Genomic DNA, 288,358 nt, shown 5'->3' on the forward strand with positions numbered 1-288,358 from the left:
GTCTCTAGGTGAAGTCCTTCATCTTTCATCCAGCACAGACCGCCATCACTTCATCCAGCCAGGACTCGTCTCCACCTGCAGAGCCACACTCATATATGTGGAGTGCGGCTCTGCAGGTGGAGACGAGTCATGGCTGGATGAAGTGATGGCGGTCTGTGCTGGATGAAAGATGAAGGACTTCACCTAGAGACATCACTGTTAATTCATTTATACTATCCCTGATTTGATTTGTGCCACCATCAAAATCATCCAACATACTTCATCGAGCAGGTAAATGTCATATCGGTAGTGTGATTACTTAAAAGCAACGTAGGACATTGCGCAGGTGTGTATGCACTTATTGTGTATATTTGTTATCTTTTTAGTTCTCTGTTCAGTCAGTTTACCATTACTTGTTATATTAGTTAGTCTCTGTTAGGTATCGCTAGTGCGACGGCGTGCGCATAGTAGGTCCAGATAGACTCCTACCCCGTATCCTAGGGGCAGAGTCTTGTGACTACACTAGGACTAATTCTGCTGTGCCCTGTGATAGCAAACAGGGTACGGTATTTGTATATTGTGGTACAGTGGTTCTGTGCAGTAACAGAGCTCACCGCAGTGCACACCGGGTGACTGTTAACCCGCATGTGTTCGGCATTCACCCGCCATCTTGTTCTGCCATTAACGAGCAGCAGTTAACATCTTTGCATAGTTGACCCCATGCTGCGAACACACCTTATTGTTATTATATTTATTTGGTGTGTTGCCAGTCCTAAGATTATACTAGCGCCAGGGTCTGGCTAGTAATGGTGGATGCAGCGGTACATCCAGCAGCTGGAGGGCAGGTTGTCAGCTCTTGAGTGGACACCTTCAGCTGTGGATGTTACTGCATTAGCGGTTCAGGCAGCTAGTGAGGCTGCAGCCCGCATGTCCGCTGCCACCCCTGTTCCGACCTTATCCCGCCTCCCGCTGCCTGATAAGTACTCAGGTGATAGCAAGTTATGTAGGGGATTCGTGAACCAATATGCGAAACACCTTGAGCTGCTGGCTACATGTTTCCCCTCAGAGCTGGCTAAAGTGGGATTTATAATTTCACTTCTGTCAGAAAGGGTATTGGAGTGGGCTACAAGTGCGACGATCATGTGGTGCAGAGTGCTCAGCGGTTTCTGAGCACTCTGAAGCAGGTCTTTGTGGGACCGCAAGTCACCCATGATACGGCGCTCCAACTGCTGGCATTGACACAGGGCTCATCTATGGTCAGTCACTTTGTTGTCCACTTCCGGACTTTAGCATCCGAGCTGGAGTGATCGGATAAAGTCCTCATCCCTGTTTTTTGGAGAGGGCTTGCTGACCATGTGAGGGACGCTCTGGCCACTAGGGAGATTCCAGTCACACTGGAGAAGCTAATATTCATCTCAACTTGCATCGACCTTCATTTCTCCGAGTGAACGTTGGAGCGAGCCCAGCGTCGGCAGAGATTTTGGTCAGCTCCTAACTTCGCCGAGCCTCTGGACTCTCCGGTCCAGGCGTCAGAGCATCAGGAGGCCATGGAGGTGTCACGAGCAGGATCTAAGTCACGGACTGCTCGTGCACTTATGGCCTGCCATGTCTGCAAGCAGTCAGGACATTTTGCTACCAGATGTCCTCAGTGGTCAGGAAAATGTCTGCATCTAGTGGCTATAGGAGGAGGCTCTCTAGACACAGCAGCGTTTTCCTCCAAATTGTCCTTCAAGGGGACACTTACGATAGGCTTATCCACTCACGCTGTAGAGATTTGTGTGAATTCCGGGGCGGAGGGCAATTTCATGTCTTCAGCGTTTGCCCAACAGCACACAATACCCCTGGTGATGCTCACCAAGCCAATAACCATCCGAGTGGTAAATGGGTCGACACTGCCATCACAGATCACACAAAAGACCATCACACTCACTCTCACCATGTCTCCAGCCCATCAGGAGATAATCTCTCTATTAGTCATACCTGAGGGTATTGAGGTCTTATTAGGGGTACCTTGGTTACGCCACCATTCTCCTCATATTCAGTTGTCCTCTGGTAGAATTTTGTGATGGAGTGAGTCTTGTGAGGGTAGATGTCAGAGGGAGTGCATTCAGTTGGCTTCTATAGCAGTGCCACAAATCTATCCTCTCTCCTCAAACACTATTGGGCAGATGCAGATGTATTCTCCAAGAGAGCTGCGGAGACTCTTCCACCTCACCGCTCCTATGACTGTCCAATTGATCTCTTGCCTGGTGCTGAGTCTCCCCGGTGTCGAGTCTATCAGTTATCTCTCCCGGAGATGGAGGCAATGTCTTAGTACATCAAGAAGAATCTGGCAAGAGGGTTCATAAGGAAGTCAGTGTCACCTGCGGGCTGGGTATTTACTAAACTAGATCTGAGAGGCCTTTATAACCTGATATGCATCCGCGAAGGAGAAGAGTGGAAGATGGCATTTAACACTAGGGACGGCCACTATGAATACCTGGTGATGCCCTTCAGGCTCTATAATGCCCCTGCCGTCTTCCAAGACATTGTGAATGATATCTTCCGGTATCTGTTATCCACCTCGGTCATAGTCTATCTGGAAGATATTCTCATCTACTCTCCAGATATAGACTCCCACCGGAGAGATATCTGCAAAGTCTTCGACCTCCTATGGACTAACTCTCTCTACGCAAAGCTTGAGAAGTGCGTGTTTGAGCAGGAGTCCTTGCCTTTTTTTTGGCCATGGATGCTGCCAAACTAGAGTATGTAATGAACTGGCAAGAACCCCATTCTCTTAAAGTGGTGCAGCGCTTTATGGGGTTGATTAATTACTATTGCCAGTTCATTCCCCACTTATCAGCTTTGATAGCTCCACTGGTTGCCCTCACTAAGAAGGGAGCTAACCCCAAATTGTGGTTGGATGAGGTCTCCAACGCCTTTCTCTCTATAAAGTCACACTTCGCTAGAGCTCCTATTCTACATCACCCCAATGTCGATAAACCATTTATCATGGAGGTGGATGACTCTTCTGTTGGTGCTGGAGCCGTCCTCTTTCAGAAGGATGCTCAAGGTCAGAATCCTTCTTGCTTCTTTTACTCCAAGACCTTCTCACTGGCAGAGAGGAATTATTTAATCGGGGACAGGGAGTTGCTAACAGTGAAGTTGGCCTTTTCAGAGTGGAGAGATCTCCTGGAGGGGGCCCGTTACCCCTTCCAAGGGCCACCCACCCTAGAGGAATGAGCCCAAGAGAGAACCTCCAGTCACAAATTAGAAAGGACAAAAGTCACCGACCATAAGAACCTTATTTATTTGCAGACGGCCCAGCGGCTAAATTCTCGCCATGCCAGATGGTCCCTGTTCTCCTGATTTCACTTCACCCTCCATTTTCTTTCCAGGGAAAATAACTCTCATGCCAACGCTCTCTCCCACTCCGTAGTTTCATCTGAGGAGACGGAGGAGCCTCTGCTTATTGTCCCTTCGGAGAGCCTGAGAAGCATAGCCCTGGTTTCGCCAGAGTCTGTGCCTCTGCGCAAGACTTTTGTCCTTTCTAATTTGTGACTGGAGGTTCTCTCTTGGGCTCATTCCTCTAGGGTGGGTGGACATTTTGTGACCAAAAGGACATCTAAGCTCCTGGCGAGGTCATACTGGTGGCCGCATATGGACCATGACGTTGGAGACTATATTCGGACATGTGTCTCCTGTGCCAAGAATCGGTCTCCCTGGCAGCAGTCTGCTTGTCTACTGTATCCCCTGCCGATGGCGGATAGGCCCTGGGAAATGGTCAGGATGGACTTGTTGTGGGTTTACCCAAATCCCGGAACTGTACCATTATCTGGGTGGTCACCGACCATTTTTCTAAGATGGTGCACTTGGTGCCTCTTCCACGGGTACCTTCTGCACTGGCTTTGGTGATGTTGTTTATAAAACATGTTCTCCGTCTACACGCTATGCAGGACAAAATTGTCAGTGACTGGGGTCCCCAGTTCGCGTCTCGGTTCTGGACAGAGCTTTGTTGTCTGCTCAGCATTGAGCTAAACCTCTTTTCAGCTTACCATCCATAGACAAATGGGTTGGTAGAGAAGGCCAACCAGACCCTGGTCACATACTGTATGTACAATGCAATTACAAATAAACAGGGATTAAAATTGAAAAAGAACACTTACATGTCGTTATGTCATTTAATCTCATGACTGGATGTGGGCTGAGGAGAAAGAGGACAACCATATATCTAGATGCATGAGGACAGCTTGTTAAGGACCAACAGTGCCTCACAACTCAGCAGGGGTAAGATATGCCCTCTCGTCGTGACATCACTGAGTGGGCTGAATTATGACATGCACTCCTCTTTCTATGCTTTACGTTTTGGAATCCCCAAACAAAGACATTCCTGGGGGAAGGACAATGAGTGGTTTGAATTCCACTGTGCTGCTGGCAGGGAAGAGAAGGGGGGTCGAATGGCCCACAGCGTGTGTCTTGTAAATTTAGGTAGATACTCCAACATGGCATATTCACATTATCATGACACCCGTGTGCTAGGGGCTGAGTCTTGTGACCACACTAGCGCTAATTCTGCTGTGCCCTGTGATAGCAAACAGGGTATGGTATCTGTATACTGTGGTACAGTGTGTTAGGTGTCGAGTTCCCGCTTCTGCACAAGGGGAATCTCGAGCCATCTCCGCTGCGGTCTCCCATTCTTCTCCAGCCGCAGTGGAGTCTGCTCAGTGGAGACGTCGGTTCCAGCGTCTTGCTCAGTCTCACTCTGTACAAAGAGTTACTGCTGCTTTTCCTGCTTCTGCCATTGAAGTCAGTGTTGGGCAGCGGCGAGCAGATGCTTTTGGGGCTAAGTCCTGCTTTTCTCTTTCTGAGCATGCCCAGGGCAAGATCTCCCATTGGAGATCGAGGGTCACATGCTCAGGTACTGCAGCACATCCCATTGGTCCTCCAGGAAGGTCCTGAAAGGGCAAAACTTCAGTAGCAGCTTCCCATTGGTCCTTTATTGGAAGGTCCTGAATGTGCTGCAACTATATAAGCTGCGCATGACCGCACGGCCATGCGCTAGTATAGACTTGATATGTGTGTGTGTTGATGGATGTATGTGGATGGATGAAAGCTCCTAATCATTCCCATTCCTAGTGTTGTTGACTGGTCGCGAATGTAGGATTGCTATCTAGTGCCCGACTTAGCAATCAGCACGTAAACACACAATACAGCGTCTTATTGCTTTGACCGCCAGTGCGGCGCCGTGTGCTTTCACAGCGCTTTAATGATCCAAGCCTAGGTGGTTAGTGGCGTTCGCCAGTGCGGCACTGCATGCACTCTCGTGCTTCTAATGCTGTCACTCTGACCCCCCAGTAGCGGTGTCGAGCGCATGAGGTCTATGTACTCAAATCCTGTGCCTTGGGATTGAGTTCTGAGTCTCCTTGCTTGCGCTCTTGGTGCGGTACCGCGGCCCTGTGACGCAACAGGGTTCGTTTCCTTCACACAAGGTGAGGTTAACCCGTGTGTATTTACTTTGTACCGCCATATAGTCCATCATTGCTTGGCAGCAGGTTCCATCTCTGCACGGTGGACCCCGGGCTGCGAACGCACCATACTCTATCTGTCTTATTATTTGGTGCGTTCCGCTAGCCCTAACATTATACTAGCGCCAGGGTCTGGCTAGTAATGACGGAAAAACAGCAATCCTTGCGGTATATCCAGCAGCTGGAGGGTAGGTTGGCGGCTCTCGAGAGCTCAACCTCAGCTGTGGATGTTACCGCAGTTGCTGTACAGGCTGCTAGCGTGGCTGCAGCAACCTTGTCCATTGCCACCCCTGTTCCGACATTATCTCGCCTCCCGCTGCCAGAAAAATTTTCTGGTGATAGCAAATTTTGTAGGGGATTCGTGAGTCAGTGCTCTATTCACCTCGAGCTCCTGGCTGCACGTTTTCCCACAGAGCGGGCTAAGGTGGGATTTATAGTGTCTCTCTTGTCGGACAGGGCGTTGGAATGGGCTACGCCGCTGTGGGAGCGTGGCGATCATGTGGTGCAGAGTGCTCCGCTGTTCCTGAGCACTCTGAAACAGGTCTTTTTAGGACCTCAAGTCACCCATGATACTGCGCTCCAACTGCTGGCATTAACTCAGGGTGAGTCCTTGGTCAGTCATTTTGCCGTCCAATTCCGCACTTTAGCTTCTGAGCTGGAGTGGTCGAATAAAGCCCTTATCCCCATATTTTGGAGGGGTCTGGCTGATCACGTTAAGGACGCTCTGGCCACTAGGGAGATTCCTGCCACACTGGAGGAGTTAATAACTGTCTCTACTCAAATTGACCTCCGTTTTAACGAGCGGAGGTTAGAGCGAGCCCAGTGAAGGCAGAGGTTTCGGCTGGCTCCTACCTTCGCCAAACCTCTGGAATCTCCGGTCCTGGTTCCTGAGTCACATGAGGCCATGGAGGTGCCACAAGCGGGATCTAAGTCCCGGACCGCTTGTGCACTCAAGGTCTGTCATGTTTGCCAGCAGTCAGGGCATCTAGCCACCAGGTGTCCTCAGCGGTCGAGGAAACGTCAGCGTCTAGTGGTAGTAGGTGGAGGTACACTAGACACGGCGACGTTTGCCTCCAAATTGTCCTTTAAGGGGACAATTATTATAGGCTCATTCTCCCTCTCGGTAGAGCTCTGCGTGTATTCTGGGGCGGAGGGCAATTTTATGTCTTCTGCCTTCGCCCAACGTCACGCAATACCCCTGGTTATGCTAGCTCAACCAGTAACGGTACGAGTGGTGAATGGGTCGACACTGCCCTCACATATAACACACCAGACCATCCCTTTTACTCTGTCCATGTCGCCATCTCATCAGGAGATTATATCTCTGCTCGTCATTCCTGAGGGAATTGATGAGGTCCTGTTGGGAATGCCTTGGCTACGGTACCACTCTCCCCATATCGAGTGGTCCTCAGGCAGAATTCTGGGATGGGGCGAATCTTGTGGGGGTAGGTGTCAGAGGGAGTGCGTTCAGGTTGCTACTACAGAGGTACCCGCAGATCTATCCTCTCTCCCCAAGCAGTATTGGTCTTATGCAGACGTGTTCTCCAAAAAGGCGGCGGAGTCCCTTCCGTCCCATCGCCCCTATGACTGTCCTATTGATCTCTTGCCTGGTGCTGAGCCTCCCCGGGGTCGAGTCTATCCGTTATCTCTCCCGGAGATGGAGGCAATGTCACAGTACATCCAGAAAAATCTGGCAAGAGGATTCATTAGGAAGTCAGTGTCACCTGCTGGGGCAGGGTTCTTCTTCGTGCAGAAGAAGAATGGGGAATTGCGTCCATGCATAGACTACAGGGGTCTTAACGCCATCACCGTTAAGAATAAGTATCCTTTGCCCTTGATATCTGAGCTATTCGATAGGCTTTGGGGAGCAAGGGTATTTACTAAATTAGATCTGCGGGGTGCTTACAACCTGATTCGCATCCGTGAGGGGGACGAATGGAAGACGGCTTTTAACACCAGGGATGGGCACTATAAATATCTGGTGATGCCCTTCGGGCTCTGTAATGCCCCAGCCGTTTTCCAAGACTTTGTGAACGACATCTTCCGGGATATGCTTTCCACCTCGGTCGTAGTCTATCTGGATGATATTCTCATCTACTCTCCAGATATTGACTCCCACCGGAGAGATGTTTGCAAAGTCTTCGACCTCCTACGGGCAAACTCCCTCTATGCCAAGTTGGAGAAGTTTATGTTCGAGCAGAAGTCCTTACCTTTCCTAGGCTATATCATCTCTGCCCAGGGATTGGCTATGGATCCTGCCAAACTACAGGCTATGATGGACTGGCAGGAACTCCATTCTCTTAAAGCGGTGCAGCGCTTTATGGGGTTCATTAATTATTATCGCCAGTTCATTCCACACTTCTCAACTTTGGTAGCTCCCTTGGTTGCCCTCACTAAGAAGGGGGCAAATCCCAAATTGTGGTCTGAGGAGGTCTCCAAGGCCTTTAACTCCATAAAGTCACACTTCGCTAGCGCTCCCATCCTACATCGCCCCGATGTTGATAAGCCATTTATCATGGAGGTGGATTGGAAGGGTTATGGCCCAGAGGACAGGTCCTGGGAGCTTGCTGAAAACATTCGGGCCCCACATCTCATTGCTGCCTTCGAGCGTAGCGAGGTCCAAGGAGGGGGGGGCCCTAGGAGGGGGGGTAATGTTAGGTGTCGAGTTCCCGCTTCTGCACAAGGGGAATCTCGAGCCATCTCCGCTGCGGTCTCCCATTCTTCTCCAGCCGCAGTGGAGTCTGCTCAGCGGAGACGTCAGTCCCAGCGTCTTGCTCAGTCTCACTCTGTACAAAGAGTTACTGCTGCTTTTCCTGCTTCTGCCATTGAAGTCAGTGTTGGGCAGCGGCGAGCAGATGCTTTTGGGGCTAAGTCCTGCTTTTCTCTTTCTGAGCATGCCCAGGGCAAGATCTCCCGTTGGAGATCGAGGGTCACATGCTCAGGTACTGCAGCACATCCCATTGGTCCTCCAGGAAGGTCCTGAAAGGGCAAAACTTTGGTAGCAGCTTCCCATTGGTCCTTTATTGGAAGGTCCTGAATGTGCTGCAACTATATAAGCTGCGCATGACCGCACGGCCATGCGCTAGTATAGACTTGATATGTGTGTGTGTTGATGGATGTATGTGGATGGATGAAAGCTCCTAATCATTCCCATTCCTAGTGTTGTTGACTGGTCGCGAATGTAGGATTGCTATCTAGCGCCCGACATAGCCATCAGCACGTAAACACACAATACAGCGTCTTATTGCTTTGACCGCCAGTGCGGCGCCATATGCTTTCACAGCGCTTTCCTGACCCAAGCCTAGGTGGTTAGTGGCGTTCGCCAGTGCGGCACTGCATGCACTCTCGTGCTTCTAATGCTGTCACTCTGACCCCCCAGTAGCGGTATCGAGCGCATGAGGTCTATGTACTCAAATCCTGTGCCTTGGGATTGAGTTCTGAGTCTCCTTGCTTGCGCTCTTGGTGCGGTACCGCGGCCCTGTGACGCAACAGGGTTCACTTCCTTCACACAGGGTGAGGTTAACTCGTGTGTGTATTTACTTTGTACCACCATATAGTCCGTCATTGCTTGGCAGCAGGTTCCATCTCAGCACTGTGGACCCCGGGCTGCGAACGCACCATACTCTATCTGTCTTATTATTTGGTGCGTTCCGCTAGCCCTAACACAGTGATTCTGTGCAGTAACAGAGCTCGCCCCAGTACACACCGGGTGATGGTTAACCCGCGTGTGTTCAGCGTTCACCCGCCATCTTGTTCCGCCATTACCGAGCAGCATTTAACATCTCTTCACGGTGGACCCCGTGATGTTAACACACCTTATTGTTATTATATTTATATGGTGCGTTCTGCCAGCCCTAAAACCAGGTGACTGGTGGGTTCTATTCCTGGCTTTCAGGAATGTATGAGGCTCAGGTGACTGGAGGGTCCAAATCTTGTCTTCCCCAAATGTATCTATGGTTCAGCAATGGTCAATGGAGCAAACCTGCATTGTTTCAACCGGGACTTGTTCCCCTAAGCTGATATCCTGTAGAATGACAATTCTGTGTCCCTCGTGATGGAGCTATGATGGTTGCTCTCCTGTAGAGTCTCTGGTTCTTTGGATGTTTGGATGTCTTGGCTGAATATCTGTCTCATGTTACAGAGGCATCTAACCTCTTTTTAATGTTAACAAGTGTCCTTTAAGCTAGCGTTCACAGGTAAAGGGGAAGAATAGTGATGAAATCAACTCACATTTGACTATTAAACCATTTGCATAGTTTTTCCTCCTCTATTTTGCAAGCCAACAAGCTTGCTGGCCTGGACAACGTGTAATCAACATACCTGCAAACATCATTATTTAATTGTCCTGCGTCTCTAGTCATCCAGGATAACAGCACAATGTGTTACATCAAATGTCAACTTACAAGTCAATATTACAGGCTTCTAGGATCAAAAGTCCATGTTTTTATGACCAACAAGAAAGAAACACATAAATTTAAAAGTCAACAAATAGATAACAGTCTATTCTTCTGGGCTTTCTGAAAATGGATGTGTGGTTAATTAAGAGAAAAAGCTGTGTCATCACAATGTATTTATAACATTTTTGGGGATTTAGTTTAATGTCACTGGCAATTTGTTTCTCTTTGGATAACTTTGCTAGATTGATTTCTTTTTTTACATTTCTTATTTAGATCTTATACTTCTGAAATGGTTTTTCTGTATTATTGCCTGCCATATACGGTATTTCCGTAGCCATGTTGGCTACTGGCATTACTGTGACTGGCTGGCCGCATCGTGTCACTGGGTTAATATAAGACCCGATGAAACGATGCTCACCACAATGTCCTCTGGAAGCAGTTCAGGGAGAATTATTATAGGAGAAACAGCTTAGATTAATGTCCATTCCACCCTAATTATTATTAATTTTCACCCTCTAGTGCCTTTCATGCTGCACTAAAGGGCGTATTTAACATTTTTTAAGTTTATTAAATAATTAATAAAAAAAAAATTATGTGGGATCTTCCCTATTTTTGATAACCAAGGTAAAGCGGACAGCTGGGGGTTGATATTATCCGGCTGCAAATTGGCCCATTCCCCACATAGAGATGCAAGTCTGCAGCCCCCTAGAATTGGTGCATCACATTAGATGCACCAATTCTGGCACTTTGTCTGGCTCTTCCCAATTGCCTTGGTATGTTAGCAATAGGAGTAATATATTTTGGGACTGATGTCAACAGTGTATTGTAAGCTGACATCAATCCCTGGGATTAATATTGGAAAGGTATCTATCACACAAAAATGTATATTTAAAAAAACTCCCTGATTTCCTGGTTCACCAATTTATTGATTTAAATTAAAAAGCCATACTGGCCCAAAGTAGTCCAAGCATTCCGATGCAGTCCACAAATGGAAACCTGAAAGGCCTGAAAGAAAGTTAAATGAATAAAGACAAGAGACAGTCGCTCATTTACCAATTTATTAGCCCCATAGCTCTGTCCTTAGTAGGGTTGAGCGAAACGGATCGTTCATTTTCAAAAGTCGCCGACTTTTGGCAAAATCGGGTTTCACGAAACCCGACCCGATCCCTGTGTGGGGTCGGCCATGCGGTACGCGACTTTCGCGCCAAAGTCGCGTTTCAATGACGCGAAAAGCGCCATTTCTCAGCCAATGAAGGTGGACGCAGAGTGTGGGCAGCGTGATGACATAGGTCCTGGTCCCCACCATCTTAGAGAAGGGCATTGCAGTGATTGGCTTGCTGTCTGCGGCATCACAGGGGCTATAAAGAGGCGTTCCCGCCGACCGCCATCTTACTGCTGCTGATCTGAGCATAGGGAGAGGTTGCTGCCGCTTCGTCAGAAGCAGGGATAGCGTTAGGCAGGATCCATTAACCCCCAAACCGCCTGTGCTGTAGCGATTTCCACTGTCCAACACCACCTTTTGTTTGCAGGGACAGTGGAAGCTACATTTTTTTTTTCTCAGCGCTGTAGCTCATTGGGCTGCCCTAGAAGGCTCCCTGATAGCTGCATTTATGTGTGTACACCGCTGTGCAAACCAACTGCTTTTTTCAAAGCACAAATCCTGTTGTTCCTTCCTTTCTGCACAGCTATCTTTTTTGTTTGTACACACTTTTGATTTAATTTGTGCAGCAGTCCACTCCTTCTTATTGCTGCCTGCCATACCTGGCTGAGATTACTGCAGGGAGATAGTAATTGTAGGATAGTCCCTTTTTTTTTTTAAATTCTCACTAAAAAAAAAAGTAGTGGGAGATTAAGATTGGCATTTCTGCTAGAGTGCCATTCCTGTGTGTGCCATCTCTCTCCAATTTTGGGGCACTGAAAGCTTAGTGTGTAATACTGGCCCTGATTTCTTGGCAATTCTCCCTAACCAAAAAAAGGAGTGGGAGATTAAGTTTGGCATTTCTGTTAGATTGCCAGTCCTGTGTGTGCCATCTCTCTCCAATTTTGGGGCACAGAAAGCCTATCGTGTAATACTGGCCCTAAATTATTGGCAATTCTCCCTAACCAAAAAAAGCAGTGTGAGATTAAGATTGGCATTTCTGCTAGAGTGCCAGTCGTGTGTGTGCCATCTCTCTCAAATAGTGGGCCACAGAAAGCCTAGTGTTTTTTTTTTTGTTTTAATTTGGTTTATAAATTCTCCCTGACCAAAAAAAAAAACAGTGGGAGATTAATATTGGCCTTTGTGCTTTTGTGCCAGTCGTGTGTGCCATCTCTCTCAAATAGTGAGCCACAGAAAGCCTAGTGCCTGTTTTTGGTTTTTAAATTCTCCCTTAAAAAAAACAGTGGGAGATTAATATTGGCCTTTGTGCTTGTGTGCCAGTCCTGTGTGTGCCATCTCTCTTAAATAGTGGGCCACAGAAAGCCTAGTGTTTTTTTTTGGGTATTTGGTTTATAAATTCTCCCTGACAAAAAAAACACAGTGGGAGATTAATATTGGCCTTTGTGCTTGTGTGCCAGTCCTGTGTGCCATCTCTCTCAAATAGTGAGCCACAGAAAGCCTAGTGCCTGTTTTTGGTTTTTAAATTCTCCCTTAAAAAAAAACAAAAAACAGTGGGAGATTAATATTGGCCTTTGTGCTTGTGTGCCAGTCCTGTGTGTGCCATCTCTCTCAAATAGTGGGCCACAGAAAGCCTAGTGTTTTTTTTTTGTATTTGGTTTATAAATTCTCCCTGACAAAAAAAAACACAGTGGGAGATTAATATTGGCCTTTGTGCTTGAGTGCCAGTCCTGTGTGTGCCATCTCTCTCAAATAGTGGGCCACAGAAAGCCTAGTGTTTTTTTTTTGTTTTAATTTGGTTTATAAATTCTCCCTGACCAAAAAAAAAACAGTGGGAGATTAATATTGGCCTTTGTGCTTTTGTGCCAGTCGTGTGTGCCATCTCTCTCAAATAGTGAGCCACAGAAAGCCTAGTGCCTGTTTTTGGTTTTTAAATTCTCCCTTAAAAAAAAACAGTGGGAGATTAATATTGGCCTTTGTGCTTGTGTGCCAGTCCTGTGTGCCATCTCTCTTAAATAGTGGGCCACAGAAAGCCTAGTGTTTTTTTTTGGGTATTTGGTTTATAAATTCTCCCTGACAAAAACAACACAGTGGGAGATTAATATTGGCCTTTGTGCTTGTGTGCCAGTCCTGTGTGCCATCTCTCTCAAATAGTGAGCCACAGAAAGCCTAGTGCCTGTTTTTGGTTTTTAAATTCTCCCTTAAAAAAAAAAAAAAACAGTGGGAGATTAATATTGGCCTTTGTGCTTGTGTGCCAGTCCTGTGTGTGCCATCTCTCTCAAATAGTGGGCCACAGAAAGCCTAGTGCTTTTTTTTGTATTTGGTTTATAAATTCTCCCTGACAAAAAAAAACACAGTGGGAGATTAATATTGGCCTTTGTGCTTGAGTGCCAGTCCTGTGTGTGCCATCTCTCTCAAATAGTGGGCCACAGAAAGCCTAGTGTTTTTTTTTGTTTTAATTTGGTTTAAAAATTCTCCCTGACCAAAAAAAACAGTGGGAGATTAATATTAGCCTTTGTGCTTCTGTGCCAGTCGTGTGTGCCATCTCTCTCAAATAGTGGGTCACAGAAAGCCTAGTGCCTGTTTTTGGTTTTTAAATTCTCCCTTAAAAAAAAAACAGTGGGAGATTAATATTGGCCTTTGTGCTTGTGTGCCAGTCCTGTGTGTGCCATCTCTCTCAAATAGTGGGCCACAGAAAGCCTAGTGTTTTTTTTGTTTTAATTTGGTTTATAAATTCTCCCTGATCCAAAAAAAAAACAGTGGGAGATTAATATTGGCTTTTGTGCTTCTGTTCCAGTCGTGTGTGCCATCTCTCTCAAATAGTGAGCCACAGAAAGCCTAGTGCCTGTTTTTGGTTTTTAAATTCTCCCTTAAAAAAAACAGTGGGAGATTAATATTGGCCTTTGTGCTTGTGTGCCAGTCCTGTGTGTGCCATCTCTCTCAAATAGTGGGCCACAGAAAGCCTTTTTTTTAATTTGGTTTATAAATTCTCCCTGACAAAAAAAAAACAGTGGGAGATTAATATTGGCCTTTGTGCTTGTGTGCCAGTCCTGTGTGTGCCATCTCTTTCAAATAGTGGGCCACAGAAAGCCTAGTGTTTTTTTTTGTTTTAATTTGGTTTATAAATTCTCCCTGACCCAAAAAAAACAGTGGGAGATTAATATTGGCCTTTGTGCTTCTGTGCCAGTCGTGTGTGCCATCTCTCTCAAATAGTGAGCCACAGAAAGCCTAGTGCCTGTTTTTGGTTTTTAAATTCTCCCTCAAAGAAAAAACAGTGGGAGATTAATATTGGCCTTTGTGCTTGTGTGCCAGTCCTGTGTGTGCCATCTCTCTCAAATGGTGGGCCACAGAAAGCCTTTTTTTAAATTTGGTTTATAAATTCTCCCTGACAAAAAAAACAGTGGGAGATTAATATTGGCCTTTGTGCTTGTGTGCCAGTCCTGTGTGCCATCTCTCTCAAATAGTGAGCCACAGAAAGCCTAGTGCCTGTTTTTGGTTTTTAAATTCTCCCTTAAAAAAAAAAAAAAACAGTGGGAGATTAATATTGGCCTTTGTGCTTGTGTGCCAGTCCTGTGTGTGCCATCTCTCTCAAATAGTGGGCCACAGAAAGCCTAGTGTTTTTTTTTGTTTTAATTTGTTTTATAAATTCTCCCTGATCCAAAAAAAAAACAGTGGGAGATTAATATTGGCTTTTGTGCTTCTGTTCCAGTCGTGTGTGCCATCTCTCTCAAATAGTGAGCCACAGAAAGCCTAGTGCCTGTTTTTGGTTTTTAAATTCTCCCTTAAAAAAAACAGTGGGAGATTAATATTGGCCTTTGTGCTTGTGTGCCAGTCCTGTGTGTGCCATCTCTCTCAAATAGTGGGCCACAGAAAGCCTTTTTTTTAATTTGGTTTATAAATTCTCCCTGACAAAAAAAAAACAGTGGGAGATTAATATTGGCCTTTGTGCTTGTGTGCCAGTCCTGTGTGTGCCATCTCTTTCAAATAGTGGGCCACAGAAAGCCTAGTGTTTTTTTTTGTTTTAATTTGGTTTATAAATTCTCCCTGACCCAAAAAAAACAGTGGGAGATTAATATTGGCCTTTGTGCTTCTGTGCCAGTCGTGTGTGCCATCTCTCTCAAATAGTGAGCCACAGAAAGCCTAGTGCCTGTTTTTGGTTTTTAAATTCTCCCTCAAAGAAAAAACAGTGGGAGATTAATATTGGCCTTTGTGCTTGTGTGCCAGTCCTGTGTGTGCCATCTCTCTCAAATGGTGGGCCACAGAAAGCCTTTTTTTAAATTTGGTTTATAAATTCTCCCTGACAAAAAAAACAGTGGGAGATTAATATTGGCCTTTGTGCTTGTGTGCCAGTCCTGTGTGTGCCATCTCTCTTAAATAGTGGGCCACAGAAAGCCTATTGTTATTTTTTTTTTTTTTTGGTTTATAAATTCTCACTGACAAAAAAAAAAACAGTGGGAGATTAATATTGGCCTTTGTGCTTGTGTGTCAGTCCTGTGTGTGCTATCTCTCTCAAATAGTGAGCCACAGAAAGAATAGTGCCTGTTTTTGGTTTTTAAATTCTCCCTTAAAAAAAACAGTGGGAGATTAATATTGGCCTTTGTGCTTGTGTGCCAGTCCTGTGTGTGCCATCTCTCTCAAATAGTGGGCCACAGAAAGCCTAGTGTTTTTTTTTTGTTTTAATTTGGTTTATAAATTCTCCCTGACCCAAAAAAACAGTGGGAGATTAATATTGGCCTTTGTGCTTCTGTGCCAGTCGTGTGTGCCATCTCTCTCAAATAGTGGGCCACAGAAAGCCTAGTGTTTTTTTTTGTTTTAATTTGGTATATAAATTCTCCCTGACCCAAAAAAACAGTGGGAGATTAATATTGGCCTTTGTGCTTCTGTGCCAGTCGTGTGTGCCATCTCTCTCAAATAGTGGGCCACAGAAAGCCTAGTGCCTGTTTTTGGTTTTTAAATTCTCCCTTAAAAAAACAAACAGTGGGACATTAATATTGGCCTTTGTGCTTGAGTGACAGTCCTGCGTGTGTGGCATCTCTCTCATTTGGTGCCACAGAAAACCGAGTGTGTAACATTGTGCCAGATTTTCCTTGCGGTCTCACACACCTATAAAGGGATATCTAAATCCTACAGAAGTTAGAGTTCACCTTGTAAGTTGTTTGACAGTAACAAATACCGTTACTTTGGTTACATTTTTAAAACAATGAGGAAGTCTGGTGGAAGAGGTCGTGGCCGTGGGCGTTCATTGACAGCTGGTAATGATGGTAGTGGTGGTGGAGCATCAGGTTGTCGTGGGAAAAACAATATAGCACCTAAGTCTCGAGCTGTGGAGCCAGGTTCGTCGTCTGGCTACACAAGGCCTCGAATGCTCCCTTTTCTGGGAGTAGGAAAACCGCTTTTAAAGCCGGAGCAGCAAGAGCAAGTTTTGGCTTACCTTGCTGACTCAGCCTCTAGCTCTTTTGCCTACTCTTCTGAAACTGGTAAATGTAAAAGCAGCGCGTCGTTAGTGGATGTTCACGGTCAGGGACAAGTCGCTTCCTTGTCCTCTTCAGCAAAAACAACAACAGAGAAGGATGCGGCAGGCGACACAACGGGTTACTCCATGGAGCTCTTTACACATACCGTCCCTGGCTTAGAAAGTGAAACAGTTAACAGGCCATGCCCATTACAAGTTGAATCGGACATGGAGTGCACAGATGCACAGCCACAGCCAGATTACTATGCTGTTCCTTTGACTCAGACCACAACATTGCCCTCGCAGGGTACTGATCCAGAATCAGACCCTGATGAGACTATGGTGCCCCATCACGAACGCTATACCACCGACTTACACGGTGACACAGACGAAGTTGCACACGAGATAGAAGAGGAGGTTATAGATGACCCAGTTGTTGACCCCGATTGGCAGCCATTGGGGGAACAGGGTGCAGGCGGCAGTAGTTCTGAAGCGGAGGAGGAGGGGCCGCGGCAGGCATCAACATCGCAACATGTTCCATCTGCCGGGCCCGTATCTGGTCCAAAACGCGTGGCAAAGCCAAAACCTGTTGGAAGACAGCGTGGCCATCCGGTTAAAGCTCAGTCTGCAATGCCTGAAAAGGGATCCGATGCTAGAAAGAGTGCAGTCTGGCATTTTTTTAAACAACATCCAATTGTTCAGCACAAAGTCATCTGTCAAAAATGTTCAACTACCTTAAGCAGAGATCAGAATCTGAAAAGTCTAAATACAAGTTGCATGCATAGACATTTAACCACCATGCATTTGCAAGCCTGGACTAACTACCAAACGTCCCTTAAGGTTGTAGCACCCTCGGCCAATGAAGCTAGTCAGCAACGCTACATCCCTTCCGTCACTGTAAGGCCACCATTTTCCGCACCACCTGCAGTATCTGTGCAGGTTTCGTTGCCAGGCCAAAGCAGTCAGGGTCAGGGAATCAACAGTTTTGTAGTAGGAAACACTGCATCTAGGGCACCGGCGGCAACAATACCGTCTCCAACCGTCTCTCAGTCTGCCATGTCCACCGACACCCCCGCTAGTTCCACGATCTCCAGCTCTCCAGTCCAGCTCACCCTAAATGAGACTCTCGTTAGAAAAAGGAAGTACTTATCCTCACATCCGCGTACACAGGGTTTGAACGCCCACATAGCTAGACTAATCTCGTTAAAGATGATGCCCTACCGGTTAGTTGAAAGCGAAGCTTTCAAAGCCCTGATGGACTACGCTGTACCACGCTACGAGCTACCCAGTCGACACTTCTTTTTGAGTAAAGCCATCCCAGCCCTCCACCAGCATGTTAGAGAGCGCATCGTCCATGCACTTAGGCAATCTGTGAGTACAAAGGTGCACCTGACAACAGATGCATGGACCAGTAGGCATGGCCAGGGACGTTACGTGTCCATCACGGCACACTGGGTGAATGTGGTGGATGCAGGGTCCACAGGGGACAGCAATTTTGGGACAGTTCTGCCTAGCCCACGGTCTAGGAAACAGTTGGCTGTAGCCGTTCGCACCCCCTCCTCCTCCTCGTCCTCCTGCAGAAGCGAGAGCTCGTCCACAGACCGCAGTAGCACAACCACTCCATCCGCAGCTGCCACAGTTGCACACCAGGTGTCCCATTATGGGGCAGCTACTGGCAAGCGTCAGCAGGCTGTATTGTCTATGAAGTGTTTGGGCGACAACAGACACACCGCGGAAGTTCTGTCCGAGTTCTTGCAGAAAGAAATGCAGTCGTGGCTGGGCACTGTAGATCTTGAGGCAGGCAAGGTAATGAGTGATAACGGAAGGAATTTCATGGCTGCCATCTCCCTTTCCCAACTGAAACACATTCCTTGCCTGGCTCACACCTTAAACCTGGTGGTGCAGTGCTTCCTGAAAAGTTATCCGGGGTTATCCGACCTGCTCCTCAAAGTGCGCGGACTTTGCTCGCATATCCGCCGTTCGCCCATACACTCCAGCCGTATGCAGACCTATCAGCGGTCTTTGAACCTTCCCCAGCATCACCTAATCATCGACGTTGCAACAAGGTGGAACTCAACACTGCACATGCTACAGAGACTGTGTGAACAGAGGCGAGCTGTTATGTATTTGTGGGAGGATACACATACACGGGCAGGCAGTAGGATGGCAGACATGGAGTTGTCAGGTGTGCAGTGGTCGAAGATACAAGACATGTGTCAAGTCCTTCAGTGTTTTGAGGAATGCACACGGCTGGTTAGTGCAGACAACGCCATAATAAGCATGAGCATCCCCCTAATGCGTCTGCTGATGCAAAGTTTGACGCACATAAAGGAGCAGGCGTCTGCAGCAGAGGAAGAGGAAAGCCTTGATGACAGTCAGCCATTGTCTGGTCAGGATGAGGTAGCGGGCGAACAGGAGGAGGAGGAGGACGAGGAGGATGATGGGGATGATTATTTTTGTAATGAGGAAGCTTCTATGGGGCCAATAGCAACTGGTGGCGTTGCAAGGCCGGGGTCAGGTTTTTTTAGGGAGACAAGTGACTTAGAAGTCCCTGAAACTGCACCTCAACCCAGCACAACCGCAGATTTGACAACTGGAACTTTGGTTCACATGGCGGATTATGCCTTACGTATCCTCAAAAGGGACACACGCATTACTAAAATGATGAACGATGACGATTACTGGTTGGCCTGCCTCCTTGATCCTCGCTATAAAGGCAAATTGCAAAATATTATGCCACATGAGAACTTGGAACTAATATTAGCAACCAAACAATCAACTCTTGTTGACCGTTTGCTTCAGGCATTCCCAGCACACAGCGCCCGTGATCGTTCTCACACGAGCTGCAGGGGCCAGCAGATCAGAGGTGTTAGAGGTGCAGAAATCAGAAGTGGCATTGGACAGAGGGCTTTTCTGACCAGGTTGTGGAGTGATTTTGCTATGACCGCAGACAGGACAGGTACTGCAGCATCAATTCAAAGTGACAGGAGACAACATTTGTCCAGTATGGTTACTAACTATTTTTCATCCCTTATCGATGTTCTCCCTCAACCGTCATTCCCATTTGATTACTGGGCATCCAAATTAGACACCTGGCCAGAATTGGCAGAATATGCATTGCAGTAGCTTGCTTGCCCGGCAGCTAGTGTCCTATCAGAAAGAGTATTCAGTGCTGCAGGTTCAATATTAACCCAAAAAAGGACTCGTCTGGCTACCCAAAATGTTGATGATCTAACCTTCATTAAAATGAACCACAACTGGATTTCGAATTCTTTTGCCCCACCTTGCCCAGCTAACACCTAGCTTTCCTATGAAAAGGTCTTGTTTGTGGACTACTCTGACTGACTTTTCCAATCTCGTAATTTGCAGCAGCTGTTTGTCCAGCATACGACATGTTTACACAACCCTAAATGGCCAAACTCCCCCCACGGGGCCGTGGTCTCGCCACTTGGCGCAAGCACCCGTGAGAGTGCCGTTTGTCTGAAGAGGTGGGTGTGCCCGCTTTTGGTCGACGGCACTGCCACTGGGTCCCTCATAGTACAATAAAGTGTCTCTGGCGGTGGTGGTGCTCACCCAACGTCAGACACACCGTTGTAACATGAGGGGCTCTGGGCCTGTTCTGGCGGCCACAAGAGAGTTCCCCCCCCCAGCTCAAACATTGCTCTACCACTTGCAAAATTATCTCTCACAGTTCCACCAATGTTTAGTCTATGCGCTGAAATCCTTCAATGCCTGGCACTGACAATACCATTGTGTTGACATGTATGATGGTACTTAACATAGTCAGGGGCAGTGTCCTATATTTACACCAGTAAATACTTTGCGCCAAATTACTAGGTCTGAAACTCAGCAGAGGAGCCCACCCCTGTACCTAAGTATTCCACCCTTTTGTGTTTTGGTTTTGTTGTAATGCGAGACATTAACATCTATTTATTTTTTGTGAGTACTAACTGGCAGACACTCATTAAAATCGGCCAACACCAATGCTGCCTGCGTACCCCTGCAAGAGAATTCCAAGTGTCTCCAGCCCACTTTTGTTATGTTTGGCCTACTACGCCTGTCTGCGGTCCCTCCTTCCACTAGTCCTCCAATGACCAGACCACTGCTGCCCGTGTACCCCTGGAACCAATTTTAAAGTGCCTACAGCCTAATTTTGTTATGTTAGGCCTACTACGCCTGTCTGCGGTCCCTCCTTCCACTAGTCCTCCACTGACCAGACCACTGCTGCCCGTGTACCCCTGGAACCAATTTTAAAGTGCCTACAGCCTAATTTTCTTATGTTAGGCCTACTACGCCTGTCTGCGGTCCCTCCTTCCAATACTCCTCCACTGACCAGACCACTGCTGCCCGTGTACCCCTGGAACCAATTTTAAAGTGCCTACAGCCTAATTTTCTTATGTTAGGCCTACTACGCCTGTCTGTGGTCCCTCCTTCCACTAGTCCTCCACTGACCAGACCACTGCTGCCCGTGTACCCTTGGAACCAATTTTAAAGTGCCTACAGCCTAATTTTGTTATGTTAGGCCTACTACGCCTGTCTGCGGTCCCTCCTTCCAATACTCCTCCACTGACCTGACCACTGCTGCCCGTGTACCCCTGGAACCAATTTTAAAGTGCCTACAGCCTAATTTTGTTATGTTAGGCCTACTACGCCTGTCTGCGGTCCCTCCTTCCAATACTCCTCCACTGACCAGACCACTGCTGCCCGTGTACCCCTGGAACCAATTTTAAAGTGCCTACATCCGAATTTTGTTATGTTAGGCCTACTAAGCCTGTCTGCAGTCCCTCCTTCCACTAGTCCTCCACTGACCAGACCACTGCTGCCCGTGTACCCCTGTAACCTTTTTTAAACTGCATTGAGCCAAATTTTTTGTTTAAGGCCTACTACCTGTGTCTGTCTGCGCCACTCAATACAGCTGTCATCCTTTTAAAAAAGCTGAGCGTCAATAGTTTGGTTTTCAGCCTATAGGAATTTGAAAACTCCATTGGGGCTACTACTTTGCTAGGGCCTACTAACGGTGTCTTCCACTCCAAGGTGTTCCCCAGGTTTCCTCTCCATTGCTTCGATCTTCTGGCTCTCGTTTAGTAGTTGTTGAAAACAACACTGCATTAGGCCTACAAGTTGGGTCTGGGGTGTAGAGACGGTGTGTTCCACTCCAAGTTGTTCCCCAGGTTTCCTCTCCATTGCTTCGATCTTCTGGCTCTCGTTTAGTAGTTGTTGAAAACAACACTGCATTAGGCCTACAAGTTGGGTCTGGGGTGTAGAGACGGTGTCTTCCACTCCAAGGTGTTCCCCAGGTTTCCTCTCCATTGCTTCGATCTTCTGGCTCTCGTTTAGTAGTTGTTGAAAACAACACTGCATTCGGCCTACAAGTTGGGTCTGGGGTATAGAGACGGTGTCTTCCACTCCAAGGTGTTCCCCAGGTTTCGTCTCCATTGCTTCGATCTTCTGGCTCTCGTTTAGTAGTTGTTTAAAACAACACTGCATTAGGCCTACAAGTTGGGTCTGGGGTGTAGAGACGGTGTGTTCCACTCCAAGGTGTTCCCCAGGTTTCCTCTCCATTGCTTCGATCTTCTGGCTCTCGTTTAGTAGTTGTTGAAAACAACACTGCATTAGGCCTACAAGTTGGGCCTGGGGTTGTAGAGACGGTGTCTTCCACTCCAAGGTGTTCTCCAGGTTTCCTCTCCATTGCTTCAATCTTCATGCTCGTCTTAAGTAGTTGTTGAAAACAACACTGCATTAGGCCTACAAGTTGGGTCTGTGTTGTAGAGACGGTGTCTTCCACTCCAAGGTGTTCTCCAGGTTTCCTCTCCATTGCTTCAATCTTCATGCTCGTCATAAGTAGTTGTTGAAACAACACTACATTAGGCCTACAAGTTGGGTCTGGGTCGTAGAGACGGTGTCTGCCGCTCCAAGGTGTTCTCCAGGTTGCCACATAATCGAAGCTGCATAGAGCCTATTTTGTAATTTTACGCCTACAAAGTCTTTCTGCGGTCCCTCCTTCCAATGGTCCTCCACTGAGCACAACAATGCAGACTGTGTACCCATGTAACCTTTTTTAAACCAGCGTCAAGCCAACTTTGTGGTTTAAGTCCTACTTGTAGTGTCTTGCTGCGCCACTCAATACAGCTGTCCTCTTTACAAAAAATGACCTACAATTATCTGGTTTTCAGCCTATCGGAATTTTAAAACTGCAGTGGGCCTACTAGTTGGGTTGGGGCCTTCTATCTGTGTCTGCCGCTCCTTGCTGTTCTCCTACAGTAAACAAAGCTGTGCCGCCTGTTTACTACTGTTGCCAATTTTGAACTGCATTTAGACTACTTACTGATTTGGGCCTACTCTCTGTGTCAGCCTCTCATTCCAGTTGTCCTCCACTGAACAAAACAATGCCCCCTGGTTAGTCCTGTTACCAATTTTGAACTGCATTTAGCCCACTTTATTCTTTGGGCCCATATCTGTTTCCCCCTCATCCTGCCCATTGCTCAGCCAGTGATAGATGAGTCTGCTGGTACATTGACCCATTACACAACATTCCCCGTGCACGCTACACTGCAAGATTGTGACCCTGCTGAAAGTCAGGTCCCCCTTCCCGCATACCATACCACCTTACACGGGGACAAAGAGGAAGGTGCAGATGAAGGTGCAGGTTCCTTCATCAGGTAGGGGGAGGAATACTCGTTGGCGACGTCACTGGCACAGAGCCCCTCATAGTACGCAAAAGTGTTGCTGCCGGTGGGAGGCGCCCCCGCTGTGCAAACACACCGCTGTACTTTGAGGGGCCCTGTGCCAGTGTCAATTCCAACGAGTGGGCCTCCCCTGCTTGCTCAGGATCACAGCACTTGCAAAGTTGAAATACTTACCTCTCCCTGCTCCACTGCCGTGACGTGGTCCAGATTTACTGGGCCCACTAATTACTTGAACCAGCCCTACCCCCAACAACTTTAGCCAAATGACCCCCAATTTCAAATGCCTTACTATTATTATAAGCTAAATTAAGATTGACAAGCTTCAGTAACAAGAATGGATGTTTTTGCCATTAAAATGGGCTCTGTACATGTTTTCCTGGCCTCCACTCACTATCGACTATGCTCCCCCATTGACTTGCATTGGGTTTCGTGTTTCGGTCGACCCCCGACTTTTCGCGATAATCGGCCGATTCCACTCGACTCGACTTTTGAGATAGTCGGGTTTCGCGAAACCCGACTCGACTCTAAAAAAGTCAAGGTCGCTCAACCCTAGTCCATAGCACTCCTACGAGGTCCACCAATTCTGTAGTACAACCTTTTGAGCCTTGTTCTGAGAAAAAAGCTTCATAGGTCACTCCAGGACAGACTTTGACCTGGAAGTCAGAGATGTGTTCAGGCATCTTCTCAATGCTGTTCCTATTCCATTTGAGTGCTGTTTCAATTTTTTTCAGCAATTTTCCTGCCCTCTTGTTAGAGTCTTCTGGAAAAATGTTTGAGTTTCTCATTGACTTTTATTATACTTGGTACTCGAGGCAAGGCTCTCCAACCTACTGGATTTGAGTAACCAGGAATCAAGCATTTTGCTAGATACAATTGATGACACTTCGGGGAATCTTCATTAATATTTGACTAATACTTGCTGGATATTCTGCTTTCAGGACTGGTTCCACCTGTAAGTCCTATTAGAAAATTCAGGAGAAGATCCTTTCAAATCCGCGACGCAAGATCCATCAGATGTCAAATGTCAGAACAAATGCACATACTGTACGTTACATAAAAATAATACATAACACGAGAAAACAAGAGAAAAGGGAGATTAACAAACAACCACCTCACAACCATTGAATTACTATATTATAAACTAATTATACTAGAAATATATTGCACAGGGGATATCACAGCCAATTCCCACAAGAAGAATCCTGGAAACACAGAATTAGAAATGATTCTTCTCAGTTTCTATAGGACTTAATAGATTCCTGATTCTGGAGAGTAATAGAAATACGGCAAAAAACAGAGGAATAAGTTCAGAGAAGCTTCATAGAAAGATATCAAAATTACAAACTTCATTTAACCCTTTGGGAGAAAATGATTCCAGGGAAATCGTCTCTGTAGAAGTTTTCTGTGTTGAGATTGTGAATTTGCTGCGGTCGCGTCTTCTAACACCGACCATCAGAGATCAGAACTTTTATCACCATCTCTGAGAAACGTCCGGCCACAATGGTCTCACCAAACTTCTGCTCTTTTTCATTCTTTTTCTTGCAGTGGCTGCAGTGGATTTCATCCTAAATTCATACAACCGAATAGAGGAGCGATGTTCATTCATTCTGATATTAATTGATCGTCCACTTTACCACAAAGGCATTTTACCGAGTAAATCATACCAGAATTGTAGCAGGTAAAAAACATCCAATATCCACAGGTGTCCCTTCTAATTGGTAGGAAATCTATTATCTCTAATAATCCTCGAACCGTTCTGTCATGACAAACACTGAAAAATGCATGTAGGAGATTAGTTAGCAATTCAGCTTATGATCCCGACCATACTAGACTAGAGAATATAACATCTACACGCTCAATCTACTGTAATGATATGTTTCCCCTTATTGTGTACAGTTATTGTATTATTACACTGAATTCTTTATGATATTACAGCAGCTCATGATCTTCCTATTCAGGTCCCTATAATATCAGATCCTCTCATTAGAGATCTTCTATATTAAGAGAATTTTCCTGATTTACCCATCAAAGATGGATATGGACAAAGACAAGATGGCGGAGAGGATATTACACCTCACCCTAGAGATCCTCTTCCGGCTTACTGGAGAGGTGAGAGATTCTGATGACATCACATTACATCTAGGGTTGAGCGACTTTTCATTTTTTGAGGTCGAGTCGGGTTTCACGAAACCCGACTTTCTCAAAAGTCGGGTCGAGTGAAATCGGCCGATCTTATTGAAATGTCGGGGTTGGGGATCGGCCGAAACACGAAACCCAATGCAAAGTCAATGGGAAATTTTCTTTTTTTTATATTTGCTTCAGCGCGATAATGTTGAAAAGCCGGTAATTCAATTGCCAGCTTTTCATTTCTCATGCCTAAACCCGACATGATATGAGACATGGTTTACATACAGTAAACCATGTCATATCCCCCTTTTTTTGCATATTACACACTACTAATGTTAGTAGTGTGTATGTGCAAAATTTCGGCGCTCTAGCTATTAAATTTAAGGGTTAAATTGCGGAAAAAATTGGCGTGGGCTCCCGCGCAATTTTCTCTGCCAGAATGGTAAAGCCAGTGACTGAGGGCAGATATTAATAGCCTGGAGAGGGTCCATGGCTATTGGCCCCCCCTGGCTAAAAACATCTGCCCCCATCCACCCCAGGAAAGGCACATCTGTAAGATGCGCCTATTCTGGCACTTGGCCACTCTCTTCCCATTCCCGTGTAGCGGTGGGATTTGGGGTAATGAAGGGTTAATGCCACCTTGCTATTGTAAGGTGACATTAAGCCAGATTAATAATGGAGAGGCGTCAATTCACCTATCCTATCCATTATTAATCCAATTGTATGAAAGGGTTAAAAAAAACACACACACATTATTAAAAAGTATTTTAATGAAATAAAGACACAGGTTGTTTTAATATTTTATTTCTCTCTCAATCCACCTGAAGAACCTCGTTCTGTAACAAATTAAAAATAATAACCAACAATATACATACCTTCCGTTGATCTGTAACATCGCACGATGTAAATCCATCTGAAGGGGTTAAAATATTTTACAGGCAGGAGCTCTGCTATAATGCAGCTGTGCTCGTGCCTGTAAAACCCCGGGGAATGAAGGTAATGTAGGTCAATGACCTATAGTTACCTTCAGTCGTGGTAATGCGCCCTCTGCTGGTTGTCCTCATATGACCTCGAGCGTGGGAACTTTCCTGGAAAGCTCCCAGGCTCGAGTTCATATGAGGACATCCAGCAGAGGGCGCATCACCGGGACTGAAGATAACCATAGGTCATTGACCTAGATTACCTTCATTCCCCGGGGTTTTACAGGCATGAGCACAGCTGTATTATAGCAGGGCTCCTGCCTGTAAAATATTTTAACCCCTTCAGATGGATTTACAGTGTGGGACATTACAGATCAACGGAAGGTATGTATATTGTTGGTTTATTATTTTTAATTTGTTACAGAACGAGGGTCTTCAAGTGGATTGAGAAAGCAATAAAATATTAAAACAACCTGTGTGTTTATTTCATTAAAATACTTTTTATTAATGCGTGTGTGTTTTTTTTAACCCTTTCATACAATTGGAATAATAATGGATAGGTGTCAGAATTGACGCCTCTCCATTATTAATCTGGCTTAATGTCACCTTACAATAGCAAGGTGACATTAACCCTTCATTGCCCCATATCCCACCACTACACGGGAATGGGAAGAGAGTGGCCAAGTGCCAGAATAGACGCATCTTACAGATGTGCCTTTTCTGGGGTGGCTGGGGCAGATGTTTTTAGCCGGGGGGGGGGGGGCAATAACCATGGTCCCTCTCCAGGCTATTAATATCTGCCCTCAGTCACTGGCTTTACTACTCTGGCGGAGAAAATTGCGCGGGAGCCCACGCCAGTTTTTCCGCGATTTAACCATTAAATTTAATAGCTAGAGCGCCGAAATTTTTCACATACACACTACTAACATTAGTAGTGTGTAATATGCAAAAAAAAGGGCGATACGACATGGTTTACTGTATGTAAACCATTTCTCATATCATGTCGGGTTTAGGCAGGAGAAATGAAAAGCCGGTAATTGAATTACCGGCTTTTCAACATTATCGCGCTGAAACAAATATAAATATATATATATGTGTCTCTATGACATATATATATATATATATATATATATATATATATAACAAAGCCCGACTTTGGAGTAAAGATCGCCGACCCGATCCCACAGTGGGATCGGGTCGGGTTTCACGAAACCCGACTTTGCTAAAAGTCGGCGACTAGGGTTGAGCAAAACGGATCGTTCATTTTCAAAAGTCGCCGACTTTTGGCACAGTCGGGTTTCACGAAACCCGACCCGATCCCTGTGTGGGGTCGGCCATGCGGTACGCGACTTTCGCGCCAAAGTCGCGTTTCAATGACGCTAAAAGCGCCATTTCTCAGCCAATGAAGGTGGACGCAGCGTGATGACATAGGTCCTGGTCCCCACCATCTTAGAGAAGGGCATTGCAGTGATTGGCTTGCTGTCTGCGGTGTCACATGGGCTATAAAGAGGCGTTCCCGCCGACCGCCATCTTACTGCTGCTGATCTGAGCATAGGGAGAGGTTGCTGCCGCTTCGTCAGAAGCAGGGATAGCGTTAGGCAGGGTCCATTAACCACCAAACCGCTTGTGCTGTAGCGATTCCCACTGTCCAACACCACCTTTTGTTTGCAGGGACAGTGGAAGCTACATTTTTTTTTCCTCAGCGCTGTAGCTCATTGGGCTGCCCTAGAAGGCTCCCTGATAGCTGCATTGCTGTGTGTACGCCGCTGTGCAAACCAACTGCTTTTTTCAAAGCACAAATCCTGTTGTTCCTTCCTTTCTGCACAGCTATCTTTTTTGTTTGTCCACATTTTGATGTAATTTGTGCAGCAGTCCACTCCTTCTTATTGTTGCCTGCCATACCTGGCTGAGATTACTGCAGGGAGATAGTAATTGTAGGACAGTCCCTTTTTTTTTTTTTTTAATTCTCCCTAAAAAAATAAGTTGTGGGAGATTAAGATTGGCATTTCTGCTAGAGTGCCAGTCCTGTGCGTGCCATCTATCTTAAATAGTGGGCCATAGAAAGCCTTTCATTTTTATTTTTTTAATTTGGTATCTAAATTCTCCCTGAAAAATTTTAAAAAAACGTGGGAGATTAATATTTGCCTTTATGCTTGTCTGCCAGTCCTGAGTGTGCCATCTGTTAGGAGTCGAGTTTCCTCTGCTGCACAGGGGGAATCTCGATCCGTGTCTGCTGCGGTCTCCCATTCTGCTTCGGCCGCAGTGGGCTCTGCTCAGTGGAGGCGTCGCTCCCAGCATCTCGCTGGGACTGATTCTGTGCAAAGGGTCACTGCTGCCTTTTCCGGCTCTCCTGTTGTACCCTGCACTGATCTGCAGCGAGCGGGCTTCCCTGGGACGAAGTCCTTATTTACACCCACTGAGCATGCCCAGGACAGGATCTCCCGTTGGAGATCGAGGGTCACATGCTCAGGTGCTGCAGCACATCCCATTGGTCCTCTTGGCAGGTCCTGAAAGGGCAAAACTTCTGTAGCAGCTTCCTGTGCTGCAACTATATATACTGCGCATGACCGCACGGCCATGCGCTAGTATTGTCTTGATAATATGTGTGTGTGTTGTGAGTGAAAGTCGCTCTTTAAAATACCCTCCCTATTGGATGACTGTTCGCGGAAGGTGTATGTTTGCTATCTAGCGCCCGACTTATCCAACAGCATGTTACACACATACAGTGGGGCAAAAAAGTATTTAGTCAGTCAGCAATAGTGCAAGTTCCACCACTTAATAAGATGAAAGGCGTCTGTAATTTACATCATAGGTAGACCTCAACTATGGGAGACAAACTGAGAAAAAAAAATCCAGAAAATCACATTGTCTGTTTTTTTAACATTTTATTTGCATATTATGGTGGAAAATAAGTATTTGGTCAGAAACAAAATTTCATCTCAATACTTTGTAATATATCCTTTGTTGGCAATGACAGAGGTCAAACGTTTTCTGTAAGTCTTCACAAGGTTGCCACACACAGTTGTTGGTATGTTGGCCCATTCCTCCATGCAGATCTCCTCTAGAGCAGTGATGTTTTTGGCTTTTCGCTTGGCAACACGGACTTTCAACTCCCTCCAAAGGTTTTCTATAGGGTTGAGATCTGGAGACTGGCTAGGCCACTCCAGGACCTTGAAATGCTTCTTACGAAGCCACTCCTTCGTTGCCCTGGCGGTGTGCTTTGGATCATTGTCATGTTGAAAGACCCAGCCACGTTTCATCTTCAATGCCCTTGCTGATGGAAGGAGGTTTGCACTCAAAATCTCACGATACATGGCCCCATTCATTCTTTCATGTACCCGGATCAGTCGTCCTGGCCCCTTTGCAGAGAAACAGCCCCAAAGCATGATGTTTCCACCACCATGCTTTACAGTAGGTATGGTGTTTGATGGATGCAACTCAGTATTCTTTTTCCTCCAAACACGACAAGTTGTGTTTCTACCAAACAGTTCCAGTTTGGTTTCATCAGATCATAGGACATTCTCCCAAAACTCCTCTGGATCATCCAAATGCTCTCTAGCAAACTTCAGACGGGCCCAGTCATGTACTGGCTTAAGCAGTGGGACACGTCTGGCACTGCAGGATCTGAGTCCATGGTGGCGTAGTGTGTTACTTATGGTAGGCCTTGTTACATTGGTCCCAGCTCTCTGCAGTTCATTCACTAGGTCCCCCGCGTGGTTCTGGGATTTTTGCTCACCGTTCTTGTGATCATTCTGACCCCACGGGGTGGGATTTTGCGTGGAGCCCCAGATCGAGGGAGATTATCAGTGGTCTTGTATGTCTTCCATTTTCTAATTATTGCTCCCACTGTTGATTTCTTCACTCCAAGCTGGTTGGCTATTGCAGATTCAGTCTTCCCAGCCTGGTGCAGGGCTACAATTTTGTTTCTGGTGTCCTTTGACAGCTCTTTGGTCTTCACCATAGTGGAGTTTGGAGTCAGACTGTTTGAGGGTGTGCACAGGTGTCTTTTTATACTGATAACAAGTTTAAACAGGTGCCATTACTACAGGTAATGAGTGGAGGAAAGAGGAGACTCTTAAAGAAGAAGATACAGGTCTGTGAGAGCCAGAAATCTTGATTGTTTGTTTCTGACCAAATACTTATTTTCCACCATAATATGCAAAAAAAATGATAAAAAAACAGACAATGTGATTTTCTGGATTTTTTTTTCTCAGTTTGTCTCCCATAGTTGAGGTCTACCTATGATGTAAATTACAGACGCCTCTCATCTTTTTAAGTGGTGGAACTTGCACTATTGCTGACTGACTAAATACTTTTTTGCCCCACTGTAACAGCATCTAGTCGCTGTGACCGCCTGTACGGCGCCGTGCGCTTCCTCTGCGCTTTCTTTACCCAAGCCTGGGTGGTTAGTGGCGTCCGTCAGTGCGGCACTGCATGCACTCTCGTGCCTTTATATACTATTCTAATAGTTTCCTTACACACCCAGTTGCGATGTTGTGCCAGCAAGTGGTCTAATCGGACTTCAATCCTGTGTTGGGGTTGTGTTCGCTGACTTCTTGCTCGTGCTCTATGTGCGGTACCGCGGTCCTGTGACTCAACAGGATCGCTTCCTTCACGCAGGGTGAAGTTAACCCAAGCGTATATACTTATAGTACCGTCATATAGTCCGTCTTACTAGCAGCAGGGTTTTTACCTGCACGGTGGACCTCGGACTGCGAACGCACCTAGTTTCATATCATCTATACTTGGTGCGTTCCGCCAGTCCTTAACACCATCTCTCTTAAATAGTGGGCCATAGAAAGCCTAGTTTAAAAAAAAAAAAAATTTGGTATCTAAATTCTCCCTGAAAAAAAAAAAAAAAAAACGTGGGAGATTAATATCGGCCTTTCTGCTTGTCTGCCAGTCCTGATTGTGCCATCTCTCTTAAATAGTGTGCCATAGAAAGCCTAGTTTTTTTTTTTTAAATTTGGTATCTAAATTCTCCCTGAAAAAATAAAAAAAAACGTGGGAGATTAATATTGGCCTTTCTGCTTGTCTGCCAGTCCTGATTGTGCCATCTCTCTTAAATAGTGGGCCATAGAAAGCCTAGTTTTTTTTTTTTTTATTTGGTATCTAAATTCTCCCTGAAAAAATAAAAAAAAACGTGGGAGATTAATATCGGCCTTTCTGCTTGTCTGCCAGTCCTGATTGTGCCATCTCTCTTAAATAGTGTGCCATAGAAAGCCTAGTTTTTTATTTTTTTTTATTTGGTATCTAAATTCTCCCTGAAAAAATAAAAAAAACGTGGGAGATTAATATTTGCCTTTCTGCTTCTCTGCCAGTCCTGATTGTGCCATCTCTCTTAAATAGTTGGCCATAGAAAGCCTAGTTTTTTTTTTTTTATTTGGTATCTAAATTCTCCCTGAAAAATTTTTAAAAAACGTGGGAGAATAATATTTGCCTTTCTGCTTGTCTGCCAGTCCTGAGTATGCCATCTCTCTTAAATAGTGGGCCATAGAAAGCCTAGTTTAAAAAAAAAAAAAATTTGGTATCTAAATTCTCCCTGAAAAAAAAAAACAGTGGGAGATTAATATTGGCCTTTCTGCTTGTCTGCCAGTCCTGAGTGTGCCATCTCTCTTAAATAGTGGGCCATAGAAAGCCTAGTTTATTTTTTTTAATTTGGTATCTAAATTCTCCCTGAAAAAATAAAAAAAAACATGGGAGATTAATATTGGCCTTTCTGCTTGTCTGCCAGTCCTGATTGTGCCATCTCTCTTAAATAGTGGGCCATAGAAAGCTAATTTTTTTTTTTTTAAATTTGGTATCTAAATTCTCCCTGAAAAAATAAAAAAAAACGTGGGAGATTAATATCGGCCTTTCTGCTTGTCTGCCAGTCCTGATTGTGCCATCTCTCTTAAATAGTGTGCCATAGAAAGCCTAGTTTTTTTTTTAAATTTGGTATCTAAATTCTCCCTGAAAAAATAAAAAAAATGTGGGAGATTAATATCGGCCTTTCTGCTTGTCTGCCAGTCCTGATTCTGCCATCTCTCTTAAATAGTGGGCCATAGAAAGCCTAGTTTTTTTTTTTTTAAATTTGGTATCTAAATTCTCCCTGAAAAAATAAAAAAAAACGTGGGAGATTAATATTGGCCTTTCTGCTTGTCTGCCAGTCCTGATTGTGCCATCTCTCTTAAATAGTGGGCCATAGAAAGCCTAGTTTTTTTTTTTTTATTTGGTATCTAAATTCTCCCTGAAAAAATAAAAAAAAACGTGGGAGATTAATATCGGCCTTTCTGCTTGTCTGCCAGTCCTGATTGTGCCATCTCTCTTAAATAGTGTGCCATAGAAAGCCTAGTTTTTTATTTTTTTTTATTTGGTATCTAAATTCTCCCTGAAAAAATAAAAAAAACGTGGGAGATTAATATTTGCCTTTCTGCTTCTCTGCCAGTCCTGATTGTGCCATCTCTCTTAAATAGTTGGCCATAGAAAGCCTAGTTTTTTTTTTTTATTTGGTATCTAAATTCTCCCTGAAAAATTTTTAAAAAACGTGGGAGAATAATATTTGCCTTTCTGCTTGTCTGCCAGTCTTGAGTATGCCATCTCTCTTAAATAGTGGGCCATAGAAAGCCTAGTTTAAAAAAAAAAAAAATTTGGTATCTAAATTCTCCCTGAAAAAAAAAAACAGTGGGAGATTAATATTGGCCTTTCTGCTTGTCTGCCAGTCCTGAGTGTGCCATCTCTCTTAAATAGTGGGCCATAGAAAGCCTAGTTTATTTTTTTTAATTTGGTATCTAAATTCTCCCTGAAAAAATAAAAAAAAACATGGGAGATTAATATTGGCCTTTCTGCTTGTCTGCCAGTCCTGATTGTGCCATCTCTCTTAAATAGTGGGCCATAGAAAGCTAATTTTTTTTTTTTTTAAATTTGGTATCTAAATTCTCCCTGAAAAAATAAAAAAAAACGTGGGAGATTAATATCGGCCTTTCTGCTTGTCTGCCAGTCCTGATTGTGCCATCTCTCTTAAATAGTGTGCCATAGAAAGCCTAGTTTTTTTTTTAAATTTGGTATCTAAATTCTCCCTGAAAAAATAAAAAAAATGTGGGAGATTAATATCGGCCTTTCTGATTGTCTGCCAGTCCTGATTCTGCCATCTCTCTTAAATAGTGGGCCATAGAAAGCCTAGTTTTTTTTTTTTTAAATTTGGTATCTAAATTCTCCCTGAAAAAATAAAAAAAAACGTGGGAGATTAATATCGGCCTTTCTGCTTGTCTGCCAGTCCTGATTGTGCCATCTCTCTTAAATAGTGGGCCATAGAAAGCCTAGTGTTTTTTTTTTTTAAATTTGGTATCTAAATTCTCCCTGAAAAAATAAAAAAAAATGTGGGAGATTAATATTGGCCTTTCTGCTTGTTTGCCAGTCCTGATTGTGCCATCTCTCTTAAATAGTGGACCATAGAAAGCCTAGTTTTTTTTTTTTTTTAATTTGGTATCTAAATTCTCCCTGAAAAAATAAAAAAAAACGTGGGAGATTAATATCGGCCTTTCTGCTTGTCTGCCAGTCCTGATTGTGCCATCTCTCTTAAATAGTGGGCCATAGAAAGTCTAGTTTTTTTTTTTTATTTGGTATCTAAATTCTCCCTGAAAAAATAAAAAAAAAATGTGGGAGATTAATATTGGCCTTTCTGCTTGTCTGCCAGTCCTGAGTGTGCCATCTCTCTTAAATAGTGGGCCATAGAAAGCCTAGTTTTTAAAAAAAAAAATTTGGTATCTAAATTCTCTCTGAAAAAAAAAAAAAATAGTGGGAGATTAATATTGGCCTTTCTGCTTGTCTGCCAGTCCTGATTGTGCCATCTCTCTTAAATAGTGGGCCATAGAAAGCCTAGTTTTTTTTTTTTAATTTGGTATCTAAATTCTCCCTGAAAAAATAAAAAAAAACGTGGGAGATTAATATCGGCCTTTCTGCTTGTCTGCCAGTCCTGATTGTGCCATCTCTCTTAAATAGTGGGCCATAGAAAGCTAATTGTTTTTTTTAAAATTTGGTATCTAAATTCTCCCTGAAAAAATAAAAAAAAACGTGGGAGATTAATATCGGCCTTTCTGCTTGTCTGCCAGTCCTGATTATGCCATCTCTCTTAAATAGTGGGCCATAGAAAGCCTAGTGTTTTTTTTTTAAAATTTGGTATCTAAATTCTCCCTGAAAAAATAAAAAAAAACGTGGGAGATTAATATCGGCCTTTCTGCTTGTCTGCCAGTCCTGATTGTGCCATCTCTCTTAAATAGTGGGCCATAGAAAGCCTAGTGTTTTTTTTTTAAATTTGTTATCTAAATTCTCCCTGAAAAAATAAAAAAAAACGTGGGAGATTAATATCGGCCTTTCTGCTTGTCTGCCAGTCCTGATTGTGCCATCTGTCTTAAATAGTGGGCCATAGAAAGCTAATTTTTTTTTTTAAATTTGGTATCTAAATTCTCCCTGAAAAAATTTAAAAAAACGTGGGAGATTAATATCGGCCTTTCTGCTTGTCTGCCAGTCCTGATTCTGCCATCTCTCTTAAATAGTGGGCCATAGAAAGCCTAGTTTTTTTTTTTTAAATTTGGTATCTAAATTCTCCCTGAAAAAATAAAAAAAAACGTTGGAGATTAATATTGGCCTTTCTGCTTGTCTGCCAGTCCTGATTGTGCCGTCTCTTGAATAGTGGGCCATAGAAAGCCTAGTGTTTTTTTTTTTAAATTTGGTATCTAAATTCTCCCTGAAAAAATAAAAAAAAACGTGGGAGATTAATATTGGCCTTTCTGCTTGTCTGCCAGTCCTGATTGTGCCATCTCTCTTAAATAGTGGGCCATAGAAAGCCAAGTTTTTTTTTTTAAATTTGGTATCTAAATTCTCCCTGAAAAAATAAAAAAAAACCTGTGGGAGATTAATATTGGCCTTTCTGCTTGTCTGCCAGTCCTGATTGTGCCATCTCTCTTAAATAGTGGGCCATAGAAAGCCTAGTTTTTTTGTTAAAAAAATTTGGTTTCTAAATTCTCCCTGAAAAAAAAAAAAAACAGTGGGAGATTAATATTGGCCTTTGTGCTTGAGTGACAGTCCTGCGTGTGTGGCATATCTCTCATTTGGTGCCACAGAAAACAGTGTGTAACATCGTGCCTGATTTTCCTTGCGGTCTCACCCACCTATAAAAGGATATCTAAATCATACAGAAGTTAGAGTTCACCTTGTAAGTTGTTTGACAGTAACAAATACCGTTAGTTTGGTGATGTTTTTAAAACAATGAGGAAGTCTGGTGGAAGAGGTCGTGGCCGTGGGCGTTCATTGACAGCTGGTAATGATGGTAGTGGTAGTGGAGCATCGGGTGGTCGTGGGAAAAACAGTATAGCACCTAAGTCTCGAGCTGTGGAGCCAGGTTCGTCGTCTGGCTACACAAGGCCTCGAACGCTCCCTTTTCTGGGAGTAGGAAAACCGCTTTTAAAGCCGGAGCAGCAAGAGCAAGTTTTGGCTTACCTTGCTGACTCAGCCTCTAGCTCTTTTGCCTCCTCTTCTGAAACTGGTAAATGTAAAAGCAGCGCGTCGTTAGTGGATGTTCACGGTCAGGGACAAGTCGCTTCCTTGTCCTCTTCAGCAAAAACAGCAACAGAGAAGGATGCAGCAGGCAACACAACGGGTTACTCCATGGAGCTCTTTACACATACCGTCCCTGACTTAGAAAGAGAAACAGTTAACAGGCCATGCCCATTACAAGTTGAATCTGACATGGAGTGCACTGATGCACAGCCACAGCCAGACTACTATGCTGGTCCTTTGACTCAGACCACAACTTTGTCCTCGCAGGGTACTGATCCAGAATCAGACCCTGATGAGACTATGTTGCCCCGTCACGAACGCTATACCACCGACTTAGACGGTGACACAGACGAAGTTGCACACGAGCTAGAAGAGGAGGTTATAGATGACCCAGTTGTTGACCCCGATTGGCAGCCATTGGGGGAACAGGGTGCAGGCGGCAGCAGTTCTGAAGCGGAGGAGGAGGGGCCGCAGCAGGCATCAACATCGCAACAGGTTCCATCTGCCGGGCCCGTAGATGGCCCAAAACGCGTGGCAAAGCCAAAACCTGTTGGAGGACAGCGTGGCCATCCGGTTAAAGCTCAGTCTGCAATGCCTGAAAAGGGATCCGATGCTAGAAAGAGTGCAGTCTGGCATTTTTTTAAACAACATCCAATTGAACAGCGCAAAGTCATCTGTCAAAAATGTTCAACTATCTTAAGCAGAGGTCAGAATCTGAAAAGTCTAAATACAAGTTGCATGCATAGACATTTAACCACCATGCATTTGCAAGCCTGGACTAACTACCAAACGTTCCTTAAGGTTGTAGCACCCTCAGCCAATGAAGCTAGTCAGCAACGCTACATCCCTTCCGTCACTGTAAGGCCACCATTTTCCGCACCACCTGCAGTATCTGTGCAGGTTTCTTTGCCAGGCCAAAGCAGTCAGGGTCAGGGAATCACCAGTTTCGTAGTAGGAAACACTGCATCTAGGGCACTGGCGGCAACAATACCGTCTCTCAGTCTGCCATGTCCACCGGCACCCCCGCTAGTTCCACGATCTCCAGCTCTCCAGTCCAGCTCACCCTACATGAGACTCTGGTTGGAAAAAGGAAGTACTTAGCCTCGCATCCGCGTATACAGGGTTTGAACGCCCACATAGCTAGACTAATCTCGTTAGAGATGATGTCCTACCGGTTAGTTGAAAGTGAAGCTTTCAAAGCCCTGATGGACTACGCTGTACCACGCTACGAGCTATCCAGTCGACACTTCTTTCAGTCGAAAAGCCATCCCAGCCCTCCACCAGCATGTTAAAGAGCGCATCGTCCATGCACTCAGGCAATCTGTGAGTACAAAGGTGCACCTGACAACAGATGCATTAACCAGTAGGCATGGCCAGGGACGTTACGTGTCCATCACGGCACACTGGGTGAATGTGGTGGATGCAGGGTCCACAGGGGACAGCAATTTTGGGACAGTTCTGCCTAGCCCACGGTCTAGGAAACAGTTGGCTGTAGCCGTTCGCACCCCCTCCTCCTCCTCCTCCTCCTCGTCCTCCTGCAGAAGCGAGAGCTCATCCACAGACTGCAGTCGCCCAACCACTCCATCCGCAGCTGCCACAGTTGCACACCAGTTGTCCCATTATGGGGCAGCTACTGGCAAGCGTCAGCAGGCTGTATTGGCTATGAAGTGTTTGGGCGACAACAGACACACCGCGGAAGTTCTGTCCGAGTTCTTGCAGAAAGAAACGCAGTCGTGGCTGGGCACTGTAGATCTTGAGGCAGGCAAGGTAGTGAGTGATAACGGAAGGAATTTCATGGCTGCCATCTCCCTTTCCCAACTGAAACACATTCCTTGGCTGGCTCACACCTTAAACCTGGTGGTGCAGTGCTTCCTGAAAAGTTATCCGGGGTTATCCGACCTGCTCCTCAAAGTGCGCGGATTTTGCTCGCATATCTGCCGTTCGCCCGTACACTCCAGCCGTATGCAGACCTATCAGCGGTCTTTAAACCTTTCCCAGCATCGGCTAATCATAGACGTTGCAACAAGGTGGAACTCAACACTGCACATGCTTCAGAGACTGTGCGAACAGAGGCGTGCTGTTATGTATTTGTGGGAGGATACACATACACGGGCAGGCAGTAGGATGGCAGACATGGAGTTGTCAGGTGTGCAGTGGTCGAAGATACAAGACATGTGTCAAGTCCTTCAGTGTTTTGAGGAATGCACACGGCTGGTTAGTGCAGACAACGCCATAATAAGCATGAGCATCCCCCTAATGCGTCTGCTGATGCGAAGTTTGACGCACATAAAGGAGCAGGCGTCTGCAGCAGAGAAAGAGGAAAGCCTTGATGACAGTCAGCCATTGTCTGGTCAGGGCAGTGTACAGGACGAGGTAGCGGGCGAACACGAGGAGGATGATGGGGATGAGTATTTTTTTAAAGAGGAAACTTTTCCGGGGCCACGGGAAATTGGTGGCGTGGCAAGGCCGGGTTCTGGTTTTTTGAGGGACACAAGTGACGTAGATTTGCCTGAAACAGCCCCTCAACCCAGCACAACCGCAGATTTGACAACTGGAACTTTGGCCCACATGGCGGATTATGCCTTACGTATCCTCAAAAGGGACACACGCATTACTAAAATGATGAACGATGACGATTACTGGTTGGCCTGCCTCCTTGATCCTCGCTATAAAGGCAAATTGCAAAATATTATGCCACATGAGAACTTGGAACTAATATTAGCAACCAAACAATCAACTCTTGTTGACCGTTTGCTTCAGGCATTCCCAGCACACAGCGCCCGTGATCGTTCTCACACGAGCTGCAGGGGCCAGCAGATCAGAGGTGTTAGAGGTGCAGAAATCAGAAGTGGCATTGGACAGAGGGCTTTTCTGACCAGGTTGTGGAGTGATTTTGCTATGACCGCAGACAGGACAGGTACTGCAGCATCAATTCAAAGTGACAGGAGACAACATTTGTCCAGTATGGTTACTAACTATTTTTCATCCCTTATCAATGTTCTCCCTCAACCGTCATTCCCATTTGATTACTGGGCATCCAAATTAGACACCTGGCCAGAATTGGCAGAATATGCATTGCAGGAGCTTGCTTGCCCGGCAACTAGTGTCCTATTAGGCTACTCTGACTGACTTTTCCAATCGCATAATTTGCAGCAGCTGATTGTCCAGCATACGACATGTTTACACCTAAATGGCCAAAATTCCCCCCACGGGGCCGTGGTCTCGAAACTTGGCGCAAGCACCCGTGAGAGTGCCGTTTGTCTGAAGAGGTGGGTGTGCCCGCTTTTGGTCGACGGCACTGCCACTGGGTCCCTCATAGAACAATAAAGTGTCTCTGGCGGTGGTGGTGCGCACCCAACGTCAGACACACTGTTGTAACATGAGGGGCCCTGGGCCTGTACCGCCGGCCACAAGAGAGTTTCCCCCCAGCTCAAACATTGCTCTACCACTTGCACAATTATCTCTCACAGTTCCACCGATGTTTAGTCTATGCGCTGACATCATTCAATGCCTGGCACTGACAATACCAATGTGTTGACATGTATGATGGTACTTAACATAGTCAGGGGCAGTATCCTATATTTACAACAGTAAATAATTAGCGCCAAATTACTAGGTATAAAACTCAGTAGAGGAGCCCACCCCTGTACCTAAGTATTCCACCCTTTTGTGTTTTGGTTTTGTTGTAATGTGAGACATTAACATCTATTTATTTTTTTGGAGTACTAACTGGCAGACACTCATTACAATCGGCCTCCGCTGACAACACCAATGCTGCCTGCGTACCCCTGCAAGAGAATTGCAAGTGCCTACAGCCAAATTTTGTTATTTTAGGCCTACTACGCCTGTCTGCCGTCCCTCCTTCCACTAGTCCTCCAGTGACCTGTCTACTGCTGCCCGTGTACCCCTGGAACCAATTTAAAAGTGCCTACGACAAATTTTGTTATGTTAGGCCTACTACGCCTGTCTGCGGTCCCTCCTTCCACTAGTCCTCCAGTGACCTGTCTACTGCAGCCCGTGTACCCCTGGAACCAATTTAAAAGTGCCTACAGCCAAATTTTGTTATGTTAGGCCTACTACGTCTGTCTGCGGTCCCCCCTTCCACTAGTCCTCCAGTGACCTGTCTACTGCTGCCCGTGTACCCCTGGAACCAATTTAAAAGTGCCTACGACAAATTTTGTTATGTTAGGCCTACTATGCCTGTCTGCGGTCCCTCCTTCCACTAGTCCTCCAGTGACCTGTCTACTGCAGCCCATGTACCCCTGGAACCAATTTAACAGTGCCTACAGCCAAATTTTGTTATGTTAGGCCTACTACGCCTGTCTGCGGTCCCTCCTTCCACTAGTCCTCCAGTGACCTGTCTACTACTGCCCGTGTACCCCTGGAACCAATTTAAAAGTGCCTACAGCCAAATTTTGTTATGTTAGGCCTACTACGCCTGTCTGCGGTCCCTCCTTCCACTAGTCCTCCAGTGACCTGTCTACTGCTGCCCGTGTACCCCTGGAACCAATTTAAAAGTGCCTACAGCCAAATTTTGTTATGTTAGGCCTACTACGCCTGTCTGCGGTCCCGCCTTCCACTAGTCCTCCAGTGACCTGTCTACTGCTGCCCGTGTACCCCTGGAACCAATTTAAAAGTGCCTACAGCCAAATTTTGTTATGTTAGGCCTACTACGCCTGTCTGCGGTCCCTCCTTCCACTAGTCCTCAAGTGACCTGTCTACTGCTGCCCGTGTACCCCTGGAACCAATTTAAAAGTGCCTACAACCAAATTTTGTTATGTTAGGCATACTACGACTGTCTGCTGTTCCTCCTTCCACTACTCCTCCAGTGACCTGTCTACTGCTGCCCGTGTACCCCTGGAACCAATTTAGAAGTGCCTACAGCCAAATTTGTTATGTTAGGCCTACTACGCCTGTCTGCGGTCCCTCCTTCCACTAGTCCTCCAGTGACCTGTCTACTGCTGCCCGTGTACCCCTGGAACCAATTTAAAAGTGCCTACAGCCAAATTTTGTTATGTTAGGCCTACTACGCCTGTCTGCGGTCCCTCCTTCCACTAGTCCTCCAGTGACCTGTCTACTGCTGCCCGTGTACCCCTGGAACCGATTTAAAAGTGCCTACAGCCAAATTTTGTTATGTTAGGCCTACTACGCCTGTCTGCGGTCCCGCCTTCCACTAGTCCTCCAGTGACCTGTCTACTGCTGCCCGTGTACTCCTGGAACCAATTTAAAAGTGCCTACAGCCAAATTTTGTTATGTTAGGCCTACTACGCCTGTCTGCGGTCCCTCCTTCCACTAGTCCTCAAGTGACCTGTCTACTGCTGCCCGTGTACCCCTGGAACCAATTTAAAAGTGCCTACAGCCAAATTTTGTTATGTTAGGCCTACTACGACTGTCTGCTGTTCCTCCTTCCACTACTCCTCCAGTGACCTGTCTACTGCTGCCCGTGTACCCCTGGAACCAATTTAGAAGTGCCTACAGCCAAATTTGTTATGTTAGGCCTACTACGCCTGTCTGCGGTCCCTCCTTCCACTAGTCCTCCAATGACCTGTCTACTGCTGCCCGTGTACCCCTGGAACCAATTTAATAGTGCCTACAGCCAAATTTTGTTATGTTAGGCCTACTACGCCTGTCTGCGGTCTCTCCTTCCACTAGTCCTCCACTGACCAGACCACTGCTGCCCGTGTACCCCTGGAAACTATTTTAAATTGCATAGAGCATCCTTTTTTTAATAGTAGGCATACAAAATCTGTCTGTGGCCCATAATTGAAATTGTCCTCCACTGAACAGACCAATACTGCCTGTGTACCCCTGTAACCTTTTTTAAACTGCATTGAGCCAAATGTTGTGTTTTAGGCCTACTACCTGTGTCTGTCTGCGCCACTCAATACAGCTGTCCTCCTTTTAAAAAAGCTGAGCGTCAATAGTCTGGTTTTCAGCCTATAGGAATTTGAAAACTGCATTGGGGCTACTACTACTACTTCGGTAGGGCCTACTAACGGTTTCTTCCGCTCCAAGGTGTTCCCCAGGTTTCCTCTCCATAGCTTAGAGCTTCTTGCTCTCGTTTAGTAGTTGTTGAAAACAACACTGCATTCGGCCTACAAGTTGGGTCTGGGGTGTAGAGACGGTGTGTTCCACTCCAAGGTGTTCCCCAGGTTGCCTCTCCATTGCTTCAATCTTAAAGCTCTTGTTTAGTAGTTGTTGAAAACAACACTGCATTCGGCCTACAAGTTGGGTCTGGGGTGTAGAGACGGTGTCTTCCGCTCCAAGGTATTCTCCAGGTTGCCTCTCCATTGCTTCAATCTTAAAGCTCTTGTCTAGTAGTTGTTGAAAACAACACTGCATTCGGCCTACAAGTTGGGTCTGGGGTGTTGAGACGGTGTGTTCCACTCCAAGGTGTTCCCCAGGTTGCCTCTCCATTGCTTCAATCTTAAAGCTCTTGTTTAGTAGTTGTTGAAAACAACACTGCATTCGGCCTACAAGTTGGGTCTGGGGTGTAGAGACGGTGTCTTCCGCTCCAAGGTATTCTCCAGGTTGCCTCTCCATTGCTTCAATCTTAAAGCTCTTGTTTAGTAGTTGTTGAAAACAACACTGCATTCGGCCTACAAGTTGGGTCTGGGGTGTAGAGACGGTGTCTTCTGCTCCAAGGTGTTCTCCAGGTTGCCTCTCCATTGCTTCAATCTTAAAGCTCTTGTTTAGTAGTTGTTGAAAACAACACTGCATTCGGCCTACAAGTTGGGTCTGGGGTGTAGAGACGGTGTGTTCCACTCCAAGGTGTTCCCCAGGTTGCCTCTCGATTGCTTCAATCTTAAAGCTCTTGTTTAGTAGTTGTTGAAAACAACACTGCATTCAGCCTACAAGTTGGGTCTGGGGTGTAGAGACGGTGTGTTCCACTCCAAGGTGTTCCCCAGGTTGCCTCTCCATTGCTTCAATCTTAAAGCTCTTGTTTAGTAGTTGTTGAAAACAACACTGCATTCGGCCTACAAGTTGGGTCTGGGGTGTAGAGACGGTGTCTTCCGCTCCAAGGTGTTCTCCAGGTTGCCTCCCCATTGCTTCAATCTTAAAGCTCTTGTTTAGTAGTTGTTGAAAACAACACTGCATTCGGCCTACAAGTTGGGTCTGGGGTGTAGAGACGGTGTCTTCCGCTCCAAGGTGTTCTCCAGGTTACCTCTCCATTGCTTCAATCTTAAAGCTCTTGTTTAGTAGTTGTTGAAAACAACACTGCATTCGGCCTACAAGTTGGGTCTGGGGTGTTGAGACGGTCTGTTCCACTCCAATGTGTTCCCCAGGTTGCCTCTCCATTGCTTCAATCTTAAAGCTCTTGTTTAGTAGTTGTTGAAAACAACACTGCATTCGGCCTACAAGTTGGGTCTGGGGTGTAGAGACGGTGTGTTCCACTCCAAGGTGTTCCCCAGGTTGCCTCTTCATTGCTTCGATCTTCTGGCTCTTCTTAAGTAGTTGTTGAAAACAACACTGCATTCGGCCTACAAGTTGGGTCTGGGTTGTAGAGACGGTGTCTTCCGCTCCAAGGTGTTCTCCAGGTTTCCTCTCCATTGCTTCAATCTTAAAGCTCTTCTTAAATAGTTGTTGAAAACAACACCGCATTCGGCCTACAAGTTGGGTCTGGGGTGTAGAGACGGTGTGTTCCACTCCAAGGTGTTCCCCAGGTTGCCTCTCCATTGCTTCAATCTTAAAGCTCTTGTTTAGTAGTTGTTGAAAACAACACTGCATTCGGCCTACAAGTTGGGTCTGGGGTGTAGAGACGGTGTCTTCCGCTCCAAGGTGTTCTCCAGGTTGCCTCTCCATTGCTTCAATCTTAAAGCTCTTGTTTAGTAGTTGTTGAAAACAACACTACATTCGGCCTAAAAGTTGGGTCTGGGGTGTAGAGACAGTGTGTTCCACTCCAAGGTGTTCCCCAGGTTGCCTCTCCATTGCTTCAATCTTAAAGCTCTTCTTAAGTAGTTGTTGAAAACAACACTGCATTCGGCCTACAAGTTGGGTCTGGGGTGTAGAGACGGTGTGTTCCACTCCAAGATGTTCCCCAGGTTGCCTCTCCATTGCTTCAATCTTAAAGCTCTTGTTTAGTAGTTGTTGAAAACAACACTGCATTCGGCCTACAAGTTGGGTCTGGGGTGTTGAGACGGTGTGTTCCACTCCAAGGTGTTCCCCAGGTTGCCTCTCCATTGCTTCAATCTTAAAGCTCTTGTTTAGTAGTTGTTGAAAACAACACTGCATTCGGCCTACAAGTTGGGTCTGGGGTGTAGAGACGGTGTCTTCCGCTCCAAGGTATTCTCCAGGTTGCCTCTCCATTGCTTCAATCTTAAAGCTCTTGTTTAGTAGTTGTTGAAAACAACACTGCATTCGGCCTACAAGTTGGGTCTGGGGTGTAGAGACGGTGTCTTCTGCTCCAAGGTGTTCTCCAGGTTGCCTCTCCATTGCTTCAATCTTAAAGCTCTTGTTTAGTAGTTGTTGAAAACAACACTGCATTCGGCCTACAAGTTGGGTCTGGGGTGTAGAGACGGTGTGTTCCACTCCAAGGTGTTCCCCAGGTTGCCTCTCCATTGCTTCAATCTTAAAGCTCTTGTTTAGTAGTTGTTGAAAACAACACTGCATTCGGCCTACAAGTTGGGTCTGGGGTGTAGAGATGGTGTGTTCCACTCCAAGTTGTTCCCCAGGTTGCCTCTCCATTGCTTCAATCTTAAAGCTCTTGTTTAATAGTTGTTGAAAACAACACTGCATTCGGCCTCCAAGTTGGGTCTGGGGTGTAGAGACGGTGTCTTCCGCTCCAAGGTGTTCTCCAGGTTGCCTCCCCATTGCTTCAATCTTAAAGCTCTTGTTTAGTAGTTGTTGAATACAACACTGCATTCGGCCTACAAGTTGGGTCTGGGGTGTAGAGACGGTGTCTTCCGCTCCAAGGTGTTCTCCAGGTTACCTCTCCATTGCTTCAATCTTAAAGCTCTTGTTTAGTAATTGTTGAAAACAACACTGCATTCGGCCTACAAGTTGGGTCTGGGGTGTTGAGACGGTCTGTTCCACTCCAATGTGTTCCCCAGGTTGCCTCTCCATTGCTTCAATCTTAAAGCTCTTGTTTAGTAGTTGTTGAAAACAACACTGCATTCGGCCTACAAGTTGGGTCTGGGGTGTAGAGACGGTGTGTTCCACTCCAAGGTGTTCCCCAGGTTGCCTCTCCATTGCTTCAATCTTAAAGCTCTTGTTTAGTAGTTGTTGAAAACAACACTGCATTCGGCCTACAAGTTGGGTCTGGAGTGTAGAGACGGTGTGTTCCACTCCAAGGTGTTCCCCAGGTTGCCTCTTCATTGCTTCGATCTTCTGGCTCTTCTTAAGTAGTTGTTGAAAACAACACTGCATTCGGCCTACAAGTTGGGTCTGGGTTGTAGAGACGGTGTCTTCCGCTCCAAGGTGTTCTCCAGGTTTCCTCTCCATTGCTTCAATCTTAAAGCTCTTCTTAAATAGTTGTTGAAAACAACACCGCATTCAGCCTACAAGTTGGGTCTGGGGTGTAGAGACGGTGTGTTCCACTCCCAGGTGTTCCCCAGGTTGCCTCTCCATTGCTTCAATCTTAAAGCTCTTGTTTAGTAGTTGTTGAAAACAACACTGCATTCGGCCTACAAGTTGGGTCTGGGGTGTAGAGACGGTGTCTTCCGCTCCAAGGTGTTCTCCAGGTTGCCTCTCCATTGCTTCAATCTTAAAGCTCTTGTTTAGTAGTTGTTGAAAACAACACTACATTCGGCCTAAAAGTTGGGTCTGGGGTGTAGAGACAGTGTGTTCCACTCCAAGGTGTTCCCCAGGTTGCCTCTCCATTGCTTCAATCTTAAAGCTCTTCTTAAGTAGTTGTTGAAAACAACACTGCATTCGGCCTACAAGTTGGGTCTGGGGTGTAGAGACGGTGTGTTCCACTCCAAGATGTTCCCCAGGTTGCCTCTCCATTGCTTCAATCTTAAAGCTCTTGTTTAGTAGTTGTTGAAAACAACACTGCATTCGGCCTACAAGTTGGGTCTGGGGTGTTGAGACGGTGTGTTCCACTCCAAGGTGTTCCCCAGGTTGCCTCTCCATTGCTTCAATCTTAAAGCTCTTGTTTAGTAGTTGCTGAAAACAACACTGCATTCGGCCTACAAGTTGGGTCTGGGGTGTAGAGACGGTGTGTTCCACTCCAAGGTGTTCCCCAGGTTGCCTCTCCATTGCTTCAATCTTCTGGCTCTTCTTAAGTAGTTGTTGAAAACAACACTGCATTCGGCCTACAAGTTGGGTCTGGGTTGTAGAGACGGTGTCTTCCGCTCCAGAGTGTTCTCCAGGTTTCCTTTCCATTGCTTCAATCTTAAAGCTCTTTTTAAGTAGTTGTTGAAAACAACACTGCATTCGGCCTACAAGTTGGGTCTGGGGTGTAGAGACGGTGTGTTCCACTCCAAGGTGTTCCCCAGGTTGCCTCTCCATTGCTTCAATCTTAAAGCTCTTGTTTAGTAGTTGTTGAAAACAACACTGCATTCGGCCTACAAGTTGGGTCTGGGGTGTAGAGACGGTGTCTTCCGCTCCAAGGTGTTCTCCAGGTTGCCTCTCCATTGCTTCAATCTTAAAGCTCTTGTTTAGTAGTTGTTGAAAACAACACTGCATTCGGCCTACAAGTTGGGTCTGGGGTGTAGAGACGGTGTGTTCCACTCCCAGGTGTTCCCCAGGTTTCCTCTCCATTGCTTCGATCTTCTGGCTCTCGTTTAGTAGTTGTTGAAAACAACACTGCATTCGGCCTACAAGTTGGGTCTGGGGTGTAGAGACGGTTTGTTCCACTCCAAGGTGTTCCCCAGGTTGCCTCTCCATTGCTTCAATCTTAAAGCTCTTGTTTAGTAGTTGTTGAAAACAACACTGCATTCGGCCTACAAGTTGGGTCTGGGGTGTAGAGACGGTGTCTTCCGCTCCAAGGTGTTCTCCAGGTTGCCTCTCCATTGCTTCAATCTTAAAGCTCTTGTTTAGTAGTTGTTGAAAACAACACTGCATTCGGCCTACAGGTTGGGTCTGGGGTGTAGAGACGGTGTGTTCCACTCCCAGGTGTTCCCCAGGTTTCCTCTCCATTGCTTCAATCTTAAAGCTCTTGTTTAGTAGTTGTTGAAAACAACACTGCATTCGGCCTACAAGTTGGGTCTGGGGTGTAGAGACGGTGTGTTCCACTCCCAGGTGTTCCCCAGGTTTCCTCTCCATTGCTTCGATCTTCTGGCTCTCGTTTAGTAGTTGTTGAAAACAACACTGCATTCGGCCTACAAGTTGGGTCTGGGGTGTAGAGACGGTTTGTTCCACTCCAAGGTGTTCCCCAGGTTGCCTCTCCATTGCTTCAATCTTAAAGCTCTTGTTTAGTAGTTGTTGAAAACAACACTGCATTCGGCCTACAAGTTGGGTCTGGGGTGTAGAGACGGTGTCTTCCGCTCCAAGGTGTTCTCCAGGTTGCCTCTCCATTGCTTCAATCTTAAAGCTCTTGTTTAGTAGTTGTTGAAAACAACACTGCATTCGGCCTACAGGTTGGGTCTGGGGTGTAGAGACGGTGTGTTCCACTCCCAGGTGTTCCCCAGGTTTCCTCTCCATTGCTTCGATCTTCTGGCTCTCGTTTAGTAGTTGTTGAAAACAACACTGCATTAGGCCTACTAGTTGGGTTAGGGCCTTCTATCTGTGTCTGCCGCTCATTGCTGTTCTCCTACAGTGAACAAAGCTGTGCCACCGGTTTACTACTGTTGCCAATTTTGAACTGCATTTAGAATACTTACTGATTTGGGCCTACTCTCTGTGTCAGCATCTCATTCCAGTTGTCCTCCACTGAACAAAACAATGCCCCCTGGTTAGTCCTGTTACCAATTTTGAACTGCATTTAGCCCACTTTATTCTTTGGGCCCATATCTGTTTCCCCGTCATCCTGCCCATTGCCCAGCCAGTGATAGATGAGTCTGCTGGTACATTGACCCATAATGCAACATTCCCCGTGCACGCTACACTGCAAGATTGTGACCCTGCTGAAAGTCAGGTCCCCCTTCCCACATACCATACCACCTTACACGGGGACAAAGAGGAAGGTGCAGATGAAGGTGCAGGTTCCTTCATCAGGTGGGGGGAGGAATACTCGTTGGCGACGTCACTGGCACAGGGCCCCTCATAGTATGCAAAAGTGTAGCTGCCGGTGGGAGGCGCCCCCGCCGTGCAAACACACCGCTGTACTTTGAGGGGCCCTGTGCCAGTGCCAATGCCAACGAGTGGGCCCCCCCTGCTTGCTCAGGATCACAGCTCTTGCAAAGTTGAAATACTTACCTCTCCCTGCTCCACTGCCGTGACGTGGTCCAGATTTACTGGGCACACTAATTACTTGAACCAGCCCTACCCCCCACAACTTTAGCCAAATGACCCCCAATTTCAAATGCCTTACAATTATTATAAGCTAAATTAAGATTGACAAGCTTCAGTAACAAGAATGGATGTTTTTGCCATTAACATGGGCTCTGTACATGTTTTCCTGGCCTCTACTCACTGCCGACTATGCTCCCCCATTGACTTGCATTGGGTTTCGTGTTTCGGTCGATCCCCGACTTTTCGCGATAATCGGGCGATTCCACTCGACTCGACTTTTGAGATAGTCAGGTTTTGGGAAACCCGACTCGACTCTAAAAAGGTCAAGGTCGCTCAACCCTATCGGCGACTTTTGAAAATTGCCGATCTGTTTCGCTCCACCCTAATTTCATCATTCATATCTATGGCAATAACAGATGGACAGAACTGGAAAGGTGAGGACTCTGGAAATGTCTGTAGTGATATTTATTAATGTGTCTCTCCATTACCAGGATTACACAGTGGTGAAGAAGACCTCTAGTGATCGCTGTCAGGACCCTGTGTCTGATGGACAGGGAAGGCACCTGAGCTTAATCACGGTGCCTCCACCTCACTCCCTGATACATGAGGACCTCAATGACCAGAAGATCCTAGAACTCATCTACAAGATGAATGAGCTGCTGACTGGAGAGGTGACACTGCTGGGAATGCTGGGACATTATACAGTAACGCTATGAAGGGATTGGGGGGATGACAGTATCATTGTATGTGTCAGGTTCCTATAAGGTGTCAGGATGTCGCTGTCTATTTTTCCATGGAGGAGTGGGACTTTGTAGAAGGACACAAAGATCTGTACAAGGACGTGTTAGGAGTCGAGTTTCCTCTGCTGCACAGGGGGAATCTCGATCCGTGTCTGCTGCGGTCTCCCATTCGGTATCGGCCGCAGTGGGCTCTGCTCAGCGGAGACGTCGCTCCCAGCGTCTCGCTGGGGCTGATTCGGTGCATAGGGTCACTACTGCCTTGCCTGGCTTTCCTATGGTACCCTGCACTGATCTGCGGCGAGCGAGCCTCTCTGGGACTAAGTCCTTGTTTACTCACACTGAGCATGCCCAAGGCAGGGTCTCCCATTGGAGGTCGAGGGCCACATGTTCGGTCACATGCTCAGGTGCTGCAGTACATTCCATTGGTCCTTCTGGAAGGTCCTGAAAGGGCAAAACATGCTCAGGTACTGCAGCACTTTCCATTGGTCCTTCTGGAAGGTCCTGAAAGGGCAAAAACTTCAGTAGCAGCTTCCTGTGCTGCAACTATATAAACTGCGCATGACCGCACGGCCATGCGCTAGTACCGTCTTATGCTATATGCTTTGCGCCAATGTGGTCATGTGTTTGAATGTGTTCAGGGACCCGGCTGAAATAAGCCCCTAGAATGCTGGCACCTCTGGCGAGGAGATTGTGTTTAAGTGTGTTCAGGGACCCGGCTGAAATAAGCCCCTAGAATGCTGGCATCTCCGGCGAGGAGTTTTGTATGCATGCATGACCACTCACTGCTCACATCTGGGTAGTTGGCCTGTGCCTCTGTGAAAGTCTAACAGGGCACAGAGCTTTCCTCTCGCGGTTACTCTGTGAAGCTAACAGAGTTAGTATATACCGCCATATAGAGCCGCCATTATTTAGCAGCAGGTGCTTTCCTGCACGGTGGATCCCGGGTTGCGAACGCACCAATTCCATTTAATAAATTATATATTTGGTGCGTTCCGCCAACCCTAACAGTATACTAGCGCCAGGATCTGGCTAAGTAATGGCGGATGAACAGCGATTGCAGGGGTACATCCAGCTGCTGGAGGGCCGGTTGGCGTCTCTTGAGTGTGCAACCTCGGCGGTGGATGTTACCGCAATAGCTGTTCAGGCTGCTAGCGTGGCTGCAGCAGCTTTACCCACTGCCACCTCTGTTCGTACCCTATCTCACCTTCCTTTGCCTGAGAGATACTCTGGGGACAGTAAGTCCTGTAGGGGTTTCGTGAGCCAATGTGGTATACACCTCGAGCTTCTGGCTGCACGTTTCCCTACTGAGCGGGCAAAGGTGGGATTCATAATCTCTCTCCTGTCGGACAGAGCGTTGGAGTGGGCTACGCCGCTGTGGGAGCGCAACGATCATGTGGTGCGGAGTGTTCCTAGGTTTCTGGACACTCTGAAACAGGTCTTTTTAGGACCTCAAGTCACCCATGATACAGCGCTCCAACTGCTGGCTTTGACTCAGGGTTCAACCATGGTCAGCCATTTTGCTGTTCACTTCCGGACATTAGCGTCTGAGTTGGAATGGCCAGATAAAACCCTCATTCCCGTATTTTGGAGGGGGCTGGCTGACCATGTGAAGGACGCTTTGGCCACTAGGGAGATTCCCGCCACACTGGAGGAGCTCATAGCCGTATCTACTTGTATTGACCTCCGTTTTAACGAGCGGAGGTTGGCGCGAGCCCAGTGTAGGCAGAGGTTTCGGCTGGCTCCCACCTTCGCCAAACCTTTGGAATCTCCAGTCCAGGCATCCGAGTCACATGAGGCCTTAGAGGTGACACGAGCGGGATCCAAGTCTCAGTCTGCCCGTGCACATAAGGTCCGTCATGTTTGCCAGCAGTCAGGACACCTTGCCTCCAAGGGTCCTCAGCGGTCGGGGAAAACGTCAGCGTCTAGTGGCAGTTGGAGGAGGTACACTAGACACGGCAACGTTTGCCTCAAAGTTGTCCTTCAAGGGGACAATTACCATAGGCCCATCCACTCTTATGGTCGAGCTATGCGTGGATTCTGGGGCAGAGGGTAACTTTATGTCTTCCGCTTTTTTCCCAGCGTCACGCAATACCCTTGGTGATGCTCGCCAAGCCGGTAACCGTTCGAGTGGTAAATGGGTCAACACTACCTTCACAGATTACCCACCAAACCATTCCTTTCACGCTATCTGTGTCTCCATCACATCAGGAGATAATCTCCCTATTAGTCATTCCTGAGGGAATTGATGAGGTCCTGTTGGGGATACCATGGCTTCGCTACCATTCTCCTCATATTGAGTGGTCCTCTGGGAGAATTTTGGGTTGGAGTAAATCTTGCGAGGGTAGATGTCTGAGGGAGTGCGTTCAGGTTGCTACTACACAGGTACCCGCAGATCTTTCCTCTCTCCCCAAGCACTATTGGCCCTATGCAGACGTGTTCTCCAAAAGAGCTGCGGAGACCCTTCCGCCTCACCGCCCCTATGACTGTCCTATTGACCTCTTGCCTGGTGCTGAGCCTCCCCGGGGTCGAGTCTATCCGTTATCTCTCCCGGAGACGGAGGCAATGTCCCAGTACATCCAGGAGAATCTGGCAAGAGGATTCATTAGGAAGTCAGTGTCACCGGCAGGGGCAGGGTTCTTCTTCGTACAGAAGAAGACTGGAGACTTACGTCCATGCATAGACTACAGGGGTCTTAACGCCATCACTAGGGTTGAGCGAAACGGGTCGAAATTGTTCAAAAGTCGCCGACTTTTGGCAAGGTCGGGTTTCATGAAACCCGACCCGACCCCAGTGGGGGGTCGACCATGAAGTCGGCGATCTTTTGAATCTGGAATCGGAATTCCGATCGCGATTCCCGATATGTTTAAGATATCGGGAATTGGTATCGGAATTCAGATTAAAGTGTAAAATATAGAATTAAAATAAAAAATATTGCAATACTTACCCTCTGACGCGCCCTGGTACTAACCGGCAGCCTTCCTCCTTCGAATCCGCGCTTCTAGGACCTTGCCGTGACGTCGCGGTGACGTCGCGGCTTGTGATTGGCCGCGCGGCCGCCCATGTGACCGCTCGCGCGGCCAATCACAAGCCGTGACGTCACCCGCGACGTCACCGAAGGTCCTGGAAGGGCTGATTCTTAGGAAGGAAGGCTGTCGGAAGGAAGCAGGGCGCTTCCGAGGGTGAGTATATACCTAATAGGAATATACTCACCCTCGGAAGCGCCCTGCTTCCTTCCGACAGCCTTCCTTCCTAAGAATCAGCCCTTCCAGGACCTTTGGTGACGTCGCGGCTTGTGATTGGCCGCGCGAGCGGTCACATGGGCGGCCGCGCGGCCAGTCACAAGCCGCGACGTCACCCGCGACGTCACCGAAGGTCCTGGAAGGCTGATTCTAAGGAAGGAAGGTTCCCGGTTAGTACCAGGGCGCGTCAGAGGGTAAGTATAAGGATATTTTTTATTTTAATTCTATATTTTACACTTAAATATGGATACCAGGGCCTGAAGGAGAGTTTCCGCTCCTTCAGACCCTGGGAACCATGGAAACCCAATGCACTGCATTGGGTTTCGAGTTTCGGCCGACCCCGACCCCGACTTTTTTATAGGATCGGCCGATTTCACTCGACCCGACTTTTCCAAAAGTCGGGTTTCGTGAAACCCGACCCGATCCTATAAAAGTGAAGGTCGCTCAACCCTAGCCATCACGTTAAGAACAAGTACCCACTACCCCTGATATCTGAGCTGTTTGATAGGCTACGGGGAGCGAGGGTATTTACAAAGTTAGATCTGCGGGGTGCTTACAACCTGAATCGCATCCGTGAGGGGGATGAATGGAAGACGGCTTTTAACACCAGGGATGGGCACTATGAATATCTGGTGATGCCCTTCGGGCTCTGTAATGCCCCAGCCGTTTTCCAAGACTTTGTGAACGACATCTTCCGGGATATGCTCACCACCTCGGTCGTAGTCTATCTGGATGATATTCTCATCTTCTCTCCAGATATTGACTCCCATCGGAGAGATGTTCGCAAAGTCTTCGACCTCTTACGGGCAAACTCCCTCTACGCCAAGTTGGAGAAGTGTGTGTTTGAACAGGAGTCCTTGCCTTTCCTTGGTTATATCATCTCTGCCCAGGGTTTGGCTGTGGATCCTGCCAAGCTACAGGCTGTAATGGACTGGCAGGAACCCCATTCTCTTAAAGCGGTGCAGCGCTTTATGGGGTTCATTAATTACTATCGCCAGTTCATTCCACACTTCTCAACTTTGGTAGCTCCCTTGGTTGCCCTCACCAAGAAGGGAGCAAATCCCAAGTTGTGGTCAGAGGAGGTCTCCAAAGCCTTTCTCTCGATCAAGTCACACTTCGCTAGCACTCCCATCCTACATCGCCCCGATGTTGATAAGCCATTTATCTTGGAGGTGGATGCCTCATCCGTTGGTGCTGGAGCAGTCCTTTTCCAAAAGGATGCTCAAGGTCGGAAGCATCCTTGCTTCTTCTTCTCCAAGACCTTCACACCAGCGGAGAGGAATTATTCCATCGGGGACAGGGAGTTGCTGGCCATGAAGTTGGCTTTTTCGGAGTGGAGACATCTCTTGGAGGGAGCTCGCTTTCCCTTCCAAGTCTTCACTGACCACAAGAACTTGGTGTATCTGCAAACGGCCCAGCGGCTGAATTCTCGCCAGGCTAGATGGTCCCTGTTCTTCTCCCGGTTCTATTTTACTCTCCATTTCCTCTCCGGGGAGAAGAACGTTCGTACTGACGCTCTCTCCCGCTCCGTGGTGTCATCGGAGGAGGAGGAGCCTCGGCTTATTGTCCCTTCTGAGAGCCTGAGAACTGTAGCTCCGGTTTCGCTAGAGTCTGTGCCCCCAGGCAAGACTTTCGTACCAGCTAACTTGCGACCAGAGGTTCTCTCTTGGGCTCACTCCTCCAGAGTGGGTGGGCATTTTGGGACCAAGAGGACATCTGAGCTTCTGGCGAGAACATACTGGTGGCCGCATATGGGCCGAGATGTCAGGGACTATATTCAGGCGTGCGTTTCTTGCGCCCAGAATTGGTCTCCTCGGCAACGGCCTGCTGGGTTGCTTTACCCTCTACCGGTGGCATACAGGCCCTGGGAGATGGTCGGGATGGACTTTGTGGTGGGTCTACCCAAGTCGCGTGGCTGCTCCATTATTTGGGTTGTCACCGACCATTTCTCCAAGATGGTGCATTTGGTGCCGCTTCCTCGGTTACCCTCAGCACGGGCCTTGGCGGTGTTGTTCATTAAACACGTTTTCCGTTTGCATGGTATGCCTGATAAGATTGTCAGCGATCGGGGTCCCCAGTTCGCATCTCGGTTTTGGAGAGAGCTCTGCCGTTTACTCAGCATAGAGTTAAACCTCTCCTCTGCATACCATCCCGAGACGAATGGGTTGGTGGAGAGAACCAACCAGACTCTGGTGACATATTTGCGACATTTCGTCTCTGCTAGGCAGGATGACTGGGCATCTTTGCTACCTTGGGCGGAATTTGCCCTGAACAACGCCGTAGCCGATTCCACTGGTCAAACTCCTTTTCTCCTTAATTACGGCCAGCATCCGCGTGTCCCTGTGCCCATGCCCGTGTCATCCACCGATTCTAGGGTGGCAGACTGGGCGGTGGAGGCACGTGACATCTGGGACCGCACACAGGATGCCATCCGGGCCTCCAAGGAGAGAATGAGGGTTTCGGCTGATACACACCGGCGCCCCGCTCCGGTCTTTGCTCCTGGCGACTTAGTGTGGCTCTCCGCCCGTAACATCAGGCTGCGAGTTGAGTCCACTAAGTTTGCTCCTCGCTACATTGGCCCGTTTAAGGTTCTGGAACAGGTCAACCCTGTGGTCTACCGTTTGGCTATTCCTCCACGCCTTGGTATCACCGATACTTTCCACGTTTCCCTCTTAAAGCCCGTTCATTTGTCCTGGTTTTCCGAGTCATCTGCTGGGACATCGGGTTCATCCACGGATGAGTTTGAGGTGAATTCTATTGTGGGGTGCAAGGTGGTACGTGGCAAGACATTTTATCTGGTGGACTGGAAGGGTCACGGCCCAGAGGATAGAACCTGGGAGCCTGTGGAGCACATTCGGGCTCCGCTGCTTATCGCAGCTTTTGAGCGTAGTGAGGCTCAAGGAGGGGGGGGGGCCCTAGGAGGGAGGGTAATGTTAGGAGTCGAGTTTCCTCTGCTGCACAGGGGGAATCTCGATCCGTGTCTGCTGCGGTCTCCCATTCGGTATCGGCCGCAGTGGGCTCTGCTCAGCGGAGACGTTGCTCCCAGCGTCTTGCTGGGGCTGATTCGGTGCATAGGGTCACTACTGCCTTGTCTGGCTTTCCTATGGTACCCTGCACTGATCTGCGGCGAGCGAGCCTCTCTGGGACTAAGTCCTTGTTTACTCACACTGAGCATGCCCAGGGCAGGGTCTCCCATTGGAGGTCGAGGGCCACATGTTCGGTCACATGCTCAGGTGCTGCAGTACATTCCATTGGTCCTTCTGGAAGGTCCTGAAAGGGCAAAACATGCTCAGGTACTGCAGCACTTTCCATTGGTCCTTCTGGAAGGTCCTGAAAGGGCAAAAACTTCAGTAGCAGCTTCCTGTGCTGCAACTATATAAACTGCGCATGACCGCACGGCCATGCGCTAGTACCGTCTTATGCTATATGCTTTGCGCCAATGTGGTCATGTGTTTGAATGTGTTCAGGGACCCGGCTGAAATAAGCCCCTAGAATGCTGGCACCTCCGGCGAGGAGATTGTGTTTAAGTGTGTTCAGGGACCGGCTGAAATAAGCCCCTAGAATGCTGGCATCTCCGGCAAGGAGTTTTGTATGCATGCATGACCACTCACTGCTCACATCTGGGTAGTTGGCCTGTGCCTCTGTGAAAGTCTAACAGGGCACAGAGCTTTCCTCTCGCGGTTACTCTGTGAAGCTAACAGAGTTAGTATATACCGCCATATAGAGCCGCCATTATTTAGCAGCAGGTGCTTTCCTGCACGGTGGATCCCGGGTTGCGAACGCACCAATTCCATTTAATAAATTATATATTTGGTGCGTTCCACCAACCCTAACAGGACGTCATGATGCAGATTCCACAGCCCCTCACATCACCAGGTAATAGACAGAACTAAGTAAGTACACTCGGTCTATAATTATTTCTATACAAAGAATGAATTCTCTCCCTGTATGTGTTTCCTCCAGATCTATCCAGTAAGAGGACAACACCAGATAGATGTCCACATCCTCCTCTTTCACAGGACTGTAACCAAGAAGATTCCAATGTTCCTCAGGATCATCAGGTAGATGGAGAGAGACTGCTGGGACATTATACAGTAACACTATGAAGGGATCGGGGGATGACTGTATCATTGTATGTGTCAGGTTCCTATAAGGTGTCAGGATGTCGCTGTCTATTTCTCCATGGAGGAGTGGGAGTATTTAGAAGGACACCGAGATCTGTACAAGGACGTCATAATGGAGGTTCCCCAGCCCCTCACATCTTCAGGTAATAGACAGGACTAAATACACGGCCTATAATTATCTGTATGTAAAGAATGAATTCACTCCCTGTATGTGTTTCCTCCAGATCTGACCAGAAAGAGGACAACACCAGAGAGATATCCCCGTCCTCTTCTTCCACAGGACTGTAATCAAGAAGATCCCAATGCTCCTCAGGATCTTCAGGTAGATGGAGAGAAGGTGTCAGGAGATTACCCTATGATGTGTAGATGCCGGTGAAGGTCTTGTGCTCAGTCTTGTTTTATCCACCATTATTATATGTTTTATACTTGTGTAATGAGAACGGTGGAGATGGCAGGATGAGAGCCAGGGCTGGACTGGCCATCTGGCAATTCTGGCAAATTCCAGAAGGGCCTGTCTGGTCATGGGCTGCCTTGTCTGCTACGATGTTAACAGAATCGGTGTTCTCAAGACACCCATACTGTTAAGAGCTGTGATGGAGCACAAATTGGATGACTCTTTCACTGACCCCAGCAGGCCACGTGTATCACTAGAAATATTGGTCTTGTAGAAAATCTTCCTTTACTCCATCCAGGGTAATATTAGTAATATATCCCATCTGGTTCATGGAGACGGGGACAACATGTGCCTGTGTGATTTTAAATGCCAGGACTGAATTTAAGCCCCAGTAAATACCTGATTAGAGCCGATCATAGATGTGACTTCTCCATCTATCGGTGACTTTTACATTATTTGTTTCAGGGTGAAGATCTGTCCCATATTAATACTACAGAGACATCTGTGAGTAGTGATGAACAGTGTAAAGAGAAGATTCCTACTGATAACCATCCAGGTGAGTAGTGAGTGTCCCCTTATATGCTTATACATTATTATTAGATCACCCCTCAGTCGTCTTTTTCTAGACTAAATAACTCGAATTTTGCTAATCTCTCTGGGTATTGTAGTTCCCCCATCCCCTTTATTAATTTTCTTGCCCTCATTTGTACTCGCTGTTGTTCCATTATATCCTTCTGAGCAACAGTGCCCAAAACTGGACACAGTACTCCATGTGTGGTCTAACTAGGGATTTGTACAGAGGCAGTATAATGCTCTCATCATGTGCATCCAGACCTCTTTTAATGCACCCCATGATCCTGTTTGCCTTGGCAGCTGCTGCCTGGCACTGGCTGCTCCAGGTAAGTTTATCATTAACTAGAATCCCCAAGTCCTTCTCCATGTCAGATTTACCCAGTGGTTTCCCATTCAGTGGGTAATGGTGATATTGATTCCTTCTTCCCATGAGTATAACCTTACATTTATCATTGTTAAACCGCATCTGCCACCTCTCGGCCCAAGTTTCCAACTTATCCAGATCCATCTGTAGCAGAATACTATCTTCTCTTGTATTGACTGCTTTACATATTTTTGGTATCATATGCAAATATCAATATTTCACTGTGTAAACCTTCTACCAGATCTTTAATATGCTGAAGAGAACATGTCCCAACACTGACCCCTGCGGTACCCCACTGGTCACAGCGACCCAGTTAGAGTAAAGAGGATGGAATCAGAGGAGAACAAGACTGTATCTGGCAATATCCTTCAAGCGTTAGTAGGGGGGAGCTCTCCAATTGGCTGAAGCAAGGAGCAGATTTATTGCAGCTGGACAGAACACACATTCATACTGCCAGACTGGATGGTACTACTGATCCTAGCGACCCTAATCCTAGTGGCTGGACAGAGTCTTCTGGTTCTGATGTCTCCTCCATCACCAGTGCAACCTGCAGAATGAATAAGGCAGCTTCAGTGACAAAAGTAGACATTACAGGAGCAACCCTCAGTGAATTAATCTATAGGAGTAGTGACTATTTTGATTCCACTGGCACTTTTTGCAAATTAGCAAGCAGTGGATGTTGGAAAGTGAAAACTGCAAATATACTATTTTATTACCCAACACATAGTGCCCAGGTTGTGCTCCAGGAGACAAATAAACACTGTTGGTTAAGTGGGTTCTTCTCAATATAGTAATGCCAAATACATGGAAGCTTAAGGTGGTTTGGGCACACTGCGAGCCTCAGAAGCAAGGGGAGATTTGACTTTGGGAGAGCGGATTTTGCTGGATTTTTTTATGGAAGCATTTTGCTTTTCAAGAGACTTTTAGCCATTAATAATGTGTAAACCTCATTAGCTTTTATTGGTATCATTTTTGACTACATAACATTGTTTAGTGGCTTTTTATTCCGTATTTGGGAGGCAGGATGAACAATCAGTTGAGCACCAAGCTTCACTTGTCTATGTTATGAGATTTTCTATTAGACAATGAATTGTCATTGTCTTGGTGAATAATTCAAATTTTCAAATTTTTTTACATAACTTGCCATTTTTACTGACAGTTTAAATATAAAATTCAAGGATATTTTATTCAAAACAATAATTGGTTTTATACTTTGCAGATGACTGTACCAGGAGATCAGAGGGACAGCTGAAGTCTTCAATTGTTATATCAGATGATCTTGAGATTACACAGAATACAATTGAAGTGAATACCATTACTCCAGATAAACCATCATCCCTTCACAGTAAAGATCTGTCATCTGATTCTTTGATACTGGTCCCGTCTTCCGATTCATTACCGACCACTAAGGAAAATACAAGTCATAAAATAAGCATTAAGAAATGAACTGCTCCTAAAGCAAAGAAGCCATTTTCGCATTCAGAATATGGAACTAGTATTCCCATTGAAAAGTCTTTTCTTAAACATCACAAAATTCCCACAGCGGCAAATAGATTTTCTTGTTCCAAGTGTGGGAGATGTTTTAACCAGAAATCTGTTTTTCTTATGCACCAGAGAATGCACACAGGGGAGAAGCAATTTTCCTGTTCAGAATGTGGGAAATGTTATATCCAGAAATTGAATCTTGTTATACACCAAAGAACTCACACAGGGGATAAGCCTGTTTCCTGTTCACAATGTGGAAAATATTTTAACCGGAAAGCGCATCTTGATAGCCACCAGAGATCTCACAAAGGAGAGAAGCCTTATTCATGTTCCCAATGTGGAAAATGTTTTAACCGGAAAGCGCATCTTGATAGCCACCAGAGATCTCACAAAGAAGAGAAGCCTCTTTCATGTCCAGAATGTGAAAAATGTTTTAACCAGAAATCAGATTTGATTATGCACCAGAGAATTCACACAGGGGAGAAACCATTTTTATGTATAGAATGTGGGAAATGTTTTAAGCAAAAGTCATTTTTTGTAAGGCACCAGAAAATCCACACAGGTGAAAAACTTTTTTCATGTTCAGAATGTGGGAAATGTTTTAACTGTAAAGAACATCTTGATAACCACCATAGAATCCACACAGGGGAGAAGCCTTTTTCCTGTTCAGAATGTGGGAAATGTTTTAACCAGAAATCAACTTTGGTTAACCACCAGAAAACCCATACAGGGAAGAAACCTTTTTCATGTTCAGAATGTGGAAAAAGGTTTAACCAGAAATCATATCTTGTTAGGCATCATAAAATTCATATTTATATAAAAGGACCAGTAGCGCTTCCACCCTTAGGAAACTCGGCAGCAAGTAATGATACAATTCCACCTTATTGTATCGTAATATATAAAGAAATAAAAATCAAGTAATACCTGCGCTGAGTGAAAAAGATCCTCCGTACCCTAAAGTCTATGTTATTCAAGAGAGAATTATTATAGGAACTTCAGGAAGAAGGAACACGTTAGTTCCGAAACGCGTAGGATTTGGTCCTCGCGGCTCTCCTTAGCCTAGTCACGTGGTTACTCACGTGATCGTGACGTCACGGAAGGTCCTGCCTCGACAGAGAACCCAGCGGCTATTCCAGCGCTCACCAGTCACAAGCGGGGAGCGTGCTTTGGGCGTTCTGCCACCGGCCGGGGCAGCGCACAGAGCGGCTCCACTGGAAGATATATATTGGAACTACGGACGCAGTGAATACAGCTCAGAGCGGCTCCACCTGAAGATTTTCACCGCAATTACGGACGCAGTGGATACAGCCCAGAAGGATCGTTATAAGAAGCCTGCCAATTCCTTTTAACATCACGGACGTAATGGACACAGTTTTAGTAAGACCATCATAAGGAGCCGGCTGATTCTACTTGTTAACTCTACTCAGTATTTCAAGGTAATAATCTGTTATATTTATTTAGTTGACAACTAAGACGCTCCTGGTACTTTATAGGATATTTTGTAGGATATTTATCCACTTTGCGGTTATGCTTTTGCTTTTTTGATTGGGTAACCTATAATAATTCTCTCTTGAATAACATAGACTGTAGGGTACGGAGGATCTTTTTCACTCAGCGCAGGTATTACTTGATTTTTATATCATAAAATTCACACAGAGGAGAAGCCATTTTCCTGTTTACAATGTGGAAAATGTTTTAACCGGAAAGCTCATCTTGATAACCACCACAGAACCCACACAGGAGAGAAGCCTTTTTCCTGTTCACTATGTGGAAAATGTTTTAACAGGAAAGAACATGTTGATAACCACCAGAGAACCCACACCAGAGAGAAGCCTTTTTCCTGTTCACAATGTGGAAAATGTTTTAACCGGAAAGCGCATCTTGATAACCACCAGAGAACCCACACAGGAGTGAAGTCTTTTTCATGTTCATAATGTGGGAAATGTTTTAAAGGAAACCAATAATTAATAAACATTAAACCTAGATTGGGCGCTGAAAGATAACCTCAGGTATATCCAAACGGAATGATAAAGGACAAAGGTCAAGCACCAAAAATTCAAATGTTGATTATATACAAAGGAATTGTGCAAACAAGGCCATAGGTAAAGATAAAATCCAATAGATTATTAATTGACAGATTTATTAAAAAATATATATTATTTGACCGGCTGAAGCAATGCAACAGTACACAACACACAACAGTACACAACACATCACATTAATCATAATAAAACCTCCTAAAGTATATTAAGTGCATAGAAGTCACAATTCAAACTCCAAATGTGCATTAAGCACAAAGACCTATATAGAGTGTAAATAAGCTAAAGTGTGCCAGTATATTAGCTTAATGAGATAAATAGTAAGTAGCACCAAAGAGCTGGAGAATAAAAAGCAAGTCCTGGTCCATACTCTCATGATCCAGTTCGGGGTTTGTTTTCTGCTATCATCTCTCTAGACTGGTCATGCGGGGGTTATTCTGTTGTGAATTCTGCTCTTGGGCCCCCTCCGGTGGTTATGAGTGGTAGTGCTGCTGTCTTTGGATCGCAGAATTTATCAGGTGTGTCCATTTATTACAATTTGAGCTGGGCTATTTAGTCTTGCTTGATCCTTTAGTCAGTGCCAGTTGTCCATTGTTTTTGGAGGATTCACATCCCTGACTGGTCTCTCCTGTTTTGCTGTTCTTTTCAACAAAGATAAGTTCTGGCTTTGTTTTTGCTGTCCACATGCTGTGGGCCTTATAGTTCAGTGCATTTTCATGTTTTGTCTTGTCCAGCTTGTCTGTGTAAGGATTTTTGCAGCCAAGCGGTATCTCTGGAGATGCAGATATACCCTCCATGTCTTTAGTCAGATGTGGAGATTTGTATTTTCTGTGGTGGATATTTTCTAGTGTTTTAATACTGACTGCATAGTACTCTGCCCTATTCTTTCTTTTTAGCTAGAAAGGCCTCCTTTGCTAAATCCTGATTTCTGTCTGCGTATGTGTTTTCCCTCTCCTCTCACAGTCAATATTTGTGGGGGGCTGTCTATCCTTTGGGGATTTTCTCTGAGGCAAGATAGTTTTCCCGTTTTATCTTTAGGGGAAGTTAGTCCTTAGGCTGTGTCGAGGTGTCTAGGGATTGTTAGGTACATCCCACGGCTACTTCTAGTTGCGGTGCTAAGTTCAGGGTCTGCGGTCAGTACAGGTACCACCTTCTCCAGAGTACGTCACATGCTGCTCCTAGGCCACCAGATCATAACAGTACAACTGGCCAACAATGAGGTAAACGCATCTCAGAAGAAGGGAATAAAAGTGCTGAGCCATTTTTTTTCTGTAGTCTGTTTTGTCTTTCCTTCCCTCTTTTCCTCTGGGTGGCTCAGGAGTTAGGCGCTGGCATGGGGGTTCAGGAATTGGTTTCTCGTGTGGACCAACTTGCTACTAGAGTACAGGGTATTTCCGATTATATCGTTCAGACTCCGGTTTTAGAGCCTAGAATTCCAACTCCTGATTTGTTTTTTGGGGACAGGTCCAAATTTTTGAGCTTTAAAAATAACTGTAAACTGTTTTTTTGCTCTGAAACCCTGTTCTTCTGGTGATCCCATTCAGCAGGTTAAAATTGTTATTTCCCTGCTGCGTGGTGATCCTCAGGATTGGGCATTTTCCCTGGAATCTGGGAATCCTGCTTTGCTTAATGTAGACACCTTTTTTCAGGCGCTAGGGTTATTGTATGATGAACCTAATTCAGTGGATCATGCAGGGAAGACCTTGTTGGCCCTGTGTCAGGGTCAAAAACCGGCAGAATCGTATTGCCAGAAATTTAGAAAATGGTCTGTATTGACTAAATGGAATGAGGATGCCTTGGTGGCAATTTTCAGAAAGGGTCTTTCTGAATCCGTTAAAGATGTTATGGTGGGGTTCCCCACGCCTGCTGGTCTGAGTGATTCTATGTCTCTGGCCGTTCAGATTGATCGGCGCTTGCGCGAGCACAGAGTTGTGCACACTGTGGTGTTGTCCTCCGAGCGTCCTGAGCCTATGCAGTGTGATAGGATTTTGTCTAGAGAGCTGAACGACAAAGATTCAGGTGTCAGAATAGGTTGTGTTTTTACTGCGGCGATTCTGCTCATGTTATTTCTGATTGCCCTAAGCGTACAAAGAGAATCGCTAGTTCTGTTACCATCAGTACTGTACAACCTAAATTTCTGTTATCTGTGACCTTGATCTGCTCATTATCGTCATTTTCTGTCATGGCTAGTGTTGAGCGATACCGTCCGATACTTGAAAGTATCGGTATCGGATAGTATCGGCCGATACCCGAAAAGTATAGGATATCGCCGATACCGATACCCGATACCAATACAAGTCAATGAGACACCAAGTATCAGAAGGTATCCTGATGGTTCCCAGGGTCTGAAGGAGAGGAAACTCTCCTTCAGGCCCTGGGATCCATATTAATGTGTAAAATAAAGAATTAAAATAAAAAATATTGATATACTTACCTCTTCGGAGGCCCCTGGACATCACCGCTGGTAACCGGCAGCCTTCTTTGTTTAAAATGAGCGCGTTTAGGGACTTCCATGACGTCACAGCTTCTGATTGGTCGCGTGCTGCTCATGTGACCGCCACGCGACCAATCACAAGCCGCGACGTCATTCTCAGGTCCTAAATTCCTAGAATGAGGAGTTTAGGGCCTGAGAATGACATCGCGGCTTGTGATTGGTCGCGTGGCGGTCACATGAGCGGCACGCGACCAATGAGAAGCCTTGACGTCATGGAAGTCCCTAAACGCGCTCATTTTAAACAAAGAAGGCTGCCGGTTACCAGCGGTGATGTCCAGGGGCCTCCGGAGAGGTGAGTATATCAATATTTTTTATTTTAATTCTTTATTTTACACATTGATATGGATCCGATACCGATTCCCGATATCACAAAAATATCGGAACTCGGTATCGGAATTCCGATACCGCAAGTATCGGCCGATACCCGATACTTGCGGTATCGGAATGCTCAACACTAGTCATGGCATTTGTGGATTCAGGCGCCGCTCTGAACTTAATGGACTTAGAATTTGCCAGGTGTTGTGGTTTCCCCTTGCAGCCTTTGCAGAACCCTAATTGTTGTGAATTCTGTGGCCAAGCTCCCTCCTGTGGTCGTGAGTGGTATTTCGGCTGGTTCTGTCTATGAGCTTCCTTTGGTGGATGAGAGTGGTACTGCGGCTTCTGAGTTTCCTTCCTCAGGTGATGAGGTTAAGTCGTTAGGTGCTGCTCTATTTAACTCCACCTAGTGCTTTGATCCTGGCCTCCAGTCAATGTTTCAGTATTGGTCTTGCTCTCTCCTGGATCGTTCCTGTGGCCTGTCTATCCTGCATAAGCTAAGTTTTGCTTGTGTTATTTTTGTTTGCTATATTTTCTGTCCAGCTTGCTATGTTGGTTTTTCTCGCTTGCTGGAAGCTCTGGGACGCAGAGGGAGCACCTCCGTACCGTTAGTCGGTACGGAGGGTCTTTTTGCGCCCTCTGCGTGGTTGTTTGTGGGGTTTTGTGTTGACCACAGGGCAATCTTTCCTGTCTTCGGTCTGTTCAGTGGGTCGGGCCTCACTTTGCTAGATCTATTTCATCTCTGTGTTTGTATTTTCATCTCTACTCACAGTCATTATATGTGGGGGGCTGCCTTTTCCTTTGGGGTATTTCTCTGAGGCAAGGTAGGCTTATTTTTCTATCTTAGGGCTAGCTAGTTTCTCAGGCTGTGCCCGAGGCACCTAGGACTGGTCAGGAGCGCTCCACGGCTACCTCTAGTGTGGTTTGATAGGATTAGGGATTGCGGTCAGCAGAGCTCCCACGTCTCAGAGCTCGTCCTATGTTATTGGTGATTGTCAGGTCACCTTGTGTGCTCTGAACTACAAGGTCCATTGTGGTACTGAATCACCTGTTCATAACAGTACTGGAGGCCCAAAGTACTAATGCTTCTCAATAGAGGGAAAAGAGAAGTTCTGAGACCATTTCTTTTTCTTTGCACTGTGTTTTGTCTTTCTTTTCCCCTTTACATCAGGGTGGTTCAGAACACAGGTGTGGACATGGACATGCAGGGTCTGTCCTCTTTGATGGATAATCTCGCTATAAATGTACAGAACATTCAAGATTTAGTGGTTCAGAATCCTATGTTAGAACCTAAAATTCCTATTCCTGAGTTATTTTCTGGAGATAGAGCTAAGTTTTTGAATTTTAAAAATAATTGTAAACTATTTCTGGCTTTGAAACCCCGCTCCTCTGGTGACCCAGTTCAACAAGTTAAGATCATTATTTCTTTATTACGTGGCGACCCTCAAGGCTGGGCATTTTCCCTTGCGCCGGGAGATCCTGCATTATGTAATATTGATGCGTTTTTTTCTGGCGCTCGGATTGCTGTATGATGAACCTAATTCAGTGGATCAGGCAGAGAAAAATTTGCTGGCTCTGTGTCAGGGTCAGGATGAGATAGAGATTTATTGTCAGAAGTTTAGGAAGTGGTCTGTGCTCACTCAATGGAATGAATGTGCGCTGGCAGCCATTTTCAGAAAGAGTCTCTCTGAAGCCCTTAAGGATGTCATGGTGGGATTTCCTATGCCTGCTGGTCTGAATGAGTCTATGTCTTTGGCCATTCAGATCGGTCGACGCTTGCGTGAGCGTAAATCTGTGCACCATTTGGCGGTATTATCTGAGCATAAACCTGAGCCTATGCAGTGCGATAGGACTTTGACCAGAGCTGAAAGGCAAGAACACAGACGTCAGAATGGGCTGTGTTTCTACTGTGGTGATTCCACTCATACTATCTCCGATTGTCCTAGGCGCACTAAGCGTTTCGCTAGGCCTGCCACCATTGGTACGGTACAGTCGAAATTTCTTTTGTCCATTACTTTGATCTGCTCTTTGTCTTCCTATTCTGTCATGGCATTTGTGGATTCAGGCGCTGCCCTGAATTTGATGGACTTGGAGTATGCTAGGCGCTGTGGGTTTGTCTTGGAGCCCTTGCAGTGTCCTATTCCATTGAGAGGAATTGATGCTACGCCTTTGGCCAAGAATAAGCCTCAGTATTGGACCCAGCTGACCATGTGCATGGCTCCTGAGCATCAGGAGGATATTCGCTTTCTGGTGTTGCATAGTCTGCATGATGTGGTCGTGTTGGGGTTGCCATGGCTACAAGTCCATAACCCAGTGTTAGATTGGAAATCAATGTCTGTGTCCAGCTGGGGTTGTCAGGGGGTACATGGTGATGTCCCATTTCTGTCTATCTCATCATCCACCCCTTCTGAGGTCCCAGAGTTCTTGTCTGATTACCGGGATGTATTTGATGAGCCCAAGTCCAATGCCCTACCTCCGCATAGGGATTGTGATTGTGCTATCGATTTGATTCCTGGTAGTAAGTTTCCTAAGGGTCGACTGTTTAATTTATCTGTACCTGAGCACGCCGCTATGCGGAGTTACGTGAAAGAATCCTTGGAGAAGGGTCATATTCGCCCGTCATCGTCGCCATTGGAGCAGGTTTTTTTTTTGTTGCCAAGAAGGATGGCTCCTTGAGACCCTGTATTGATTATCGCCTCTTGAATAAGATCATGGTCAAATTTCAATACCCTTTGCCTTTGCTTACTGATTTGTTTGCTAGGATTAAGGGGGCTAGTTGGTTTACTAAGATTGACCTTCGTGGGACATATAATCTTGTTCGTATTAAGCAGGGTGACGAATGGAAAACTGCATTTAATACGCCCGAAGGCCATTTTGAATACCTTGTGATGCCATTCGGACTCTCTAATGCCCCATCTGTGTTCCAGTCCTTCATGCATGATATTTTTCGGAGTTATCTTGATAAATTCATGATTGTACATTTGGATGATATTTTGATTTTTTCCGATGATTGGGAGTCTCATGTGAAACAGGTTAGGATGGTATTTCAGATCCTCCGTGATAATGCTTTATTTGTGAAGGGGTCTAAGTGCCTCTTTGGAGTGCAGAAGGTTTCTTTTTTTGGGCTTCTTTTTTTCTCCCTCATCTATTGAAATGGATCCAGTTAAGGTTCAGGCCATTCATGATTGGATTCAGCCCACATCTGTGAAGAGCCTTCAGAAATTCTTGGGCTTTGCTAATTTTTATCGTCGTTTCATTGCCAACTTCTCCAGTGTGGTTAAACCTCTGACCGATTTAACGAAGAAAGGCGCTGAAGTGACGAATTGGTCCTCCACGGCTGTGTCTGCCTTTCAGGAGCTTAAACCCCGATTTACTTCTGCCCCTGTGTTGCGTCAGCCGGATGTTTCTCTTCCATTTCAGGTTGAGGTTGACACGTCTGAGATTGGGGCAGGGGCCGTTTTGTCTCAGAGGAATTCTGATGGTTCCTTGATGAAACCGTGTGCCTTCTTTTCTCGGAGGTTTTCCCCTGCAGAACGCAATTATGATGTCGGCGATCGGGAGTTGTTGGCTATGAAGTGGGCATTTGAGGAGTGGCGACATTGGCTTGAGGGGGCCAAGCACCGTATTGTGGTCCTGACCGATCATAAAAATCTGATTTACCTCGAGTCTGCCAAACTACTGAACCCTAGACAGGCTCGATGGTCCCTGTTTTTCTCCCATTTTGATTTTGTGGTCTCGTATCTTCCGGGTTCTAAGATTGTTAAGGCTGATGCCCTTTCTAGGAGTTTTTTGCCTGATTCTCCTGGGGTCCTGAAGGAAGGGGTGATTCTTTCTGCCATCTCCCCTGATTTACGACGGGTTCTTCAGGAATTTCAGGCTGATAAACCTGACCGCTGTCCAGTGGGGAAACTGTTTGTTCCTGATAGATGGACTAGTAAAGTGATTTCTGAGGTTCATTGTTCTGTGTTGGCTGGCCATCCTGGGATTTATGGTACCAGAGATTTGGTTGGTAGGTCCTTTTGGTGGCCTTCTTTGTCGCGGGATGTGCGTTCTTTTGTGCAGTCCTGTGGGACTTGTGCGCGTGCCAAGCCTTGTTGTTCCCGTGCTAGTGGGTTGCTTCTGCCTTTGCCGGTCCCTGAGAGGCCTTGGACGCATATTTCTATGGATTTTATTTCAGATCTTCCGGTTTCCCAGAGGATGTCGGTTATATGGGTGGTTTGTGATCGGTTTTCTAAGATGGTTCATTTGGTACCTTTGCCTAAATTGCCTTCCTCTTCGGATTTGGTTCCTTTGTTTTTTCAGCATGTGGTTCGTTCGCATGGCATTCCGGACATTATTGTGTCCGATAGAGGTTCCCAGTTTGTTTCTAGGTTTTGGCAGGCCTTTTGTGCTAGGCTGGGCATTGATTTGTCTTTTTCTTCCGCATTTCATCCTCAGACAAATGGCCAAACCGAGCGAACTAATCAGACTTTGGAAACTTATTTGAGATGCTTTGTGTCTGCTGATCAGGATGATTGGGTGGCTTTCTTGCCATTGGCCGAGTTTGCCCTTAATAATCGGGCTAGTTCTGCTACCTTGGTTTCGCCTTTTTTTGTAATTTTGGTTTTCATCCTCGTTTTTCTTCAGGGCAGGTTGAGCCTTCTGATTGTCCTGGTGTGGATTCTGTGGTTGACAGGCTGCAGCAAATTTGGGCTCATGTGGTGGACAATTTGGTGTTGTCTCAGGAGGAGGCTCAGCGTTTTGCTAACCGTCGTCGGTGTGTTGGTTCCCGGCTTCGGGTTGGGGATTTGGTCTGGTTGTCTTCCCGTCATGTTCCTATGAAGGTTTCTTCCCCTAAGTTCAAGCCTCGGTTTATTGGTCCTTATAGGATTTCTGAGATTATCAATCCAGTGTCTTTTCGTTTGGCCCTTTCAGCCTCTTTTTCCATCCATAATGTTTTCCATAGATCTTTGTTGCGGAAGTATGTGGTGTCCGTTGTTCCCTCTGTTGATCCTCCGGCCCCGGTGTTGATTGATGGGGAGTTGGAGTATGTGGTTGAGAAGATTTTGGATTCTCATTTTTCGAGGCGGAAGCTTCAGTATCTTGTCAAATGGAAGGGTTATGGCCAGGAAGATAATTCTTGGGTTGTTGCCTCCGATGTCCATGCTGACGATTTGGTTCGGGCCTTTCATTTGGCTCGTCCTGATCGGCCTGGGGGCTCTGGTGAGGGTTCGGTGACCCCTCCTCAGGGGGGGTACTGTTGTGAATTCTGCTCTTGGGCTCCCTCCGGTGGTTATGAGTGGTAGTGCTGCTGTCTTTGGATCGCAGCATTTATCAGGTGTGTTCACTTATTGCAATTTGGGCTGGGCTATTTACATAGTAACATAGTAACATAGTAACATAGTTAGTAAGGCCGAAAAAAGACATTTGTCCATCCAGTTCAGCCTATATTCCATCATAATAAATACCCAGATCTACGTCCTTCTACAGAACCTAATAATTGTATGATACAATATTGTTCTGCTCCAGGAAGACATCCAGGCCTCTCTTGAACCCCTCGACTGAGTTCGCCATCACCACCTCCTCAGGCAAGCAATTCCAGATTCTCACTGCCCTAACAGTAAAGAATCCTCTTCTATGTTGGTGGAAAAACCTTCTCTCCTCCAGACGCAAAGAATGCCCCCTTGTGCCCGTCACCTTCCTTGGTATAAACAGATCCTCAGCGAGATATTTGTATTGTCCCCTTATATACTTATACATGGTTATTAGATCGCCCCTCAGTCGTCTTTTTTCTAGACTAAAAAATCCTAATTTCGCTAATCTATCTGGGTATTGTAGTTCTCCCATCCCCTTTATTAATTTTGTTGCCCTCCTTTGTACTCTCTCTAGTTCCATTATATCCTTCCTGAGCACCGGTGCCCAAAACTGGACACAGTACTCCATGTGCGGTCTAACTAGGGATTTGTACAGAGGCAGAATAATGCTCTCATCATGTGTTTCCAGACCTCTTTTAATGCACCCCATGATCCTGTTTGCCTTGGCAGCTGCTGCCTGGCACTGGCTGCTCCAGGTAAGTTTATCATTAACTAGGATCCCCAAGTCCTTCTCCCTGTCAGATTTACCCAGTGGTTTCCCGTTCAGTGTGTAATGGTGATATTGATTCCCTCTTCCCATGTGTATAACCTTACATTTATCATTGTTAAACCTCATCTGCCACCTTTCAGCCCAAGTTTCCAACTTATCCAGATCCTTCTGTAGCAGAATACTATCTTCTCTTGTATTAACTGCTTTACATAGTTTTGTATCATCTGCAAATATCGATATTTTACTGTGTAAACCTTCTACCAGATCATTAATGAATATGTTGAAGAGAACAGGTCCCAATACTGACCCCTGCGGTACCCCACTGGTCACAGCGACCCAGTTAGAGACTATACCATTTATAACCACCCTCTGCTTTCTATCACTAAGCCAGTTACTAACCCATTTACACACATTTTCCCCCAGACCAAGCATTCTCATTTTGTGTACCAACCTCTTGTGCGGCACTGTATCAAACACTTTGGAAAAATCGAGATATACCACGTCCAATGACTCACCGTGGTCCAGTCTATAGCTTACCTCTTCATAAAAACTGATTAGATTGGTTTGACAGGAGCGATTTCTCATAAACCCATGCTGATATGGAGTTAAACAGTTATTCTCATTGAGATAATCCAGAATAACATCCCTCAGAAACCCTTCAAATATTTTACCAACAATAGAGGTTAGACTTACTGGCCTATAATTTCCAGGTTCACTTTTAGAGCCCTTTTTGAATATTGGCACCACATTTGCTATGCGCCAGTCCTGCGGAACAGACCCTGTCGCTATAGAGTCACTAAAAATAAGAAATAATGGTTTATCTATTACATTACTTAGTTCTCTTAGTACTCGTGGGTGTATGCCATCCGGACCCGGAGATTTATCTATTTTAATCTTATTTAGCCGGTTTCGCACCTCTTCTTGGGTTAGATTGGTGACCCTTAATATAGGGTTTTCATTGTTTCTTGGGATTTCACCTAGCATTTCATTTTCCACCGTGAATACCGTGGAGAAGAAGGTGTTTAATATGTTAGCTTTTTCCTCGTCATCTACAACCATTCTTTCCTCACTATTTTTTAAGGGGCCTACATTTTCAGTTTTTATTCTTTTACTATTGATATAGTTGAAGAACAGTTTGGGATTAGTTTTACTCTCCTTAGCAATGTGCTTCTCTGTTTCCTTTTTGGCAGCTTTAATTAGTTTTTTAGATAAAGTATTTTTCTCCCTATAGTTTTTTAGAGCTTCAATGGTGCCATCCTGCTTTAGTAGTGCAAATGCTTTCTTTTTACTGTTAATTGCCTGTCTTACTTCTTTGTTTAGCCACATTGGGTTTTTCCTATTTCTAGTCCTTTTATTCCCACAAGGTATAAACCGCTTACACTGCCTATTTAGGATGTTCTTAAACATTTCCCATTTATTATCTGTATTCTCATTTCTGAGGATATTGTCCCAGTCTACCAGATTAAGGGCATCTCTAAGCTGTTCAAACTTTGCCTTCCTAAAGTTCAATGTTTTTGTGACTCCCTGACAAGTCCCCCTAGTGAAAGACAGGTGAAACTGCACAATATTGTGGTCGCTATTTCCTAAATGCCCAACCACCTGCAGATTTGTTATTCTGTCAGGTCTATTAGATAGTATTAGGTCTAAAAGTGCTGCTCCTCTGGTTGGATTCTGCACCAATTGTGAAAGATAATTTTTCTTGGTTATTAGCAGAAACCTGTTGCCTTTATGGGTTTCACAGGTTTCTGTTTCCCAGTTAATATCCGGGTAGTTAAAGTCCCCCATAACCAGGACCTCATTATGGGTTGCAGCTTCATCTATCTGCTTTAGAAGTAGACTTTCCATGCTTTCTGTTATATTTGGGGGTTTGTAACAGACCCCAATGAGAATTTTGTTACCATTTTTCCCTCCATGAATTTCAACCCATATGGACTCGACATCCTCATTCCCTTCGCTAATATCATCCCTTAAAGTGGACTTTAGACAAGACTTTACATAGAGACAAACCCCTCCTCCTCTCCGATTTTTACGATCCTTTCTAAACAGACTGTAACCCTGTAAGTTAACTGCCCAGTCATAGCTTTCATCTAACCATGTCTCGGTTATTCCCACTATGTCAAAGTTACCTGTAGATATTTCTGCTTCTAGTTCTTCCATCTTGTTTGTCAGGCTTCTGGCGTTTGCGAGCATGCAGTTTAGAGGATTTTGTTTTGTTCCAATCTCCTCACTGTGGATTGTTTTAGAAATGTTCTTACCTCCCTTCTGAGTATGTTTTCCTGGGTCGTCTTTGTTCGAGTCTAATGTTTTTCTTCCCGTCCCCTCTTCTTCTAGTTTATTTAGTCTTGCTTGATCCTTTAGTCAGTGCCAGTTGTCCATTGTTTTTGGAGAATTCACATCCCTGACTGGTCTCTCCTGTTTTGCTGTTCTTTTCAACAAAGATAAGTTCTGGCTTTGTTTTTGCTGTCCACATGCTGTGGGCCTTATAGTTCTGTGCATTTTCATGTTTTGTCTTGTCCAGCTTTGTCTGTGTAAGGATTTTTTTGCAGCCAAGCTGTGTCTCTGGAGATGCAGATATACCCTCCATGTCTTTAGTCAGATGTGGAGATTTGTATTTTCTGTGGTGGATATTTTCTAGTGTTTTAATACTGACTGCATAGTACTCTGTCCTATTCTCTCTTTTTAGCTAGAAAGGCCTCCTTTGCTAAATCCTGATTTCTGTCTGCGTATGTCTTTTCCCTCTCCTCTCACAGTCAATATTTGTGGGGGGCTGTCTATCCTTTGGGGATTTTCTCTGAGGCAAGATAGTTTTATCGTTTCTATCTTTAGGGTAAGTTAGTCCTTAGGCTGTGTCGAGGTGTCTAGGGAGTGTTAGGTACATCCCACGGCTACTTCTAGTAGCGGTGCTAAGTTCAGGGTTTGCGGTCAGTACAGGTACCACCTTCTCCAGAGTACGTCACATGCTGCTCCTAGGCCACCAGATCAAACATTAATCCTTTCAGCCTCATTTTGGAGACCCTGATGTGTCTAAACATTGAAACCCCCACAAGTGACACCATTTTGGAAAGTAGACCCCCTAAGGAACCTATCTAGATGTGTGGTGAGCACTTTGACCCATCAAGTGCTTCACAGAAGTTTATAATGCAGAGCCATAAAAATAAAAAATCATATTTTTTCACAAAAATGATCTTTTCTCCTCCAATTTTTTATTTTCCTAAGAGTAACAGAAGAAATTCGACCCCAACAGTTGTTGTGCAATTTGTCCTGAGTACGCTGATCACCCATATGTTCGGGTAAACCACTGTTTGGGCGCATGGCAGAGCTCGGAAGGGAAAGAGCACCATTTGACTTTTCAATGCAAAATTGAATGGAATTGAGATGGGAAGCCATGTTGCGTTTGGAGAGCCACTGATGTGCCTAAACATTGAAATCCCCCACAAGTGACACCATTTTGGAAAGAAAACCCCCTAAGGAACTTATCTAGAGGTGTTTTGAGCACTTTGACCCACCAAGTGCTTCACAGAAGTTTATAATGTAGAGTTGTAAAAATAAAAAATCATTTTTTTTTCACAAAAGTGAACTTTTTGCCCCAATTTTTTTTATTTTCCCAAGGGTAACAGAAGAAATTGGACCCAAAAGTTGTGCAACTTGTCCTCAGTACGATGATACCCCATATGTGGGGGTAAACCACTGTTTGGGCGCATGGCAGAGCTCGGAAGAGAAGGAGCGCCGTTTGACTTTTCAATGCAAAATTGACTGGAATTGAGATGGGAAGCCATGTTGCGTTTGGAGAGCCACTGATGTGCCTAAACATTGAAACCCCCCACAAGTGATATCATTTTGGAAAGTAAACCCCCTAAGGAACTTATATAGATGTGTGGTGAGAACTTTGAACCTCCAAGTGTTTCACTACAGTTTATAACGCAGAGCCGTGAAAATAAAAATTATTTTTTTTTCCACAAAAATTATTTTTTAACCCCCAGTTTTGTATTTTCCCAAGGCTAACAGGAGAAATTGGACCCCAAAAGTTGTTGTCCAATTTGTCCTGAGTATGCTGATACCCCATATGTGGGGGGAACCACCGTTTGGGCGCATGGCAGAGGTCGGATCATGTTTGATTGCAGTGTTTCGGGGGTTAATGTGCCAGGAGCGGTCCGTGACACCCCCGTGCACGTGGCTGATCGCTTTAGACGGACTATCCTGTCGGTGGTCATACGGGCCCATACCACCTCGACGGGATAGTACGTCTAATGTCAGAAAAGGGTTAAGTAGCGGCACACATGACCACCGGCAGCAGCAGGAAGCCAGTGACTGACACTGCGCACTACTGAAGAGCAATGAATACTCACTGATCTCTGTGCAAACAGTCCCGGCAAGTGCAATCGCAACCTGGGGTCCACCATGCAGAGATGTAAAACTGCAGCTAATATGAACAATGGTGGAACATCCAGCGAGCAATAGCCAGCTAGCACTGAGTTACACATCACTCAGAGAATAGCACTGGAGGCTGAGTCACTCGCACATAGTAACATAAAAGATGCTCTGCAGTAGAGCTGAGTCACTCACACACAGTACAGAAAAGATGCTCTGCAGTAGAGCTGTGTCACTCGCACACAGTTAAAGAGCAGGTATGGCGCTAAACACGACCCCTGTTAACTTCACAGGTGATCGGAACCCGCACACAGGGTAAATAGCAACCAGTGGTCAAACAACCAGCCAAAATACTCAGCCAATTCCTCTCCGGAGGTGCCAGAATTCTAATGGCTAAACACCAGCACTGAATTCACACAGACAAACTCCTCTCCGGAGGTGCCAGAATTCTAACACCGACACACATGTAAGGCTAGTTTCACATTTGCATCTATATGCGCAGCATATCATGTGCAACCACAAACACATGCAAAAACGCATGCTAACGCAGCATTTTTTTCCCGCAGCAGCTTACGCATAATGGCAAAAAACACTGCGTGTGCATGCATTTGTAGGCATTTTTTGCCTGCGTTTGCATTTTTTATACGCATGCGTTTGAAATTTTTCCAGGAGGGCGTCTTTCAATCTGTTCCTGGACATGCGCAGTCTGAAGTACGCAGGCAAACGCATGTGTATGCAAGGACATGTGTATGCATGCGTTCCCATAGATATTAATATGTTTTTAACACACTCATCCGCATGCCTGCGCATATTTGATGAATTTTTGACGCTTCCAAAAATGCAACGTATTGCGTTCGCAGGACCCCGCTGCATACCGCGAAAAGAGGCATGTGTAAGCAAACGCAGGCGAACACATACAAACGCATGTGCAGTACAGTCCAAAAGTTTGGACACACCTTCTCATTTAAAGATTTTTCTGTATTTTCATGACTATGAAAATTGTACATTCACACTGAAGGCATCAAAACTATGAATTAACACATGTGGAATTATATACTTAACAAACAACTGAAATTATGTCTTATATTCTAGGTTCTTCAAATAAGCCACCTTTTGCTTTGATGACTGCTTTGCACCCTCTTGGCATTCTCTTGATGAGCTTCAAGAGGTAGTCACCGGGAATGGTCTTCCAACAATCTTGAAGGAGTTCCCAGAGATGCTTAGCACTTGTTGACCCTTTTGCCTTCACTCTGCGGTCCAGCTCACCCCAAACCATCTTGATTGGGTTCAGGTCTGGTGACTGTGGAGGCCAGGTCATCTGGCGCAGCAACCCTTCACTCTCCTTCTTGGTCAAATAGCCCTTACACAGCCTGGAGGTGTGTTTGGGGTCATTGTCCTGTTGAAAAATAAATGATGGTCCAACTAAACGCAAACCGGATGGAATAGCATGCCGCTGCAAGTTGTTGTGGTAGTCATGCTGGTTCAGTATGCCTTCAATTTTGAATAAATCCCCAACAATGTCACCAGCAAAGCACCCCCACACCATCACACTTCCTCCTCCATGCTTCACGGTGGGAACCATGCATGTAGAGTCCATCCGTTCACCTTTTCAGCGTCGCACAAAGACACGGTGGTTGGACCAAAGATCTCAAATTTGGACTCATCAGACCAAAGCTCAGATTTCCACTGGTCTAATGTCCATTCCTTGTGTTCTTCAGCCCAAATTGATGCCTGTCCTTAGCAGTGGTTTCCTAGCAGTTATTTTACCATGAAGGCCTGCTGCACAAAGTCTCCTCTTAACAGTTGTTGTAGAGATGTGTCTTCTGCTAGAACTCTGTGTGGCATTGACCTGGTGTCTAATCTGAGTTGCTGTTAACCTGCGATTTCTGAGGCTGATGACTCGGATAAACTTATCCTCAGAAGCAGAGGTGACTTTTGGTCTTACTTTCCATGTGAGCCAGTTTCTTTGTAGCGCTTGATGGTTTTTGCCACTGCACTTGGGGACACTTTCAAAGTTTGTCCAATTTTTCGGACTGACTGACCTTCATTTCTTAAAGTAATGATGGCCACTCGTTTTTCTTTACTTAGCCGCTTTTTTCTTGCCTTAATACAAATTCTAACAGTCTATTCAGTAGGACTACCGGCTGTGTATCCACCAGACTTCTGCACAACACAACTGATGGTCCCAACCCCATTTATAAGGCAAGAAATTCCACTTATTAAACCTGCTTGGCAACACCTGTGAAGTGAAAACCATTTCCGGTGACTACCTCTTGAAGCTCATCAAGAGAATGCCAAGAGTGTGCAAAACAGTCTTCAAAGCAAAAGGTGGCTACTTTGAAGAACCTAGAATATAAGACATAATTTTAGTTGTTTCACACTTTTTTGTTAAGTATATAATTTCACATGTGTTAATTCATAGTTTTGATGCCTTCAGTGTGAATGTACAATTTTCATAGTCATGAAAATACAGAAAAATCTGTAAATGAGAAGGTGTGTCCAAACTTTTGGTCTGTACTGTACCTGCGTCCAGAATGTAAAAGATATGAAAACACGATGCATGCAGATGTATGAGTCAGAAACGCTGGGGACACAACCACAAATGTGAAATGGCCGTTGGTCTGTCCATCTGCAAATAGAGCAGATTTTTATGGTCCGTGAACCCCTGAAAGGGATGTCGAGCTCCCTCCATGAGATATCTCCACTCTGAGAAAGCCAAGTCATGGCCAGTAACTCCCTGTCCCCGATAGTATAATTCTTCTCTGCTGGTGAGAAGGTTTTAGAGAAAAAGAAGCAAGGCTGTTTCAGACCGTGAGCATCTTTCTAATATAGGAGCTCGCACCGATGGAAGAGGCATCCACCTCCAGGATGAAAGGCTTATCCACATCTGGCTGATGTAGCACAGGTGTCCTAGCGAAGTTGGAGTTCAAGGAAGCAAAGGCCTTAGAGACCTCCTCAGTCCATAACTTAGGGTTAGCTCCCTTCTTGGTGTGGACTACCAAGGGAGATGCCAGAATAGAGAATGAATGGGGGATGAACTGGCGGTAGTAGTTAATAAATCCCATAAAATGCTGCACCGCTTTAAGGGAATGTGGATCCTGCCAGTTCAACACCGATTCCACCTTAGCAGGATCCATAGCCAAACCCTTCGCTGAGATGATATAGCCAAGGAATGGTAGAGACTCCTGCTCAAAGACACACTTCTCTAGTTTGGCATAAAGGGAGTTGGCGTGCAAGAGTTTGAAGACTCTGCAACATCTCTACGATGAGTATCCAGGTAGGGAGAAAAAATAAGAATGTCATCCAAGTAGACGACTACAGATGTGGATAACATCTCCTGAAAAATGTCGTTGACAAAGTCCTGGAAGACGGCGGGGGCGTTACAGAAACCAAACGGCATTACCAAGTACTCATAATGACCGTCCTGAGTATTACACACTGTCTTCCATTCGTCACCCTCTAGAATACATATTAGATTATAGGTGCCTCGCAGATCTAATTTGGTAAATATCTTAGCACCTGCAGTCTGTCAAAAAGCTCAGAGATAAGTGGCAAAGGATATTTATTTTTAATTGGGATGGCATTCAGACCCCTATATTCATTTCAAGGACGGAGTTCCCCGTTCTTCTTCTGGATGAAGAAGAACCCAGCCCCAGCAGGAGACACTGACTTCATAATAAATCCCCTCGCCAGATTCTCCTTTACATACTCTGACATCGCCTCAGTCTCATGAAGGGACAAAGGGTAAACACGCCCGCGATGAGGCTCTGCCCCTGGAATGAGGTCTATTGGGCAATCATAAGGGTGATGGGGAGGAGGAGTCTCTGTGGCCTTCTTTGAAAATACGTCTGCATATTGCTAGTAGTGCTTAGGAAGTGAGGTTAGATCTGTAGTGACCTCAGACGACCCAACCTGAACTTGGGCCCTGAGACACTGTCCCTCATATGACCTGCTCCATCCCCATATACTCCCAGTAACCTAATTAATATGGGGTGAATGGCAATGCAACCAAGGTATACTTAACTATACCTCATCAATACCCTCGGGGATGACCAACGACATTATCTCCTGATGTTTTGGAGAGAACACAAGGGTAAGCGGAATGGTCTGATGAGTGATTTGAGAGGATAACACGGATCCATTAACCACCCAAATGGTAACAGGCTTAGAGAGCATCACTAGGGGCATTGCGTGTCATTGAGCGAAGGAGGAAGACATAAAGTTACCCTCAGCCCCGGAATCCACCCAAGCCTATGCAGTGTGAAAGTTCGACCCATAGGACAGTGTCACCTTAAAGGTTAATTTGGAGGACACATCTGACATATCTAGAGAGCCTCCTCCTATAGCCACCAGAGACTGTCGATCTCCCTGACACCTGGGGCATCTGTTGGCAGCCTGCCTACAGACAAAACAAGTTGGTGGAGAACGTATGGGACGGGATTTAGACACCGCCCGAGAAACCACCATGGCCTCCACCAGTTCGCTCGTCTGAGTTGGAGACCCCAAAGGATTGGTAAAATTTGGTGCTAACCAAATCCTTCGTCTACACTGGGTTCGCTCCAATCTTCGTTCAGCATTGCAAAGATTGATACGAGTGGATATAGATATTAAATCCTCCAGTGGAATTGGGATCTCCCTAGTGGCCAAAGCATCCTTAACGTGGTCAGCAAGGAACTTCCAGAACACCGGGACCAAGACCTTATCTGGCCACTCCAGCTCGGAAGCTAGCGTCCGGAACCGGATAGCGAACTGGCTGGTCGGGAAAGAGCCCTGAATCAACACCAGGAGTTGAAGTGCGGTGTCATGGGTAACCTGGGATCCAAGAAATACCTGTTTCAGAGGGCCCAAAAACCGAGAGGCGCTCTGGATCACTAGGTCCTTATGTTCCCATAATGGCGTAGCCCACTCCAACGCCCTGTCCATCCAAAAAGGACACCACAAATCTCACCTTGGTCTGTTCAGATGAGAAACATGAACCCAGTAGCTCCAGCTGGATGGAGCACTGGTTCACGAATCCCCTGCAAGCCTTGCTATCCCCAGAAAGCTTATTGGAGAGTGGGAAGTGTGAGAAAAACAGCAGAAGTTGCAGCTGAAACCCTATTAGCGGCTTCACTGGCTGCCTGTGCCGCTACTGCGGACAGATCCACAGCTGAGGTTGCGTGCTCAAGCGCGATCAACCTGCCCACTAGCTGCTGGATATTCCTCGGAAGCTGACACTCATCCGCCATTACTAGCCAGACACCGGCACTAGTGTACAGGCAGATTGCACTAAATAAATATAATGATAAAATGCTATTACAACCTGGGGTCCACCGTGCAGAGATGTAAAACTGCAGCTAATATGAACAATGGCGGAACACCCTGCGAGCGATAGCTAACTTGCACTGAGTCACACATCACCCAAAGAATAGCACAGAAGGCTGTGTCACTTGCACACAGCAGTGGAAAAGATGCTCTGCAGTAGAGCTGTGTCACTCACACACAGTAACAGAGCATGTATGGCGCTAAACGCGATCCCTGTTAACTTCACAGGTGATCGGAACCCGCACATGGGGCAAATAGCAAACAGTGGTCACACAGCCAGCCAAACACTGAATTCCTCTCTGGAGGTGCCGGAATTCTAATGACCAAATTCCACACACACAAACTCCTCTCCGGAGTGGCGGAATTCTAAAAGGTTACAGCTGACCCTGAGCACATGCTGATATAGACCACACTGTTGCAATAAGTCATACACACATGTAACATGATTGACACTTCACAAGAGCAGCTGACAACTGACCACCGTTGCCACATCACGAGCATGCTGAGTAGGGTGATTTCGCCTCTAGAGCATTCGCTCATCGCTGCCTACTACTGGTTATCTTAGGCTTGGCTGAAGAGCCAGCATTAACCAGACGAACAGCACGAACCTGAGCAAGACGTTGGGACCGATGTCTATGCCCAGCAGCTCCCGCAGTGGGCAAAGATGGATGGGAGACTGCAGATGCATGCAAGGCTTGGGATCTAACCTGTGCAGTGGGAGAATCCCGATGCCTAACACATATGGTAATGATAAAGCTGTTAATTCTCAAATTTGTTCCCCAGGTGAAATTCCTAGTACATTGGATCCTTTAGGTTTCTGTACCAATATAAATGAAAAAAATAGATCTATGTAATGATATGACCACACTAAGTTTAACTCATACTTCTACATACCACACTTCAACCATAACCAACAATGCACCTGATTATACACCTTTCACAGGTGCAGTCCTCTCAACATGTATGCCTCCAATATCACCAGGCAATCCCATAGACTTGTTTTCAAGACCTGGTCATTAAGAAGCACTATATTATAAATCCCCTGCAGAATATCAAGCCCTACAAGAAATGAAAAAATGGGATGACGTTCATTTTTGTAGAGTGGATAAGGGTGGCAATCTGGTAGTTCTCACTAGAGAATACTATATCACAGAGGCTCTAAAACAACTAAATGATGGGAATACCTATTTACCTTTAATAAAGGTTCCTACACAACACATACATTTAAAAGTTTGTTGTAACGAGCTGGATGGTGAAACCACTGTGCCAAAGCCCAAGGAAGACCTTGAGGGGCGTGACTAGAAGCCTCACCCAATCCTAAAATAGACACGCAGAAGCTAACAGTCTGTGGAAAGACAAGGGAGGTGATCCAGGTCCTACTGCAAGACTGACCTTGGGTAGATGGCAGCTGATCCCTAGGAGCGGATAGCTGGAATGGCCCGGGGGAATGTCCAACAGATACAGGCAGGTAGACAAAATGAAAGGAACCGCAGGTGTAGACAGGACAGTCTGACGGAGAGATGAGCACTGGTGGGGGAGCTGGCTCTGCTAACAATGAGGTGAGCACTGATGGGTGCAGCTGGCTCTGCTGCCGTTGAGGTGAGCACCGGCAGGTGCAGCTGGCTCTGCTGCAGTTGAGGAGAGTACTGGCAGGAGCAGCTGGCTCTGCTGCCGTTGAGGTGAGCACTGGCAGGTGCAGCTGGCTCTGCTGCCCTTGAGGTGAGCACTGACAAGTGCAGCTGGCTCTGCTGCCGTCGAGGTGAGCACTGGTGGGTTCAGCTGGCTCTGCTGCCATCGATGTGAGCACTGGCGGGTTCAGCTGGCTCTGCTGCCGTCGATGTGAACACTGGCGGGTTCAGCTGGCCCTGCTGCCGTTGAGGTGAGCACTGGCAGGTGCAGCTGGCTCTGCTGCAGTTGAGAGTACTGGCAGGTGCAGCTGGCTCTGCTGCCGTTGAGGTGAGCACTGGCGGGTGCAGCTGGCTCTGCTGCCATCAAGGTGAGCACTGGCGGGTTCAGCTGGCTCTGCTGCCGTTGAGGTGAGCACTGACAAGTGCAGCTGGCTCTGCTGCAGTTGAGGAGAGTACTGGCGGGTGCAGCTGGCTCTGCTGCAGTCAAGGAGGGTACTGGTGGGTGCAGCTGGCTCTGCTGCCCTTGAGGTGAGCACTGACAAGTGCAGCTGGCTCTGCTGCCCTTGAGGTGAGCACTGGTGGGTTCAGCTGGCTCTGCTGCCGTCGAGGTGAGCACCGGCGGGTTCAGCTGGCTCTGCTGCCGTCGATGTGAGCACTGGCGGGTTCAGCTGGCTCTGCTGCCATCGATGTGAGCACTGGCGGGTTCAGCTGGCCCTGCTGCCGTTGAGGTGAGCACCGGCGGGTGCAGCTGGCTCTGCTGCAGTTGAGAGTACTGGCAGGTGCAGCTGGCTCTGCTGCCATTGAGGTGAGCACTGGCGGGTGAAGCTGGCTCTGCTGCCATCAAGGTGAGCACTGGCGGGTTCAGCTGGCTCTGCTGCCATTGAGGTGAGCACCGGCAGGTGCAGCTGGCTCTGCTGCAGTTGAGGAGAGTACTGGCGGGTGCAGCTGGCTCTGCTGCCCTTGAGGTGAGCACTGACAAGTGCAACTGTCTCTGCTGCAGTTGAGGAGAGTACTGGCGGGTGCAGCTGGCTCTGTTGCAGTCAAGATGAGCACTGGCGGGTTCAGCAGGCTCTGCTGCCGTTGAGGAGAGTACTGGCGGGTGCAGATGGCTCTGCTGCCATCAAGGTGAGCACTGGCGGGTTCAGCTGGCTCTGCTGCCGTTGAGGAGAGTACTGGCGGGTGCAGCTGGCTCTGCTGCAGTCAAGGAGAGTACTGGTGGGTGCAGCTGGCTCTGCTGCCCTTGAGGTGAGCACTCACAAGTGCAACTGGCTCTGCTGCCGTCGAGGTGAGCACTGGCGGGTTCAGCTGGCTGAGATGCTATTCCAGGGACCTGAGAACTGACAAGTGTGTTAGAAACAAACTCACAACATTGCGCAGGCACCTCTATGTTGGAGGAGGCGGTTTAAATAGTAAGTGACCTCCAGCTATTGGCTGGAGACACTTTAGAGGAATGGGGCGGCCCCATTAAGAAAGAGGAAGTGTGCACGCATGCGCTCTAAGCTCACTGCCTGGAGGTCTGCTAGGAGTACTTGCATCCCGGTCAGCAGCAGACCCAGAAGGGGCAGGACGGGAGCCTTGGCCGTGAGTACGCTGATGTCTCTGCAGGGACAAGGGGACTGCAGGCAGAGATGCGGGCGCTACATTTGTTAAGATCCATACTAAGAAAATATGTTGAAAATGGCATGTTATCAAAAGGAAAAGCAGAGAAACTATTACCAGAATACCCTCTGAAACCTTATTGGTATAGTATCCCCAAGATGCATAAGTCAATAACGTCACCACCAGGTCGCCCCATAATTCTGGGCATTGGTTCATTACCAGAACCACTTTCCCGTTATTTAGATTGGTTACTCAAACCACTCCTTGATAAAGTACGCTCTCTTTAAAAAACTGGTGATTTCCTTAAAGCAATAAACCATATAGAATGGCAAGAAGAGTTTGCACTAGTAGCGATCAACGTAGAAATCCTCTACACCAGAATCCCTACATTCTATATTTATAGGAATCGAAGCAACAAAAAATATTCTTATGACCACAAACAAAAGCTCCGAATATAAAGGATTTCTAGTAGAAGCGTTACAATTCACATTATGGCACAAGTTGGCACGGCCATGGGTACAACAGTGGCATGTGTTCTTTGCCAACCTTTTCCTAGCTTATTTTCAGGATAAATATTCCTCCAATACCCAGAACCCCTACCATAAATATGTCCGTACATACCTGAGATATGTGGATGACATATTTATGGTATGGGTTGGGACTAGAGAGCAAGTCGCTGAATTTGTTTTTTCTTTAAATACAACAAATACAGAGATCATGAAATTCACTTACACTTTGGGTGGAGAATGTACTAACTTTCTGGATGTAAAAGTACAAATTAAAGATGGGCATATTATTATAGAAACCTATCGAAAGGCAACTTCAACCAATATGCTCTTACCCTACAAAGTGCACATCCTACTCATAGTAAATGTGGGTTACCCTATAGTCACGTGTTACGCATACGTACAATTAATAACAATGAGAACACCTTTCAGGAGCAAATTAAAGAAATAAAAGAACATAAAAAGCATATAAAAAGGTTTCTCAAATTCCACAAACACAATGACTTAATCAATCAAGAAAGAAAACAGAAGACAATAGTAACAATTATCAAGTTTCCCAAAAAACGCAGCCGTTTATATTCAATTTTAGACATTGTTCAATGAATAATGTAATTCATTCTGCGATTTAAAAAAACTGGCATGTGATCAATAATGATAAAGATCTACAAAAATGACATTTACAAATCCCTATTTTTTCTTACAGGAGAAATCATAATATAGGTGATCTCTTAGTCCATAATAGAACACTACCGGTCACTAACAATTGGTCGCATAATCCTAAAGGGAACTGTCCATGTGGAGGTTGCCCGAGTGGCCATTTACATATGAGAACAACTCTTCTATGCATTGTCTCTGTTTCACATAAACTCACCGACTTCATTTCTTGCAGAACAAAGTTTGTTATTTACATTATTTTTTGTCCATGTGATTATTATTCCTATATCGGTAAAACGATTAGACCTTTAAAAATGAGATTTCGTGAGCAGTATCGCTTTATTATTTCAAGTAAAGGAGCCTAAGACTAATGAAACACATGCAAGAAAAACACAATTCTAATCCAGAAACCTTGCGTTTCACCAGCCTTGCAGTGGTTAAATGTCCACCTCAAGGAGGCATTCATAGTAACATAGTTAGTAAAGCCGAAAAAAGACATTTGTCCATCCAGTTCAGCCTATATTCCATCATAATAAATTCCCAGATCTACGTCCTTCTACAGAACCTAATTGTATGATACAATATTGTTCTGCTCCAGGAAGACATCCAGGCCTCTCTTGAACCCCTCGACTGAGTTCGCCATCACCACCTCCTCAGGCAAGCAATTCCAGATCCTCACTGCCCTAACAGTAAAGAATCCTCTTCTATGTTGGTGGAAAAACCTTCTCTCCTCCAGACGCAAAGAATGCCCCCTTGTGCCCGTCACCTTCCTTGGTATAAACAGATCCTCAGCGAGATATTTGTATTGTCCCCTTATATACTTATACATTGTTATTAGATCGCCCCTCAGTCGTCTTTTTTCTAGACTAAATAATCCTAATTTCGCTAATCTATCTGGGTATTGTAGTTCTCCCATCCCCTTTATTAATTTTGTTGCCCTCCTTTGTACTCTCTCTAGTTCCATTATATCCTTCCTGAGCACCGGTGCCCAAAACTGGACACAGTACTCCATGTGCGGTCTAACTAGGGATTTGTACAGAGGCAGTATAATGCTCTCATCATGTGTATCCAGACCTCTTTTAATGCACCCCATGATCCTGTTTGCCTTGGCAGCTGCTGCCTGGCACTGGCTGCTCCAGGTAAGTTTATCATTAACTAGGATCCCCAAGTCCTTCTCCCTGTCAGATTTACCCAGTGGTTTCCCATTCAGTGTGTAATGGTGACATTGATTCCTTCTTCCCATGTGTATAACCTTACATTTATCATTGTTAAACCTCATCTGCCACCTTTCAGCCCAAGTTTCCATAATAGTTTATTATTAAGGCATGGAGGAAGATGGATTATGAATACCAATGTGCAGGGTCCGATTGGTCTTAATGACAGATTAGATTTAGCAGTGTTCCTCTGAGTATATGTGTTCTTCTGCAGTAAGGGTAATTACTAGGGTTGAGCGAAACGGATCGGTCATTTTCATAAGTCGCCGACTTTTGGCAAAGTCGGGTTTCATGAAACCCGACCCGATCCCTGTGTGGGATCGGCCATGCGGTACGCGACCTTCGCGCCAAAGTCGCGTTTCATATGACGCGTTCAGCGCCATTTCTCAGCCAATGAAGGAGGACGCAGAGTGTGGGCCTCGTGATGACATGGTTCTCGGTCCCCACCATCTTAGAGAAGGGCATGGCAGTGATTGGCTTGCTTTCTGCAGCGTCACAGGGGCTATAAAGGGGCGTGCACGCCATCTTACTGCTGTTGATCTGAGCATAGGGAGAGGTTGCTGCCGCTTCGTCAGAAGCAGGGATAGCGTTAGGCAGGGAATATAAACCCCCAAACTGCTTGTGCTGTAGCGATTTCCACTGTCCACCACCTTTTCTTTGCAGGGACAGTGGAGGCTACATTTCAGTGCATCAGCTCTGTAGCTTATAAGGCTCCCTGATAGCTGCATTGCTGTTTGTACGCCTCTGTGCAAACCAACTGCTTTTTTCAAAGCACAAATCCTGTTGTTCCTTCCTTTCTGCACAGCTATCTTGTTTGTTTGTCCACACTTTTGACTTTTGTGTGCAGCAGTCCACTCCTTGTTATTACTGCCTGCCATACTTTGCTGAAATTACTGTAGGGAGATAGTAATTGTAGTACAGTCCATATATATATAGATATATATATATATATATATATATATATATATATATATATATATACAGTGGGGCAAAAAAGTATTTAGTCAGTCAGCAATAGTGCAAGTTCAGAGAAAAGAAAAAAAAAAAGTTGAATTCCAGCTCCTTAAAACATGACGTTTATTGTATCCAAATAAAAAATCCAAATGTCCATGGTGTGCAACCTCCCACCGGTAAGTGCCTGGGATGACAGAGATAAACGGCTACGCGTTTCGATCGGAGTGATCTTTATCAAAGCCATGATGGCTTTGATAAAGATCACTCCGATCGAAACGCGTAGCCGTTTATCTCTGTCATCCCAGGCACTTACCGGTGGGAGGTTGCACACCATGGACATTTGGATTTTTTATTTGGATACAATAAACGTCATGTTTTAAGGAGCTGGAATTCAACTTTTTTTTTTTCTTTTCTCTGATGATTGGATCGTCTTCCTGCAGCGGAGTTCCGTGCACCTGCGGTGATTTACCGGTGAGCTGGCTACAAACTCCTTTTCTCAATAGTGCAAGTTCCACCACTTAAAAAGATGAGAGGCGTCTGTAATTTACATCATAGGTAGACCTCAACTATGGGAGACAAACTGAGAAAAAAAAATCCAGAAAATCACATTGTCTGTTTTTTTAAACATTTTATTTGCATATTATGGTGGAAAATAAGTATTTGGTCAGAAACAAAATTTCATCTCAATACTTTGTAATATATCCTTTGTTGGCAATGACAGAGGTCAAACGTTTTCTGTAAGTCTTCACAAGGTTGCCACACACTGTTGTTGGTATGTTGGCCCATTCCTCCATGCAGATCTCCTCTAGAGCAGTGATGTTTTTGGCTTTTTGCTTGGCAACACGGACTTTCAACTCCCTCCAAAGGTTTTCTATAGGGTTGAGATCTGGAGACTGGCTAGGCCACTCCAGGACCTTGAAATGCTTCTTACGAAGCCACTCCTTCGTTGCCCTGGCGGTGTGCTTTGGATCATTGTCATGTTGAAAGACCCAGCCACGTTTCATCTTCAATGCCCTTGCTGATGGAAGGAGGTTTGCACTCAAAATCTCACGATACATGGCCCCATTCATTCTTTCATGTACTCGGATCAGTCGTCCTGGCCCCTTTGCAGAGAAACAGCCCCAAAGCATGATGTTTCCACCACCATGCTTTACAGTAGGTATGGTGTTTGATGGATGCCCCAAAGTGGGGCAAAAAAGTATTTAGTCAGTCAGCAATAGTGCAAGTTCCACCACTTAAAAAGATGAGAGGCGTCTGTAATTTACATCATAGGTAGACCTCAACTATGGGAGACAAACTGAGAAAAAAAAATCCAGAAAATCACATTGTCTGTTTTTTTAAACATTTTATTTGCATATTATGGTGGAAAATAAGTATTTGGTCAGAAACAAAATTTCATCTCAATACTTTGTAATATATCCTTTGTTGGCAATGACAGAGGTCAAACGTTTTCTGTAAGTCTTCACAAGGTTGCCACACACTGTTGTTGGTATGTTGGCCCATTCCTCCATGCAGATCTCCTCTAGAGCAGTGATGTTTTTGGCTTTTTGCTTGGCAACACGGACTTTCAACTTTCAAGGAGGTTTGCACTCAAAATCTCACGATACATGGCCCCATTCATTCTTTCATGTACTCGGATCAGTCGTCCTGGCCCCTTTGCAGAGAAACAGCCCCAAAGCATGATGTTTCCACCACCATGCTTTACAGTAGGTATGGTGTTTGATGGATGCAACTCAGTATTCTTTTTCCTCCAAACATGACAAGTTGTGTTTCTACCAAACAGTTCCAGTGTATACAGTGGGGCAAAAAAGTATTTAGTCAGTCAGCAATAGTGCAAGTTCCACCACTTAAAAAGATGAGAGGCGTCTGTAATTTACATCATAGGTAGACCTCAACTATGGGAGACAAACTGAGAAAAAAAAATCCAGAAAATCACATTGTCTGTTTTTTTTATCATTTTATTTGCATATTATGGTGGAAAATAAGTATTTGGTCAGAAACAAACAATCAAGATTTCTGGCTCTCACAGACCTGTAACTTCTTCTTTAAGAGTCTCCTCTTTCCTCCACTCATTACCTGTAGTAATGGCACCTGTTTAAACTTGTTATCAGTATAAGAAGACACCTGTGCACACCCTCAAACAGTCTGACTCCAAACTCCACTATGGTGAAGACCAAAGAGCTGTCAAAGGACACCAGAAACAAAATTGTAGCCCTGCACCAGGCTGGGAAGACTGAATCTGCAATAGCCAACCAGCTTGGAGTGAAGAAATCAACAGTGGGAGCAATAATTAGAAAATGGAAGACATACAAGACCACTGATAATCTCCCTCGATCTGGGGCTCCACGCAAAATCCCACCCCGTGGGGTCAGAATGATCACAAGAACGGTGAGCAAAAATCCCAGAACCACGCGGGGGGACCTAGTGAATGAACTGCAGAGAGCTGGGACCAATGTAACAAGGCCTACCATAAGTAACACACTACGCCACCATGGACTCAGATCCTGCAGTGCCAGACGTGTCCCACTGCTTAAGCCAGTACATGTCCGGGCCCGTCGTTTGCTAGAGATCATTTGGATGATCCAGAGGAGTTTTGGGAGAATGTCCTATGGTCTGATGAAACCAAACTGGAACTGTTTGGTAGAAACACAACTTGTCATGTTTGGAGGAAAAAGAATACTGAGTTGCATCCATCAAACACCATACCTACTGTAAAGCATGGTGGTGGAAACATCATGCTTTGGGGCTGTTTCTCTGCAAAGGGGCCAGGACGACTGATCCGAGTACATGAAAGAATGAATGGGGCCATGTATCGTGAGATTTTGAGTGCAAACCTCCTTCCATCAGCAAGGGCATTGAAGATGAAACGTGGCTGGGTCTTTCAACATGACAATGATCCAAAGCACACCGCCAGGGCAACGAAGGAGTGGCTTCGTAAGAAGTATTTCAAGGTCCTGGAGTGGCCTAGCCAGTCTCCAGATCTCAACCCTATAGAAAACCTTTGGAGGGAGTTGAAAGTCCGTGTTGCCAAGCAAAAAGCCAAAAACCAAAGCACACCGCCAGGGCAACGAAGGAGTGACTAAATACTTTTTTGCCCCACTGTATATATATATATATATATATATATAATCTTCAAGCCACTTTCTGCCCCTGAAACTGTGTAGTGTGAAACAGTGGGCCTGTATTTTTCTGCACTGTCCCACACCTAAAAAGGGAGATTTATATTGCCAATCAGTGCATCTGTGCCAGTCCAGTCTGTAGTATCTGTCTGTCATTTTGTGCCACAGAAACAATACTGTAAAACAGTGGGCGAGATTTATTCACTAGTCTTCCATATAAAAACAAAAAAGGGGAGATTAATATTAGCAAATCTGTGCATCTGTGCCAGTCCAGTCTGTGGTATCGGTCTGTCATTTTGTGCCACTGAAACACAATTGTAAAACTGTGGGCCAGATTAATTCACTAGTCTCCCATCAAAAAAAAGAAGGGGAGATTAATATTGGCAAATCTGTTCATCTGTGCCAGTCCAGTCTGTGGTATCGGTCTGTCATTTTGTGCCACTGAAACAATACTGTAAAACTGTGGGCCAGATTGATTCACTAGCCTCCCATCCCCCCCAAAAAAGAAGGGGAGATTAATATTTGCAAATCTGTGCATCTGCGTCAGTCCTGTTAGTGGCATATCTGTCAGCCACTGTCTGCCACTGAAACACTACTGTAAAACTGTGGGCCAGATTGATTCACTAGTCTCCCATCCCCCCAAAAAAAGAAGGGGAGATTAATATTGGCTAATCTGTGCATCTGTGCCAGTCCAGTCTGTGGTATCGGTGTGTCATATTGTGCCACTGAAACACTACTGTAAAACTGTGGGCCAGATTGATTCACTAGTCTCCCATCCCCCCCAAAAAAGAAGGGGAGATTAATATTGGCAAATCTGTGCATCTGCGTCAGTCCTGTTAGTGGCATATCTGTCAGCCACTGTCTGCCACTGAAACGCTACTGTAAAACTGTGGCCAGATTGATTCACTAGTCTCCCATCCCCCCAAAAAAAGAAGGGGAGATTAATATTGGCAAATCTGTGCATCTGCGTCAGTCCTGTTAGTGGCATATCTTTCAGCCACTGTCTGCCACTGAAACTGTGTACTGTAATACAGTGGGCCTGATTTTCCCTGCACTCTCACACACCTATAAAGGGTGATTTAAATTCACAACAATTTTGCGTCCACCTTGTAACAGGTTTTACAATACCAAATAACGTTTGTAAGTTTGGTTACATATTTCCAAGAATGAGGAAGTCTGGTGGAAGAGGTCGTGGCCGTGGGCGGTCATTGTCAGCTGGTAATGATGGTAGTGGTGGTGGAGCATCAGGTGGTCGTGGGAAAAGCAATATAGCACCTAAGTCTCGAGTTGTTCAGCCACCGTCATCGTCTGGCAACACAAGGCCTCGATCGCTCCCTTTTCTGGGAGTAGGAAAACCGCTTTCAAAGCCGGAGCAGCAGGAACAAGTTTTGGCTTTCCTTGCTGCCTCTGCCTCTAGCTCTTTTGCCTCCTCTTCGGAAACTGCAAAATGTAAAAGCAGCGCGTCGTCAGTGGATGTTCCCGGTCAGGGACAAGTCGCTTCCTTGCGTTCTTCACCCAGAACAACAGAGAAGGATGCGTCAGGCGACACAACGGGTTACTCCATGGAGCTCTTTACACATACCGTTCCTGGGTTAGAAAGGGAAATTGTTAACAGGTCATGCCCATTACAAGATGATCGGACATGGAGTGCACAGATGCACAGCCACAGCCAGATTCTTATGCTGTTCCTTTGACTCAGATCACAACATTGCCTTCGCAGTGTGCTGATCCAGAATCTGACCCAGATGAGACTATGGAGCCCCGTCACGAACGCTATAGCATCGGCTTACATGGTGACACAGAGGAAGGTGCACAGGACATAGAAGAGGAGGTCATAGATGACCCAGTTCTTGACCCCGATTGGCAGCCATTGGGGAAACAGGGTGCAGCCGGCAGTAGCTCTGAAGCGGAGGAGGAGGAGCCGCAGCAGGCATCAACATCGCAACAGGTTCCATCTGGCAGGCCCGTATCTGGCCAAAATCATGTGGCTAAACCAAAACCAGTTGTAGGACAGCGTGGCCATCCGGTTAAAGTAGCTCAGTGTGCAATGCCTGAAAAGGTATCCGATAGTAGGAAGAGTGCAGTCTGGCATTTTTTTAACCAACATCCAAATGATCAGTGCAAAGTCATCTGTAAGAAATACTCAAGGACCTTCAGCAGAGGTCAGAATGTTAAAAGTCTAAATACAAGTTGCATGCGTAGACATTTAACGACCATGCACTTGCAAGCCTGGACTAACTACCAAACGTCCCTTAACGTTGTTGCACCCTCTCACAATGAAGCTAGTCAGCAACGCTACATCCCTTCCCTCACTGTAAGCCCAACGTTTACAACACCACCTGCAGCAAATGTGGAGGTTTTGTCCAAAGCAGTCAGGGAATAACCAGGTTCTTGGTAGGAAACACTGTATGTAGGCCAACAGCAAGAATACCATCACCAGCCCTCTCTCAGTCTGCCATGTCCACCGGCACCCCCGCTAGTACCACCATATGCAGCTCTCCAGTCCAGCTCACCCTACAAGAGACTCTCGTTAGGAAAAGGAAGTACTCATCCTCTCATCCGCGTACACAGGGTTTGAATGCCCACATTGCTAGACTAATCTCGTTAGAGATGATGCCCTACCGGTTAGTTGAAAGCGAAGCTTTCAAAGCCCTGATGGACTATGCTGTACCACGCTATGAGCTACCCAGTCGACACTTCTTTTCGAGAAAAGCCATCCCAGCCCTCCACCAGCACATAAAAGACCGCATTGTCCATGCACTCAGGCAATCTGTGAGTAGAAAGGTGCACCTGACAACAGATGCATGGACCAGTAGGCATGACCAGGGGCGTTACGTGTCCATCACGGCACACTGGGTTAATGTGGTAGATGCAGGGTCCACAGGGGACAGCAATATTGGGACAGTTCTGCCCAGCCCACGGTCTAGGAAACAGTTGGCTGTAGGCGTTCGCCCCCCCTCCTCCTCCTCGTCCTCCAGCAGAAGCAACGGCTCGTCCACAGACCACAGTCGCACGACCACTCCATCCGCAGCTGCCACTGTTGCACACGAGGTGTCCCATTATGGAACAGCTAGTGGCAAGCGTCAGCAGGCTGTATTGGCAATGAAGTGTTTGGGCGACAACAGACACACCCCGGAAGTTCTGTCCGAGTTCTTGCAGCAAGAAACTCAGTCATGGCTGGGCAGTGTACATCTTGAGGCGGGCAAGGTAGTGAGGGATAACGGACGGAATTTTATGGCTGCCATAGCCCTTCCACAACTGAAACACATTCCTTGCCTGGCTCACACCTTAAACCTGGTGGTGCAGTGCTTCCTGAAAAGTTATCCGGGGTTACCCGACCTGCTCCTGAAGGTGTGCAGACTTTGCTCGCACATCCGCCTTTCGCCCGTACACTCCAGCCGTATGCAGAACCATCAGCAATCTTTGAACCTTCCCCAGCATCGCCTAATCATCGACGTTGCAACAAGGTGGAACTCCACACTGCACATGCTTCAGAGACTGCGCGAACAGAGGCGTGCTGTTATGTATTTGTGGGAGGATACACATACACGGGCAGGCAGTTGGATGGCAGACATGGAGTTGTCAGGTGTGCAGTGGTCGAAGCTACAAGACCTCTGTCAAGTCCTTCAGTGTTTTGAGGAATGTACACGGCTGGTTAGTGCAGACAACGCCATAATAAGCATGAGCATCCCCCTAATGCGTCTGCTGATGCAAAGTTTGACGCACATAAAGAAGCAGGCGTCTGCAGCCGAGGACGAGGGAAGCCATGATGACAGTCAGCCATTGTCTGGTCAGGGAAGTCTACTGGACGAGGTGGTGGGCGAAGAGGAGGAGTACGAGGAGGATGATGGGGATGAGTATTTTTTGGATGAGGAAGCTTCTCAGGGGGCAATAGAAACTGGTGGTGTTGCAAGGCCAGGTTCAGGGTTGATTTGCCCGAAAGTGCTCATCAACCCAGCACAAGCAGTGAATTGACAACTGAAACATTGGCCCACATGGCGGATTATGCCTTGCGTATCCTAAAAAGGGACCCCCGCATTATAAAAATGATGACCGATGACGATTACTGGTTGGCCTGCCTCCTAGATCCACGCTATAAGTGGAAACTGCAAAACATCATGCCACATGAGAACCTTGAACAAATATTGGCAACCAAACAAGCAACTCTTGTTGACCGTTTGATTCAGGCATTCCCAGCACACAGCGCCGGTGATGATTCTCACACGAGCTGCAGGGGGCAACAGGGCAGAGGTGTTAGAGGTGCACAAATCAGAAGTGGCGTTGGACAGAGGGGTTTTCTGACCAGGTTGTGGAGTGATTTCGCAATGACCGCAGACAGGACAGGTACTGCAGCATCAATTCAAAGTGACAGGAGACAACATTTGTCCAGTATGGTTACTAACTATTTTTCCTCCCCTATCGATGTTCTCCCTCAGCCATCATTCCCATTTGATTACTGGGCATCCATAATAGACACCTGGCCTAAATTGTCCGAATATGCTTTGCAGGAGCTCGCTTGCCCAGCAGCTAGTGTGCTATCAGAAAGAGTATTCAGTGCTGCTGGTTCAATACTGACTGAAAAAAGGACTCGTCTGGCTACCCAAAATATTGATAATCTAACCTTAACCTTCATTAAAATGAACCACTCATGGATTTCTAATTATTTTGTCCCACCTTTCCCGGCTGACACCTAGCTTTCCTTTAAAAAGGTCTTGCTTTTGGACTGGTCTTTCTGAGTGTTCCAATTTCTCCATTTGCAGCTGCTGTATGTCCAGTATACGACACGTTTACACCACCCTAAATGGGCTGACTCCCCCCACAGGGACGTGGTCTCGCCACTTTGCGAAAGCACCCGTGAGAGTGCCTTTTTTTCTGAAGAGGTGGGTGTGCCCACTTTTGGTCGACGGCACTGGCACTGGGTCCCTCATAGCACAATGAAGTGTCTCTGGCGGTGGTGGCGCACACCCAACGTCACACACACCATTGTAACATGAGGGGCCTTTGGCCAGTACCGCCGGGCACGAGAGAGTGCCCCCCACCCCCCAGCTCAAACTGTGCTCTACCACTTGCAAAATTATCTGTCACTGCTCCACCGCTGTTTAGTCTATACGGTGAAATCCTTCATTGCCTGGCACTGACAATACCAATTTGTTGACATGTATGATGCTACTTAAAATATTCAGTGGCCCTGTCCTACATTTACACCAGTAAATACTTTGCGCCAAATAACAATGTCTGAAAGTCAGCAGAGGAGCCCACCCCTGTACCTAAGTATGCCACCCTATTTTTTGGGTTTTGTTTTTTTGCGAGACATTAACATTTATGTATTGTTTTGGAGTACTAACTGTGTCAGACACTCCTTCCAATAGTCCTCCGCTGACCACACCAATGCTGCCTGTGTGCCCTGAAAGATAATTGAAACTGCATTGAGCCACCTTTTTTATGTTAGGCCTGCTAAGTCTGTCTGCGGTCCCTCCTTCCAATTGTCCTCCGCTGACCACACCAATGCTGCCTGTGTACCCCTGGATCCTATTTAAAAGTGCATAGAGCCACCTTTTTTATTTTAGGCCTACTAAGTTTGTCTGTGGTCCCTCCTTCCAATAGTCCTCCGCTGACCACACCAATGCTGCCTGTGTACCCCTGGATCCTATTTAAAAGTGCATAGAGCCACCATTTTTTTATTTTAGGCCTACTAAGTCTGTCTGCGGTCCCTCCTTCCAATAGTCCTCCACTGACCACACCAATGCTGCCTGTGTACCCCTGGATGCTATTTAAAAGTGCATAGAGCCACCTTTTTTTATTTTATGCCTACTAAGTCTGTCTGCGGTCCCTCCTTCCAATAGTCCTCCTCTGACCACACCAATGCTGCCTGTGTACCCCTGGATCCTATTTAAAATGCATAGACCCACCTTTTTTTTATTTTAGGCCTACTAAGTCTGTCTGCGGTCCCTCCTTCCAATAGTCCTCCACTGACCACACCAATACTGCCTGTGTACCCCTGCAAGATAATTGAAACTGCATTGAGCCTCCTCTTGTTATTTTAGGCCTACTAAGTCTGTCTGCGGTCCCTCCTTCCAATTGTCCTCCACTGACCACACCAATGCTGACCGTGTACCCATGTAACCTTTTTTAAACTTGCATCAAGCTAACTTTGTGGTGTAAGGCCTACTAGTAGTGTCTGGCTGCACCACTCAATACAGCTGTCCTCTTAAAAAAAAGTATAATAAAAAGAACCTAGCACTCAACTGGATGCTTTTAGTGCAAATTTTATTGTAGTAGTACCCAAACGTTTCGGTCCTGAATAACGGACCTTCATCAGTAGACGGTGGACACCTCGTCTGCTGGCAGCTTCATATATCTCCTTCCGCCTACTTGGTACTTGTCACACATATCCGGCATTAACCTAAGACGCTGCTTCTTTAGTGCCCTGTGACCGTATGGTCTCATATTCTACACACTAGTACGTCTACTGATGAAGGTCCGTTATTCAGGACCGAAACGTTTGGGTACTACTACAATAAAATTTGCACTAAAAGCATCCAGTTGAGTGCTAGGTTCTTTTTATTATACTATTCAAGGTGTGGGAACCTAACCTTAGCACCACCTCACCAGTAGTGCATACGGTCATTTTGATTGACTCTTAAAAAAAAGGACCTGCAATTATCAGGTTTTCAGCCTATCGGAATTTTAAAACTGCAGTCGGGCTACTAGCTTGGTTGGGGCCTACTAACAGTGTCTGCCGCTCCAAGGCGTTCTCCTGGTTGCCTTTCCTGAGCTTCTATCTTCAGGCTCTTGTTAAATAGTTGTTAAATGGAACAACTGCAGTGGGGCTACTAGTTTGGTTGGGGCCTACTAACGGTGTCTGCCTCTCCTTGCTGTTCTCCTGGTTTCCTGTCCTGAACTTCCATTTTCAGGCTCTTGTTAAGTAGTTGTTAATATTACACTGCATTTGGCCTACTAGTTGGGTTGGAGCCTACTAATGGTGTCTGCCGCTCCTTGCTGTTCTCCTCCACTGAACAAACCAGTGCCGCCTGTTTACTACTGTTACCAATTTTGAACTGCATTTAGACTACTTACTGATTTGGGCCTACTCACTGTGTCAGCCTCTCATTACAGTTGTCCTCCACTGAACAAAGCAATGCCGCCTGGTTAGTCCTGTTACCAATTTTGAAATGCATTTAGCCCACTTTATTATTTGGGCCTATATCTGTGTTTCCTCCTCATCCTGCCCATTGCCCAGCCATTGCTAGATGACTCTGCTGGTACATTGACCCAGACCGCTACATTCCCCTTGCACGCTACACAGCCAGATTCTGACCCTGCTGAAAGTGAGGTTCCCCTTCCCGCATACTATATCACCTTACACGGAGACAAAGAGGAAGGTGCGGATGAAAGTGCAGGTTCCTTCATCAGGTGAAGGGATACTCGTTGGCGACATCACTGGCAAAGGGCCCCTCATAGTACGCAAAAGTGTCGCTGCCAGTGGGAGGTGCCCCCGCCGTGCAAAAACACCGCCGTACTTTAAGGGGCCATGTGCCAGTGCCAATGCGAACGAGTGGGTCCCCCTGCTTGCTCAGGATCACAGCACTTGCAAAGTTGAAATACTTACCTCTCCCTGCACCACTGCTGTGACGTGGTCCACGTTTCCTGGGCCCACTAAATACTTGAACCAGCATACCCACCACAACTTTAGCCAAATGCCCCCCAATTTCCAATGCCTATTATTATAAAGTAAATTAAATTTGACAAGCTTCAGTAACAAGAATGGATGTTTTTGCCATTAAAATGGGCACTGTAGGTGTTTTCCTGGCCTCCACTCACTGCCGAAAATGCTCCCCCATTGACTTGCATTGGGTTTCGTGTTTCGGTTGATCCCGACTTTACGCGATAATCGGCCGATTTCACTCGACTCGACTTATGTGATAGTTGGGTTTCGCAAAACCCGACTCGACCCTAAAAAAGTAAAAGTCGCTCAACCCTACTAGCTGCCATACAATAAATCACATTCTGTACAACACTATATTACAAGAACAGAAGTAACAATCTTACCGGATAAACTTATCCAGGATGGCAAGTAAATAGATGGTTCCAGAACAGCACATAAGCACGTGTGTCCCAGGAAGTACACAGAAAAGTCATGGAGTCTCTCTCTCCCAGCATACCTTGGTACAATCCCACAATGCAACACTCTAATTATAACTAAAACACAGGTTATAAATTTAACCACTAGATGGTGCTATAACACAGCAAAACCCAAACACTAATAGTAGTAAATTTTAATGCATAATTTGAACCACACTGTCCTTCCTAGAATGGACAGAACAATGGTAGATCCTCACTAACTGAAACCCCCACCCTCATCTGACCCTATCTCTGCAGCAGCTCTCCCTACATTGTCTGAATCAAGAGCTGAATGTGACGCAGGGCGAGTCCAAGTGTCTTATCGACCTAATGATGTTGTGCGGCCAGCCAATCATTGTAATGCCACAACCAACATGGCTACGACATTACAGTGTGTGGCAGACAATCCCTGCATGTTTATTGGTTCTCTAAAGAGCACCAGACATGCAGAGCAGGGACTCGAATTCCTGCCGAGCAAACCCGGAAATGCTCGGTGCTCACCGAGTACAGCAATGCTCGGGCCAGTAACGAGCATTACCGAGAATGCTCGCTCATCACTAGTGTAGTTCGTTTCCCCAGTTTTTTCAGTGTCTCTTGCATCCAGAGTGCTCCTCCTTTGGATCCTCCATTCTGTAGCCTGTGCAGGGGTGGATTAAGGGTAGCCAGGGCTCTGGGCTGTTCAGACACTGTGGGCCCTGGTCATGTGACGGGGTCATGTGACGGGGTCATGCGATGGGGTCATCATATACCTGAACCAGATTATTCCAGAAAAATAGTTTCTGTGTGAAACTATAACCTGTCAAATATCCATTGATCTAGTCAATTTACCCTTCAGTTCAGTATATAGTATACAGTGTATAGTGTCAGTGTATACAGTGATGTCTCTAGGTGAAGTCCTTCATCTTTCATCCAACACAGACCACCATCACTTCATCCAGCCAGGACTTGTCTCTGCAGGAAATAACACAGTTATCTCCAGCTTTGCTTGCAGAACACATTACTTAATTTTTCCCACCTTCTACATTACACCACATGAAGAAAAAGAGGCGACATAGTGTCACTCTACACAGTAACAGGACCACCCCCCATTTAAAACAGTATATTCAAAAAATAAAATATATACATCACTTATTATTATTATAGCCCCTATGGTAATAATAATATCCCCCATCCTGACCCGTGTATCTCATTCCTGGCTTCAGCCATATGTTCTCCCATCCTGCCCTCATGAGTATCCATCCTGCACCATATGATCTCCCCATCCTGCCCCATCAGTCTCCATCGTATCCATCCTGCCCCATGATCCTGCACGATCTGTCTCCAATTCTGTCCCATGTCTTTCATTCTGCCCCATGTCTCCAATCATGCCCATTATCTACATTCTGCCCATGTCTCCAGTCCTGCCCTCAGTGTGTCCAGCATCTCTTCCCCCAGTGTCCAGCATCTCTGCCCCCAGTGTACAGCATCTCTGCCCCCAGTGTCCAGCATCTCTGCCCCCAGTGTCCAGCATCTCTGCCCCCAGTGTCCAGTATCTCTGCCCCAGTGTCCAGCATCTCTGCCCCCAATGTTTCCAGCATCTCTGCCCCCAATGTGTCCAGCATCCTGCCCCCAATGTGTCCAGCATCCTGCCCCCAATGTGTCCAGCACCCTGCCCCCAATGTGTCCAGCATCCTGCCCCCAGTGTGTCCAGCATCCTGACCCAGTGTGTCCAGCATCTCTGCCCCAGTGTGTCCAGCATGTTGCCCCCAGTGTGTCCAGCAATCTGCCCCAGTGTGTCCAGCATGTTGCCCCCGTTGTGTGTCCAGCATGTTGAACCCAGTGTGCCCAGCATGTTGCCCCCAGTGTGTCCAGCATGTTGCCCCCAGTCTGTCCAGCATGTTGCCCCCAGTGTGTCCAGCATGCTGCCCCCAGTTTGTCCAGCATTCTGCCCCAGTATGTCCAGCATATTGAAAAAACGAAAAAACGAAAAGGACACTGCGCTAGCTAGATATGGTAGCAATCAATGGGGACATATAGTCAGAGGAGTGTCCAACGTAAAGAATGGCCGCAACCATCAGCAGTAATAACAAATAGCACAATAAAGATATGTCAATGGACAAAAAGGTAAATGCTCAAAGAGCCAGCAAAGAGTACCTCCTGTAGCCGCAGGAACATTTTAACAACATAGAAAAAGGCTTCGTAGGCCATCCTCTGTCAAGACATTTTAAAGAACACCATGGGAGGTCAACGAGAGGATTGACCTTTTGTGGTATTCAGTGGGTGCAGAGGAACTGGAGGGGAGGCGATTATATCAAACTAATGTCACGCACTGAATCCAAGTGGATTTTTATGTTAGATAGTTTAGCCCCTAGAGGCTTGAATCACGAGGTTGAGCTATATGCCTTTAGTTAAATTTTGACTTATAATTTCTGATTATGCCCTTTAACAGCTCCCTCTTTATTTTAGTATTTTTACACCCCCCCCTTTTTTCTTTTTTTTCCTTTTTTCCTCTTTTTTCCTCTTTTGTCTTCTCTTCCCTCCTTTTCTCCCCCCCCCTCTCCTCTCCCTCTTCCCCACCCCCTCTCTCCCCCCCTTTTTTCTTCCCCCGCCCCTACCCCTTGTTTAGTTAGTCCCTTTTAGGTCCGTATGGGGCGGATTCTTTATATATTAGTGTATATTATTGTATATTTTATACTGTTTGTTTACACTCCCCTTCTTTTATTCCCCAACATGTACGGTGGTTCTTACATGTTTTTTATGTGTTTTTATATATAATTTTAATATAATTCAATAAAGTTTTTTAATCAGGGGCACATCCTTTACACATTTTTTGCTCATATTCTGCACGTTTCACTTTACTTTATATGCCCAAGCACTTTCTTTATGCATCTCTCATTAGTATCGCAGTGCTCAAAATGGAGGCGCGGTCCCTGTGTGTGGTTTTTGAGGCATCAGGAGCTATATAAGGAGCATGAGACTGCCGGGACCTCTAGCCCTGATGAAGAAGGTCCGGAGACCTTCGAAACGCGTAGGCAATTTGGTCCTGTGCGGCACCCGTCCTTTGCTCCTTACCCTCTCTTCTAGGTGATGTCACCCAGACCACGCCCCCTTTTTTCACCGCTCTCTGCAGCGGCTTCCTTCCGGCCCACGTGTGCCGGTCACCAGCGCTCCTGGCGCGCGGCGGCTGAGCACCCACTAGGGAGGACGCTCCCTATACCATCTGGTGTCTCTGCCGCAGAGGCGTATCTAGGGCTTCTGGCACCCGGGGCAAGAATTCATTTTGGCGCCCCCCCCCCCCCCCAGGACATATGCGATTTTCACACTTAGTCATGTACCTTCAAGCTCCTCTCCCTAATGCTCTCAATATTCAGTGAAAAACGGAGAAGCAGAAGAGAAGCTCGTTGTCACAGGACCGTAAGTATGAAAGTCGCATATGAGAGAAGTGTCCATGTGATGACTACTGGAACCTGCAGAGCTGAATCCTGACATCGCAGGCTTCTGAATTCTCACAACTAATGTGCTGCACATTTTTAGGATTCTCCCTTGCCTGTGGACAGTCATGTCAGCACAAGTATGTGATTTGTATACTTCTGGCCACATTCCGACTAGACGTGTCTGACCTCGCTCAGTTAATTTTCATTGAGTGAGGCCACACATGTCTAGTCAGCATGTGACCGCATGTATGTAAATCGCCAGCATGAGAGAATTCTGACAGTGTGCAGTGCTCACTGTGAGAACTCAGAAGTCTGCCCTCGTTCCCCAATACTGTTTCCTCATACATGCCAACCCATTCCCCTGTACTGTTTCCTCATATATGCCCCCCATCTCCCCCTTTGCTCTTCATTTTGTGTCCTTAAATCCCCCCATCTCCTCTCCAAATCTCCCCCACACAATAAATCCCCCATTCCCCACACAACTCCTCATCATTCCCCCCATTCCCCACACAGCTCCTCATCATCCCCCTATTCCCCACACAGGGTCTCATCATCTCCCCATTCCCCACACAGCATCTCATCATCTCCCCATTCCCCACACAGCATCTCATCATCTCCCCATTCCCCACACAGTGTCTCATCAGCCCCCATTCCCCACACAGCGTCTCATCAGCCCCTATTCCCCAGACAGCTCCTCATCATCCCCCTATTCCCCACACAGCATCTCATCATCTCCCCACACAGCGTCTCATCAGCCCCTATTCCAAATGCGTCCTCATTCCCTTGTACCCTGGGTCCACCATGGTGCAGCTCCTCTCCTCACATGGCTCCATGCTGCAGCCCCTTGGTCCTCTCTTCGCACGGCTCCATGCTGCAGCTCCTCATTTCCGGCTTCTCTTCTCCACCAGCAGCTTCCTGCAATCGACTCCTCCCCCTCAAGAAATCAACTCCAGTTTAGACGCTGCCCTGCAGTCAGATCTTCAATTGTACTCATGTCTAAGATACGAGTACAACTGAATACTGGGAGCTGGCACGCTGCAGCTTCTCTGTGCCGGCTGTCAGCTTGACAGTCGGCACAGAGAACAGCTGACTCCCAGTCCGGGGGGTGGCAGAATGCAGCTGCTGGGGGAGACACTACGGACCGCCACGTTAGGTGGCCCGACTGCGCCCCCTTGCCAGCTGCGCCCGGGGCAAATGCCCCGGCTGCCCCCCCCTAGATACGCCACTGCTCTGCCGCCCCGCGCTGTCTTGGTTTCTGGACTCCACACTTCCGGATCCCCGGGCTACTGGTGATCCCGCTCCTACTCACCACAGGACAGCGCCAGCACCTCCGCCGAAGTTACATTCATATTAGTAAGTGTGCGGTCATTTCATTTTATTATATTTCTGCCACACACTTATATCTCCCTTGTCAGATATCTCTCATTGCGGCTACAGGAGGTACTCTTTGCTGGCTCTATGAGCATTTACCTTTTTGTCCATTGACATATCTTTATTGTGCTATTTGTTATTACTGCTGATGGTTGCGGCCATTCTTTACGTTGGACACTCCTCTGACTATATGTCCCCATTGATTGCTACCATATCTAGCTAGCGTGGTGTCCTTTTCGTTTTTTCATTTTTCCTGCTACCACTTGACAGTCTTAGCACAGTAGCTGTCTAGGCACCTGCAGCTTTCTAGTATACCCTCCCCCCCCACCCCCCCGGGAGCGCCGGTGTGTTTCTATCTTTTTGTGCTTTCCTGTTTTTTCTGTGCATATACACCTGGGCAGCCCCGATGGCCATTAGGGCACTTAGACACGATAGGGACCATCGTTTGACCTTGATCACTGAGCAGCTGACCTTTAACATCCCTTCTCCCCCTGTGGATGAACAGGTTAGACACTTACTAAGAACACTAGAGAAATTTCTAATCACAGAGATTAGAGATGTGCGGGAGGTGGCCTCACTGGAGAAATATGTACAGGCTAACATCATACCAAAAGGGCTAGTTATCTATAAAACCCTTGCTGGTGACTTTGGGGACCCCCAGGTCCAACAAGAATGGGATGATATGTTCAACAGTTTTTCTAAGAAAACCCTTCAATTCATCATAGATAAACGTAGGGCCAAACTCGAGTATACCAACCACCAAATCAATATGCTCTTTGAACAACTCAGTGACTATGAAAATACGGCAGATTTTCAAACGCTCACTGATAGTATATCTATTAGACTTAAAGAGAAAGAAAAATAAATTATAGCTAAAAAAATGAAGAAATTTCATAGGGACAAGGTACCTAACATACATCTAGGCCACATTACCTCTTGGAGTGAGACCCATTCACCTTCTGAAAACTCACATTTAACATCGATGGACCTTGTAGTCCTAGATGAGTATAGCGGAACCCCAGCACAAAATACACCAGATCTATCGTCAATCTTTTCAACATACATTATTACCAACTCTACCCAATATACACTGGTCTCTATTGCCAACAGGAATCAACAACTTAATAGGTCATCAGGTATTACGGGTAGTACCAATATGGAAGTAGCCAACCTGTCATTCAACTTTAGTATCCATGAACAGTCAGGACAAGTATCGGATGTACGTGAGTCTCCCATCTCTACCACTAATAGATATGTGCAACCAACCCTAGTTGAGGATAGCATTGATACTTCTGGAAGGGATGAAGTACCTGGATCAAGTCAAACTAATATCATCACCAATAAACAACTTAATAGAAATGGGAAACCAATGAGAACTTCCATCTCTCAGAAATTATATAAACCCGTCAAAAGGACAGGCTTAGTCACTAGCAACACTAGTAATACCAACAACAATAACCCCAAAAGAATCCTCATTCTCGTATCCAATAGAGTGAGAGGATCTAAATCACAAACAATCAATCGGGATTTTTTTTTCGGGTAAACATTCCAAAACCAAAAGAGGTAAGAGGGGGGGGGGGGGAAACTCTCCAAAAAGAAAGTAACAAAACTCCCCTCTACCCAAAAAATATTTAACCTGAGCTCCCATGTACTATCGGAAAGCGAAACATCCCTCCTTCAGAAGGGATTAAAGTTTGCACCAACTGCAACGGTGAAGCCCTTTAATTTATATATCAGCCTGAAACAATTCTTACGAAACCTGGCTATTAAAAAATATTTTTTCAAAAAGGGCCCGCAGCCCACCACCACCAATACTCAGGAGTATATACAGACGTCGTTATCCAACCCTTCTACCTTTCACCCTATACATGAATACTCTAATGCTTTTCGTGCATTTGAATCAGAAGTAACACAGGATATTAGAAAAATAAAAATCAAAAATACTAAATATATCTCCCAAAATCTAAACCATCTTGAGAGAAAAGCACTACTTGACCTCCAAGAAAACAATGGGATCGTCATACGCCCTGCGGATAAAGGGGGTGGTATTGTGGTATTAAATCAGACTGCTTATCAGGAAGAGTCTGTTAGACTCTTGACTGATGATATCACCTATAAGAAACTTAATAGTGATCCTACTGAACGTTATGTTAAGAATCTCAGCGTTCTTGCAACAAGGGGCAAGTCTCTAGGGATCCTAAACAAAAAAGAATTTCTATTCATCCTTAATAAAAATCCTAGTACTGCAGTATTCTATTATCTCCCTAAAGTGCATAAAGATGTAATGCACCCACCAGGTAGACCTATTATTTCGGGCATCAACTGTTTGACATCTAATTTATCACGTTATGTTGACACACATCTTCAGAAGTGCATGTCTATTATCCCGGCCTACCTTAAAGACACTAGTCATGTGCTCCAATTATTGGAAGAGATACGCTGGGAGAGCGGTTTCATTTTAGGAACACTCGACATCAAGTCACTTTATACAGTGATAAGCCATTCAAAAGGATGCGAAGTGGCAGAATACTACCTGAATAAGCTGGATACTTATAAGGATATACAGATCAGATTTATTATTGAGAGTATTCTATTTATTTTGGAACATAACTTTTGTTTATGATGGCCAGTTCTACCTTCAAACATGGGGAACGGCCATGGGTACCCGCTTCGCTCCTAGTTATGCGAACCTATACGTAGTCAAATGGGAGGAGCTACACATAAAACTCACCAGCAGCCCTAATATTGGGTTGGTCATGTGGAAACGGTTTATAGATGACGTTTTGTTCATTTGGAATGGCCCCCAATATAAACTAGATGCATTTATTGCCACCCTCAACCTTAATGAATTCGGGTTGGAATTTACGGCTACTACCAGTAAAACGGCAATCAACTTTTTAGACCTGAGCATTTTTATTGAAGAGAACCAGGTGCTAACCAAATGCCATCGTAAGGCGGTGGACTCTAATGGCTTCATTGATATAAGTAGCTGCCACCTTCCAGTCTGGTTGACCAATATTCCTAAAAGCCAATTCACCCGACTAAGACGTAATTGCACTAAAATACAGGACTATGAAACTGAAGCTGAGTATCTGGCGGGAAAATTTCTGGAAAAAGGTTACCCTAAAGACCTAATTGAGGCAGCCAACGAAGAGGTACATGAAACACCTAGAGACATCCTTGTTGTTATGATCTGGTGGTTAGGACAAATAGTGGACCTGGTAGTTAGAGCACCAGGAAAGACCTGATAGTACATTAACACAGGACAAGCTCTGGGAAGTGGAACCTCTGCTGACCGCAATCCCTAATCCTATAACGCACACTAGAAATAGCCGTGGAGCGCTCCTATCATGACCTAGGCGCCTCGTCACAGCCTCAGAACTAGCTAGCCCTAGAGATAGGAAAAATAAGTCTATCTTGCCTCAGAGAAAATTCCCCAAAGGAAAAGGCAGCCCCCCACATATATTGACTGTGAGTAAGATGAAATCACAAACACAGAGATGAAAAAGATTTAGCAAAGAGAGGCCCGACTTACTAAACAGACAGAAGATAGGAAAGGTCACTTTGCAGTCAGCACAAAACCCTACAAAAGCCACACAGAGAGTGCAGGGAAAAATACCTTCCGCACCGACTAACGGAGCGGAGGCGCCCCTCTGCGTCCCAGAGCTTCCAGCAAGCAAGGCAAAATTCACATAAGCATGCTGGACAGAAAAAATAGCAAACAAGAAAAAAGCAAAGCGAAACTTAGCTTCTGCTAGAGGAAACAGGTAACCAGGAAGATTCAGGAGCGAACTAGACCAATGCTACAACATTGACAGCTGGCATGGGGCAAAGATCCAAGCGGAGTTAAATAGAGCAGCCCACTAACGAATTAGCCTCGCCACCTGTGGAAGGAAACTCAGAAACACCCACATGCACCAGATAAAGTACCATTCATGACCAGAGGAGGGAGCCCGAAAACAGAATTCACAACACCTTGTACATAAAACAACCAGAAATACACCCACTCTAAGGGGCATTACAGAACAAATCCACCAACTACCCATTATCACGCAGTATCACCATGGGCATAAACAATTTACTAAAATTATACGCAAACATTGGTCAACTCTCCAATTAGATAAAGTGATAGCTGAACTACTACCCCAACACCCTAGGTTCATTTTCAGGAAATCACAAACAATTGGGAATATTATAGCTCCAACAACTAAAAAGGGCCCCACTAATAAAACACTCCCCAAAAATCCGGGTTTCACACCCTGTGGTACCTGCTCTTGTTGCGTGCGTACCAATTTTAGGAAAATTAAACAACTTAAATTCTATAACTCAGATGGCACTCGGGAATTTTTAATTAAGGACAACATATCATGCTGGTCATCGGGAGTTATCTACTTAATTAAATATCCCTGTGATAAAATCTACGTAGGCCGGACTAAACGTAGACTCATGGACTGACTTAAGGAACATTTTAACAACATAGAAAAAGGCTTCGTAGGCCATCCTCTGTCAAGACATTTTAAAGAACACCATGGGAGGTCAACGAGAGGATTCACCTTTTGTGGTATTCAGGGGGTGCAGAGGAACTGGAGGGGAGGCGATTATATCAAACTAATGTCACACACTGAATCCAAGTGGATTTTTATGTTAGTTTAGCCCCTAGAGGCTTGAATCACGAGGTTGAGCTATATGCCTTTAGTTAAATTTTGACTTATAATTTCTGATTATGCCCTTTAACAGCTCCCTCTTTATTTTAGTATTTTTACACCCCCCCTTTTTTCCTTTTTTCCTCTTTTGTCTTCTCTTCCCTCCTTTTCTCCCCCCCTCTCCTCTCCCTCTTCCCCCCCTCTCCCCCCCTTTTTTTCTTCCCCGCCCCTACCCCTTGTTTAGTTAGCCCCTTTTATGTCCGTATGATTCTTTATATATTAGTGTATATTATTGTATATTTTATACTGTTTGTTTACACTCCCCTTCTTTTATTCCCCAACATGTACGGCGGTTCTTACATGTTTTTTATGTGTTTTTATATATAATTTTAATATAATTCAATAAAGTTTTTTAATCAGGGGCACATCCTTTACACATTTTTTGCTCATATTCCGCACGTTTCACTTTACTTTATATGCCCAAGCACTTTCTTTATGCATCTCTCATTAATATCGCAGTTCTCAAAATGGAGGCGCGGTCCCTGTGTGTGGTTTTTGGGGCATCAGGAGCTACATAAGGAGCATGAGACTGCCGGGACCTCTATCCCTGACGAAGAAGGTCCGGAGACCTTCAAAACGCGTAGGCAATTTGGTCCTGTGCGGCACCCGTCCTTTTCTCCTTACCCTCTCTTCTAGGTGATGTCACCCAGACCACGCCCCCTTTTTTCACCGCTCTCTCCAGCGGCTTCCTTCCGGCCCACGTGTGCCGGTCACCAGCGCTCCTGGCGCGCGGCGGCTGAGCACCCACTAGGGAGGACGCTCCCTATACCATCTGGTGTCTCTGCCACCCCGCGCTGTCTTGGTTTCTGGACTCCACACTTCCGGATCCCCGCGCTACTGGTAATCCCGCTCCTACTCACCACAGGACAGCGCCAGCACCTCCGCCGAAGTTACATTCATATTAGTAAGTGTGCGGTCATTTCATTTTATTATTTTTCTGCCACACACTTATATCTCCCTTGTCAGATATCTCTCATTGCGGCTACAGGAGGTACTCTTTGCTGGCTCTATGAGCATTTACCTTTTTGTCCATTGACATATCTTTATTGTGCTATTTGTTATTACTGCTGATGGTTGCGGCCATTCTTTACGTTGGACACTCCTCTGACTATATGTCCCCATTGATTGCTACGATATCTAGCTAGCGTGGTGTCCTTTTCGTTTTTTCATTTACCCTGCTACCACTTGACAGTCTTAGCACAGTAGCTGTCTAGGCACCTGCAGCTTTCTAGTATACCCTGCCCCCCCCCCCCCTGGGAGCACCGGTGTGTTTCTATCTTTTTGTGATGTCCAGCATATTGCCCCAGTGTGTCCAGCAATCTGCCCCAGTGTCTGACTCCAGCATATTGCCCCCAGTGTCTAACTCCAGCATATTGCCCCCAGTGTGTCCAGCAAACTGCCCTAGTGTGTCCAGCATTGCCCCCAGACAATGTGTCCAGCATCTCTGCCCCAGTGTGTCCAGCATGTTGCCCCCAGTGTGTCCAGAATTCTGCCTCAGTGTGTCCAGCTTATTGCCTCCAGTGTGTCCAGCATATTGGCCCCAGTGTGTCCAGCAATCTGCCCCAGTGTGTCCAGCATGTTGCCCCCAGTGTGTCCAGCATGTTGCCCCCAGTGTGTCCAGCATGTTGCCCCCAGTGTGTCCAGCATTCTGCCCCCAGTGTGTCCAGCATTCTGCCCCAGTATGTCCAGCATATTGCCCCAGTGTGTCCAGCAATCTGCCCCAGTGTCTGACTCCAGCATATTGCCCCCAGTGTCTGACTCCAGCATATTGCCCCCAGTGTGTCCAGCAATCTGCCCTAGTGTGTCCAGCATTGCCCCCAGACAGTGTGTCCTGCAATCTGCCCCAGTGTGTCCAGCATTGCCCCCAGACAGTGTGTCCAGCAATCTGTCCCAGTGTCTCCAGCATTGCCCCCCAGTGTGTCCGACTCCAGCAATCTGCCCCAGTATGTCCAGCATATTGCCCCAGTGTGTCCAGCAATCTGCCCCGGTGTCTGACTCCAGCATATTGCCCCTAGTGTGTCCAGCAATCTGCCCCAGTGTGTCCAGCATATTGCCCACAGACCTGCGCTCCAGCGGCGAGCTCCCTCCAGCAGCGCGCACTCACCAGCGACTGACAATGACATCAGACGCCAGCGATGTGTGCGCTGCACCTGCGGCCGACTTCAGCTGCCAACCTCCAATTGGCTGGCGGCTGTTAACTATTGACGTGCGGGTGCGCCCGCACGTCAATAGGTGAAACTGCCGCAGCGCCGGTAGGGGCACGATGTGTTCCCCTCTGCCCACCGGGCCCATACGCCAGTCAGGGCAGTAATGCCCTGATGGCAGCGGGCAATCTGAGCGGTAGCCCAGGGCCCCCCCAAACCACTGGGCCCTGGGCTACCGCCCAGATTGACCCTATTATAATCCGCCCCTGAGCCTGAGTGATCAGCCGACGCTCTTTGTATCGCATTATTCACCTCATCAACACCTCCCTCATTTTCCCTTACTCCCATTCACTACACATTCTATCCGCTTCCACCATAGTAGCTTGGCCCCGATACATGCTCACGAGGTTTATGTCTCCTGTTACCAGAACAGCCGCGATCAGGAACCAACACGCGCTCTTCGAATAGACAGCCGTCACATACAAGATCCAATCACATTCTTGTGTTGTCAGCACTTCCATTTCTCACTATGTAACACCCCAGGCTGACATTCATTCTTATTACTTATTAACCCTTGGGTGACGGATTTGTCTTCTGGTTCAGTGGATACTTTCCCAATAATCCTATTTTTTCTGATCCATCCAGTTCACTAGTGGTGCACAGCTTCACACCACTATACCTGTGACTTCAGAACCTTCCAGAACACCAGGTCACATCTCATATAGGAAACTACTGACACAACTCAATAACACCATTTATAAATGATTTATTTACTGGCAAGAACTTTCTCATTCACATCACATACATGTTTATTCATTCTTTTAGGTGACCTCACTTCATTCATAAGCACTTTTTAATATAATTAATGTACGTAAATGTTTTTTGTTTTTTTCATGAATCTTAATTATTTTTATTTGACGGACTTTCTCAAGAACTTTGACATATTGTGCTTTGTTTGGCTTTTTTTTTTCAAAAAGACTCCATGTAAAACGCTCCAAGCTTGACATGTTCATCCGCTGTCAGGTTTGTTCTGAGGAAGAGGTCCTGTGTGACTTTGAAAACCTATTTGAATAAACGTTTTTAAGGAAATCTCCATATCTGATAGTCTTCATCAGCAGTGCAGGTACAGACACATTATACCCGGATCATCTATTCTGCTCGGTCTTTGGCCCCGTGTCCTGCAGCAGCTGATTTATGCGTTGAACATGTTGCTGAGGTGCCGCTCTATCAGGTGAGTGTAATTCTCCTCTATTCTCATTATATCTTGTTATCAGATAAGACCCTATTTTTCGCTTGTTTGTTCCTCAGTATCTCGACTACAAGAAATCTCTGTAACGCTTTCAGGTTCCTTGGTTAGAAGCAATCAAGGACTGCTTGGACCTTAACGGGGTCCATCTGAAACCCCAATGCAGAAGCCAAATGTCCTGAGAACTGGACCTGCTGTACCACAAATTGCCATTTCTCCAGGTTATCAAATAAATAGTTGTCACGTAGAACCTGGAGAACCTGGCTGACATGCTCACCATGGTCCTCCAGAGTACATGAGGAACTCAATATATCACCCAGGAAAATTACCACAAATCTACCAATCAGGGAGAAAAATATAATTAATGACATTTTCAAAGACTGCCGGAGCATTGGTTACCCCGAATGGCAGCATCAAATGTTCCATCTGCCCCTCAGGTGTATTGTGTGCGGTCTTCCATCCGTCACCATGGCGATACGTATAAGGTTATATGCCCCTCTCACGTTAAGTCTGTAAAACCATTTATCTCCAGGTAATTGGCTAAACAGGTCAGGGGTAAGGGGTAAAGGATGGGGAAGGTGAGCTGTGATTTTATTACTCTCTCTGAAGTCCAAGCATGGACGCCGCCCTCCATCCTATTACCAAAACCCCCACAGCGACTGGAGAGGTGCATGGCCGTATATGACCCTTAGCTGGATACTGGAAGGGGGTAAATAAGCGAGAGTTCGGCATTTTAGCTCCTGGTGTGGAGGCGATAGCACAATCATATGCCGCCATATACTAGACGTCCGGTAACCGGTAATAATTCCCTCATGTGTGGGGTCTATTTGTCTCCAGAGAAATCACACGTTACATTCCACACAGAACATTGTGTAGAAAAGGCGGCGTGAGGTAATTGTGCCAGTAGTGAGGGCGAATAATGGCGGAAATGTCACTGACTGAGGAGAAGTCTCCATGTAGAGTCTTCACTGCGGATCACGTGACCCCTGACTCCTCCCCCTGTGACCTCATCACAGGTCCTGTGCGCACAGAGCAGCCATATATGTGGAGTGCGGCTCTGCAGGTGGAGGTATGTGGAGATTCCCCATTACTGAGCGCGGGGACATTAACCCCTTCTGCACTGAGACTCTTTATAAGAATCATAACGTTGTTGTTCTGTTTCCTGTAATAGATACATATGAGCCAACTATGGAGGACAGGAAGTGAGGGAGCGGATTGTTCTCCTAGTACAGGGCCCCTTTCTTGGCCCCACACAGTGTAATGCCCCCATTATGCCCTGTAAGCAGGGTTCTGCCCCACACCCAGCTGCCTCGGGCACTTTACCATCAGCTGGTACCTCAGATTCTTCCCCGCACCCCTTTCCTTTGTTGGCGCCAAATCTGTTCTGCCTTTGGGGCTCCAGCCTTTATAATATCAGTAACTGCGTCATCAAGGTCTCCTGACCAGGTGCACCCTCTAGACTCTTCCCTCCAGAAACCCTCCCTCTTCCCATTGATGTCACATGGTCCCGTCTGGACGGCAGATAGCAGTCTTTTTGTACAAATGCAGCACAGCCCTGAGGAGTCTTTTTTATGACTCCTTTTTACACCCCTTATGTAATATATATGGTAGCGCTCACACAGTATAATGTTTCCACAGTACTGGCATCATCTCTCGTAAAAAAGGTATTTTCACACTACCGCCATACCACCCCCCCCCCCACACACAGTATAATGTTCCTACAGTACCGCCATACCCCCACACACAATATAATGTTCCTACAGTACCGCCATACCCCCACACACAGTATAATCTTCTCTTAGAACCGACATACACCCACACAGTATTTTGTATTTTGTTCCCACTTAAGATCGGAAAAAGTCGGTAACATTCAGTAAAAGACATAATAGAAGCCGGCAATACATGTGCTACGCGTCAGATGTCGAGTAACCAGGACAATATGATGATAAATGGGCTACTGGACCAAACCATAAATAGACAAGGCAAGAGAACCTGGACCTGATGAAATGCTACTATAACAGCAGACCAAATGGGAGAGGATATATGAAGAGTATGAGGAAACTCTGGATGGATACAAGACCTGCATGTCCACTAACTGAGAAACAACTATTCACCCAACATTTCATTAGAGAAAGCTATTGTCACAACTTGACAATGGATCAACGGCACTGCAGATCCACACCACGTAAAGACCTGGAAGAACAACATGTGCAACCCCCTGAAGATCCTGATCCAACCCTGCAACTAGAGAGCACTGCAGCTCGTCTGAAACAGAAGATCTTAGATAAACTAAATACCATCAATACCAGAGATCGGCGGCCAAGGCTCAGCAAGGAAACACCACCAGACAGTATGCTAGAGGATGCCAATAGAGCAGCACTTGCATCAATACCTACCACCACCTTAACTCAAACTAAGAACCTGATCTAGGCTACTGCCTCAGCAATCATGGAAATTATTGGCTACACAACCAGCAAGAACAACAAAAGTACATGCTCCTCTTGGAGAAGAAGACTGTAGACAAAGATCAAGGTGCCACAAAGGGAAATCAGCCAACTATCAGAAATACAGAAGTGTGTAAAGACCAAGAATAAGACCAAGCTGGACAAGTACAAAGGCCTGACCCCAACTGAAGAGACTGCTAAACAAAGGCTCACAGCACTCGCTACAAAACAAGGGAGATACATTAGAGAAGCTGAGGCCAAGAAGATAAATGCCCTGTTCTCCAAAGAGCCATCCAAAGTGCACTCCCAACTACAGAGGAACAGCACAAAGGCAGCAACTCCACCAATAGCAGAGACTGATCAATACTGGAGGAACATATGGGAGAAGGAAAAAACACAACACCAGTGCAATGTGGCTGCAATATTTGAGAATGAAACATAGAAACCACCTAGAGCAAGAACCAGCCATCATTACAGAAGCAGACATCCAACAGCAGGTCAAGAACATAAAGAGCTGGACAGCACCTGGCCCAGACATGATCCTCACCTACTGGCTAAAGAAATTCACAGCGGTACATGAACGAATGGCAAAGATTGTACATAGCAGATGTACAGACATGCTACAAGTACCTCGGCATCCCACGGGCATACGGTAACCGTGATGAGGAGGCAAGGAAAGCAACATCCAAATACCTTCAAGGGGTAAGACTGGTCCTGAAGAGCCAGCTCATTGGGAAAAATAAAATCCACGCCATCAATACTTATGCCCTGCCAGTTATCAGACAGCACAGAGGCACTAATCATAGCGGCTCAAGAGCAAGCACTAAGTACCAGATCCATAGAAGCAGGAATCTACCACACAAGACAAGACCCAAGGTGCAGACTATGCAAAGAAACCTCAGAAACCATCCAACACATAGTGGCAGGATGCAAAATGCAAGAAGGAACAGCGTATACAGAACGCCACAACCAAGTAGCGGGAATTGCATACAGGAACATCTGCACAGCATATGGGCTAATTCCCCCAGAGTCCAGATGGGAGACCCCAGAAAAAGTGGTGGAGAATGAAAGGGCTAAAATCCTGTGGGACTTCAAGATCCAGACAGATAAGCAGGTGTTGGCTAACCAACCAGACATTGTGATGGTAGACAAGGATCAGAAGACAGCAATGATAAGAGATGTGGCAGTGCCAAGTGACAGCAACATCAGAGAGAAGGAATATGAGAAGCTGGAGAAATACCAGGGCCTCAAAGGAGAACTGGAGAAGATGTGGAAGGTGAAGGCAACAGTGATTCCAGTGGTGATAGGAGCACTTGGAGCAGTGACCCCTAAGTTGGAAGAATGGCTACAACAGATCCCAGGAGCAACATCTGAGCTCTCTGTCCAGAAAAGCGTAATGCTGGGAACAACTTCGATCTTCCGCAAGAACCCTCAAACTCCCAGGCCTCTGGTAGAGGACCTGAGAATGAGAAAGGACAACAAAGACCACCTCCATTGGTGGGGTGAAGGAAGGTTTTTTTTTTCTAGATGTCAGTGACACAGTGTGTGTGTATATATATATATATATATATATATATATATATATAATACATACACTATATATATATATATATATAATATATATATATATATATATTTATTGTGAGGCAGTGACCGGTGTCATATGTGAGGGTCGCTATGTGTCCCCCAGGATGTGCTCAGAGGCTTATTAGATCCGCTGGAGTGCCCTGTGCTTACAGCAGTTTGCCTGTGACCCATAAGGCAGAATAAAAGTAAGTGGGAACTTGGTCAAGTTATTTGATCCAGAAATTATTCAGGAAAACTAGGTATGGGCTTTTATTTTGAAACGGAGTGCAGGAAGGTAGTGGGTCTGGTCCGTTTCCTCCAGCCCAGATCTTATAAGTAGCCCATGGCCACAGACTCTGGAGGAAAGAAAATAACCCTGCAAGAGAGTTTTGGAGTGTCAGTGTTGGTCTGGGAATCAGACCTAGCAGGAGGCTTTGCAGAGCTCTTTCCGTGTGGAGTAACAAGGGCCAGGCAGAGTCTAAAAGCCTGACACCCCAGCGTACACCATGGTGTAATACATTCACGGCAACTGATTGTGGTCTGTCTTTATTTTTCCTGGCTGCGTCCCGAAGGACTTGTTTACTTATATTTCCAATTGTGAGTGCGCTGTAAAATAAACAAGACTTTATTTTGAACTTTTATCTGGGTCACTGCCTTCTCACTGCACAGCAAGGACATCGCTGCATCACTATATATATATATATATACTAGCTGAAGAGCCCGGCGTTGCCTGGGCATAGTAAATATCTGTGGTTAGTTATAGCACCTCACTTGTCTTATTTTCCCATCACGCCTCTCATTTTCCCAATCACATCTTTCATTTTCCCCCTCACATCTCTCATTTTCTCCCTCACACCTCTCATTTTCTCCCTCACACCTCTCATTTTCTCCCTTACACCTCTCATTTTCTCCCTCACTCCTCTCATTCCCCCCTAGCACTTGTCATTTCGACCTCACATCTGTCATTTTCCAATCACTCCACTATTTTCCCTCACTCCTCTCATTTTGCACTCACACCTTTTCATTTTCACCTCAGTATATACATGTTTGTCATCTCCCTTATATATAGTATACACCTGTATGTCATCTCCTGTATATAGTATATACCTGTATGTCATCTCCCTTGTATATATAATATACCTGCTGTGTGTCATCTCCCCTGTATATAGTATATACCTGTATGTCATCTCCTCTTATATATAGTATATACCTGTATGTCATCTCCTTCTATATATAGTATATACCTGTATGTAATCTCCTCCTGTATATAGTATATACCTGTGTGTCATCTCCCCTGTATATAGTATATATCTGTGTGTCATCTCCTCCTGTATATAGTATATACCTGTATGTCATCTTCTATATATAGCATATACCTGTATGTCATCTCCTCCTGTATATAGTATATATCTGTAGGTCATCTCCTCCTATATATAGTATGTACCTGTATGTCATGTCCTCTATATAGTATATACCTGTGTGTCATCTCCTGTATATAGTATATATATGTGTGTCATCTCCCCTGTATATAGTATATACCTGGGTGTCATCTCCTCCTGTATTAGACCTTGTTCACACGTTATTTGCTCAGTATTTTTACCTCAGTATTTGTAAGCTAAATTGGCAGCCTGATAAATCCCCAGCCAACAGGAAGCCCTCCCCTTGGCAGTATATATTAGCTCACACATACACATAATAGACAGGTCATGTGACTGACAGCTGCCGTATTTCCTATATGGAACATTTGTTGCTCTTGTAGTTTGTCTGCTTATTAATCAGATTTTTATTTTTGAAGGATAATACCAGACTTGTGTGTGTTTTAGGGCGAGTTTCGTTTGTCAAGTTGTATGTGTTGAGTTGCATGTGGCAACATGCAAGTAGCGACTTTTGTGAGATGAATTTTGTGTGGCAATAAGCGTGTAGCAACTTTTTGTGTGTCGAGTTGCATGTGACAGGTTAGTGTAGCAAGTTGTGTGCAGCAAGTTTTGCGCATGGCGAGTTTTGCGCATGGCGAGTTTTATGTGTGGTGCCTTTTGAGTATGTGCAAGTTGTGTGTGAGGCAACTTTTGCATGTGCTGCAACTTTTGTGCATGTGGCAATTTTTCTGCATTTGTGCAAGTTTTGCGTGTGGCGAGTTTTCCATGAGGTGAGTTTTGCACTTGTGGCGAGTTTTGCGTGAGCCTAGTTTTTGCATGTGGCGAGTTTTGCGCGGCGACTTTTGTGTTTCGACTTTTATGTGGCGAGGTTGGTGTATGTGTGGTGAAATGTGTGCTGAGGGTGGTATATGTGTTCAAGCACGTGGTAGTGTGTGGCGCATTTTGTGTGTGTGTTCATATCCCCGTGTGTGGCGAGTATCCCATGTCGGGGCCCCACCTTAGCAACTGTACGGTATATACTCTTTGGCGCCATCACTCTCATTCTTTAAGACCCCCTTGTTCACATCTGGCAGCTGTCAATTTGCCTCCAACACTTTTGCTTTCACTTTTTTCCTCATTATGTAGATAGGGGCAAAATTGTTTGGTGAATTGGAATGCGCGGGGTTAAAATTTCGCCTCACAACATAGCCTATGATGCTCTCGGGGTCCAGACGTGTGAGTGTGCAAAATTTTGTGGCTGTAGCTGCGACGGTGCAGATGCCAATCCCGGACATACATACATACACACATACACACACACACACACACACACACACACACATTCAGCTTTATATATTAGATATATATATATATATATATATATATATATATATATATATATATATATATATATACACACAGTACAGACCAAAAGTTTGGACACACCTCCTCATTTAAAGAATTTTCTGTATTTTCATGACTGTGAAAATTGTACATTCACACTGAAGGCATCAAAACTATGAATTAACACATGTGGAATTATATACTTAACAAAAAAGTGTGAAACAACTGAAATATGTCTTATATTCTAGGTTCTTCAAAGTAGCCGCCTTTTGCTTTGAAGACTGCTTTGCACACTCTTGGCATTCTCTTGATGAGCTTCAAGAGGTCGTCACCAGGAATGGTTTTCAATTCACAGGTGTTCCCTGTCAGGTTTAATAAGTGGGATTTCTTGCCTTATAAATGGGGTTGGGACCATCAGTCGTGTTGTGCAGAAGTCTGGTGGATACGCAGGGCCGTATTTAGAGTTTCTGCTGCCCTAGGCACTTTTTGTGCTGCCTCCCTCATTGGTGAGTATGACTAATGCAGACCCTGTCGGCAGTGACTTAGGCTACTTTCACATCAGCGATTTTTGCCATTCGCGGAAGATCGGGCAGTTTTTCCGCATCTGCCACGTAGCAGATCACTTACGGCAACACTGCGTTCGGCCTCATTCATTCCCTATGGGACTTGCGGACATGTGCAGCACTTGCAGTTTTGCCGCGATCCGGAAAATCCGGTACTTGCAACAATGGAAAAAAAAGTTGCTAGCAGTGGTTTGTTTTCTCACCACAAGTGCAAAACCACAAGTGCTGCACATGTCCGCAAGTAGCCATCACTACCTGTCCCTGCACCTTGCTAGCTCATCCTTAACAATCCCTCCCTGACCTAAAACTACACTATAAAGCTTAGAAAAACAATTTATTACCTGACATATTCCTACGATAATGAGGGCTCCAGGCTACGGCGTAAGTGCATTGTTTTTCCTGTGGAGGGATTCAGGAAGACGGCCGCCACAGGCGGCGCATGTGCAGACTGAGATCGCATCTGGACCAAGATCCCAATCTCCGCCTTCAGTGGCCCACAGCTTTAGAAATATGGCCGGCAGGAAAGAAATGCACTCCACTTAGCTATTAGGCTGCTGTCACACTATAGCAGTATTTGGTCAGTATTTTACATCAGTATTTGTAGCCAAAACCAGGAGTGGAACAATTAGAGGAAAAGTATAATAGAAACATATGCACCACTTCTGTATTTATCACCCACTCCTGGTTTTGGCTACAAATACTGATGTAAAATACTGACCGAATACTGCTAGTGTGACGGCAGCCTTAGGCCGGCTTCACACTTGCGAGTTTTACGGACATAAGAGCGCAGAAACTACGTCCGTAAAACTCGCAAAACATACGGCACAATTATTCTCTATGCCCCTGCTCCTATCTGTCGTATTAAACTGATCAGTATTATACGGCTTTCTATGGCCGTAGAAAATCGCAGCATGCTGCATTTGTCACCGTATTGCGCAAATAAAATGTCAATGAAAGTCTATGGAAGCCCCAAAAATACGGATCACACACGGACCAGCAGTGTGACTTGCGAGAAATACGCAGCGGTGTTAGCGAGAAAAGCCGGCAATTCATTGCGTTGTACAGTAAAATCACACTGACCGCTTCCAGTAGAATAGGTAGAATAAATGTGTACACATAGAATCTATATATATAATTGTCTAAGGGTTTTTCCGTCTGTCTGTCTGTCTTTCTGTCTGTCTGTCTGCCTGTCTGTCTGTCTTTCTGTCTGTCTGTCTGTCTGTCCTGGAAATCCCGGCTCTCTGATTGGTCGTGGCCGCCAGGCCTCGACCAATCAGCGACGGGCACAGCGACGATGATGTCATAAAGGACGTAGACATCCCGCGTCTCTGATTGGTTGAGGCCGCCAGGCCTCGACCAATCAGCAACGGGCACAGCGACGATGATGTCATAATGGTTGCCATGGCGACGATGATGTCATAAAGGTTGCCTTGACCAATCAGCGACGGGCACAGTCTGCCGCGAATTCTGGAATCATCATTGTCCATATACTACGGGGACATGCATATTCTAGAATACCCGATGCGTTAGAATCGGGCCACAATCTAGTATATATATATATATATATATGTCAGTGAGACACATATACAGTTAGGGCCAGAAATATTTGGACAGTGACACAAGTTTTGTTATTTTAGCTGTTTACAAAAACATGTTCAGAAATATAATTATATATATAATATGGGCTGAAAGTGCACACTCCCAGCTGCAATATGATAGTTTCCACATCCAAATCGGAGAAAGGGTTTAGGAATCATAGCTCTGTAATGCATAGCGTCCTCTTTTTCAAGGGACCAAAAGTAATTGGACAATGGACTCTAAGGGCTGCAATTAACTCTGAAGGCGTCTTCCTCGTTAACCTGTAATCAATGAAGTAGTTAAAAGGTCAGGGGTGGATTCCAGGTGTGTGGTTTTGCATTTGGAAGCTGTTGCTGTGAGCAGACAACATGCGGTCAAAGGAACTCTCAATTGAGGTGAAGCAGAACATCCTGAGGCTGAAAAAAAAAGAAAAAATCCATCAGAGAGATAGCAGACATGCTTGGAGTAGCAAAATCAACAGTTGGGTACATTCTGAGAAAAAAGGAATTGACTGGTGAGCTTGGGAACTCAAAAAGGCCTGGGCGTCCACGGATGACAACAGTGGTGGATGATCGCCGCATACTTAATTTGGTGAAGAAGAACCCGTTCACAACATCACCTGAAGTCCAGAACACTCTCAGTGAAGTAGGTGTATCTGTCTCTAAGTCAACAGTAAAGAGAAGACTCCATGACAGTAAATACAAAGGGTTCACATCTAGATGCAAACCATTCATCAATACCAAAAATAGACAGGCCAGAGTTAAATTTGCAGAAAAACACCTCAAGAAGCCAGCTCAGTTCTGGAAAAGTATTCTATGGACAGATGAGACAAAGATCAACCTGTACCAGAATGATGGGAAGAAAAAAGTTTGGAGAAGAAAGGGAACGGCACATGATCCAAGGCACACCACATCCTCTGTAAAACATGGTGGAGGCAACGTGATGGCATGGGCATGCATGGCTTTCAATGGCACTGGGTCACTTGTGTTTATTGATGACATAAGAGCAGACAAGAGTAGCCGGATGAATTCTGAAGTGTACCGGGATATACTTTCAGCCCAGATTCAGCCAAATGCTGCAAAGTTGATTGGACGGCGCTTCATAGTACAGATGGACAATGACCCCAAGCATACAGCCAAAGCTACCCAGGAGTTCATGAGTGCCAAAAAGTGGAACATTCTGCAATGGCCAAGTCAATCTCCAGATCTAAACCCAATTGAGCATGCATTTCACTTGCTCAAATCCAGACTTAAGACGGAAAGACCCACAAACAAGCAAGACCTGAAGGCTGCGGCTGTAAAGGCCTGGCAAAGCATTAAGAAGGAGGAAACCCAGCGTTTGGTGATGTCCATGGGTTCCAGACTTAAGGCAGTGATTGCCTCCAAAGGATTTGCAACAAAATATTGAAAATAAAAATATTTTGTTTGGGTTATGTTTATTTGTCCAATTACTTTTGACCTCCTAAAATGTGGAGTGTTTGTAAAGAAATGTGTACAATTCCTACATTTTCTATCAGATATTTTTGTTCAACCCTTCAAATTAAATGTTACAATCTGCACTTGAATTCTGTTGTAGAGGTTTCATATCAAATCCAATGTGGTGGCATGCAGAGCCCAATTCGCGAAAATTGTGTCACTGTCCAAATATTTCTGGCCCTAACTGTATATATATATATATATATATATATATATATATATATATATTAATATTTCTTCCAGCGCTAGACAGCTTTAAAGCCGGTAATTCAATTACCGGCTTTTGTTTTTTCTTTCTAAAAACCGACATGATTTGAGGCATGGTTTACATACAGTAAACTCGAGGACAACCAGCAGAGGGCGCCCTCTTATGATCTCGAGCCAGGGAGCTTTCTAGGAAAGTTCCCACGATCTAGGAACAGCCAGCAGAGGGCACCTCACCGCAAATGCATGTAAATATAGGTCAATGACCTACTTTACCTTCATTCTCTGGGGTTTTGCAGACATGAGCAACGTTGCATTAGCAAAGCTCGTGCCTGCAAAATATTTTAACCCCTTCAGATGGATTTACATCGTTGGACTTTACAGATCTGCGGAAGGTAAGGATATTGTTTGTTTATTATGTTTTTTTTGTTACAGAACGAGGGTCTTCAGTGATTGGATTGGGCGTTCAATAAAATATTAAAACAACCTTTGTTTTTATTTCATTAAAATAATTTTTAATAATGTGTTTGTGTATTTTTTTAACCCTTTACTAGTATTGGATTAATAATGGATAGGTGTCATAATTGACGCCTCTCCATTATTAATTTGGCTTAATGTCACCTTACAATAGCAAGGTGGCATTAACCCTTCATTACCCCATATCCCACCGCTACACGGGAATGGGAAGAGAGTGGCCAAGTGCCAGAACAGGCGCATCTTCCAGATGTGCCTTTTCTGGGGTGGCTGGGGGCAGGTGTTTTTAGCCAGGGGGTGGGGCAATAACCATGGACCCTCTCCAGGCTATTAATATCTGCCCTCAGTCACTGGCTTTACTACTCTGGCGGAGAAAATTGTGCGGGAGCCCACGCCACTTTTTTCTGCCATTTAACCCCTTAATTTACTAGCTAGAACAGAAAATTTTGCATAGACACACTACTGACATTAGTAGTGTGGAATATGCAAAAAAAATGGTGATATGAGATGGTTTACTGTATGTAACCATGTCTCATATCATGTCGGGTTTAGGAAGGAGAAAGCAAAAGCCGGTAATTGAATTACCGGCTTTTTGCTATATCGCGCTGGATGAAATATTAATATATATACATATATGTGTCTACTGACATATATATATACAGTATATATATATATATATATATATCTATGTATATAATTGTCTAAGGGTTTTTCCGTCTGTCTGTCTGTCTGTCTGTCTGTCTGTCTGTCCTGGAAATCCCCGCTCTCTGATTGGTCGAGGCCGCCAGGCCTCGACCAATCAGAGACCGACACAGCATCGACGTAGAAATCCCGCGTCTCTGATTGGTCGAGGCCGCCAGGCCTCGACCAATCAGCAACGGGCTCAGCGATGATGATGTCATAAAGGACGTAGACATCTCACGTTTCTGATTCAGCGACGGGCACAGTATCGACGTAGATGTCATAATGGTTGCCATGGCGACGATGATGTCATAAAGGTTGCCTCGACCAATCAGCGACGGGCAGTGTGCCGCGAATTCTGGAATCATCATTGTCCATATACTACGGGGACATGCATATTCTAGAATACCCGATGCGTTAGAATTGGGCCACAATCTAGTATATACAGTGGGGCAAAAAAGTATTTAGTCAGTCAGCAATAGTGCAAGTTCCACCACTTAAAAAGATGAGAGGCGTCTGTAATTTACATCATAGGTAGACCTCAACTATGGGAGACAAACAGAGAAAAAAAATCCAGAAAATCACATTGTCTGTTTTTTTATCATTTTTTTTGCATATTATGGTGGAAAATAAGTATTTGGTCAGAAACAAACAATCAAGATCTCTGGCTCTCACAGACCTGTAACTTCTTCTTTAAGAGTCTCCTCTTTCCTCCACTCGTTACCTGTAGTAATGGCACCTGTTTAAACTTGTTATCAGTATAAAAAGACACCTGTGCACACCCTCAAACAGTCTGACTCCAAACTCCACTATGGTGAAGACCAAAGAGCTGTCAAAGGACACCAGAAACAAAATTGTAGCCCTGCACCAGGCTGGGAAGACTGAATCTGCAATAGCCAACCAGCTTGGAGTGAAGACATCATCAGTGGGAGCAATAATTAGAAAATGGAAGACATACAAGACCACTGATAATCTCCCTCGATCTGGGGCTCCATGCAAAATCCCACCCCGTGGGGTCAGAATGATCACAAGAACGGTGAGCAAAAATCCCAGAAACACGCGGGGGGACCTAGTGAATGAACTGCAGAGAGCTGGGACCAATATAACAAGGCCTACCATAAGTAACACACTACGCCACCATGGACTCAGATCCTGCAGTGCCAGACGTGTCCCACTGCTTAAGCCAGTACATGTCCGGGCCCGTCTGAAGTTTTCTAGAGAGCATTTGGATGATCCAGAGGAGTTTTGGGAGAATGTCCTATGGTCTGATGAAACCAAACTGGAACTGTTTGGTAGAAACACAACTTGTCGTGTTTGGAGGAAAAAGAATACTGAGTTGCATCCATCAAACACCATACCTACTGTAAAGCATGGTGGTGGAAACATCATGCTTTGGGGCTGTTTCTCTGCAAAGGGGCCAGGACGACTGATCCCGGTACATGAAAGAATGAATGGGGCCATGTATCGTGAGATTTTGAGGGCAAACCTCCTTCTATCAGCAAGGCCATTGAAGATGAAACGTGGCTGGGTCTTTCAACATGACAATGATCCAAAGCACACCGCCAGGGCAACGAAGGAGTGGCTTCGTAAGAAGCATTTCAAGGTCCTGGAGTGGCCTAGCCAGTCTCCAGATCTCAACCCTATAGAAAACCTTTGGAGGGAGTTGAAAGTCCGTGTTGCCAAGCGAAAAGCCAAAAACATCACTGCTCTAGAGGAGATCTGCATGGAGGAATGGGCCAACATACCAACAACAGTGTGTGGCAACCTTGTGAAGACTTACAGAAAACGTTTGCCAACAAAGGATATATTACAAAGTATTGAGATGAAATTTTGTTTCTGACCAAATATTTATTTTCCACCATAATATGCAAAAAAAAATGATAAAACAACACACAATGTGATTTTCTGGATTTTTTTTTCTCAGTTTGTCTCCCATAGTTGAGGTCTACCTATGATGTAAATTACAGACGCCTCTCATCTTTTTAAGTGGTGGAACTTGCACTATTGCTGACTGACTAAATACTTTTTTGCCCCACTGTATATATATATATATATCTAATATATAAAGCTGAATGTGTGTGTGTGTGTGTGTGTGTATGTATGTATGTATGTCCGGGATTGGCATCTGCACCGTCGCAGCTACAGCCACAAAATTTTGCACACTCACACGTCTGGACCCCGAGAGCGTCATAGGCTATGTTGTGAGGTGAAATTTTAACCCCGCGCTTTCCAATTCACCAAACAATTTTGCCCCTATCTACATAATGGGGAAAAAGTGAAAGGAAAAGAGTTGGAGGCAAATTGACAGCTGCCAGATGTGAACAAGGGGGACTTAAAGAATGAGAGCAATGGCGCCAAAGAGTATATACCGTACAGTTGCTAAGGTGGGGCCCCGACATGGGATACTCACCACACACGGGGATATGAACACACACACAAAATGCGCCACACACTACCATGTGCTTGAACACATATACCACCCTCAGCACACATTTCACCACACATACGCCAGCCTCGCCACATAAAAGTCGAAACACAAAAGTCGCCACTCAAAACTCGCCACGTGCAGAACTCGCCACATGCAAAAACTAGGCTCTTGCAAAACTCACCACAAGTGCAAAACTCACCTCATGGAAAACTCACCACACGCAAAACTTGCACACGCGGAAAAATTGCCACATGCACAAAAGTTGCAACACATGCAAAAGTTGCCTCACACAAAACTTGCACATACTCAAAAGGCACCACACATGAAACTCGCCACACGCAAAACTCGCCATGCGCAAAACTTGCTGCACACAACTTGCTACACTAACCTGTCACATGCAACTCAACACACAAAAAGTTGCTACACGCATGTTGCCACACAAAACTCATCTCACAAAAGTCGCTACATGCATGTCGCCACACGCAACTCAACACACACAACTTGACAAACGAAACTCGCCCTAAAACACACACAAGTCTGGTATTATCCTTCAAAAATAAAAATATGATTAATAAGCAGACAAACTACAACAAATGTACCATATAGGAAATACGGCAGCTGTTAGTCACATGACCTGTCTATTATGTCTATGTGTGAGCTAATATATACTGCCAGGGGGAGGGCTTCCTGTTGGCTGGGGATTTATCAGGCTGCCAATTTAGCTTATAAATACTGAGGTAAAAATACTGAGCAAATAACGTGTGAACGAGGTCTAATACAGGAGGAGATGACATACAGATATATACTATGTACAGGGGAGATAACACACAGGTATATACTATATACAGGAGAGATGACACACAGGTATATACTATATAGAGGAGGAGATGACATACAGGTACATATATATACAGGAGGAGATGACATACAGGTATATACTATATACAGGAGGAGATGACACACAGGTATATACTATATACAGGAGCAGATGACCTACAGGTATATACTATATACAGGAGGAGATGACATACAGGTATATGCTATATATAGAAGATGACATGCAGGTATATACTATATACAGAAGGAGATGACACACAGATATATACTATATACAGGGGAGATGACACAGCTATATACTATATACAGGAGGAGATGACATACAGGTATATACTATATACAGGGGGAGATGACACACAGGTATATACTATATACAGGAGCAGATGACCTACAGGTATATACTATATACAGGAGGAGATGACATACAGGTATATGCTATATATAGAAGATGACATGCAGGTATATACTATATACAGGAGGAGATGACACACAGATATATACTATATACAGGGGAGATGACACAGCTATATACTATATACAGGAGGAGATGACATACAGGTATATATTATATATAGAAGGAGATGACATTCAGGTATATACTATATATAGGGGAGATGACACACAGCAGGTATATACTATATACAGGGGAGATGACATACAGCTATATACTATATACAGGAGATGACATACAGATGTATACTATATACTGTATAAGGGAGATGACAAACATGTATATACTGAGGTGATGAGGTGAAAATGAGAGGTGTGAGGTGAAAATGAAAAGGTGTGAGTGCAAAATGAGAGGAGTGAGGAAAAATAGTGGAGTGATCAGAAAATGACAGATGTGAGGTTGAAATGGCAAGTGTTAGGGGGGAATGAGAGGAGTGAGGGAGAAAATGAGAGGTGTGAGGGAGAAAATGAGAGATGTGAGGGGGAAAATGAAAGATGTGATTGGGAAAATGAGAGGCGTGATGGGAAAATAAGAGAAGTGAGGTGCTATAACTAACCACAGATATTTACTATGCACAGGCAACGCCGGGCTCTTCAGCTAGTATATATATATGTATATATATATATATAGACAGTATTTTTTTTTTTTTACACATGGATCCCTTGTATAGCCGTATGTCGGTTTTGCAAGCCTGCGATAAAAACACGCAGTACGGATGACATACGGATTACATACGGAGGATGCCATGCGCAAAATACGCTGACACACCCTGCCTACGGAGGAGCTACGGACCACTATTTTCGGGACTTTTCAGCGTATTACGGCCGTAATATACGGACCGTATTTTCATACGCTGAGTGTGAAGCCGGCCTTACCGCCAGCATCGGGCCCGCAGCATTGCACCGCTGTGACACCCCCTCCTCCCATTCAGGGCCCGCTGCATTGTCCCACTTCTGCCACTGCAGACTTCCAGAGGAAGGGACTCGGCCTCCTGTGATCCTGTTTACAAGACAGGACATCGCTATTACTGGACCAGGGACGCTATTACAGGGCAGGGACATGTGTATGCACACACACACACTGCACAGGGGGGCACAGTATGCACACACACACACTGCACAGGGGGGCACAGTATGCACACACACACACTGCACAGGGGGGCACAGTATGCACACACACACTGCACAGGGGACACAGTATGCACACACATACACTGCACAGGGGGGCACAGTATGCACACACACACACACTGCACAGGGGGCACAGTATGCACACACACACACTGCACAGGGGGCACAGTATGCACACACACACTGCACAGGGGACACAGTATGCACACACACTGCACAGGGGACACAGTATGCACACACACTGCACAGGGGGGCACAGTATGCACACACACACTGCACAGGGGAAACAGTATGCACACACACACACTGCACAGGGGACACAGTATGCACACACACACACTGCACAGGGGACACAGTATGCACACACATACACACTGCACAGGGGACACAGTATGCACACACACACACTGCACAGGGGACACAGTATGCACACATACACACTGCACAGGGAGAACAATATGCACACACACACTGCACAGGGGGGCACAGTATGCACACACACACACACTGCACAGGGGGGCACAGTATGCACACACACTGCACAGGGGACACAGTATGCACACACACACACTGCACAGGGGGCACAGTATGCACACACACACTGCACAGGGGACACAGTATGCACACACACACACACACTGCACAGGGGACACAGTATGCACACACACACTGCACAGGGGACACAGTATGCACACACACACTGCACAGGGGACACAGTATGCACACACACACTGCACAGGGGGCACAGTATGCATACACACACACTGCACAGGGGGGGCACAGTATGCACACACACACTGCACAGGGGGCACAGTATGCACACACACACTGCACAGGGGGCACAGTATGCACACACACACACTGCACAGGGGACACAGTATGCACACACACACTGCACAGGGGACACAGTATTCACACACACACATTGCACAGGGGGCACAGTATGCACACACACACACTGCACAAGGGGCACAGTATGCACACATACACTGCACAGGGGGCACATTATGCACACACACACACTGCACAGGGGGGGCACAGTATGCACACACACACACTGCACAGGGGGCACAGTATGCACACACACACTGCACAGGGGGCACAGTATGCACACATACACACTGCACAGGAGGGCACAGTATGCACACACATACACTGCACAGGGGGGCACAGTATGCACACACACACACACTGCACAGGGGGGGCACAGTATGCACACACACACACACTGCACGGGGGGGCACAGTATGCACACACATACACTGCACAGGGGACACAGTATGCACACACACACTGCACAGGGGGGCACAGTATGCACACACATACACTGCACAGGGGGGCACAGTATGCACACACACACACTGCACAGGGGGGAACAGTATGCACACACATACACTGCACAGGGGGCACAGTATGCACACACACACTGCACAGGGGGCACAGTATGCACACACACACACACTGCACAGGGGACACAGTATGCACACACACACTGCACAGGGGGCACAGTATGCACACACACACACTGCACAGGGGGGGGGCACAGTATGCACACACACACTGCACAGTGGGCACAGTATGCACACACACACTGCACAGGGGGCACAGTATGCACACATACACACTGCACGGGGGGGCACAGTATGCACACACATACACTGCACAGGGGGGCACAGTATGCACACACACTGCACAGGGGGGGCACAGTATGCACACACATACACTGCACAGGGGACACAGTATGCACACACACACTGCACAGGGGGGCACAGTATGCACACACATACACTGCACAGGGGGGCACAGTATGCACACACACACACTGCACAGGGGGGCACAGTATGCACACACATACACTGCACAGGGGGCACAGTATGCACACACACACTGCACAGGGGGCACAGTATGCACACACACACACACTGCACAGGGGGCACAGTATGCACACACACACTGCACAGGGGGCACAATATGCACACACACACTGCACAGGGGGGCACAGTATGCACACACATACACTGCACAGGGGGGCACAGTATGCACACACATACACTGCACAGGGGGGCACAGTATGCACACACATACACTGCACAGGGGGCACAGTATGCACACACATACACTGCACAGGGGGCACAGTATGCACACACATACACTGCACAGGGGGGCACAGTATGCACACACATACACTGCACAGGGGGGCACAGTATGCACACACACACACACTGCACAGGGGGGGCACAGTATGCACACACACACACACTGCACAGGGGGAGCACAGTATGCGTACACACACACACTGCACAGGGGGAGCACAGTATGCACACACACACACTGCACAGGGGGGCACAGTATACACACACACACACTGCACAGGGGGTGCAAAGTATGCACACACACTGCACAGGGGGCACAGTATGCACACACACACACTGCACGGGGGGGCACAGTATACACACACACACTGCACAGGGGGGCACAGTATGCACACACACACACTGCACAGGGGGGGCACAGTATGCACACACACTGCACAGGGGGGCACAGTATGCACACACACTGCACAGGGGGGGCACAGTATGCGCACACACACACTGCACAGGGGGGCACAGTATACACACACACACTGCACAAGGGGGGCAGAGTATGCACACACACACACTGCACAGGGGGCACAGTATGCACACACACACACACTGCACAGGGGGCACAGTATGCACACACACTGCACAGGGGGGGCACAGTATACACACACACTGCACAGGGGGGCACAGTATGCGTACACACACTGCACAGGGGGGGCAGAGTATGCACACACACTGCACAGGGGGGCAAAGTATGCACACACACACACTTCACAGGGGGGGCACAGTATGCACACACACACACATACACTGCACAGGGGGGCACAGTATGCCCACACACACACACACTGCACAGGGGGGTACAGTATGCACACACACACGCACACTGCTCAGGGGGGCACAGTATGCACACATACACAGACTGCACACACACACACAGACTGCACATACCCATCACAAGGTAGTGACACCGGCGCCCAGCAGTCTCCAGTGAGCAGCAGAGCAGCCTCTCCTCCCGGCCTCAGCAGATCCCAGGACCGCCCTAGCCAGCTGCGATCTGGATTTCCTCCTTCCAGTCAGGTGGGTTCGGCAGACACTGACTGCACACAGTGTGGGCGTGTCTGCAGTGCAGGGATGCGGCTGCCAACACCCAGCCTTTAACCCAGCAAGCAGCCAGAAGCTGGGGGACCGTCCCAGGGGCATCTACACCCTGCGCCCCAGCCCAACCTGCTGGGATCCGAGACCTCCACAGCAGCCGGAAGAAAGGTGGGTGGGTGGGCGGGCCGACACAGGACTGTCAGCCAAGAACTAAACTTGGCGCCTAAGCGAGGAGGGGGTAGGGCTTACACCGTGACTTGTTTCCACTTCCGGATCCCTGTGCACTACGTGACCGTGCTGTATCTGAGACCCCCGCAGCCAGAAAACTGAGGAGGGTGGGAGGAGGAAGGAGGGTGGGAGGAGGGAGGTTGGGAGGAGGAAGGAGGGCGGGTGGGCGGGCGGTCTGACCCGGACTATATAAAAAAAAAACTTAAAAAAAAACCACCTTGCCTTGCTCAGGTACCGCCTCCCGCATCCTGCCGCCCTAGGCACGTGCCCTCAAGTGCCTAGTGGCAAATACGGCCCTGTGGATACGCAGCAGATAGTCCTACTGAATAGACTGTTAGAATTTGTATTATGGCAAGAAAAAAGCAGCTAAGTAAAGAAAAATGAGTGGCCATCATTACTTTAAGAAATGAAGGTCAGTCAGTCCGAAAAATTGGGAAAACTTTGAAAGTGTCCCCAAGTGCAGTGGCAAAAACCATCAAGCGCTACAAAGAAACTGGCTCACATGAGGACTGCCCCAGGAAAGGAAGACCAAGAGTCACCTCTGCTTCTGATAAGTTTATCCGAGTCACCAGCCTCAGAAATCACAGGATAACAGCAGCTCAGATTAGAGACCAGGTCAATGCCACACAGAGTTCTAGCAGCAGACACATCTCTACAACAACTGTTAAGAGGAGACTTTGTCATGGTAAAATAACTGCTAGGAAACCACTGCTAAGGACAGGAAACAAGCAGAAGAGACTTGTTTGGGCTAAAGAACACAAGGAATGGACATTAGACCAGTGGAAATCTGTGCTTTGGTCTGATGAGTCCAAATTTGAGATCTTTGGTTCCAACCACTGTGTCTTTGTGCGACGCAGAAACGGAGAACGGATGGACTCTGGTGACACTGTTGGGGGTTTATTCAAGGCAATCTTTCCTTGCGCAGGCGTGTACTACAGAGGACATAGAATGAACTTCAATCCAATATTGCGGCCAGCATGCAGCCGGCGGGTAAGTAAAGGGTGAATCAAACACTCGAAAACTCGGCCCATATGACCAAAAACTGGTCCCGCCAAATTCAGGTGACAGGTTCCCTTTAAGTATATAATTCCACATGTGTTAATTCATAGTTTTGATACCTTCAGTGTGAATGTACAATTTTCATAGTCATGAAAATGCAGAAAAATCTTTAAATGAGAAGGTGTGTCCAAACTTTTGGTCTGTACTGTATATATGTATATGTATATATATATATATATTACATTGGTAGAAGAAAAGCCGGTAATTCAGCAGCCGCGGTAGTGTAAAATCACTACAGGAGGCGACAGGATAGAAGACATGAATTACATACAGTAAATACAAATAGGACAGGTATACAGATGTCTGTGACAAATACAATTAGTAAAGTGTGTGAAGCTTACTGTACATGTCTAATATATAATTGCCTAGAATACTACTTCCTGCAATTTGTGCCAACTTCCTGTCCGGAGCTAATGTCCGGAGATAATGTCCGGAGATAAGTGACATCAACAGTGTCCAGTGTCTGATTGGTTGCCGCCTGCTGCGAGCGACCAATCAGAAACGTGCCGTACTGTGACACACTCCGCCCGCCATTTTGGTGTGATTTTTGAATTTTTACCTCACAGCAAGTTTCTACTGCGTGGAGGCGGGCCCAGTGACGTTGCTCTTCAAGCTCCTGACGAATTTCGTCAAAAAAATGATAATACCATTTACCAAAACTATATATATTTAGTTGTGAAGTGGTTCAGTGACATTTTCACACCAATTTTGAACTTTTGTTTGGTGTTTTCTCCATATACTGCCTATTATTCACTGACTGTTATACTGAGAGACTGCCGTTTATTAACCTCTTCTTTGCCACATTGGGTATATTGCTCTATTATTTGCCACATAAGGACATTGTCCATTATTGCCCAGCAATTTCTCTGCAATATAAACTGCCTATTTATTAATATCTGCATTCCTGCAAAGAACTATTGCCTATTATTAACTGGGTATTTTCCTACTACCTGACATTGTTCTTAAGCAAAGAACCGTTGTTGTGGCATTTGCCACAACACGCAAAGTTGTCGTCTGATGTCTTTCATCCCTCCCCTCATAAGCATGTTCATGGATCCTGTGTAACTGTACCTTAAATAACAAGAATTGTCAAGAGCTGGTGAGTGCAGCCATTTTTTGTTCTTTCTTACTATTATTTATTAATTGTATTATTTTTACATTTGAATAAATAAAGTATATATGGATTCTAGACTCCCGATTCTTTAGAATCGGGCTGCCATCTAGTATTTAATAAAAGATTTTTTGGAAAAAATGGCGTGGGCCCTGTGATATCCCCGCTAGCACCGTAGGGAATTCAAACGATGCAGAGACATCACCACGGCTGGTGAATTACCGGCTTTTCTTCTATCTGTCTATGTATGTATATATATCTGTTCTATCTATTCTATTCTAACCTGTCACACTGTGATTTTACTGAATGCGGCACATGAATTTCCAGCTTTTGGGGGGAGCCATCTATTCTTGATAACCAGCCTTGCTGAAGCTGACAGTTGAGGGTTGCAGCCCCCAGCTGTGAGTTTCTCCTGGCTGATTATAAAAAATACAGGGGATCCCGCGCAGTTTCTTTTTTTATTACTTATTTACAGAGCAGTAGCGGCTGATGAATACACCCATCGGCCGCTCCGGCTCTCACTGTTATTAGCGGCTGTAGGTGTCGGATGATGGGAGCTGTAGTCTCATCAGCTGACACCAGTGACCAGATGTAAACTTTTTACCTCCAATCACAGATGAGCGGTCACGCTGTCTTCTGACAGTGTGGGAACCGCGGCTCTCTGACCGGCGGGGATGAATTTACCGAAGCTGGCACACAGCTTGGGAAACACCGGCTTTTGTGCTGTGCATGTTCGGCTATATTCAGCAATTAAATCGGCAATTAAGTCCATGAATATTGCAAATTCGGCGATCGTGAGCCGAACAGAACATTGAAATATTGGCTCATCTCTAGCCATAATACTGTGTGAGGGGCTGTGGGGCCGTCATACTGTGTGGAGACCTCATACTGAGCTACATGGGCTCCCTGTGATGAGTCAGATAGAAAGTGAGAAGTACAGACCTTTGGTCTATATGATTGCAGTCCTCCTGAATTGATAGGGTGTTGTGTGCCAGGAGGGAGACATCAGATAGTACGTTCTGAAGGAAAGCAAAGATATAATGGCAGTAAGAATTCGGATTCCAGGCAGGGAGCATAGTGGAGACAAAGAGCAGGAAGAGGTCATTAGCTCAGGTTTGCTGCACTATTGTGGCTTATAACAAAAGTTATGTACCGCCACATGGAACCGGAAAGTTCCTGACTCTGCACAATGCAGAAGAAGCATTCATAAAGTGTTGTGCCCACTTTCTGATGTGTATACTTCTCATCAAGTTCTTGTTAAGTAAAGGAAAGTCTATTTTTCAACTTTGGTATCCCTCATTCATCTCCATACCATCTAGTATGGTCTCCAACACACATCCTCCATCCTATAGTCCAGTGCCCATATACCCATCATACATCCTCCTTCCCATAGTCCAGTGCCCATATACCCATCATCCATCCTCCATCCCATAGTCCAATGCCCATATACCCATCACACATCCTCGATCCTATAGTCCAGTGCCCATATACCCATCATACATATCCTCCATCCCATAGTCCCATGTCCATATACCATCATTATTATTATTATATTATTATACATTTTTTTATAGCGCCATTTATTCCATGACACTTTACATGTAAAGGGTAAATCTGACAGGGAGAAGGACTTGGGGATCCTAGTTAATGATAAACTTACCTGGAGCAGCCAGTGCCAGGCAGCAGCTGCCAAGGCAAACAGGATCATGGGGTGCATTAAAAGAGGTCTGGATACACAAGATGAGAGCATTATACTGCCTCTGTACAAATCCCTAGTTAGACCGCACATGGAGTACTGTGTCCAGTTTTGGGCACCGGTGCTCAGGAAGGATATAATGGAACTAGAGAGAGTACAAAGGAGGGCAACAAAATTAATAAAGGGGATGGGAGAACTACAATACCCAGATAGATTAGCGAAATTAGGATTATTTAGTCTAGAAAAAAGACGACTGAGGGACGATCTAATAACCATGTATAAGTATATAAGGGGACAATACAAATATCTTGCTGAGGATCTGTTTATACCAAGGAAGGTGAAGGGCACAAGGGGGCATTCTTTGCGTCTGGAGGAGAGAAGGTTTTTCCACCAACATAGAAGAGGATTCTTTACTGTTAGGGCAGTGAGAATCTGGAATTGCTTGCCTGAGAAGGTGGTGATGGCGAACTCAGTCGAGGGGTTCAAGAGAGGCCTGGATGTCTTCCTGGAGCAACACAATATTGTATCATACAACTATTAGGTTCTGTAGAAGGACGTAGATCTGGGGATTTATTATGATGGAATATAGGCTGAACTGGATGGACAAATGTCTTTTTTCGGCCTTACTAACTATGTTACTATGTTACTATGTTACTATGTGAAAAGGGGGCAAATATAGACAAATACATTAAACATGAGCAAAAACCAAGGCACACAGGTACATAAGGAGAGAGGACCCTGCCGCGAGGGCTCACAGTCTGCAGGGGATGGGTGAGGATACACTAGGAGAGGGTAGAGCTGGTTGTGCGGCAGTTCAGTAGGTTGTGGATCACTACAGGCTGTAGGCTGGGCGGAAGAGGTGAGTCTTCAGGTTCTTTTTAAAGGTTTCAATGGTAGGCGAGAGTCTGATGTGTTGGGGTAGAGAGTTCCAGAGTATGGGGGAAGCACGGGAGAAGTCTTGGATGCGGTTGTGGGAAGAAGAGATGAGAGGGGAGTAGAGAAGGAGATCTTTAGAGGATCAGAGGTTGCATGTGGGTAAGAACTGGGAGACCATGTCACAGATCTATGGAGGAGACAGGTTGTGGATGGCTTTGTATGTCATTGTAAGGCTTTTGAACTGGAGTCTCTGGGTGATAGGAAGCCAATGGAGGACTTGGCGAAAGGCTGGGGAATAGAGGGGAGACAGGTAGATTAGTCGGGCAGCAGAGTGTAGGATGGATTGCAGTGGTGCCAGAGTGCTAGAGGGGAGGCCAGAGAGTAGGAGGTTGCAGTAGTCAAGGCGGGAGATGATAAGGGCATGCACTAGTGTTTTTGTGGTGTCGCGGTAAAGGAATGCATGGGTCCGGGAAATATTTTTGAGTTTGAGACGGCAGGAGTAAGCAAGGGCTTGGATATGTGGCTTGAAAGAGAAGGCAGAGTCGAGGATCACCCTGAGCCACCAGGCATATGGGACTGGGTAAAGTGAGCAGCCATTGACATTGATGCATAGGTCTGGTGGAGGGGTAGAGTGAGATGGGGGGAAAGATGATGAATCCTGTTTTGTCCATGTTCAGTTTTAGAAAGCAAGCAGAAAAGAAGGCCGAGATAGCAGACAGACAGTGTGGGATTTTGTTAAGTAAGAAGGTGAGGTCAGGTCCGGATAGGTAGATCTGCGTGTTATCGGCGTAGAGATGATACTGCATACCGTGGGATTCTATGAGCTGTCCCAGGCCGAAGGTGTAGATGGAGAAGAGTAGGGGTCCTAGAACAGAGCCTTGAAGAACACCACCGACAGACAAGGGGCGAAGTGAGGAGGGGCCATGGGGGAGGGAGACACTGAATGTTCGGTCTGTCAGATATGACGAGATCAATGATAGGGCCAAGTCTGTGATGCCAAGAGATGAGAGGATCAGTAGTAGAAGGGAATGGTCCACAGTGTGAAAGGCAGAAGACTGGTCCAGGAGAAGGAGGACAGAGTAGTGTCGCTTGCTCTTGGCAATTAGTAGGTCATTGGTGACTTTAGTTAGGGCAGTTTCAGTTGAGTGATGGGGTCGGAAGCCAGATTGTAACCGGTCAAAGAGGTAGAAGTAGGAGAGGTGGGAGGACAGTTCAAGATGGACGTGTTGTTCCAGTAATTTTGAGGCATAAGGGAGAAGAGATAGTGGGTGATAGCTAGACACAGAGGATGGTTCGAGGGAAGGCTTTTTGAGGATGGGTATGATCTTGGCATGTTTGAAGTCTAAGGGGAAGACACCTGTTGTGAGTGAGAGGTTGAAGAGGTGTGTTAGGGTTTGGATCCAGACTGTGGCAAGGTTAGGGATGAGGTGGGATGGGAGCGGGTCAAGCGTGCAGGTGGTGAGGTGTGATCTTGACAGGAGGGTGGAGAGCTGATCTTCTGCCATGGTGGAGAAGCTGGTTTTGGAGGAACAGGGTAGAGCAGCTAAGAGGAGCGTTGGGCGCTGTGGGCCAAAGCTTTCTCTGATCTTCTGTTTAAAGAAGGAGGCAAATGAGAAATGAGAGGGGAGGGAGGGGGTGCAGGGGGACAGAGTAGAGAATTGAAAGTGTTGAAAAGCTGTTCAGTGTTGTGAGATAGGGAGCATATGAGAGATGAGAAGTAAGTTTGTTTTGCGGCAGTGAGCTTGGAATTGAAGCTGGCGAGGGACTGCTTATATGGAGTGAAGTGATCGGCAGAGTGGGATCGCTTCCATCTCCGCTCAGCGATCCTGGAAGCCCGTCTCAGTCCTTTGGTCAAGCTGGTCAGCCAGAGCTGCCTGTTGAGTGTACTGAGTTTTGCTATGCATGAGCGGGGCGGCCGACTCGAGTGCTGCTGTTATTGTGTTGTTATAAAAAGTGGCAGCAGCATCTGTGTCATGAAGGGAGGCTATGTCTGAAAGAGGGAGAAGGGACTCAGAGAGTGATTGTAAGTTGAGGTGTTTGAGATTTCTGTGAGGGTGAGTGAGTGTGTGACATGGGGGTTGCACACTAGGAGAGGAGAGGGAAGAGCATGTCAGTAGGTTGTGGTCAGACAGGGGGAGGGGTGAGTTAGTGAGATTAGTAAGGGAGCTGAGGCGGGTGAAGATGAGGTCCAATGTGTGGCTATCTTTGTGAGTGGCCTCAGAGGACCATTGATTGAGGGCGAAGGAGGCAGTGAGCGATAAAAGTTTAGAGGCAGCTGAGGTGGAAGTGTCAATGGGGATATTGAAGTCACCCATGATTATAATGGGAATGTCAGCAGAGAGGAAATTAAGTAGCCAGGTGGTGAAGTGGTTAAGAAAGGTGGAGATGGATAGTTCTGGGGGGCGGTAGATGACATCCAGCTGGAGGTTGGAGGGGGAATTGTTGTGAATTCTGCTTTTGAGCTCCCTCTGGTGGTAGCAGATGGTAATGCAGTTGTTCCTGGGCTGCAGTCTTGGACAGGTGTATCTGCTAATTGCAGTTCTGACTGGGGTATTTAGGCTTGCAGGACTCATTAGTCCTTGCCAGTTGTCAATGTTTTTTGGGATATGATGGATCTCTTTCTGGCTTCTCCTGCTTGGTTGCCATTTCAGCAAAGATAAGTGTCTGTTTCTTTTTCTGTGGCACACAGGCTGTGTGCTTGTTTTTGATTGTATTCCTGCTCTGAATGTAGGATTCGCTGGAGTTGCAGATTTACGCTCCTACGTCTTTAGTTAGATGTAGGAAGTTTTTGTATATTCTGCTGTGGATATTTTTGAAGGGTTTTAATACTGACCACACAGAACTCTGTCCTATCCTGTCCTATTTAGCTAGAGTGGCCTCTTGTGCTAAATCCTGTTTTTCTGCCTGTGTATGTTTTTTCCTCTCCGACTCACCGCCAATATTTGTGGGGGGCTGTCTATCCTCGGGGTTCTGCTCTGAGGCAAGATAGTATTCCTATTTCCATCTTCAGGGGTATTTAGTCCTCCGGCTGTGACGAGGTGTCTAGGATTGGTTAGGTACACTCCACGGCTACTTCTAGTGTTAAGATCAGGATTTGCGGTCAGTATAGTGACCACCTACTCCAGTGAAAGTTTTCCTGTTGCTCCTAGGTCACCGGATCATAACAGTACAACTGGCCCATAATGAGTTAAATGCATCTCAGAAGAAGGGAAGAAAGGTGTTGAGCCATTTTTTTTCTGTTCTCTTCCCTCTTAATCTCTGGGTGACTGAGGAGCTTTTTGCTAGCATGAATGTTCAGGAAATAGCTTCTCGTGTAGACCAGCTTGCTGCTAGGGTACAGGGTATTTCAGATTATATTGTTCAGACTCCTGCTTTAGAACCGAAGATTCCTACTCCTGATTTGTTTTCTGGTGACAGGTCCAAATTTTTGAGTTTTAAAAACAACTGTAAACTGTTTTTTGCTCTGAGACCTCGATCCTCCGGTGATTCCATTCAGCAGGTAAAAATCGTAATTTCCCTGCTGCGTGGTGACCCTCAGGATTGGGCATTTTCCCTGGAATCTGGGAATCCGGCTTTGCTTAATATAGACTCCTTTTTTCAGGCTTTGGGATTATTATATGATGAACCCAATTCTGTGGATCAAGCTGAGAAGACCTTCTCAGGGTCAAGAGGCGGCAGAATTGTATTGTCAGAAATTCAGAAAATGGTCTGTGTTGACTTAATGGAATAATGATGCTTTGGCGGCAATTTTCAGAAGGGGTCTTTCTGAATCCGTTAAGGATGTCATGGTGGGGTTTCCCACGCCTTCTGTTCTGAGTGATTCTATGTCTCTGGCCATTCAGATTGACCGGCGCTTGCAAGAGCGCAGAACTGTGCGCACTGTGGCGTTGTCCTCAGAGCAGATTCCAGAGCCAATGCAGTGTGATAGGATTCTGTCTAGAACAGAACGACAAGGGTTCAGACGTCAAAATGGGTTGTGTTATTATTGTGGCGATGATTCTCATGTCATTTCAGTCCGTCCTAAGCAGACAAAGAGGATCGCTAGTTCATTTACCATCAGTACTGAACAACCTTAATTTCTGTTATCTGTGTCCTTGATCTGCTCATTGTCATCATTTTCTGTCATGGCGTTTGTGGATTCAGGCACCGCCTTGAACTTAATGGACTTTGGGTTTGCCAGGCATTGTGGTTTTTCCTTGCAGCCTTTGCAGAACCCTATTCCTTAAAGGGGCATTGATGCTACACCCTTGGCTAAAAATAAGCCCCAGTTTTGGACACAGGTGACCATGCACATGGCGCCAGCCCATCAGGAAGATTGTCGTTTTCTGGTGTTGCATAATTTGCATGATGCTATCGTGCTGGGTTTTCCGTGGTTGCAGGTACATAATCCTGTGTTGGATTGGAAGTCCATGTCTGTGACTAGTTGGGGTTGTCAGGGGGTTCATAATGATGTTCCTTTGATGTCAATCTCCTCTTCTTCCTCTTCTGAAATTCCAGAGTTTTTGTCTGATTTTCAGGATGTATTCGATGAGCCCAAGTCCAGTTTCCTTCCACCGCACAGGGACTGCGATTGTGCTATTGACTTGATTCTAGGCTGTAAGTTTCCTAAGGGTAGACTTTTCAACCTGTCTGTGCCTGAACATACCGCCATGCGGAGCTATATTAAGGAGTCTTTGGAGAAAGGGCATATTCGGCCATCTTCTTCACCGTTGGGAGCGGGGTTCTTTTTTGTTGCTAAAAAAGATGGTTCCTTGAGACCCTGTATTGATTATCGCCTCTTGAATAAAATCACGGTCAAGTTTCAATATCCTTTGTCTTTGCTTACCGATTTGTTTGCTAGGATTAAGGGAGCTAGTTGGTTTACTAAGATTGACCTTCGGGGGGCATATAATCTTGTTCGTATTAAGCAGGGTGATGAATGGAAAACTGCGTTTAATACGCCCGAAGGCCATTTTGAATACCTTGTGATGCCATTCGGGCTCACTAATGCTCCATCTGTTTTTCAGTCCTTCATGCATGATATCTTCCGGACTTATATTGATAAGTTCTTGATTGTATATTTGGACGATATTTTGATTTTTTCCGATGATTGAGAGTCTCATGTGGAGCAGGTCAGGATGGTATTTCAGATCCTTCGTGACAATGCCCTGTTTGTGAAAGGGTCTAAGTGTCTCTTTGGGGTGCAGAAGGTCTCTTTTCTGGGCTTTATTTTTTCTCCCTCATCTATAGAGATGGATCAGGTTAAGGTTCAGGCTGTTCATGATTGGATTCAGGTCACATCTGTGAAGAGCCTTCAGAAAATTTTGGGTTTTGCACATTTTTATCGCCGTTTCATTGCTAATTTTTCCAGCGTGGTTAAACCCTTGACCGATTTGACGAAGAAAGGCGCGGATGTGGCGAATTGGTCCTCTGCGGCTGTCTCTGCCTTTCAGGAGCTTAAACGTCAATTTACTTCTGCTCCGGTGTTGCGCCAACCGGATGTTTCTCTTCCGTTTCAGGTTGAGGTTGACGCTTCTGAGATTGGGGCAGGGGCCGTTTTGTCTCAGAGGGATCCTGTTGGTTCCTTAATGAAACCGTGTGCCTTCTTTTCCCATAAGTTTTCGCCTGCTGAACGCAATTATGATGTCGGCAATTGGGAGTTGTTGGCTATGAAGTGGGCGTTTGAGGAGTGGCGACATTGGCTTGAGGGAGCTAAGCACCGTATTGTGGTCTTGACTGATCACAAGAATTTGATTTACCTCGAGTCTGCTAAACGGCTGAATCCTAGACAGGCTCGATGGTCCTTGTTTTTTTCCCGTTTTGATTTTGTGGTCTCGTACCTTCCGGGTTCTAAGAACATTAAGGCTGATGCCCTCTCTAGGAGTTTTTTGCCTGATTCTCCTGAGGTCTTGGAACCGGTCGGTATTTTGAAAGAAGGGGTGGTCCTTTCTGCCATTTTCCCTGATTTACGACGGGTTCTTCAGGAATTTCAAGCTGATAAACCTGATTGCTGTCCTGTGGGGAAATTGTTTGTTCCTGACAGATGGACTAGTAGAGTGATTTCTGAGGTTCACTGTTCCATGTTGGCTGGTCATCCTGGCATTTTTGGTACCAGAGACTTGGTTGGCAGGTCCTTTTTGTGGCCTTCTTTGCAGGGGCGTAGCTAGAGCTTTTGCCGCCCGGGGCTGCTCCCGAGTTTGGCGCCCCCCCCCCCCCTCGGCTCAATACACACAAAGGTTACCAAAAATAGGGCAACACACATGATAGGGTCTGCAAAAAAAAAAAACAAGTTCTGCTTACCTGACCACGCTCCTGCTCTCTCCACGCAGCTGAAGCGTGCACTCGCCGGCGACTGACAATGACGTCAGAAGCCGTCGACGTGTGCGCTGCGGCCGACTTCAGCTGCCAGCCTCCAAATGGCTGGTGGCTGTTGTTAACTATTGACGTACGGGCGCGGGCCCGCACGTCAATAGCGTTAAACAGCTGCAGCGCTGGCCGCGGTTTTAGAGGGCCCCGGGCGAAAGAGTCTCAGTGGGCCCCCCCTTTAACACATAGCATGATTCATGATGCAGATACAGCAGAGAAATATAGCATAGCCACATAGCATATAACACAGCCCACGTAGCATATAGCACAGCCATGTAGTGTATAACACAGCCCACGCAGTATATAGCACAGCCCACATAGCGTATAGCACAGCCACGTAGTATATAACACAGCCACGTAGTATATAACACAGCCATGTAGTATATTGCACAGCCCACGTAGCATATTGCCCAGCCACGTAGTATATTGCCCAGCCACGTAGTATATTGCCCAGTCACGTAGTATATTGCCAAGCCACGTAGTATATTGCCCAGTGACGGAGTATACAGCACAGAGCCACGTAGTATACAGACTTAAAATAAAAAATAAACATATACTCACCCTCCGATGAATTCTGGCCCTGTATCGCACGAGGCAGCTTCCAGTCCCAGGGTTGGTATGAGCGCAGGACCTGTGATGACGTTGCGGTCACATGACCGTGACGTCATGGCAGGTCCTTCTCACATACCATCCTTGGCACCGGAAGCTGCCGCTTGCATGGAGCGGGCACTGGAGCGTTGCGAGGAGCGGGAAAGGCGATGGAGGGTGAGTATAGCAGGTTTTTTCATTTTTTTATTATTTTTAACATGACATATTTTTACTATTGATGCTGCATAGGCAGCATCAATAGTAAATAGTTGGGGACACACAGGGTTAATAGCAGCGGTAACGGAGTGCGTTACACCGCGGCCCGTTACTGCTGCTATTAACCCTGTGTGAGTGGTGACTGGAGGGGATTATGGAGCGGGCGCTGATTGTGGGGAGTATAGAGCAGGCGCCGGGCACTGACTGCAGCGGAGGGACTAATCGGACTGTGCCTGTCGCTGATTGGTCGCGGCAGCCATGACAGGCAGCTGCCGAGACCAATCAGCGACGACAGACAGAGGCCGCGACCAATGAATATCCGTGAAAGAAAGAAAGACAGAAGGACAGACAGAAAGACGGAAGTGTGACCCTTAGACAATGATGTAATATATATATATATATATATATATATATATATATACATACATATATACTTCTCACCTGTGTCTTGCCTCTCTGTTGTTTTCTGTCTCTGTTCTCACATCTTTTCTGTCTCCCGCTCTGATTTTCATATTTCCTTCTGCCTCTTCTTCCTGCTTGTCCGTGGCTCCGCCCCCAACATTTAGCCCCGCCCCTCCATGGCTCTTCACATTGTGAGAGCTGTGACGCTGCTGGAGGGGCGGGATCGGAGCTTCTGCTGCTGACTGCAGGTGCGGGGGTGAGTCACAGCGTGTGTGACTGTGTGCCCCTGCTACACTGCAGCCAGCAACTCTGCACGGCCGCGCGCACTGCCAGCGCTCTGCTCCAGTCCTCATAATGCTGGGAGGAAGGAGCAGAGAATGAGTGCGCGCAGCCGCGCTGATAGCCGCCCCCACATTGTGCCGCCCGGGGCGGCCCGCCCCCCCCGCACCCCTCTTCCTACGCCACTGCTTCTTTGTCACGTGATGTGCGTTCTTTTGTGCAATCCTGTGGGACTTGTGCGCGGGCCAAGCCTTGTTGTTCCCGTGCTAGTGGGTAGCTTTTGCCATTGCTGGTCCCTGAGAGGCCCTGGACGCATATTTCTATGGATTTTATTTCCGATCTTCTTGTTTCCCAGAGGATGTCAGTTATCTGGGTTGTTTGTGACCGGTTCTCTAAGATGGTTCATTTGGTGCCTTTGCCTAAATTGCCTTCCTCTTCGGATTTGGTTCCGTTGTTTTTCAGCATGTGGTCCGTTTGCATGGTATTCCAGAGAATATTGTGTCCGACAGGGGTTCCCAGTTTGTTTCTAGGTTTTGGCGGGCCTTTTGTGCTAGGCTGGGCATTGATTTGTCTTTTTCTTCTGCGTTCCATCCTCAGACAAATGGTCAGAGCGAACTAATCAGACTTTGGCGATGTATTTGAGATGCTTTGTGTCTGCAGATCAGGATGATTGGGTGGCTTTCTTGCCATTGGCCGAGTTTGCCCTTAATAATCGGGCTAGTTCGGCTATCTTGGTTTCGCCTTTCTTTTGTAATTTTGGTTTTCATCTTCTATTTTCTTCTGGGCAGGTTGAGCCTTCTGACTGTCCTGGTGTGGATTCTGTGGTTGACAGGTTGCAGCAGATTTGGGCTCATGTGTTGGACAATTTGGTGTTGTCTCAAGAGGAGGCACAACGTTTTGCTAATCGTCGTCGGTGTGTTGGTTCCCGGATTCGGGTTGGGGATCTGGTCTGGTTGTCTTCCCGTCATGTTCCTATGAAGGTTTCTTCTCCTAAGTTTAAGCCTCGGTTTATTGGTCCTTATAGGATTTCTGAGATTATTTATCTGGTGTCTTTTCGACTGGCGCTTCCGGCCTCTTTTGCTATCCATAATGTCTTCCATATATCTTTATTGCGGAAATATGTGGAGCCCGTTGTTCCCTCTGTTGATCCTCCGGCCCCTGTGTTGGTTGATGGGGAGTTGGAATATGTTGTTGGGAAGATTTTGGATTCCCATTTTTCGAGGCGGAAGCTTCTGTACCTGGTCAAATGGAAGGATTATGGCCAGGAGGATAATTCTTGGGTTTTTGCCTCTGATGTCCATGCTGTTGATTTGGTTTGTGCCTTTCATCTGGCTCATCCTGATCGTCCTGGGGGTTCTGGTGAGGGATCGGTGACCCCTCCTCAAGGGGGGGGTACTGTTGTGAATTCTGCTTTTAAGCTCCCTCTGGTGGTAGCAGATGGTAATGCAGTTGTGTCATGATATGTACTTTTGCCCTGTCCTGTATTTGAATAATATGCCATTTGATGTAGGTAACTGTTCTCTGGTTTCTATTAGCTGTAATTTATGTATTTTCTTGTGCTGGGAGTTCAACTGTAACAATATGTCTCCTTCCCCCAATACTTGCAGCCCTAAGCTATAATGTAATTAAGCTTTGTCAACACCACTAGTGAAAGAATAGCCATTCTTCCTCACAGCAGGTGGCTAGTCAAATGTACATACTAGATAGACTACCTGGAGCCCACCAGTCTAGAATCTTCTGGTGGACCCAACCATGGAATAGAAGGTGTGACCCCTACCCCCCTTCATGGGCGGATCCCAGGAGCACAGACAATCCATTCTTATTTTGAGATCAGATGTGAGTTGATCCTTAAAGGAGAAGGAGTGGGGATTCTTAGCTGAGGCAAGACCCCATGTCCATCTGTGACTGCTGAAGCGAACGGGGTGAGACATGAGCTGAGGACATATCTCGTCGTTCGTGGGATTGTTTTGGGATCCCTTGGACTAGTGTGGACTATTGCTTTGTTAGCTGGCACAAGGATTATCGGGAGGTGCCCCCCGAATCTGTTCCGTTGGACTAATTGTGGACTCTGTAGATCTACCTGCATGTGTTGTTCCAGCGTTCTTGATAATAAATCTGTTGAATCATCCCTCGGCCTGTTGTCCCTTCTTGCTCTGCCATACACCCTGTCACAAACTGGTGGCAGCAGTGGGATCAGAGCAGAAGGAATGGAGGACCATGGCCCAACATCGGGAACCAACACCGCAGAGTACAAGAACTGGACTTTGGGGAGCCTACAATCAAAGGCCCGTGAAGTAGGAGTCCGTTTTAAAGGACTCTCCAAGGAGCAGCTAATTGAGGCTTTGGAAGGAGTTCGCCTGCAAGATGACGCTGAGGAAGGATCCTCACAGCAAATGGAGGAAAGAAGGCAGCCGGAGGTAAATACCCAAAAAAGTCAGTGGGTTGTGTGGTACGAGGAGGAGTTGGCATTGCTGGGAGAAGAGGCCTCTATAGACGATAAGAGGGAGGCCATTCACAGAGCTCAGGAGAGGGAGAGGGAGGCCATTCACAGAGCCGAGGACAGAGCTCAGGAGATGGCATTGCTGGAGAGGCAGATCGCTTTGGAAGCAGCTAGAAGCTCCAGACAGACTCTAACTCCAGCACCCACCATGAGGGAACTCCCCAGAGTGTCCCGCAAAGACTTCAAGCCCTTTAATGAGGCTGCAGTCGACATTGAGGGTTTCTTCCAGGACTTTGAGCATCAGTGTCGATTAATGGAAGTCCTGGAAAGGGACCGAGTCCGACATCTGGTGGGGCTCTTAGAGGGTGGAGCTGCCGCAGCCTATAGAGCTATGGACCCTCGGGGGAACTGTGAGTATGCGGAGATTAAACAGACTATTCTAGAACATTATGCTGTTACCCCAGACACTTACAGGACTCAGTTCCGTACTTTAGCCTGCGATGAGGAAGTGTCTTTCAAGATGTATGCCCACAGACTCAAACAAATATGTAATCGCTGGCTGGAGGCAGAGGAGGCCTTAACCTGGGAGACCTTCCTCCAGGTTATCCTAAAAGAGCAGTTTTACTTCAAGTGCCCTGCTGAGATCCGGGAATGGGTGCGTGAAAGGAGACCAGCCACTGTGGAGGAAGCTGCAGCTCTAGCTGATGAGGCTCTCACCATCAAGCCTCAGTGGAGGGTTCTCTTGGAGGATGGAGAGAGGCCTACCAGCTCCACAACACCGGTGGCCCCCTGTTCTTCTGTCCCCATTGTTCCCCGTTCCTCTAAGCCACCACCTCATGCTGATACCCGTGTAAATGTGCCTCCAGTTGCTTCTACTGCGTTTTCTGGAATACAATGAGGAGAGGAAGTAGCAGAGCGCCGGTGTTATGGTTGTGGGCATCCGGGGCATCTGCAGGCCTCATGCCCAGCCAGCCCATGGAGGAGTCGTCCTCAAAACCCTACAGCACCTTCAGGTGGGGGCCGGCCTCCAGGTTCCCTTACCCCTCGCCCAAGAGGACACCTTGGATGGAGTAAGACCCAGCACAGATGCTATCGATGTGGACAGCCGGGGCATCTGCAAGCCTCCTGCCCAGCTGTTCAAATGAGGATTAATCCTGTACCCAGTCGTATTATTAATTATGTACAGCCAAGTGCCATGGAGGACGACGTGTCACCACTACGTGAGGACTGGCCTAGTGCCTCACCCACCCATGTTGCACCACTAGAAGTTTATGGTGTGCGACCCGCAGCTATGACGACTTCTGCTTATCGAGGTAAGCACTTGCAGGAGGTCATGCTGGATGGACAGAGACTTATTGGATTTTGTGACTCAGGGGCTTTCCTCACACTGGCTGATCACCGAGTGGTTCGGCCTGAGGCAATCCATCGAGGACTTGGGATTGTCATTGAACTGGCTGGTGGACAATGGAGGACTATTCCCACAGCCACTGTGGATCTGAACTTTGGTTTTGGGGTCAGGCGATGTGTGGTTGGGGTGTTGGGTGGTCTGCCTGCAGATGTTCTCCTGGGCAATGATGTGGGAGAGCTACGATGCCAATTCGTGGCTGCATGAAGCCACATGTAAATTACGCTTTGCCTGTGTGTACTTAACCAGCGACCTGTAGAGGTCCCTAGTACGTACACAAATTGGGAAGGGAAGGGATTGTCATGATATGTACTTTTGCCCTGTCCTGTATTTGAATAATATGCCATTTGATGTAGGTAACTGTTCTCTGGTTTCTATTAGCTGTAATTTATGTATTTTCTTGTGCTGGGAGTTCACCTGTAACAATATGTCTCCTTCCCCCAATACTTGCAGCCCTAAGCTATAATGTAATTAAGCTTTGTCAACACCACTAGTGAAAGAATAGCCATTCTTCCTCACAGCAGGTGGCTAGTCAAATGTACATACTAGATAGACTACCTGGAGCCCACCAGTCTAGAATCTTCTGGTGGACCCAACCATGGAATAGAAGGTGTGACCCCTACCCCCCTTCATGGGCGGATCCCAGGAGCGCAGACAATCCATTCTTATTTTGAGATCAGATGTGAGTTGATCCTTAAAGGAGAAGGAGTGGGGATTCTTAGTTGAGGCAAGACCCTATGTCCATCTGTGACTGCTGAAGCGAACGGGGCGAGACATGAGCTGAGGACATATCTCGTCGTTCGTGGGATTGTTTTGGGATCCCTTGGACTAGTGTGGACTATTGCTTTGTTAGCTGGCACAAGGATTATCGGGAGGTGCCCCCCGAATCTGTTCTGTTGGACTAATTGTGGACTCTGTAGATCTACCTGCATGTGTTGTTCCAGCGTTCTTGATAATAAATCTGTTGAATCATCCCTCGGCCTGTTGTCCCTTCTTGCTCTGCCATACACCCTGTCACAAGTTGTTCCTGGGCTGCAGTCTTGGACAGGTGTATCTGCTAATTGCAGTTCTGACTGGGGTATTTAGGCTTGCAGGACTCATTAGTCCTTTCCAGTTGTCAATGTTTTTTTGGATATGATGGATCTCTTTCTGGCTTCTCCTTCTTGGTTGCCATTTCAGCAAAGATAAGTGTCTGTTTCTTTTTCTGTGGCACACAGGCTGTGTGCTTGTTTTTGATTGTATTCCTGCTCTGAATGTAGGATTCGCTGGAGTTGCAGATTTACGCTCCTACGTCTTTAGTTAGATGTAGGAAGTTTTTGTATATTCTGCTGTGGATATTTTTGAAGGGTTTTAATACTGACCGCACAGAACTCTGTCCTATCCTGTCCTATTTAGCTAGAGTGGCCTCTTGTGCTAAATCCTGTTTTTCTGCCTGTGTATGTTTTTTCCTCTCCGACTCACCGCCAATATTTGTGGGGGGCTGTCTATCCTTGGGGTTCTGCTCTGAGGCAAGATAGTATTCCTATTTCCATCTTTAGGGGTATTTAGTCCTCCGGCTGTGACGAGGTGTCTAGGATTGGTTAGGTACACTCCACGGCTACTTCTAGTTGCGGTGTTAAGATCAGGATTTCTGTTGCTCCTAGGTCACCAGATCATAACAGGGAATAGATGCGGATGGAGGGGGAATAGTAGCGGAGGGTGGTAGCAGGATTGGAGTAACGGAGCAGATATCGGACAGGAGCAAGCCAACTCCTCCACCACATTTGTTGCTGGGGAGGAGTGTGAGGAGTGTGAGAGAGGTGGAATCCACCATAGGAGAGCGCAGCTGGAGAGGCTGAGTCAAAGGGGGTGATCTAGGTTTCAGTGATGCCAAGGAAGGAAAGTTTGTTGGTGATGAAGAGGTCATGGATAAATGGCAGTTTGTTGCAGATAGAGCGTGCATTCCATAATGCTCCAGGTAGGGGGGCCAGGGGAGTGGGGGCTGGAGGAATGGGTATGAGGTTATCATGGTTGGGAAAACGTGCAGAGGATCGTGGCAGGGGGTTAGAAGTGAGTGTGGGGACGTGTTGAGAGGGGCAGGGATTTGGGGATACATCACCAGAGATGAGGCGTAGCAGACAGAGTGTTAGAAGGTGGGAGAAGGATAGGACATGATGCAGCAGTGTGTCTGGAGAAAGGATTGTATGTGGAGGAACAGCTGTGAGGAGGAGGTGAGATGGCTGGGGACTATTGAGGAAGAAATGAGTAGTTCGTTATTAGACGGAGGGATTACAGGAGATTAAGAAGGAAAGTAGTATAGGGTGAAAGAGAAAAGAAACCGAAACATTGTAGTGGTTTGGTATTTTATTACCTTCCAGTCAATTCCAGTCCAATTCAGTCTAATTCAAAGTAATTATAAATATGGAATTTGAAAGATGAATGGATCAGACTAGAGTTTGGATCAGAGTCCTGGATCTGAATATATGTGCTACTAAGAGAACTCAGCTGTGAGTGGATGTTGGGGTGTGTGGCCAGAACACATGTTCAGAGTTAAACAAAAGGTCATAAAAGGGGGGAGGGGTTAAACTGACCGCTCAGAGGTATGCATGGAAGACACCAGAGTTGTGAAATACATTATGTATCCAAAGTGAAGGGTGAGCAGTGCATACCAGAGAAAACTAAATTCAGTTCATGTAGACATTCAGGAGCTGGGCAAGGCAGGAAACATATATTACATATATAATATATATATACAGTGGGGCAAAAAAGTATTTAGTCAGTCAGCAATAGTGCAAGTCCCACCACTTAAAAAGATGAGAGGCGTCTGTAATTTACATCATAGGTAGACCTCAACTATGGGAGACAAACTGAGAAAAAAAAATCCAGAAAATCACATTGTCTGTTTTTTTAACATTTTATTTGCATATTATGGTGGAAAATAAGTATTTGGTCAGAAACAAACAATCAAGATTTATGGCTCTCACAGACCTGTAACTTCTTCTTTAAGAGTCTCCTCTTTCCTCCACTCATTACCTGTAATGGCACCTGTTTAAACTTGTTATCAGTATAAAAAGACACCTGTGCACACCCTCAAACAGTCTGACTCCAAACTCGACTATGGTGAAGACCAAAGAGCTGTCAAAGGACACCAGAAACAAAATTGTAGCCCTGCACCAGGCTGGGAAGACTGAATCTGCAATAGCCAACCAGCTTGGAGTGAAGAAATCAACAGTGGGAGCAATAATTAGAAAATGGAAGACATACAAGACCACTGATAATCTCCCTCGATCTGGGGCTCCATGCAAAATCCCACCCCGTGGGGTCAGAATGATCACAAGAACGGTGAGCAAAAATCCCAGAACCACGCGGGGGGACCTAGTGAATGAACTGCAGAGAGCTGGGACCAATGTAGCAAGGCCTACCATAAGTAACACACTACGCCACCATGGACTCAGATCCTGCAGTGCCAGACGTGACCCACTGCTTAAGCCAGTACATTATTAGACACAACCACAGATACACCACAACACTATATACTTATATCTGTGCCATAATGGCAATATACACTTGTGGAATTTAATAAAAGTGACCAGTGCTCTGTGGAAGAAAAGAATGTGGACCGAAACCACTATTCAAGGACAAGGACACCAACAACCAAGATATAGACTAGTACCAGGTAAAACACCAGGCAGAGAATAGATATAAAATGCCTTTATTGTATATGACTGGCAATTGAATATATTTAATATTTTAACAATACATAATTTGTGCGCACAAAAAACAAAGGGAATTATTTAACAATAAAAACCATAAAAACAATGTATGTATACAATAAAAGATGGAATATTGTAACGGACTGACCCAAAAAAATAATAAATATAATATTTGTTTATATAAAGGTGGGAGCAACCACTAAAAATAGCCACATAATAAAATAATTATATGTCAAAAAATTACCACATAATGTGGTCATTTTTTGACATATAATTATTTTATTGTGTGGCTATTTTTAGTGGTTGCTCCCACCTTTATATAAACAAATATTATATTTATTATTTTTTTGGGTCAGTCCGTTACAATATTCCATCTTTTATTGTATACATACATTGTTTTTATGGTTTTTATTGTTAAATAATTCCCTTTGTTTTTTGTGCGCACAAATTATGTATTGTTAAAGTATTAAATATATTCAATTGCCAGTCATATACAATAAAGGCATTTTATATCTATTCTCTGCCTGGTGTTTTACCTGGTACTAGTCTATATCTTGGTTGTGGGTGTCCTTGTCCTTAAGCCAGTACATGTCCGGGCCCGTCTGAAGTTTGCTAGAGAGCATTTGGATGATCCAGAGGAGTTTTGGGAGAATGTCCTATGGTCTGATGAAACCAAACTGGAACTGTTTGGTAGAAACACAACTTGTCGTGTTTGGAGGAAAAAGAATACTGAGTTGCATCCATCAAACACCATACCTACTGTAAAGCATGGTGGTGGAAACATCATGCTTTGGGGCTGTTTCTCTGCAAAGGGGCCAGGACGACTGATCCGGGTACATGAAAGAATGAATGGGGCCATGTATCGTGAGATTTTGAGTGCAAACCTCCTTCCATCAGCAAGGGCATTGAAGATGAAACGTGGCTGGGTCTTCCAACATGACAATGATCCAAAGCACACCGCCAAGGCAACGAAGGAGTGGCTTCGTAAGAAGCATTTCAAGGTCCTGGAGTGGCCTAGCCAGTCTCCAGATCTCAACCCTATAGAAAACCTTTGGAGGGAGTTGAAAGTCCGTGTTGCCAAGCGAAAAGCCAAAAACATCACTGCTCTAGAGGAGATCGGCATGGAGGAATGGGCCAACATACCAACAACAGTGTGTGGCAACCTTGTGAAGACTTACAGAAAACGTTTGACCTCTTTCATTGCCAACAAAGGATATATTACAAAGTATTGAGATGAAATTTTGTTTCTGACCAAATACTTATTTTCCACCATAATATGCAAATAAAATGTTAAAAAAACAGACAATGTGATTTTCTGGATTTTTTTTTCTCAGTTTGTCTCCCATAGTTGAGGTCTACCTATGATGTAAATTACAGACGCCTCTCATCTTTTTAAGTGGTGGAACTTGCACTATTGCTGACTGACTAAATACTTTTTTGCCCCACTGTACATTCATTATTGTGAGTGTTAATTAATTTTTGTGCATGTAATTTTACTGATGGCATCTTTATTTGTCTGTGGAGTGATCTGCTATGTTTGTCAATGCTTCCCTAGTATACTTTATAAATCTTTGTTGATTATAATAAATGTAGTGTATCCAGTTCACATTTTTCACAATATCAAGTCTAAACGGGGCGGCTTTATTATAAGTGTCGCTTTGGCTTGTCTGGGCCATCTGTCTTCTCTGGGGAAGGGTCATCAGCATCATCAGGAGCAGGACGATCGCGCTTCTGTTCCAGGATCTTACAGTGGCTTGCATGGATCCAGGTGGGCTTTCCCTCTAGCTTCACTGATGTGGCTGTGGTGAGGAGGACTTGGAAGGGTCCGTCAAACCTCGGCTCCAGAGGCTTCCTTGTATGTCTCTTGACCACCACCCAATCTCCAGGCTGAAGAGAGTGGGTTCCCTCTCGGCTCTCTGGGTCTGGAATAGAATCAAACACTTGTTTATGCACGAATGAGAGCCTCTTTTGCAGGCCCTGGACATAGCTGGTGAGGCTGTCACACTGAAGCTGCAGTGTCTGTGGGACATACAGACCTAGCCTCGGTGCTGACCCGAACAAAACCTCAAAGGGGGACACCTTTGTCTTTCTGTTAGGCGTGTACCTGATAGAGAACAGAGCTAAAGGCAAACACTCTGTTCATGGTTTCCCCAATTCCTCATTCGCTTTCTGGATCTTTAGCTTAAGTGTACCATTTAGCCGTTCTACCTTGTCGCTAGCTTGTGGTCTGTAGGGGGTGTGATACGCCTGTGTGACCCCTAGCATTTGCATGACATTTTGCATTATCTGTCCAGTGAAGTGGGTACCTCTGTCAGATTCTATGGTTTCTGGCAGTCCGAATCTACAGAAGACTTCTGACATCAATTTCTTTGCAGTGGCTCGTGCAGTAGCTTTTGGCATCGGGAAAGCTTCCGGCCATCCTGAGAAGAGGTCAACACACACAAGACAATATTCATACGTTCCTACCATGGGAAGCTGTATGAAGTCAATCTGCAGTCGTTGAAACGGGTAGAGGGGCTTAGGTGTGTGTTTTTGTGGTACTTTCACTACACTGCCTGGATTGTGTTGTGCACATGTGAGACATACCTGTGTAAACCTAGTAGCAACCATTGTGAAACCAGGCGCGACCCATTGCTTATCTACCAAAGCACACATGGCATTTTTAGACAGGTGCGTTGGACCGTGGGCCGCTTGGGCCATTGCAGGATACAGAGATCTTGGCAGACACACCCGCTGTTCCACCTTCCACAAACCTTCGTGCTCCCGAGCTCCAGCTTTTGACCAGACCTTTTTCTCTTCCCCGGTGGCTTGCCGAGTCAGAGCCTGTAAGATACTTAAGTCCAACTGGTTACACTCAGTGCTTACCATAATCAGTGGGGTGGCCGCAGGGGTCTCGTGTTGCCGTAGCTTCCTTGCAGCTTCCTTGGCTGCTCGGTCCGCTTTGTCATTGCCTCGTGCTTCGTTGGTCGCAAGCCTGGTGTGTGCTTTTACCTTAACTATGGCAACCTCTTTTGGAAGTAGTAGTGCGTCCATTAGCTGCTTGATGAGGTGCCCATGCTTAATAGGAGTGCCTGTTGATGTAAGAAAGTCTCTTGCCCTCCATATGGGGCCATAATCATGTGCGACTCCAAAACCATACCTGGAGTCTGTGTAAATGGTGTACCGTTTACCTTCAGCCCCTTTAAGCGCTTCAATGAGTGCCGTCAGCTCCCCCTCATGTGCAGACATATGAGGAGGGAGTGGTTCTGCTTTTACTACCTCATGCTGTGTGACCACTGCATACCCAGTGTAGAACCGGCCATCCTCTCCGATGCTCCTAGAACCATCTACAAAAAGCTCAACATCTGGATTAGTGAGAGGTACATCAGAAACTTGTGAAAACCCTGCCGTTTCTTGAGCCATAAGGGCCATACAATCATGTTCATGGTATGCATCAAATAGCTCTTCCTCTGTCAAATTTTGCAAAAACAGTGGTTTTCCTTGGCCTGCCTCCTCTTCCCCCCCTTTTGAATCCACTACATCAATTTGAATGAGAGTAGCTGGGTTCAAAGTCATGCACTTTTTTAAGGTGATATTGGGAGGCATTAAGAGTGCATATTGAAGTCTGAGGTGTCTGGCTACAGCAATGTGTTTGGGTTGGACCTGGCTGAGTATTCTGTGTAGATCATGTGGAGTGTAGACAGTTACTTGGTAGTCAAGCACAATCTCTGATGCCTTGTCTAGCAGAAGTGAGACGGCTGCTACTGCTTGAACACCTGATGGGGCTCCTCTGGCAACAGGATCAAACCGGGCAGAGTAGTATGCAACAGGCCTGTTCTGTTGGCCATGTTTCTGGGCTAGGACCCCTGTAGCATGTTCCTGCATTTCTGTGCAGTACAGAAGAAAAAGTTTTGCATAGTCTGGGGTACCTAGGGCTGGAGCAGAGACAATTGCTAGTTTGAGTGAGTAGAAACTGTCTAACGCTTCCTGACTGAGGTGAAAAGGCTTTGTGGGTAGGCAATCATAGAGTGGCTGCATGAGAATGGATGCAGAGCGAATCCAAGGCCTACAGTATGATGCTAACCCCAGGAAAGTGCATAGGTGTTGAACCCCTGTGGGAGGATTTAGCAGTTGAATTGCCCTCTTCCTATCCTCAGTCAGGTGGCGTGCTCCCTGTGATATGCAATGTCCCAGAAATACAACCTTTAGTTGACAAAACTGTAAGTTTTCTTTTGAAGCTTTACACTAGTGGTCCCCAACTTCAGGCCTCGAGGGCCACCAACAGTGCAGGTTTTCAGGATTTCCTTAGTATTCCACAGGGGTTGGAATCATCACCTGTGCAGATGTTCACATTATCACCAATGCAATACTAAAGAAATCCTGAAAACCTGCACTGTTGGCGGCCCTCGAGGCCTGGAGTTGGGGACCACTGCTTTACACCCTTTGGAAGCAAGATGTAGGAGCAGTGAGATAGAGGGGTGGCTGTATGGGGCACAGCTAAAAGGAGGCCCCCACATGACTGCGTTGCCATGGGGAGCAGTGCAGTAGGTTTTTAAAATAGGAGAAAGTGGGACCGGGGATTGGTAGAGTAGGATTGGGGGTGTGGATTTATGCAAAAGGGAGGTGGGGGCTTGGGAAAGTGCGGGAAAAGGGGGATCAGTCACCTTAGACGGGCGAAGTGAGTGGACCTGCTGCCACAGCCACTTACCATGTCTACCGTGGACAGCCTGGTCGCTCAGCTTCGCCGGGAGGCTAGATCCAGGAGGGCCAGATGGCTGGAGGAGCAGCTCACAGGGCTGCTCGGCGGCAGTGGGAGCCAGGACAGCGGGAGCCAGGGCAGCAGAACCAGGCGGACGAGGCCGCCAGAGAGGCTGTCCCCGACACTACATCGCGCAGCAGGCGCAGGCCGCAGAGCCCCTCCCGGGACCCTGCGGGGGCTGGGGGACGCGGTGGATCCACCTTGCCCGCCGCCCCTCCGGCAGGAATCCACCTGGCGGCCCTGCCGGCGCGAGGCGGCGCGGTGCTGGGCAAGCGGTGCAGACGCGGCAGGACGCCGGTGCTGCACAGGATGCCAGGGCCGCACTTCCGGTGCGACCTAGCAGAGGGCGCAGCGGCGCCGCAGCACCGAGAACTGCAGCCTCTACCCGCCGGGGAGCATCTCCCGTGGCGACGCGAGCGATGGGGCGGGGGAGGAGCCCAGCGGCGGCGGCAGCATCCACGAGGCAGAAGCCGGGGAGTATTGCGGCGGGTGCACCCGGATCCCATCCCCCCAGTGCACCTGGCTCTGTGACAGGACCGCAGAGCAGATTATCTTGCAGGACAGCGGCAGCATCACGGCATGGAACGGGTCGCGGTCGCGCCGCAGGAGCGGCGTCCAGAGGAGACAGTCCAGCGTCAGGAAACAGAGGACTCACAGAGCCGGACAGATCCAGATCCAGCAGAAGGTCGAGGGACCGGTCGCCTTTGCCAGTCTCGGTCCCCCCTGATGACGTGGAGGCCATGGGCGCGGGCCTGGGGCAGATGAGCGGCAGCGACGATTCCGGGAACGAACATCGCGACGAAAGGGACCGGCAGGATTCAGGAAGCACGGCTGGTGGGGACACAGCACCTGCGCAGCCACGTGAGTATATGTCCAGTCTTTTTCCAGTGCCGGGTGTTTCGGGTGTAGTGGAGCGGGGTGGGGGCAGTAATGAGGTCCCGGGTGTTAGAGAGCTTTTAGCGGGTATGTCGCAGATTTTGCGTAGATTGGATGGGGGCGGGGGTAATTCAGTTGCTAATAGTGTGGGATCGTCGCCCGCTGGGGCCTGGGTGTCGGTTGCTGGGGGTGTAGCAGGGGGTTCGAGCGAGATTGCGAGCTCGGGTAGTGGGCCGCCTGTTTCTGCGGCTGGGGTGTCGGTGTCGGTTCAAACGGAAACGGGAAAAGGTGATACCGTTAAGTTAGACGATAGGGCAAAAGGCGAGGTCTATGTGTGTTTTGAGGGTCCGCTGGGGGCCCATTTGAAGAAGGAGGTCAGGGAAAGGATTTGGAAAGACGAATACGTAGAGATTTTTTCTCTCCTTCCTTTAGAAAAATTTAATTTGGATAAAGGAAAGAAAGACGACAGCAAAAAGGAGGAGGAAGAAAAGAGGCGTTGGCGCCTTATTCCTCAGACGTTCGTTAACTGGCAGCAGGCCTTTGCCATTCTAGCGAGTGTTATAGGGGAGAAATTCCCCGAGAATTGCTCAGGCCTGTTTTGTTATTTGGATGCTATTGGAGAAGCGCATCGTACCTACGGGGGCCAGGCTTGGCTGAGATACGATGAACAGTTCAGGCAGCGAAAAGCGGTGAGGCCGGAGAATAGGTGGGACCAAAAAGACATCGGATTGTGGTTGAAGGTGATGGCTCAGGTGCGATATGGGCAGTCCTTTCAGGGGGCAGGGGGGGGTAGCAGTCTGCAGTCAGGACAAGGCAGAGGACACGGGTCTCAGGGTGCAAAGGAAAAAACTGGGACATGCTGGCAGTTTAATGAGGGCCAGTGCAAGTATGGCACCACCTGTAAATTTAAACACGTGTGCTCCCACTGCAACGGGGCCTCTCACGGAGCCGCTAAGTGTTTCAAGAAATCACGGGGTAAGCCATCAGTGGGTGGCGGTCAAGGGGGTGACTCCGGTGAGGGTTCAAATGATGGCCCCCTATCTAAGTAGATACCCGGATGTTAAAAAGGCGGAGGTTATTAGGGACGGTTTTCTTGAGGGGTTTAAGATCCCTCACCCAACGCACGTGGTTCCTTTTTCTACAAAAAATTTGAGATCAGCTAGCTTGCATTCGGAGGTTGTTTCGGCTAAATTGGCAAAAGAGGTTGAACTGGGAAGAATGGCGGGGCCGTTTAGTTCGTTGCCCATGGCTGGCGTAATTGTTTCCCCGCTTGGGGTAGTGCCCAAGAAGGAGCCGAACAAGTTCCGATTAATTCAGCATCTGTCGTATCCCAAAGGATCCTCAGTTAATGATGGGATTGCGGAGGAGTTGTGCTCCGTTGTTTACACATCGTATGATGCGGCTGTTCGGTGGGTGCGAAAGTACGGGCCTGGGGCATTGTTGGCAAAAACGGACATCGAGTTGGCCTTTAGGCTCTTGCCGGTGCATCCGCAGAGCATTCCTTTGTTAGGTTGTTGGTGGGAGGGTGGTTTTTACTTGGATAGGTGTTTGCCTATGGGATGTTCGATTTCTTGTGCATTGTTTGAGACTTTCAGTACCTTTTTGGAGTGGGTAGTGAGAGACGTATCGGCCGTTCCTTCTGTCATTCACTACTTGGATGACTTTCTGTTTGTTGGTCCACCGGATTCGGCAGTGTGTGGTCATCTACTTGGTACCATGGAATGGGTGGCCGGACAGTTTGGGGTTCCTTTGGCACAGGATAAAACAGAGGGCCCCTGCAAGGTCCTGAGTTTCTTAGGGATTCTCATTGATTCTGAAAAAATGGAGTGTAGGTTGCCGGATGATAAGTTGGTGTTGCTTAAGCAAGAGGTGAGTCGGATTGGAAAATTGCGGAAGACTTCTTTGAAGGAGTTGCAGTCGTTGCTGGGCCGCCTGAATTTTGCTTGTCGTATTATGCCAATGGGCAGGATATTTTGCCGCAGATTGTCCAGGGCGACGGCTGGAATCCGGTCGGCTCATCATTTTATCCGTTTGGGTAGAGAGCATAAGGATGACCTTCTTGCAACGTTTTTTGGAAGGCTATTACGGTAGGTCGCTTATTCAGCAGGAGGATCTGAATGCTTTTGATTGCGAGATCTACACAGACGCAGCGGGTGGAGTTGGTTATGGGGCCTACTGTGGAGGAAAATGGAGCGTCGTGGTGTGGCCAGAGGATTGGCGAAAGAAGGGCTTACCAAGAATTTGGCATTGTTGGAGTTGTTCCCGATTGTGGTGTCGGTGTTTGTTTGGGGTGACAGTTTTCGTGACCGGCGAGTACGTTTTCATTGCGATAACTCGAGCATGGTGTCCATGATCAACAGCCTATATTCTTCCTCCCCCCAGTAATTAGGCTGGTCAGGGAGTTGGTCTTGAGATGCTTGGAGTTGAATGCATGGATTTCGGCGGTGCACGTGCCTGGAGTTCAGAACAATATAGCTGACGCTTTGTCTCGTTTGCAGTGGGACCGATTCCGGGAATTGGCTCCAGATTCGGAGGCGGCAGGAGCAGCATGTCCTTTGCATCTGTGGCAGGTGGTTACGGAAGGGGAGGCCGATTGATCCAAGCTTCGCTGTCAAACAGGACATGGTCAGATTATGCGGCGTCATGGGCCATGTGGGAAAGTTGGTTGTTTCAATGCGGCTCGGCTGAGTCAGATAGCGATAGGGCAATGGCGTTATTGGCACTGGTAGGTAAGGTCGTGGAGTGGGGTTGGTCCGTGTCTAGGTTAAACAAGTTTATAGCAGGTTTGGCTTTTGGTTTTCAGTTGCAAGGATTGAGGGACGTCACAAAGGACTTTGTTATACGGCAGGCGTTGAAGGGTTTTCGTAAGGGTAATTCAACTTTTGATAAACGTAGGCCCATTTCTTTTGGGATGTTGCAGCGGTTAGGGGAGGCCTTGGGTGTCATTTGTTCATCTCAGTTCGAGGTGGTACTGTTTCGGTTGGCCTTTTCTTTAGCGTTTTTTGGTGCTTTGCGTCTGGGTGAATTGGTTTCCCCGAGCAAGGACAGGTCGGGTGGTCTTTTGGCGGAAGATGTGGTTTTTTGGGATGGGGGAGTCGCTTTTTGGATAAGGCGTTCAAAGACGGATCAGCTAGGTAGGGGAAAGAAAGTAGTGCTAGGAAGGATGGCGGGTAGCGGGATGTGTCCGCAACGCTGTTTAGAGGCATATTGGAATTTGTCATCGGTCAGGTCAGGCCCTCTGTTGCAACACCAAGATGGGGATTTCTTGTCACGTTTCCAGTTTGTAGCCACTTTGAAGAAGGGCTTGGGTTTACTGGGTGTTAACCCGGAAAATTTCGGCTCGCACTCTTTTAGGATTGGGGCCGCGTCCGAGGCCGATGGTTTGGGCCTCGGGCCGGAGGTGATCAAGAAAATAGGCAGGTGGAGTTCTAATCGTTACCTGTCTTATGTGCGGCATTAAATCAACAATGCTGGGGGGGGGGAAGTGCGTTTTTTGCGGATTGTTAATTGTGGTTGTGTTTTCCAGGTCGTGCCCCCTTTTTGGCGTGGATTGTCGGACACTCGTATATTGGGGCACCCTCCGGGCCGATGCGCGCGTGAATGGTAGGCAACTGGGTTTCGGCCTGGAGGCAGTAATCATCCGTTGGATGGGGACTCGTGGTATGTCGTGGCGTAGCTTCTTGCCGGAATTCTCCCGCGCCGCCCATTTGGATCACCCCCCGGACATTCTAGTGGTTCACTTGGGGGGTAACGATTTGGGGGCAAAACCGGTGAGGGAACTCATTCGGGATATCCGTTACGACTTGTTGAGGCTGTGGGTATCTTTTCCCGGTATGCTGACGGTGTGGTCGGACATTGTGCCACAGAAGACGTGGCGGGAGGCCCGTTCCCATAAAGGGATTAACAGAGCCAGGGTAAAATTGAACAGGATGGTGGCGAGTTTTGTGTCCCGGAATGGGGGTATTGCCGTGAGACATTTCGAGCTAGAGGCCGGGGTCGGTAATTTCTGGAGGGATGATGGAGTGTATCTTAACGAGATCGGGATGGATTTATGGGCGCTCGGTCTACAAGAAGGAGTAGAAAGAGCTTTGGCGGTGGTGGGGCACTCACGAGCCTGAGGTGGTCAGGGCTGTTCGTGTGTGGCGGGGGGTGGGGTTCTTGGAGTTGGTGATGATGCTTATAGGGTTGATCTGGCTTTTGGTACGGGCTCTGGATGGGGTGTTTACCTCGGAAGCTTTGTGGTTGGTTTGCCCGAAATGGGTTACATGTTGCCCTCGAGCTGGTGGTTACGGCTGAGGGTAAATACGTGTTTTTGGTTAAAATTTTAGGTAGGCTCTCTGCCTATTATGAGCCAAATTTTTTAGCTCCAAGAGCCCCCCCCTCGAGGTTTTATATTTACTGTTTACATGTTGTTATTTATGTATTTGTTTGTTAATAAAATGGCCGCTGTGGCCAAATTATCCAAAAAGAAATTAACGTGGTGGTGTGTTTTCTTGGGTAATAAACGGAAGGGTTTAAGAGGGTGCAGGGTAGTTGGGGGTGGGGGATGCCTTACGGAAAGGATCCTTTATTGGCCATACGCGGTCAAGAGGGGGGGCTGTATGGGGCGCAGCTAAAAGGAGGCCCCCACATGACTGCGTTGCCATGGGGAGCAGTGCAGTAGGTTTTTAAAATAGGAGAAAGGGGGCCCGGGGATTTGTAGAGTAGGATTGGGGGTGTGGATTTATGCAAAAGGGAGGTGGGGGCTTGGGAAAGTGCAGGAAAAGGGGGATCAGCCACCTTAGACGGGCGAAGTGAGTCCCTCCCACCCTCCCTGTTTTTTAGTGGTACTATGAGGCAACGTAATTTTAGTCGAGATCTGCGAGTTCGTTAATTCTTAATTTAAAAAAAAAAAAGGTTTTTTAAATTATGTTTTCTTTTCTGTTTGATTTATTGAAGGTCAAAAATTCTGTATTATTGTCACAGTGGCGTTGGCGGGGGGTGGGGTTCTTGGAGTTGGTGATGATGCTTATAGGGTTGATCTGGCTTTTGGTACGGGCTCTGGACGGGGTGTTTACCTCGGGAGCTTTGTGGTTGGTTTGCCCGAAATGGGTTACATGGTGCCCTCGAGCTGGTGGTTACGGCTGAGGGTAAATACGTGTTTTTTGGTTAAAATTTTGGGTAGGCTCTCTGCCTATTATGAGCCAGATTTTTTAGCTCCAAGAGCCCCCCCCCTCGAGGTTTTATATTTACTGTTTACATGTTGTTATTTATGTATTTGTTTGTTAATAAAATGGCCGCTGTGGCCAAATTATCCAAAAAGAAATTAACGTGGTGGTGTGTTTTCTTGGGTAATAAACGGAAGGGTTTAAGAGGGTGCAGGGTAGTTGGGGGTGGGGGATGCCTCACGGAAAGGATCCTTTATTGGCCATACGCGGTCATGTAGCTTCACAGCATACATCTCTGTCTGGGGCACAAAGGAGCAGGTCATCCACTTACTGGAGTAGGACTACCTCAGCATGTGGAATGATCCAATCCTGCAAAACAAGTTGCAATGCAGCAGTATACAAGGTTGGAGAGTTGTAAGCCCCCTGCGGTAGCACCATCCAAGTATACTGCTGGCCCCAGAAAGTGAAAGCAAAAAGATATTGACAGTCCTGGTGTAGCGGCACAGAGAAGTAGGCATTTGCAAGGTCAATGCACGTGAAGCAAGCAGCTGTTATTGGAATCTGTGACATAATGGTATGTGGGTTTGGTACCACTGGTGTGAGTAATTCAGTGACTGCATTTATGGCCTTGAGATCATGGACCATTCTGTAGGTTACCGGCTCCCCTTTCCTACCCTTTTTCTTCACTGGAAATAGGGCAGTGTTCGCTACAGACTTTGGAGGTTTTATGGCCCCAGAAGCAATTAGATCTGTGATATTCTTCCCTATTGCTTCTTCTTGAGCAGCACTTAAAGGGTACTGTCTAACTTGAGGTGGTTTTGCTCCTGGCTTCAAGTTAATCATTACCGGAGGAACTGGCATATGTCCGATATCAGTTTTGGACTTTGCCCATAGCACGTCTGGGACCTGTGTTAGTGACTCATCTGCTTCAGGATGGGAGGGGGAGTCAGATACATGCAGGCACGTCAGTACTTTGCACAGCGCGGATTCTGGAATATCAGCTGTCAGCTTAACAGTACCATCAGGTTCGTACATGATATGTGCTTGTATTGCCTGTAGTACGTCAGAACCTAGCAAATTAACAGGTGAGGTGACTTGTCACTGATCAGCAGCCTTGCAAGACAGGTGTGGTCAACTAAGCGGAGGGGCAGTGGTTTAGTCAATTTACATTCCTGGATCAGCCCCTCAAAACCTTGAGTGTAGAGGGTATCGTCTGATATGTCTGATGACTTGACATGTTCCTGGCGGATTACTGTTTTGGCTGCCCCTGTATCCACCAGGAATGGGATTTTTCTACCATCTGGGAGATGTACCGGGACTACCCCTTGTGGGCTTTTGTGTGTAGGTGCCCTAAGGGGGTAAATGGCTATGGGGTTGCCTGTTTCCTATTGTGGGTTCTGGGTTGGGACGCCCGTCTTGGGCTGAGTCTCCTTCCTGGGTGCCCTGCACTGACGGCTGATGTGCCCCCTCTTCCCACAGTTATAGCACTCAATCTGTCGCCGGTCCCTTCTGGCAGAATTTGTCCTGTGCCCCTGAACGTCATTGGAAGCATAATGTATCTGTACTGGCTTTGTCTTCTGATCTAATTCAACCCCTTTTGCCACCCGCACCAATTCCTCTATTTGGCATATTCTCCAGTCGGGCTTAGCTGCCTGGACCTTCTGCCTAAGCTGTGGTTTTAGCCCTGCTATAAATGCCCCATGGAAAAGCTTCCTACCCGCTTCTCCCATGTTCTCATAACCCAAATCTGCGTGTCTCAGTTTCAAGTGCCTTTGAAGTGTTCCATTGTGTCATTAGGACCTTGTACTATGTCTAGTAGGGAAATTGTAGATTCCCCCACCCTGTCCTGGCACCATGCATGTAGCCCCCTTAGGAAGTGTACCCCTGAGTCTACCGTTCTGATATACTGTGTTCTCAACTGTAGCTCTGAGTGATACGATCTCCCTGCCCTGTTTATTGCCTTCAGAACTGACTCCATTCTTGCATCCCCAATTTTCCCTCTTAAAATGGACTCTAAGTCTATCCAGGTACATGTGTAGGTATTATTCAGTCCTACCATCCATCTGTAGAAGGCCATGGGTAAGTCATATGGGTCTGGGGTGTCCTTAACCAGTGTCATGTGGTCTTTTGGGCTCCATGGCTTGTAATGGGAGGCCGTCGCAATCATGGGTGCAGTTGGACGTCTGGGGGTAGATGTTGCTGCTGCAGCGCCGGATGCGTCTATAATCTGGAGAGTTGGGGGTTGATCCTCTCCCTCGTCTAGTGCGAGTAAACTTTCTTCTGGTTTCACTGTTACATTGTACCCAGGTTCTTGTGTCGTAGTGTGAGTGTGAATGACAGGATAAAGTCCTGTCGTCATTGCCCCGTAGGGTCTCGGTCTCCCGCAGGCAGAACATTGTTCACGCCAGTCGGGGTTTTGCTGTCCACACACACACACCCACCCTTCCGGACCTGGCAGAGCAGGAGCCGTGAGATGGGGTTGATATGGCGGAGGCATTTTTGTTTTCTGTCTGAACCTCATTCCTTGCAGTGTTTCTACCTTAACCCATCCTCCTTCTCTTTTCAATTCCTTTGCTACATCTGCCCAAGCCCTTGCCTGTATCAATAACTTATTATCCGTAATCCATCCCATACTCCCTGCTAGAGCTGAGTCCCAGAGGAAATAATCTAGCAGGTAATTCTTCATTCCTAATCCTTTTAACAACTTACTAGAGTCCTTCACAGCAACTTTACCTTTTCTTTTCTTCACTATCTCATGAGCGCTGCACCCTTCCCTGTGCTCTTTGCTATCTATGTTTCCCATTTCTGCCTGCTATTTCTCTCTCTGTCTGCGTTCTCTGGCCTTCCTGACTGACACGGATATCTCACTGTTCTAATGTGTAGCCTGTATTGTGCCCACCTCTCACGGCCTCTATTTCCTGTTCTTATGGAACTAGTACCCCAAATATCTACACTTTCTAACCTATACTGCTTTTCACAGTTCAGGTGTGTAGAAACGTAATTCCCCTTCTCCGCTCGTTTCGTAACCTATGCTAAAAACTCAGCCAATAGGCGTGCGGACTGCGGGGATAATGACTAGTGATTTGGCCCTTGTGACCGCCACAGCGTCACTCACTAATCCCACTCAGGCCTCCTGGTCTAACAAAGGGCACCTCCTTCAGACTTAATATGGCATACACAGAAACCCTGTATACTAACCAGAGAACAAAACTAGCTAACAGCAGGCAGATTAATGTGATCAACATTCTCTCCCGATCTACTAGCACCATCTAGGGAAGGGCAGCATGTACGCACAAAGACAGATAGACACACACCGACTTGTCCTCTGACCCAGGATGCCCCAAGGTGTCACTGGAGGGAACTGCAGAGGCCCTATCCCGATTCAACCGGCTTTTTACACCGTATCTCTATCACTCTCCAAGAGGACGTCTCCTCAAGGGTTAGTCACACACTCATTCATTCACTCTTCAGTCATGTGTTAGACATATAACAAGACATAACAGCACATAAAATTGACCAATTCAATATGCCTTTTAAATATCACTTGGATATTCTATGGTTCTTTGCCAAACAATATGGACGGCCTTGTAGAAAGACCCTGGCTATAACATACCTAGAAGTTCGGCTGCAGATTGTGAGACAGGTGGAGACACAGAGAGAGATTGTAAGAAGCTAAGGTTCTTACATTCACCGGTGATGTCTGTGTGTCCTGGTTTCAGGTCTGCGGCTGCCGGACTTCCAGATATTGGTGGTCTTCCGATTGGCCGCCCGCCCAAGGGACACCAGAAATGTTAGGGTGGTCTGCAAGTCAGACCCTCAGGGATATTGGATGGCTGCCACATGGGTGAGTTCTCCAGAGAAATGATGGACAGAGACAGACGTGAATCTGTATCAAGCCTTACCATTTAATAAAAGGTCATTCAGTTATATACACTTTTGAGTAGGCGTGTACATCATGTTTGTGCGCAGATCAGCTGTTTATTACATATGAGATCATTCTTAATTCATCAGGTGATCCTTACATAAGAAGTGGACTATGGATGGACATGTAGTGTTGGAGGTCCTAAGTCTCATCGTGATTAGCCTCACCCTGTCAACAACTTTAATCAATAGTCAGCAGAATTAGTCTCAGCACGGTGAAACATGTCTGGACATATTCAGAGACATATGTATGAATTATAAGAACACATTAAGGTGGTCCCTGATTTCCCTATCAAGTTCTACCATCACCTATTGTATCCTCATCTAACCCTTGTAGATTGTAAGCCCTCGCGGGCAGGGTCCTCTCTCTTACTGTACTGGTCATGACATGTATTGTTTAGGATTATTGTACTTGTATTTATTATGTATACCCCTCCTCACATGTAAAGCACCATGGAATAATTGGTGCTATAATAATAAATAATAATAATATATTAGTAATGCCCCCTGTGTGCCCCCCATATATTACTACTGGCCTCTGTGTGCCTGTTATGGAAATTTGGTTTGGATAAATCTATCCCTGTGTGTGCTGCGGCCGTTCCCAATAAGACTGAGTATTTTGAGCGCTCAAGAATGACACTGTGCACCATTGTGACAATAACATTCCACCAATGCTGATGATTTATTGTACATACATGGTTTTATAATTGAATATAGAAAGGAGGTGGTTAGTAGTGATAAGTTAATTACCATTTTGTCTAGCTCCTCTGTTATTGGTTATCTATCTATATATATATATATATATATATATATATATATATATATATATGGAATATTGTGATTAAAGCACATATGGATGCTGACTAAGCAACTAAAATGTAGCTGTCTGCATCTTTCTGCATCTAGGACAAAGTTGAGACATCTGATCACCATTTAGTACATCTGGTGCTGTTCCGCTTTATGGCTGGAAATCCCCAAACAGTCTGTCTAGCTTATATCAGTTTATGTCAGTCATTTTAAGCAGTTGATTATAGTGTATATATTAGCTGTGGATATATGAGTATACATGAGTATATGTAATTATATAGGAGTATATACGCAAGTGAGATCTATATGATATATATTTCCATCACAATCACACCTTAGATATCACTTGCCCTAATCCTAACCTCCTGTCCCAAAGCACTGCAACTCTTTAATGCTGCCGGTGAGCTGACGCATGCCTAGCGCATACACCCCTCTCCGCACAGACCTTTCCCAAATGGGCGGTCAGGAGATCTGTCCCTAACGGGGGTTCCTTGCAATCAGTCTCTTAGTCAGCAGCATGTGTAGTCAGCAGTGTGTATTCTTTATCAGGTAGGTCATCTATTTGGTCAGGCAGGGCATCCACAACATCATTCTGGCTTGGGTGTCATCCTCTGGTAGGGGAGCTTTCTTGCAATGCGATGTGCGGATCCAAGTGGGTCTTCCCTCCAGCTTCACAGAGGTTGGTATCATCAGCGGCACTTGGACAGGACCATCAAATCTGGGATCGAGTGGTGTTCTCTTTACATGCTTTTTCACCAACACCCAGTCTCCTGGATTCAGGGAGTACGTGCCGGATACTGAATCTGGCAATTAAGAAAAAACTTGAGAATGGATATTAGCAAGTTTCTTGGTGAGTTCAATTACATACAGTAAGCAGACAAAGTATCATATTGCATAGTCAGCTGCTGAGGGAAGAATACCCCTAACCTGGTACTAGACCCAAAAAAAAAATTTCATATGGTGACAGCTTTTCTGGGCCTCTGAGAGTGTGCCTAACACTAAATTGTGTGATCAGGAGTGTCTCATGGTTTGTTTGTCTCTTGGGCAACTTTCAACATCCTGTTCTTAAGTGTCCCATTTAGTCTTTCCCCTTTCTCGCTACTCTGGGGATTGTAGGGAGTGTGTAGGCCTAAGTCTGACCCTACTGCTGACCAGATCTTCCGTGTGAGATTTGCTGTGAATGCGGGTCACTGGTCACTCTCTATCACTTCTGGGGCCCCATATCTGCACACTATCTCTGAGACTAGCTTCTTTGCAGTAGTCTTTGCTGACTCTGGTCATCCTGAGAACACGTCCACGACCACAAGGGCTTATTCGAATCCTCCACTTGGCGGCATCTGGATGTGGTCTATCTGGATCCTCTCGAAGGAGTACTGTTTTCTGGCAAGATGATGTGTGGGAACTTTCTCCATTCTTCCAGGGTTGCATTTGCCGCAGGTCAAACAGCTGCTAGTGAACTTGGCTGTTAGGGTGGAGATCCCTGGAGCGAACCAGTAAGAACCAATCAGATCATTCATCTGTGTGTGGGCCCATGTGCCCATTGGATCACCATAGGGTACATGCTTCGGGGTAAACAGGGTTTGTAGTCCACTGGGACTTCCATGCAGTCCATTCCTTCTTCATGTGTTGCTCCCTTCCGTATCCAGCATTCCTTCTTGTCCTTTGGGGCTTGCTCTTGCAGCTTTTTGAGCAGATCCCAGGACATCATCTGGTCAGGTTTCTTGTCTTCAGTCCTCATGTAGTAGACGTCCGGCTCTACGACCTCTCCCACTTCTCCATATTGTCTTCCTTTGGCTGCCATATGTGCCATGTTATTGCCCCGTGCCTCTACTGTGTTCAGTTTTCCATGTGCTTTAACTTTTAGTACTGCCACCATTTTTGGAAGTTGGAATGCGTCCAGTTGGACTTTGATGGCTCCATGATGCTTCACGGTTGTTCCGCTTGCTGTGATGAAGTCCCTTGCAGCCCAGATGGGTCCAAAGTTGTGTGCTATGCCATGCGAGTACCTTGAATCGGTGTGTATGTTCGCAGTTTTGCCTTTTGCAATCTGGCAGGTCTTCGTCAGTCCTATCAATTCTGCTTCCTGAGCTGACAGATTAGGTGGCAGACTTCTGGACTACAGGATCTCTTGATTGCTGGTCACTGCAAATTCCGTGTGGAATCTTCCTTCATCATCTGCAAATCTGGAGCCATCCACGTAGAGGATCAGCTCTGGGTTGGTCAGTGGCTCTTCTGCTACATTGGGTAGTCCTGCTGTTTCCTGTTGCATGATGCTGAAGCAATCATGGTCATCCGTCTGGAGCAAATCCAAATCCCTGTGGAAGGTATCATGCAGATTTTGATCAGAATTTTGATCTGAGGGTCCATATCTGTATCCCCCCTTGGAAGTGGGAGTAGAGTGGACGGGTTGAGGACTGTGCATCTGGAGATGGTGACATTGTCGGGCAGGAGAAGAGAGCACTGGAGGCGAAAATGCCTGGCAGTGGAGAGATGTTTTGGCTGGGTTTGATTGAGGATTGCTGAGATGTCATGCAGAGCCAGGATTTCCAATGGATCGCCAAGAATGATGTCAGCAGTCTTGTCCAGGAGGGCATGTGCTGCAAATGCTGCTCTCATGCAGGAGGGGGCTTCCCTGGCAACTGGATCCAGGCGAGCTGAAAAGTAGCCTAGAGGTCTCTGCTTTCACCCTGAAGCTGTATCAGGACTCCAGTACCATGGCCTTCTTTCTCCATCAGGTAGAGACGGAATGGCTTCTCATAGTCAGGTAGGCCTAGTGCTGGCGCTGAGACCACTGAGTCTTTTAACTTCTTGAACGAGCTGAAGGCTACATTAAGACTGAGGCATCAGGGATCCAGGTTCTGCATTACGAAACTAGACCAAGGAAGGCCCATATCGCCTTTGGAGTTGTTGGAGGAACCATCTTCTCCACTGTGGTCTTCCGGTCATCTGTCAGGTGTTTCGTCTGGTGAGCAATACAGTGTCCCTGGAACGTATCTCGCTTCAGACACCACTGGACTTTGTTTTCTGAGACCTTGCAGTGCTGCTCCGCCAGGTAGAGTAGGAGAGACACGGAATGTGCTTTACATGTGTCAAAGTCAACTGCACAAATGAGTAGATCATCCATGTATTGTAGCATTGTTACTTCTGCACGTTCTGTGATCCAGTTGGCGAGGACTGTGGACATTGTTTTGGTGAATTGTGAGGGGCTATTCTGGGTCCCCTGGGGCATCACTGCCCATGTGTACTGTGCCCCCTGGTGCGTGAAGGCAAACAGGAACTGGTCATCCGGGTGAAGGGGAACACTTAAGAGAGCATTAGCCAGGTCGATCACCGTGAACACTGTTGCTGTGGATTCGGCACAATTGGGGTTTCAAACACCATGGCAACATTCAGAGTTTTCAAGTCATGTACCATCCTGAACTTGGCTGGCTCTCCTTTTACATTCTTTTTCTCGACCAGGAAAAGCGGGGTATTGCTAGGCGATGTGCAAGGAACAATGATTCCTATTTTCAGGTAGACCTTCAGTTGGTCAGAGATAGCTCGACTCTAGGCGATGGACAGGGGATACTGGGCCTTATGAGGGTACGGGGTACCTGGCTTGAGTGACACCCATACTGGGGCAACTTGAGGTTTTCCCACGTCCTGAGGACCCTTAGACCATAGACTTTCTGGTACTACGTCCAGTACCTCCTTGGTTAGGACTCCGTCGGTTGTTTGAGGTTCTTGTAGGGCTGCCACCATGATTCTTCTTGGGTCAGGGATGAAGAAAGTGCCATGGTCCCATGTTCCTGGAACACTGTGGTCGCCTTCACCTTCTGCAGTAGGTCCGCTCCCAGCAGGTTGAGTGGCAGGTCCTTGACACTACAAACTGGGCCAGAATAGAGTGTCCTTGCTGATTCCACATGCTTAGGGGTTTTGTAAGTTGGGAATGCGTGACTTGACCGTCAATCCCCACACAAGACACAGAGGATTCTGATAGGCAGGTGGGATCGGTGAGTTCCACATGTCTCATCACACTCCTGGCTGCACCAGTGTGCAGAAAAAAAGATCTTTTAATCAGACATGTAACCATTTATATGTAAAACAAAAAATGTCATGCACCAATAACAGCATAAATCATCCCAAAAAAATGTGCAAAGAAAGACAATGTATAAAATTCTTTTATTAGAATTATTTGTAAAATATACAACTAAATTAATCAAGTATAGCTGATAAACATGAGCACAATGTAATAGTATAAAAAAGACGCCAACCAATATTAACAAAAAATATATATAGTCATCAGATTTATAGACCTCCAAAGTATAATATATTCCAATAATGTTCCAAAGAATTAATTAGTTATATGGCAACCATAGAAAAGTGCATAGTGCATCTGAATGTGCAAAAAAAGTGCATCAAATATGTGCAAAAAAATGAATTAAAAATACAGAATAAAAATTAAAAACGATATGCAAAATGGAAACAATACATATAATATTTTATAACAAAGTGCTAAGCTGCAAAGTGCTAAATAAGGTGCCACAAATTGTTACAAAACCAGGACAATATTGCACAATTCATAAATTGCACATAAGCCCATATAAGTATAATGCCACAAGACTGAAGTAAAAGTGCTAAGTGAAACAAAAACTACCATCAAGGCCCATATTGCACAGCTAGCAAAAAGCAATTGCACATAAGCCCATATAGGTGGAATGCCACTATGACTATAATGGAAAGTGCTGCTAGGAACATTAAGGTGCAGGGAATGCACACTGGCTAAAAAACTTCCTTCTATGTAAACTATGGAGGATAAAATCAATAAAATAGACAATAATAGTGGAGGCTCACAATACCTACATGTGCCCAGGACCCTACGCGCGTTTCGGCGCTAGCCTTCTTCCGGGGGGTGTATACATTGGCCGCAGTACAGCGGGTATATATAGAGAGCTTAATTAATGAGTTGTCCGGCACTAGATGGCCGCATCCATAATTTCGCTGCTATTCCCTTCACTTATTCCTAAACCAGTTGAAAAATGGGGTTGTGCGCCATGTGGGAATTGTATTGCATGATCTAATATTGATTATGCCACCAACTTTGTCGGATCGGATAATAAAATGTATAAGATCACGCAGACAATTACATGCAATACGAAAGCAGTAGTATACCATGCGACATGTCCGTGTTCTAAGACTTACATCGGACTCACGACTAGACCATTGAAAATACGTGTGCGAGAACACGTAAGGGAAATTAAAGCAGCAGAGAAGGAATTATCCATGGAACATTTAAAAACGTTACCACGACATTTTAGGATGCATCATGGTTGTGACCCAACTGGCCTTTGTGTTATTGGCATAGATAGGATCATCACTGATTTGCGTGGTGGTAATGTTAGTCGTAGACTTGCCCAGAAAGAAAGTAGATGGATATGGACTCTCCGTACACTCCAACCTCTGGGTCTCAATGAGGCTCTGAGTTATTCGTCATTCCTCTGATCATGTGAATTTGCATTTTTTTCAATTTTTTTCTTTGCATTTTACTGTAACATCATTTTATACGGATTTTATATATATATATTTTTCTGGATTTTATATGCTCAATTTAATTGCTTTATATTTATTTCTAGTTTATGGTCCTTTCTACATTAAATTGGATTATGGGATTCACCCTTCACGTACTCTGGAATTCTAGAATCAAGATTTTGAATATTGCTGGATGAAAGACCCCTCAAGGACTATTTTCTTTTCTTTTCCTATTTATGTGGACTAACATATAGATTTGTCAATTCAGTATTAGTTATATATGTCATTTAATTACATTTATTTTATTTTCTATTATTTTTGATTTTATATTTATTATTTATATTTATTTACATTTTTTATTTATTTTTTATTATTTTTTTGATTGATTTTTCATTATTATTTTTTCATTATTTTTTTCATTATTATTTTTCATTATTCATTATTCATTCATAATCATGGATTCATTATGATTTCTGCACAAGCATTGTTATATAAATACATTTGGTTGTGCGCGTGCGCGGCTTTCCTGGCTCTCTGGTCTCATTCATTTCGGCATCTGTATCCTTGGTAGCACTGTCTCCACCTTCCCTGTCATGTGACGCACATGGGCGGGGGTTTTGGGGCTCGCGTTGCCGGGGTGACGCTGGATTGATGCGGCCATTGGCTGGGTGGCCGCGCATGCGCCGTTTAAACCATCTAGTGCCGGACAATTCATTAATTAATCTCTATATATATACCCGCTGTACTGCGGCCAATGTATACATCCCCCGGAAGAAGGCTAGCGCCGAAACGCGCGTAGGGTCCTGGGCACATGTAGGTATTGTGAGCCTCCACTATTATTGTCTATTTTATTGATTTTATCCTCCATAGTTTACATAGAAGGAAGTTTTTTAGCCAGTGTGCATTCCCTGCACCTTAATGTTCCTAGCAGCACTTTCCATTATAGTCATAGTAGCATTACACCTATATGGGCTTATGTGCAATTGCTTTTTGCTAGCTGTGCAATATGGGCCTTGATGGTAGTTTTTGTTTCACTTAGCACTTTTACTTCAGTCTTGTGGCATTATACTTATATGGCCTTATGTGCAATTTATGAATTATGCAATATTGTCCTGGTTTTGTAACAATTTGTGGCACCTTATTTAGCACTTTGCAGCTTAGCACTTTGTTATAAAATATTATATGTATTGTTGCCTTTTTGCATATCGTTTTTAATTTTTATTCTGTATTTTTTATTCATTTTTTGCACATATTTGATGCACTTTTTTTGCACATTCAGATGCACTATGCACTTTTCTATGGTTGCCATATAACTAATTAATTCTTTGGAACATTATTGGAATATATTATACTTTGGAGGTCTATAAATCTGATGACTATATTTTTTGTTAATATTGGTTGGCGTCTTTTTTATACTATTACATTGTGCTCATGTTTATCAGCTATACTTGATTAATTTAGAAAAAAAGATCTGAAAACGCCATCCACTTTCAGGGTAATTTGGGGTATTGGTCCTTCAGATGGGCTTTTACATGTCAGGAGCATAGTGTCTTGCAGACCTGGCTTGCCCCTGTCCTGTGGGCGGAGATTTTCACTGATTTCTGTACTTCTTCCTTGACCTGTTCCTCTGGGCAAGGCCTTGGGCTGCGATGGTGCTCTACACTGGTTATGGAAATGGCCAGACTCTCCACAGTTGTAACACATGACACTTCTTCTGTCTTTGTAGGGAGGTTGCACTTCCAGTTCAATGGAAAACCATGAGAGGGGCCGTCTTCTGCACTCCTGGTTGGGACTCAATCCCTTTGGCTACTGTGGACAATGGCATGATGGGCACTGTAACGGCAGCGGGGTCTGGCCTGCTGATTCAAGCTGCGGGCCTGGTGGTAAGATGGGGCCTGCAGGTGCGCCCGTGGCAAGGCCCAGGGAGCCATGAGATCGATGGCTGCATCCAACCTGAGGTCTTGGGGCATTACAGGGGCTGTGGCTGCATCTGCCACCACTTCTTCCCTCTGGTCTGACATAGCTTCTCCCCTTTGCTAACCTTATTGAGGTCGGTGTCTCCTCTCCGGAGTCTGCAGCGGTTCTTCCGGTGTGTCGCTCAGCACTTTGCAGCGTCTTCACTTCTGACTCCCCTTCCGGCGTTCTCAGCAGCGCAGCCCCCTTTTCCTTCTTTGCGCTCTTTTCAGCTGGCTCCACCCATGAGGTTACGCCTCTTCTTCCCTCACGCTCTTTGTGGCGCTATAATGGCGGCAGTTTGGGCGCAATTGGCAATAAACAGTCTCTTAGGCGCACATGACCCGTTTTGCTGGGTCAGTCCACTGCTATTGACCTGTACTTGGGCCTAGCCACTATCAGTGGTTTCCTGATTGGCTGTCTTAGTCCATGCACAAAGGCCTGTGCCAACATTTGCCTGTGTATCTGGTCATGAATGGTGAAGCCCAAGTCTTGGAATACTTGCATTACTCTGCCATGAAACTTCTTTACAGACTCTGTCTTGTCTTGGCTCATGTCATGTAAGCTGAGGGCTTGTCCTGCCAATCTGCCTTTGGCCCACTCTCTGAGCTGTTCAATTAGCTATGGCCCTGACTCCCAAGCGTATACATCTAATTCTGCTGGAAGTTTGAATTCTTCCTTCATGATTGGCCAGAGTGCATCACCTGCTTTTATTTCCATTTATGGCCCAGAGATCATTCCAGGTGGCTGCATATGTTCGCTGGTTTTGCTACATTCTTTGGTAAAATGGCATGGGGTGCATCTCTGGGTCTGGATGATTGTTGAGAATGCTGGTCACCTGACTTGGGGTGAAGTCCACATAGTGTAATGGTGGTACCTCTATCTGCCTCTGCATTCTTGGTGCCTGAGGGTTTCTTTTCCTAGTACTGGGCAGCATGTATAAAGTCTACTTTAAGGGAGGATATTAGCGAAGGAAATGAGGATGTCGAGTCCATATGGGTCCAAATTCATGGAGGGAAAAATGGTAACAAAATTCTCATTGGGGTCTGTTACAAACCCCCAAATATAACAGAAACCATGGAAAGTCTACTTCTAAAGCAGATAGATGAAGCTGCAACCCATAATGAGGTCCTGGTTATGGGGGACTTTAACTACCCGGATATTAACTGGGAAACAGAAACCTGTGAAACCCATAAAGGCAACAGGTTTCTGCTAATAACCAAGAAAAATTATCTTTCACAATTGGTGCAGAATCCAACCAGAGGAGCAGCACTTTTAGACCTAATACTATCTAATAGACCTGACAGAATAACAAATCTGCAGGTGGTCGGGCATCTAGGAAATAGCGACCACAATATTGTACAGTTTCACCTGTCTTTCACTAGGGGGACTTGTCAGGGAGTCACAAAAACACTGAACTTTAGGAAGGCAAAGTTTGACCAGCTTAGAGATGCCCTTAATCTGGTAGACTGGGACAATATCCTCAGAAATAAGAATACAGATAATAAATGGGAAATGTTTAAGAACATCCTAAATAGGCAGTGTAAGCGGTTTATACCTTGTGGGAATAAAAGGACTAGAAATAGGAAAAACCCAATGTGGCTAAACAAAGAAGTAAGACAGGCAATTAACAGTAAAAAGAAAGCATTTGCACTACTAAAGCAGGATGGCACCATTGAAGCTCTAAAAAACTATAGGGAGAAAAATACTTTATCTAAAAAACTAATTAAAGCTGCCAAAAAGGAAACAGAGAAGCACATTGCTAAGGAGAGTAAAACTAATCCCAAACTGTTCTTCAACTATATCAATAGTAAAAGAATAAAAACTGAAATTGTAGGCCCCTTAAAAAATTGTGAGGAAAGAATGGTTGTAGATGACGAGGAAAAAGCTAACATATTAAACACCTTCTTCTCCACGGTATTCACGGTGGAAAATGAAATGCTAGGTGAAATCCCAAGAAACAATGAAAACCCTATATTTAGGGTCACCAATCTAACCCAAGAAGAGGTGCGAAACCGGCTAAATAAGATTAAAATAGATAAATCTCCGGGTCCGGATGGCATACACCCACGAGTACTAAGAGAACTAAGTAATGTAATAGATAAACCATTATTTCTTATTTTTAGGGACTCTATAGCGACAGGGTCTGTTCCGCAGGATTGGCGCATAGCAAATGTGGTGCCAATATTCAAAAAGGGCTCTAAAAGTGAACCTGGAAATTATAGGCCAGTAAGTCTAACCTCTATTGTTGGTAAAATATTTGAAGGGTTTCTGAGGGATGTTATTCTGGATTATCTCAATGAGAATAACTGTTTAACTCCATATCAGCATGGGTTTATGAGAAATCGCTCCTGTCAAACCAATCTAATCAGTTTTTATGAAGAGGTAAGCTATAGGCTGGACCACGGTGAGTCATTGGACGTGGTATATCTCGATTTTTCCAAAGCGTTTGATACCGTGCTGCACAAGAGGTTGGTACACAAAATGAGAATGCTTGGTCTGGGGGAAATTGTGTGTAAATGGGTTAGTAACTGGCTTAGTGATAGAAAGCAGAGGGTGGTTATAAATGGTATAGTCTCTAACTGGGTCGCTGTGACCAGTGGGGTACCGCAGGGGTCAGTATTGGGACCTGTTCTCTTCAACATATTCATTAATGATCTGGTAGAAGGTTTACACAGTAAAATATCGATATTTGCAGATGATACAAAACTATGTAAACCAGTTAATACAAGAGAAGATAGTATTCTGCTACAGATGGATCTGGATAAGTTGGAAACTTGGGCTGAAAGGTGGCAGATGAGGTTTAACAATGATAAATGTAAGGTTATACACATGGGAAGAAGGAATCAATGTCACCATTACACACTGAATGGGAAACCACTGGGTAAATCTGACAGGGAGAAGGACTTGGGGATCCTAGTTAATGATAAACTTACCTGGAGCAGCCAGTGCCAGGCAGCAGCTGCCAAGGCAAACAGGATCATGGGGTGCATTAAAAGAGGTCTGGATACACATGATGAGAGCATTATACTGCCTCTGTACAAATCCCTAGTTAGACCGCACATGGAGTACTGTGTCCAGTTTTGGGCACCGGTGCTCAGGAAGGATATAATGGAACTAGAGAGAGTACAAAGGAGGGCAACAAAATTAATAAAGGGGATGGGAGAACTACAATACCCAGATAGATTAGCGAAATTAGGATTATTTAGTCTAGAAAAAAGACGACTGAGGGGCGATCTAATAACCATGTATAAGTATATAAGGGGACAATACAAATATCTTGCTGAGGATCTGTTTATACCAAGGAAGGTGACGGGCACAAGGGGGCATTCTTTGCGTCTGGAGGAGAGAAGGTTTTTCCACCAACATAGAAGAGGATTCTTTACTGTTAGGGCAGTGAGAATCTGGAATTGCTTGCCTGAGGAGGTGGTGATGGCGAACTCAGTCGAGGGGTTCAAGAGAGGCCTGGATGTCTTCCTGGAGCAGAACAATATTGTATCATACAATTAGGTTCTGTAGAAGGACGTAGATCTGGGGATTTATTATGATGGAATATAGGCTGAACTGGATGGACAAATGTCTTTTTTCGGCCTTACTAACTATGTTACTATGTTACTATGTTACTATGTATGATGTTCCCTCTTCATCTTCATCAGAGGAATAGTTGTGATAGCGTGTGCTGGGGTCATACCCTGGCTGATTTTTGGACTTAGAAGTTGCCTTTTTGTGTGAGGATGTCCCCATCCTTGCTGAAGCTGTGGTGGATTAGGCTTATAGTTCTATGTTGGTGTGAATGTAGGCAGCTCTGACCGGTGCTGAAGTTGTACATTATCAGCAGATGGTGATGTCAGTCCTCACCCCTCTGCACCCAGGGCTGAGCTGTCTGCTACCTAATGTGTCTGGGGGCTGCCTACTGCATTGTGTTTAGGGAGATTTTCACCTTCTTTCCCCAATATCACAACTGGCAATGGCTGGACTGTGCCAGGGACATAGAAGGGGTGCCTTGTGCTGTAAGCACCACTTTGTTTGAATTGGGCGTTGGCCCAGCCGGCAACAAAGAAGAAGAGTGTGAAACAGGAGGAGATATATGGGGAAGAGAAGAAGGAGGAGATGAAGAAGAAGAAGACAGGGTTGATGAAAGGTGTAGGAGGAGGAGGTGAGGAGTGAGAAAAGGGAACAGAAGGAGGAGAGGATGGGAAGTGTGGAGGAGAGAAAAAAGGAGATGAGAGGTGTGGAGAGGGATGTGGAGAAGGAAGAGCAAGAGGAGATAGGTGTGGTGGGGGAGTGAAGAAGGAGGAGAGAAAGAGGGTGAGTGAAGGAGGAAAGCGGTGTGGATAAGAAGGAGAAGGAGGAGTAGAGGTGTAGAGGAGAGAGAGAGCAAGAGAGAGAAAAGTGTGGAGAAAGAGGAGAGGAAAGGAGAGTGAGAAAAGGAGGATTGAAAGAGTGACAGAGAAAAAGGAGCATAGAGAAGAGAATTCCTCCCCCCTATGTGCAGTCTTAGAGGGCATGGTTGGAATAATGATGCCCTCTCCCTGTAGGGAGGGACGGGGCGCGCCACATACTGCGCAAAAACTCCCTATACCTTGGATTCTGTTGAGAATAGACTGCACATGTCTAATATCTCCCGTCTTATACACATAAAAATCACTTTCTGATTTGCTCACATATCTTTCTGTACCACCCTAGCGATGTAAGCTCTGCTGCTACTGTATACCATTTATTAGTATTCAGCAATTTAACATCAGCTAACGTCCCTTATTTTCCCTTCTACGTCATGCCATTCTGCAGCTTGAAGTCTGCCATTCTTATGAATTTCACTTTATACCTTCCAAAATTCTTCATATACTTAACACCTTCGTGTTCTGCCACTATCTGGGGGGCTGTTTTCTCATCAGGAAGTAAAAGACCCTCCTGTTGCTTGGCCACTTTATTCCCCCTGGCAAAAACAAAAATGAAAAACAAACAAAAAGGAAAAAAACACAACAAAAAAACTTTAAAAAAAAATGCTATATAAAAAAGAAACAAAAAACAAAAAGAAAAGAAAACCTTCAAAAAGTTGGTACAAGAAGTTGAAATGAAAAGACAAGAAAAACATCAAAAACTTGGCACACAACCAAAAACTTAAAATTTTGATACAAAAGGAAACAGAGACAGAAAGGAAAAGTTTTAAAAAAAACTTAAAAAAAAAATTTAAAATGTAAAAAGACAGAAGGAAAACCTTCAAAAGAGTAAAAAGTTAAAATGGCTTTTTTTTTCCTCTCTGCTCAAACGCAGTCAGACACACACACTTCCCCTTTCTTATGCTGCTGTATCGAAAGACGCTAAAATCACGTATCTGAAAACAAGTATGTCACAGCAAAAATGGTAGATGCCACATAGTTTCACTTCTTCAAAAATTGCTACACTGTAGCACTACTCAGAATGCAGAAACAGGAAACTTTGCAAAAACAGATGTGACAGTGTGATTTACAATGGATATATCTTTGCTAGCAGCATGGAGAAGGAAAAACTTCTCTATACAATTGTATGCTCTTAAAGCAGCAATACGTGACACGAACAAACCAGATACAGACGTCCGGGAGACCCGATATGCCCTCTTTATTATTCTGTGACATGTGCAGGTTGCTCTGAGAACAGATTACTGCCAATCGCAATGGGCACACCTGTGCCCAGGCCACCTGAGTGAGAAACACAAGCGGGAAATCTACCACATCGGTCCGGTCGTCCTAACTGGCTCGCCGGCACTACGGGAATCTGCAGTAGCCCTCTAAGTTATCACTACCCGAGCCTGGAGCCTGGGACTACCTGTCCCTCCTATGCACGGGAATCCTGCAATAACTTATCGAGCGATTTGACCTCCTGCGGTCTGTTACCCAGCAACCACAAGCAGTCACTGTTCCTTGCTTCTCCCAGATCTACACAAACACAGAACACATACACGGCACACAGCAAACACCTTGACTTATATCCCAGGGTCTGGATACGGGCTTGGACTTTTTACACTACCTGGGAATACGGTGGTGACCACACCTGACAGGCAAGAGGTATAGACCCGGACTGGGCACAGGGGACTTTCAGGCAAGATGATAACATTTTCTTACCTTACTTATGGAAATGCACAGTCTCCGTCCCGTGAACCAAGGCCGTGGCCAACACCTCCATCTCTCCGGTCAGCAGGGTCCCCGTGCGTTTCGTCCATGCCCCGCGAGCAGATGCCAGATGTTATGGAAATTTAGGTTTGGATAAATCTATCCCTGTGTGTGCTGCGGCCGTTCCCAATAAAACTGAGTATTTTGAGCACTCATCAAGAATGGACTGTACACCATTGTGACAGAAAAACATTCCATCAATACTGCTGATTTATTGTACATACATAGTTTTATAATCGCATATAGAAAGGAGGTGGTTAGAGGTGGTTAGTTAATTACCATATTGTCTAGCTCCTCTGTTATTTGTTATCTAAATATATATATGGAATATTGTGATTAATGCACATATGAATGCTGATTAAGCAACTAAAATGTAGCTCTCTGCATCTAGGACAAAGTTGAGACATCTGATCATCACTTAATACATCTGGTGCTGTTCCGCTTTTGCCTGGAAAACCCCATACAGTCTGTCTGGCTTATATCAGTTTATGTCAGCCATTTTAAGCCATTGATTATAATGTATATATTAGCTGTGAGTATATATGAGTATACATGCAAGTGAGATCTACATGATATATATATTTCCATCACACCCCCATATATTAGTACTGTCCCCTATGTGCTCCAATATATATTAGTAATATCACCTATGTGCCCCCATATATTAGTAATGTCACCTATGTGCCCTATATATTAGTAATGTCCCTATAGGTAGAAGATTACAGTGCGGGGAAGACGGGAAACCTTCATATAGACGACCAGTGGTGATGGAGTCAGTGACCGACTCTGGCCAAATATGTCTCTAGAGCAATAGTAGAAGATGAAGATGTCGTCCTCATCATGAAGTAGCTATTTCTCATGTCGCGTGTGATGAATATCTCCTGCAGTATTGCTAATGCCGATTCCAGGGTCGGTAAATGAGACGAGAATTAGCGTTATGGAAGATGAGTCTATGAGAAACGTATTCAGCTGCCGACTCCGAGGAGGAAACTGCTTGTTGTCTGTGGCCTTAATATATAGGATTTATTAGTAGATGTAAAGAAGGAAACTAAATACTGTAAAATAATAAATCTCCTCATATGTTTCCCTTATTATCTCCAGTAATTGTATTACACAGGATTCTTATGATGTTACATCGGTTCGTCTTCTCATTCAGGTCTCTACAATATCGGATCCTCTCAGTGAAGATCTTCTACAAAACAAAATTTTCCTTATTTACCCATCACAGATGGATAAGGGCAAAGAAAAGATGGCGGAGAGGATATTACACATCACCCTAGAGATCCTCTTCCGGCTTACTGGAGAGGTGAGAGATTCTGATGACGTCACATTACATCATTCTTATCTATGGGAATAACAGATGAACAGAACTGGAGAGGTGAGGACTCTGGCAATGTCTGTAGTGAGATTTATTAATGTGTCTCTCCATTACCAGGATTACACAGTGGTGAAGAAGACCTCTAGTGATCGCTGTCAGGACCCTGTGTCTGAGGGATGGGGAAGACCCCTGAGCCCAACCACGGGGCCTCCACCTCACCCCCTGATCCATGAGGACATCAATGACCAGAAGATCCTAGAACTCACCTACAAGATGATTGAGCTGCTGACTGGAGAGGTGACACTGCTAGGAATGCTGGGACATTATACAGTAACACTATGAAGGGATCGGGGGATGACGGTATCATTGTATGTGTCAGGTTCCTATAAGGTGTCAGGATGTCGCTGTCTATTTCTCCATGGAGGAGTGGGAGTATTTAGAAGGACACAGAGATCTGTACAAGAACGTCATAATGGAGGTTCCCCAGCCCCTCACATCTCCAGGTAATAGACAGGACTAAATACACACGGCCTATAATTATCTGTATGTAAAGAATGAATTCACTCCCTGTATGTGTTTCCTCCAGATCTGACCAGTAAGAGGACAACACCAGAAAGATGTCACAGTCCTCTTCTTCTACAGGATTGCAAGCAAGAAGATCCCAATGTTCCTCAGGATCATCAGGTAGATGGAGAGAAGGTGTCAGGAGATCTCCCCTATGATGTGTAGACGCTGGTGAAGGTCTTGTGCTCAGTCTTGCTTTATCCACCAGTATTATATGTTTTATACTTGTGTAATGAGAGCGGTGGAGATGGCAGGATTAGAGCTGATCATAGATGTGACTTCTCCATCTGTCGGTGACTTTTACAGTATTTGTTTCAGGGTGAAGATCTGACCCATATTAAGACTACAGAGACATATGTGAGGGGGGATGAGTGGTGTAAAGAGGAGATTCCCACATATGGCTACCCAGGTAAGTAGTGACCACTAAATGCAGAGAAGTCACAGATTCTTCTCCGTCACCGGCTGTGGCTGCTTCATCGGTGGTGTAGTCCGGCCGTATTACCATGATCACCATTTTGCCTCTAGACCACAACATTCTCCTCCCCCCAAAACTGTTCTAATGACTTTGGTCATTGAAAGCCCTTTTCTATAGAACTTACAACCTGGTAGATCCACCTACCCCATGGGTTTAGGAGACGCTGTTACCTGCCCTGACAAGATAGAAAATCACTTTAAGAAAAATATTCTGATGGGCCTGTAAGAGAAAGCGGAGGGTAATGATGCTGTTGGCTTCCTAGAACCCTGAGATCTTATCGGATGAATCTCCCTTCTCTCCTTTCTGTATGATCATATGGTCCCTACAAGACCAGGTCCAGTCTTTCTGGCCAAACTTCACTTTTATGATCGACAACATTAAATGTGCAGTGAGGCCAAGTGTGAATTTCTGCTCAATAACAGAGTTTCCCTTTATCCTGACTTTTCAATTTGTATTAAAACCGACTAACTTCCAGGAGGATTGTTATAATCTACATAAACCCATCACACCGGTGCCATGATATATCTCTGAGCTGTGCGTGGCTGATGGCTGTAATATACATTTATTCCTGCCTGCAGGAGATGTGTTGGCTCCAGCCCTGGTTTCATGGATTCTCTCCACCTCATAATTTACATTGTTTTTGATCCTAAGAAATTCAGATTACTGCACAATCTCTCCTGAAATGGGGAGCAATATTATTTTCTCTAATCTTCTGGTCGGGACTCATAGTAGCTCCAATGGTCCACCATAAATGAGTGCAACTCTGGTTTACTGCTGTGTAATCTGTATTTGTAGTTTTCACTTAGAGATTCTCGTGCTCTGGGGTGGGCTGTGGGTGGAGCCTGGTGTTGCTCTGGGGTGGGGCTGTGGGCAGGGCTTTGTGTAGCTCTGGGGTGGGCGTGGCTTTGTGGTGCTCTGGGAGGGTCTATGGGCGGGGCTTAATGTGGTGCTCTGATTACATATTCATCTGTATTGGCTTACGACAGGTGGCTGATCCCTCACTGACCTGTCCTCCATTTTTACATAATGCATATAACAGCATTGATATTAATGTTGATAATGCCTATAAAAAATTCACAGTACAGGAATACTAATGGAGCAAATTAGCGTAGGTAGAGGCATAAGGACTGCCCATGGCTGTGCCCCTTTAGCTGGTGGTAGAATCTCCCGTCAAATAAAAATAGTTGTGTGTCAATATGAAATGAATGAGTTGACTTAGGAACCGATTATGTTCCATAAACTGAACACCCCTGGATTTCAGGCTGGATCGGCCTCAGGATGGGGATCCCTAAAGGCCAGTATCTGATCTTTCTTTTTAAAGGGAGACACGTGACCTTAGGGACAGATTTGTTGATAGAGGCTACCCAAGAAGTATTCTTCATAAAACATTTAAAGAGGTTGAATCTACACCACAAACCAAACTCCTTCAATCTAGAACAAAAGATGGCTCGGAGTCCCTTCTGAGGCTGGTGGGGAATTTTGATGACTGCGCACAGGAAGTGAGAAGCATTATTAGTAAATACTGGGATATTTTGTTGGCTGACATAGACATTAAAGAATTTCTACCACAAACACCAGCCATCACCTATAGACGGGGAAGATCAATAAGGGATCAGTTGGTCGATAGTACCTTCAACTCCCCTAAAAAAATCAGTGTAATCAGTATAACGGCACCGACCTGACACTGTCTGTAGTCACTGAGCACAATCCTGCTGACAGGATCCCTTTAAGACATCTCCGCTCTGCACTATTATACACAGTTCTCTTTAAATATGTAATATTTATTCTTGAAACTCATCTGACAGAAAATATTGGAGCTTCCGATAGTTTAGATTGTGAAGTCACCGAGCCCCGTCTCTAATTACCCCAGAGAGGTTTCACCACTAGCTGCTCATTTATTACTGACGGAGACTGTTCAGTTTGAGCATTTCAGTAGATGTTATTATCTATAGTCACAGTTTTTGATTACAGTAGTGTCCAGAATCCTCTGATTTATCCTCTTCCCGCAGCCAGTTTTGTGTTCTTAATCAGGCCCCATTTTTACAATCTGACGTGTGTCACTTTATGTGGTGATAACTTTGGAATTATACACAAAGGATAATAGAAAACAAATGGATCTTACAAATTATTTTCCAGCTTCTCACAATACCCTACATGCGATTGTACACTACTCTCTGGGCACACGGCGGTGTTAAGAAGGGAAGGAGCGCCATTTAGCTGTTTGACTGCAGATCTAGCTGGAATAGTTTGCAGACACAATGTATTGGGAGCACTGTTCATGGTCAACTGGCAGCTCAAAAGATCTCCACCATGAACATGCTTGGCACTATCTTCTCTGCTTTCCATATCCCAAGGATTGCCTTCTTCATTGCCCTTTAACACCATTACATGGATCTGGACTTACACTGGGACCCTTAGACTTGGACCATGGTGTTACCTGCTATTCTGTGGTATTAGATGGCAAGAAGAATAGTCAGGTAGCTGGGTCAGAACCAGAAGGGCAGAATACAGAGTCAGAAGACACCAGAGTAGTCAGTAAATGGGCCACGGTCACAACAGGAAACAAATACACAAGCCACAAGCTGAGCACAGAGGACTGAACCAGAGGAGAACAACGCTGTTTCTGGCAGATTCCGGCCATGTGCCTTGAGCTTTAGTAGGGTGTGGTACTTTCCAATTGGCTGAAGTAGGGAGCAGATTAGTCCAGCTGGACAGCAGGAACAGATCCCAGATGAAATTGGACACATCATATGCAGAAGCAGGGCCGGCGTCAGCACCCGTCGTACCCAGGCATGTGCCGGGGCCCTGAGCAGGCGGTGGGACCACTTGCTGTTGGGGACACCGGCGCACTATGGACCAGTGTCTGTGCCTGTACCTGCTACTAGGCCCACCACCTATTCAGAGCCCCAACACTTGCAATACTTACCTCTCTCATCTCCATCGCTGCAGCGTCTTCCACGTCTCTTGATTTTGACATTCAGCTCACAGGGCACGATGAAGTCACTTCGGTGCCCGCTCTACCTGAGGAGTCACAGTGCAGAGAGCCGGAAGCAAGCGATGCTGTGGAGTTCAGAGCAGTGGCCAACGATGAGAGGTGAGTATTTCATTTTTTCTTTTTTTGATGTTTGAAGCACATGTATAGGTCCATCATAAATTGAGCATTATATGGGGCCTATCATATGGAACATAATATATGGGGCCCATTATACACTGGAGCATCATATATTGGGCCCATCATACAGTATATGGAACATTATATGTGAGTCTGATTATACACTGGAGCATCATATATGGGATCCATTATATGTGGAACATTATATGGGCCGATCATACAATGGAGCATCATATATGGGGCTGATTATATATGGAGCATTATATGAAGCTTATCATGGAGCATAATATGGGGCCCATTATATATGAAGCATTATATGGGGACTATTCTGTATGGAGCATTATATAGGGCCCATTCGGTATGGAACAATATATGGGGCCCATCATATACTGTATGGAGCAATATATGGGGCTCATTATTCTTTATGGAGCATTATATGTTGCCCCTTGTACAGTATGGAGCAATGTATGAGGCCCATAGTACTGTATGGAGCAATATATGGTGCTCATTATTCTGTATGGAGCCATATATGGGGCTCATTATTCTGTACTAGATGGTGGCCCGATTCTAACGCATCGGGTATTCTAGAATATGCATGTCCATGTAGTATATTGCACAGCCCACGTAGTACATTGCCCAGCCACGTAGTATATTGCCCAGTCACGTAGTATATTGCCCAGCCACGTAGTATATTACCCAGCCACGTAGTATATTGCCCAGCTACATAGTATATTGCCCAGCCACGTAGTATATTGCCCAGTCACGTAGTATATTGCCTAGTCACATAGTATATTACCCAGCCACGTAGTATATTGCCCAGCTACATAGTATATTGCCCAGTCACGTAGTATATTGCCCAGCCACATAGTATATTGCCCAGTCACGTATTATATTGCCCAGCTACATAGTATATTGCCCAGCCACATAGTATATTGCCCAGCCACGTAGTTTATTGCCCAGCCACCTAGTATATTGCCCAGCCACGTAGTATATTGCCCAGCCCCGTAGTATATTACCCAGCCACGTAGTATATTGCCCATCTACGTAGTATATTGCCCAGTCACATAGTATATTGCCCAGCTACATAGTATATGGCCCAGCCACGTAGTATATTGCCCAGTCACGTAGTATATTGCCCAGTCACGTAGTATATTGCCCAGTCACGTAGTATATTGCCCAGCTACGTAGTATATTGCACAGCGACGTAGTATACAGCATAGAGCCACATAGTATACAGCACAGACACGTAGTATATTGCCCAGCTACATAATATATTGCCCAGCCACATAGTATATTGCCCAGTCACGTAGTATATTGCCCAGTCAAATAGTATATTGCTGTTATGATCTGGTGGCCTAGGAGCAGCATGAGACGGACTCTGGAGAAGGTGGTCCCTGTACTGACCGCAAACCCTGAACCTAGCAGCGCAACTAGAAGTAGCCGTGGGGGGTACCTAACACTCCCTAGACCCCTCAACACAGCCTAAGAACTAACTACCCCTAAAGACAGAAACAGGAAACCTATCTTGCCTCAGAGAAAATCCCCAAAGGATAGATAGCCCCCCACAAATATTGACTGTGAGAGGAGAGGGAAATAACATACGCAGACATGAAATCAGAATTTAGCATAGGAGGCCACACTAGCTAAAAAGAAAGAATAGAACAGAGTACAAGGGCATTAGAGAGTCCGAATGGCATCACAAGGTATTCAAAATGGCCTTCGAGCGTATTAAATGCAGTTTTCCATTCAACACCCTGCTTAATACGAATAAGATTATATGCCCCTCGAAGGTCAATCTTAGTAAACCAGCTAGCCCCCTTAATCCTAGCAAACAAATCAGTAAGCAAAGGCAAATGAAATTTGACTGTGATCTTATTCAAGAGGCGATAATCAATACAGGGTCTCAAGGAGCCATCCTTCTTGGCAACAAAAAAAAAACCTGCTCCCAATGGTGAAGAAGATGGCCGAATATGCCCCTTCTCCAAAGACTCCTTAATAGAGCTCCGCATGGCGGCATGTTCTGGCACAGACAGGTTGAAAAGCCGGCCCTTAGGGAACTTACAACCTGGAATCAAGTCAATAGCACAATCACAGTCCCTATGCGGTGGAAGGGAACTGGATTTGGGCTCATCGAATACATCCTGGAAATCTGACAAAAACTCAGGAATTTCAGAAGAGGGGGAAGAGGAAATTGACATCAAAGGAACGTGACCATGAACCCCCTGACAACCCCAACTAGTCACAGACATAGATCTCCAATCTAACACCGGATTATGTACCTGTAACCATGGAAAACCCAGCACAATATCATGCAAATTATGCAACACCAGAAAACGACAATCTTCCTGATGGGCTGGTGCCATGCGCATGGTCAGCTGTGTCCAAAACTGAGGTTTATTTTTAGCCAACGGTGTAGCATCAATGCCCCTTAAAGGAATAGGGGTCTGCAAAGGCTGCAAGGGGAAACCACAACGTCTGGCAAATTCTAAGTCCATTAAGTTCAGAGCGGCGCCTGAATCCACAAATGCCATGACAGAAAATGATGATAATGAGCAGATCAAGTTCACAGATAACAGAAATTTAGGTTGTATAGTACTGATCGTAACAGAACTAGCGATTCTCTTTGTACGCTTAGGGCAATCAGAAATAACATGAGCAGAATCGCCGCAGTAAAAACACAACCTATTCTGACGCCTGAATCTTTGACGTTCAGCTCTAGACAAAATCCTATCCCACTGCATAGGCTCAGGGCTCCGCTCAGAGGACAATGCCACAGTGTGCACAACTCTGCGCTCGCTCAAGCGCCGATCAATCTGAATGGCCAGAGACATAGAATCACTCAGACCAGCAGGCGTGGGGAACCCCACCATAACATCTTTAATGGATTCAGAAAGACCCTTTCTGAAAATTGCCGCCAAGGCATCCTCATTCCATTTAGTCAGTACAGACCATTTTCTAAATTTCTGGCAATACAATTCTGCTGCTTCTTGACATTGACACAGGGCCAACAAGATTTTCTCAGCCTGATCCACAGAATTAGGCTCATCATACAACAACCCCAATGTCTGAAAGAAAGAATCAACATTAAGCAAAGCAGGATTGCCAGTTTCCAGGGGAAATGCCCAATCCTGTGGGTCATCACGCAGCAGAGATATGATGAATTTAACCTACTGAATAGGATCAACAGAAGACAGGGGTCTCAATGCAAAAAACAGTTTACAGTTATTTTTGAAACTCAAAAATTTGGATCTGTCACCAAAGAATAAATCAGGAGTGGGAATCTTAGGTTCTAAGGCAGGAGTCTGAACAATATAATCTGAAATACCCTGTACCCTAGCAGCAAGCTGATCCACACGAGAAACTAACTCCTGAACATTCATGTTATTACTAGATTCCGTAGCCACCCAGAGATTAAGATGGAGGAAAATACAAAACAGGCTAAGGAAAAAGAAATGGCTCAAAACCTTCCCTCCCTTTTTCTGAGATGCAATTAACTCATTGTTGGCCAGTTGTACTGTTATGATCTGGTGGCCTAGGAGCAGCATGAGACGGACTCCGGAGAAGGTGGTCCCTGTACTGACCGCAAACCCTGAACCTAGCAGCGCAACTAGAAGTAGCCGTGGGGGGTACCTAACACTCCCTAGACCCCTCAACACAGCCTAAGAACTAACTACCCCTAAAGACAGAAACAGGAAACCTATCTTGCCTCAGAGAAAATACCCAAAGGATAGATAGCCCTCCACAAATATTGACTGAGAGGAGAGGGAAATAACATACACAGACATGAAATCAGAATTTAGCATAGGAGGCCACACTAGCTAAAAAGAAAGAATAGAACAGAGTACTATGCGGTCAGTATAAAAACGCTAGAAAATATCCACCACAGAAAATACAAATCACCACATCTGACTAAAGACATGGAGGGTATATCTGCATCTCCAGAGACACAGCTTGGCTGCAAAAAATCCTTCAAAGACAAAGCTGGACAAGACAAAATATGAAAATGCACAGACCTAAAAGGTCCACAGCAGGTGGACAGCAAAAACAAAGCCAGGACTTATCTTTGAAGAAAAGCACAGCAAACAGGAGAGACCAGAAGGGAAGTGAATCCTCCAAAAACAATGGACAACTGGCACTGACTAAAGGATCAAGCAGGACTAAATAGCTGATTTCAAATTGCAAAAAGTGAACACACCTGATAGATGCTGCGATCCCCAGACAGCCGCACTACCACTCATAACCACCGGAGGGAGCCCAAGAGCAGAATTCACAACATATTGCCCAGTCACGTAGTATATTGCCCAACTCCGTAGTATATTGCCCAGCGACGTAGTATACAGCACAGAGCCACGTAGTATACAGCACAGAGCCACGTAGTATATTGCCCAGTCACGTAGTATATTGTCCGGTCACGTAGTATATAACACAGCCCACACAGTATATAACAGTGACCATGTAATATCTAGCACAGCCCACATAGTATATAACACTGCCTATGTAGTATACAGCACAGAGCCACGCGGTATCTAACACAGCCCACGCAGTATACAGCAGTGTGGGCACCATATCCCTGTTAAAAAAGTTATTAAAATAAAAAATAATTATATACTCACTCGCCGGGATCCAGCGAAGCTCCGGCGATATCCGCATGGCAGCCGCCATCTTCCGTTCCCAGGATGCATTGCGAAATTACCCAGATGACTTAGCGGTCTCGCGAGACAACTAAGTCTTCTGGGTCATTTCGCAATGCCTCGCTGGGAATGGAAGATGGCGGCAGGCGCGGGCGGCTCGGCGGACTACGGAGGGTGAGTATAGGAGTTTTTTTGTTTTTTTTTATTATTTTTAACATTACATTTTTTTACTAGTGATGCCGCATAGGCAGCATCAATAGTAAAAAGTTGGGGACACACAGGGTTAATAGCGGCGGTAACGGAGTGTGTTACCCGCGGCATAATGCGGTCCGTTACCGCCGGCATTAACCCTGTGTGAGCGGTGATCGGAGGGGAGTATGCGGGCGCCGGGCAGTGACTGCGGGGAGTAAGGAACTGCTATTTTCTTCCCGACTGTGCCCGTCACTGATTGGTCATGGCTGTTTTGCCACGACCAATCAGCGACTTGGATTTCCATGACAGACAGAGGCCGCGACCAATGAATATCCGTGACAGACAGACAGACGGAAGTGACCCTTAGACAATTATATAGTAGATGGAGCCATATATGTGTCTCATTATTCTGTATGGAACACTATGTGGTGCCCGTAATACTGTATGGAGCAATATGTTGGGGCTTATTAATCTGTATTGAGCACTATGTGGTGCCCATAATATTATATGGAGGACTGTACTGTCTGGTTTCTGACCTATTGTATAATTTACAACAGACATCACTCATGTAATGTAAGAAGTAAGTGAAATCTTTGGCATTGTACTATACCTATGTTTCTGTGCCGTATCTGTGCATCATGAATTGCGGTATGTGTTAAATGGGCCCACTGAGACTCTTTCGTCCTGGGGCCCACGAGAACCTAGAGCCGGCCCTATGCAGAAGCCATAATATGACTAAATGACTGAAAATCAGAATATTCAAAATCCTCATAAAGTGATTCCATTTTATAAATTAATTCACTGAGGGTTATAATCTATACATATGTGGTCAAAAATATTGGTACCCCTCGTGCAATGACAGAAAAAAACACAATGGTTGCCGAACTTGAATCTGACAAAAGTAATAAGAATAAAAGATCGATGAAAATGAACAAATGAAAGTCAGACATTGCTTTTCAACCATGCTTCCACAGAATTTTTCAAAAAATTAAACTCATGAAATAGGCCTGGACAGAAATGATGGTACCCCTGAAAATAATGTGACAAAGGGACATGTTAAATCGCGGTGTGTCCACTAACTAGCATCACAGGTGTCTACAATCCGGGGATCAGTGAGTGGTCGGTATATAGGGCTACAGATACTCACTGTGCTGTTTGGTGACATGGTATGCATCACACTCAACATGGACCAGAGGAAGCAAAGGAGAGAGTTGTCTCAGGAGATTAGTAAGAAAATTATAGACAAACATGTTAAAGGTAGTGTTGAGCGATACCGTCCGATACTTGAAAGTATCGGTATCGGATAGTATCGGCCGATACCCGAAAAGTATCGGATATCGCCGATACCGATACCCGATACCAATACAAGTCAATGGGACACCAAGTGTCGGAAGGTATCCTGATGGTTCCCAGGGTCTGAAGCAGAGGAAACTCTCCTTCAGGCCCTGGGATCCATATTAATGTGTAAAATAAAGAATTAAAATAAAAAATATTGATATACTTACCTCTCCGGAGGCCCCAGGACATCACCGCTGGTAACCGGCAGCCTTCTTTGCTTAAAATGAGCGCCTTTAAGGGCCTTCCATGATGTCACGGCTTCTGATTGGTCGCGTGCCGCTCATGTGACCGCCACGCGACCAATCACAAGCCGTGACGTCATTCTCAGGTCCTAATTTCCTAGATTGAGGAAGGTGAGTATATCAATATTTTTTATTTTAATTCTTTATTTTACACATTAATATGGATCCAATACCGATTCCCGATACCACAAAAGTATCGGAACTCGGTATCGGAATTCCGATACCGCAAGTATCGGCCGATACCCGATACTTGCGGTATTGGAATGCTCAACACTAGTTAAAGGTAATAGTTATAAGACCATCTCCAAGCAGCTTGATGTTCCTGTGACTACAGTTGCACATATTATTCAGAAATGTAAGATCCATGGGACTGTAGACCACCTCCCTGGACACAGGAGGAAAATTGATGACAAATCAAAGAGACGGATAATACGAATGGTAACAAAAGAGACCAGAAAAGCTTCTAAACAGATTGAAGGTGAACTTCAAGCTCAAGGAACATCAGTGTCAGATCGCACCATCTGTCGTTGTATGAGCCAAAGTGGACTTCAAGGGAGACGACCAAGGAGGACACCATTGTTGAAGAAAATCATAAAAAAGCCAGACTGGAATTTGCCAAACTACATGTTGACAAGCCACAAAGTTCTGGGAGAATATCCTATGGACAGATGAGACAAAAATGGAACTTTTTGGCAAGGCACACCAGCTCTATGTTCACAGATGGAAAAATGAAACATATCAAGAAAAGAACACTGTCCCTTCTGTGAAACATGGAGGAGACTCTGTTATGTTCTGGGCCTCTTTGCTGCATCTGGCACAGTGTGTCTAGAATCTGTGCAGGGTACAATGAAATCCTAAGACTATCAAGGGATTCTAGAGAGAAATGTGCTGCCCAGTGTCAGAAAGCTTGGTCTCAGTCGCAGGTTATGGGTCTTACAACAGGATAATGACCCGAAACTCACAGCTAAAAACACCCAAGAATGTCTAAGAGGAAAACATTGGAATATTCTGAAGTGGCCTTCTATGAGCCCTGACCTAAATCCTATTGAGCATCTTTGGAAAGAGCTGAAACAAGCCGTCTGGAAAAGGCAACCTTCAGACACGAGACAACTGGAGCAGTTTGCTCTTGAGTAGTGGGCCAAAATACCTGTCTAGAGGTGCAGAAGTCTCATTGACAATTACAGGAGTCGTTTGATTGCAGTGATTGCCTCAAAAGGTTGTGCAGCAAAATATTAACCCTTTCACGCCAGAGTCTGTTTTTGCATCCGTGACCGGGCCATTTTTTCAATTCTGACCAGTGTCACTTTATGAGGTCATAACTCTAACGCTTTAACGAATCCTGGTTATTCTGAGAAACTTTTCTTGTGACATATTGCACTTTATGATAGTGGTAAAATTTCTCTGATATAACTTTTGTTTATTTGTTAAAAAAATCGACATTTGGCAAAAATTTTGAAAATTTAGCAATTTTAAAAATTTACATTTTTATGCTTTTAAATCAGAGAGTCATATCGCACAAAATAGTTAATAAATAACATTTCCCACATGTCTACTTTACATTAGCATAATTTTGGAAACAAATTTTTTTGCTAGAAAGGATTAAAAGTTGACCAGCAATTTCTCATTTTTAGAGCAAAATTTACAAAACCATTTTTTTAGGGACCACATCACATTAGAAGTGAGTTTGGGGGGTCAATATGACAGAAAATACCCAAAAGTGACACCTTTCTAAAAACTGCACCCCTCAAGGTGCGCAAAACCACATTCAAGAAGTTTATTAACCCTTCAGGCGCTTCAGAGGAATGAATGGAATGTGGAAGGAAAAAATAAAAATGTACTTTTCTTACACAAAAATTTTCATTTAGATCAATTTTTTTTTACTTTCGCAAGGGTAGCAGAAGAAAATGGTCTATACATTTTGTTTTGCTATTTCTCCTGAGTATGCTGATTTCTCCTGAGTATGCTGATACACCATATGTGGGGAAAATCTACTGTTTGGGTGTACGGCAGGGCTCGGAAAGGAAGGAGTGCCATATTGGAGAGCAGATTTTGCTGGAATTGTTTGAGGGTGACATGTCACATTGTTAGAGCCCCTGATGTGTCTAAATAGTGGAAACCCCCAACAAGTGACCCATTTTGGAAACTGGACCCCCCGAGGAACTTATCTAGATGTGTTGTAGACACTTTGAACCCCCAAGTGCTTCACAGAAGTTAATTACGTAGAGCTGTGAAAAAAAAAATCATATTTTTTCCACAACAAAATCTTTTCACCCTCATTTTTTTTCCAAAGGGTAACCGGTGAAATTGGACCCCAAAAGATGTTGTGCAATTTGTCCTGAATATGCTGACATCCCATATGTGGGGGTAAACCACTGTTTGGGGGCATGGTAGGGCTCGGAAGGGAAGGAGCACCATATTGGAGAGCAGATTTTGCTGGAATTATTTGTGGGTGACATGTCACATTGTCAGAGCCCCTGAGGTGCCAGAACAGCATAAGCCCCCAAAAGTGACTGCATTTTACAAAATACTTCCCTGAATGAATTCTTCTAGAGGTGCAGTAAGCATACTGACACCACAGCTGTTCCATAGAAAATTATACCATTGGGCAGTGAAGAAAAAATAATTACATTTTTACCACTAAAATGTTCTTTAACCCCAGAATTTACATTGGAAAATAGGTAGATAGGTAAATGGTCACTACACCCATAGATGAACTCGCAGAGGGGTGTCATTTCCAATTCCCAGAGGGATGTCATTTCCAATTCCCAGAGGGGTGTCATTTCCAAAATGGGGTCACTTCATGGGCGATTATGCTGTTATGGCACTTTGAAGAGCTGCTAAGTGCTAGAACAGGAGAATTCCCCCCCGGAAGTGACCCCATTTTGGAAATGACAACTCTCTGGGAATTCATCTATGGATATAGTGAAATTTTCACTCCACGGATGATTTCCAGAAACACTTATTGGAAGTTTTAGAGCAAAAATTGCAAAAATGTCATTGTAGTGCCCAATATATTGTGCCCAGCTTGTGTCTCTGGAGACATCCCCCCACCTACCCCCAGAAATTGTTACACCAGCTCTACTCAAATGTGTCTGTCACTAAATAAACCAAATGTTTGAATGTCAAAGCAGTTTAAAAACGTGGTTCTGTGTGTAATGTTGTAAATCAGTCATGGAGGCATAAGGGTGGCAATGATGATTATTGTGGCCAATAATAGCGGGTATCATGCCTCATTCCTCTCTTGGAACATACATGACATCTTCTCTGGGGGACCTTTAATGTTTCAGTTGCTGGAATGAGTGCAATAAAATGTCGCTCAATGAGTTTTCTGACATCTTCAGATTATAAAGGATTGGCGGGGACAAAATTTTCAAAAACAAAAATTTCAATGACCTTTTCCTGATAATCAAGGAAAGTATGTGCATTTCCGGAATTTTTGTATAACACATAAGAATTATATGTGGCCACCTGAAACAAATAAATGACTAACTTCTTATACTAGATATATGATTTTCTTGATACCCGGTATGGCTGTAGAACCTGATCTGCAAGGTCCGCACCCCCCATATATTTGTTGTAATCAATGACAAACACAGGTTTTGGAGTAGTGGATCCCTGTTGGTCTGCAGTGGCCCTTGTTGCATCTGTGTGGATCGAGCTGCGTAAAGCCGCTGACTGCCCCCTTCAGAACTTTTCCTTGACCAATAATTGTGAAAACCCCTGAAAGTTTTTGCGAATGGTCTCAAAATCCTCCTTGTTATGTTCAACCAGACTTTTAAATGGGGGTATGCTGGTGTAGTACTTGTCAACATACAGATTGTAGCCTTTTTGTAATAATGGCGTTATCAGCTCCCAAACAGTTTTTCCAGATGTCCCCAGATAAGTAGGGCATCCTGGTGGGTTTAGTTGGCTATCTTTCCTTCATAAATGCGAAAAGCTGATGTATATCCTGTTAAACTCTCGCACATTTTATAGAGCTTTATTCTGAACCTTGCCCTCTTAGAAGGAATAAATTGCTTGAGGTGCAGTCTTCCTTTGAATTTTACAAGGGACTCATCAATGGAAATATTTTCTGTTGGGGTGTAAAGCTTTAAGTACTTTTCTGTCAAGTCTTTCATGATGGGTCTGATTTTGAATATTCTGTGATGTCCTGGGGCATTTCTGGGCAGGCATTGACTATTGTCATTAAAATGCCAAAATCACATGAACATTTCATAATGGGTCCTAGGAAGAATGGCAGCCTTCCTCTCACTGAAGAGCTGTAGGAAGGTGAGTTTAAGTGCTCCTTTCATTTTGGTGTTGGTGCTGTGTGGCGGCCATTGTTGCTGTGGCTTTGTGCTGGTGGGGCGGCGCGGTCTGGAGTCTTGGGGACTCAGTCTTGCAGCATGGGTGCTGTGGGGCAACAGACCGTCCACCCTGCTGGTGCGTGGCCGCTGTGGCGGTGGGCGCCGCACGGCTCCGCTCCGTTAGGGCGATAGGACCCACTATGAGGTTTGCCGTGAAGGGGCAGTGGGCTTCATACAGTCTGATCAGAATGTTAAACTGAAAACCTCATATTCAGTTATATTAATTTTTGCCTAGCGGCTTTAGATCAACGTATGATTTTGGGATGTGCGGTTCATGCTCTTTTTTTTTCTTTTTTGCAAAGCATGTTCTAGTCTTCTTCTTGGACCAGCACTCCTCCCATTTGGCTCAGGTGATTTTAATTAGCAGGAGACTGCAAAGTAAGGGGTCTAGCCCATTTTGGCTCTCACTGAAGAGCTGTAGGAAGGTGAGTTTAAGTGCTCCTTTCATTTTGGTGTTGGTGCTGTGTGGCGGCCATTGTTGCTGTGGCTTTGTGCTGGTGGGGCGGCGCGGTCTGGAGTCTTGGGGACTCAGTCTTGCAGCATGGGTGCTGTGGGGCAACAGGCCGTCCGCCCTGCTGGTGCGTGGCCGCTGTGGCGGTGGGCACCGCACGGCTCCGCTCCGTTAGGGCGATAGGACCCACTACGAGGTTTGCCGTGAAGGGGCAGTGGGCTTCATACAGTCTGATCAGAATGTTAAACTGAAAACCTCATATTCAGTTATACTAATTTTTGCCAAGCGGCTTTAGATCAACGTATGATTTTGGGATGTGCGGTTCATGCTCTTTTTTTTTTTCTTTTTTGGAAAAAATATTTTGACTCCACAGCCACTTTCCAGAAATTAACGCGCAGTGGATGTTGCAGAGTGAAAATTACACATTTGCCATTTTATTACCCAACACATAGTGCCCAGATTGTGCTCCAGGAGACACACACCGCAAATTAAGTGGATTCTTCTCACTATAATATTGGTAAATAGAGGGATCCTAAATGTTGTTTGAGCACACTGCAAAACTCAGAAGTGAGAGCAGATTTTGCTGGATTGGTTTATAGAAGCCCTGTTGCTTTTCATCAGCCTTTGAGCTACTAATAGTGTGGGAACCTCTGTTTTTCCATTGATAGATGATGGACCTGACTGGACTTGTTTTTGTGAGATGAGAATTGGCATTATTTTTGTCTACATAACATTGATTGGTTTCTTTTTATTCGATACTTGGGAGGCAGAATGAGCAAACAGTTGAACACCACGCACTAATGGTTCATCCAACAAGGTTTTCTATTAGACTGTGAACTGTCATTGTCTTGGTAAATAAATTTTTTTACCTAGCTTGCCATTTTTATGGACAGTTTAAGTAGAAATGTTCAAAAATATAAAACTCAAGGATATTTTATTAAAAAAATTGTTTTTTTTTATCTTAGCAGATGACTGTACCAGGAGATCAGAGGGACAGCCGACATATTCAATTTTTAAATCTGATGATCTTGAGATCCTACAAGATACAACTGAAGTGATTACTGTTACTCCAGATATACCATCAGCCATTCACAGCAAAGATCTGTCATCTGATCCTATGAAACAGGTCCCATCTTCTGATTCATTACTGACTACTAAGGAAAATCAAAGTCACAAAAGAGGCATTGAAAAACAAACTGCTCCTAAAGCAAAGAAGTCATTTTCATGTTCAACATGTGGGAAATGTTTTAACCAGAAATCAGATTTGGTTACTCACCATAGATCTCACACAGGGGAGAAGCCTTTTTCATGTTCAGAATGTGGGAAATGTTTTAACCGGAAAGGGAATCTTGTTAGTCACCAGAGAACTCACACAGGGGAGAAGCCTTTTTCATGTTCAGAATGTGGGAAATGTTTTGGCCAGAAATCAGATTTGGTTAATCACCATAGAACTCACACGGGGGAAAAGCCTTTTTCATGTTCAGAATGTGGGAAATGTTTTAGCCTTAAAGGGCATCTTCTTAGTCACCAGAGGACTCACACAGGGGAGAAGCCTTTTCCATGTTCAGAATGTGGGAAATGTTTTAACCTGAAATCAGATGTGGTTAATCACCATAGAACTCATACAGGGGAGAAGCCTTTTTCCTGTTCAGAATGTGGGAAATGTTTTAATTATAGAGGAAATCTTGTTAGTCACCAAAGAACTCACACAGGGGAGAAGCCTTTTTCTTGTTCAGAATGTGGGAAATGTTTTGCACATAAATCACTGCTTGTTACTCACCATAGAACTCACACAAGGGAGAAGTCTTTTTCATGTCCAGAATGTGGAAAATGTTTTTACCAGAAATCAGATTTGCTTAATCATCATAGAACTCACACGGGGGAGAAGCCTTTTTCCTGTTCAGAATGTGGGAAATGTTTTACCTGTAAAGATCATCTTGTTAGACACCAGAGAATTCACAGAGGGGAGAAGCCTTTTCCCTGTTCAGAATGTGGGAAATGTTTTAACTGGAAATCAGATTTTGTTAAACACCATAGAACTCACACGGGGGAGAAGCCTTTTTCCTGTTCAGAATGTGGGAAATGTTTTAACCATAAAGGGAATCTTGTTGCACACCAAATAACTCACACAAGAGAGAAGCCTTTTTCATGTTCACAATGTGGGAAATGTTTTACCTATAAAGAGCATCTTGCTAGACACCTGAGAACTCACACAGGGGAGAAGCCTTTTTCCTGTTCAGAATGTGGAAAATGTTTTAGCCATAAATGGCATCTTGTTAGTCACCAGAGAAGTCACACAGGGGAGAAGCCTTTTTCCTGTTCAGAATGTGGGAAATGTTTTAACCAGAAAGCGCTTCTTGTTAGACATCAGAGAAGTCACACAGAGAAGTCTTTTTCAATTTCTTAATGTGGGAAATATTTTACTTGTAAATCAGCTGTTAATAAACATCAGAGACATCACATAGGGGAGAAGCCTTTTTTATGTTCATAATCTTGGAATAGTTTTAACCAAAATTAAATCTTCTTAAACGGGTTGTCTCTTGTCATTCTTTTGCTTGCTGACAAAAAGATAAAAATAAACTTTATTGATTCCAAATGTAAAACTATACCCATAATTCACCCCCTGGAGATTAGTCAGTAGGTGACTAATAGAAAAAACATGTACCCCACAGTTCAGTATATAGGGTGAGGTGACGTATATACACTCACTCTCCAAGCCTCTCATTTCTACGAGTTTCATCATCCTCACCAAAGGTGACTCATCAGGAGACTACTTAATATTGACCTATACTCAAGCGAGACTAGACAAAAAAAAATAAAATCATGTATCATGTTATCCGAAACAGTCAGAAAACCAGCCACATATTGGCAGATCCCAGACCTCAAACTACCATATATACTCAAGTATAAGCTGACCCGAGTAGGGTTGAGCGAAACGGATCAGTCATTTTCATAAGTCGCCGACTTTTGGCAAAGTCGGGTTTCATGAAACCCGATCCGATCCCTGCGTGGGGTCGGCCACGCGGTACGCGACTTTCACGCCAAAGTCGCGTTTCATTGATGCGAAAAGTGCCTCTTCTCAGCCAATGAAGGTGGACGCAGAGTGTGGGCAGCGTGATGACATAGGTCTCAGCCCCCACCATCTTAGAGAAGGGCATTGCAGTGATTGGCTTGCTTTCTGCGGCGTCACAGGGGCTATAAAGGGGCGTTCCCGCCGACCGCCATCTTACTGCTGCTGATCTGAGCATAGGGAGAGGTTGCTGCCACTTCGTCAGAAGCAGGGATAGCATTAGGCAGGGTACATTAACCCCCAAACCACTTGTGCTGTATCGATTTCCACTGTCTAACACCACCTTTTGTTTGCAGGGACAGTGGAGGCTACATTTTTTTTCCTCAGCGCTGTAGCTCATTGGGCTGCCCTAGAAGGCTCCCTGATAGCTGCATTGCTGTTTGTATGCCGCTGTGCAAACCAACTGCTTTTTTCAAAGCACAAATCCTGTTGCTCCTTCCTTTCTGCACAGCTATCTTGTTTGTTTGTCCACACTTTTGACTTTTTTGTACAGCACTCCACTCCTTGTTATTGCTGCCTGCCATACTTTGCTGAGATTACTGCAGGGAGATAGTGATTGTAGAACAGTCCCTTTTTTTTTTTTTTCGTTATATCTCTTCAAGCCACTTTCTGCCACAGAAAATATACTCTAATACAGTGGCCCAGATTTATTCACTAGTCTCCCTGAAGAAAAAAAAAAAAGATGCAGATTAAAATTGGCAAATCTGCATCAGTGGCAGTCCTGTGTGTGGCATCTGTGTCTCATTTTCTGGCACAGAAAACATACAGTCTAACAGTGGGCCTGATTTCTTGCCAATTCTCCCATAAATAAAAAAAAAATAGTGGGAGATTAAGATTGGCAATTCTGCCTCAGTGCCAGTCGTATGTGTGGCATCTGTCTTTAATTTTGTGCCACAGAAAACCTAGTGTGTAATACTGGGCCAGATTTTTTTAAAATTCTCCCAGGAAAAAAAAAAAGTGGGAGATTAAGATTGGCAATTCCTCCTCAGTGCCAGTCGTGTGTGTGGCACCTGTCTTTAATTTTGTGCCACAGAAAACCTAGTGTGTAATACTGGGCCTGATTTTTTTTAAAATTCTCCCAGAAAAAAAAAATAGTGGGAGATTAAGATTGGCAATTCTGCCTCAGTGCCAGTCGTGTGTGTGTCATCTGTCTTTAATTTTGTGCCACAGAAAACCTAGTGTGTAATACTGGGCCTGATTTCTTGACAATTCTCCCACAATAAAGTTACAAAAAAAGTGGGAGATTAAGATTGGCATTTCTGCCTCAGTGCCAGTCGTGTGTGTGGCATCTGTCTTTAATTTTGTGCCACAGAAAACCTAGTGTGTAATACTGGGCCAGATTTTTTTAAAATTCTCCCAGAAAAAAAAAAATAGTGGGAGATTAAGATTGGCAATTCTTCCTCCGTGCCAGTCATGTGTGTGGCATCTGTCTTTAATTTTGTGCCACAGAAAACCTAGTGTGTAATACTGTTAGGACTGGCGGAACGCACCAAGAGAGATGATATAGATGCGTTCGCAGTCCGGGGTCCACCGTGCAGGTGAAACCTGCTGCTAGGAAATGACAGACAATATGGCGGTATTCAAAAGTATACATGCGTGGGTTAAACCTCACCCAGCGTGAAGAAAGCGATCCTGTTGAGTCACAGGACCGCGGTACCGCACATAGAGCGCGAGCAAGTGGTCAGCGAACTAAACCCCAACAGGGATTGTAGTCCGATTAGACCCTTGCTGGCACTACACCGCTACTGGGTGTGAAAGGAATTATATAATTAAGGCACCGAAGTGCGAACTGTGCCGTGCTGGCAGGCACCACTAAGCACCCAGACGTGGGTCAGGAAGCGCACACTGGCGCGTGGCACCGCACTGGCGGTCACAGCAGTAGACGCTGACACGTGTGTGACACGTTGAGTGATAAGTCGGGCGCTAGATAGCAGCCATACTCCATACGCGAACAATCATACAATAGGGTAGGGGTATTTAAAGAACGACTTGCACTCACAACAAACACACGTATTAAATTGTACACTAGCGCATGGCCGTGCGGTCATGCGCAGTTTATATAGTTGCAGGACAGGAAGCGGCCACAGAAACTTTGCCCTTCCAAGACCTGCCAAGAGGACCAATAGAATGTGCTGCAGAGTCTGAGCACATGACCCTCGATCTCCAACGGGAGATCTTGCCCTGGGCATGCTCAGTGTGTGCAGACAAGGACTTAGTCCCAGAGAAGTCCACTTGCTGCTGACCAGTATAGGCTTTACAGGCAGAAGCTGGAGAAGCAGCAGTAACTCTTCTCACAGAGTCAGACTGAGCGAGACGCTGGGATCGACGTCCCTGCTGAGCAGGTTCCACTGCGGCTGGAGGAGAATGGGAGACCGCAGCAGAGACGGATCGAGATTCCCCCTGTGCAGCAGAGGAAACTCGACTCCTAACATTACCCCCCCTCCTAGGGCCCCCCCTCCTTGGGCCTCGCTACGTTCGAAGGCAGCAATGAGCTGTGGGGCCCGAATGTTTTCAGCAGGCTCCCATGACCTGTTCTCTGGACCATAACCCTTCCAATCCACCAGATAGAACTTTTTGCCGCGTACCACCTTACACCCCAAAATAGCGTTCACCTCGTAATCGTCCGTAGACGAACCCGATGTCCCGGCAGATGACTCGGAAAACCGGGACATGTATACGGGTTTCAAGAGGGACACATGAAAGGTGTCGGTGATACCCAAGCGTGGAGGAAGAGCCAGGCGGTAGACCACAGGATTAACCTGTTCGAGAACCTTGAAGGGACCCAAGTAGCGAGGCGCAAACTTAGTGGACTCAACTCGCAGCCTGATGTTACGGGCGGAGAGCCACACCAAGTCGCCAGGAGCAAAGGTCGGAGCGGGGCGCCGATGAACATTGGCGGAGGACCTCATTCTCTCCTTGGAAGCCCGAATGGCATCCTGAGTGCGATCCCAAATGTCCCGTGCCTCCACAGCCCAGTCTGCCACCCTGGAATCGGCGGAAGACACGGGCATGGGCACAGGTACCTGCGGATGCTGACCATAGTTAAGGAGGAATGGGGTCTGTCCAGTGGAGTCAGCTACAGCATTGTTAAGAGCAAACTCCGCCCACGGTAGCAAAGATGCCCAGTCATCTTGTTTAGCAGAGACAAAATGTCGCAGATATGTGACCAAGGTCTGGTTGGCTCTCTCCACCAACCCATTCGTCTCGGGATGATATGCTGAAGAGAGATTCAACTCGATACTGAGAAGGCGACAAAGCTCTCTCCAGAACCGAGACGCAAACTGGGGACCCCGGTCACTGACAATTTTGTCTGGCATACCGTGAAGACGGAAGATGTGTTTAACAAACAATGCTGCCAAGGCCCGTGCAGAAGGTAGCCGGGGAAGCGGCACCAAATGCACCATTTTAGAAAAATGGTCGGTGATAACCCAAATGACAGTACAGCCACGTGACTTGGGTAAACCCACCACAAAGTCCATCCCGACCATCTCCCAGGGCCTGTCTGCCACCGGCAGAGGGTATAACAACCCAGCTGGCCGTTGACGGAGAGACTTATTTTTGGCACAAGAGACACATGCCCGAACGTAGTCTCCAACGTCACGAACCATATGTGGCCACCAATACATTCTCGCCAACAACTCAGATGTCCTCTTTGCCCCAAAGTGTCCACCCACTCTGGACGAATGAGCCCACGAGAGAACCTCCGGACGCAAATTGATGGGGACAAAAGTCTTGCCCGGAGGCACAGACTCAAGCGAAACCGGAGCTACGGTTCTCAGACTCTCTGAAGGGACAATGAGCCGAGGCTCGTCCTCCTCCTCCACAGTTGACACCAGGGAGCGAGAGAGAGCGTCAGCACGAATGTTCTTCTCCCCGGCGAGATAATGTAGAGTGAAGTGGAACCGGGAGAAAAACAAGGACCATCTGGCCTGACGAGAATTCAGCCGCTGGGCTGTCTGTAAATAGACCAAATTCTTGTGGTCCGTGAAGACTTGGAATGGGAACCGAGCACCCTCCAAGAGATGTCTCCATTCCGAAAAGGCCAACTTCATTGCCAGCAACTCCCTATCCCCGATGGAGTAATTTCTCTCCGCTGGTGAGAAGGTTTTTGAGAAGAAGAAGCACGGATGCTTCCGACCTTGAGCATCCTTTTGATAGAGGACTGCTCCTGCACCAACGGAAGAGGCATCCACCTCCATTAGGAATGGCTTATCCACATCGGGACGATGTAAGATGGGAGCGCTAGCAAAGTGGGACTTAATAGAAGTGAAGGCCTTGGAGACCTCTTCGGACCACGATTTAGGATTCGCTCCCTTCTTGGTGAGGGATACCAAGGGAGCTACCAGAGTTGAGAAGTGGGGGATGAACTGACGATAGTAATTTATGAACCCCATAAAGCACTGCACCGCTTTCAGAGAATGGGGTTCCTGCCAGTCCATCACTGCCTGTAGTTTGGCAGGATCCATAGCCAATCCCTGGGCCGAGATGATGTAGCCCAGGAAAGGTAAAGACTCCTGCTCAAACATACACTTCTCCAATTTGGCATAGAGGAAGTTTGCCCGTAGGAGGTCGAAGACTTTGCAAACATCTCTCCGGTGGGAGTCAATATCTGGAGAGTAGATAAGAATATCGTCCAGATAGACTACGACCGAGGTGGAAAGCATATCCCGGAAGATATCGTTCACAAAGTCTTGGAAAACGGCTGGGGCATTACAGAGCCCGAAGGGCATCACCAGATATTCATAGTGCCCATCCCTGGTGTTAAAGGCCGTCTTCCATTCGTCCCCCTCACGGATGCGAATCAGGTTGTAAGCACCCCGCAAATCTAATTTAGTAAATACCCTTGCTCCCCGAAGTCTATCGAATAACTCAGATATCAAGGGCAAAGGATACTTATTCTTAATGGTGATGGCGTTAAGACCCCTGTAGTCTATGCATGGGCGCAATTCCCCATTCTTCTTCTGCACGAAGAAGAACCCTGCCCCAGCAGGTGACACTGACTTCCTAATGAATCCTCTTGCCAGATTTTCCTGGATGTACTGTGACATTGCCTCCGTCTCCGGGAGAGATAGCGGATAAACTCGACCCCGGGGAGGCTCAGCACCAGGCAAGAGAACAATAGGACAGTCATAGGGGCGATGAGGCGGAAGGACCTCCGCTGCCTTTTTGGAGAACACGTCTGCATAAGACCAATACTGCTTGGGGAGAGAGGATAGATCTGCGGGTACCTCAGTAGTAGCAACCTGAACGCACTCCCTCTGACACCTACCGCCACAAGATTCACCCCAACCCAGAATTCTGCCTGAGGACCACTCGATATGAGGAGAGTGGTACTGTAGCCAAGGTATTCCCAACAGGACCTCATCAATTCCTTCCGGAATGACGAGCAGAGAAATTATCTCCTGATGAGATGGCGACATGGACAGAGTAAAAGGGATGGTCTGGTGTGTTATCTGTGAGGGCAATGTCGACCCATTCACCACTCGCACCGTTACTGATTGAGCAAGCATAACCAGGGGTATTGCGTGACGTTGGGCAAAGGCAGAAGACATAAAATTGCCCTCCGCCCCAGAATCCACGCAGAGCTCTACCGAGTGGGAGAATGAGCCAATAGTAATTGTCCCCTTAAAGGACAACTTAGAGGCAAACGTCGCCATGTCTAGTGTACCTCCACCTACTACCACTAGACGCTGACGTTTCCTCGACCGCTGAGGACATCTGGTGGCTAGATGTCCTGACTGCTGGCAAAAATGACAGACCCTGAGTGCACAAGCGGTCCGGGACTTAGATCCTGCTTGTGACACTTCCCTGGCCTCATGTGACTCAGGAACCAGGACCGGAAATTCCAGAGGTTTGGCGAAAGTAGGAGCCAGCCGAAACCTCTGCCTACACTGGGCTCGCTCTAACCTCCTCTCGTTAAAACGGAGGTCAATTCGAGTGGAGACAGTTATTAACTCCTCCAGTGTGGCAGGAATCTCCCTAGTGGCCAGAGCGTCCTTTACGTGGTCAGCCAAGCCCCTCCAAAATATGGGGATAAGAGCTTTATCCGACCAATCCAGCTCAGATGCTAAGGTGCGGAATTGGACGGCCAAATTACTGACCAAGGACTCACCCTGAGTTAATGCCAGCAATTGGAGCGCAGTATCATGGGTGACTTGAGGTCCTAAAAAGACCTGTTTCAGAGCGCTCAGAAACAGCGGAGCACTCTGCACCACATGATCGCCACGCTCCCACAGCGGCGTAGCCCATTCCAAAGCCCTGTCCGACAATAGAGACAGAATAAATCCCACCTTAGCCCGCTCTGTGGGAAAACGTGTAGCCAGGAGCTCGAGGTGAATAGAGCACTGACTCACAAATCCCCTACAAAACTTGCTATCACCAGAAAATTTTTCTGGCAGCGGGAGGCGAGATAATGTCGGAACAGGGGTGGCAATGGACATAGTAGCTGCAGCCACGCTGGCAGCCTGTACAGCTACTGCAGTAACATCCACAGCTGAGGTCGCGCTCTCGAGAGCCGCCAACCTACCCTCCAGCTGCTGGATATGCCGCAGAGATTGCTGTTTGTCTGTCATCACTAGCCAGACCCTGGCGCTAGTGTAAAGTTAGGACTGGCGGAACGCACCAAGAGAGATGATATAGATGCGTTCGCAGTCCGGGGTCCACCGTGCAGGTGAAACCTGCTGCTAGGAAATGACAGACAATATGGCGGTATTCAAAAGTATACACGCGTGGGTTAAACCTCACCCAGCGTGAAGAAAGCGATCCTGTTGAGTCACAGGACCGCGGTACCGCACATAGAGCGCGAGCAAGTGGTCAGCGAACTAAACCCCAACAGGGATTGTAGTCCGATTAGACCCTTGCTGGCACTACACCGCTACTGGGTGTGAAAGGAATTATATAATTAAGGCACCGAAGTGCGAACTGTGCCGTGCTGGCAGGCACCACTAAGCACCCAGACGTGGGTCAGGAAGCGCACACTGGCGCGTGGCACCGCACTGGCGGTCACAGCAGTAGACGCTGACACGTGTGTGACACGTTGAGTGATAAGTCGGGCGCTAGATAGCAGCCATACTCCATACGCGAACAATCATACAATAGGGTAGGGGTATTTAAAGAACGACTTGCACTCACAACAAACACACGTATTAAATTGTACACTAGCGCATGGCCGTGCGGTCATGCGCAGTTTATATAGTTGCAGGACAGGAAGCGGCCACAGAAACTTTGCCCTTCCAAGACCTGCCAAGAGGACCAATAGAATGTGCTGCAGAGTCTGAGCACATGACCCTCGATCTCCAACGGGAGATCTTGCCCTGGGCATGCTCAGTGTGCGCAGACAAGGACTTAGTCCCAGAGAAGTCCACTCGCTGCTGACCAGTATAGGCTTTACAGGCAGAAGCTGGAGAAGCAGCAGTAACTCTTCTCACAGAGTCAGACTGAGCGAGACGCTGGGATCGACGTCCCTGCTGAGCAGGCTCCACTGCGGCTGGAGGAGAATGGGAGACCGCAGCGGAGATGGCTCGAGATTCCCCCTGTGCAGCAGAGGAAACTCGACTCCTAACAAATACTGGGCCTGATTTCTTGATAATTCTCCCACAATAAAGTTACAAAAAAAGTGGGAGATTTAGATTGACATTTCTGCCTCAGTGCCAGTCGCGTGTGTGGCATCTGTCTTTAATTTTGTGCCACAGAAAACCTAGTGTGTAATAATGTGCCAGATTTTTTAAAAATTCTCCCAGAAAAAAAAATGGGAGATTAAGATTGGCAATTCTGCCTCAGTGCCAGTCGTGTGTGTGGCATCTGTCTTTTATTTTGTGCCACAGAAAACCTAGTGTGTAACACTGGGCCTGATTTCTTGACAATTCCCCCACAATAAAGTTACAAAATAATTGGGAGATTAAGATTGGCATTTCTGCCTCAGTGCCAGTCGTGTGTGTGGCATCTGTCTTTAATTTTGTGCCACAGAAAACCTAGTGTGTAATACTGGGCCTGATTTTTTTTTAAATTCTCCCAGAAAAAAAAATAGTGGGAGATTAAGATTGGCAATTCTGCCTCAGTGCCAGTCGTGTGTGTGGCATCTGTCTTTAATTTTGTGCCACAGAAAACCTAGTGTGTAATACTGGGCCAGATTTTTTTAAAATTCTCCCAGGAAAAAAAAAAAGTGGGAGATTAAGATTGGCAATTCTGCCTCAGTGCCAGTCGTGTGTGTGGCATCTCTCTCATTTTGTGCCACATAAAACCTACTGTGTAACATGGTGTCAGATTTTTTGACATTTCTCCCAGGAAAAAAAAATAGTGGGAGATTAAGATTGGCATTTCTGCCTCAGTGTCAGTCCAGTGTGTGCCATCTGTCTCTCATTTTGTGCCACATAAAACCTAGTGTGTAACACGGTGCCAGATTTTTTGACAATTCTCCCAGGAAAAAAAAATAGTGGGAGATTAAGATTGGCAATTCTGCCTCAGTGCCAGTCGTGTGTGTGGCATCTGTCTTTCATTTTATGCTACAGAACATATACTGTATAAGAGTGGGCCACATTTCTTCAATATTCTCCCAGAAAAAATAAAAAGGGGGAGATTTTTATTGGTAGTGTCTGCATCTGCGTCAGTCCTGTTAGTGGCATATCTGTCTGCCACAGAAGCTGTGTACTGTTATACATTGGGCCTGATTTTCTCTGCAGTCTCACCCACCTATAAAGGGATATTGTTATGATAGGCAATTCAGTATCACAATGGACATGGAGATCAGAGCACATACAGTGATCTGACAATAACCCAAAATAATAGAACGAGCTCTGAGACGTGGGAACTCTGCAGACCGCAATCCCTGATCCTCTCCAAACACAACTAGAGGCAGCCGTGGATTGCGCCTAACGCTCCCTATGCAACTCGGCACAGCCTGAGAAACTAACTAGCCTGAAGATAGAAAAAATAAGCCTACCTTGCCTCAGAGAAATACCCCAAAGGAAAAGGTATTGAGTAAGATGAAAAGACAAACGTAGGGATGAAATAGATTCAGCAAAGTGAGGCCCGATATTCTAGACAGAACGAGGATAGGAAAGATAACTTTGCGGTCTACACAAAACCCTAAAGAAAACCACGCAAAGGGGCAAAAAGACCCTCCGTACCGAACTAACGGCACGGAGGTACACCCTTTGCGTCCCAGAGCTTCCAGCGAAACAAAATGGACAAGCTGGACAGAAAAAATAGCAACAAATAGCAAAGAAGCACTTAGCTATGCAGAGCAGCAGGCCACAGGAATGATCCAGAGAAACACAAGTCCAACACTGGAACATTGACAGGAAGCATGAATCAAAGCATTAGGTGGGGTTAAGTAGAGAAGCACCTAACGACTTCACCAGATCACCTGAGGGAGGAAACTCAGAAGCAGCAGTACCAGTTTCCTCCACAAAACGGAAGCTCCCAGAGAGAATCAGCCGAAGTACCACTTGTGACCACAGGAGGGAGCTCTGCCACAGAATTCACAACAGGATATATAAATCCAACAGAAGTTTGAGTTCACCTTGTAACTGGTTTTACAGTAACAAATACCATTAGTTTCGTTACGTTTTTCAAACAATGAGGAAGTCTGGTGGAAGAAGTCGTGGGCGGTCATTGCCAGCTGGTAATGATGGTAGTGGTGGTGGAGCATCAGGTGGTCATGGGAAAAGCAATATAGCACCTAAGTCTCGAGTTGCTGAGCCAGGTTCGTTGTCTGGCTACACAAGGCCCCGAACGCTCCCTTTTCTGGGAGTAGGAAAACCGCTTTTAAAGCCAGAGCAGCAAGAACAAGTTTTGGCTTTCCTTGTTGACTCAGCCTCTAGCTGTAAAAGCAGCGCATTGTTAGTGGATGTTCACGGTCAGGGACAAGTCGCTTCCTTGTCTTCTTCACCAAGAACAACAGAGAAGGATGCGGCAGGTGACACAACGGGTTACTCCATGGAGCTCTTTACACATACCGTTCCTGGGTTAGAAAGTGAAATAGTTAACAGGCCATGCCCATTACAAGTTGAATCGGACATGGAGTGCACAGATGCATAGCCACAGCCAGATTACTATGCTGTTCCTTTGACTAAGACCAGAACATTGCCCTCGCAGTGTACTGATCCAGAATCAGACCCCAATGAGACTATGGTGCCCCATTACGAACGCTATACCACCGGCTTACACGGTGACACATACGAAGTTGCACACGAGATAGAAGAGGAGGTCATAGATGACCCAGTTGTTGACCCCGATTGGCAGCCATTGGGGGAACAGGGTGCAGGTGGCAGTAGCTCTGAAGCGGAAGAGGAGGAGCTGCAGCAGGCATCAACCTCGCAACAAGTTCCATCTGCCAGGCCCGTATCTGGTCAAAAACGCGTGGCAAAACCAGTTGTAGGACAGCGTGGCCATCCGGTTAAAGAAGTTCAGTCTGCAATGCCTGAAAAGGTATCCAATAGTAGAAAGAGTGCAGTCTGGCATTTTTTTAAACAACATCCAAATGATCAGCGCAAAGTCATCTGTCAAAAATGTTCAACTACCTTAAGCAGAGGTCTAAAAAGTCTAAATACAAGTTGCATGCGTAGACATTTAACCACCATGCATTTGCAAGCCTGGACTAACTACCAAACGTCCCTTAAGGTTGTAGCACCCTCGTCGAATGAAGCTAGTCAGCAACGCTACATCCCGTCCCTCACTGTAAGCCCACCATTTCCTGCACCACCTGCAGTAAATGTGCAGGTTTCGTCTCCAGGCCAAAGCAGTCAGGGAATCACCAGGTTCGTGGTAGGAAACACTGCATGTAGGGCACCAGCAAGAATACCATCTCCAACCCTCTCTCAGTCTGCCATGTCCACCGGCACCCCCGCTAGTTCCACCATCTGCAGCTCTCCAGTCCAGCTCACTCTACATGAGACTCTCGTTAGGAAAAGGAAGTACTCATCCTCGCATTTGCGACCACAGGGTTTGAACGCCCACATAGCTAGACTAATCTCGTTAGAGATGATGCCCTACCGGTTAGTTGAAAGTGAAGCTTTCAAAGCCCTGATGGACTACGCTGTACCACGCTATGAGCTACCCAGTCGACACTTCTTTTCGAGAAAAGCCATCCCAGCCCTCCACCAGCATGTAAAAGACCGCATCGTCCATGCACTCAGGCAATCTGTGAGTACAAAGGTGCACCTGACAACAGATGCATGGACCAGTAGACATTACGTGTCCATCACGGCACACTGGGTTAATGTGGTGGATGCAGGGTCCACAGGGGACAGCAATATTGGGACAGATCTGCCTAGCCCACGGTCTAGGAAACAGTTGGCTGTAGGCGTTCGCCCCCCCCCCTCCTCCTCCTCGTCCTCCTGCAGAAGCGAGAGCTCATCCACAGACCGCAGCCGCACGACCACTCCATCCGCAGCTGCCACTGTTGCACACAAGGTGTCCCATTATGGGATAGCTAGTGGCAAGCGTCAGCAGGCTGTATTGGCAATGAAGTGTTTGGGCGACAACAGACACACCGCGGAAGTTCTGTCCAAGTTCTTGCAGCAAGAAACTCAGTCATGGCTGGGCAGTGTACATCTTGAGGCAGGCAAGGTAGTGAGTGATAACGGAAGAAATTTTATGGCTGCCATAGCCCTTTCACAACTGAAACACATTCCTTGCCTGGCTCACACCTTAAACCTGGTGGTGCAGTGCTTCCTGAAAAGTTATCCGGGGTTACCCGACCTGCTCCTGAAAGTGCGCAGACTTTGCTCGCATATCCGCTGTTCGCCCGTACACTCCAGCCGTATGCAGAACCATCAGCGGTCTTTGAACCTTCCCCAGCATAACCTAATCATCGACGTTGCAACAAGGTGGAACTCCACACTGCACATGCTTCAGTGACTATGCTAACAGAGGCGTGCTGTTATGTATTTGTGGGAGGATACACATACACGGTCAGGCAGTTGGATGGCAGACATGGAGTTGTCAGGTGTGCAGTGGTCGAAGGTACAAGACCTGTGTCAAGTCCTTCAGTGTTTTGAGGAATGCACATGGCTGGTTAGTGCAGACAACACCATAATAAGCATGAGCATCCCCCTAATGCGTCTGCTGATGCAAAGTTTGACGCACATAAAGGAGCAGGCGTCTGCAGCCGAGGAAGAAGGAAGCCTTGATGACAGTCAGCCATTGTCTGGTCAGGGCAGTCTACAGGATGAGGTAGCAGGCGAGGAGGAGGAGGACGAGGAGGATGATGGGGATGATTATTTTTTGAATGAGGAAGCTTCTCCGGGGCCAATAGCAACTGGTGGCGTTGCAAGGCTGGGTTCAGGTTTTTTGAGGAAGACATGTGACGTAGATTTGCCTGAAACTGCCCCTCAACCCAGCACAACCGCAGATTTGACAACTGGAACTTTGGCCCACATGGCGGATTATGCCTTATGTATCCTCAAAAAGGGACCCACGCATTATTAAAATGATGACCGATGACGATTACTGGTTGGCCTGCCTCCTTGATCCTCGCTATAAAGGCAAATTGCAAAATATCATGCCACATGAGAACCTCGAACAAATATTAGCAACCAAAGAAGCAAGTCTTGTAGACCGTTTGATTCAGGCATTCCCAGCACACAGCGCCGGTGATGGTTCTCACACGAGCTGCAGGGGGCAACAGGGCAGAGGTGTTAGAGGTGCACAAATCAGAAGTGGCGTTGGACAGAGGGGTTTTCTGACCAGGTTGTGGACTGATTTCACAATGACCGCAGACAGGACAGGTACTGCAGCATCAATTCAAAGTGACAGGAGACAACATTTGTCCAGTATGGTTACTAACTATTTTTCATCCCTTATCAATGTTCTCCCTCAACCGTCATTCCCATTTGATTACTGGGCATCCAAAATAGACACTTGGCCTGAATTGGCAGAATATGCATTGCAGGAGCTTCCTTGCCCAGCAGCTAGTGTGCTATCAGAAAGAGTATTCAGTGCTGCTGGTTCAATATTAACCGAAAAAAGGACTCGTCTGACTACCCAAAATGTTGATGATCCAACCTTCATTAAAATGAACCACTCCTGGATTTCGAATTATTTTGCCCCACCTTTCCCGGCTGACACCTAGCTTTCCTATAAAAAGGTCTTGCTTGTGGACTGGTCTTACTGACTGTTCCAATCTCTTAATTTGCAGCAGCTGTTTGTCCAGCATACGACATGTTTACACCTCCCTAAATGGGCTAACTCCCCCCACGGGGCCGTGGTCTCGCCACTTGGCGCAAGCACCCGTGAGAGTGTCGTTTGCCTGAAGACGTGGGTGTGCTCGCTTTTGGTCGACGGCTCTGCCGCTGGGTCCCTCATAGTGCAATAAAGTGTCTCTGGCGGTGGTGGCGTGCACCCAACGTCAGACACACCGTTGTAACATGAGGGGCCCTGGGCCTGTACCGCCGGCCACAAGAGAGTTCCCCCCCAGCTCAAACAGTGCTCTACCACTTGCAAAATTATCTCTCACAGCTCCAACAATGTTTACTCTATGCGCTGACATCCTTCAATGCCTGGCACTGACAATTCCAATTGTTGACATGTATGATGCTAGTTAAAATAGTCAGGGTCAGTGTCCTATATTGACACCAGTAAATACTTAGCGCCAAATTACTATGTCTGCAATTCAGCAGAGGAGCCCACCCCTGTACCTAAGTATGCCACCCTTTTTTTTTGTTTTGTTTTGTTGTTTTGCGAGACATTAACATCTATTTATTTTTTGGGAGTACTAACTGTGTCAGACATTCCTTCCAATCTTCCTCCGCTGACCACAGCAATGTTGCCTGTATACCCCTGCCACATAATCGAAGGTGCTTTGAGCCTATTTTTTTTAATGTTAGACCTACTAAGTGTGTCTGTGGTCCCTCCTTCCATTTGTCCTCCGCTGAGCACACCAATGCCGACCGTGTACCCATGTAACTTTCTTCAACCTGCAGTGAGCCTACTTTGTGGTGTAAGGCCTACTAGCAGTGTCTGTCTGCGCCACTTAATACAGCTGTCCTCCTCTAAAAAAAAAAAAAAAAAAAAGGGTGGTTTTCAGCCTGTCAGAATTATAAAACTGCATTGGGGCCACAAGTTTCGTTGTGGTCTACAAACTGAGTCTTCCGCTCCAAGGTGTTTTCCTGATTGCCTTTACTGAGCTTCTATCTTCAGGCTCTTGTTAAATAGTATTTTAATCGAACAACTGCTGTGGGGCTACTAGTTTGTTTGGGCCTACTAACAGTGTCTGCTGCTCCAAGGTGTTCTCCTGGTTGCCTTTCCTGAGCTTCAATCTTCAGGCTCTCGTTAAATAGTTTTTTAATCGAACAACTGCAGTGGGGCTACTAGTTTGGTTGGGGCCTACTAACAGTGTCTGCCGCTCCAAGGTGTTCTCCTGGTTGTCTTTCCTGAGCTTCTATCTTCAGGCTCTTGTTAAAAAGTTGTTAAATGGAACAACTGCATTTGGCCTACTAGTTGGGTTGGGGCCTACTAACGGTGTCTGCCGCTCCTTGCTGTTCTCCTGGTTTCCTGTCCTGAAATTCCATTTTCAGGCTCTCGTTAAGTATGAATAGCGAAAAAATGGCTAAAAAAGCCAAAGCCAGACCATCAGATGCGGGGCAAGGAATCCGTCCAGACCAAGACATCCTGTGATAATGACTCCAAACATGAAAAATATTCCAGCTCCAGCAGATGGGTAAAAAAATTATTTTCTTTATTAGAATAACACACGTAAAAATATCCTTACACCAGGTAGACCAGACAGGTGATAGTGTGAATAAAATGGCTACGCCTTTTTGACCGATATAGGTCTTACTCATGCCAGTGAAGTCTCAGGACTGAACGCCATACATATAGTAAAATCAGAAGACACACCCATATGGGTCACATGATTCAATCGTAAGGTCCTGAAGCTACACAGATCTTCAATAGAAAGTGAAACACATAATACAAAACACATTAAAATTATACATAATGATACAAAATTTCATTCCTCTTATTCATACCTTTCGGAAAGCGAGTATTTAGATTGTACATCCAGAACGCCTCTCTGGTGAGCAAGCGTCGTTTGATGTCACCTCCGCGGTATGATAGGTGAACCTTTTCAATCCAACAAAAGAGAAATAACGAGGGCACTCACCAGTCTTCTTATAGTGCAAAAATCGCTTACTTTATTGACGTGACATCTAAAAATCCAAGGTCGGGTTACCGATGGAGCCGAAGCTCAGGTGAGCAGGAGGGAATGGAGACGACGGCCGTTTCGCGCTGTGCTTGCGCTTCTACGGGTCCAGCAAGCAAGACAACAATCAAAATAGCAAGCTGGACAGAAAAATAGCAAATCAGAGAAAAAGAAGCAGTCACTTAGCTTCTGCTGGGAAGACAGGTCACAAGAACGATCCAGGAGTGAACTAGACAAATACTGGAACATTGACAGGTGGCATGGAGCAAAGATCTAAGTGGAGTTAAATAGAGCAGCCAGCTAACGAATTAACCTTGTCACCTGAGGAAGGAAACTCAGAAACACCCACAGCCACCAGAGAAAGTCCATGGACAGAACCAGCCGAAGTACCATTCATGACCACAGGAGGGAGCCCGACAACAGAATTCACAACAGTACCCCCCCCTTGAGGAGGGGTCACCGAACCCTCACCAGAGCCCCCAGGCCGACCAGGACGAGCCAAATGAAAGGCACGAACCAGATCAGCAGCATGAACATCAGAGGCAAAAACCCAGGAATTATCTTCCTGACCATAACCCTTCCACTTGACCAGGTACTGGAGTTTCCGTCTCGAAATACGAGAATCCAAAATCTTCTCCACCACATACTCCAACTCCCCCTCAACCAACACCGGGGCAGGAGGATCAACGGATGGAACCACAGGCGCCACGTATCTCCGCAACAACGACCTATGGAACACATTATGGATGGCAAAAGAAGCAGGAAGGGCCAAACGAAATGACACAGGATTGATAACCTCAGAAATCTTATACGGACCAATGAAACGAGGCTTAAACTTAGGAGAGGAAACCTTCATAGGAACATAACGAGACGACAACCAAACCAAATCCCCAACACAAAGTCGGGGACCCACACAATGCCGGCAGTTAGCGAAACGTTGAGCCTTCTCCTGGGACAATGTCAAATTGTCCACCACATGAGTCCAAATCTGCTGCAACCTATCCACCACAGTATCTACACCAGGACAGTCCAAAGACTCAACCTGCCCTGAAGAGAAACGCAGATGGAAACCAGAATTGCAGAAAAACGGCGAAACCAAAGTAGCCGAGCTGGCCCGATTATTAAGGGCAAACTCAGCCAACGGCAAAAAGGACACCCAAATATCCTGATCAGCAGAAACAAAGCATCTCAGATATGTTTCCAAAGTCTGATTAGTTCGTTCGGTTTGGCCATTTGTCTGAGGATAGAAAGCCGAGGAAAAAGACAAATCAATGCCCATCCTAGCACAAAAAGATCGCCAAAACCTCGAAACAAACTGGGAACCTCTGTCAGAAACGATGTTCTCCGGGATACCATGTAAACAAACCACATGCTGGAAAAATAATGGCACCAAATCAGAGGAGGAAGGTAATTTAGACAAAGGTACCAAATGGACCATCTTAGAAAAGCGATCACAAACCACCCAAATGACCGACATCTTTTGAGAGATGGGGAGATCCGAAATAAAATCCATAGAAATATGCGTCCAGGGCCTCTTCGGGACCGGCAAGGGCAAAAGCAACCCACTGGCACGAGAACAGCAGGGCTTAGCCCGAGCACAAGTCCCACAGGACTGCACAAAAGAAGGCACATCCCGTGACAAAGAAGGCCACCAAAAGGATCTAGCCACCAAATCTCTGGTACCAAAGATTCCAGGATGCCCAGCCAACACTGAACAATGAATCTCAGAGATAACTCTACTAGTCCATCTATCAGGGACAAACAGTTTCTCTGCTGGGCAACGGTCAGGTCTATCAGCCTGAAATTTTTGCAGCACCCTCCGCAAATCAGGGGAGATGGCAGACAAAATTACCCCCTCTTTGAGAATACCCGCCGGCTCAGGAACACCCGGAGAGTCAGGCACAAAACTCCTTGACAGGGCATCAGCCTTCACATTCTTAGAGCCCAGAAGGTACGAAACCACAAAATCAAAACGGGAGAAAAATAACGACCATCGAGCCTGTCTCGGATTCAACCGTTTGGCAGACTCAAGATAAGTCAGATTCTTTTGATCTGTCAAGACCACCACGCGATGCTTGGCTCCTTCAAGCCAATGACGCCACTCCTCGAATGCCCACTTCATGGCCAACAACTCTCGATTAGGGTTGAGCGAAACGGGTCGAACATTTTCAAAAGTCGCCGACTTTTGGCTAAGTCGGGGTTTCATGAAACCCGATCCGACCCCTGTGCGGGGTCGGCCATGCGGTACGCGACTTTCGCGCCAAAGTCGCGTTTCAATGACGCGAAAAGCGCCATTTCTCAGCCAATGAAGGTAAACGCAGAGTGTGGGCAGCGTGATGACATAGGTCCTGGTCCCCACCATCTTAGAGAAGGGCATTGCAGTGATTGGCTTGCTGTCTGCGACGTCACAGGGGCTATAAAGAGGCGTTCCCGCCGACCGCCATCTTACTGCTGCTGATCTGAGCTTAGGGAGAGGTTGCTGCCGCTTTGTCAGAAGCAGGGATAGCGTTAGGCAGGGTCCATTAACCACAAAACCGCTTGTGCTGCAGCGATTTGCACTGTCCAACACCACCCTCGGTGTGCAGGGACAGTGGAAGTTTTTTTTTTTTTTTTTTTCCCCTCAGCGCTGTAGCTCATTGGGCTGCCCTAGAAGGCTCCCTGATAGCTGCATTGCTGTGTGTACGCCGCTGTGCAAACCAACTGCTTTTTTCAAAGCACAAATCCTCTTGTTCCTTCCTTTCTGCACAGCTATCTTTTTTGTTTGTCCACACTTTTTATTTCATTTGTGCATCAGTCCACTCCTTATTGCTGCCTGCCATACCTGGCTGAGATTACTGCAGGCAGGGAGATAGTAGCTGCCTGCCATACCTGGCTGAGATTACTGCAGGCAGGGAGATAGTAATTGTAGGACATTCCCTGTTTTTTTTTTTTTTTTTTTTTTGGTGGGAGATTAAGATTGGCAATTTGGCATTTCTGCTAGAGTGCCATCCCTGTGTGTGCCATCTCTCTCACATAGTGGGCCATAGAAAGCCTTTTCATTTTTCTGTATTTTTTTTTGTGGGGTGTATAAATTCTCCCTGATAAAAATACAGTGGGAGATTAATATTGGCCTTTGGGCTTGTGTGCCAGTCCTGAGTGTGCCATCTCTCTCACAAATAGTGGGCCATAGAAAGCCTATTTATTTTTTTTTTTGGTTTTATAAATTCTCCCTGAAAAAAAGGGAGATTAATATTGGCCTCTGGGCTTGTGTGCCAGTCCTGAGCGTGCCATCTGTGCCAGCCCTGAGCGTGCCATCTCTCTCACAAATAGTGGGCCATAGAAAGCCTATTTAATTTTTTTTTTTGTTTTATCAATTTTCCCTGAAAAAAGGGAGATTAATATTGGCCTCTGGGCTTGTGTGCCAGTTGTGAGCGTGCCATCTGTGCCAGTCCTGAGCGTGCCATCTCTCTCACAAATAGTGGGCCATAGAAAGCCTATTTAAATATTTTTTTGGTTTTATAAATTCTCCCAGAAAAAAAGGGAGATTAATATTGGCCTCTGGGCTTGTGTGCCAGTCCTGAGCGTGCCATCTGTGCCAGCCAGCCCTGAGCGTGCCATCTCTCTCACAAATAGTGGGCCATAGAAAGCCTATTTAATTTTTTTTTTTGTTTTATCAATTTTCCCTGAAAAAAGGGAGATTAATATTGGCCTCTGGGCTTGTGTGCCAGTTGTGAGCGTGCCATCTGTGCCAGTCCTGAGCGTGCCATCTCTCTCACAAATAGTGGGCCATAGAAAGCCTATTTAAATATTTTTTTGGTTTTATAAATTCTCCCAGAAAAAAAGGGAGATTAATATTGGCCTCTGGGCTTCTGTGCCAGTCCTGAGCGTGCCATCTGTGCCAGTCCTGAGCGTCCCATCTCTCTCACAAATAGTGGGCCATAGAAAGCCTATTTTATTTTTTTTTTGGGTTTTAGAAATTCTCCCTGAAAAAAGGGAGATTAATATTGGCCTCTGGGCTTGTGTGCCAGTTGTGAGCGTGCCATCTGTGCCAGTCCTGAGCGTGCCATCTCTCTCACAAATAGTGGGCCATAGAAAGCCTATTTAAATATTTTTTTGGTTTTATAAATTCTCCCAGAAAAAAAGGGAGATTAATATTGGCCTCTGGGCTTCTGTGCCAGTCCTGAGCGTGCCATCTGTGCCAGTCCTGAGCGTCCCATCTCTCTCACAAATAGTGGGCCATAGAAAGCCTATTTTATTTTTTTTTTGGGTTTCAGAAATTCTCCCTGGAAAAAAAAAGGGAGATTAATATTGCCCTTTGGGCTTGTGTGCCAGTACTAAGCGTTCCATCTCTCTCTCTCTCTCAGTCAGTGGGCCATAGAACGCATATTTTTGGTTTTATTTGTTTTCTAAATTCTCCCTGAAAAAATCATTTTATTTTATTTGGTTTCTAAATTCTTCCTGATAAAATCATATTTTTTTTATTATTTTTATTTCTAAAGTCTCCCTGAAAAAAAAAAAAAAAAAACAACCAAAAAAACAGTGGGAGATTAATATTGGCCTTTCTGCTTGTGTGCCAGTCTTGACTCCTGGGTGTGCCATCTCTCTCTCTCTCTCTCTCTCTCTCTCTCTCTCTCCAATTGTGGTCCATAGAAAGCCTATATTTTTTTTCCTTGATTTGGGTTCTAAAATCTACCAGAGAAAATAACTACATCAATCATTGGTAGAAAAATATTGGCCTCTGGGTTTGTGTGCCACTCCTGACTCCTGTGTGCGTCATCTCTCAGTCAGTGGGCCATAGAACGCCTATTTTTGGTTTTATTTGTTTTCTAAATTCTCCCTGAAAAAATCATTTTATTTTATTTGGTTTCTAAATTCTTCCTGATAAAATCATATTTTTTTTATTATTTTTTTTTCTAAAGTCTCCCTGAAAAAAAAAAAAAAAAACAGTGGGAGATTAATATTGGCCTTTCTGCTTGTGTGCCAGTCTTGACTCCTGGGTGCGTCATCTCTCAGTCAGTGGGCCATAGAACGCCTATTTTTGGTTTTATTTGTTTTATAAATTCTCCCTGAAAAAATCATTTTATTTTATTTGGTTTCTAAATTCTTCCTGATAAAATCATATTTTTTTTATTATTTTTTTTTCTAAAGTCTCCCTGAAAAAAAAAAAAAAAAAACAACCAAAAAAAACAGTGGGAGATTAATATTGGCCTTTCTGCTTGTGTGCCAGTCTTGACTCCTGGGTGCGTCATCTCTCAGTCAGTGGGCCATAGAACGCCTATTTTTGGTTTTATTTGTTTTATAAATTCTCCCTGAAAAAATCATTTTATTTTATTTGGTTTCTAAATTCTTCCTGATAAAATCATATTTTTTTTATTATTTTTTTTTCTAAAGTCTCCCTGAAAAAAAAAAAAAAAAAAACAACCAAAAAAAACAGTGGGAGATTAATATTGGCCTTTCTGCTTGTGTGCCAGTCTTGACTCCTGGGTGTGCCATCTCTCTCTCTCTCTCTCTCTCTCTCTCTCTCTCTCTCTCTCTCCAATTGTGGTCCATAGAAAGCCTATATTTTTTTTCCTTGATTTGGGTTCTAAAATCTACCAGAGAAAATAACTACATCAATCATTGGTAGAAAAATATTGGCCTCTGGGTTTGTGTGCCACTCCTGACTCCTGTGTGCGTCATCTCTCAGTCAGTGGGCCATAGAACGCCTATTTTTGTTTTTATTTGTTTTATAAATTCTCCCTGAAAAAATCATTTTATTTTATTTGGTTTCTAAATTCTTCCTGATAAAATCATATTTTTTTTATTATTTTTTTTTCTAAAGTCTCCCTGAAAAAAAAAAAAAAAAAAAAAAAAAAAAAAAAAACAGTGGGAGATTAATATTGGCCTTTCTGCTTGTGTGCCAGTCTTGACTCCTGGGTGTGCCATCTCTCTCTCTCTCTCTCTCCAATTGTGGTCCATAGAAAGCCTACATTTTTTTTCCTTGATTTGGGTTCCAAAATCTACCAGAGAAAATAACTCCATCAATCATTGGTAGAAAAATATTGGCCTCTGGGCTTGTGTGCCACTCCTGATTCCTGTGTGCGTCATCTCTCACTCAGTGGCCCATAGAAAGCATATAGTTTGTTACATTTGTTTTCTAAATTCTCCCTGCAAAAATCTATTTTTTTTTTTTTGGGGGGTTTCTAAAGTGTTCCTGAAAAAAATAAAAATAAAAAAAAAATAATAGTGTGACATTAATATTAACATTTGTGCTTCAGTGACAGTCCTGCGTGTGGGGCATCTCTCTAATTTGCAGCCACCAAAAAAAGAGTGTGTAACATTGGGCCTGATTTTCGCTGTGGTCTCACCAACCTGTAAAGGGGTAGCTAAATCATACTGAAGTTATAGCTCACCGTGTAAGTTGTGTGACTGCAACAAATAACGTTAGTTTGGTTACGTTTTTAAAACAATGAGGAAGTCTAGTGGAAGAGGTCGTGGCCGGGGGCGTTCATTGTCAGCTGGTAATGAGGGTAGTGGTAGTGGTGGAGCATCAGGTGGTCGTGGGGGAAAAAATATTGCACCTAAGTCTGGAGCTGTGGAGCCAGGTTCGTCGTCCGGCTACACAAGGCCTCGAACGCTCCCTTTTCTGGGATTAGGAAAACCGCTTTTAAAGCCGGAGCAGCAAGAGCAAGTTTTGGCTTATCTTGCTGACTCAGCCTCTAGCTCTTTTGCCTCATCTCGTGAAACTGGTAAAAGTAAAAGCAGCGCGTCGTTAGTGGATGTTCACGGTCAGGGACAAGTCACTTCCTTGTCCTCTTCAGCAAAAACAACAACAGAGAAGAATGCAGCAGGCGACACAACGGGTTACTCCATGGAGCTCTTTACACATACCGTCCCTGGCTTAGAAAGTGAAGCAGTTAACAGTCCATGCCCATTACAAATTGAATCTGACATGGAGTGCACTGACGCACAGCCACAGCCAGACTACTATGCTGGTCCTTTGACTCAGACCACAACATTGCCCTCGCAGGGTGCTGATCAAGAATCAGACCCTGATGAGACTATGTTGCCCCATCACGAACGCTATACCACCGAACGACACGGTGACACAGACGAAGTTGCGCAGGAGGTACAAGAAGAGTTATTAGATGACCCAGTTCTTGACCCCGATTGGCAGCCATTGGGGGAACAGGGTGCAGGCGGCAGCAGTTCTGAAGCAGAGGAGGAGGAGGGGCCGCAGCAGGCATCAACATCGCCACAGGTTCCATCTGCCGGGCCCGTATCTTGCCCAAAACGCGTGGCAAAGCCAAAACCTGGTGGAGGACAGCGTGGCCATCCGGTTAAAGCTCAGTCTGCAATGCCTGAAAAGGTATCCGATGCTAGAAAGAGTGCAGTCTGGCATTTTTTTAAACAACATCCAATTGATCAGCGCAAAGTCATCTGTCAAAAATGTTCTACTTCCTTAAGCAGAGGTCAGAATCTGAAAAGTCTCAATACTAGTTGCATGCATAGACATTTAACCACCATGCATTTGAAAGCTTGGACTAACTACCAAACGTCCCTTAAGGTTGTTGCACCCTCGGCCAATGAAGCTAGTCATCAACGCAACATCCCTTCCGGCAGTGTAGGACCACCATTTAGCGCACCACCTGCTGTATCTGTGCAGGTATCTTTGCCAGGCCAAAGCAGTCAGGGTCAGGGAATCACCAGTTTCGTAGTAGGAAACACTGCATCTAGGGCACCGGCGGCAACAATACCATCTCCCACCGTCTCTCAGTCTGCCATGTCCACCGGCACCCCCGCTAGTTCCACGATCTCCAGCTCTCCAGTCCAGCTCACCCTACATGAGACTATGGTTAGAAAAAGGAAATACTTAGCCTCGCATCCGCGTACACAGGGTTTGAACGCCCACATAGCTAGACTAATCTCGTTAGAGATGATGCCCTACCGGTTAGTTGAAAGCGTAGTTGGACTACGCTGTACCACGCTACGAGCTACCCAGTCGACACTTTTTTTCCAGAAAAGCCATCCCAGCCCTCCACCAGCATGTTAAAGAGCGCATCGTCCATGCACTCAGGCAATCTGTGAGCACAAAGGTGCACCTGACAACAGATGCATGGACCAGTAGGCATGGCCAGGGACGTTACGTGTCCATCACGGCACACTGGGTAAATGTGGTGGATTCAGGGTCCACAGGGGACAGCAAGTTTGGGACAGTTCTGCCTAGCCCACGGTCTAGTAAACAGTTGTCTGTAGCCGTTCGCACCCCCTCCTCCTCCTCCTCCTCGTCCTCCTGCAGAAGCAAGAGCTCGTCCACAGACCGCAGTCGCACAAACACTCCATCCGCACCTGCCACTGTTGCACACCAGGTCTCCCATTATGGGGCAGCTACTGGCATACGTCAGCAGGCTGTATTGGCTATGAAGTGTTTGGGCGACAATAGACACACCGCGGAAGTTCTGTCCGAGTTCTTGCAGCAAGAAACGCAGTCGTGGCTGGGCACTGTAGATCTTGAGGCAGGCAAGGTAGTGAGTGATAACGGAAGGAATTTCATGGCTGCCATCTCCCTTTCCCAACTGAAACACATTCCTTGCCTGGCTCACACCTTAAACCTGGTGGTGCAGTGCTTCCTGAAAAGTTATCCGGGGTTATCCGACCTGCTCCTCAAAGTGCGTGGACTTTGCGCACATATCCGCCGTTCGCCTGTACACTCCAGCCGTATGCAGACCTATCAGCGTTCTTTGAACCTTCCCCAGCATCGCCTAATCATAGACGTTGCAACAAGGTGGAACTCAACACTGCACATGCTTCAGAGACTGTGCGAACAGAGGCGGGCTGTTATGTTTTTGTGGGAGGATACACATACACGGGCAGGCAGTAGGATGGCAGACATGGAGTTGTCAGGTGTGCAGTGGTCGAAGATTCAAGACATGTGTCAAGTCCTTCAGTGTTTTGAGGAATGCACACGGCTGGTTAGTGCAGACAACGCCATAATAAGCATGAGCATCCCCCTAATGCGTCTGCTGATGCAAAGTTTGACGCACATAAAGGATCAGGCGTCTGCACCAGAGGAAGAGGAAAGCCTTGATGACAGTCAGCGATTGTCTGGTCAGGGCAGTGTACATGACGAGGTACCGGGCGAAGAGGAGGTGGAGGATGAGGAGGATGATGGGGATGAGTATATTTTTAATGAGGAAGCTTTCCCGGGGGCACGGGAAATTGGTGGCGTGGCAAGGCCGGGTTCTGGTTTTTTGAGGGACACAAGTGACGTAGATTTGCCTGCAACTGCCCCTCAACCAAGCACAACCGCAGATTTGACAACGGGAACTTTGGCCCACATGGCGGATTATGCCTTGCGTATCCTCAAAAGGGACACACGCATTACAAAAATGATGAACGATGACGATTACTGGTTGGCCTGCCTCCTTGATCCTCGCTATAAAGGCAAATTGCAAAATATTATGCCACATGAGAACTTGGAACTAATATTAGCAACAAAACAATCAACTCTTGTTGACCGTTTGCTTCTGGCATTCCCTGCACACAGCGCCCGTGATCGTTCTCACACGAGCTCCAGGGGCCAGCAGACCAGAGGTGTTAGAGGGGCAGAAATCAGAAGTGGCGTTGGACAGAGGGGTTTTCTGACCAGGTTGTGGAGTGATTTTTCTATGACCGCAGACAGGACAGGTACTGCAGCATCAATTCAAAGTGACAGGAGACAACATTTGTCCAGTATGGTTACAAACTATTTTTCATCCCTTATCGACGTTCTCCCTCAACCGTCATTCCCATTTGATTACTGGGCATCCAAATTAGACACCTGGCCAGAATTGGCAGAATATGCATTGCAGGAGCTTGCTTGCCCGGCAGCTAGTGTCCTATCAGAAAGAGTATTCAGTGCTGCAGGTTCAATACTAACAGAAAAAAGGACTCGTCTGGCTACCCAAAATGTAGATGATCTAACCTTCATTAAAATGAACCACAACTGGATTTCAAAATCTTTTGCCCCACCCTGCCCGGCTGACACCTAGCTTTCCTATGAAAAGGTCTTGCCTGTGGACTATTCTGAATGACTTTTCCAATCTCGTAATTTTCTTCACCTGATTGTCCAGCATACGACATGTTTCCACCTCACGAAATGGCCAAACTCCCCACACGGGGCCGTGCTATCGCCACTTTGCGCTTGGACCCTTGAGAGTGCTGTTTGTCTGAAGAGGTGGGTGTGGCCGCTTTTGGTCGACGGCACTGCCACTGGGTCCCTCATAGTACAATAAAGTGTCTCTGGCGGTGGTGGTGCGCACCCAACGTCAGACACACCGTTGTAATATGAGGGGCCCTGTGCCTGTACCGCCGGCCACAAGACAGTTCCCCCCCCCAGCTCAAACAGTGCTCTACCACTAGCAAAATTATCTCTCACAGCTTCACCAATGTGTAGTCTAGCCGCTGACATCCTTCAATGCCTGGCACTGACAATACCATTGTTTTGACATTTTTGTTATGTTAGGCCTTCGAAGCCTGTCTGCGGTCCCTTCTTTCTACAACTACTACACTGACCAGGCCACTGCTGGCCGTGTTACCCTGGAACCAATTTAAAAGTGCCTACAGTCAGCCCAATTTTGTTATGTTAGGCCTTCGAAGACTGTCTGCCGTCACTCCTTCCACTAGACTTCCACTGACCATACACTGCTGCCCATGTACCCCTGGAACCAATTTAAAGTGCCTACAGCCAGCCCAATTTTGTTATGTTAGGCCTTCGAAGCCTGTCTGCGGTCACTCCTTCCACTAGACTTCCACTGACCAGACCACTGCTGCCCGTGTACCCCTGGAACCAATTTAAAAGTGCCTACAGCCAGCCCAAGTTTGTTATGTTAGGCCTTGGAAGCCTGTCTGCGGTCACTCCTTCCACTAGACTTCCACTGACCAGACCACTGCTGCCCGTGTACCCCTGGAACCAATTTAAAAGTGCCTACAGCCAGCCCAAGTTTGTTATGTTAGGCCTTGGAAGCCTGTCTGCGGTCACTCCTTCCACTAGACTTCCACTGACCAGACCACTGCTGCCCGTGTACCCCTGGAACCAATTTAAAAGTGCCTACAGCCAGCCCAAGTTTGTTATGTTAGGCCTTGGAAGCCTGTCTGCGGTCACTCCTTCCACTAGACTTCCACTGACCAGACCACTGCTGCCCGTGTACCCCTGGAACCAATTTAAAAGTGCCTACAGCCAGCCCAAGTTTGTTATGTTAGGCCTTGGAAGCCTGTCTGCGGTCACTCCTTCCACTAGACTTCCACTGACCAGACCACTGCTGCCCGTGTACCCCTGGAACCAATTTAAAAGTGCCTACAGCCAGCCCAAGTTTGTTATGTTAGGCCTTGGAAGCCTGTCTGCGGTCACTCCTTCCACTAGACTTCCACTGACCAGACCACTGCTGCCCGTGTACCCCTGGAACCAATTTAAAAGTGCCTACAGCCAGCCCAAGTTTGTTATGTTAGGCCTTGGAAGCCTGTCTGCGGTCACTCCTTCCACTAGACTTCCACTGACCAGACCACTGCTGCCCGTGTACCCCTGGAACCAATTTAAAAGTGCCTACAGCCAGCCCAAGTTTGTTATGTTAGGCCTTCTAAGCCTGTCTGCGGTCCATTCTTTCAACTACTACTACACTGACCAGGTCACTGCTGCCCGTGTACCCCTGGAACCAATTTAAAATTGCCTACAGCCAGCCCAATTTTTTTATTTTAGGCCTTCGATGCCTGTCTGCGGTCCATTCTTTCAACTACTACTACACTGACCAGGTCACTGCTGTCCGTGTACCCCTGGAACCAATTTAAAATTGCCTACAGCCATGTGTTATTATTTTAGGCCTTCGATGCCTGTCTGCGGTCACTCCTTCCACTAGGCCTCCACTGACCACACCACTGCTGTCCGTGTACCCCTGGAACCAATTTAAAATTGCCTACAGCCAGCCCAATTTTTTTATTTTAGGCCTTCGATGCCTGTCTGCGGTCCATTCTTTCAACTACTACTACACTGACCAGGTCACTGCTGTCCGTGTACCCCTGTAACCAATTTAAAATTGCCTACAGCCATGTGTTATTATTTTAGGCATTCGATGCCTGTCTGCGGTCCATTTTTTCAACTACTACTACACTGACCAGGTCACTGCTGCCCGTGTACCCCTGGAACCAATTTAAAATTGCCTACAGCCATGTGTTATTATTTTAGGCCTTCGATGCCTGTCTGCGGTCACTCCTTCCACTAGGCCTCCACTGACCACACCACTGCTGCCCGTGTACCCCTGGAACCAATTTAAAATTGCCTACAGCCAGCCCAATTTTTTTATTTTAGGCCTTCGATGCCTGTCTGCGGTCCATTCTTTCAACTACTACTACACTGACCAGACCACTGCTGTCCGTGTACCCCTGGAACCAATTTAAAATTGCCTACAGCCATGTGTTATTATTTTAGGCCTTCGATGCCTGTCTGCGGTCACTCCTTCCACTAGGCCTCCACTGACCACACCACTGCTGTCCGTGTACCCCTGGAACCAATTTAAAATTGCCTACAGCCATGTGTTATTATTTTAGGCCTTCGATGCCTGTCTGCGGTCACTCCTTCCACTAGGCCTCCACTGACCACACCACTGCTGTCCGTGTACCCCTGGAACCAATTTAAAATTGCCTACAGCCAGCCCAATTTTTTTATTTTAGGCCTTCGATGCCTGTCTGCGGTCCATTCTTTCAACTACTACTACACTGACCAGGTCACTGCTGTCCGTGTACCCCTGGAACCAATTTAAAATTGCCTACAGCCATGTGTTATTATTTTAGGCCTTCGATGCCTGTCTGCGGTCACTCCTTCCACTAGGCCTCCACTGACCACACCACTGCTGTCCGTGTACCCCTGGAACCAATTTAAAATTGCCTACAGCCATGTGTTATTATTTTAGGCCTTCGATGCCTGTCTGCGGTCACTCCTTCCACTAGGCCTCCACTGACCACACCACTGCTGCCCGTGTACCCCTGGAACCAATTTAAAATTGCCTACAGCCAGCCCAATTTTTTTATTTTAGGCCTTCGATGCCTGTCTGCGGTCCATTCTTTCAACTACTACTACACTGACCAGGTCACTGCTGTCCGTGTACCCCTGGAACCAATTTAAAATTGCCTACAGCCATGTGTTATTATTTTAGGCCTTCGATGCCTGTCTGCGGTCACTCCTTCCACTAGGCCTCCACTGACCACACCACTGCTGTCCGTGTACCCCTGGAACCAATTTAAAATTGCCTACAGCCATGTGTTATTATTTTAGGCCTTCGATGCCTGTCTGCGGTCACTCCTTCCACTAGGCCTCCACTGACCACACCACTGCTGTCCGTGTACCCCTGGAACCAATTTAAAATTGCCTACAGCCAGCCCAATTTTTTTATTTTAGGCCTTCGATGCCTGTCTGCGGTCCATTCTTTCAACTACTACTACACTGACCAGGTCACTGCTGTCCGTGTACCCCTGTAACCAATTTAAAATTGCCTACAGCCATGTGTTATTATTTTAGGCATTCGATGCCTGTCTGCGGTCCATTTTTTCAACTACTACTACACTGACCAGGTCACTGCTGCCCGTGTACCCCTGGAACCAATTTAAAATTGCCTACAGCCATGTGTTATTATTTTAGGCCTTCGATGCCTGTCTGCGGTCACTCCTTCCACTAGGCCTCCACTGACCACACCACTGCTGCCCGTGTACCCCTGGAACCAATTTAAAATTGCCTACAGCCAGCCCAATTTTTTTATTTTAGGCCTTCGATGCCTGTCTGCGGTCCATTCTTTCAACTACTACTACACTGACCAGGTCACTGCTGCCCGTGTACCCCTGGAACCAATTTAAAATTGCCTACAGCCATGTGTTATTATTTTAGGCCTTCGATGCCTGTCTGCGGTCACTCCTTCCACTAGGCCTCCACTGACCACACCACTGCTGTCCGTGTACCCCTGGAACCAATTTAAAATTGCCTACAGCCATGTGTTATTATTTTAGGCCTTCGATGCCTGTCTGCGGTCCATTCTTTCAACTACTACTACACTGACCAGGGCACTGCTGGCCGTGTACCCCTGGAACCAACATCAGAAAATATAAAAATAAGTATTTTGCTTATAAAAAAGAAAATACTGGTGAGATATCAAATGCAGACATTTTAACATTAAAAACAAACACACAACTCTAATCTGGTACAGTACTAAAAATGGCCACCAGCTACAATTACTTTCTCCTGCAAGTAGTTAACTGAAAGTTTTTTTAAATTGAAAACACACATATGGCATCCACCGAGTGTTGTCCTGTCGCGTCTTCTTTATATTATTGCCGAGAAGATGCAAAATAATGAAAATAATAAAATCATTAATTACCAAAATAATAGAGAAAGTCAACACCACATTGCAAATAAACATTCATTCCAAATAAAGAAGCAGGGCGCGTCCGAGGGTGAGTATATACCTAATAAGAATATAATCACCCTCGGACGCGCAATGCTTATTTCCAACAGCCTTCCTTCCTAAGAATCAGCCCTTCCGTCGTGTAGAGAGACGTTGTGTTACACTCCAAGGTGTTCCCCAGGTTGCCTTTCCTGAGCTTCGATCTTCCGGCTCTCGTTTAGTAGTTCTTGGAAACTACTCTGCATTAGGCCTTCAAATTGGGTATGGGGTGTAGAGAGATGGTGTGTTCCACTCCAAGGTGTTCCCCAGGTTGCCTTTCCTGAGCTTCGATCTTCCGGCTCTCGTTTAGTAGTTGTTGGAAACTACGCTGCATTAGGCCTTCAAATTGGGTATGGGGTGTAGCGAGAGGGTGTGTTACACTCCAAGGTGTTCCCCAGGTTGCCTTTCCTGAGCTTCGATCTTCCGGCTCTCGTTTAGTAGTTCTTGGAAACTACACTGCATTAGGCCTTCAAATTGGGTATGGGGTGTAGAGAGAGGGTGTGTTACACTCCAAGGTGTTCCCCAGGTTGCCTTTCCTGAGCTTCGATATTCCGGCTCTCGTTTAGTAGTTGTCGGAAACTACGCTGCATTAGGCCTACAAATTGGGTATGGGGCGTAGAGAGAGGGTGTGTTACACTCCAAGGTGTTCCCCAGGTTGCCTTTCCTGAGCTTCGATATTCCGGCTCTCGTTTAGTAGTTGTCGGAAACTACGCTGCATTAGGCCTACAAATTGGGTATGGGGTGTAGAGAGAGGGTGTGTTACACTCCAAGGTGTTCCCCAGGTTGCCTTTCCTGAGCTTCGATCTTCATGCTCTCGTTTAGTAGTTGTCGGAAACTACGCTGCATTAGGCCTACAAATTGGGTATGGGGTGTAGAGAGAGGGTTTGTTACACTCCAAGGTGTTCCCCAGGTTGCCTTTCCTGAGCTTCGATCTTCCGGCTCTCGTTTAGTAGTTGTTGGAAACTACGCTGCATTAGGCCTTCAAATTGGGTATGGGGTGTAGCGAGAGGGTGTGTTACACTCCAAGGTGTTCCCCAGGTTGCCTTTCCTGAGCTTCGATCTTCCGGCTCTCGTTTAGTAGTTCTTGGAAACTACACTGCATTAGGCCTTCAAATTGGGTATGGGGTGTAGAGAGAGGGTGTGTTACACTCTAAGGTGTTCCCCAGGTTTCCTTGCCATTGCTTCGGTCTTCCGACTCTCGTTTAGTAGTTGTAGAAAAGTACACTGCATTAGGCCATACAAAATGGGTATGGGGTGGAGAGAGATGGTGTGTTACACTCCAAGGTGTTCCCCAGGTTGCCTTTCCTGAGCTTCTATCTTCAGGCTCTCATTAAATTGTGGTTAAATGGAACAACTGCATTTGGCGTACTAGTTGGTTTGGGGCCTACTATCGGTGTCTGCCACTCCTTGCTGTTCTCCTCCACTGAACAAAGCTGTGCCGCCTGTTTACTACGGTTGCCAATTTTGAACTGCATTTCGACTACTTACTGATTTGGCCCTACTCTCTGTGTCAGCCTCTCATTCCAGTTGTCCTCCACTGCAATGCCCCCTGGTTATTCCTGTGTTACCAATTTTGAACTGCATTTAGCCCACTTTCTTCTTTGGGCCTATATCTGTGTTTCCACTTCATCGTGCCCATTGCCCAGCCAGTGATAGATGAGTCTGCTGGTACATTGACCCATAACGCAACATTCCCCGTGCACGCTACACAACAACATTGTGACCCTGCTGAAAGTCAGGTTGCTCTTCCCGCATACCATACCACCTTACACGGGGACAAAGAGGAAGGTGCAGATGAAAGTGCAGGTTCCTTCATCAGGTGGGGGGAGGAATACTAGTTGGCGACGTCACTGGCACAGGGCCTCTCATAGTACGCAAAAGTGTTGCTGCCGGTGGGAGGCGCCCCCGCCGTGCAAACACACCGCTGTACTTTGAGGGGCCCTGTGCCAGTGCCAATGCCAACGAGTGGGCCCCCCCTGCTTGCTCAGGTTCACAGCACTTGCAAAGTTGAAATACTTACCTCTCCCTGCTCCACTGCCGTGACGTGGTCCAGATTTCCTGGGCCCACTAATTACTTGAACCAGCCCTACCCCCCACAACTTTAGCCAAATGACCCCCAATTTCAAATGCCTTCCAATTATTATAAGGTAAATTACGCTTGACAAGCTTCATTAAGAAGAATGGATGGTTTTGACATTAAAATGGCCACTCTAGGTGTTTTCCTGGCCCCCACTCACTGCCGACTATGCTGCCCCATTGACTTGCATTGGGTTTCGTGTTTCGGTCGATCCCGACTTTACGTCATAATCGGCCGATTTCACTCGACCCGACTTTGGACATAGTCGGGTTTCGCAAAACCCGGCTCGACTCTAAAAAGGTCAAGGTCGCTCAACTCTACTCTCGATTACCAACATCATAATTGCGCTCAGCAGGCAAAAACTTTCTAGAAAAGAAAGCACATGGCTTCATCACCGAGCCATCAGAACTTCTTTGCGACAAAACAGCCCCAGCTCCAATCTCAGAAGCATCAACCTCAACCTGAAACGGGAGCGAAACATCTGGCTGGCACAACACAGGGGCAGAAGAAAAACGACGCTTCAACTCCTGAAAAGCCTCTACAGCTGCAGAAGACCAATTGACCAAATCAGCACCCTTCTTGGTCAAATCAGTCAACGGTTTAGCAACACTAGAAAAATTAGCGATGAAGCGACGATAAAAATTAGCAAAGCCCAGGAACTTTTGCAGGCTTTTCACAGATGTCGGCTGAGTCCAATCGTAAATGGCTTGGACTTTAACAGGGTCCATCTCGATAGTAGAAGGGGAAAAAATGAACCCCAAAAATGAAACCTTCTGAACTCCAAAGAGACACTTTGACCCCTTCACAAACAAGGAATTCGCACGAAGGACCTTGAACTCCATTCTGAACTGCTTCACATGAGACTCCCAATCATCCGAAAAGACCAAAATATCATCCAAATACACAATCAGGAATTTATCCAGGTACTCTCGGAAGATGTCATGCATAAAGGACTGAAATACTGATGGAGCATTGGAAAGCCCGAATGGCATAACCAGGTACTCAAAATGGCCCTCGGGCGTAGTAAATGCTGTTTTCCATTCATCGCCTTGTTTAATACGCACAAAATTATACGCCCCTCGAAGATCTATCTTGGTGAACCAACTAGCCCCTTTAATATGAGCAAACAAATCAGACAGCAACGGCAAAGGATGCTGAAATTTGACTGTAATTTTATTGAGAAGGCGGTAATCAATACAAGGTCTCAAAGAACCATCCTTCTTGGCCACAAAAAAGAACCCTGCTCCCAACGGTGATGACGACGGGCGAATATGGCCTTTCTCCAAGGATTCCTTTATATAACTCCGCATAGCGGCGTGTTCTGGCACAGATAAATTGAACAATCGGCCCTTAGGAAACTTACTACCAGGAATCAAATCAATTGCACAATCGCAATCCCTATGAGGAGGTAGGGCACTGGCTTTGGGCTCATCAAATACATCCCGATAATCCGACAAAAACTCTGGAACTTCAGAAGGAGTGGAAGACGAAATAGACAAAAATGAAACATCACCATGTACCCCCTGGCAACCCCAGCTGGACACAGACATAGATTTCCAGTCCAATACTGGATTATGAACCTGTAGCCATGGCAACCCCAAAACGACCACATCATGCAGATTATGCAACACCAGAAAGCGGATATCCTCCTGATGTGCAGGAGCCATGCACATGGTCAATTGGGTCCAGTACTGAGGCTTATTCTTGGCCAAAGGCGTAGCATCAATTCCTCTCAATGGAATAGGATACAGCAAGGGCTCCAAGAAAAAACCACAGCGCCTAGCATTCTCCAAGTCCATCAAATTCAGGGCAGCGCCTGAATCCACAAATGCCATAACAGAATAGGATGACAAAGAACAAATCAGAGTAACGGACAATAGAAATTTAGACTGTACCGTACCAATGGTGGCAGACCTAGCAAAACGCTTAGTGCGCTTAGGACAATCGGAGATAGCATGAGTGGAATCACCACAGTAAAAACACAGCCCATTCCGACGTCTGTGTTCTTGCCGTTCAGCTCTGGTCAAAGTCCTATCACATTGCATAGGCTCAGGTCTATGCTCAGATAGTACCGCCAAATGGTGCACAGCTTTACGCTCATGCAAGCGTCGATCGATCTGAATGGCCAAAGACATAGACTCATTCAGACCAGCAGGCGTGGGAAATCCCACCATGACATCCTTAAGGGCTTCAGAGAGACCCTTTCTGAAGATTGCTGCCAGGGCACATTCATTCCACTGAGTGAGCACAGACCACTTTCTAAACTTCTGACAATATATCTCCGCTTCATCCTGACCCTGACACAGAGCCAGCAATATTTTCTCTGCCTGATCCACTGAATTAGGTTCGTCATAAAGCAATTCAAGCGCAAGGAAAAACGCATCAACATCACGCAATGCCAGATCTCTTGGCGCAAGGAACAATGCCCAGTCTTGAGGGTCACCATGTAACAAAGAAATAATGATCTTTACTTGTTGAACAGGGACACCTGAGGAGCGAGGTTTCAAGGCAAGAAACAATTTACAATTATTTTTGAAATTCAAGAACTTAGATCTATCACCAAAAAACAAATCAGGAATTGGAATCCTAGGCTCTGACATCGGATTCTGAACCACAAAATCTTGAATGTTTTGTACACTTATAGTGAGATTATCCATCAAAGAGGACAGACCTTGAATGTCCATGTCTACACCTGTGTTCTGAACCACCCAGATGTAAAGGGGAAAAGAGAGACAAAATACACTGCAAAGAAAAAAAAATGGTCTCAGAACTTCTCTTATCCCTCTATTGAGATGCATTAGTACTTTGGGCCACCTGTACTGTTATGACCTGGTGGTCAGGACAATAATGGACCTGGTGGTTAAGAGCACACGGAATGACCTGATAGTTACTGACAATATAGGACGAGCTCTGGGACGTGGGAACTCTGCTGACCGCAATCCCTAATCCTATCAACCACACTAGAAATAGCCGTGGATTGCTCCTAACGCTCCCTATGCAACTCGGCACAGCCTAAGGAACTAGCTAGCCCTAAAGATTAAAAAATAAAGCCTACCTTGCCTCAGAGAAATTCCCCAAAGGAAAAGGTAGCCCCCCACATATAATGACTGTGAGTAAAGATGAAAATACAAACACAGAGGTGAAATAGATTAAGCAAAGTGAGGCCCGACTTACTGAACAGACTGAGGATAGGAAAGGTAGCTTTGCGGTCAGCACAAAAGCCTACAAAAAGACCACGCAGAGGGCGCAAAAAGACCCTCCGCACCGACTCACGGTGCGTCCCAGAGCTTCCAGCAAGCAAGACAACAATCAAAATAGCAAGCTGGACAGAAAAATAGCAAACCAGAGAAAAACAAGCAGTCACTTAGCTTCTGCTGGGAAGACAGGTCACAAGAACGATCCAGAAGTGAACTAGACCAATACTGGAACATTGACAGGTGGCATGGAGCAAAGATCTAAGTGGAGTTAAATAGAGCAGCCAGCTAACGAATTAACCTTGTCACCTGAGGAAGGAAACTCAGAAACACCCACAGCCACCAGAGAAAGTCCATGGACAGAACCAGCCGAAGTACCATTCATGACCACAGGAGGGAGCCCGACAACAGAATTCACAACAATCACCCCTCCAAATAATCAGGGTGTCATCAATGTATCTGCCATACCAGGAGATGTGTTCAACATAAGGATTATTAACAGAATACAAATATCTTTGTTCCCAGCATGCCATTGTAAGGTTGGCCAGAGGGACGCCCGACCTCTGGATATACATGACATTATCAAAAGAAAAAATGTTATTCTGCATAAGGAAATGTAAAACCTGCAGAGCAAAATTAATCAAGTCTTCTGAAAATAGACCACAGTCTTTCAAATGGTAATCCACAGCTTTTATCGCTACATCGTGAGGGATACTCATGTATAAAGATACGACATCACAGCTTAACCAGCTATATTCTTTTTTCCATGGCCATTTCAAAAGTAGTTTCAAAACTGCTTTAGAGTCTCTGATGTATCCTGGCATCTTTGTAACTAAAGGCTGCAACAGAGAGTCCATCCACTCACATAAATGTTCTAACATGGAACCAATTCCTGAGATGATTGGACGCATTGCTGGAAAACCATCCCCTTTGTGGACTTTTGGGAGACCGTACATAATCGGTAGTTTGGGGGACTCCACATAGAGATATAGAGGCATGTGTTATTCTAATAAAGAAAATAATTTTTTTAACCATCTGCTGGAGCTGGAATATTTTTCATGTTTGGAGTCACTCTCGTTAAGTAGTTGTTAATATTACACTGAATTTGGCTTACTGGTGTGGTTGGGGCCTACTAACGGTGTATGCCACTCCGTGCTGTTCTCATGGTTTCCTGTCCTGAAATTCCATTTTCAGGCTCTCGTTAAGTAGTTGTTAAAACAACACTGCATTAGGCCTACAAGTTGGGTCTGGGTTGTAGAGACGGTGTCTGCCGCTCCAAGATGTTCTCCAGGTTGCCTCTCCCTAGCTTCTATCTTGAAGCTCTCGTTAAGTAGTTGTTGAAACAACACTGCATTAGGCCTACAAGCAGCGTGTGATGTCACAGGCCTACGGAGCCTCACTAGGACCAAAAGGCAAACCGAGGCTCCGTAGGCCTGTGACGTCACATGCTCCTTGTCAGCGTCGGCCATCTTTGTTTCCAAGTGCAACCAGGGACGCCTCCTGCCGGGACGTTCCCTGGCTCTGCACTTAGCAGCGGCACCCTATATCGGTCTCGTCCGCTCACATTCCTGTGTGCCCACCCTCCGGCTACCGCCTGCAGATTCGCTCTGCTCCCATACTTGCCACAGCACTTGCGGAACATCACACATCCCCATTGATACTCATCAGGAGTAGCGGAGCGTGCATACAGATACAGCACACAGTAAGAGATTCACATTACTCTTGTGTTTGCGGCCGTTGTATTTGCTGTTATCTGTTCTAGTTGGGCGCATAGCGTCGGTACATATAGGGTGTATATTTGTAGTACTTATAGGTGGTTAGCCTGGCTACCAGCTGGGTACAAAGCACACTGTCATTTGTAGTGGAACATTCGCTTTACTTACCAGTGTACCCAGGTTGATTGCACCCCTGCGACCAGGAATAGGTCACCTTAATCACCTAAGCGCGGTACCAGTTATAAGTTCATGTATTCGTTTGTCCACCATATCAGTACGTGATTGTATGATAGTGTCTCTATGCTTTTTTTTCCATCACTGGAGTATTGCTTTAAAAGGACTCTGTCAGCAAAGAATGACTGTTCAACTAAGTCCAGGTGCTTGGTGCTTCACAGTGGGCAATCATTTAAGTACATCTTCCCACCTGCTTGGTTTCCCTCGATCTCCAACCTTCTCCCTTGATATGAAGCCAGAGCTGTCTAGTAAAGGAGAGGGGATGGACATAGAGGGAAAACATGCAGGTGGCAAGGTGAATGTAAATGATTGGCCCCACTGTGAAGCTGAATGGAGGGCATTTTTTTGAACAGTCACTCTATGCTGACAGTTCCTTTAAACCTAAGTTCCCTCTCATACTGACGTCCAACATATTCATCAATTTTCAGCACCACTCTGGTATTTCGGTGCCATCTTGTAAGCGTAGGTGGTGACTGGCTGGAAGTCAGAAGCTATGTCATAAGTAGAGTTGAGCGAATTTCTTCGGGTCCCTGCTTATTCGGCAAGCTGTAGCGCTTACCGATGAAGCTACAGTGGTAACCCGGATACCTGGAGCGCTCCCGATGATCAGATGTTTGGCGCCGCAGTTGCATGTGTCGTAGCTGTGTGACATCAAAGATAAAGCCGTGTGCACTACTACTAGTGGTGCCCAGGTAGGTTCCCACACCATGTGATACTAAAAGAAAGAACCTGCCACTCAACTTAATGCTCGTGAGATTTTAATCGTAGTAGCCAAAAAACGTTTCGGTCCTATATCTGGAAGGTCCAGATATAGGACCGAAACGTTTTTTGGCTACTACGATTAAAATCTCACGAGCATTAAGTTGAGTGGCAGGTTCTTTCTTTTAGTAGCTGTGTGATAGTCACACAACACATGCATGGACAGCCTGTGTGTTGGGCTCCATGCATGTGCTATGACTATGTCTATGACACAGCCATGACACGTATCATTACAAATATCGGTCTAGTAGTAAATCTTGCTTTCCTCCATGAAGGCTAATATTAGTAATTTATCCCATTTGGTGCTTGGGGATGAGAACAGCATGGGCCTGTCTGATTTCAAATGCCAGGGCTGAATTTCATTCCCAGTCCGTACCTGCCTATACTAAGGACATGTCTGTATTTGGTCAGTATTTTACATCTGCATTTATCACCAACTCCAGGCTTTGGCTTATAAATACTGAACTGGTGACGTGTTTATATTATACTTTTCCTCTGTACCACTCCTGATTTTGGCTTACAAAGAAGTGATGTAAAATACTGACCATGTGAACTTGGCCTAAGGATAAGTGATAATTTATTGCTGGGGGGGTACTCAGGCGAGGCAGTCTTGGGTGAGCTGTCATGTCTGCTCACTCTGCGACCCTACACACACAGTTTGCCCCTTGTTCTTCTGTGTAAGTGGTGCTTACCACTTACTTCTGGCCGCAGGCCTTTGCTGACTCCAGGAATCCCTCTCCTGGAACCAAGGCAGCAATCAATCCAGGTGACTCTTCATTTTGACAGCCTAAAAAAATGGTTCGCAGAGCTTTTCTTTGTTTGGCCTGTCAAAATGACTGCACTGCATAGCGGAGCTAAACAGCAGCACTTCCGCTTGTTCTTGTCACCGTTGAGTCAATGGTGACAAAAACCAAAGCGTCTCTTTTAGACTGTTATTTAAATCTTATTTGACATTCCCGAACCAGTATGATGATGTAGTGTTGCAATTTCCAAGCTAATTCTGATTTGGCATTCTTATATATGTAAGTAATCCTCGTTTACAAATTACCTTGCAAGCTGTAATTGTGTGTACATAGATCAAGAAAGATGTACAAACATAAATCAGGCTCTCAAAAAAGAATGGAGAAATGGGATCGTGATGAAGAGGAAGAAGGGCTTAAAAAGAAAAGCATTTTATCTCAGTACTTTAAAAAGCCACAAAGCACCAAGGGAGGTGATGATGACACTGGTGAACCGGCTGCCTCTTCTGTAATGCAAGAAGAGGCTGAAACTATGCCAACTGATGTGGAAACAGAAGAATCTGTAGAAACATGGTCCAGGTCCACAACCACGTCACCTTTTCCCAGTCCTCCTCACAAAATGCTCCCTTCCACTGTTTGTGTACAGGTGGAAGAAGAGGAAATGCCTTCATGTTCAAGTTCCATTTTAGAACATGTGTATGAAGAACCATCTTGCGGCCGGAGTGCAGAGACTCTTTCTCCAGAGAAGTGCACTCGAATAATATTAGAAGGATGAGAAGAAGAAGGAGGAGGAGGAGAAGAAGGAGAAAAAGAAGGAGGAGAAGAAGAAGATGGAAAAGGAGAAGGATAAGAAGAAATTAATTGGAAAGACCCAGCAATGTGGCCAGATGTCATCAAGGATAAGGAACGGGAGAAGATTGTTCTTTCAGGGCTTTCTAATGAAGAAGAATTGAAGCAGATGGTACAATCTTTGCCTAAGGATGTTGATGACCGTTCCTTTACTGACTTTCTCCTATACGCAAAGTCATCTAATGGGCGTGAAAAATTTATAAGGGATTGGCTACGATGGAGCCCAAGTAGGAAGGTAATGTATTGTGTAACATGTATGGCATTTTCAGATGATAATAGAATCAAAACTGGGAGCATCATAGTTACATAGTTACATAGTTATTAAGGTTGAAGGAAGACTATAGGTCCATCTAGTTCAACCCATAGCCTAACCTAACATGCCCTAACATGTTGATCCAGAGGAAGGCAAAAAAAACCCATGTGGCAAGGATAAGCTCCACATTGGGGAAAAAAATTCCTTCCCGACTCCACATACGGCAATCAGACTAGTTCCCTGGATCAACGCCCTATCAAGGAATCTAGTGTATATACCCTGTAACATTATACTTTTCCAGAAAGGTATCCAGTCCCCTCTTAAATTTAAGTAATGAATCACTCATTACAACATCATACGGCAGAGAGTTCCATAGTCTCACTGCTCTTACAGTAAAGAATCCGCGTCTGTTATTATGCTTAAACCTTTTTTCCTCCAAACGCAGAGGATGCCCCCTTGTCCCTGTTTCAGGTCTATGATTAAAAAGATCATCAGAAAGGTCTTTGTACTGTCCCCTCATATATTTATACATTAAAATAAGATCACCCCTTAGTCTTCGTTTTTCCAAACTAAATAGCCCCAAGTGTAATAACCTATCTTGGTATTGCAGACCCCCCAGTCCTCTAATAACCTTGGTCGCTCTTCTCTGCACCCGCTCCAGTTCAGTTATGTCTTTCTTAAACACCGGAGACCAGAACTGTGCACAGTATTCTAAGTGTGGTCGAACTAGTGACTTGTATAGAGGTAAAATTATATTCTCCTCATGAGCATCTATGCCTCTTTTAATGCATCCCATTATTTTATTTGCCTTTGTAGCAGCTGCCTGACACTGGCCCCTGAATATGAGTTTGTCATCCACCCATACACCCAGGTCTTTTTCATTGACAGTTTTGCCCAGAGTTTTAGAATTAAGCACATAATTATACATCTTATTACTTCTACCCAAGTGCATGACCTTACATTTATCCCCATTAAAGCTCATTTGCCATTTATCAGCCCAAGCTTCTAGTTTACATAAATCATCCTGTAATATAAAATTGTCCTCCTCTGTATTGATTACCCTGCAGAGTTTAGTGTCATCTGCAAATATTGAAATTCTACTCTGAATGCCCCCTACAAGGTCATTAATAAATATGTTAAAAAGAAGAGGGCCCAATACTGACCCCTGTGGTACCCCACTGCTAACCGCTATCCAGTCCGAGTGTGCTCCATTAATAACCACACTTTGTTTCCTATCCCTGAGCCAGCTCTCAACCCACTTGCACATATTTTCCCCTATCCCCATTATTCTCATTTTATGTATCAACCTTTTGTGTGGCACCGTATCAAAAGCTTTTGAAAAGTCCATAAACACTACGTCCACTGGGTTCCCTTGGTCCAATCCGGAACTTACCTCTTCATAGAAACTGATCAAATTAGTCTGACATGAACGGTCCCTAGTAAACCCGTGCTGATACTGGGTCATGAGGTTATTCCTCTTCAGATACTCCAGTATAGCGTCCCTTAGAATGCCCTCCAGGATTTTACCCACAGTAGAGGTTAAGCTTACTGGCCTATAATTTCCGAGTTCAGTTTTTGTTCCCTTTTTGAATATTGGCACCACATTTGCTATACGCCAGTCCTGTGGCACAGACCCTGTTATTATGGAGTCTTTAAAGATTAAAAATAATGGTCTATCAATGACTGTACTTAATTCCTGCAGTACTCGAGGGTGTATCCCATCCGGGCCCGGAGATTTGTCAATTTTAGTGATTTTTAGCCGCCGCCGCACTTCCTGCTGGGTTAAGCAGGTGACATTTAATTGGGAATTTTTATCACTAGACATTTTGTCTGCCATGGGATTTTCTTGTGTAAATACTGATGAAAAAAAGTCATTTAGCATATTGGCTTTTTCCTCATCCTCATCCACCATCTCACCCAGACTATTTTTAAGGGGGCCAACACTATCATTTTTTAGTTTCTTACTATTTATGTAGATAAAGAATATTTTAGGATTATTTTTACTCTCTCTGGCAATGAGTCTCTCTGTCTCAATCTTTGCTGCCTTGATTTGCTTTTTACAGAATTTATTTAATTTTCTGTATTTATTTAATGCCTCCTCACTACCTACTTCCTTTAATTCTCTAAATGCTTTCTTTTTGTCACTTATTGCGCCCCTTACAGCTCTATTTTGCCATATTGGTTTCCTCCTATTTCTAGTATGTTTATTCCCATACGGTATATACTGTGCACAGGTCCTATCCAGGATGCTAATAAACGTCTCCCATTTTCTTTGTGTATTTTTGTGTCTCAGGATATCGTCCCAGTTAATTGCACCAAGATCCTCTCTCATCCGTTGGAAATTTGCCCTCCTGAAGTTTAGTGTCCTTGTAACCCCTCTACTACACATCTTTTTAAAGGATACATGAAAACTTATTATTTTGTGATCGCTATTTCCCAAGTGACCCCCAACCCTTATATTTGATATGCGGTCTGGCCTGTTGGTTAATATTAGGTCTAGCAGTGCCCCCTTTCTTGTTGGGTCCTGAACCAGTTGTGAAAGGTAATTGTCTCTCATAGTTGTCAAAAACTGATTACCTTTGCTGGAACTGCAGGTTTCTGTTCCCCAATCTATTTCAGGGTAGTTGAAGTCCCCCATAATAATGACTTCTCCTTGAGTCGCAGCTTCATCTATTTGCTTTACGAGGATATTCTCCATTGCTTCCATTATTTTTGGAGATTTATAACAAACCCCTATCAGTAATTTATTATTTTTTCCCCCTCCCCTTATCTCCACCCACAGGGATTCTACATTTTCATTAAATTCACCTATATTATTATCCTTTGCCGGAAAGAAGGTTTTAATCCTATGGTTTCCAAATGGCATCGTCTGTACCTCAAGCTACCAGAGCATGAATATAGTGCACTGCACAGGAAGCACTACTGGAGTTGGAGAACACGCCAAAAGTCCCAAGTTGGCCATGGTGTTGACTTCGAGATGCAAAGAAGTTTAGCGAAGGAAGCAGAGAGGCTTGTGGCTCTTCTAGAAAGACTTTTGAATGTGACACTGCATTTAGCTTCACGAAACATGGCTTTCAGGGGAACGTCACAGAGAATTGGAGACCTACATAATGGCAGTTTTCTTGGAACATTGGAAATCTTGTCACGATATGACAATGTTCTAAAAGAGCACCTAGAAAAGGTCAAGGTTAGTCAAGAAAAGGGAAAAAAATGCCAGCTCATTATCTATCTTGGGCAACACAAAACGAATTTATAAATTTTTGTGGAAAACATGTCCTGGATGCCATACTTTCAGAAAGGAAAGAGGCAATTTATTTTTCTGTTATTTGTGATGAAACTCCAGATGTCTCACACACTGAACAGAATGTTATAGTTTTAAGGTATGTATCCCGAGACCCCCAAACAGGAATTTGGCATGTGCAAGAAAGGTTTTTGGAATTTTTTGATTTTTTTCAAAAGACGGGAGAACAAATTGCAGACATGAGCATGCCATTGACCTAAAAGACTGCAGAGGCCAGGGATATGATAATGGGGCAAACATGTCTGATAGGATTAAAGGTGTAAGTGCCAAAATTCTAGAAAAAATTCCAAGAGCTCTCTTTTCTCCTTGTGCTGCCCATTCTTTAAACCTCGTGGGTGTTCATGCTGCTGCAAGCTGCCCTGAAATGAAAACTTTTTTTGGAAGTGTAAATGGCTATACATTCTGTTTAGCAACAGCCCTGAGAGATGGAACACCCTGCTTGAAGTAGTTGGAAGGTCTATGCATAGTCTAAGTGACACCCGGTGGAGCTCAAGAATAGAGGCTGTACGTCCCATTGCTCAAAGGCTACCAAGTATTTTGAAGGCTTCATAAAGTTATTTCTTCCGGAAAGCTCACAAATGATGCACATTCAGAAGCTGAAGGTCTCTCTGACTATTTTTCATATTTCAGGGCAGCGGTTTTGGCTACATTTTGGGTAAACGTTCTTGCTAGTTTTGAGGAGAGAAACCAAGTACTACAGTCTAGATCTGTCTCCTTGGAAGTTGGAGCTGCCAACAATAAAGCTCTCTCTAAAGAGATGAAATTACTTAGAGAAAAGTGGCCCACTCTGCTTTCTGAAGCCAGTTTGGTTGCAGATTGCATGGGCATTCCGAAGGATCTATTGAATGCTCAACAATTGCGCCAAAGAAGATCAAAGCATCATGAAGCTGCAAGTCCTGAAGAGCACTTCAAAGTTAATGTCTTTCTTGTGGCAATGGACACTATAATTTCTGATCTTCACCAGGGCTTCAGATCGATGGAAGATATCTGCAAGTTGTTAAGATGACATAGTATCATAGTAACATAGTAACATAGTTAGTAAGGCCGAAAAAAGACATTTGTCCATCCAGTTCAGCCTATATTCCATCATAATAAATCCCCAGATCTACGTCCTTCTACAGAACCTAATTGTATGATACAATATTGTTCTGCTCCAGGAAGACATCCAGGCCTCTCTTGAACCCCTCGACTGAGTTCGCCATCACCACCTCCTCAGGCAAGCAATTCCAGATTCTCACTGCCCTAACAGTAAAGAATCCTCTTCTATGTTGGTGGAAAAACCTTCTCTCCTCCAGACGCAAAGAATGCCCCCTTGTGCCCGTCACCTTCCTTGATATAAACAGATCCTCAGCGAGATATTTGTATTGTCCCCTTATATACTTATACATGGTTATTAGATCGCCCCTCAGTCGTCTTTTTTCTAGACTAAATAATCCTAATTTCGCTAATCTATCTGGGTATTGTAGTTCTCCCATCCCCTTTATTAATTTTGTTGCCCTCCTTTGTACTCTCTCTAGTTCCATTATATCCTTCCTTAGCACCGGTGCCCAAAACTGGACACAGTACTCCATGTGCGGTCTAACTAGGGATTTGTACAGAGGCAGTATAATGCTCTCATCATGTGTATCCAGACCTCTTTTAATGCACCCCATGATCCTGTTTGCCTTGGCAGCTGCTGCCTGGCACTGGCTGCTCCAGGTAAGTTTATCATTAACTAGGATCCCCAAGTCCTTCTCCCTGTCAGATTTACCCAGTGGTTTCCCATTCAGTGTGTAATGGTGACATTGATTCCTTCTTCCCATGTGTATAACCTTACATTTATCATTGTTAAACCTCATCTGCCACCTTTCAGCCCAAGTTTCCAACTTATCCAGATCCATCTGTAGCAGAATACTATCTTCTCTTGTATTAACTGCTTTACATAGTTTTGTATCATCTGCAAATATCGATATTTTACTGTGTAAACCTTCTACCAGATCATTAATGAATATGTTGAAGAGAACAGGTCCCAATACTGACCCCTGCGGTACCCCACTGGTCACAGCGACCCAGTTAGAGACTATACCATTTATAACCACCCTCTGCTTTCTATCACTAAGCCAGTTACTAACCCATTTACACACATTTTCCCCCAGACCAAGCATTCTCATTTTGTGTACCAACCTCTTGTGCGGCACGGTATCAAACGCTTTGGAAAAATCGAGATATACCACGTCCAATGACTCACCGTGGTCCAGCCTATAGCTTACCTCTTCATAAAAACTGATTAGATTGGTTTGACAGGAGCGATTTCTCATAAACCCATGCTGATATGGAGTTAAACAGTTATTCTCATTGAGATAATCCAGAATAACATCCCTCAGAAACCCTTCAAATATTTTACCAACAATAGAGGTTAGACTTACTGGCCTATAATTTCCAGGTTCACTTTTAGAGCCCTTTTTGAATATTGGCACCACATTTGCTATGCGCCAATCCTGCGGAACAGACCCTGTCGCTATAGAGTCCCTAAAAATAAGAAATAATGGTTTATCTATTACATTACTTAGTTCTCTTAGTACTCGTGGGTGTATGCCATCCGGACCCGGAGATTTATCTATTTTAATCTTATTTAGCTGGTTTCGCACCTCTTCTTGGGTTAGATTGGTGACCCTTAATATAGGGTTTTCATTGTTTCTTGGGATTTCACCTAGCATTTCATTTTCCACCGTGAATACCGTGGAGAAGAAGGTGTTTAATATGTTAGCTTTTTCCTCGTCATCTACGACCATTCTTTCCTCACTATTTTTTAAGGGGCCTACATTTTCAGTTTTTATTCTTTTACTATTGATATAGTTGAAGAACAGTTTGGGATTAGTTTTACTCTCCTTAGCAATGTGCTTCTCTGTTTCCTTTTTGGCAGCTTTAATTAGTTTTTTAGATAAAGTATTTTTCTCCCTATAGTTTTTTAGAGCTTCAATGGTGCCATCCTGCTTTAGTAGTGCAAATGCTTTCTTTTTACTGTTAATTGCCTGTCTTACTTCTTTGTTTAGCCACATTGGGTTTTTCCTATTTCTAGTCCTTTTATTCCCACAAGGTATAAACCGCTTACACTGCCTATTTAGGATGTTCTTAAACATTTCCCATTTATTATCTGTATTCTTATTTCTGAGGATATTGTCCCAGTCTACCAGATTAAGGGCATCTCTAAGCTGGTCAAACTTTGCCTTCCTAAAGTTCAGTGTTTTTGTGACTCCCTGACAAGTCCCCCTAGTGAAAGACAGGTGAAACTGTACAATATTGTGGTCGCTATTTCCTAGATGCCCGACCACCTGCAGATTTGTTATTCTGTCAGGTCTATTAGATAGTATTAGGTCTAAAAGACTAAATGACGACAATTAGTGAAGAAAATCTGGTGGCATCCGCTGAAGAATTGATATCTGCATACCCTGAAGATTTCACATCATCGTTACTCTCTGAGCTGCAACATCTTCGGAAAGTTTATGAAGCTACATTTACAGACAACATGGCTCCACTGGATTTGCTAAATGCCATCTACAAATTTGAGCTTCTAGGAATATTTGGAGAGGTTTGTATTGCACTCAGAATTTTCTTCACCCTACCACTTTCAGTAGCAGAAAGAGAGAGAGAGCATTTAGCAAACTCTCATTGGTCAAGAACTATCTGCATTCTACAATGACAGAACAACAATTGAACGGCCTAGCCCTTCTATCAATTGAACATGAGCTTGCCAGACGCCTGAATTTTAAAGATCTGATAACGGATTTTGCAAAACAAGGTAAGACGACTGCCTGTTCCACACATGTAAACATAGACAATGTTACATTAGTCTATTATTGCCACTTATGTTCCCCTCTATTATGGATGAGTGGCCTTGCCTGACTGTGGGTTTACTGACCCAATGTCATAAACATTAGAGAAATGTAACGCATCAGTTAGTAATGTTTCAGTTATGGGATTTGCACCTATCTGTACTCCAGATTGGAATGGCCCTTTAACCCCTTCACCCCAAAGCCTGTTTTCACCTAAGTGACAGGGCCAATTTTTACAATTCTGACCACTGTCACTTTATGAGGTCATAACTCTGAAACGCTTCAACGGATCCTGGTGATTCTGACACTGTTTTCTCGTGACATATTGTACTTCATGATATTGGTAAAACTTCTTTGATATGACTTGCATTTATTTGTGAAAAAAACAAAAATTTGTCAGAAATTATGAAAATTTAGCAATTTTCAAACTCTTAGTTTTTATGCCCTTAAATTAGAGAGTTATATCACATAATTTAGTTAATAAACAACATTTCCCACATGTCTGCTTTACATCAGCACAATTTTGGAAACATAATTTTTTTTTGTTAGGGAGTTATAAGGGTTAAAAGTTGACCAGCGATTTCTCATTTTTGCAACAAAATTTGCAAAACCATTTTTTTTACGGACCACCTCACACTTGAAGTGACTTTGAGGGGTCTATATGACAGAAAATGCCCAAAAGTGACACCATTCTAAAAACTGCACCCCTCAAGGTACTCAAAACCACATTCAAAAAGTTTATTAACCCTTCAGGTGCTTCACAGGAATTTTTTGAATGTTTAAAAAAATTGAACATTTAACTTTTTTTTCACAAAATTTTTACTTCAGGTCCAATTTGTTTCATTTTACCAAGGGTAACAGGAGAAATTGGACCACAAAAGTCGTTGTACAATTTGTCCTGAGTACGCCGATACCCCATATGTGGGGGTAAACCACTGTTTGGGCACATGGCAGAGCTCGGAAGGGAAGGAGTGCCATTTGACTTTTCAATGCAAGATTTGCTGGAATTGAGATCGGAGCCCATGTCACGATTGGAGAGCCCCTGACGTGCCTAAACAGTGGAAACCCCCACAAGTGACACCATTTTGGAAAGTAGACCCTCTAAGGAACTAATCTAGATGTGTGGTGAGCACTTTGAACCTCCAATTGCTTCACAGAAGTTTATTATGTAGAGCCGTAAAAAAATGTCATATTAATTTTCACAAAAAATGATCTTTTTGCCCCAAATTTTTTATTTTCCCAAAGGTAACAGGATAAATTGGACCCCAAAAGTTGTTGAGCAATTTGTCCTGAGTACGCCGATACCCCATATGTGGGGGTAAACCACTGTTTGGGCACATGGCAGAGCTCGGAAGGGAAGGAGCGCCATTTGACTTTTCAATGCAAGATTTGCTGGAATTGAGATCGGAGCCCATGTCACGATTGGAGAGCCCCTGACATGCCTAAACAGTGGAAACCCCCACAAGTGACACCATTTTGGAAAGTAGACCCTCTAAGGAACTAATCTAGATGTGTGGTGAGCACTTTGAACCCACCAAGTGCTTCACAGAAGTTTATTATGTAGAGCCGTAAAAAAAATGTCATATTAATTTTCACAAAAAATGATCTTTTTGCCCCAAATTTTTTATTTTCCCAAGGGTAACAGGATAAATTGGACCCCAAAAGTTGTGCAATTTGTCCTGAGTATGCTGATACTTCATATATGGGGATAATCCACTGTTTGAGCGCATGGCAGAGCTCGGAAGGGAAGGAGTGCCATTTGACTTTTCAATGCAAAATTGGCTGGAATTGAGATCGGACGCCATGTCGCATTTGGAGAGCCCCTGACGTGCCTTAACAGTGGAAACCCCCCACAAGTGACCCCATTTTGTAAAGAAGAGCCCCTAAGGAACTTATCTAGATGTGTGGTGAGCACTGTTAACCCCCAATTGTTTCACTAAAGTTTAGAATGTAGCATTGTGAAAATTAAAAAATCATTTTTTCTTTCCACAAAATGATGTTTTAGCCCGCAATTTTTTTTCCCCAAGGGTAACAGGAGAAATTGGACCACAAATGTTATTGTCCAATTTGTCCTGAGTACGCTGATACCCCATATGTGGGGGGGAACCACCGTTTGAGTGCATGGCAGAGCTCGGAAGGGAAGGAGCACCGTTTGAAATGCAGACTTAGATGGAATGGTCTGCAGGTGTCATGTTGCATTTGCAGAGCCCCTGATGTACCTAAACAGTAGAAACCCACCACAAGTGACCCCATATTGGAAACTAGACCCCCCAAGGAACTTATCTAGATGTGTTGTGAGAGCTTTGAACCAACAAGTGTTTCACTACAGTTTATAACGCAGAGCCGTGAAAATAAAAAATATTTTTTTTCCACTAAAATTATATTTTAGCCCCCACGTTTTTATTTTCCCGAGGGTAACAGGACAAATTGGACTCCAAAAGTTGTTGTCCAACTTGTCCTGAGAACTCTGATACCCCATATGTTGGAGGGAACCACTGTTTGGGCGCACAGGAGAACTCGGAAGGGAAGGAGCACTGTTTTACTTTTTCAAAGCAGAATTGGCTGGAATTGAGATCGGGCGCCATGTCGCGTTTGGAGAGCCCCTGATGTGCCCAAACAGTGGAAACTCCCAATTCTAACTGAAACCCTAACCCCAACCCTAACCCTAGCCCCAACCCCAACCCCAAACCCTAACCCTAGCCCTAACCCTAGCCCTAACCCTACCCCTAACCCTAACCCTAATGGGAAAATGGAAATAAATATTTTTTTACATTTTATTATTTTTCCTTAACTAAGGGGGTGATGAGAGGGGGTTTGATTTACTTTTATAGCGTTTTTTTGGCGGATTTTTAGGGTTGGCAGCTGTCACACACTAAAAGACGCTTTTTATTGCAAAAAATAGTTTTTGCATCACCACATTTTGAGAGCTATAATTTATCCATGTTTTGGCCCACAGAGTCATGTCAGATCTTGTTTTTTGCGGGATGAGTTGACGTTTTTATTGGTAACATTTTTGGGCAGATGAGATTTTTTGATCGCTTTTTATTCCGATTTTTGGGAGGCGGAATGAACAAAAACCAGCAATTCCTGAATTTCTTTTAGGGGGGGCGTTTATACCATTCCACGTGTGGTAAAATGGATAAAGCAGTTTTATTCTTCAGGTCAGTATGATTACAGCGATACCTCATTTATGTAATTTTTTTATGTTTTGGCGCTTTTACACAATAAAAACTATTTTATATAAAAAAATAATTGTTTTTGCATCGCTTTATTCTGAGAGCTATAACTTTTTTATTTTTCTGCTGATGATGCTGTATGGCAGCTTTTTTTTCGCGGGACAAGATGACGTTTTCAGCGGTACCATGGTTATTTATATCCGTCGTTTTGTTCGCGTGTTATTCCACTTTTTGTTCGCCTGTATGATAATAAAGCAATGTTTTTTGCCTTGTTTTTTATTTTATTTTTTTGCGGTGTTCACTGAAGGGGTTAACTAGTGGGATAGTTTTATAGAGCGGGTCGTTACAGACGCGGCGATACCAAATATGTGTACTTTTATTGTTTTTTTTAATTTACATAAATAAATGGATTTACTGGGAAATGTTTTTTTTTTTTTTATTTGGGGATTTTTTTTTTTTTATACATTCTATTTTTTTTTTTTTAACTTTCCACCATTGTCCCAGGGTGGGACATCACTGTATTAGATCAGATCATTGATCTGACACTGTGCATAGCACTTTGTCAGATCAACGATCTGAAAGGCAGTTTAGCTTTCATGACCCGGAAGAAGTCCGGCGGCCATCTTGGATCCGGGGACTCCTTCCGGGTCACCGGAGCAACGCGATCTCATTGCGTTGCTCCGGTGGGAGAGCGCAGGGAGCCCCTGTCCCTGCGCGATCCCCCTCTATGCCACTGTCACTACTGACAGCGGCATCAGAGGGGTTAAATGCCCGCGATCGGCGATAGCGCCGATCGTGGGCATTGCTGCGGGGTGTCAGCTGACACCCGCACCCGATCACCGCGGCGCTCAGCGCGAGACCGCGGTGATCGATGCGTCGTACTAGTACTGCTGCTGGCACAAATGCAGTGCCGGCAGCGCAGTACTAGTACGGCGCATGTCACGAAGGGGTTAATGTTAGGCCTCAGTTATTGGCACAGTGTTTGTTTTGCTTATATTTATAATTGTCCCTTTTTTAAGATTGGGGCTCAGTTCTTAACTCGGTGTGCACTATTGATTGTTCTTACATTTTTGTAAATACATATTTATTATTATGGTTCAGTTCCATAGATTGTGTGCAATACTCTGTTTTTTTATTGTTTTTCTGACCTCACGAAATCACGTTATATTTATTGTACTGATTAGTTATATGTGTTTGTTTTGTTTGGTTTGTTTGTTTCTTGTTTTATTTGCACTTAAATTTTGCACTTTCTTCATAATTGACCAAAGGATTCCACTAAATGACTCTTATGAATAATAGATTTTGATAGCAAAATGTTTAGTGGGAATGTGTTGCCAACCTTTTATATTAAGGGATTTGACCACTCTGGTTATTGAATGATAACCAATGTGTTTGAGATGATTAAAAGGCACTTAGAGCACATATTCAGCACAGCCTATATTTCTGTCTCCCATTCTTCATATTTGGTGCCAAAATTCAAGAAAGGCCCTATTAGTAAGTGCCTTACCTAAAGCACTTTTGAGAACAATAACCATAAAATGTCCAATCCTTTTATTAATAGTTTAATGTTATGGAATAATTTAAAGAATGTTACTGCTTATATCATAAAATAATTCACAGAAACAGCTTTTCTAGTAGGCTGACACTTCCACAAGAGATCCCTTTTCAGCAGTTTCCTCATTATCATAAGCAGCAGGATTACAATGACAGATAACAGAATCCACCATTCACAATAGGCAGCGTCATGATTACCTCTTCCCCTTCCTGCCTTCCTGCACAATTACATAAGCATGTCAGTAAACATGAGAACATGTATAAAAACTCTCCCAAGATGATAGTCCCCTATAATGTCTTAAGATAGAATATATATATATGTGTATATATACATATATATAAGAGGCATCGTGATTACTCGCTAATCCCTCCCCTGCCCAGTAGCTCCGCCTTCCACCACATCACCACACACAATCCCGCCCCCCACCACATCACCACACACAATCACGCCCCCCAACCCATCACCACACACAATCACGCCCCCCACCCCATCACCACCCACAACACCACCCCCCTACCCCATCATCACCCATGACGCCACCCCCCCACCCCATCATCACCCACAATCCCACCCCCAACCCCTCACCACCCACAATACCGCCCCCCCACCCCTTCACCACCCACAATCCCACATCCCCACCCCATAACCACCCACAAGAACCGCCCCCCCCACCCCATCACCACTCACAAAGGTTCTCAGCAATAGATTCCCTCAGGCCGCAATTACCACCTCCCCTCCAAGACCTAGTAGGTGCCAAATGTTAGCTTCTTGGCACTAGCTAGACCTCCTGGGGAGATATGGAGACACAATTTCTACTAGTCCCAAGGAAGTACCTATTAACACCTAGGTGCGACTTGCCTTCAGGACAGATGTTACATTATCACTAGTCACACATATAACCCTAGACATATGTCCCTACACACATATATATATATATATATATATATATATATATATATATACACATATTTCACCACAATGGCACACTGGGACAAGATTGATTGTATGGATGTAATAGGTATACAGAGATATAGTGATCAATATGGTTTCTTGCTTTAGAGTATGAGTGCAAAGTTTTTATCAGACAAAATGTGACTGCAGAAGGAGAATAATAATGATAATAATTTAATTTATATAGCGCCAACATATTCCGCAGCGCTTTACAAATTATAGAGGGCAATTGTACAGACAATAGACATTACAGCATAACAGAAATCACAGTTCAAAATAGATACCAAGAGGAATGAGGGCCCTGCTGCTCGCAAGCTACAAACTATGAGGAAAAGGGGAGACACGAGAGGTGGATGGTAACAATTGCTTTAGTTGTAAAATAGTATGAGAATAGGGAGAATAGTCTAGTTGTACAAAACAGGAGTATAATAACCTTGAAAAATAACAAAATGAGCTGATAAAACCCTCGGAAAAACAACTAACTGCACATGACCTTACAACTAATCACACGCTAGAAGGTTCTGGAAGTCTTCATTGCTCATGACAGTGCGTGATGAATTATACAACGATAATTTTGTAGAATGTACTGCGCAGAAGCGGATATAGTCAGATAAGAAAATAATATAAAAGAATGGGGATGATTCAGTGAGGTGGGGACTTTCGTCAGACAGGTGAAGCAGACGTGCCGACCGTCTTGATGTTTTCCCGGAATTTTCCTCCTCACTGAATCGAGGTCCCTCCGAGCGAGGAGTGATGCTGCAATATCTGGTGATGTATTGATGCTCATTCATTCCTATGTAATTTGTTGTATGTTTATGACACGACTCTGATAGTCACTATATATCCTTTTGTTCATGCTTAAAATGACTATTATATATGAATATAGGAAAATATAGGAAATTGTTAAGTTGTTAGAAGATTGTTTCTTTTTGGCACAATGCCAATTTTTAGAAATCCTTATAACTTTTTGTCTGAACATAATTATAATTATAATTTATATTTTGATTGATAATTCTTCGTGCAAATAAAAAATCAGCATTTGGCATTTTGCCAAATTTTTGTTACAATGTTCAGGCGAAGTAGAAAAGAGAAAGTTGAGGAAAAACCGGAGGTCCCCGGCTGGTCCGAGGCTCCATATGATATAATAGCGCATGAATTGGGAAGTAGTGGACTTACAGAGGCATGGGATGATAAGCTCAAGAGCCCCATGATGTTGTTAATGTACTCATTGGGATCCCTGCAAAGGCAGGTGATGCAGTTAACCCTCGATGTTATGTTACTCGAGGGTGTCCCTGCCATGGCAGGTGATGCACTTAACCCCTCGATGTTATGTTGCTCGAGGGTGCCCCTGCCGCAGCAGGTGATGCAGTTAACCCCTCGATGTTATGTTACTCGAGGGTGTCCCTGCCAAGGCAGGTGAAGCAGTGTCTCTAGGGCGTTGGCCACCGCCTATAGAGCACTTCACAAGAACTCTCTGTTGTTGAACAAAAAAATATCTCAAGCTGAACAGAGATTAACAGAATCTGAAGGAGGATGGGGAGTGCTGGAATGCAGTCAAAAAATGTCTAAAAAATCAATTGGAGCACTATCAGAACGTAGCGGAAAAAGCTGCTGTAAAAGTTGCTCAGTATAAATAAAGGAGAAAGAAAAAAAAACATTTCAAAAAAGGATAAAACCAACAAAGGGAAAGAACATAAAGAAGAACCAGCTAAGTTGAAGCCTCTCGAGTGGGAAGATTTCCAGAAAATCTACCCTTGGGAAGCAATGGCTACAATGGTAGCCATAAAAAGTGCAGGAGGGAATTTCTTCAGCCCCTCCTTACGAGGATTCAGACCATGATTCTGATTCCCCAGCATAGGTAGCCAGCCAAGCCCCTATATGGATAAGAAGGGATGAAAGACCCTACGTCCAATTATCCATACACTGGAAAGGGGGCAATGTACAAGGAGTACCAGCATTAATTGATACGGGGGCGGAGGCTACCTTAATTTATGGAAACCCTAAAAATGTAAAGGACCCGGGTAAAAATTTCAGGACTTGGGGAAGAGTGACTGAAGGAGCACAGACTCAAGTCACCCTCAAGATTGGGAACTTGCCATTGAGAAAATATCCTGTTTTGGTTGTTCCCATACCTGAGTATAATTGTCATTGACATACTCAAGGGAATGACCTGACATTTGGAGGAAGGTAAATATACTTTTGGAGTAAAGAAAAATCATATATCAATGAAACCTGTTGTGGTAGGAAAAGTAAAAATGCCCCCAGTGCATATACCTCCGGCTTCTAAATTGGTGGCTATTAAACAATATCGAATCCCTGGAGGACATAAAGAAATAGGTGAAACTATTAAAGAACTGGTAGAAGTGGGCGTAATGCGTCCCACAACTACTGCATGGAACAATCCTGATTGGCCCATAAAAAAGAGTGTTGGATCCTGGAGAATGACAGTAGATTATAGGGAGCTGAACAAACATACTCCTCCCCTAACAGCTGATGTCCCTGATACCATAACAATTGTTGGAAATATGACGGGACATGGTATGCTGTTATTGATTTGGCTAATGTGTTTCTCACCATACCAATTGAAGAGAAGGCACAAGACCAATTTGCCTTTACATGGTTAGGGAGACAGTATACTTGTACTATGGTCCCACAAGGCTGGATTCACAGTCCAATTATCTGTCACCGGACGGTGGCAGAGCATTTGGATGAGTTTGATCTTCCAAAAGATATGCAGTTTTCTCATTATATCGATGATATAATGATACAAGGGTCAGAGAAGAAATCAGTCAAAGAATAGTGATGAGCAAATATACTCGTTACTCGAGATTTCTTGAGCACGCTCGGGGGTCCTCCGAGTATTTTTTAGTGCTCGGAGATTTAGTTTTCATTGCCACAGCTGAATGATTTACAGCTACTAGCCAGCTTGAACACATGTGGGGATTCCCTAGCAACCAGGCAACCCCCACATGTGTTATGATGAGGTAATTCAGTACCACAATGGACATAGAAGTCAGAGCACATACAGTGATCTGACAATAACCCAAAAACATAGAACGAGCTCTGAGACGTGGGAACTCTGCTGACCGCAATCCCTAATCCTCTCCAACCACACTAGAGGCAGCCGTGGATTGCGCCTAACGCTCCCTATGCAACTCGGCACAGCCTGAGAAACTAGCTAGCGTGAAGATAGAAAATAAGCCTACCTTGCCTCAGAGAAATACCCCAAAGGAAAAGGCAGCCCCCACCATATAATGACTGTGAGTTAAGATGAAAAGACAAACGTAGAGATGAAATAGATTTAGCAAAGTGAGGCCCGACTTTCTGAACAGAGCGAGGATAGGAAAGGTAACTTTGCGGTCAACACAAAACCCTACAAACAACCACGCAAAGGGGGCAAAAAGACCCTCCGTACCGACTAACGGCACGGAGGTACACCCTCTGCGTCCCAGAGCTTCCAGCAAGCAAGAAAAAACCAAATAAGCAAGCTGGACAGAAAAAACAGCAAACAAAAATAACACAAGCGAAACTTAGCTATGCAGAGCAGCAGACCACAGGAACGATCCAGGAGGAAACAAGTTCAATACTAGAACATTGACTGGAGGCCAGGATCAGAGCACCAGGTGGAGTTAAATAGAGCAGCACCTAACGACTTCACCACATCACCTGAGGAAGGAAACTCAGAAGCCGCAGTACCATTCTCCTCCACCAACAGAAGCTCACAGACAGAATCAGCTGAAGTACCACTTGTGACCACAGGAGGGAGCTCTGCCACAGAATTCACAACAGTACCCCCCCTTGAGGAGGGGTCACCGAACCCTCACCAGAGCCCCCAGGATGACTAGGATGAGCCATATGAAAGGCACGAACAAGATCGGGAGCATGGACATCAGAGGCAAAGACCCAGGAATTATCTTCCTGAGCATAACCCTTCCACTTAACCAGATACTGGAGTTTCCGTCTCGAAACACGAGAATCCAAAATCTTCTCCACAATATACTCCAACTCCCCCTCCACCAAAACCAGGGAAGGAGGATCAACAGATGGAACCATAGGTGCCACGTATCTCCGCAACAATGACCTATGGAATACGTTATGGATGGAAAAAGAATCTGGAAGGGTCAAACGAAAAGACACAGGATTAAGAACCTCAGAAATCCTATATGGACCAATGAAACGAGGCTTAAATTTAGGAGAGGAAACCTTCATAGGAATATGACGAGATGACAACCAAACCAAATCCCCAACACGAAGTCGGGGACCCACACAGCGTCTGCGATTAGCAAAACGTTGAGCCTTCTCCTGGGACAAGGTCAAATTGTCCACTACATGAGTCCAGATCTGCTGCAACTAGTGTTGAGCGATACCTTCCGATATCGGAAAGTATCGGTATCGGATAGGATCGGCCGATATTCAAAAAATATCGGATATCGGCGATACCGATACCCGATCCCAATGCAAGTCAATGGGACCAAAATATCGGAATTAAAATAAACCCTTTCTTGCCTTGTAGGTTCATTCTACATGAAGGAAAACAACTAAGAATAATGCCGGATGTATTTGGGGAGGTGGCGGAGACATTAAAGTCATAGAGGTTTATCCCAATCAAATAGAATAGCATGTTTTTTGTTTTTTTTTAAGACATTCGGAGTGACAAAGATATTGACTATGTAAATTTTTTTTTTTATTTTGTCAGATATTGATGTTTCACTATTCCACGCCCTTCCCCTTCTTTTTTTTCTTTTTTTTTTTCTTTTCCCACACTTTCATCTTCATCATCATCAGCAGCATCTTTGACATCAACTTCTTCTTCACCTTATTCATCTTCTTCTTCATCCTTTACCTTTTTTTTTTTTTTTTGATTACATTCTTCATATTCATTTTATTCAACTATTATTATTCTTCCTATTCTACATATTCTTTTTATTCCACTGTTATTATTCTTCCTATTCTACTTCTTCATCATATTCTCATTTGTGACAGGCATTCCCGTAGTTGTTATCTATAAAAGTTTGAAGATTACACCTTCTGTTCTGCCAGTCACAAAAGTTACATTTGTCCGCGTTCAGTTTGGCCTGCAGCATCAGGCTTTATCCAGGGGCACCACGAGGAGGAACGGACTCACCCCCATACACTGCTTAGTCTTCTTCTGCATATAATTTAGATAATATCTTTTGCTCTGATATTAAGTCTTATGCTTAATGTTCTTCTGCTCTTTGTTCTGCAGCCTCTTGTTCTTCTGCTTCTCGGTCTTCCATGTCGTCGTCTCCAGGGTCGTCGTCTCCAGTGTTGTCATCTCCGCCGTCGTCGTCTCAGCCGTCGTCGTCTCCGCCGTCGTCGTCGTCATCGGGGTGGTCTTCCGGGTCGTCGTCGTCGTCATCGGGGTGGTCTTCCGGGTCGTTGACTTTAGGGTCTTCAACTTGGAAATGTAGCAGAAGGTACAAGAAGGCTGAGAAAATGCCAAGAACCAGCTGATAGAACTGGAACTCGGATGGCTACCCGAAGGTTCAAGAGCCTATGGAACTACCGAGGACCAGCTGACGTTACTGGAACCCGGTTACTAAGCAGGAGGTACCCGTGCTAAAAAGCACTACCAAGGACCGCCTGACGTTGGCGGAACTTGGATACCCAGAAGGAGGCACCTAAGCCAAAGGCTCTGCCCGGAACCAGCTGACGTTACTGGAACCAGGATGGGGAGCAGAAGGTACAAGAGCAAAAGACACTGCCGAGAACCAGCTGACGGTACTGGAACCCGGATGGGTAGCCGAAGGTCCAAGAGCCAATGGAACTACCGAGGACCAGCTGACGTTACTGGAACCCGGTTACTGAGCAGGAGGTACCCGTGCCTGAAAGCACTACCAAGGACCACCTGACGTTGGTGGAACTTGGATACCCAGAAGGAGGCACCTAAGCCAAAGGCTCTGCCCGGAACCAGCTGACGGTACTGGAACCAGGATGGGGAGCAGAAGGTACAAGAGCAAAAGACACTGCTGAGAACCAGCTGACGGTGCTGGAACCAGGTGGTGGACCTGAAGGCCCACAGGAGAGGAGAGAACAGCTAGGCCGCGAGGCAGCCGCAGTTACCGAACCCCAACAGTCCTACAGGGGGAGCTGGGCCTACTGGCACTACAGAACCAGCCTTGACTACCAGTTCACGCAGCCCACATAGGAAGCTCCTAAACTGGAGGCACCCTGGAGTTGGCTAACCCGACCGCACCACGACGGGGCAAGCATAGGCGTCTCAGTGAGCTTGACACAACCCGGAAACAGCTGACGGTGCTGAAACCAGGCTTGGCACGAGGGAGTACCTGTGTCAAAAACACTGCCGAGAACCAGCTGGCGTTGCTGGAACCCAGATGCGTTGCCCCAGTGTGCAAGAGCCAATGGCACGACCGAGGACCAGCTGACGGTGCTGGAACCCGGTTACTAAGCTGTAGGTGCCCGCGCTTAAAAGCACTACCAAGGACCGCCTGGCGTTGGCGGAACTGGGATACCGAGGAGGAGGCACCTAAGCCAAAGGCTCGGCCCGGAACCAGCTGACGGTGCTGGAACCAGGTGGTGGACCCGAAGGTCCACAGGAGAGGAGAGAACAGCTAGGCTGCGAGGCAGCCGCAGTTACCGAACCCCAACAGTCCTACAGGGGGAGCTGGGCCTACTGGCACTACAGAACCAGCCTTGACTACCAGTTCACGCAGCCCACATAGGAAGCTCCTAAACTGGAGGCACCCTGGAGTTGGCTAACCCGACCGCACCACGACGGGGCAAGCATAGGCGTCTCAGTGAACTTGACACAACCTGGAAACAGCTGACGGTGCTGAAACCAGGCTTGGCACGAGGGAGTACCTGTGACAAGAACACTGCCGAGAACCAGCTGGCGGTGCTGGAACCCGGATGCGTTGCCCCAGTGTGCAAGAGCCAATGGCACGACCGAGGACCAGCTGACGGTGCTGGAACCCGGTTACTAAGCTGTAGGTGCCCGCGCTTAAAAGCACTACCAAGGACCGCCTGACGTTGGCGGAACTCGGATACCCAGGAGGAGGCACCTAAGCCAAAGGCTCAGCCTGGAACCAGCTGACGGTGCTGGAACCAGGAGGTGGACCCGAAGGCCCACAGGAGAGGAGAGAACAGCTAGGCCGCGAGGCAGCCGCAGTTACCGAACCCCAACAGTCCTACAGGGGGAGCTGGGCCTACTGGCACTACAGAACCAGCCTTGACTACCAGTTCACACAGCCCACATAGGAAGCTCCTAAACTGGAGGCACCCTGGAGTTGGCTAACCCGACCGCACCACGACGGGGCAAGCATAGGCGTCTCAGTGAGCTTGACACAACCCGGAAACAGCTGACGGTGCTGAAACCAGGCTTGGCACGAGGGAGTACCTGTGACAAGAACACTGCCGAGAATCAGCTGGCGGTGCTGGAACCCGGATGCGTTGCCCCAGTGTGCAAGAGCCAATGGCACGACCGAGGACCAGCTGACGGTGCTGGAACCCGGTTACTAAGCTGTAGGTGCCCGCGCTTAAAAGCACTACCAAGGACCGCCTGACGTTGGCGGAACTCGGATACCCAGGAGGAGGCACCTAAGCCAAAGGCTCGGCCTGGAACCAGCTGACGGTGCTGGAACCAGGAGGTGGACCCGAAGGCCCACAGGAGAGGAGAGAACAGCTAGGCCGCGAGGCAGCCGCAGTTACCGAACCCCAACAGTCCTACAGGGGGAGCTGGGCCTACTGGCACTACAGAACCAGCCTTGACTACCAGTTCACGCAGCCCACATAGGAAGCTCCTAAACTGGAGGCACCCTGGAGTTGGCTAACCCGACCGCACCACGACGGGGCAAGCATAGGCGTCTCAGTGAGCTTGACACAACCCGGAAACAGCTGACGGTGCTGAAACCAGGCTTGGCACGAGGGAGTACCTGTGACAAGAACACTGCCGAGAACCAGCTGGCGGTGCTGGAACCCGGATGCGTTGCCCCAGTGTGCAAGAGCCAATGGCACGACCGAGGACCAGCTGACGGTGCTGGAACCCGGTTACTAAGCTGTAGGTGCCCGCATTTAAAAGCACTACCAAGGACCGCCTGACGTTGGCGGAACTCGGATACCCAGGAGGAGGCACCTAAGCCAAAGGCTCGGCCTGGAACCAGCTGACGGTGCTGGAACCAGGAGGTGGACCCGAAGGCCCACAGGAGAGGAGAGAACAGCTAGGCCGCGAGGCAGCCGCAGTTACCGAACCCCAACAGTCCTACAGGGGGAGCTGGGCCTACTGGCACTACAGAACCAGCCTTGACTACCAGTTCACGCAGCCCACATAGGAAGCTCCTAAACTGGAGGCACCCTGGAGTTGGCTAACCCGACCGCACCACGACGGGGCAAGCATAGGCGTCTCACTGAACTTGACACAACCTGGAAACAGCTAACGGTGCTGAAACCAGGCTTGGCACGAGGGAGTACCTGTGACAAGAACACTGCCGAGAACCAGCTGGCGGTGCTGGAACCCGGATGCGTTGCCCCAGTGTGCAAGAGCCAATGGCACCGAGGACCAGCTGACGGTGCTGGAACCCGGTTACTAAGCTGTAGGTGCCCGCGCTTAAAAGCACTACCAAGGACCGCCTGGCGTTGGCGGAACTGGGATACCCAGGAGGACGCACCTAAGCCAAAGGCTCGGCCTGGAACCAGCTGACGGTGCTGGAACCAGGAGGTGGACCCGAAGGCCCACAGGAGAGGAGAGAACAGCTAGGCCGCGAGGCAGCCGCAGTTACCGAACCCCAACAGTCCTACAGGGGGAGCTGGGCCTACTGGCACTACAGAACCAGCCTTGACTACCAGTTCACGCAGCCCACATAGGAAGCTCCTAAACTGGAGGCACCCTGGAGTTGGCTAACCCGACCGCACCACGACGGGGCAAGTATAGGCGTCTCAGTGAGCTTGACACAACCTGGAAACAGCTGACGGTGCTGAAACCAGGCTTGGCACGAGGGAGTACCTGTGAAAAGAACACTGCCGAGAACCAGCTGGCGGTGCTGGAACCCGGATGCGTTGCCCCAGTGTGCAAGAGCCAATGGCACCGAGGACCAGCTGACGGTGCTGGAACCCGGTTACTAAGCTGTAGGTGCCCGCGCTTAAAAGCACTACCAAGGACCGCCTGGCGTTGGCGGAACTGGGATACCCAGGAGGAGGCACCTAAGCCAAAGGCTCGGCCCGGAACCAGCTGACGGTGCTGGAACCAGGAGGTGGACCCGAAGGCCCACAGGAGAGGAGAGAACAGCTAGGCCGCGAGGCAGCCGCAGTTACCCAACCCCAACAGTCCTACAGGGGGAGCTGGGCCTACTGGCACTACAGAACCAGCCTTGACTACCAGTTCGCGCAGCCCACATAGGAAGCTCCTAAACTGGAGGCACCCTGGAGTTGGCTAACCCGACCGCACCACGACGGGGCAAGCATAGGCGTCTCAGTGAACTTGACACAACCTGGAAACAGCTGACGGTGCTGAAACCAGGCTTGGCACGAGGGAGTACCTGTGACAAGAACACTGCCGAGAACCAGCTGGCGGTGCTGGAACCCGGATGCGTTGCCCCAGTGTGCAAGAGCCAATGGCACGACCGAGGACCAGCTGACGGTGCTGGAACCCGGTTACTAAGCTGTAGGTGCCCGCGCTTAAAAGCACTACCAAGGACCGCCTGGCGTTGGCGGAACTGGGATACCCAGGAGGAGGCACCTAAGCCAAAGGCTCGGCCTGGAACCAGCTGACGGTGCTGGAACCAGGAGGTGGACACGAAGGCCCACAGGAGAGGAGAGAACAGCTAGGCCGCGAGGCAGCCGCAGTTACCGAACCCCAACAGTCCTACAGGGGGAGCTGGGCCTACTGGCACTACAGAACCAGCCTTGACTACCAGTTCACGCAGCCCACATAGGAAGCTCCTAAACTGGAGGCACCCTGGAGTTGGCTAACCCGACCGCACCACGACGGGGCAAGCATAGGCGTCTCAGTGAACTTGACACAACCTGGAAACAGCTGACGGTGCTGAAACCAGGCTTGGCACGAGGGAGTACCTGTGACAAGAACACTGCCGAGAACCAGCTGGCGGTGCTGGAACCCGGATGCGTTGCCCCAGTGTGCAAGTGCCAATGGCACGACCGAGGACCAGCTGACGGTGCTGGAACCCGGTTACTAAGCTGTAGGTGCCCGCGCTTAAAAGCACTACCAAGTGCCGCCTGGCGTTGGCGGAACTGGGATACCCAGGAGGAGGCACCTAAGCCAAAGGCTCGGCCTGGAACCAGCTGACGGTGCTGGAACCAGGAGGTGGACACGAAGGCCCACAGGAGAGGAGAGAACAGCTAGGCCGCGAGGCAGCCGCAGTTACCCAACCCCAACAGTCCTACAGGGGGAGCTGGGCCTACTGGCACTACAGAACCAGCCTTGACTACCAGTTCACGCAGCCCACATAGGAAGCTCCTAAACTGGAGGCACCCTGGAGTTGGCTAACCCGACCGCACCACGACGGGGCAAGCATAGGTGTCTCAGTGAGCTTGACACAACCCGGAAACAGCTGACGGTGCTGAAACCAGGCTTGGCACGAGGGAGTACCTGTGACAAGAACACTGCCGAGAACCAGCTGGCGGTGCTGGAACCCGGATGCGTTGCCCCAGTGTGCAAGAGCCAATGGCACGACCGAGGACCAGCTGACGGTGCTGGAACCCGGTTACTAAGCTGTAGGTGCCCGCGCTTAAAAGCACTACCAAGGACCGCCTGACGTTGGCGGAACTCGGATACCCAGGAGGAGGCACCTAAGCCAAAGGCTCAGCCTGGAACCAGCTGACGGTGCTGGAACCAGGAGGTGGACCCGAAGGCCCACAGGAGAGGAGAGAACAGCTAGGCCGCGAGGCAACCGCAGTTACCGAACCCCAACAGTCCTACAGGGGGAGCTGGGCCTACTGGCACTACAGAACCAGCCTTGACTACCAGTTCACGCAGCCCACATAGGAAGCTCCTAAACTGGAGGCACCCTGGAGTTGGCTAACCCGACCGCACCACGACGGGGCAAGCATAGGCGTCTCAGTGAGCTTGACACAACCCGGAAACAGCTGACGGTGCTGAAACCAGGCTTGGCACGAGGGAGTACCTGTGACAAGAACACTGCCGAGAACCAGCTGGCGGTGCTGGAACCCGGATGCGTTGCCCCAGTGTGCAAGAGCCAATGGCACGACCGAGGACCAGCTGACGGTGCTGGAACCCGGTTACTAAGCTGTAGGTGCCCGTGTTTAAAAGCACTACCAAGGACCGCCTGGCGTTGGCGGAACTGGGATACCCAGGAGGAGGCACCTAAGCCAAAGGCTCGGCCTGGAACCAGCTGACGGTGCTGGAACCAGGAGGTGGACCCGAAGGCCCACAGGAGAGGAGAGAACAGCTAGGCCGCGAGGCAGCCGCAGTTACCGAACCCCAACAGTCCTACAGGGGGAGCTGGGCCTACTGGCACTACAGAACCAGCCTTGACTACCAGTTCACGCAGCCCACATAGGAAGCTCCTAAACTGGAGGCACCCTGGAGTTGGCTAACCCGACCGCACCACGACGGGGCAAGTATAGGCATCTCAGTGAGCTTGACACAACCTGGAAACAGCTGACGGTGCTGAAACCAGGCTTGGCACGAGGGAGTACCTGTGAAAAGAACACTGCCGAGAACCAGCTGGCGGTGCTGGAACCCGGATGCGTTGCCCCAGTGTGCAAGAGCCAATGGCACCGAGGACCAGCTGACGGTGCTGGAACCCGGTTACTAAGCTGTAGGTGCCCGCGCTTAAAAGCACTACCAAGGGCCGCCTGGCATTGGCGGAACTGGGATACCCAGGAGGAGGCACCTAAGCCAAAGGCTCGGCCCGGAACCAGCTGACGGTGCTGGAACCAGGAGGTGGACCCGAAGGCCCACAGGAGAGGAGAGAACAGCTAGGCCGCGAGGCAGCCGCAGTTACCCAACCCCAACAGTCCTACAGGGGGAGCTGGGCCTACTGGCACTACAGAACCAGCCTTGACTACCAGTTCACGCAGCCCACATAGGAAGCTCCTAAACTGGAGGCACCCTGGAGTTGGCTAACCCGACCGCACCACGACGGGGCAAGCATAGGCGTCTCAGTGAACTTGACACAACCTGGAAACAGCTGACGGTGCTGAAACCAGGCTTGGCACGAGGGAGTACCTGTGACAAGAACACTGCCGAGAACCAGCTGGCGGTGCTGGAACCCGGATGCGTTGCCCCAGTGTGCAAGAGCCAATGGCACCGAGGACCAGCTGACGGTGCTGGAACCCGGTTACTAAGCTGTAGGTGCCCGCGCTTAAAAGCACTACCAAGGACCGCCTGGCGTTGGCGGAACTGGGATACCCAGGAGGAGGCACCTAAGCCAAAGGCTCGGCCTGGAACCAGCTGACGGTGCTGGAACCAGGAGGTGGACCCGAAGGCCCACAGGAGAGGAGAGAACAGCTAGGCCGCGAGGCAGCCGCAGTTACCGAACCCCAACAGTCCTACAGGGGGAGCTGGGCCTACTGGCACTACAGAACCAGCCTTGACTACCAGTTCACGCAGCCCACATTGGAAGCTCCTAAACTGGAGGCACCCTGGAGTTGGCTAACCCGACCGCACCACGACGGGGCAAGCATAGGCGTCTCAGTGAACTTGACACAACCTGGAAACAGCTGACGGTGCTGAAACCAGGCTTGGCACGAGGGAGTACCTGTGACAAGAACACTGCCGAGAACCAGCTGGCGGTGCTGGAACCCGGATGCGTTGCCCCAGTGTGCAAGAGCCAATGGCACCGAGGACCAGCTGACGGTGCTGGAACCCGGTTACTAAGCTGTAGGTGCCCGCGTTTAAAAGCACTACCAAGGACCGCCTGGCATTGGCGGAACTGGGATACCCAGGAGGAGGCACCTAAGCCAAAGGCTCGGCCCGGAACCAGCTGACGGTGCTGGAACCAGGAGGTGGACCCGAAGGCCCACAGGAGAGGAGAGAACAGCTAGGCCGCGAGGCAGCCGCAGTTACCGAACCCCAACAGTCCTACAGGGGGAGCTGGGCCTACTGGCACTACAGAACCAGCCTTGACTACCAGTTCACGCAGCCCACATAGGAAGCTCCTAAACTGGAGGCACCCTGGAGTTGGCTAACCCGACCGCACCACGACGGGGCAAGCATAGGCGTCTCAGCGAGTTTGACACAACCCGGAAACAGCTGACGGTGCTGAAACCAGGTTTGGCACGAGGGAGTACCTGTGACAAAAACACTGCCGAGAACCAGCTGGCGGTGCTGGAACCCGGATGCTTTGCCTATCAAACATTGTCTTCCTACAGCCCCAACTAGCGGTGTTGGAACAAAGGGTAAGCAGGGGGAGCAGAGTGTAGGCCAAAGCCTGCACTGGAGTCAGCTTTGTGTCTGCGTTGCGTTTGCAGGACACTTTGCCGGCTACACAGTGGTGGAACAGCAGGCGGTGCTGAACCCCACTAACACATTGGCTGGTGTTTTTCTCTGTGCAGCTAGCACTTCTGGGCAAAAACTAGCGTTGTTACAGCCCAGGGTCAGCAGGAGGAGGAGAGGAGCAGAGTGTAGGCCGAAGCCTAGTTGAACCAATTTCAAAGGTAACCTTTAACCCCCCCTCAGGTGTTACAAAGTACAAGAGCCACACCTTGTGCAGCATTAATGCTGCACAAGAAAAGGTTGCTCTATTAATTTGTCTACTTGCACACGCTGAATGCAACACGTACACAATTTAGCCCATTCTACAGTCAAACTGTAGTTGAGGCGTGACTTGTATTTTTAAGGAGACGCAGCATAGGTGTCCCAAATAACGCCTTTGTGCTTGGCGCTGCTTCCTGAGCGTTGTTTTTTGCTGTACAGGAGTCTGCGCTCTTGTGTTATCCCTTGGCAATGCCCTGTTAGCGCTGCCCGTCTTATGACCTCATTTCATGTTGGCCGCTGCGGTTAACGATGGCCATAAATCCCAGACCCACACTGCCTTTTCATAAAGTCACACTGCGGTGCTGGGATTCGTGGCCTTGAGCAGTAAATATTTTCGACGCTCACACACGTCCTTACACCTGCTTCAGACTGGGCGGCCTCTGCCTATCCCTTTTCGCATGCCGCGGCCAGGAGGCCGCACAGTCTGAAGAAGGCGGAAGGAGATGAGTGACGACAGGTGCAGTTATGCACTGCTCGTGCCCATAAACCACACCCTCGCTGACAAAATAAATAAGACAACGAGGGGCGTTGTTTCACGCAGGGCGGATGCACAGGCGCAGCCAGCTAACCATGATGTCAAAAGACGGGAAGCGCTACCAAGGGGGGTGCTGCGTATAATTACAAAGGAAAGTCACACCTCAGGGACAGTGGAATGGTCTCAATGAGACACATTTTGTACGTGTTGAGTTCCACGTGGGCAAGGAGAAAAAGTCAGCCACCTTGTACAAATGCAGCAGTACTGGTGAACAAGGTGGCTGTTATACATAGAAACACCTGGGGGTGGGGGGCAGGCTCCCTTCAATTTCATTTCATGTGCCTGCATGGCGTTTGCAGGGCACGTTGCCGGCTACACAGCTGGGGAACAGCTGGCGGTGCTGAACCCCATTGACACATTGGCTGGTGTTTTTCTCTGTGCAGCTAGCACTTCCAGGCTAAAACTGGCGGTGTTATGAGCCCAGGGTCAGCAGGAGGAGGAGAGGAGCAGAGTGTAGGCCGAAGCCTGCACTGGTGGCAGCTTTTGTTCTGTTGTGCCTGCGTTGCGTTTGCAGGTCACGTTGCCGGCTACACAGCTGGGGAACAGCTGGCGGTGCTGAACCCCACTAACACATTGGCTGGTGTTTTTCTCTGTGCAGCTAGCACGTCTGGGCATAAACTGGCGGTGTTAGAGCCCAGGGTCAGCAGGAGGAGGAGAGGAGCAGAGTGTAGGCCGAAGCCTAGTTGAACCAATTTCAAAGGTAACCTTTAACCCCCCCTCAGGTGTTGCAAGGTACAAGAGCCACACCTTGTGCAGCATTAATGCTGCACAAGTAAAAGGTTGCTCTATTTAGTTTGCTCCTTGCACACGCTGAATAAAACACGTACACTATTTAGCCCATTATACTGTCAAACAGTAGTGGAGGCGCGACTTGTCTTTTTAAGGAGATGCAGCACAGGTGTCAAAATTTACACCTAGGTGCTGGGCGAAGATTCTTGAGCGTAGTTATTTGCTGTACAGGAGTCTGCGCTCTTGTTATCCCTTGGCCATGCGCTGTGAGCGATGCCTGTCTTCTCACCTCATTTCATGTTGGCCGGTGCGGTTAGCGATGGCCATGAAACCCAGACCCGCAGTGTCTTTTCATAAAGTCACACTGCAGAGCTGGGATTCGTGACCTTGCGCAGTAAATATTGTCACCTGTCCCTCATGTCCTTACACCTGCATCAGACTGGGCGGCCTCATCTGATCCCTTCTCGCATGCCGCGGCCATGAGGCCGCACTTTCTGAAGAAGGCGGAAGGAGAGGAGTAAAGACAGGCGAAGATATCCACTGCTCGTGCCCATCAATCACACCCTCGCAGTCAAAATAAGCAAGACAACGAGGTGCGTGGTTTCAGGCAGGGCGGACGCACAGCCGCAGCCAGCCAACCAAAGATGTCAGAAGACGGGCAGCGCTAACAAGGGGGGTGCTGCGTGTCATTAAAAAGGAAAGTCACACCTCAGGGACATTGTAATGGTCTGTAATGAGACACATTTTTTCCGTGTTTAATTTAACGTGGGCAAGTAGACAAAGTCAGCCACCTTGTACAAATGCAGCAGTACTGCTGTACAAGGTGGCTGTTATACATAGAAACACCTTGGGGTGGGTGGCAGGGTCCCTTTAATTTCAGTTCATGTGCCTGCGTGGCATTTGCAGGTCACGTTGCCGGCTACACAGCAGGGGAACAGCTGGCGGTGCTGAACCCCACTAACAAATTGGCTGGTGTTTTTCTCTGTGCAGCTAGCACGTCCGGGCAAAAACTGGCGGTGTTAGAGCCCAGGGTCAGCAGGAGGAGGAGAGGAGCAGAGTGTAGGCCGAAGCCTGCACTGGTGGCAGCTTTTGTTCTGTTGTGCCTGCGTGGCGTTTGCAGGTCACGTTGCCGGCTACACAGCTGGGGAACAGCTGGCGGTGCAGAACCCCACTAACACATTGGCTGGTGTTTTTCTCTGTGCAGCTAGCACATCCGGGCAAAAACTGGCGGTGTTAGAGCCCAGGGTCAGCAGGAGGAGGAGAGGAGCAGAGTGTAGGCCGAAGCCTAGTTGAACCAATTTCAAAGGTAACCTTTAACCCCCCTCAGGTGTTGCAAGGTACAAGAGCCACACCTCGTGCAGCATTAATGCTGCACAAGTAAAAGGTTGCTCTATTAATTTTGCTCCTTGCACACGCTGAATAAAACATGTACACTATTTAGCCCATTCTACTGTAAAACAGTAGTGGAGGCGTGACTTGTCTTTTTAAAGAAAAGCAGCACAGGTGTCTAAAATAACACCTTGGTGCATGGGCGCAGCTTCCTGAGTGTTGTTATTTGCTGTACAGGAGTCTACGCTCTTGTTATCCCTTGGCCATGCGCTGTGAGCGCTTCCTGTCTTCTGACCTCATTTCATGTTGGCCGATGCGGTTAGCGGTGGACATGAATCCCAGACCCACAGTGTGTTTCGAAAAAATCACACTGCGTGGATGGGATTCGTGCCCTTGTGCAGTTAATATGTTTGCCGCTCACACATGTCCTTACACCTACTTCAGACTGGGCGGCCTCATCTGATCCCTTATCGCATGCCGCGGCCATGAGGCCGCACAGTCTGAAGAAGGCGGAAGGAGATGAGTTAAGACAGGCGAACATATGCACTGCACATGCCCATCAATAACACCCTCACTGCCAAAATATATGAGACAACGAGGGGCGTTGTGTTGGGCAGGGCGGACGCACAGGCACAGGCAGCCAACCAATGATGTCAGAAGACGGGCAGCGCTAACAATGGGGGTGCTGCGTGTCATTAAAAAGGAAAGTCACACCTCAGGGACATTGTAATGGTCTCTAATGAGACACATTTTGTACGTGTTGAGTTCCACGTGGGCAAGGAGAAAAAGTCAGCCACCTTGTACAAATGCAGCAGTACTGCTGTACAAGGTGGCTGTTATACATAGAAACACTTGGGGGTGGGGGGCAGGCTCACTTCAATTTCAGTTCATGTGCCTGCGTGGCGTTTGCAGGACACGTTGCCAGCTACACAGCAGGGGAACAGCTGGCGGTGCTGAACCCCACTAACACATTGGCTGTTGTTTTTCTCTGTGAAGCTTGCATTTCCGGGCAAAAACTAGCGGTGTTAGAGCCCAGGGTCAGCAGGAGGAGGAGAGGAGCAGAGTGTAGGCCGAAGCCTGCACTGGTGGCAGCTTTTGTTCTGTTGTGCCTGCGTGGCGTTTGCAGGTCACGTTGCCGGCTACACAGCTGGGGAACAGCTGGCGGTGCAGAACCCCACTAACACATTGGCTGGTGTTTTTCTCTGTGCAGCTAGCACATCCGGGCAAAAACTGGCGGTGTTAGAGCCCAGGGTCAGCAGGAGGAGGAGAGGAGCAGAGTGTAGGCCAAAGCCTAGTTGAACCAATTTCAAAGGAAACCTTTAACCCCCCCTCAGGTGTTTCAAGGTACAAGAGCAACACCTTGAACAGCATTAATGCTGCACAAGTCTAAGGTTGCTCTCTTCATTTTGCTCCTTGCACACGCTGAATCAAACACGTACACTATTTAGCCCATTATACTGTCAAACAGTAGTGGAGGCGTGACTTTTCTTTTGAAGAAGACGCAGCACAGGTGTCAAAATTTACACCTAGGTGCTGGGCGCAGACTCCTTACCGTTGTTATTTGCAGTACAGGAGAGTGCGCTCTTGTGTTATCCCTTGGCAATACCCTGTTAGTGCAGGCCGTCTTATGACCTCATTTCATGTTGGCCGGTGCGGTTAACGATGGCCATAAATCCCAGACCCACAGTGCCTTTCCCTAAAGTCACACTGCGGTGCTGGGATTCGTGGCCTTGTGCAGTAAATATGTTCGCCGCTCACACATGTCCTTACACCTGCTTCAGACTGGGCGGCCTCAGCTGATCCCTTATTGCCTGCCACGGCCATGAGGCCGCACAGTCTGAAGAAGGCGGAAGGAGGAGAGTGAAGACAGGCGAACATATGCACTGCTCATGCCCATCAATCACACCCTCGCAGTCAAAATATATGAGACAACGAGGGGCGTTGTGTCGGGCAGGGCGGACGCACAGGCACAGCCAGCCAACCAATGATGTCTGAAGACGGGCAGCGCTAACAATGGGGGTGCTGCGTGTCATTAAAAAGGAAAGTCACACCTCTGGGACATTGTAATGGTCTCTAATGAGACACATTTTGTACTTGTTTAATTTAACGTGGGCAAGTAGACAAAGTCAGCCACCTTGTACAAATGCAGCAGTACTGCTGTACAAGGTGGCTGTTATACATAGAAACACCTTGGGGTGGGTGGCAGGGTCCCTTTAATTTCAGTTCATGTGCCTGCGTGGCATTTGCAGGTCACGTTGCCGGCTACGCAGCAGGGGAACAGCTGGCGGTGCTGAACCCCACTAACACATTGGCTGGTGTTTTTCTCTGTGCAGCTAGCAATTCAGGGCAAAAACTAGCGCTGTTAGAGCCCAGGGTCAGCAGGAGGAGGAGAGGAGCAGAGTGTAGGCTGAAGCCTGCACTGGTGGCAGCTTTTGGTCAGTTGTGCCAGCGTGGCTTGTGCTGGACACGATGCCGGCTACACAGCAGGGGAACAGCTGGCGGTGCTGAACCCCACTATCACATTGGCGGGTGTTTTTCTCTGTGCAGCTAGCACTTCCAGGCTACAACTGGCGGTGTTATAGCCCAGGGTCATCAAGAGGAGGAGAGGAGCAGAGTGTAGGCCGAAGCCTAGTTGAACCAATTTCAAAGGTAACCTTTAACCCCCCCTCAGGTGTTGCAAGGTACAAGAGCCACACCTTGTGCATCATTAATGCTGCACAAGTAAAAGGTTGCTCTCTTAATTTTGCTCCTTGCACACGATGAATAAAACACGTACACTATTTAGTCCATTCTACTGTAGAACAGTAGTGGAGGCGTGACTTGTCTTTTTAAAGAAAAGCAGCACAGGTGTCGAAAATAACACCTTGGTGCATGGGAGCAGCTTCCTGAGCGTTGTTATTTGCTGTACAGGAGTCTGCGCTCTTGTTATCCCTTGGCCATGCGCTGTGAGCGCTTCCTGTCTTCTGACCTCATTTTATGTCGGCCGTTGCGGTTAGCGATGGACATGAATCCCAGACCCACAGTGTGTTTTCTAAAAATCACACTGCGTGGCTGGGATTCGTGGCCTTGTGCAGTAAATATGTTTGCCGCTCACACATGTCCTTACACCTGCTTCAGACTGGGCGGCCTCATCTGATCCCTTATCGCATGCCGCGGTCATGAGGCCACCCAGTCTGAAGAAGGCGGAAGGAGATGAGTGAACACAGGCAAACATATGCACTGCACATGCCCATCAATCACATCCTCGTTGTCCAAAAAAATAAGACACCGAGGGGCGTTGTTTCGAGCAGGGCAGACGCACAGGCGCAGCCAGCTAACCAATGATGTCAAAAGATGGGCAGCGCTAACAAGGGTGGTGCTGCGTATCATTAGAAAGGAAAGTCACACCTCAGGGACAGTGGAATGGTCTCAATGAGACACATTTAGTACGTGTTTAATTAAACGTGGGCAAGGAGAAAAAGTCTGCCACCTTGTACAAATGCAGCAGTACTGCTGTACAAGGTGGCTGTTATACATAGAAACACCTGGGGGTGGGGGGCAGGCTTCCTTCAATTTCAGTTCATGTGCCTGCGTGGCGTTTGCAGGACACGTTGCCAGCTACACAGCAGGGGAACAGCTGGCGTTGCTGAACCCCACTGACACATTGACTGGTGTTTTTCTCTGTGCAGCTCGCATGTCCGGGCAAAAACTGGCGGTGTTAGAGCCCAGGGTCAGCAGGAGGAGGAGAGGAGCAAAGTGTAGGCCGAAGCCTGCACTGGTGGCAGCTTTTGGTCGGTTGTGCCAGCGTGGCTTGTGCTGGACACGATACCGGCTACACAGCAGGGGAACAGCTGGCGGTGCTGAACCCCACTAACACATTGGCTGTTGTTTTTCTCTGTGAAGCTCGCATTTCCGGGCAAAAACTAGCGGTGTTAGAGCCCAGGGTCAGCAGGAGGAGGAGAGGAGCAGAGTGTAGGCCGAAGCCTAGTTGAACCAATTTCAAAGGTAACCTTTAACCCCCCCTCAGGTGTTGCAAGGTACAAGAGCCACACCTTGTGCAGCATTAATGCTGCACAAGTAAAAGGTTGCTCTATTTAGTTTGCTCCTTGCACACGCTGAATAAAACACGTACACTATTTAGCCCATTATACTGTCAAACAGTAGTGGAGGCGTGACTTGTCTTTTTAAGGAGACGCAGCACAGGTGTCAAAATTTACACCTAGGTGGTGGGCGCAGATTCCTGAGAGTTGTATTAGCTGTACAGGAGTCTGCGCTATTGTGATCCCTTGGTCATGCGCTGTGAGCGCTGCCTGTCTTCTCACCTCATTTCATGTTGGCCGTTGCGGTTAGCAATGGATATGAATCCCAGGCCCACAGTGTGTTTTCAAAAAATCACACTGCGTGGCTGGAATTCGTGGCCTTGTGCAGTAAATATGTTTGCCGTTCACACATGTCCTTACACCTGCTTCAGACTGGGCGGCCTCAGCTGATCCCTTATCGCCTACCACGGCCAGGAGGCCGCACAGTCTGAAGAAGGCGGAAGGAGATGAGTTAAGACAGGCGAACATATGCACTGCACATGCCCATCAATCACACCCTCGCAGCCAAAATATATGAAACGAGGGGGGTTGTGTCGGGCAGGGCGGACGCACAGGCACAGGCAGCCAACCAATGATGTCAGAAGACGGGCAGCGCTACCAAGGGGGGTGGTGCGTGTCATTAAAAAGTAAAGTCACACCTCAGGGACATTGTAATGGTCTGTAATGAGACACATATTTTACGTGTTTAATTCTACGTGGGCAAGGATAAAAAAACAGCCACCTTGTATAAATGCAGCAGTACTGCTGTACTAGGTGGCTGTTATACATAGAAACACCTGGGGGGGGTGGGGCCAGGTTCCCTTTAATTTCAGTTCATGTGCCTGCGTGGCATTTGCAGGTCACGTTGCCGGCTACACAGCAGGGGAACAGCTGGCGGTGCTGAACCCCACTAACACATTGGCTGGTGTTTTTCTCTGTGCAGCTAGCACTTCCGGGCAAAAACTAGCGGTGTTTGAGCCCAGGGTCAGCAGGAGGAGGAGAGGAGCAGAGTCTAGGCCGAAGCCTGCACTGGTGGCAGCTTTTGTTCTGTTGTGCCAGCGTGGCTTGTGCTGGACACGTTGCCGACTACACAGCAGGGGAACAGCTGGCGGTGCTGAACCCCACTGACACATCACCTAGTGTTTTTTCTGTGTAGACAACACTTCCAGGTGGCAACTGACAGTGTTGAAACCCAGGGAATCAAAGAGGAGCAGAGTGTAGGCCGAAGCCTGCAGTGGAGCAAGTTGAAAGGGAACCTTTAACCCCCCCCCCCAGGCATTTGTTGCTGAAAGAGCCATCTTGTACAGCAGTAATACTGCACATGGAAAATGGTGGCTCCGAAAATTATGCTCCTTGCAAACGCTGAAGTACACACTCATATAATGTGTCCCCTCACACCGTCAAACCATCCCGGAAGTGGGACTTTCCTTTGTAATGTGACACAGCACAGCCGTCATTCCAACCCCCTTGGTGCCGGGCGCCACCTCCTCAACGTTGTTTGGTTCTGTCATGGAGCCCGCGCTGTAATGTTATCCCTTGGCCATGCACAGTTAGCGGTGCCCGTCTTCTGACATCATGTAGGTGTCAGGCTGGCAGTGCCTGTGCGTCCAAGCTGCCCGAGATCCAACCTTGCAGTGTAATCTAATGTAGTCCCACTGCGGGCCAGGGATCCATGGGCATGCGCAGTGCATATCATCGCCTCCACTCACCTCCTTCCTGCTTCTTCAGACTGTGCGGCGTCACGGCCGTGGCATGCTATTAGGGATCAGCTGACGCCGCCTAGTCTGAAGAAGCATGAAGAAGGGGAGTGAGAGGCTAGTATATGCACTGCGCATGGCCATGGATACCAGGCCCACTGTGGGATCACATTAGACAACACTGCGAGGTGTGATTTCGGGCAGCGTGGACGCACAGGCGCAGCCAGGACGACAACAAATTATGTCAGAGGACGGGCAGCGCAAACTGTGCATGGCCAAGGGATAACATAACAGCGCAGGGTCCATGACGGAATCAAACAATGCTAAGGAGGCAGCGCACGGTGCCAAGGGGGTAGCAATGACGGCTGTGCTGCGTCACATTACAAAGGAAAGTCCCACCTCCGGGACGGTTGGAAGGTGTGAGGGGGACACATTACATGAGTGTGTAGTTCAGCGTTTGCAAGGAGCATAATTTCAAGAGCGACCTTTCCCTTGTGCAGTATTAGTGCTGCACATGGTGGCTCTTTCAGTAACAAACGCCTAGGGGGGGGGGGGGACAGGTCCCCTTACATTTTAGTTGTGCCAGCGTGGCGGTCGCATGACACGTTGCCGGATACACAGCTGGGGATCAGCTGATGTTACTGAACCCCAATAACAGAGGAGCGACTGTTGACTGTGCACACAGCACTTCCAGGCACCAACTGGCGGTGTTAGAGCCCAGGGACAGCAGGAGGAGCAGATTGGAGGTATTGCCGCACACACAGCTGGGGATCAGCTGACGTTACTGAACCCCAATAACAGAGGAGCGACTGTTGACTGTGCACACAGCACTTCCAGGCACCAACTGGCGGTGTTAGAGCCCAGGGACAGCAGGAGGAGCAGATTGGAGGTATTGCCGCACACACAGCTGGGGATCAGCTGACGTTACTGAACCCCAATAACAGAGGAGCGACTGTTGACTGTGCAGACAGCACTTCCAGGCACCAACTGGCGGTGTTAGAGCCCAGGGACAGCAGGAGGAGCAGATTGGAGGTATTGCCGCACACACAGCTGGGGATCAGCTGACGTTACTGAACCCCAATAACAGAGGAGCGACTGTTGACTGTGCAGACAGCACTTCCAGGCACCAACTGGTGGTGTTAGAGCCCAGGGACAGCAGGAGGAGCAGTGGAACAGAGTGTAGGCCGAAGCCTGATTGGAGCAAGTTGAAAGGGAACCTTTAAACCCCCCCCCAAGACGTTTGTAGCTGAAAGAGCCATCTTGTGCAGCACTAACGATGCAAAAGGAAAAGGTGGTTCTTTTAATTATGCTCCTTGCAAACACCGAAGTAAACACTAAAAATGTGTCCCCTTATACCGTTAAACCGTCCCGGAGGTGCGAATTTCCTTTGTAATGGGACACAGTACAGCTGTCATTCCTATCCCCTTTGTGCCGTGCGCTGCCTCCTCAGCGTTGTTTTAAGCTGTCACGGAGCCTGCGCTGTTCTGTTAGCCCTTGGCCATGCCCAATTAGCGCTGCCTGTCTTCTGACATAATTTGGTGTCAGGCTGTCAGTGCCTGTGCGTCCATGCTGCTCCAGATCCTACCTCGCAGTCTCGTCTAACGTAATCCCACTGCGGGCCTTGGAACCATGGGCATGCACAGTGTATATCCTCGACTCTCACTCCCCTCCTTCCCTCTTCTTCAGACTGTGCGGTGTCACGGCCGTGGCATGCTATTAGGGATCAGCTGACGGCGCACAGTCTAAAGAAGGCGGAGGGAAATGAGCGAGAGCCCGAGGGGAAGATATGCACTGCGCATGCCCATGGATCCCAGGCCCGCAGTGTGACTCAATCAGAAGACACTGCGAGGCGGGATCTCGGGCAGCGCGGCCGCACAGGCGCAGCCAGCCTGACACCAAATTATGTCAGAAGACAGGCAGCGCAAATAGGGCATGCCCAAGGGATAACAGAACAGCGCAGGCTCCGTGACAGCTTAAAACAACGCTGAGGAGGCAGCGCATGGCACCAAAGGGGTAGGAATGACGGCTGTGCTGCGTCACATTACAAAGGAAAGTCCCAGCTCCGGGACGGTATAACGGTATCAGTGAACACATTTTATAAGTGTTAAGTTCTGCGTGTGCAAGGAGCTAAAAAAAAGAGCCACCTTTTCCTTGTGCAGCATTACTGCTGCACAAGATGGCTCTTTCAGTAACAAACGACGGGGGGGGGGGGGACAGGTTCCCTTACATTTAGGTTGTTGTGCCAGCGTGGCGGTCGCAGGACACATTGCCGGCTACACAGCTGGGGATCAGCTGACGTTACTGAAACCCAATAACACTGGGTCGTATGTTTTTACTGTGCAGCCTGCACTTCTGAGCCGCAACTGGCGGTGTTGGAGCCCAGGAATAGCAGTTCAGGTGGTAGAAAGATGAACACAGCAGGAGACCTGGATGACACCCAATTACTTAATCAGGCAGAGGAGTGGCAAATTCCTGCGAGATCCAGGCCTGGTTCATTTTCAGGAAAGTAAGCCGGTCAACGTTATCGGAGGATAGTCGCATGCGACGGTCTGTTAGTACACCACCTGCGGCACTAAAGACACGTTCCGATAAGACACTAGCCGCAGGGCAAGCCAGCACCTCCAATGCATACTGGCTTAGCTCTGGCCATGTATCCAGCTTAGAGACCCAAAACTTGAACGGGGAAGAGCCGTCTGGGAGTACAGTAAGAGGGCAAGCCATGTAGTCTGTCACCATCTGACGGAACCGTTGCCTCCTGCTGACTGGAGCCGCCGGTGATGGTGTAGACATTTGGGGCGGGCACACAAAAGTGTGCCAGAGTTGTGCCATACTGGGCTTGCCTTGGGCAGAGGCACTGCTTCTGCTCCCTCTTTGGGAAGAGCCTCCCCCACTGCCTCGACGCACTGAGCTGCTTTGTAAAGCACTAGCAGCACTCCTCTCAGTTGGACAGGAGAAGATGATGGAATTCACCAGTGTGTCGTGGTACTCCCGCAATTTACGCTCCCGGGTCAACGCAGGGATGAGGTTTTGGACGTTGTCCCGGTAGCGAGGATCGAGGAGGGTGAACACCCAGTAATCAGGCATGTTGAGAATGTGGTCGATGCGGCGGTCGTTTCTCAGGCACTGCAGCATGAAATCCACCATGTGCTGCAGAGTGCCAACTGGCCCAGAAACGCTGTCCCCTGCTTGAGACATGATCTCTGCCCGCTCGTCATCACCCCACCCTCGCTGTACACACTGACCACTGGACAATTGTGTCGCTCCCTCCTCTGGACGGAGCTCTTCCTCCTCCATTGACTCCTCCTCATCCTCCTCACAAATTGGCCCCTGCGTACCCCTTTGTGAGGAACCACGTGGCGCTGACTCTCCAGAAGCAGATGGAAAAGGTGACTCCTCATCCTCCACCTCTTCCACAACATCATCCCTTAACCCTTGCAAAGTTTGCTGAAGCAGGCAGATAAGGGGGACAGTCATGCTGACTAGTGCATCATCTGCACTTGCCATCCGCGTGGAATAATCAAAAGGACGCAAAACCTGGCAGACGTTCTTCATAGTGGCCCACTCTGTGGTTGTGATGTCTGATCGGCGCTGACTGCGACTTCTTTGCGCCTGATGCAGCTGGTACTCCATAACTGCTTGCTGCTGCTCACACAACCGCTCCAACATATGTAACGTGGAATTCCACCGGGTAGGTAGGTCACATATGATGCGGTGTTCCGGAAGGCGGAATCGGCGCTGCAGAGCAGCAATGCGGGATCTGGCCAAGCTGGAACGCCACAAGTGAGCACACTCTAGGCGGACCTTGTGCAGCAGGGCATCAAGATCCGGATAGTCCCTCAGAAAACTCTGCACAACCAAATTGAGCACATGTGCCAGACATGGGATGTGAGTGAGGTTGCCAAGGGCCAAAGCTGCCACCAGATTTCGGCCATTGTCACACACTACCATGCCTGGCTGGAGATTCGCTGGCAGTAACCACACATCGCTCTCCTGCTTGATGGCATTCCAGAGCTCCTGCGCTGTGTGGCTTCGATGCCCCAATGAAACTAGTTTCAAGACGGCCTGCTGACGTTTGGCCACGGCTGTGCTCATGTCGGTCATAGGTAAACGTTCACGGGTCCATGTGGAGGTGGACTGTGACGGATCCTGCAGAGAGGAATCTGAGGAACTGGTGTAAGAGGAGGAGTCGATGCGTACAGACTGGATTCCTGCAATCCTTGGAGTGGGCAGGACACGTCCTGCGCCACTCGCACGATCTGTACCTGGCTCAACAACATTAACCCAATGGGCAGTGAGGGAAACATATCGCCCCTGTCCATGCTGACTGGTCCACGCATCGGTGGTGAGGTGGACCTTGCTACTGACGGCGTTCAGTAGCGCATGTTTTATGTTTGCCTCAACATGCCTGTGCAGGGCAGGGACAGCCTGCCTGCTGAAGTAAAAGCGGCTGGGCACCTTGTACTGTGGGACTGCCAATGCCATCAAGTCACGGAAGCTGTCAGTCTCCACCAGCCTGAACGAGAGCATTTCCAGGGACAACAGTTTGGCAATGCCTGCATTCAGAGCCTGTGCTCGGGGGTGGTTGGCCGAGAATGCCCGCCTTTTCTCCCATGCCTGTACTACCGATGGCTGTAGAGTAGACTGGGAGTGTGAGGATGACTGGGAAGGTGGTGCTGTGGGTGGAATTACACAAGGTCTCTGGACAACAGTGCCAGAGGTTCTTCCATGGCGATCCTGGGAGGAAGCCAAACCAGCTGTGCGTGAGCTGGAGGAAGAGGCAACACGAGCTGAAGAGGTGGTAGCTGCCGCTGTTGGTTGGCCTACATCTTCAGTCTGTTTCTGTAACTCCACCGCGTGCCTGGTCCGCACATGTTTCCACATATTTGTGGTATTGAGGTTGCTGACATTTTTCCCTCTTTTTACTTTCTGATGACACAGCTTGCATTTGACAAAACAAATGTCATCTGCAACTGTGTCAAAAAAGGACCAGGCACTGCAAGTCTTGGGAGAGCCCTTTTTGGCTTTGGAAAGAGACAGGCTCCTAACGGGTGCCAAAGTGGAGGCTACAGGCTCCGCAGCCTTCCCCCTCCCTCTCCCTCTTTGGCCCGTAAGGGGAAGCTCTTCCTCAGAGCTGCTCCCACCACCTTCCTGTTCCTCACGCCACGATGGGTCAAGGACCTCATCATCTCCACTACCCTCTGCCACCAACTGCTCCTCCTGGGTAGTCTCGGCAGCACAGTACGCATCAGAAAGCGGCACCTGAGTTTCATCATCAGATGCGTACTGCGCTGTGGTCACCGGAGGCACTGGCCCACCTGCCTCTTCAGAGTCAGAGAGAAAAAGCTGTTGGGCATCACTGCACACTGCCTCTTCTTCCATTTCTCCAATGCTGCTTGGCTGGCCCCCTGTTTCCAAGCCAAGAGATTCAGAGAACAGAAGTAGAGACGGCTCCTGTCCTGGGCTCTCTGACTGCCTGGCCAATTTGGCAGGTGGTGAAGAGACAGATGGCTGCTCTCCAGTGCTCTGTGCCTGAGAGGATGTGGCACTAACTGAAGTCGATGCCGAGGCGTTAGCTGCCATCCACCCGACAACGGCTTCAATTTGGTCTTCACGCAGCAGCGGTGCACGGCGCTCTCCGACAAAGCTGCGCATGAAGGACTGTTCCCTGCTGAAACTGAGTGACGACGAGTCACCGGCGCCCGCAGCAGGCACAGAATCACCACGTCCTCTCCCTGCTCCTCTCCCTGCTCCGCGCCCACGCCCACGTGCCTTACTCCCTGCCCTCTTCATCTTGGTTGACAGATAAAGATAAGCAGAAAAGTACTAAGGCCTTATTGTGCTTATTCCTGAAATGCTCCTCCTAACAGGTGTAAGAAACACTAATGTTGTAAAGTGTGGACTAAACTTTATTATTTTTCAAATGTGGCCTACACAAGTGTTAAGTTGTGTTTGGTGAACTTTACTTTTTTTTTTGTGCAGATCGGGCTACAGAGCTAGTTTAAATCACACGGAGACCGTGCAGACAGCCGTAAACGGCGCTGCAAGGCCAAAAAACCCTCCTCTAGGTTATCCTATGTAGTGTTTTTCCACTATTTAGCTGGAGACGGGTGGAAAGACACTAATAGGAATTTTTTTTTTTTAATTTTAAACAGGCTGCACTATTTGAAAAAAAGGAAATTGTTTTTCAAGGTATGAGGCAGTAACGCACCCTGAGCTGAATCCAACCGGCTATAGCTGCACACAGACTACAGGGCGAGCTGCGCTCACACAGAGACCGTGCAGACAGCCGTAAACGGCGCTGCAAGGCCCAATAAACCCCCTCTAGGTTATCCTATGTAGTGTTTTTCCACAATTTAGCTGGAGACGGGTGGAAAAACACTAATAGGGAATTTTTTTAAAATTTTTAAACAGGCTGCACTATTTGAAAAAAAGGAAAATTTTTATCAAGGTATGAGCCAGTAACGAACCCTGAGCTGAATCCAACCGGCTATGGCTGCACACAGACTACAGGGCGAGCTGGGCTCACACGGAGACCGTGCAGACAGCCGTAAACGGCGCTGCAAGGCCCAAAAAAACCCCTCTAGGTTATCCTATGTAGTGTTTTTCCACAATTTAGCTGGAGACGGGTGGAAAAACACTAATAGGGAATTTTTTTTTTAAATTTTTAAACAGGCTGCACTATTTGAAAAAAAGGAAAATTTTTTATCAAGGTATGAGCCAGTAACGAACCCTGAGCTGAATCCATCCGGCTATGGCTGCACACAGACTACAGGGCGAGCTGGGCTCACACGGAGACCGTGCAGACAGCCGTAAACGGCGCTGCAAGGCCCAAAAACCCCCCTCTAGGTTATCCTATGTAGTGTTTTTCCACAATTTAGCTGGAGACGGGTGGAAAAACACTAATAGGGAATTTTTTTTAAAATTTTTAAACAGGCTGCACTATTTGAAAGAAAGGAAAATTTTTATCAAGGTATGAGCCAGTAACGAACCCTGAGCTGAATCCAACCGGCTATGGCTGCACACAGACTACAGGGCGAGCTGGGCTCACACGGAGACCGTGCAGACAGCCGTAAACGGCGCTGCAAGGCCCAAAAACCCCCCTCTAGGTTATCCTATGTAGTGTTTTTCCACAATTTAGCTGGAGACGGGTGGAAAAACACTAATAGGAAATTTGAGAAAAAATGTGCAGCAGGCTGCACTATGAGCAAAAAAGGACAACTGTGTGAGGCAGTGTGAACCCCCCCTGAGCTGAATACAACCGGGTATATGGCTGCACACAGACTACAGAGTGAGCTGCACACACACACACACAGAGACCTTGCAGAACGCTGTTAAAACAGCGCTGCAAGGCAAGAGCAAGGTGAACAGTGAAGAACACACAGCGTTTTGCTAAATTAGCCTTTTGGAAAGGAAAATAAAGCAATTAGCTAGCTCAACTGGCCCTCAGTTAGAACACAGCGTCCTGTCCCTAACTGAAATCACAGCAGAGTGAGCGCAAAATGGCGGCAGCGTTTTTTATAGTGCAGAGTGACATCATTTCAGCAGCCAATCACAGCCTTGCCAGTACTTACATGCCCACCATGCTAAACAGGATGTGCCCACACTTCCAATCATTCCTCATTGGCTGCTGCGTTCAGTTTGAATTCTGGGAACTTCCGATTCCGGTATCCGATATGCGGGAAGTATCGGAATTCGGTATCGGAATTCCGATACCGCAAATATCGGCCGATACCCGATACTTGCGGTATCGGAATGCTCAACACTAGCTGCAACCTGTCCACCACAGTATCCACACCAGGACAGTCCGAAGACTCAACCTGCCCTGAAGAGAAACGAGGATGGAACCCAGAGTTGCAGAAAAACGGCGAAACCAAGGTAGCCGAGCTGGCCTGATTATTAAGGGCGAACTCAGCCAAAGGCAAAAAGGACACCCAGTCATCCTGATCAGCAGAAACAAAGCATCTCAGATATGTTTCCAAGGTCTGATTGGTTCGTTCGGTCTGGCCATTAGTCTGAGGATGGAAAGCCGAGGAAAAAGACAACTCAATGCCCATCCTAGCACAAAAGGCTCGCCAAAACCTCGAAACAAACTGGGAACCTCTGTCAGAAACGATATTCTCCGGAATGCCATGTAAACGAACCACATGCTGGAAGAACAATGGCACCAAATCAGAGGAGGAAGGCAATTTAGACAAGGGCACCAAATGGACCATCTTAGAGAAGCGATCACAAACCACCCAAATAACTGACATTTTTTGAGAGACGGGAAGATCCGAAATAAAATCCATAGAGATATGTGTCCAAGGCCTCTTCGGGACCGGCAAGGGCAAAAGCAACCCACTGGCACGAGAACAGCAGGGCTTAGCCCGAGCACAAATCCCACAGGACTGCACAAAAGAACGCACATCCCGTGACAGAGATGGCCACCAAAAGGATCTAGCCACTAACTCTCTGGTACCAAAGATTCCAGGATGACCAGCCAACACCGAACAATGAACCTCAGAGATAACTCTATTAGTCCACCTATCAGGGACAAACAGTTTCTCCGCTGGGCAACGATCAGGTTTATTAGCCTGAAATTTTTGCAGCACCCGCCGCAAATCAGGGGAGATGGCAGACAAAATTACTCCCTCTTTGAGAATACCCGCCGGCTCAGACAAACCCAGAGAGTCTGGCACAAAACTCCTAGACAGGGCATCCGCCTTCACATTTTTAGAGCCCGGAAGGTACGGAACCACAAAGTCAAAACGGGAGAAAAACAGCGACCAACGAGCCTGTCTAGGATTCAACCGTTTGGCAGACTCGAGATAAGTCAAGTTCTTGTGATCAGTCAAGACCACCACGCGATGCTTAGCTCCTTCAAGCCAATGACGCCACTCCTCGAATGCCCACTTCATGGCCAGCAACTCTCGATTGCCAACATCATAATTTCGCTCAGCAGGCGAAAACTTCCTGGAAAAGAAGGCGCATGGCTTCATCACCGAGCAATCAGAACTTCTCTGCGACAAAACAGCCCCCGCTCCAATTTCAGAAGCATCAACCTCGACCTGGAACGGAAGCGAAAGATCTGGTTGACACAACACAGGGGCAGAAGAAAAACGACGCTTTAACTCTTGAAAAGCTTCCACAGCAGCAGAAGACCAATTGACCACATCAGCACCCTTCTTGGTCAAATCGGTCAATGGTTTAGCAATACTAGAAAAATTACAGATGAAGCGACGATAAAAATTAGCAAAGCCCAGGAACTTTTGCAGACTCTTCAGAGATGTCGGCTGAGTCCAATCATAGAAGGCCTGGACCTTAACAGGGTCCATCTCGATAGTAGAAGGGGAAAAAATGAACCCCAAAAATAAAACCTTCTGAACACCAAAGAGACACTTTGATCCCTTCACAAACAAAGAATTAGCACGCAGGACCTGGAACACCGTTCTGACCTGCTTCACATGAGACTCCCAATCATCCGAGAAGACCAAAATATCATCCAAGTATACAATCAGGAATTTATCCAGGTACTCTCGGAAGATGTCATGCATAAAGGACTGAAACACCGATGGAGCATTGGCAAGTCCGAAAGGCATAACTAGGTACTCAAAATGGCCCTCGGGCGTATTAAATGCAGTTTTCCATTCATCGCCCCGCTTAATACGCACAAGATTATACGCACCACGAAGATCTATCTTGGTGAACCAACTAGCCCCCTTGATCCGAGCAAACAAATCAGATAGCAGCGGCAAGGGGTACTGAAATTTGACCATGATTTTATTTAGAAGGCAGTAATCTATACAAGGTCTCAGCGAACCATCCTTCTTGGCCACAAAAAAGAACCCCGCTCCCAATGGCGACGATGACGGGCGAATATGACCCTTCTCCAAGGACTCCTTCACGTAACTCCGCATAGCGGCGTGCTCAGGTACAGATAAATTAAACAGTCGACCTTTAGGAAACTTACTACCAGGAATCAAATCGATAGCACAATCACAATCCCTATGCGGAGGTAGGGCATTGGACTTGGGCTCATCAAATACATCCCGGTAATCAGACAAGAACTCTGGGACCTCAGAATGGGTGGATGACGAAATAGACAGAAATGGGACATCACCATGTACCCCCTGACAACCCCAGCTGGACACAGACATTGATTTCCAATCTAATACTGGGTTATGGACTTGTAGCCATGGCAACCCCAACACGACCACATCATGCAGATTATGCAACACCAGAAAGCGAATATCCTCCTGATGTGCAGGAGCAGTCAGCTGGGTCCAGTACTGAGGCTTATTCTTGGCCAAAGGCGTAGCATCAATTCCTCTCAATGGAATAGGACACTGCAAGGGCTCCAAGAAAAACCCACAACGCCTAGCATACTCCAAGTCCATCAAATTCAGGGCAGCGCCTGAATCCACAAATGCCATGACAGAATAAGATGACAAAGAGCAGATCAAAGTAACGGACAAAAGAAATTTTGACTGTACTGTACCAGTGGTGGCAGACCTAGCGAACCGCTTAGTGCGCTTAGGACAATCGGAGATAGCATGAGTGGAATCACCACAGTAGAAACACAGCCCATTCTGACGTCTGTGTTCTTGCCGTTCAACTCTGGTCAAAGTCCGATCGCACTGCATAGGCTCAGGTTTATGCTCGGATAATACCGCCAAATGGTGCACAGATTTACGCTCACGCAAGCGTCGACCGATCTGAATGGCCAAAGACATAGACTCATTCAGACCAGCAGGCATGGGAAATCCCACCATGACATCCTTAAGGGCTTCAGAGAGACCCTTTCTGAAAATAGCTGCCAGCGCACCTTCATTCCATTGAGTGAGCACGGACCACTTTCTAAACTTCTGACAATAAATCTCTATCTCATCCTGACCCTGACACAGAGTCAGCAAATTTTTCTCTGCCTGATCCACCGAATTAGGTTCATCGTACAGCAATCCGAGCGCCAGGAAAAGCGCATCAATATTACATAATGCAGGATCTCCTGGCGCAAGGGAAAATGCCCAGTCTTGAGGGTCGCCACGTAATAAAGAAATAATGATCCTAACTTGTTGAACTGGGTCACCAGAGGAGCGAGGTTTCAAAGCCAGAAACAGTTTACAATTATTTTTGAAACTCAGAAATTTTGCTCTATCTCCAGAAAACAAATCAGGAATAGGAATTCTTGGTTCTAACATAGAATTCTGAACCACAAAGTCTTGAATATTTTGTACTCTTGCAGTGAGATGATCCACACATGAAGACAGACCTTTAATGTCCATCACTACACCTGTGTCCTGAACCACCCAAATGTCTAGGGGAAAAAAAAGGCAAAACACAGTGCAAAGAAAAAAAAAATGGTCTCAGAAGTTCTTTTTTCCCTCTATTGAGAAGCATTAGTACTTTGGGCCTCCAGTACTGTTATGATTAGGTAATTCAGAACCACAATGGACCTTGAAGTTCAGAGCACACAAAGTGACCTGACAATAACCAAAAGACATAGGACAAGCTCTGAGACGTGGGAACTCTGGTGACCGCAATCCCTAATCCTATCCAACTACACTAGAGGCAGCCGTGGATTGCGCCTAACGCTCCCTATGCAACTCGGCACAGCCTGAGAAACTAGCTAGGCGTAAGATAGAAAAACAAGCCTACCTTGCCTCAGAGAAATACCCCAAAGGAAAAGGCAGCCCCCCACATATAATGACTGTGAGTAGAGATGAAAATACAAACGCAGAGATGAAAAAGATTTAGCAAAGTGAGGCCCAACTTACTGAACAGACCGAAGATAGGAAAGATAACTTTGCGGTCAACACAAAACCCTACAAACAACCACGCAGAGGGGCAAAAAGACCCTCCGCACCGACTAACGGTACGGAGGTGCTCCCTCTGCGTCCCAGAGCTTCCAGCAAGCAAGAAAAACCAATTAAGCAAGCTGGACAGAAAAAAATAGCAAAACAAAAATAACACAAGCAAAACTTAGCTTATGCAGAGCAGACGGCCACAGGAACGATCCAGGAGGAAGCAAGACTAATACTAGAACATTGACTGGAGGCCAGGAGCAAAGCACTAGGTGGAGTTAAATAGAGCAGCACCTAACGACTTCACCACCTCACCTGAGGAAGGAAACTCAGAAGCCGCAGTACCACTCGTGACCACAGGAGGGAGCTCTGCCACAGAATTCACAACAGATGTCCCTCTATGACCTCGTCCCCTATTTGTATGCATTCCACGCACCCTTGCCGGTTTCTGTGGGCTTCATTTCATCTCAGCTCTTCTCCCTCCTGGGTGCGCATGCGCTAGGTCTGATCCCCCATCACTTCCGGGAGTGTCTATCAGGTGACCGCAGTGCGTGTCACTGCGTTCCAACAGGCATCTCCCGGAAGTCACTCTTTTCCATCAGGGGAGGACTTGTCCTGACGCATGCGCCGTCATCTATGGAGGCGCATCCTATCACACTCTCACACGGCCTTTATATGCAGCCTCGGCACCCCTCTCCGTACACGCCCCCGGAAGAAGCGAGCAGTGAAACGGCGCCCGTCGGGCGGGAGGGAAGGACATCAGACGCAGTGACACTTTTGCGGTAAGCTCGCCCATACTTTCACCTACCTCTGGCACCTCTCTGGTTTACCATATTAGCCCATATTATTGGATTTTCTTTATTATATTGGCACTCCGTGATTCCTATGTTGCAGCTTTACACTTTGCCAGGTGCTATACGTTTTGTGGTATATCCGTCATACATTTGGCCATACTATAGGCACTTTTTGCCAGCCGTTGGCTTGTGACTTATCACACTGTATTGTTATTTCTTGCACCCGGAGCTGCCGCTTTGGTATATTTCATATTGACATTGTGTATACTCCTTTTTGGTTACTACAGTTTGGTCCATAAAGTTAGGTTGGGGAGATTGAGCTTCTGCTTCTGTTCACATTTGTTTACTTATTACTTGCAGTCTTATTGATTTTTTTCTATATCTACTATTAGCATATATTTGTATTTTGCATTATATTGCAAGGTTATGTAACAATTTACATGTTGCGTCTGTTATGCTGTTGGTCCTTCCCTATGGAGGTTTTTCTTAGCCCTGTTATTGATTTGGTTTTAATTTTTTTTGTAATAAAGATATAACCTTTTAATTTAACCCTTTGCCTTATCACTTATTGTCCATGGGTTATCATACCATCATGGACTTTGTTGTTTTGATTCTATGCGAGTGTTGTTTTTGAGGCACAATAATTACTTTCTCTAGAGACATTCTGGATTAATAATTCTGGAATATGTATGTAGTTTATTTATGAAGATTTCAGAATAATGCAATAAATACACAGGATTCGGCTGGCCGGGCGCGACCAATCAATCAGTGAAGCCAGGGCCAGCTCCTGGTTTTTGAGGGTCCCAGGTGAAAGAGTCTCAGTGGGTCCCCTTCTTTAACACATACCATGATTCATGATGCACAGATACAACAGAGAAATATAGCACAGCCACGTAGCATATAACACAGCCCACGTAGTATATAACACAGCCCACGTAGCATATACCACAGCCCACGTAGCATATAACACAGCCCACATAGTATATAACACAGCCACGTAGTTTATAACAGCCCACGTAGCATATAACACAGCCAACATAGTATATAGCACAGCCATGTAGTCTATTGCACAGCCACATAGTATATTGCACAGCCACATAGTATATAGCACAGCCCACGTGGTATATAGCACAGCCACATAGTATATTGCACAGCCACGTAGTATATAACACAGCTACGTAGTATATAGCATAGCCATGAAGTATATAGCACAGCCATGTAGTATGTAGCACAGCCCACGTAGTATATAGCACAGCCCACGTAGTATATAGCACAGCCCACGTAGTATATAGCACAGCCAATGCAGTATATAACACAGCCCACGTAGCATATAGCACAGCCCATGCAGTATATAACACAGCCCACATAGTATATAGCACAGTCACGTAGTATATTGCACAGCCACATAGTATATTGCACAGCCCATGTAGTATATAGCACAGCCAACGCAGTATATAACACAGCCCACGTAGCATGTAGCACAGCCCACGCAGTATATAACACAGCCCACGTAGTATATTGCACAGCCACATAGTATATTGCACAGCCATGTAGTATATAGCACAGCCACATTGTGTATAGCACAGCCCACGTAGTGTATAGCACAGCCCACGTGGCGTATAGCACAGCCTACGTAGTATATAGAACAGCCCATGCAGTATATAACACAGCCTACGTAGCATATAGCACAGCCCACGCAGTATATAACACAGCCCACGTAGTGTATAACACAGCCCATGTAGTATATAGCACAGCCCACCCAGTATATAACACAGCCCACGTAGTATATACCACAGCCACATAGTATATTGCACAGCCACGTAGTATATAGCACAGCGGCCTAGGATATAACACAGCCCACGCAGTATATAACACAGCCCACATAGTATATAACACAGCCCACATAGTATATAGCAATGTGGGCACCATATCCCTGTTAAAAAAATAATTAAAATAAAAAATAGTTATATACTCACCTTCCGGTGGCCCCCGGATCCAGCCCAGGCCTTTAGCGATGCTCCACGCGACGCTCCGGTCCCAAGAATGCATTGCGACAATAACCTGGGATGATGTAGCGGTCTCGCGAGACCGCCACATCATCAGCGGTCATTGCCGCAATGTATTCTTGGGACCGGAGCGTCGCGAGGAGCGGGAAAGGCTGCCGCGGACGCCGGAAGGTGAAAATATAATGATTTTTTATTTTTTTTATTATTTTTAACATTAAATGTTTTTACTATTGATGCTGCATAGGCAGCTTCAATAGTAAAAAGTTGGTCACACTTTCCGGGTTAATAGCAGCGTTAACGGAAAGTTGGTCACACTTTCCGGGTTAATAGCAGCGTTAACGGACTGTGTTACACCGCGTTATGCCACGGTGTAACGCAGTCCATTTAATGGACTGCTAAAACGCTATGTGGGCGCTGACTGGAGGGGAGTATGGAGGGGGCACTGACTG

The 288,358-nt window shown here is 46.5% G+C and overlaps 2 protein-coding genes and 1 long non-coding RNA gene across 4 annotated transcripts; 2 read left to right on the plus strand and 1 right to left on the minus strand.

Annotated features, from left to right (window-relative positions):
• Window positions 1-24,701: 24,701 nt before the first annotated feature.
• On the plus strand, window positions 24,702-58,941 carry LOC138662891 (gastrula zinc finger protein XlCGF66.1-like). The gene is made up of 6 exons (XM_069748885.1): window positions 24,702-25,223; window positions 56,030-56,071; window positions 56,154-56,277; window positions 56,359-56,456; window positions 56,994-57,084; window positions 58,685-58,941. The coding sequence occupies exons 1-6, from the start codon at window positions 25,146-25,148 to the stop codon at window positions 58,909-58,911; spliced, it is 660 nt and encodes a 219-aa protein (XP_069604986.1). The 5' UTR covers window positions 24,702-25,145; the 3' UTR covers window positions 58,912-58,941.
• Window positions 57,963-129,871, minus strand: LOC138662892 (uncharacterized). Its single transcript, XR_011318087.1, has 3 exons — window positions 129,768-129,871; window positions 58,695-58,870; window positions 57,963-58,012 (listed from the first exon to the last, which is right to left on the minus strand). It is a non-coding gene; the product is annotated as an uncharacterized lncRNA (long non-coding RNA).
• On the plus strand, window positions 111,235-198,553 carry LOC138662890 (oocyte zinc finger protein XlCOF6-like). 2 transcript variants are annotated; one of them, XM_069748883.1, is made up of 7 exons: window positions 111,235-111,274; window positions 180,579-180,656; window positions 180,786-180,965; window positions 181,048-181,171; window positions 181,255-181,352; window positions 181,551-181,641; window positions 196,985-198,553. In XM_069748883.1, exons 1-7 carry the CDS (start codon window positions 111,248-111,250, stop codon window positions 198,424-198,426), a joined length of 2,040 nt encoding a protein of 679 aa, XP_069604984.1. In that variant the 5' UTR covers window positions 111,235-111,247; the 3' UTR covers window positions 198,427-198,553. The 2 variants fall into 2 exon arrangements, with proteins under 2 accessions (XP_069604984.1, XP_069604983.1); XM_069748882.1 differs by having other exon boundaries at window positions 111,237-111,274; window positions 180,507-180,656; window positions 196,988-198,552.
• The last annotated feature ends 89,805 nt before the right edge of the window (window positions 198,554-288,358 follow it).

This window comes from Ranitomeya imitator, chromosome 2, assembly GCF_032444005.1.
Source record: "Ranitomeya imitator isolate aRanImi1 chromosome 2, aRanImi1.pri, whole genome shotgun sequence".
Taxonomy (NCBI): Eukaryota; Metazoa; Chordata; class Amphibia; order Anura; family Dendrobatidae; genus Ranitomeya; species Ranitomeya imitator.

Bases quoted from the DNA above. Each gene is read 5' to 3' on its own strand.
- LOC138662891 (XM_069748885.1), top strand. From the start codon at position 25,146: ATGGATATGGACAAAGACAAGATGGCGGAGAGGATATTACACCTCACC. The intron at 25,224-56,029 runs GTGAGAGATTCT...CCTCTTTCACAG, and splicing joins TCTTCCGGCTTACTGGAGAG to GACTGTAACCAAGAAGATTC. The intron at 56,278-56,358 runs GTAATAGACAGG...TGTTTCCTCCAG, and splicing joins CCAGCCCCTCACATCTTCAG to ATCTGACCAGAAAGAGGACA.
- LOC138662890 (XM_069748882.1), top strand. From the start codon at position 111,248: ATGTGGAGTGCGGCTCTGCAGGTGGAG. The intron at 180,657-180,785 runs GTGAGAGATTCT...CTCCATTACCAG, and splicing joins TCTTCCGGCTTACTGGAGAG to GATTACACAGTGGTGAAGAA. The intron at 181,172-181,254 runs GTAATAGACAGG...TGTTTCCTCCAG, and splicing joins CCAGCCCCTCACATCTCCAG to ATCTGACCAGTAAGAGGACA.